The following is a 288,358-nucleotide window of genomic DNA, read 5'->3' as shown; positions in this document are numbered from 1 at the left end:
GTTATACTTTCTATGGTCTCTGTTGTGTAGCGGGGAGTGCTAGGAAACAAGGGTCCTTGAGTATATCATTTAATTGTAGTGTAATTGGTGGTATTGGTTTAATTTATATTAAAGGATAAGTCATGGCAGCAAAGCTCGGCCCCGTGGCATGCTCCTCCTGCACTATGTGGGAAATCAGGGACACTTCCTGTGTCCCTGACGACCATGTGTGCGGGAAGTGTATCCAGCTGCAGCTAGTGGCAGACCGCATTGCGGTGCTGGAGCTGCGAATGGATACATACTGGAGCATTTGCGATGCTGAGGACATCGTGGATATCACGTTTAATCAGTTGGTCACACCGCAGGTAAAGGCTGCACAGGCAGGAAGGGAATGGGTGACTGCCAGGCAGAGTAGAAGGTGCAGGCAGAGTAGTAGGCGCAGGCAGGTAGTGCAGGGGTCCCCTGTGGCCATCCCCCTCTCAAACAGATATACCACTTTGGATATTGTTGGGGAGGATGGCTTATCGGGGGAAGGCAGCAGCAACCAACTTCCTGGCACCATGGGTGGATCTGCTGCATGGGACAGCAGGAAAAAGAGCAGGAGAGCTATAGTGATAGGGGATTCTATTGTAAGGGGAATAGATAGGTGTTTCTGCGGCCGCAAACGAGACTCCAGGATGGTATGTTGCCTCCCTGGTGCAAGGGTCAAGGATGTCTCGGAGCGGCTGCAGGGCATTCTGGAGGGGGAGGGTGAACAGCCAGTTGTCGTGGTACCAACGATATAGGTAAAAAATGGGATGAGGTCCTAAAAGCTGAATAAAGGGAGTTAGGAGGTAAATTAAAAAATAGGACCTCAAAGGTAGTATTCTCAGGATTGCTACCAGTGCCATGTGCTAGTCAGAGTAGAAATAGAAGGATATTTCAGATGAATACGTGGCTAGAAGAATGGTGCAAGGGGGAGGGTTTCAAATTCCTGGGACATTGGAACCGGTTCTGGGGAAGGGGGGACCAGCACAAACTGGACGGTTTGCACCTGGGCAGGACCGGAACCGATGTCCTAGGGGGATTGTTTGCTAATGCTCTGGGGGAGGGTTTAAACAAAATGGCAGGGGGTTGGAAACCTGTGCAGGGAGACAGATGAAAGGGAAGCAAGGATAGGAGCAAAAGACAGGAAGGAGAAAAGCAAAAGTGGAAGTCAGAGAAATCAAGGGTGTAAATCAAACATGGCTGCAGTAAACAATAATTCTAAAATGTCTAAGAGTGTTAAAAAAACAAGTCTGAAGGCTTTGTGTCTTAATGCGAGGAGCATTTGTAATAAGGTGGATGAATTAGCTGCACAAATAGATGTAAACGGATATGATATAATTGGGATTATGGAGGCATGGCTCCAGGGTGACCAAGGCTGGGAATTCAACATCCAGGGGTATTCAATATTCAGGAAGGACAGGAAAAAAGGAAAAGATGGTGGTGTAGCATTGCTGGTTAAAGAGGAGATTAAAACAATAGTAAGGAAGGATATTAGCTCTGATGATGTGGAATCTGTGTGGGTAGAGCTGAGAAATACTAAGGGTCAGAAAACGTTAGTGGGAGTTGTATACAGACCCCCAAACAGTAATGCGGAGGTTGGGGATGGCATTAAATGGGAAATTAGAGATGCGTGCAATAAGGGCGCAGCAGTTATCATGGGTGACTTTAATCTACATATAGATTGGTGTAACCAAATTAGTAACAATACTGTGGAAGAGGAATTCCTAGAGTGTATACGGGATGGTTCCCTAGACCAATACGTCGAGGAACCAACTAGAGATCAGGACATCTTAGACTGGGTATTATGTAATGAGAAAGGATTAATTAGCAATCTTGTGTGAGGCCCCTTGGGGAGGAGTGATCATAATATGCTAGAATTCTTCATTAAGATGGAGAGTGAAGTAGTTGATTCAGAGACTTGGGTACTGAATTGAAATAAAGGAAACTACGATGGTATGAGGCGTGAGTTTGCTAGGGTGGATTGGGGAAAGTTACTTAAAGGGTTGACGGTGAATAGGCAATGGCAAACATTGAAAGGTCGCATGGATGAACTACAGAATTTGTTCATCCCTGTTTGGCATAAAAATAAAACAAAAAAGGTGACTCAACATTGGCTAACAAGGGAAATTAGGGATAGCATAAGATCCAAGGAGAGGACATATAATTTGGCCAGAAAAAGCAGCAAACCTGAGGATTGGGAGCAGTTTAGGATTCAGCAAAGGAGGACAAAAGGATTAAGTAAGAGGGGGGAAATAGAGTATGAGAGTAAGCTTGCAGGGAACATAAAAACTGACTAAAAGCTTCTATAGATATGTGAAGAGAAAAAGATTGGTAAAGTCAAGCATAGGTCCCTTGCAGTCAGAATCAGGGGAATTTATAATGGGGAACAAAGACATGGCAGACCAATTAAATACATACTTTGGTTCTGTCTTCACAAAGGAAGACACAAATAAACTCCCAGAGATGTCGGGGAACATAGAGTCTAATGAGAGGGAGGAACTGAATTAAATCAGTATTTGTAGGGAAATGGTGTTAGGGAAATTGATGGGATTGAAGGCCGATAAATCCCCAGGGCCTGATAATCTAAATCCTAGGGTACTTAAGGAAGTGGCCCTAGAAATAATAGATGCATTGCTGGTCATCTTCCAAAATTCTATAGACTCTGGAACAGTTCCCATGGATTGGGCGGTAGATAATGTAACCCCACTATTTAAAAAAGGTGCTCGAGAAAAAACAGGGAATTATAGACCGGTAAGCCTGACATCGGTAGTGGGGAAAATGCTAGAGTCCATTATAAAAGATGTAATAGCAGAGCACTTGGAAAACAGGATCGGACAAAGTCAACATGGATTTACAAAAGGTAAATCATGCTTGACTAATCTACTGGAATTTTTTGAGGATGTAACTGGTAGAATAGATAAGGGAGAACCAGTGGATGTGGTGTATTTGGACTTTCAGAAGGCTTTCGATAAGGTCCCGCATAAGAGATTAGCATGTAAAGTTAAAGCACATATGATTGGGGGCAAGGTACTGACTTGGATAGAGAACTGGCTGGCAGACAGGAAGCAAAGAGTTGGAATAAACGGGTCTTTTTCCGAGTGGAAGGCAGTGACTAATGGGGTACCGCAGGGATCGGTGCTAGGACCCCAGTTATTCACAATATATATTAATGATCTAGACGGGGGAACCAGATGTAATATCTCCAAGTTTGCACATGACACAAAGCTGGGTGGGAGTGTGTGCTGTTCGGAGGATGCAGAGAAACTCCAGTACGATTGGACAGGTTGGGCGATTGGGCAGATGCAGTATAATGTGGATAAATGCGAGGTTATCCACTTTGGCGGCAAAAACAGGAAGGCAGATTATTATCTGAACGGCAATAGATTGGGAAAAGGGGAAGTGCAACGAGACCTGGGTGTCCTTGTGAACCAGTCTCCGAAGGTAAGCATGCAGGTGCAGCAGGTGGTTAAGAAGGCAAATGGTATGCTGGCCTTTATAGTGAGAGGATTCGAGTACAGGAGCAAGGATGTCTTACTGCAATTGTACAGGGCCTTGGTGAGACCACACCTTGAGTATTATGTGCAGTTTTGTTCGCCTTATCTGAGGAAGGATGTTCTTGCCATGGAGGGAGTGCAGTGAAGATTCACCAGACTGATACCTGCAATGGCAGGAATGGTGTATGAAGAGAGATTGGGTCGATTAGGCTTATATTCACTCGAGTTTAGAAGAATGAGAGGGGATCTCATTGAAACTTATAAAATTCTAACAGGACTAGACAGACTAGATGCAGGGAGGCTGTTCCCGATGGCGGGGGAGTCCAGAACCAGGGGTCACAATCTATGGATAAGGGGTAAGCCATTTAGGACTCAGATGAGGAGGAATTTCTTCACCCAAAGAGTGGTGAACCTGTGGAATTCTCTACCACAGAAGACAGTTGAGGCCAATTCATTAAATATATTCAACAAGAAGTTAGATATATTTCTTAAGGCTAAGGGAATCAAGGGATATGGGGAGAAAGCAGGGACAGGGTACTGAATTTGGATGATCAGCCATGATCTCATTGAATGGCGGAGCAGGCTCGAGGGGCCGAATGCCCTACTCCTGCTCCTATCTTCAATGTTTCTATGTATGATCTATTGGGAGTCTTGTTATTTAGTTTTGGAAAACAGGGTGGTTTTCTGTTCAGTGTGCACCCCAACCTGTGTGATGTTGTGATATTCACCGTGCCCAGGTGGCCCAGTGTACCTGGGCATTGACCCAGGTTAACCTCCTCTATTGGGGTCAATTTTAACCCAGAAATGGTTTGGGTGGGTGGAGGGTGTAGGGGTGACCTAAATTGCAGACCCGGGCTATTTTAACTCCCGGGCCTCATTTAAATGCTGCAGTGTGTAGTGTATGTACCCGTCTACCTTTAAGGAAACTATTGTATGTAACCGTTCACCTTTAAGAGAACTACTTTAGGGGTGGCACTACTTGTTGGCTTCTGTATACTGTAATACCGATAGTGACCACACCAGTATATAAGTGTTGTGGCAGGATTGCTGGGGCAGATTCGCCCTGACCTTCGAATAGTAAAGACCTGTTTGTTTGTTACTTCTGAAGTCTGTGTATTTATTAATTGCACAACCCACAGACTTTACAGTGGCGACGAGTCCGATCGTACCCTGCGGCAAGACTACCAAAGCAACGAAGAGCGTCGAAGAGAGGCAACCGCCCTCGTCGTGCTGCTGAAAGAAAACACGAGGCTGCAGCAGGAGGAAGGAGGAAGACTTTAGCAATAAAAGCTTCCATCAGCAACAGGCACTGACTACCCTTCTACCACGGTGCGGAGTGAGCCGATCAGCAGGAAACAAGGCGGCCGCGGAGACTGTGAGTAGGGGAAGGTGTAGAGAATATCTGGAGGGTAAGGGCTGTGCACTCGACCACGGTCGAGGGGGAACGGAGCCGGTCAGAAAGTCGGGTCCAACGGCGTCGTGACACAGTCGGACCTCGATCGGCGGGAAAAGCCGGGCAGCGACCGCAGCCACAAAGCGCTGAGACTGGGAGTAGGCGCGGGAAGAGAAACCCAGCCGCAGCCGGGGAGGGAAATACCGGTCTGCGAGAGGGCTGGGAGGCGAACAGGAACCGTGCGGGTGGGAGAGAGAGACAGAGCCGAGCAAGGAGAGAGAGACTGCGCGAGAGCCAGTCCAGCGGCTGAGCTGTTCTCCACCAACGGGGTACCCAGAGCTGGTGGAACCGAACGTGCGGGAGAGAGAGCGACAGAGCCGGGTACGGAGAGAGAGACTGTGCGAGAGCCAGTCCAGCGGCTGAACTGTCCTCCGTTAACGGGGTGTACCCAGCGCCGGTAGAGCCGTGCGGGCGGGAGGAAAAGACAGAGCTGAGTAAGGGGAGCTGTGCGGAAGCCAGCCCAGCAGCTGAACCTGTCCGCTGTGGGGAAAGCGTACCCCTTCCACCAGGGAAGAAACGCGGGAAGCCGCCATTAGACGGAGAAGACGACAGAAGCGGGAAACCGCCAGTGAAGTGGGCGGGGCGAGAAGGAAAGAGCGGGAAACCGCCATTTTCGCGGGAAAACCGCCATCTTAGAAATAAACAAATAAATAAGAATACTTAAAGAAATACTTGTGTTGTACCCAAGGAAAGGAAGATGCCTAAGCGGGCGGACATCAACGAGTTCAATTCGGAGATAGAAGACTGGGCCACGTACGTAGAACGTATTGAGATACATTGTAAGGCTAACAAAATAGCTAAGGATGAAAAAGCTTTAACCTTACTTAACATGATGGGTGCGAAAACATTCAGGTTGTTGAAGCATCTTCTCTCACCAGCTAAACCGGCAGATCAGACTTTCGAGGATATGGTAGCAGTGCTGAAGGATCACTTGAACCCCACACCGTTGATGCTGGCTGAACGATTCAAATTCTACGCAAGAACGCAGAGGAAAGACGAAAGCAATGCGGAATACTTGGTCGAACTGCGTAGGATAGCGAAATACTGCCAGTTCGGAGGGAGTCTGACAGAGGCACTGCGGGACAAGTTCGTATGCGGATTGTCCAAAGAAGGAACGCAGAAGCGACTACTGGAAGAAAATGACCTCACACTGGACAGGGCTGTCCTCATAGCGGCATCGCACGAAGCCGCAGCGAAAGGAACGGCGGAAATGCAGCTAAAGGCGGCGGCACTAGGGGTGGACCAAATTACTTCGAGCACAATAAAATGCTACCGTTGTGGGAAGACAACACACGACCAGAATCAATGCTGGTTTAAAAACCAAGAATGCAGGAAATGTGGCAAGATCGGGCACATAGCTAAGGTATGCCGGTCAGGAGCAACGCACAACAATAAGGAGTCACCACAAAAATGGTACGGGAAGGTGCAAGAGGTGACTAAGAAGAGTCTGAGGGAACAGAAGTCGGTCTCACACTCCAAATGCAAAGGACTGGACAGTCTGAGAATTCACAACGTGTGCAATGAAGCTGACCGACAAACTATCTGGATAACGCTACAGATTGCAAAGGTCCAAGTAAAAATGGAAGTGGACACCGGATCGGCGTTGACGGTCATGAATAAGCATGACTATAAAAAAAATTTCAAGCATATTCCACTACGGGATACGGAACTAGTACTACAGACATACACGGGGCACAAAGTATTCCCCATCGGAAAGATAGAAGTCAAGGTGAGATACAAGGATAAAGATCATCACCGGTTGGACCTGTATGTATTGCCTGAGGGAGGACCACCACTTCTGGGACGGGAGTGGATCCGAAAAATAAAGTTGGACTGGCAGTCACTAAACACCATGACGGTGGATTCCGAAAAAGAGGATGTCAAACCTGAACGGTTGTCCAGAATATTGGACGAAGCTAAGGAGGTATTCCAGCAAGGACTGGGAACACTGCGAGGAATTAAAGCAAAGGTTAAGATTGCAGAAAATGCAAGCCCAAAGTTTTTTAAGGCCAGATCGGTACCTTACGCAATACGACCAGCTGTGGAGGCAGAACTGGAAGAACTTGAATGATCAGGGGTTCTGTCAAAAGTGGACTGGAGTGAGTGGGCCACGCCCATTGTTCCCGTCATGAAGTCCTCACCAAGTAATAAGCCAGGGGGACCGGGGAAGGTCCGTATCTGCGGAGATTTCAAGATCACTGTGAATCCGGTGCTTCACACGGTACAATACCCGCTTCCGCGGATTGAAGATATCTTTGCTTCGTTGGCTGGAGGGAAGCATTTCACGAAAATAGATCTGGCTCAAGCATATCTACAGATGGAGGTCGAGGAAGAGTCACGCCAGTACCTCACCATCAACACTCACAGAGGCTTGTATCGCTACAATAGACTGGTCTTTGGGGTAGCTTCGGCGCCAGCAATTTGGCAGAGGGCCATGGAACAGGTGTTACAAGGAATTCCAAGCACGCAGTGCTACTTAGATGACATTTTAATCACGGGAAAAGATGAGGAAGAACACCTCACGAATTTGAAACTGGTACTCACCAGGTTGAAGGAGTATGGCCTTCGGGTTAATCGCAAGAAGTGTGAGTTCTTCCAAAAACGGATCTCATACTGCGGTCATGTCATTGACCGAGAGGGACTGCATAAGTCACCTGAAAAGATAGAAGCGGTCGTGAAGGCCCCCGCTCCAGGAAATGTATCACAGTTAAGATCATTCTTGGGGTTGATTAATTACTATCACAAGTTTCTGCCAAATTTATCCACGGTGCTGCATCCGCTGAATGACCTGTTGCGGAAAGAAACACCATGGAAGTGGAGTGAAGAATGCAAAAAGGCTTTTCGCAGAAGCAAGGAGTTGATTACCTCTGAAGAAGTGTTGGCTCATTTCAACCCAGCATTACCCCTTCGTCTAGCTTGTGATGCTTCCCCGTACGGAATTGGGGCAGTACTCTCGCACAGGCTACCAAATGGCTCGGAAAGGCCAGTGGCTTTCGCGTCCCGATCATTGACACCCGCGGAGCGAAATTACGCCCAAATAGATAGGGAGGCCCTCAGTCTTGTGTGGGGCGTGAAGAAATTCAACCATTACCTACAATGTAAAAAGTTCACATTGCTGACAGACCACCAGCCGTTGGTGTCCATATTCAACCCAAATAAGGCAGTTTCCACCATGACAGCATAAAGGTTACAAAGGTGGTCCGTGTTACTTGGGGCACACCAATACAAAATTGAGTACAAAAGGTCTAAACAGCATGGAAATGCTGATGGGTTGTCCCGCTTGCCATTGCCAATGGTAGAAGAAGCGAGTATAGTGGACCCAGTAGAGTTGTTCCACTCATCCATAGTGGAGTGTCTACCGATAACAAACTCAATGATTGAGAATGAGACAAGGAATGACCCGACTCTTTCACGAGTCTATGATGTAACGGTGGAGGGATGGCCAGCACAGAGCGAACCAACACTGCAAGCATTTGCACAGAGGAAAGAACAACTGTCAGTGTGTCGAGGAACCCTGATGTGTGGATCTAGAGTGGTGATTCCACCCAAACTCCAAAAGAAAGTGCTAAAGGAGCTGCACGAAGGACATCTGGGTGGAGTAAAGATGAAGAATCTAGCAAGAGCGTTTGTGTGGTGGCCAGGCATTGATGGAGACATAGAGGAGATCACGAAGAACTGCCTAGGATGTCAGAGGGTTCAGAACGCGCCACCCCAGGCTCCTCTGCATCCATGGGAGTGGCCCTCCTCGCCTTGGCAAAGAGTACACATCGACTTTGCTGGTCCATTTATGGACTCGATGTTTCTAATAGCGGTGGATGCCCACTCCAAGTGGCCGGAAGTAATTAAGATGACCACCACCACCACGGAAAAAACCATCACAGTGTTAAGGACTATGTTTGCTCGGAATGGCCTGCCGGAACAGATCTGTTCTGATAACGGACCACAATTTGTGTCCGAAGAATTCAAGAAGTTCTTAAAGAGCAATGGGGTTAAACATTACACGTCAGCCCCATACCATCCCGCCTCCAATGGATTGGCTGAAAGGTTTGTCCAGACCTTCAAGAAGGCCGTAAAGGCCATGAGTAATGAAAACATAAGTCTACAACATAAGGTGGATAGCTTTTTGTTGGCATACCGAAATGCAACACATGCGGTCACAAATCAAACTCCCGCAATGATGTTTTGTAATAGACGCCTAAGATGCCGGCTGGATTTACTAAAACCAAACGTCAGAAGAGACGTAGAGAACCGACAATTCCAGGGCATGAACGACAGGGTCACTAGATCTTTCCAGATCGGTCAACGAGTGTTGGCCCGGGACTACCGTACTGAGAAATGGCAGCCTGGAACTATTGGGAAAAGGCTGGGGCCGTTGATGTACACCGTGGACATTGGAGACAATATAATAAGGCGTCATGTTGACCAAATCATAGGGTCCGCCACAAATGGGCAACCGACTTCACCACTTTCTCCGGGTAAGGTTGAGACTGAGATACCCAGAACACCTACTTCCGATCTAGTGATACTGGAGTCAGCTGAACCTGACACGGCTTTTCAAGCCGAATCGAACTTGCCAGAAGCACCTCCTAGCCCGCCTGAAATGACGACACCACTGCGGCGTTATCCGGACAGAATCCGGAAACCCCCAGAAAGACTGAATCTATGAACTGTCTTACATAAACCTGTATATATGTTAGAATGTATGTTCACTATGGACTTAGTATGTTGAAAGCTAAAAAGGGAGGATTGTAGTGTATGTACCCGTCTACCTTTAAGGAAACTATTGTATGTAACCGTTCACCTTTAAGAGAACTACTTTAGGGGTGGCACTACTTGTTGGCTTCTGTATACTGTAATACCGATAGTGACCACACCAGTATATAAGTGTTGTGGCAGGATTGCTGGGGCAGATTCGCCCTGACCTTCGAATAGTAAAGACCTGTTTGTTTGTTACTTCTGAAGTCTGTGTATTTATTAATTGCACAACCCACAGACTTTACACAGTGCACTTCAGCCACTGCCAAACCAGCGGCGTTAAAATCGGAATTCAGTAGGAACAGAGTGGGAAATGAAACCGCTCTATTTTAACTGCTTTCCCGCTGCGTTCCCACTCAGTGGGAGAATTAAAAATGCCCCATGGGGGGAAATATAACCCCAAATGGTTGGGGTAGGGTGGGAGGTTAAAGATTTAAAAAACTGAATCCCGACCCCACTCACTTCTGGTTTTAACAGAGGCGGGACAGGGCAGGCAACCAACCCGCTCCCAGGAGATGGATTGCCCATTTAAATATTATAATGAGGCTGGCATGATCCACCATTTTAAATTTAACTCTGGCTGGTTGGGTTTCCCAGGCTTCGGAGAACCTGACAGCTAATGGAAGGCAAGGACTGCTAGAGCCAGGAGGTAAGTACCTTTACACTTATCTCCTGAATCCAGCATCCCTGCCTCACCCAGCCCCTGTGATCGGACACCCCACAAAGGCCTCCAATCTCCCCGACACGGCCTCTGATCCCCCTCTAACCCCAATGCTCCTCCGGCCCTGATGTTCCTCTGGCTTCCTCCCTCCAGCCTCCATCGTCCTCCGGCTCCCGATCACCCCCGCCACCCCCCGATGCTCCTCTGGCCTCCGATGACTCTCCGGCCCCTGGCCCCCAACGACCCCCCTCCCGATGCTACTCCGGACCCACCCCCTCCCCATGATGCTCCTCCGGCCCCCGACCAAGAAATCCGTTCTTCCGGGTTTGCCGACTGCTTTCTAGACACCCCAACCCCTGCCCTGGCTCCCAACCCGCCTCCAGATTAAAATTCTGACCTATATAATACAGGTAAAAGTATAGCTAATTGCTCAGCCTGTGCACCAGATGTTCTAGGAATTTAGGTCAAAGCTGTTGTTAGCTGCTTCAGATTGGCAATTCATTTTCCATAGTTCCTTACAAGACCAATAGGAAATATCATTAATAATAGCATTGAGATGTGTATTTTTTTTTGCCAATCTTGCCCCCATATCATTGATTCATGTCCTGCCCAATGGAAATGGAGCCCAGGGTTATTAGGCACAAAGCTGAAAATGGATGTGGATTTTAAGAATTTGAAGATTGTCAGGATAATTCTCAAGCTGTTTCTGAACATTTTTATTGTTTTGTTTTTGTTTTTTGCTGTTATCAGTTAGGTTGCCATTGTTATTGCTCAGCCATTTTTTTTGCCAGGGATAACAATAATGGCAGTTGTGTTTTTGGAGGGTGAAGAGCAGGGATGCCAGGTAGGTGAGGCTACCTTATCAGCATTCTGCATTCACCCATCAGTACCCTCAAACTCACACCTACAAACAGAAGTGCACGTCTTGACTTGTCAAATAAACAGAGCATCCAGAGCCTCCAGTTGGCAAGAGAGTGTGTGATCACAGGCCCGATGGAATGAATGAGATATATGAAGCCATGACTAACATTAATGATAGGATACTTCTGAAGAATTTTTCAATCATAGCATTTCATGTATTAAGTGATATACTGTATAAAAGAAGGCAATGACAGGGCTAGCAGAATCTGATTGACCCCACTCAGGAAGCTGCCATTAATTAATTACAGGCTCTGACACACCTTCCTGGCAATGACTACTGGGAATTAGCTGCACAGGCTCTGGGTAAACAGAGCCATCTGCTGTAAGGACACCTACAACTAACATGCACCATTGGGCTGGTACTACCAGTGGCAGTAATCGTGCCATGCAACCTCAAATATGCCTTCATGTCCTTCCAGGCATCCTACAATACTGTCCTATGGGTAGGGTGCCCACACCTTCCACAGGCTGCAGCTTGAAGGGGACAGAAACCCAATTGGATCCCGCCCCAATTTGCTGGCATCATTCAGGTGATCGTTCCGACTTCGGCCTTCACACCCACCCAGATTTTCAAGGCCCTAGAGTTTAGCTGCTCTTCCCAATTTTACCGTAATTTTTACCATTGGATCAATTTACTATAGAATTACCATAGAATCTATTATTAAGGACATGGTAACAGGGCACTTAGAAAATAATAATAGGATTGGTCAGAGTCAACACGGATTTATGAAAGGGAAGTTTGACGAATCTGTTAGAGTTTTTTGAGGTTGTAACTAGCAGAATAGATAAGGGGGAACCAGTGGATGTGGTGTATTTGGATTTTCAGAAAGCATTCGATAAGGTGCCACACAAGAGGTTATTAAACAAAATTGGGGCTCATGGGATTGGGGGTAATATACTAGCATGGATTGAAGATTGGTTAACGGACAGAAAACAGAGTAGGAATAAACGGGTCATTTTCGGGTTGGCAGGCTGTAACTAGTGGGGTAGCGAAAGGATCAGTACTTGGGCCTCAGCTATTCACAATTTATATTGGGATGAGAGGACCAAATGTAATACATCCAAGTTTGCTGATGATACAAAGCTGGGTGGGAATGTAAGTTGTGAGGAGGATGCAAAGAGGCTTCAAGGGGATATAGACAAATTAAGTGAGTGGGCAAGAACATGGCAAATGGAATATAATGGGGAGAAATGTGAAGTTATGCACTTTGGTAGGAAAAATAGAAAAGCAGAGTATTTTTTAAATGGTGAGAGATTGGGAAATGTTGTTGTTCAGAGGGACCTGGGTGTCCTTATACACGAATCACTGAAAGTTAAGATGCAGGTACAGCAAGCAATTAGGGAATCAAATAGCATGTTGGCCTTGATTCCAAGAGGATTTGAGTATGAGAGGAAAGACGTCTTACTGCAATTATATAGGGCCCTGGTGAGACCACACCTGGTGTATTGTGTACAGTTTTGGTCTCCTTACCTAAGGAAGGGTATACTTGCCATAGAGGGAGTGCAACAAAGGTTCACCAGACTGATTCCTGGGATGGGGGATTGTCCTATGAGGAGAGATTGAGTAGACTAGGCCTATATTCTCTTGAGTTTAGAAGAATGAGAGGTGATCTCATTGAAACATACAAAATTCTTACAGGGCTTGACAGGGTTCTTTGCAGGGAGGATGTTTCCCCTGGCTGGGGAGTCTAGAACCAGGGGTCACAGTCTCAGAATAAGGGGTTGGCCATTTAGGACTGAGATGAGGAGAAATTTCTTCACTCAGAGAGTGGTGAATCTTTGGAATTCTCTACCCCAGAGGGCTGTGGATGCTCAGTCGTGAGCATATTCAAGAGAGATTGATAGATTTTTGAATATTAAGGGAATCAAGGGATATGGGGATAGTGCAGGAAAGTGGAGATGAGGTAGAAGATCAGCCATGATCTATTGAATGGCAGAGCAGGCTCAAGGGGCCAAAAGGCCTACTTCTCTTCCTATTTCTTATGTTCTAATTTTCTCCCTAATGGAGTACTGTGGCGGAGCCACCAGGGGATTCAGGACAATTGTTTATAATTCCTTTAACAGCAATGTAGTGCAACCGGGGGCTGCACCTTTAATGTATCTGTTAACTGTACTATGGCTTCTTTCCTTTACTCCGCGTGATGACATCATGCCGCCCGTCACGTGATCCCCCAACGGCGGGAAGAACGTGATGACGTCATGACGTCAGCGCTCGGAACCTTCTAGCAGTTCTAGAGAGGCTTTCAACCAGACCAGACCTATTTGCATTGTATCCAGCAGTTTATTGTTTAACTTCGCTTGTTCATTAAATTTTATTGTTTTTGATTCTCTGCGTCGATCTCAATTCTTCAGCTAGGAACCTCCATTCCTACATTGGTGACCCCGATTTCTTCGAACAATTTTCGTTGAAGTTACATCATGGACACGAACGCAGTCACCCTCAAACTGCTGCAATTTTGGGAGCAACAACCAGCCGCGTGGTTTTTCCAGGCGGAAGCCCAATTTGCAATCCGAGGAGTAGTAGCGGATTCGACCCGTTATTATTACATGGTCTCCGCCCTCAACAGCACCACTGCCTCGCGGGTCGTCAGCCTCCTCGGGAGTCCTCCAGACGATGGCAAGTACTAAGCTTTAAAAACACTGTTACTGCAGGTTTTCGGTCTGTCCAAGATGGAGCACGCTCGCAGACTTATCTCCATGCCCAGCCTCGGGGACTCAAAGCCATCAGAGCTCATGAGCCAGATGCTCATGCTCTTGGGCCCGGAATCGGAATGTTTTCTGTTCCGGGAGTTGTTTCTCTGCCAGTTGCCAGAGCCAGTACAGACGGCCTTGGCCAATTCCGCGATCACGGACTGTGCTGAACTCGCTGCAGAAGCGGATAAAATTTTCACCATCATGCAACAATGTTGTGCGGCCACGAGGCACCCATCCCCCACAAGAGCGAAGCCTACTCCTCCGCCAGCAGGCTGGTGTGCATACCATGCTCGTTTTGGCGCGAAAGCCCGATGCTGCCGTCCTCCCTGCAGTTTTTCCCCCCCCAAAAAAACTACCTCAAACCAGCGGTTTCTGAGAAGGGCGACAGGGCCTGAGGGACACGCTGGAGTTGCGATGGCCATCGGTTCCGCAGGGAAACTCCTTTATATCACAGACTCCCTGTCAGGTCGACATTTTCTCTGTGATACTGGCTCCCAGTGCAGTATCCTAACAGCGTCGAAGCTCGATCTTCAATCCGGCGGTCACTGTCCCTCCCTCGAGGCAGGCAATGGTGTGGCCATCCGCACGTTCGGAAAGCGTAGGGTCCAGCTGCGTTTTGGCGGCCAGCATTTCGTTTGGGAGTTCATCACGGCGAAAGTCTCACAGGCCATCCTGGAGGCAGATTTTTTTTGTGCCAATGGTTTTCTTGTCGACGTCCGGCACTGCCGGTTAATCAACGTGGCCGCCTTTCATTCGGTCCCCTGCCACCGCAGCACCGCTGTGTCTTGGTCAGCTGCCTGTGTAGTCCCATCTCCAGATGAGTTCTCTCGTCTTCTCGGTGAGCTTCCGGAGCTCACCAGGCCCACTTTTTCTTCTTCAGTCGCGAGGCACGGTGTGGCGCACCACATTACCATGACAGGATCCCCAGTTTATGCACGGGCTCGAAGGCTGGAACCCGGTAAACTCGCAGCCGCAAAGGCGGAGTTCCATACCATGGAGCGCCTGGGAATTATTCGACGATCGAATAGTCCTTGGTCTTCACCATTACACATCGTTCCTAAACCAGGCAGCAGATGGCGACCATGCGGCAACTACAGACGCCTGAATGAAGCTACTACTCCAGACCGGTACCCGATTCCTCACATACAGGATTTTTCGGCCCACCTGGCAGGGAATTCCATCTTTTCCAAAATAGACCTTGTCCGGGGGTATCAAGTGCCCGTTCATCCTCAGGACGCCCTCAAAACCGCTGTCCTCATGCCTTTCGGGCTCTTTGAGTTCCTTCGTATGCCATTTGGGTTGAAGAACGCAGCGCAAGCCTTCCAGCATCTCATGGATTCTGCGTTGCGCGATCTGCTGTTCATCTTCGTCTACCTCGATGACATCCTTATCACCAGTACCAGCAAGAAAGAGCACATTATGCACTTGCATACCCTTTTTTCTCATCTCAGCCAGCATGGCCTTATTATCAACCCGGCCAAGTGTCAGTTTGGCTTACAAAGCATTGATTTTCTGGGACACAGAATCACCTCAGAAGGCGCCGTTCCACTGGCTACGAAGGTGGAGGCAGTTACCTCGTTCCCGCGTCCTCAGACCGTCAGGACTCTCCAGGAATTCCTGGGGATGGTCAATTTTTATCATCGTTTTGTCCCCAAGGCGGCCCTGTTAATGCAACCGTTGTACGAGGCTCTAAAAGGTAAATCGGGTAAAGACCCCATCGGCTGGACACCCCAGATGTCCAGGCGTTCCTCAATACTAAGGACGCTTTGGCTGATGCGACCATGTTAGCACATCCTCTTCCAGGTGCAACCATCGCCCTTACCACAGATGCATCTGACTATGCCATCGGGGCAGTGCAGGAGCAATTGGTCAACAGCACGTGGCAACCACTGGCTTTCTTCAGCCACCAATTGCGAAAAAATGAACGCAAATACAGTACCTTTGATAGGGAGTTGTTGGCACTTTTCCTGGCCATCCGCCATTTTCGCTTCTTACTGGAAGGACGCCCATTCATGGCTTTCGTAGCCCACAAGCCACTTACGTTTGCCATGGCCAAGACCGCGGAACCATGGTCGGCTCGGCAACAACGTCATCTAACGTTCATATCAGAATTTACAACAGACATACAACATGTGTCTGGCAAGGACAACCTGGTGGCAGATTGTCTCTCCCGTGCCCCGGTCCACGCAGTCCACCTGGGAATCGACAATGTTGGTTTGGCAGAAGAACAGATGGCAGACCCTGAAGTGCAGGCATACCGGACCACACCTTCCAGCTTACAAGTGGCTGATGTCAGTTTTCAGGCCGCAGGGACCACACTCCTTTGCGACATCTCGATGGGAGTCCCCCGACCAATTGTACCAGTCGAATGGCGCAGGAGAGTTTTCAACGCAATCCGCGGTTTGTCGCACCCTGGTATGAGGGCTTCACAACGACTCATGGCAAAGAAGTTCGTCTGGAAAGGCATGCATCTCGACGTCCGTGACTGGACCAATACCTGCGTGAGTTGCCAGAAGTCCAAAATCCAATGCCATGTTAAGGCCCCAGTGGCCACTTTTCCAGTTCCAGAGTGTCGCTTCGACCATGTTCACGTGGACCTGTTTGGTCCTCTCCCTTCTCCTCGTGGTTTCACGCATCTCCTCACCGTGGTAGACCGTACCACCCGGTGGCCAGAGGCAATTCCTTTGGTTGCCACCACAGCGGCGGATGTTTCCAGAGCCTTCATCTCGTCATGGGTGGCTCGGTTCGGGGTACCGGCCGACATCTCCTCCGACCGAGGACCTCAATTTACCTCAGAACTTTGGAATGCCGTGGCTCAGGGTTTGGGTACCAAGCTTCATCGCACCACCGCCTATCATCCACAGGCAAACGGTCTGTGTGAGAGATTTCACAGGTCCCTTAAAGCTGCACTGCGTGCTAGTCTTTGTGGGACTGGTTGGGTGGACAGGCTCCCTTGGGTGCTGCTGGGTCTTCACACGGCTCCTAAGGATGACCTGCAATCTTCTTCTGCAGAACTGGTTTACGGCCAACCACTCAGAGTTCCTGGCGATTTTCTTCCTCCTCACACGGAACCCTGGTCCGCAGCTCAGCAGCTCGTCAGCCACCAAGAGGCGGCTAAGAATTTCATCCCAGTGCCTATGTCTCATCACGACCTGCAGCGCTCCCATGTCCCGGTGGAGCTTAAGAGCGCCGAATACGTTTTCATTCGTCAAGATGTTCACAGAGACCCGCTCAAACCACCTTACACTGGTCCGTTCTGCGTTATCTCGTCAGGTGACAAGTCTTTCACAGTTGACATCGGCGGTAAGCCTGACCACATCTCCATCGACCGGTTAAAACCGGCTCATCTGGATCTCACCGAGCCAGTCGTCACCGCTCAACCGCCTCGTCGTGGGCGTCCACCATCGACCGTCGGTCCAGTACAGCCACAGTCAGGCGCTGGGTCGCCCGTACCCGACTCATCGGGTCAACCACAGCCAGCCACTTCTTCTCCTACGCCTGCGGCACCATCCCAACCATGGCCAACTGCCAGTTCGTCTTCTAGCGCTCCGTTCCAGTTGCCAGAGTATCGCAGTCGGTCGGACAGACTCGTCAGACCCCCTTCTCGTCTTACCTTTTCTGTTAAAGACAATTCTGGGGGGGGCGTATGTGGCGGAGCCACCAGGGGATTCAGGACAATTGTTTATAATTCCTTTAACAGCAATGTAGTGCAACCGGGGGCTGCACCTTTAATGTATCTGTTAACTGTACTATGGCTTCTTTCCTTTACTCCGCGCGATGACGTCATGCCGCCCGTCACGTGATCCCCCAATGGCGGGAAGAACGTGATGACGTCATGACGTCAGTGCTCGGAACCTTCTAGCAGTTCTAGAGAGGCTTTCAACCAGACCAGACCTATTTGCATTGTATCCAGCAGTTTATTGTTTAACTTCATTTGTTCATTAAATTTTATTGTTTTTGATTCTCTGCGTCAATCTCAATTCTTCAGCTAGGAACCTCCGTTCCTACAGTACCATATTTGTCAGCTGTGGCTACGATAACATGGCTTTTCTAAGTCTATTGACTGCACACAAAAAGAATGCCAATGCATGATGTATGATAATACAAGTTTAAATAAAATGCACTTACATTGGTAACCTTTGGTGTCCTTAACTGTCCAAATGGTTTGTGACACAGCACTTAGTGTGCTATCTCCTTCCACAGTGGGTTTTAATTGATAAGCTATACTTCATCTTCAAGTACTCCTGCAGTAGGAAGCTTTATTCCTATGAAATTCAGCCATAATGTTACTAACGGAGGTCTCTGCTTCCTTCGATTGTTATAGTGGCGACAGCAAGTGTAATTCCAATTATGAAAGCTGTTAAGGCTCTTAATAGGTGCAGAACAGTTCTCCTTCTCATTGGTTGTTACTGATGATAGATGATGGAAAATGGGACAGGAGCAATAATGAGCAGATATCCAGATTTATGGATCCATCCCATTTCCTATTGCTGCTTGCCCAATTAGCAGTACAAAATAGGGCAAAGACCAGCACAAAATGTAGGCTGCCGCCTCTCCCTAACTTGTTCTGATACTTTCATGACCTCTTGTTTGCTGTGCAATCACCCGGAAGCACATTCTTGTACTTCAATAGATTTCTTTGGCTCCGGTGTTTGAAATTGTATCAATACTATCAGCAGCAAAATGAACTTCATAAAATGCCATTCCTTCTTCAATTACCAAGTCATGCCACCACAATACAAGCCAAGCCCTCTGTACCGATCTCAGATAAATGTTGTCACATTGGATGCTCAAATGTCTCTCTCCCTTGTCATGTTGAATTGGCCAATTCTGATGGTAGATTTGTGTGTATGTGAAAACCAAGAGCTGGATTTCAGGATAGAGAAATGCGGCACATACCCAAAATAACAACACTTTTCAACCTAACAGAAGCAAAGGATTACATCCATGGTCATAACAGATGCTTCATCAACTACAATTACCACCATCTAATGCACACATAACATTTTACCTCAATTGGACTGTTCTGCAATGTGACATTTGTGATTTCTTTGTAACTAACAGATTCCTATCACCCAAAATGTAATCAATTCATTCCAAGCCCCAGAGGAACTGATTTCCTCAGTCATGAGTTTCACTCACATGCTAACAAATTCAAAGAGGTATTTATTAATGGAATACATTTAAGCAAATGCTATAATCGTGCAGGCAGGAGGTTAATTACCATGGTTAAGTTTTATATCATGTGATGACATTTCTACTATTTAAAAATGCATAGCAGTTTTTCAGCTCACTGCCACTAAAATTTAAATCAGAGTGGAAATTAATTAGATTGATTTAATAACTTTTTGTTGAATGCTTAGGTCAAGATTACCACTGAAATCTAGTTCATCAGATACCTATTCATTAAAAAGTAGGTGTCAGCAGAGCTCCAGCTCTGTTAGTTACGGCTTGCCAGGAAGAGGAAAAAAATGAACTGCACTATATCACATCCCTTCACATCATGATGGCAAATGAAGGGGCCACTTAATAATGAAAAAGCATTATAAATCTTTCTAAACAGCTGCAGCTATTTAGTATGGAAATAAACATCTCCCACCTTCAACAGCAGCATATTAGTAAATGTTCTTTGAATGTGAAATATTTTAATTATGTACCACCCTGCAATATGTCTTGACTTGCACAATGATTGTTTAGAGAAAGTGGCATAATATAGCAGTAATTAAGACATTGCATTGTACAGTGGCTTCAATTTTTGGTTGCATTGAACCTTCTTTTTTCTAGGAAAATACAAGCATGAAGAGATTCTTAATATTTTATCCATTAGTCTAGTAGGTTGGCTTATATAATTATAAAGAGATAAATAGACAGTACAAGTACAGTGTTGGTATGTTGCCCCTGCACCACTGCCTTCAGAGTCTCTCTCTATCATTACCTCCCACCTCTTCCACATTCACATGCTGCCCCTTGGCGACACCATTCACAGACATGGGGTCAGCTTCCACATGCATGCTGACAAGACTCAGCTCTATGTTTCCTCCCCCTCTCTCGGCCCCTCCACTGTCTCTGTGTTGTCAGACGTTAGGAGGACCGATGCCATTATCTTTAGCCCTGGCTAAAAATTCTGTACCTTGATGCCAGCTCTATCCCTCACCCTGGCCATTCTCTCAGGTTGAAGCTGACTGTTCAAACCTCAGCGTCCTAGCTGATTATGCTTCTGTGAGGGGTTTTGAGATTTTTTTACAGTAAAGGCACTATATGCATGAAAAGTTGTTGTTATGGCAAGCTTTTCTTTGTAGTAAACCAAGGAAAATTTCAGACTAATACAGCTTTGGGCTGAAGTAGGATATCTTTTCCTTAAATTATATATTTCATTGTGTCAGAAAATGAAAGGTAAAGCAGCATGATATTTTGCTGGGACGATATTGATATAATGATTATAATATTGATAAAGCCCAAGATTTGTGATGAACTTTCTGTCAACCTGGCACTGAGGATGTTAATAAAGTGTAGCAGGGGGAACTGTGCAGCTATTAATTTACTGAACACTAGTGATAGGTCAAAGATATTAAACAGTAATAGCATTCAATTGAAAAACAGGGGATTGTCATTGCATTTGATAGCCCTCATTAAGTGCATTTTTATATAATGAGCAGAGGCCATTTGTTAATAAAGTACTGTCAAGAATATGATGAGGAGGCTTACCGTATATTCGACTGCAATGAGGAGTTGAAAGGCTGTTTCGGAGGGGCTTAGTTATTAATTATATGAATAAAAAATTAAATTAGTCTCAATGGTGTTATAATGACTAATGCCTTATGGTTTAGTCCCAAAGTAACCAACTACAGAAATCTAATCTGGACCTCCTGAACCAGTTTCGCAGCAATGGAAATCCCTATTCTCCACCAATTCAATGCAAAGAAACAGTGGCAGATATTAAAATATTATCTGCACACTGGGCTTGAGAAGTTATATTAATTGTGGACATTAAGAAAAAGATCCTATTTATACTAATCTCATTTATGTACATAATGTAAACTGAATAATTCAATGGCTGACAGGTACATGCATATCTTATTAAATTGCAGCCTGAATGAACACCTACTGAATATTGAGGGTGCTCTGGACTGGGTAAGTTATTCTGCAATCCTTAAACTATTATAAAATTACTCACAAAGTTTATTAAAATACAAATTAGATTTAAAAATATTTAATTAAAATATATTACTACTGCTGTGTATACACATCATGGCATTTCCAGACAATTTTTAAGGTAGGCCAGTTAATAAGTAAAATAAAATAACAATGAGAGCTGCAATTACAAATATTTTAGGGATGTCTAAAATTCCATGTTATTCTTCGATCCTGTTCCCTGTCTCTATTCACTTCAGTGGGATGAATTACCACCAATTTTATAAAATTGAATTATAGAATTCTGCAATTAAAAAACCCTCAAGGTTATTTAGGAACCGAATAAGTGCGTAACAATACTGTAGATCTTTATTTAACTTCAGTGATTGCTAAAAAACTGGTCCAACCTGATAAATAGATACAGTGAACTGACTCTTACACAGCCTTAACCCCTAGACTGCTGGCAGGATATTCCAGGCTCTCTGACCAAGCCTTGTTTTGCTTCTGGCTTGCACACCATGGGGGTAATTTTAACTTTAGGCGATAGTGTACAATGAGTGATATCGGATAGGCTGTCCGCTATACACCTCTCCCAATTTTCCTTTCCATTATGGTCTTGCAGCACTAGTCAGATTGTTGTAGAGTCTGGCATCTCTGGGATGTGTGGGCCTGCAGTATGGTATTACTGGTGAGAGGCTCTAAGGTTTACCAGCACTGGGAAGGAGTGTCCTGCGGGCTGGTAGTGTTGGGATGGGCCCTTGAATCTGGCTGCACTGGGAGGGACCCTAGCATCTGGCAGAAGTAGGGAGAAGACCTGAGGTCCGGCAGCACTTGACAGTGTTCCATCTGCCTAACAATAGATTTTTATTTAACTTCAGTGATTGCTAAAAAAATGGTCCAACCTGATAAATGGATAAAGTGAACTGACTCTTACACATAACTTGGGTTTTTCATGGACCGCTTGTATGGCTGCCACCTGCCTGAGAACACTGACTGCAGCGTGCATAGTGCATGCTGCGGTCAGTCACAAACACATTTTTCAAAGCGTGCCTCAAAGAGGCGCTAGGCCCCGATTTGCATAGGCAGGAGCCTTTACCAATATGGCAGGTGGTACACTTCTGGTGTGGAGTGAGTGTGTGCACCATATTGGACCCATAGGCACCCATGTTATGCCTGTTATGGGTGCAGCGCCATTGAATTTCTAGGTCAATATATTTAGCTAATTAATTAAATATTTGATCATGTCAGCCTTGGCAGAATTTAACTGCAAGGCTCCTTACAGTGGGATTCCCGCCCACAGGCAGCCTGATTGGCAGGCAGGAGGCCTTTTGGGCGGAAGCCTGCTTCACAAGGCTGAAGCCTACGGGAGCAGGTCAGTGTATTGGGGGAATTAGAGATTGTGGGTGTTGTGACTGTGTATAATAAGACACAGACTGCAGAAGAAACGATACAACAGGTGTTTACTCAACATGGCTCACAGTGGAACTGACTGTACAGATTACTACTCAGTGCAATATACAGGTGTGGTCACTGTTGAATCCGTGATTCTTAAAGTATGATGTTTTCCAATAACTACACGGAGGCTGTAACTTAACAATCAACAGGTGTTTACTGGAGGAGGGTAGTCTGAAGACTGACAGTACAGAGGCATGCTCAAGGCTTATATACAGGTGTAGTCACTGCCGGTACTACAGTATACAGGAGCTGTAAAAGTAGTTCTCTCTTAAAGGTACATACACTACAATTCCTCCCCTTTTAGATTAGCAGTACCCATAACATTCAAATAACAATTAACACTTTAACATGCACATTAAACTGAAATAGTCCATTTATAGATTCAGTCTTTGGGGCGGCTTCCTGATCCTTTCTGGATAGCGCCTTTCCTGAGGTTCTTGTTCTTGGTGCGGAGGCGATTCTGGCCCCTTTTCGTCGGTTATTTCATCAGTTTCCACTGCTACTGTTTCTGAGGTAGATGCTACTGGTATGTCGGGTTCATCCCCAGGGACGCGAGACATGGGGTTGGCTCGTTCCTGTGACGCCAAGATCTGATCGACGTGGCGTCTCACAATGTTCTCCCCGACATCCACTGTGTACATTAATGGCCCCTGCCGTGTGCATATCGTTCCGGGTAGCCATTTCTCTGTTCGGTAGTCATGGGCCAAGACTGGTTGTCCTACATTGAAGCTCCTTGTCGGCTTCTCATTGATGTGCTGGAATTGTTTATCCTCAACAAATCCAGACGAGATCTCAACCTTCGGTTAAAGAACATCATGGCCGGGGTCTGGTTGGTAACTGCATGTGTCGCATTTCAGTAGGCTAACAGGAAATTGTCCACCTTATGCTGTAGTGGAATTTCATCATCGCACATGGCCTTTATCACCTTTTTAAAGGTTTGTACGAACCTCTCAGCCAATCCATTTGTGGCCGGATGATACAGGGTGGATGTGTAATGCCTTACCCCATTCCTTCTCATAAATTTCCGAAACTCTTCGGACACAAACTGTGGTCCATTATCAGAGCAAATCTGCTCTGGCAAGCCGTTCCTGGCAAATATGGTCCGTAGGACTGCAATCGTTTTCTCTGTAGTGGTTGAGGACATTTTTATCACCTCAGGCCATTTCGAGTGAGCATCCACTGCTATTAAGAACATTGAGTCCATGAATGGACCAGCAAAATCAATATGCACCCATTGCCATGGAGAGGAGGGCCACTCCCATGGGTGTAGAGGGGCATGTGGTGGTGCATTTTGGACCTTCTGGCATCCTGAGCAGCTCTTGGTTAGGTCTTCGATTTGTTGATCGATCCCCGGCCACCATACATAAGCCCTAGCAAGGCTTTTCATTTTCACCCCTCCCAGATGACCTTCGTGAAGCTCATTGAGCACTCTCTCCCTTAACTTGGGTGGAATTACCACTCGGGATCCACACATCACTGTCCCCTGGCATACTGACAGCTGTTCTTTTCTTGATGAGAATGCTGGCAACAGTGAGTCGCCATGTGTTGGCCATCCCCTCACCGTCAAATCATATACCCGAGACAGTGTCAGATCATTGCGGGTCTCCTTCTCTATATCCGCGTTAGTTACTGGCAATCGTTCAATTATTGACGAATAAAATATCTCGATAGGGTCCACTGCTGGTTCTTCCTCCACAGTAGGCAGTGGCAGGCGTGATAGCCCATCAGCGTTCCCATGCTGTTTAGTGCCTTTATATTCTATTTCATATTGGTTCGCCCCTAGAAAAAGGGACCATCTTTGTAACCGTTGTGCAGTCATCACCGGAACGCCCTTCTTTGGATTGAAGATGGAGACAAGTGGTTGGTGGTCAGTCAGCAAGGTGAACTTCTGCCCATGCAGATAGTGGTTGAATTTTTTTACTCCCCATACTAGGCTGAGGGCCTCCCTGTCAATCTGGGCGTAGTTGTGCTCGGCTGAGGTTAGTGACCGAGACGTAAAGGCTACTGGCCTCTCCAACCCGTCTGGGAATTTGTGCGACAGCACCGCTCCAATACCATAGGGTGATGCATCACATGCCAACCGAATTGGTAGTGCTGGGTTGAAATGGGCCAACACCTCTTTTGATGTGATCAATTCTTTGCACTTCTGGAAAGCTCGTTTACATTCGTCATTCCACTTCCATGGTACCCCCGTTTGCAGTAGGGTGTTCAGTGGGTGTAATACTGTAGACAAATTTGGTAAGAACTTATGGTAGTAGTTTACCAGCCCGAGGAACGACCTCAGTTGTGACACATTTTCCGGTGCTGGAGCCTTGACTACTGCCTCAATCTTTTCAGGGGACTTATGTAACCCCTCTTCATCAATAACGTGGCCACAATACGAGATATGCTTCTGGAAAAGCTCGCACTTGTGGCGATTAGCTCATAGCCCATATTCCTTTAATCTAGTGAGCACCTGCTCCAGGTTGGCGAGGTGATCACTGTCATTTTTGCCCGTGACCAGGATGTCGTCCAAATAACACTGGGTCCCTGGAATCCCTTGCAGGACTTGATCCATTGCCCTTTGCCAAAATGCCGGAGCCGATGCTACCCCGAACAGCAGCTGGTTGTACTGGTAGAGACCTTTATGAGTGTTGATCGTGGGGTATTGTTTCGAGGCTTCTTCTACCTCCATTTGCAAGTACACCTGGGCCAGATCAATTTTGGTGAAGCGTTTACCTCCAGATAGCGAAGCAAAAATATCCTCACTCCGTGGAAGCGGATATTGTACCGTGTGAAGGACTGGGCTCACTGTCACCTTAAAGTCCCCACAGATGCGGATCTTCTTTGGTTCCCCAGGCGTATTACTCAATGACCTCTTCATTACAGGAACGATGGGTGTAGCCCACTCGCTCCAGTCTACTTTGGACAGTACTCCTGAATGTTCCAACCCTTCCAGCTTTGCTTCGACGGTTGTTCGGATCGCATAAGGCACCGGTCTGGCCTTAAAAAACTTTGGGCTTGCATTTTCCTCTATTTTAATCATTGCTGTTATGCCTTTTAGTGTTCTGAGTCCCTCCTGGAACACTTCTTGTGCGTCAGTTAGCATTTTTGACAGTCGTCCAGGTGTGACGTCGTCATCCTTTTTGGCCTCAACCTTCAGTGCCTGTATGGAATGCCAATCTAATTGTATCTTCCGGATCCATTCACGTCCTAGTAGTGGTGGTCCTCCATCTGGCAATACATATAGGTCCATTTTAGGTATTTCCTGGCCTTTGTATATCACTTTCACCCTTATTTTTCCTTTGGGGTAGACTTTTTGCCCCATGTACGTCTTCAAGACAATCTCTGTAGCTTTCAAGGGTATATGTGAAAATAGCCGCTTGTAGTCCCTTTGGCTTATGACTGATCCTGTGTCCAATTCCATTTTCACTTGGACTCCGTCTATCTTGAGTGTGACCCAGATAGTCTGGTGATCCTCCATTTTGGTTACCTTATGTAGTTTCAGACAACCCAGCTCCTTGCTTCCGGAGTCTGTATCACTTTTCTGTTCGTCTGAACTACTGTCCATCACCTTATGTGCCTTTTTGTACTTCTCCTGTGGAGATTTCTTGCTGTTGGTTTTCTTCCCTGACCTGCAGACTCTTGCTATGTGTCCTGCTTTTCCACACTGTCTGCACACTTGGTCCTTGAACCAACAATCCTTCTGGTCATGTGTTGTTCTGCCGCAGCGATAACACTTCCCTGCTCCATATGACATTTCATTGGTGCCATATTCTTGCGGTCTCCGTTGTATCTCTGCAGTGCCCCGTGCGGCTGCTTCGTGTGATACTGCCATGCTGAAAGCCTTGTCCAGCGTAAGATCCTTTTCTGATAGAAGCCTTTTCTGGGATCCTTCACTTTGAAGCCTACACACAAACTTGTCCCTTAACGTATCTGCTAGTCCCACTCCAAACTGGCAGTGTTTCGATAGCTTGCGCAGTTCCGTTAATTACTCAGCATTACTTTCGTCTTTATGCTGGTTCCTTTTGTGGAACTTAAATCTTTTTGCTATCAGCAGCGGTGTGGGGTTTAAGTGGTCCTGTATGATATCTACTATGCTTTCGAAATTCTTATCCACGGGCTTCTCTGGGGTTATTAGGTTTCGCAGTAAGCCATAAGTTTTTGCACCCATGGAATTTAACAAAACCAGTGCTTTCCTAGCATCTGGCACTTCATTCGCCCTGCAGTACACCTCAATGCGTTCCACATATGTCGCCCAATCTTCGACTTCATTGTCGAACGCAGTGATACTGCCACTCTTCGGCATCCCTGGGTGTGATTTAACTGTCTAAAATGGCGTCTCCCGCGCTCTCCCTTCTTCTCCGCTGGCACAAAATGGCATCTCCCGCGCTTTCCTTTCTTCCCACGCTCGACCTTCTTCTCCGCTGCGGCTTCTAATAATGGCGTCTCCCGCACTCTCCCTTCTTCTCCGCGGCTCAATGGCGTCTCCCGTGCTCTCCCTTCTTCTCCCCGCGGATGCTGTTCAGCCCTTGAGCCCTGGCTGTGCTCTGCGCGTTCTCCTGTGCGCCTTTCCCGTTGCCGCCGCTCGGTCCTGAACCCGGCTGCTTTACCCTCTCTCTCTCGGTTTTGTTTTTCCTCGACGCCGCTTGGTTTTCAACCCCTGGCTGCGCCCTGTGTGCTTCACCCTCTCTCTTACCCCGTCGACGCTGCTCGGCTTTTTCTCTGCCGTCGGTCGGCTCCAGCCGCCGCTGTCCGGGAAGGGTCTGCGCTATACCTGTTGCCAGTCTGTTGCTGGATCGTCGTGGCTGGGGAACCAAGCCCGGCTCTCAACAGCCTCCCCTGCGATGTTCACTCTATGCCGGATGACTGGGCGGTTGCTCGTGGCCGACGCCCGTGCTTCTGGCCTCGACTTTCTTCCACCGCCCTCCTGGAGCGAATCCTTGAAGGGAAATGCAGAGTTGCAGGTAGATTCGAATCGACCTCGTCGCCACTATTGAATCCGTGATTCTTAAAGTATGATGTTTTCCAATAACTACACGGAGGCTGTAACTTAACAATCGACAGGTGTTTACTGGAGGAGGGTAGTCTAAAGACTGACAGTACAGAGGCATGCTCAAGGCTTATATACAGGTGTGGTCACTGCCAGTACTACAGTACACAGGAGCTGTAAAAGTAGTTCTCTCTTAAAGGTACATACACTACAGTCACTGCCGGTACTACAGTATACATGAGCTGTAAAAAGTAGTTCCCCCCCTTAAAGGTATATACGTTACAATTCCTCCCCTTTTAGATTAACAGTACCATAACACTCATTTAACAATGAAATATCAAACTAATTACAATTAACACTTTTAACATGCAACATTAACTGAAAACAGTTTATTTATATATTCAGTCTTTGGGGAGGCTTCCTGATCCTTTCTGGATAGTGCCTTTCTCGAGTGTCTTGCTCTTGGTGCGGAGGCGATTCTGGCCCCCTGTCATCGGTTGGTTCATCAGCTTCCGATGCTACTGTTTCTGGGGTAGATGCGACCTGTACATCGGGTTCATCACCAGGTACGTATGGGCGAGGCATGGGGTTGACTTGTTCCTGTGACTCTAGGATCTGGTCAGCATGGCATCTCACGATGCTCTCCCCAACGTCCACTGTGTACATTAGTGGGCCCTGCCGTGTGCATATCGTTCCTGGCTGCCATTTTTCTGTTCGGTAGTCGCAGGCCAAGACTGGTTGCCCTACATTGAAGCTCCTTGTTGGCTTCTCATGCATGTGCTGGAATTGCTTACTCTCAACATCTCTTCGTACGTTTGGTCTGAGCAAATCCAGGCGAGATCTTAACCTTCGGTTAAAGAATATCATGGCTGGGGCCTGGTTGGTGACTGCATGTGTCGCATTCCGGTAGGCGAACAGGAAATTGTCCACCTTGTGCTGCAGCAGAATGTTGTCATTGTACATAGCCTTTATTGCCTTCTTAAAGGTTTGTACGAACCTCTCAGCCAATCCATTAGTGGCTGGATGATACGGGGCGGATGTGTAATGCCTTACCCCATTCTTTTTCAAGAACCTCCGGAACTCTTCGGACACAAACTGTGGTCCGTTGTCGGAGCAAATCTGTTCTGGCAAGCCATTCCTGGCAAAAATGGTCCGTAGGACTGCAATAGTTTTCTCCGTGGTGGTGGAGGACATTTTGATGACCTCAGGCCATTTCGAGTGCGCATCCACGGCTATTAAAAACACTGAGTCCATGAATGGACCAGCAAAATCAATATGCACCCGTTGCCATGGAGATGAGGGCCACTTCCATGGGTGTAGAGGGGCCTGTGGTGGTGCATTTTGGACTTTCTGGCATCCTGAGCAGCTCTTGGTCAGGTCCTCGATTTGTTTATCGATTCCCGGCCACCACATATAAGCCCTGGCTAGGCTTTTCATGTTTATCCCTCCCAGATGACCCTCATGAAGCTCATTGAGCACTCTATCCCTTAACTTGGGTGGAATTACCACTCGGGATCCACACATCAAGGTCCTCCAGCACACTGACAGCTGTTCTCTCCTTGTCGAGAATGCTGGCAACAGTGAGTCGCCATGTGCTGGCCATCCCTTCACCGTCAAATCATATACCCGAGACAGTGTCGGGTCATTTCGGGTTTCCTTTTCGATACAAGCGTTAGTTACCGGTAGGTATTCAACTATAGTCGAATGGAATATTTCGACAGGATCCACTGCTGGTGCTTCCTCCGCAGTAGGCAGTGGCAGGCGTGATAGCCCATCAGCATTTCCATGCTGTTTCGTGCCCTTATATTCAATCTCATAGTGGTGCGCCCCTAGAAAAAGTGACCATCTTTGTATTCGCTGCGCAGTCATCACCGGAACGCCCTTCTTCGGATTAAAAATGGAGACAAGAGGCTGGTGATCAGTCAGCAAGGTGAATTTCTGCCCGTGCAGATAGTGATTGAACTTTTTCACTCCCCACACTAGGCTGAGGGCCTCCCTGTCAATCTGGGCGTAGTTACGCTCGGCTGAGGTTAGTGATCGTGACGCAAAGGCTATTGGCCTCTCTGAACCGTCCGAGAATTTGTGCGACAGCACCGCTCCAATGCCGTAGGGTGACGCATCACATGCCAACCCAATTGGTAATGATGGGTTGTAATGGGCCAATACCTCTTTCGATGTGATTAGTGTTTTGCTCTTCTGGAAAGCTCGTCTACATTCATCACTCCACTTCCATGGCACCCCAGTTTGCAGTCGGGTGTTCAGTGGGTGTAGTATTGTAGACAAATTTGGCAAGAACTTATGGTAGTAGTTTACCAGCCCGAGGAACGACCTCAGTTGTGACACATTTTCCGGTGCTGGAGCCTTGACTACTGCCTCAATCTTCTCTGGGGACTTATGTAACCCCTCTTTATCAATAACGTGGCCACAATACGAGATCTGTTTTCTAAGAAACTCGCATTTGGGGCGGTTAGCTCGGAGCCCATATTCCTGCAATCTAGTGAGCACCTGCTCCAGGTTGGCAAGGTGATCACTGTCATTTTCGCCCGTGACCAGGATGTCGTCCAAATAACACTGGGTCCCTGGGATCCCTTTCAGGACTTGTTCCATTGCCCTTTGCCAAATTGCCGGAGCTGATGCTACCCCGAATACCAGCCGATTGTATTGGTAGAGACCTTTATGGGTGTTGATTGTGAGGTATTTTTTTGATGCTTCTTCTACCCCCATTTGTAGATACGCCTGGGCCAGATCAATCTTAGTGAAGCGTTTCCCTCCAGATAGCGAGGCGAAAATATCTTCAATCCGCGGAAGTGGATATTGTACGGTGTGATGGACCGGGTTCACTGTTACCTTAAAGTCCCCACAGATGCGAACCTTCCTTGGTTCCCCAGGCGTGCTGCTCAACGACTTTTTCATCACAGGGACGATGGGTGTAGCCCACTCGCTCCAGTCTACCTTGGACAGTACACCTGAACGCTCCAGACTCTCCAGCTCTGCTTCGACGGCTGGGCGGATCGCATAAGGTACCGGTCTGGCCTTAAAAAAATTTGGACTTGCATTTTCTTCAATTTTAATCGTCGCTGTCATGCCTTTTAGTGTTCCGAGTCCTTGCTGGAACACTTCTTTCACGTCAGTTAGGATCTTTGACAGTCGCCCAGGTGTGACGTCGTCATCCTTTTTGTCAGCCACAGTCAGTGCCTGTATGGAATGCCAATCCAGTTGTATTTTCCGGATCCATTCACGTCCCAGTAATGGTGGTCCTCCATCTTGCAATAAATACAGGTCTAGTTTTGGTGTTTCCTTACCATTATATATAACGGTCACCCTTATTTTTCCTTTGGGGTAGACTTTTTGCCCCGTGTACGTCTTCAAAATAATTTTTGTGTCTCTCAAGGGTATGTGTGAGAATAGCTGCTCGTAGTCCCGTCGGTTTATGACTGTTAGAGCTGATCCTGTGTCCAATTCCATCTTTACCTGGACTCCTGCTAACTTGAGAGTGACCCAAATGGTTCGGTGATCCTCCGTTGTGATCACATTATGTAGTTTCAGACAACTCAGTTCCCTGCTTTCGGAGTCGTTATCACTCTTTTGTTCGTCTGAACTATTCTCCGTCATCTTATGTACCTTCTTGTACTTTCCTTTGGTAGGTTTCTTATTGCTGGTTTTCTTTCCCAACCTGCAGACTCGTGCTATGTGTCCTACTTTTCCACACTGTCTGCACACTTTGTCTTTGAACCAGCAATCATTCTGGTCGTGTGTTGTTCTGCCGCAGCGATAGCACTTCTCTGTTCCATATGACATTTCGTTTGTGCCATATTCTTGCGGTCTCTGTTGTATCTCTGCAGCGCCCCGTGCTGCTGCTTCATATGATACCACAATGCTGAAAGCCTTTTCCAGCGTAAGGTCCTTTTCAGATAAAAGCCATTTCTGGGTTCCTTCACTTTGAAGCCCACACACAAACTTGTCCCTTAAGGTATCTGCCAGTCCCGCTCCAAACTGGCAGTGTTTCGATAGTTTGCGCAGTTCTGTTAAATAATCAGCATTGCTTTCATCCTTATGCTGGTTCCGTTTGTGAAACTTGAATCTTTCTGCTATCAGCAGCGGTGTGGGGTTTAAATGTTCCTTTAGTGACGTTACTATGTCTTCAAAACTCTTTTCCATTGGCTTTGTTGGGGTTACTAGATTTTGTAATAAACCATACGTCTTTGCACCCATTAAATTTAACAATACCGACGTTTTCTTGTCATCTGACACCTCATTTGCCTTGCAGTACACCTCTATTCGTTCAACATATGTAGTCCAATCTTCGACTTCATTGTCAAATGCGGTGATACTGCCACTCTTCGGCATTTTGGGTGTGGTTTAAAATGGCGTCTCCCAATGGCTTAAAATGGCGTCTCCCCCGCTTTCCTTCCTGCCCCGCTGCTGCCAACACCGCTCCCAGCAGTTCTCATGGCAATGGCGGCGCCCTGTAGGTTTCTGCACGTCTCTCTCTCCCTCTCTCCGATGCTGCTCGGCCCCTGAACACCGGCTGTGCCCTCTGCCCTCTCTCTCTCTCCCCCGTCGATGCTGCTCGGCCCTTTGCTGTGCCGCTCGGTCGGGCTCTAACCCGCCGCTGTCCGGGAAGGGTCTGCGCACTACCTGTTGCCAGCCCGTTTTGCTGGACCACCTCAACTGGAAAGCCAAGCCTGGCTCTCGACAGCCTCCCCCACAATTCTTGAGTCTCTCTGCTGGATGACTGGGCGGTTGCCCGTGGTCGACGCCCGAGTCTCTGGCCTTGACCTCCAATCCACTGAACTCCAGGAACAAATCCCCGGGAGGTTGCAGGTAGGTTCGAACTTGCCTCGTCGTCAATGTTGTGTCTGTGTATAATAAGACACAGACTGCAGGAGAAACGATACAACAGGTGTTTACTCAACGTGGCTCACAGTGGAACTGACTGTACAGATTACTACTCAGTGCTATATACAGGTGTGGTCGCTGCCGGTACTACACTATACATGAGCTGTAAAAAGTAGTTCCCCCTATAAGAATTCGCAGTAATTTACAGTACTGAAGATTATTAAAGAATCCCTGGGCGTTGTGCTTTTAAATTTCCAGGGATAAAAATGGCTGTCACCACATGGCCGAAGACACAGGACAATGCTTTGTTTACAAAGCAATTGAATGCTATTAGCATTTGTTTGTATATCGAGTGGATACATCTAAACTGCAGAAGAGACTTTTGGATCTTGAATGGGAACCGTTTAAGAACTGAATGGGCTTAAATCACCTAGCATTCTGGACAATAGAGCAGTTGTAGTTCCCTTTTGTTTCAGCCCAGGGAGCTCCGGAAGACACATTAACCCAGTCCAACCACTCTGAGTTAGCCAATCACAGCTTTCTCTTGTGTATTGGAACCTTTGGGTGGGAATTTTGCTCACAGCCCTGGTAGGGCAGAACAGCAGGAGCTCACCAGGTATATAAGATAGCTGCTGAGAAGCTATCACTCTCTTTTTACTTCGCTGGACCACAGGTGAGCAGGGTGTTCTGACTCCTCAACAAGACAACCTAGCAGGAGTTTTATCCCTCGTTTTCCCCATCTGCAACCCCCTGTTATATAGTTTTACTGTAATTACTGTGTTCGTGTGGCATAGTTTATTCTTTTGATTGTAGTTTATTTAGGTAATAAAACTTGATTTTTCTCTCATCCAAACCACTTGTCTGTTTTAATATCATTAATTATAAGTTCCTCCACTCAGAACTGAAGGAGGGGTAGCGATTCGAAACTGCTGTTTGTAAATTGGTTTAGAGTGCAGCAGCAAAAGGCTGCTGACCAGGTGAATTACCGTAAACCAGGTAAAAGGTTGGAATTGGTCAGAGCTCAGAGGCAAAGGCTGCTGGCCAGGTAAATTACCATAAACCAGTTAAAAGATGCCCCCCTTACAAATGGCAAGCCAGGTAGGAGTGGAGGCAGTTTTTGATTTAATAAGTGGTCTGGATCTGGAGAAAGCATCAGCTCTTGTTTTACTCGTTGTTTTCAGTATGTGGGTAGCCCTGCGGATGTTAGCAGCAGCGTGTAGGCTGATCTGTCATGGTATAGGTGGCTGGGTTAGGAAGGGTGAGAAGAGGGTGCAGGAGGAGGTTAAAGATGCCAAGAATCGGGAGTCCCAGCTTGAAAAATGCCAGGCGGAGGTAGAATGCCTCAGAGAGGTGTATGAGGCCAGAGCTAGTGGAATGAGGGTGCGGGAAGAGAATGCACGCCTCACACTAGAGGTCACGAAATGCCAGGCATTTATAGAGCACCTTGTGCAGGAATCACAGAGGCAAGGGACTGTGAGATGAGGCTACAGGAGGAAATCGCACACCTCACCCAAGAAGCTAGCGAGGGAAAAAGCCATGCAAGGAACAAGATAGAATTCCTAAAGTACCAAATTATAGGAGTAAAGAGGAGCGAGATGAGACTGCGGGAAGAGAATGCCCGCCTCACCTCAGAAGTAACAGAGCAGGAGGAGAAGTTTAGGGAAGTAAAGGCAGCTTATAAGCTGGCCTGCGCCCTAAGGTTTGAGGAAGCAGATCATGGCCCCTGTAGGGCAGAGATAGAAAGCCTTAACATGGCTTTAAATGCATCAAAGGGGATGATTTGTCTGATCAGCCCGAAGGCAGGTCAGCTGGACTTTACTGGCAGCCCAAGTAGAACCATCCCACAGGCAGCACCCAGAACGGTGCTGGATTGGGAATTAGAGACCCCAAGACCGCAGCCCACAGCTCTGAGTCTTGAGGAGCTCTGGCAGCGAGGAGGGGTGGACAATGGGGTGGTAGGAGAACACCAGCAGGTCCCGCTAGGCAGGTGGGGACCAGGACCAGTGTACCCCCTCCAACAACGGAGGTACGGTCCGCCCGTGAGGAGTGAGCCTAAGAATAGGAATCCTCAGCCCACAGCAAGTTTGAGTTCACAGGCAAGCACTGTGGCTTGTGTGGGGGGAGGAGCCATTCATGTTCAGAGTAAGCTGTTTAAGCCAGGGAACAGGGAAGGAGAGTTCTGGGACCCCTGTAGAGCAGGTCCAGTAGCAGAAATCCGGGACAAGGGAGGCACACAGGGTATAGTTTTGGCCCCAGACGAAAGGCAGGTCCAAAATTCCCCATTTAAAGCCACCTGGGTGAGGGAACATGAGTTTGCTGTCCATGCAAGTTCAAGTTCACAGCCTACAAAGACAGGCAATGTGGCTTGCTTCCAGGGACAGGTTGGCCTGCCCACAAATTGGGACACTTCCCCACCCCAGTGGGACCTACATTTTGGCAAAAGCTTAAATTCGAACCAAAGTTTAAATTTGAGCAAGTTAGGTGGCTCAGAAACAAAGAAACAGCAGCCTGAGATTAGAAATCAGCAGGCTGCTGCCCATTCATTCACTGAAACTGCTCGCGCAGGCGCTGGTCTGGAGACAGGAATCCCCCAGTCTTCCGAACAGCAGATTCACGCAGGTGCAGTGGCCTGTTTAAAGGGACCAGCTTCCCAGCCCGCTTCTAGAGTGGTCCCCCCCCCATGATGTGGGACCCTGGGGGGGCGGGGATAGCAATCCTTCTTGCAGGAGACAAAGGGAGGGAGCTGACACCAGGTTTTGGACATGGGGGAGAAGGCTCCCAGCCAGCTAGGGCTGCGACCCTGGCTCAGGGTCCGCCAGCCAAAGTTTCCCCCACAGAGACGCCCCTCAGAAGGTCTCAGCGAGCCCGCAAGCCCAAGAAAAGGTGGTCACCAGGGTACCTGCCACAAAGAGCAATCTCCCAAACCGGGGAGAAGCCAAAGGGCAGAGGCCCCCAACCAGCAGCCATTAGCTGCGAGGGACCAGAGGCAGGAGGCAGTCCAGCTTTGCTGCAGCCAGCAGTAATCTGCGACAGTGCCAGATATTAGCCTGGCCGTCCGGAGACGGGCGGCATCTGTATTATAGCTTTGGTGTGAATATAGCGTGCTTTTAAGGTGTATTTTAAGTTTGTTGACATAACTAGTTTTATGTTTAAGTTTAAAGAGTTTAAGTTTACATGTGTGCCAAATGTTTGTATTTTGGTCCGAGGTCAAGGGACCCGACCATGTCTCCACCTAAGGCAGCAGGTCAGTGAGACCTGGCTGCATGTCCTTTTAAGTTTTGCAGGAGATTGGAAAATGAAGCAGCCATGTTCGCCCAGCCCGAGCTGGGCATCGAATGAAGATATGGAGACAGAATGTTGGGGATCACCTCGCCACTGGACAAATCCAGGAGACCCCACAGCGACTTTTGGGAAAAACCGGACAGGGTCCGGAGGAACTTGCCTACTCCTCCTACGGGGAGGAGATGGCCCCAGCTGGGTGGGGCACGGCCCCCAACCCAGCACTATCCTGACCGAAGTTCACTTGCGGGAGACCTCGCTGTTGAGGAGTCACGATGGGGAAGCGCGGGCGCCTTGTGATAGGGACGTGTTCCTCAGGGGTGGGTGGTGATGGCCTGGGACAGATCGTATAGGGAGGGGGAGACCCAAGAGTCGCGTGGGTGCAGTCGGGGGAGGGAGGAACTCACCTGGGGGCCCACGGGCAAAGAGGGTAAGTGTGGCTGGGAAGGATGAGTGGGTGGCCGGATCAGTGTGGGGCCAGGGAGAGCCGCCACACAGGCACCCATCATTTTCTGCAGCCAGTCGAGGGAAGACGGGAGGGGGAGGGACTGGGAGCCACGGTCCCATACTCCCCGGTCTCGGTCTGTGCCAAGGTAATTTTAACATGAGGGGTACCCCGCCTCCACAAAAGGACAAGGGAACGGCTCGGGGCTGGTGGAGCAGGCTGGTCTGTAAATCCATTCTGCCTGTTTTAAAGTTTAAGACAATCAAAGAGGGGTGGAAGGTACTTTTACTGCCCGGGTGGGAGGATCAATACCCACTCGAATTTCGCGACCCATCATCGGCACATGATGGTCAGGGTTTTATTTAAGCATGTTGTTTCAAATGTTTAATGTTTTTTTGTATCTTGTGTTACAGCCCCAAGTTGAGCAGAGGCATAGGACCCTCTCTGTGCTTGGGATTATTTTGTGACAACTCCAAGTTGAGCAGAAGCGTAGGACCCTCTCCGTGCTTGGGATCATTTTGAATACATTTTGTAATAAGTTATAATGTAAAAGGTGTTTGTAAATTTGGTTTACATTGTATAATTTTACAAGCGTGTAGGGGTATGAGACCCCTTATTGAAAACTGAATTATCTGTAAGATGCCTACCGTACCATGGTTTTTTTTTCTTGAATTTAAGGGGAATAGACAGGATGGGGATCAGTGGCAGATAGCTATTAGATAAATACAGGGGATGGTTGTTTGTGAGGGGTCAGAAATTATTGCTAATTTCTTCAAGAGGATACTACAAGCAAGCTGGAAGTATCCAAGGGCGGACTGTAAGAATTTGCAATAATTTACAGTTCTGAAGATTATTAAAGAATCCCTGGGCGTTGTGCTTTTAAATTTCCAGGGATAAAAATGGCTGTCACCACATGGCCAAAGACAAAGGACAATGCTTTGTTTACAAAGCAATTGAATGCTATTAGCATTTGTTTGTATATCGAGTGGATACATCTAAACTGCAGAAGAGACTTTTGGATCTTGAATGGGAACCGTTTAAGAACTGAATGGGCTTAAATCACCTAGCATTCTGGACAATAGAGCAGTTGTATTTCCCTTTTGTTTCAGCCCAGGGAGCTCCGGAAGACACATTAACCCAGTCCAACCACTCTGAGTTAGCCAATCACAGCTTTCTCTTGTGTATTGGAACCTTTGGGTGGGAATTTTGCACACAGCCCTGGCAGGGCAGAACAGCAGGAGCTCACCAGGTATATAAGATAGCTGCTGAGAAGCTATCACTCTCTCTTACTTCGCTGGACCGCAGGTGAGCAGGGTGTTCTGACTCCTCAACAAGGCAACCTAGCAGGAGTTTGGGGTGGTGATTTAAGGGAATTGTTAAGATTGTTTAAATAACATTGTAGTCATTTTATCCCTCATTTTCGCCGTCTGCAACCCCTTGTTATATAGTTTTACTGTAATTACTGTGTTCGTGTGGCATAGTTTATTCTTTTGATTGTAGTTTATTTAGGTAATAAAACTTGATTTTTCTCTCATCCAAACCACTTGTCCATTTTAATATCATTAATTATAAGTTCCTCCACTCAGAACTGAAGGAGGGGTAGCGATTCGAAACCGCTGTTTGTAAATTGGTTTAGAGTGCAGCAGCAAAAGGCTGCTGACCAGGTGAATTACCGTAAACCAGGTAAAAGGTTGGAATTGGCCAGAGCTCAGAGGCAAAGGCTGCTGGCCAGGTAAATTACCATAAACCAGTTAAAAGATGCCCCCCTTACACCCCCCTTAAAGGTATATACATTACAGTGGGGTGTCCGGATCGTGGGGATGTCCGATGGTGGTCTGCGGGGGGGGGTCCCAATTGTGTTGAGGGGGCGATGGTAGTCTGGGGACACCTGATTCCGGGGGGTGAGGGGTACAACGATGGTGACCGGGGGTTCCAATTGTAGTCAGGGGGGAGCAGACAGATCGCGGGGGGCGGGTGGTTTACTTGGTAGCTTGTTGGGCCTGGAGGAAGCACACCTGCTCCTCCTGGCCCACAAGCAGTGCTGTAAAGGCTCTTACCTCATGGATGCAACCCTTCTCGCATGCTTTCAGCTGCCGAGTTTCCCGAGGCCAGGGAAACCTGGCCGCCTGCGGTTAAAAATAGAATCACTGTTAAAATGAAGGCAGGCAGCCTCATTATAATAATTAAATGAGCAACCCACTTACTGCGAGTGAATTGGGCAACCACCACTCATCCTGCCATCATTAAAACTGGAGGTGGGTGGGTTCAAGGAGGGGGCAGTTCAGTTCCTGTTCCAGATTTTTTGCATTTTAGCCTCTGACACGATTTCAACCCACCTGTTTTTGGGACTTAAGATTCAGCCCATTAACTCTGTTTTCTCACTCCACAGATGCTGCCTAACTTGCTGAGTGTTTCTGGCATTTTCTGTTTTTATATCTAGTCATTTATCTCATTGCTGTTTGTGGAAGCTTGCTGTGCGCAATTTGGTTACCACATTCCCCTACATTGCAACAGTGACTACACTTAAAAAGTCATTGGCTGTGAAGCACTTTGGTACATCCTAAGGTTGTGAAGGCACTAGATAAATGTAATTTTTTTTCTTTCTTTCTATGTCATTTTTTCCACATTTGTATTGATACACTTTCATCAATAGATGTTTGGAAGAAAACAGACAGAAAGGGGTTCAAGGACAACCAGGTACAATACTGGTGTGAAGCTGCATTATACAGCAGAATAGTGTTAGTGCCATCCAGGAGTAAAGGCAAATACAAGACAATTAGGAGTAATTAAATAACAGGTGGCCACATCTCTAACCTTCATTCTTTGATTGGAGATTGACCAGAAATTATTCATGTAACAGTCAAACTCGTTCCCACTTAGAACAGAGCTAGCAGAAGAAACCAGTTGGAATATAAAATAATAGAGATTGGAAGAAAAAAGTCTATGTTAATGCTGGAAGTCTAAAATATAAATTGTCACCATCTCAACAGAAGAGATAGGTTAATGTGTTTGGAGACTGTTCCATGGGATCATTTTCTGTATTTCCATCATTTTCTGTTTTTATTTTGTAATGCCAAAACAGCCACTTTAGGCCGCTCAATGTTACTCTGATTTCCTCCAGTGGAAAAGAAATTACAAGCAATTTTTCTTTCATCACACTTTAAAGAAGCAAGTATGGAATCTGCAGCAAGATTTTTCTTTGGCTTTTTAAAAATTTGGTGTGATTTCTGGCAAGGTTGCTTTCCATGTTGAAAAATGATCTAAAACAGGCAGTGATAAATAGTGCACAGTTTCTTTGGGTTAGAGTTAGCCTGAGGCATGGATCATTGTGGAAGAGGTTAAACTCATCCGTGGCCTGGAGAGTCCCTTACATGAAGCATTCACTCCCTCCACCGCCAGCGTACCGTGGCTGCAGTGTGTACCATCTATAACATGCACTGCAGCAACTCACCAAGGCTTCTTCGGCAGCACCTCCCAAACCCACGACCTCTTCCACCTAGAAGGACAAGGGCATCATCTCCAAGTTCCCCTACAAGTCACACACCATCCTGACTTAGAAGTATATCGCCGTTCCTTCATCGTCGCTGGGTCAAAATCCTGGAACTCCCTACCTAACAGCACTGTGGGAGTACCTTCATCACATGGACTGCAGCGGTTCAAGAAGGTGGCTCAGCATCATCTTCTCAAGGGCAACTAGGGATGGGCAATAAATGCTGGCCTTGCCAGCGATGCCCAGATCCCATAAGCGAATAAAAAAAAACAATTAGGGGACAATTCTTACCGTCACCGCCTGGGTAGTAATCTGGCGGAGCGCATCACCTGCCTGTTGTAGAACCAGCCCATTTCCATCCCATTAAGATGAAAATTGGGCAGGTTCTAAATGGGCGAGCAATTATTCCACCAGGTCGCCACCCAGCCAGCGAAGGCAAGAATTGTCTCTTTAGTGTCATCAGAGGCTTACAGAATTGGCAGAAGTAGTCAGAATAAATTTAAAGCTGTACTATGTAGCTTAGAAAGTGAGCAATGCCACCACAGCCTGAAAACCTCTAACATGGGAAGTAAACTGCTGCACTGTTCCGACTTCAGGTTTGCTGTATATTCTTTCTCACATTCATTGGTGTCCGTCACTCTCTCAGACTATCTCACTGCCTTCTTTATGGGAGTTGACGCACACTGCCCCATATCTACTTATGTGATTTCATAGCCCGGGGCATAATAATAGCATCCCCTTGTGATCTGGACTGGATACTTGTGTCTTTCACATGTATTTCTCCCATCTCTCTGACAGCAGACTGAGCTACCATGAGGCAAGGCGAGGCAATGCTTGATACAAATCGTTAAGCTGCTTTAGTTGGTGAACATACAGTGAAATAGTTATGATCAGGCTCACTTATTTCTATCAATGCAGCTTGTCTGAGTAATAGTATGAAAATAATGAAGACAATATATAATACCACACTTCAGTAGGTCATCTTGCTTGGTTTAAAGCTAATTTTCTACCTCATCTTTCCTGTATTCCATCCTTCTCGCAACCCTTTGCAGCTTGACTGCCCTCAGATTTTGCAGCTCTCCAGTGTTAGCTTTTAGTCAGACTGACGACACTCCACACCCCCAAAATTGATCGCTGCTCAATTTTAAATGCTTGAAAAAGCAAACCCAGATTTACTGATGAAAATCTGCAGCTCCTAGTAGATTGCATGGGGCATGGAAAAGTGCTTTCTGTGATGCAATTCCGATAACCTGAGCATAAAGCAGGTATCAGAGCTTATCTCTTTGGCAGTGAATGTGAGCTCATATACCTGGAGAAACTAAAGAGATAACCACAAGAAGGTATTTGATCTCAAGTGAAGTACCAAATCAAGCAACATGGATAACCATGGCCAAATATAAGCTGCATATACACAGAAAACTATAAATGTGAATCAAAATACAGCTATCTGGTGTAATTGTTTCAGTAGCATAATATAGTTCACCTGAATTGATCCAGGAACCTACTGCAATTGTAACACAAAAGGAAGTATTAAAAGTTGTTGAGAACCAGGAGAGCAACAATAACAACTTTAATTTCTATAGTACTTTTCACATACAGGAAGATGTCTCAAAGCACTTTACATTGAGAACGAAACAGTGGACCCATGCAAATGAATAATTAGTGAATATGTCCTCATGAGCTACATCATCACTCTTATCTGCATGGCAAAGTCCTAAAAGTTGACATCTTCAAGACAAACTGATCAGGACTAGGAGAAAAAGAAAAATGAACCCCCAGTGGGGACATGCCCACTTGTTTCACAATCTTTTACCAACTCTCACAAGTTGCGTTGTGTTAAGTCTGTGAATTATTTAGTTAATTAAAACAGACTAATGAGTAACAATAAAAACAGGTCTTTACTGGTTGGAGGTAGGGACTATACTGAATACAAGATTACTGCACAGTGCTTATATACCGGTGTGTTCACCCCCGGTATTACGTCTACAGCAGCCTGAGAAAGTAGTACATCTCTTAAGGTGGAACAGGCTTAAGCTCTCTTAAGGTGGAACAGGTTACATACACAACACTCCTCCCTTCTTAGCTTTATAGTCATCCCCCCATTTAACATAACGTAATAACATATATACATATATAACTTCATGTTTAACGTCACATATCACAGATTCAGTCTCTGCGGAAAACAGTTCACAGATTCAATCTCTGTGGTGTAGTCGGTTCACGTTACTCATTCAATAGTCCTTTCATGGATTTAACAGCTTGAACTTCCGAACTGATTTGGCTCCGTTCGGAGGGACCACGTGTGTGATCTGGTAGAGGTGATAATGGTTCAGATGGGTCATCTTCTGTTTTTACTTTTCCTTTTCTGCTTCTTGGAGACTCTCTGGGCTCCATTGTCAGCTGCCACAGCTGCCAGCTGCATGCGCAGTTTCTCCTTCTCTTCCTCCTGTTTCCGTCGTAGAGCCAGCTTCTCCCGATGTTCCGTAGACTTTTGGTGCTCCTCCATGATTTCTGCACTTTGGGAGTCGAAGTTACAAGCTGGGCAGGACAGGACATCGTAATATTCGGTGTCGTCCACCAGGTCATAGTAATATTCGGTGTCATCCTGAGCTAGACCAGTGAGAGGGTCGTCTATTTCCTCCATACCCAGCTGGACGTTAGCCAGCTCTTGTTCCAAATCCAGACATCTTTCCTGAAGAGACTTCTTCATGTGTACCTCTGCATCCAGCTTTTTCTGGGCTTTCAGCAAGTCGTTTACTAGTGACCTCATTTGTGATTTTAATACTTCAACTTCCTTTGGAGATTGATTGATCGGACTATGCAATCCCTCTACCGGAGCAGCTGTTTCAGCGGTCTGTTGTTCTACGTTGACGTGAGTCAGCGTACTTTTGGCATCCAAGGGCTGCTCTGTTGCAGTCATCTCAGTCTGTGTTGCCACCTCAGCTCTTCCAATAACCTTTGAGAGCTCCGAACCCCTTTCGTTTGAATATTGAAGTTCATGTTCAAGTTTTTCCCATTTCAGAGTCCTGTCCTTCAGCATATGCAGGAGTTGGCTGACCGTTAACTCCTCTGACATCAGACGTTTTGTGTGCTCCTGCTCCATTTTCTCCATCAGCTGCTTCTGTTGTCTTTCCAGATTCTCCAACTCTATATCAAAGAACTCTTTCGTTGCATTCAACTCTTGCTCAAAACGGTGAAGCATTTGTTCTAATTGCTGTTGTAGTTTGAAATGGAGTTGAGTTCGAGCCCGGTGTCCCTCAGAAATGGGCACATCAGTAGACTTGCCAGACTCAGAATCCACAGTTAAACTATGTTGTTGTTGCTCAGTGGAATTCTGTGCTGAAACTTTGTCTTTTGCACCTGAGTTGGGCTTACCATCATCCGTTCCAGAGTCTGGGCCGACTATCTTCACCGAGTTCTCACTCGTTATTGTTTGTAGGAAATGCCAGTCCATATTCATTTTCCTAATCCACTCCCGTCCTAGTAGTGGAGGACCTCCTTCAGATATCACATATAAGTCCATTATTTGACTGTCTTCGCCCTTGTGGACCACTGCAACCTCTATTTTCCCGATGGGGTACACTCTTTGCCCCGTGTATGTTTCCAATATAATCCCCGTATCCTGTAGGGGAATATGTTGGAATAACTTTCCGTAATCTTTCTTATTTATGACCGTCAATGCCGATCCAGTGTCCAATTCCAGTTTTACTTGGACTCCTTCTATCTGAAGAGTGACCCAAATTGTCTGGAGGTCTGCACCCTTACCAGCGTTGAGTACTCTTAAGCTAGCCAGTTCATTACTGCTAGCGTCTGAATCGGACTCCTGTTCGGTCACCTTGTGTACCTTTGCGTATTTTCCTTGCGGTGACTTCTTGTTGCTGGTCTTCTTCGCTGACCTGCATACTCTAGCTATATGTCCAAGCCTACCACAAGTTCTACATTCTTGGTTTTTAAACCAACACTGGTTCTGATCATGCGTTGTCTTTCCACAACGATAACATTTGCCAGAACTCACACCCAATTTGTGTGCACTGAGCTCCGGTGACCGTAGCTGCATTACTGCCGTGCCTCTCGCTGCGGCTTCGTGTGCTGCTGCCATAGTGACCGCCTTCTCAAGCGTCAGCTCATTCTCCTCGAGCAGTTGCTTTTGTGTATCCTGTTTAAATAAACCACACACAAATTTGTCTCGAAGTGCCTCTGTCAGTCCCGTTCCAAACTGGCAATATTTCGCTAATTTACGCAATTCCAGCAAATATTCAGCATTGCTTTCATGCTGTAGCTGCCTTCTGTCGTAAAATTTAAATCGTTCCGCTAGCATTAGCGGCGTGGGGTTTAGATGATCTTTCAGGACAGTAACAATCTCATCGAACGTCTTATCCGCCGGTTCATCTGGTGATAACAGGTGTTTCAATTGCCCGTATGTCTTCGCACCCATTAAATTTAATAATGTTAGAGCTTTATCTTGGTCACGAATTTTATTGGCCTTACAATAATTTTTTACTCTTTCAACATATATGGCCCAATCTTCGAGGTCACTATCAAAGGTGCTAATATTCCCGTGTTTAGGCATTGTAGATTTGCAATTTCTCAGATTTTATTTTCTTTACTTGTTATCAAAGATGGCGGCTTCCCGCTCTTGCCGTCGTCCTCCGCCCACAAAATGGCAGTTTTCCCGCGCTTGGCGGTCTTCACCCGTCCCCCGACGCCGTCTCCCTTCAGCCCCCGAGTGCGGCCCTTATCAACGGATGCGATCGATGGCCCGGCTGCGCCTCGCACTTGAAAGCGGCCCGGCCCTTATCTGCCGATCGCTATCGCCCTATACCTCTCTCTTCCCCAGTCCTGTCTTCTACTCCGGTTCACAAGCTGATGGAGGCTTCAGGGTCCTAATGCCTGTCACTTCCAGTGGGGTGGTGAGTGGTGAGGTTTGAAACCTCTCTTCAACCGCCGTGGAATAACTGCCGCAGGGTAAGAACCTGACTCGTCGCCAGTGTTAAGTCTGTGAATTATTTAGTTAATTAAAACAGACTAATGAGTAACAATAAAAACAGGTCTTTACTGGTTGGAGGTAGGGACTATACTGAATACAAGATTACTGCACAGTGCTTATATACCGGTGTGTTCACCCCCGGTATTACGTCTACAGCAGCCTGAGAAAGTAGTACATCTCTTAAGGTGGAACAGGCTTAAGCTCTCTTAAGGTGGAACAGGTTACATACACAACACGTTGCTCGAGTTCTATTGTTCTTTTCTCACATGAGGAGGCTTCCTGAACTGTAACAGGTCCTCCTCCAGTAGCTGTGGCCTGCCTAATGTCACCTTCTCCTACAGAGGCATTCCATGGCCTACTGCAGTATCATGGCCCCCTTAATTAGCAGTGCCTTTGCCCTCTGTATTCAGAAGTAGTTGCAGTTACTATTATGCACTAATCAGACTTAAGCAGAAATACTTTTACAGATTATAAGAAAATAACTCTCAGCAGAATAGGATTAGTATCGTGCTCAGCTTCAAGTAACAAAAGCTACTATTATAGAGAACAAAAAGTCAGTGGAAGAGACGATTGTGGATAATTGCAGCAGCAATAGTAAAATCCTTTTTAGTTATGGTCAGAGTTCGAGGGCGATAAAGGACTGCTTAGGGCCATTAAATGATTCCTTAGGTCAGATTCAGGTGGACTCCTAGGACATGGTGGAGGTTTTAAATGGTTAGTTTGCATTAATCTTTCCTCCTGTACACAGTACTAAGTTACCATTCATGTGTAGTTAACACTAAAGTTGTTGCAGTGTATGTAACTGTTCTACCTTTAAGAGAACTATTGTATGTAACCGTCCACCTTTAAGAGAACTATTTTAGGTGTGGCACTACTTTATCTTGGCTGCTGTATACTGTAATACCAACGGTGACCACACCGGTATATAAGTGCTGTGTCAGGATTTATTGGGCAGATTCGCCCTGACCTTCGAATAGTAAAGTCCTGTTAAAGTTACTCTTGTAGTCTGTGTATTAATTCGCCATAATACCTACAGACTTTACAGTGGCGACGAGTTCGATCTTACCCTGCGGCAACAATACTTCCGAAGCAGTTAACGAGCGTCGAGAAGAGGCACCTGCCCTCGTCGTTCTGCTGAGAGAAAACTCGAGTCTGCAGAGCAAGGAAGAAGGAAGAATTCAGACACGAAGCCTTCCATCAGCAACAGGCACTGATTGTCCCTTCTGCCACGGTGGTGAGTGAGCCGATCAGCACGAGAAGCAAGTCGGCCACGGTGACTGTGAGTAAAGGGAAAATAAAAAAAATAAACGGAGGATAAGGGCGGTGAACTCGACCACGGTCGGGGGAAAGGAGCCGGACAGAAGTCGGGCCCAGAGGCGCTGAGACTGGGGCAGCGTGGAGCACGGAAGCCGCGGTACAAGTGGGCTGGGAGACGCAACGGCGTCGTGAGACAGCTAGACCGCGACCAGCGACAAAGGCCGGGCAGCTACCGAGGCCACGAGGCGCTGCGACCGGGATCGTAAGGCGCGGGAAGATATAAAAATAAATAAACCGCGGTGAACTCAGCCGCAGCCGGGGAGGAAAGCACCGGACTGCGAGAGGGCTGGGAGGCGCGATTGGAGTGAAAAAGGCCGGGCAGCGACCGAGGCCATGAAGCGCTGCGACCGGGATCGTACGGCGCGGGAAGATATAAAAATAAATAAATCGCGGAGAACTCAGCCGCATCCGGGGAGGAAAGCACCGGACTGCGAGAGGGCTGGGAGGCGCGATTGGAAGCCGCTGAGGGAGAGACAGAGCCCGAGCGAGCGGGAGAGACAGAGCCCGAGCGAGGGAGACTGAGCGAGATCCAGCCCAGCGGCTGAAACTGTTCGCCGTCAACGGGTTGTACCCAGCGCCGGTTGCCCTGCCGAGAAAAGGGAACAAGGAACGCACTGAAGCCGACGCACAGGCTGCGAACCCCGAAAGCCAGCGGTCGTCGCCCGAGGGAAAAGCTTACCCCTCCCGCCAGGGGAAGAAACGCGGGAAGCCGCCAGTAGGCGGGGAAGAAGACAGAAGCGGGAAACTGCCATTTTGAAAGTGGGCGGGGAAAGAAGACAAGCGCGGGAAACCGCCATTTTGAAAAAAAAAAAGTTAAAGAAATAGTTCGTTGTTGTTTCTCAGGAAGAGGGTGAAGATGCCTAAGCGTAGTAACATCAACGGTTTCGATTCCGATGTGGAAGATTGGGCCATGTATGTAGAACGCATCGAGATATATTGTAAGGTCAATAAGATAGCAAATTATGACAAAGCTCTAACCTTACTAAACTCAATGGGTGCGAAGACATACGGGTTATTGAAGCATCTTCTATCACCAGCTAAACCGGCAGATCAGTCTTTCGCTAATATTGTTGCTGTCCTGAAGGATCATTTTAACCCCGCACCGCTGATGTTAGCAGAACGATCAAAATTTTACGTGAGAACGCAACGAAAAGAGGAAAGCAACGCGGAGTACCTGGTTGAACTGCGTAGGCTAGCAAAATACTGTCAGTTTGGGGTAAATCTGACAGAGGCACTGAGAGACAAGTTCGTGTGCGGGATGTCGAAGGAAGGAACACAAAAACGACTGCTCGAAGAGAACGATCTTACACTTGATAAGGCTGTCCTTATTGCAGCATCGCACGAAGCCGCAGCAAGAGGCACGGTGGAAATGCAGCGGAAGACAGCGGTACTCAGTGTGGATCAAATGACTTCGGGTACAACGAAATGTTATCGTTGTGGGAAGACAACACACGACCAGAACCAATGCTGGTTTAAAAACCAGGAATGTAGAAAATGTGGCAAGCTTGGTCACATAGCTTAGGTATGCCGGTCAGGAAAGAAGACCAGCAATAATAAGTCACCGCAGAAGAAGTACAGAAAGGTACATAAGGTGACTGGGAAGAGTCCAGATGAACAGAATTCGGACTCAGACTCCAACAGCAAGGAACTGGGTAGTCTGAGGATTCACAATGTGAGTAAAGAAGCTGACCGACAAACTATCTGGGTCACACTACAGATTGCAAAAGTCCAAGTGAAGATGGAAGTGGACACCGGATCGGCGTTGACGGTCATGAATAAGCAAGATTACAAAAAGTTATTCAAACATATTCCCCTACGGGATACGGAGATAGTATTGCAGACATACACGGGGCACAAAGTATACCCCATCGGAAAGATAAAAGTCAAGGTGAGATACAAGGACAAAGATCACCAAGGGATGGACATGTATGTGCTGCCCAAGGGAGGTCCACCACTTCTGGGACGGGAGTGGATCAGGAAAATAAAGATAGACTGGCATTCACTAAACACAATGACGGTAGATTCCGGAAAGGAAGATGTCAAACCTGAACGGTTGTCCAGAATATTGGACGAAGCTAAAGAGGTATTCCAGCAAGGACTGGGAACACTGAGAGGAATTAAAGCAAAAATCAAGATTGCAGAACATGCAAGCCCAAAATTTTTCAAAGCCAGATCGGTACCTTACGCGATACAACCTGCTGTGGAGGCAGAACTGGAAGAGCTTGAACGTTCAGGGGTACTATCTAAGGTGGACTGGAGTGAGTGGGCCACGCCCATTGTTCCCGTCATGAAGTCTTCATCAAGTAACAAGCCGGGGGACCGGGAAAGGTCCGCATCTGCGGAGACTTCAAAATCACAGTTAATCCGGTGCTTCACACGGTACAATACCCGCTCCCGCAGATTGAGGATATCTTTGCTTCATTGTCTGGCGGGAAACACTTCACCAAGATGGACCTGGCACAAGCATACTTACAAATGGAAGTCGAGGAAGAGTCGCGCCAGTATCTCACAATCAACACGCACAGAGGCTTGTATCGTTATAATAGACTGGTTTTTGGAGTAGCTTCGGCTCCAGCAATTTGGCAGAGGGCCATGGAGCAGGTCTTACAGGGTATTCCAAGCACGCAGTGTTACTTGGACGATATCCTGATTACGGGAGAAGACGAGGAGGAACACCTCACAAATTTGAAACTGGTGCTCACCAGGTTGAAGGAATATGGCCTTCGAGTTAATCGCCAGAAATGTGAGTTCTTCCAGAAACGGATCTCGTACTGCGGTCATGTCATTGACCAAGAGGGGCTGCACAAGTCACCTGACAAGATAAAAGCTGTCGTGAAGGCCCCCGCTCCAGAAAATGTATCACAGTTGAGATCGTTTCTGGGGTTGATTAATTATTACCACAAGTTTCTGCCAAATCTATCCACGGTGCTGCATCCGCTGAATGCTCTGTTGCGGAAAGAAGTACCATGGAAGTGGAGCGAGGACTGTAAGAAGGCCTTTCACAGAAGCAAGGCGTTGATTACCTCTGAGGAAGTGTTGGCTCATTTCAACCCAACGTTACCTCTTCGTCTAGCTTGTGATGCTTCCCCTTATGGAATTGGAGCAGTACTTTCACACAAGTTACCAAATGGCTCGGAAAGGCCAGTCGCATTTGCGTCCCGATCATTGACCTCCGCTGAGCGAAATTATGCTCAGATAGATAGGGAGGCCCTCAGCCTTGTGTGGGGAGTAAAGAAATTCAATCATTACCTGCAGGGCAAGAAGTTCACATTACTGACAGACCACCAGCCGTTGGTGTCCATATTCAACCCTAACAAGGCCGTTTCCACTATGACAGCGCAAAGGCTACAGAGGTGGTCCGTGTTACTTGGGGCACACCAATATGACATCGAATACAAAAGGTCCAAACAGCATGGAAATGCTGATGGGTTATCGCGCCTACCGTTGCCAGTAGTAGAAGAGGTGGCTACAGTGGACCCGGTGGAGATGTTCCACTCATCCATAGTGGAATGTCTACCAGTAACAAATTCGATGATCGAAAATGAAACAAGAAATGACCCGACTCTCTCACGAGTCTACGATTTAACAGTGGAGGGATGGCCAGCACATGGCGAACCAACGCTGCCCGCATTTTCGCAAAGAAAAGAACAGCTGTCAGTGTGCCGAGGAACCTTGATGTGTGGATCTAGAGTGGTGATTCCACCCAAACTTCAGCATAAGGTGCTAAAGGAGCTTCACGAGGGGCATCTGGGTGGAGTGAAAATGAAGAACCTAGCAAGAGCGTTTGTGTGGTGGCCAGGTATTGATGGAGACATCGAAGAAATAACCAAGAGCTGTCTAGGATGCCAGAAGGTCCAAAACGCGCCACCACAAGCTCCTCTGCATCCATGGGAGTGGCCCTCATCTCCTTGGCAAAGGGTACACGTCAACTTTGCTGGTCCATTTATGGACTCAATGTTTCTAATCGCGGTGGATGCACACTCCAAGTGGCCAGAGGTAATAAAGATGTCCTCCACCACCACGGAAAAAACCATCACAGTATTAAGGACCATATTTGCCAGGAATGGGCTGCCGGAACAGATCTGTTCTGATAATGGACCGCAATTTGTGTCCGAAGAATTCAGGAAGTTCTTAAAAAGGAATGGGGTCAAGCACTACACGTCAGCCCCATACCATCCCGCCACCAATGGATTAGCTGAAAGGTTTGTCCAGACCTTCAAGAAGGCCATAAAGGCCATGGGTAATGAAGACATCAACCTACAACATAAGGTAGATAACTTCTTGTTGGCGTACAGGAATGCAACACATGCGGTCACAAACCAAACTCCCGCCATGATGTTTTTCAATAGAAGACTAAGATGCCGGCTGGATTTGATTAAGCCAAACGTCAGAAGGGACGTAGAGAACCGGCAATTTCAGGGCATGAATGAAAGGCCAACTAGATCCTTTCAGATAGGTCAACAAGTTTTGGCCCGGGACTACCGTACCGAGAAATGGCAGCCTGGAACTATTGGGAAAAGGCTAGGGCCGCTGATGTATACCGTGGACATTGGTGACAGCATAATAAGGCGCCATGTTGACCAGATCATAGGGTCATCCACAAAGGACCAACCTACTCCACAACCTTACACGGCTAATGTTGAAGCAGAGATACCCAGAGCACCTACCTCTGATCTGGTAATACTGGAATCCGATGAACCTGACACTGTCCTTCAAGCCGAATCGACCTTGCCAGAAGAACCTACTACCCCGCCGAAAACTACTACACCACCGAGGCGTTATCTGGACAGAGTCAGGAAGCCTCCAGAGAGACTGAATCTGTGAACTGTTTTGCATAAGTTGTATATATGTTATGATGTTATGTTAATGGGGAATAAGTATGTTGTAAGCTAAAAAGGGAGGATTGTAGTGTATGTAACTGTTCTACCTTTAAGAGAACTATTGTATGTAACCGTCCACCTTTAAGGGAACTATTTTAGGTGTGGCACTACTTTATCTTGGCTGCTGTATACTGTAATACCGACGGTGACCACACCGGTATATAAGTGCTGTGTCAGGATTTATTGGGCAGATTCGCCCTGACCTTCGAATAGTAAAGTCCTGTTAAAGTTACTCTTGTAGTCTGTGTATTAATTTGCCATAATACCTACACACTTTACAGTTGTAAATGTTATAATAGATGCAGATCTAATCTTGGGGAGAATAAGTGATGTAAAATCAGATTGAGATGCTGGTCCAGATGACATTTACTCAAGGTTGCTTAAAGAAATGGGAGTGGTGCTAAGTGAGCCCCTCGATCATATACTGGAGTCTGCAATCGATTGGAAGGAAGCTAATGCTGTACTGATATACAAAAAGAGGTCAGAACCTGGAAATTATAGGCCCATTAGCTTGACATCAGTTGCAGGACAGTTGTTAGAATGGATCATTCGGGATGCTCTGTACGAACATCTTGACAGAGAAGCGGTTATCCGGTTCACGCACCATGGCCTCTGGAAAAGGTCCTGTCTTACCAACCTGGTTGAATTCTTCATGGTGGTTACTAGGTTGATGGATGAAGGTAGCCCAGTTGACATTGTATATTTGGACTTTCAAAAAGCTTTTGACAAGTTGTCTGACAATAGATTGTTACATAAAAGAGTTCTGTGGTGTTGTAGGGCAGTTCCTGGGTTGGATAAGGAATTGGTTGTGTTCTCATAGACATAGGATTGTAATTAATGGTAGTGACTACACATGGAGACCAGTAACAAGTGGAGTCACACAGGATCGGTATTATGATCTGAATGAAAGTGTCAGGGGCACTGTCTGCAAGTTTACAGATGACATGAAAATCTGTGCTACTGTCGGAACCCCTGAGAATAAAAAAGATTACAATATATATTAATGAGCTAGACTTGGGTATACAGGGTATAATTTCAAAGTTTGCAGATAACATATAACTCATAAAAGTAATAAACAGTGAGGAGGATTGTAGCAGACTTCAGGAGCATATGGACAGACTGGTGAAATGGGCAGACACATGGCAGATGCAATTTAATACAGAGAAGTGTGAAGTGATGTACTTTGGAAGGAAGAATGAGGAAGGCAATATAAACTAAATAGTACAATCTAAAGGGGGTTCAGGAACAAAGAGACTTAGAGGTGTATGTAGATAATTCCTTGAAGGTGGCAGGATTACTTGATAAGGCTGTTAAAAGCATACGGGATCCTTGACTTTATTAATAGAGGTATAGGGGTTCATTTTAACCCCCAGGGCGGTGGGGGAGGAAGCAGGGGGGGTTAAAAATTAAAAATTGGGAAACCCGGCCCCAACCTGCCTCCAACCCACCCATTCCGCTTTTAACAGAGGTGGCCCAGGGGGCGGACGACCAATCCGCTCTCAGGAGGCAGGTCAGCCAGCAAAGGAGGCTACGTGCCTCCATTTGAACTAATGTTTTGTTTTTAGCTTCTGCAGGGCGGATTTCCCAGGACTTGGGAAACCCGGCAGATGAAAGGAGGCGAGAAGGGCTGATCCATGAGGTAAGTGTCTTTATTGCGCTGCTTGTGGGCCAGGAGGAGCAGGCTTGTTGCCCCACCCTGCACTCCCCCGGCCCACCAAGCTTACCTTTTAAACACTTTGTGAATGGTTAGCCTTCTTCCCCCCGCAATGTTCGACCTCCCCGCCACCCCGCTCCCCGGCTGCTTTCCAGCCCGACAGACATTCAGCCTGTGAATCTGCCTCTGAAACCTGTTGAGATAATTTAAAGCAGGTTCTGCCGTTAATCCTTACTTCCAGGATTCCCATCCACAAATCTTCCCCCCACCCACCCCGCCCGCCCACTATCTTCATTGTTCCGAGTTTTTATCATGGCCTTTAATTTTATGCCCAGCATGCTATACACATGATTGGCATTAGCTCCACCTACATGCATTACACTATATTTATTAAAATTACCCCATAAATCTGTTGAGAGGGAAAGACACCTGCGTGTTATAGTGTGTGAGTCTCTAAAGGTCCACAGCCAGTGCAGAAAGACTGTAGTGAAAGCAAATAGAGTATTAAAATGATCCAATACAAAACATAAAGGGTTAGAGTTTCCACTTTGGGTGCAATCGGCGATTCTGGTGCAAATTGTGCCCATTTTGAAAAGTGATTTCCCCCCTCCCAACCAAGCTTCTGCTCAAAGACAATTGCATTATCGGTAAACGCAAAATCTGCCATGAACCAGCGCAATCAGGAAACGTTTTAAAAAGTAATTTAAAAAAAAAATTCTTAACAAATATTCCTTGATGTATTTAAGAGTGGTAACTTGGTAAAGTTTGATTAATACAGCTGAAAATGGGTTTACCACAAAAAAATAAACATTTTAAATCATAGGCCCCGATTTTCCCCCAGCCGTCGGGCGGGGTTTCAGGCGGGCGGGGGCTGAAAATCCTGAATTTGGGGGTCCCGACACCATCCCGCCCAAAGCCCCGGTCCACGTAAGTTTCAGGGGCGGCGGGTACCCGCCCCGCACTGGGACCCGCCGAAACCAGGCGGGAAGGGATTAGTGCCAATTAACCGCCTCCTGGGCCACCTCTGTTAACAGGCAGTTTTTAGCCTAATCCCTATTTTGAGGGGTTTCGTGTGGGTTTCCCGACAGCTCCAAACCACGCCAGGTTAGAGCAGGCAAGCCGTCGGGTTGAAGGAGTTGGAGGGGTCATGATGTTGGCGCTCAGGTGAGTGATGGGTGCATGAGTGTAAAAGTAAGTGTGTTTGGTGTGTCTAAAGTGTGTAAAGAACTTTTACTTGCCTGTACTTACCTTCACAGCCTTTCTTCCTGTAGCCGTCGGGAGCGCATCACTCAGCCGGAACTGAAAGCTGAACGGCTGTGATCTGTCAAAAGTGACAGCCTTCAGCTTTGAGTGCCGGTAAGAGTTCCAACTGAGTCTGTGCAGAATGACTCATGTCAGAACTCAGACTGTCAGTGTTTGACAGCTTCAAACAGCTGTAAAACACTGATATTTCATCTGTCAAAAACTCTTGACAGATGAAATTTCAGTCTGTGACATCACTTGTTGCCGGGTGGCCCTTAATTGGCCTGCTGAGCCCGCCCAGCGGGCTCAACAAGGTCAATCAAGGGAAAATCGCACGGATTGGCCGGACGTCAAAGTAGGCGGGTCAAAAACCCAAAAGGGGAAGTCCCACCTTCTTCCCGACAGGTTCGGGAAAATCTACCCCAATGTGTCAATCCACCCAAACCCGATTTTAAATGACTGAAAATGACTTTTAAAAAATATACAAAACTATTTTCTAGTTAGAATGGGAAACAGTAGTCGGTTCCTTAGTGAATTCAATAAAAATAATTCAAAACCTTTCAAAACATTCCTATTAGTGTCCTTGCGCCCAAAGAGATCCAGCTTCTTTGCGACGGTTATGCCGATTGCGGGCAAGCTGTGCCAAAGTAAACACTGGAATCGAGCGGAAACTCCAGGCCAGAGTCCTTAGAGTCATAGAGTTTTACAGCACAGAAAGAGGCCCTTTGGCCCATCGTGTCTGCGCCGTCCATCAATCCCTGTCCAGTCTAATCCCATTTTCCAGCATTTGGTCCATAGCCTTGTATGCAATGGCATTTCAAGTGCTCATCCAAATGCTTCTTGAATGTTGTGAGGGTTCCTGCCTCTACCACCCTTTCAGGCAGTGAGTTCCAGATTCCAACCACCCTCTGGGTGAAAAAGTTCCTCCTCAAATCCCCTCTAAATCTCCTGCCCCTTACCCTGAATCTATGCCCCCTTGTTATTGACCCCCCTACTAAGGGGAAAAGTTCCTCTTTATCCACCCTATCGATGCCCCTCATCATTTTGTACACCTCAATCAGGTCCCCCCTCAGCCTTCTTTGCTCCAAGGAAAACAACCCCAGCCTGTTTAGCCTTTCTTCATAGCTGAGGCGCTCCATCCCAGGTAACATCCTGGTGAATCTTCTCTGCACCCTCTCCAAAGCAATCACATCCTTTCTATAGTGAGGCGACCAGAACTGCACACAGTACTCCAGCTGTGGCCTCACTAGCATTTTGTACAGCTCCATCATAACCTCCCTGCTCTTACATTCTATGCCCCGGCTAATGAAGGCAAGTATCCCATATGCCTTTTTAACCACCTTATCTACCTGTTCCGCTGCCTTCAGGGATCTATGTACATGTACACCAAGGTCCCTCTGACCCTCTGTACTTCCTAGGGTCCTACCACTCATTGTGTATTCCCTTGCCTTATTTGTCCGTCCAAAATGCATCACCTCGCACTTTTCAGGGTTAAATTCCATTTGCCACTTTTCCGCCCACCTGACCAACCCGTTTATATCGTCCTGTAGCCTGAGGCTTTCCTCCTCGCAATTTACCACCCCACCAATTTTCGTGTCATCTGCGAACTTACTGATCATACCTTTTACATTCTCATCCAAATCATTTATGTAGATCACAAACAGCAAGGGACCCAGCACCGATCCCTGAGGTACCCCACTGGACACAGGCTTCCAGTCACAAAAGCAACCTTCGACCATCACCCTCTGCCTCCTGCCACTCAGCCAGTTTAGGATCCAACGCGCCAAGGCACCCTGGATCCCATGGGCTCTTACCTTCTTGACCAGTCTCCTATGCGGGACTTTTGTCAAAAGCTTTACTGAAGTCCATGTAAACCACATCCACAGCATTTCCCTCATCCACACACCTAGTCACCCCCTCGAAAAATTCAATCAGATTGGTCAGACATGATTTACCCTTGACAAAGCCATGCTGACTATCCCCGATTAATCCTTGCCTCTCCAAGTGGTGACTAATTTTGTCCCTCAGAATTTTTTCCAATAATTTCCCTACCACAGATGTTAGGCTCACTGGCCTGTAATTCCCTGGTTTATCCCTGCTACCCTTCTTGAATAATGGTACTACGTTAGCTGTTCTCCAGTCCTCTGGTACATCCCCTGTGGCCAGAGAGGTTCTGAAAATTTGTGTCAGAGCCCCTGCAATCTCCTCCTTTGCCTCACACAACAGCCTGGGATACATCTCGTCCGGGCCTGGGGATTTATCCACTTTTTGGCCTGCTAAAACCGGTAGTACCTCCTCCCTCTCGACGCTAATATGTTCAAGTATGTCACAGTCCCCTTGTCCGATTTCTATGTTTACATCGTCTTTCTCCATAGTGAACACAGATGCAAAAAATTCATTTAAAACCCCGCCTACATCATCTGGCTCTACACACAGATTGCCACTTTGGTCCCTAATGGGCCCAACCCTTTCCCTGGTTATCCTCTTGCCCTTAATATACTTATAAAACATCTTAGGATTTTCCTTTATTTTGCTCACCAGTGTTATTTCATGGCCCCTCCTTGCCCTCCTCATTTCTCTTTTAAGTATGCCCCTGCACTTTTTATACTCCTCTAGGGCTTCCTCCGCCTTTAGTCTTTTGTAATTGCCAAAAGCCCCCCTTTTTTTCCTAATGCATTTTTGTATATCCCTTGTCATCCAAGGTTCCCTTTGCTTGTTGGTCCCACCCTTGACCTTTACAGGAACATGTTGGCGTTGTACTCTCTCTATTTCCCTTCTGAAAGTCTCCCACTGTTTTGATGTGGATTTTCCTATAAGTAGCTGCTCCCAGTCCACTTTGGCCAGATCCTGCCTTATCATATTAAAATCGGCCTTCCCCCAATTTAGAACCCTTACTTCCGGGCCGTCTTTGTCTTTTTCCATGACCACCTTAAATCTCACCGAATTATGGTCACTGTCGCCAAAATGCTCTCCTACTGACACTCCCACCACTTGCCCGGCTACATTCCCTAGAATTAGGTCCAGTACCGCCCCCTCTCTTGTAGGACTTTCTACATGTTGGCTCAAAAAGCTCTCTTGGATGCACTTTAAGAATTCTGCACCCTCTAAGCCTTGCACACTCTGACTATCCCAATTAATATTGGGGAAGTTGAAATCTCCCACTATTATTACCCTATTATTTTTGCACTTCTCTGAGATTTGCCTACATATCTGTTCCTCTATCTCCCCCTGACTGTTTGGGGGCCTATAGTACACTGCCAGCAAAGTGCTTGCCCCCTTTTTGTTTTTAAGTTCTACCCATATGGCCTCATTAGAGGAACCCGCTAATATATCGTCCCTCCTTACAGCAGTAATTGACTCCTTAATTAATATTGCAACACCCCCTCCCCTTTTACACCCCCCTCTGTCTCACCTGAAGATTCTATACCCCGGAATATTGAGCTGCCAGTCCTGACCCTCCCGCAACCATGTCTCCGTGATAGCAACAATATCGTACTCCCATGTGTTCAACAACAACTTCAGTTCATCCACCTTATTTGCAAGACTCCTTGCATTAAAATAAATGCCTTCCAGCCCTGCCATATTCCCTTTTGCCTTCACATATTTGCTCTGCCTTCCCAGCTGACTTGTTTTTTCCTCCGTATTTGGCTGTAAATCACCCCCTACTATAGCTCCACTCTGTATCCCATCCCCCTGCCAAGTTAGTACAAGACTAGACCCAATCTAAATACGGTGTCCAGTTCCAGTCCTTTCATATAGTCCAAGATATTGAGGCCCTAGAAAAAGGTCAAAGGAGGGCCATTAGATTAATACCTAGTTTAAAAACACTTAGCTATCACAATAGGTTCACGGAGCTGGGTATTCTAACTATAGACTTCAGGGAGACTTAAATTAAGTATTTAAAATAATAAAGGGACTATACTATGTACGTGTGGACAGGTTATTTGAATTAGGTCAGTTAGGGAAAACGAGGGGACATGAATACAATCAACATAAGCATAGAACTAGGTTAGATGTTAAGAGGTTTTTCTTTTCCCAGAGGCTCATTGGCCTTTGCAATAGGCTGCCAGCTCGTGCAGTGAGTGCACATTCAGTTTTCAAAAGGGAGCTGGATAAGTTCCTGGAGGAGGCTGATATCACTGCATGGAAATGGTAGGTGGGATGTTGGACAATGTACCTGTGGTTATTGTTATCTCCTGGAATTTGTTTTTGATCACCTTTGAGTGTCAGGGAGGATTTTCCCAGAATTCGCTTTTCCATGAATTGGCATAGGGTTTTGTTTTAAATCTGGTGTTTTCCCTTTCCCGGGAGATTACCAGGCTGTTGGCAAGTGGGAAGCATTGGGGTTCATGTTGCTTAGTTGCAACACAGATGAATGAATGGGACAGACTCAGTGGACCATCTGGTCTTTTTCTGTCCGTTTATATCCTATGTTTGTATGGTGCTATTTTACTGTTATCCTTGCAGATACTTGTGCGGAGTATGACTTGTGATTCAATTCTTATTGTGCATGAGACTATACCATCCTTACATGACACTGTTTTAACTGGTTCTTTACAATGAATGATGGGAAGCACTAGGTTCACAAACAGTTTTTAAATCCGTGTAAAGCTTTGCACTCACTTTTCCACTCCTGATGAGGTCTTTAAATTGTCTTTGACATTGTACCTGTGCCCTAGGCTCGGTGATGCTGATGTTGATGGTCTCAGCCACCCATTACCATGTCCTTCTTTGCATGACAGGAAAATAGGGCATCCCTCCTCTGCTCTACTTCCTGAAGCAACCTCTTAATGGTCTTGTCGTCATAACAGAGTTTCCTAATGTGGCCAACCCTCTTTACTGGCATGCTAGCGTGACCGTATTTTCTAAACCGAATCCAGGGACACACTGGGTGGGAGCACAGCAAAGTAGCCAGGACCTGTTTCAAGAAAACTGGCATGACCACTTTGTTGGAATACACAGAGACAACGCCATTTTCACTTTACACCAAATCTCGAATCTTGTGAGTGTTCTGGCAATAGTGCTGTTTTTTTTAAATTTGTTTATGGGATGTGGGCATCGCTGGCAAAGCCAGCATTTATTGCCCATACCTAATTGCCCTCGAGAAAGTGGTGGTGAGCTGCCTTCTTGAACCATTGCAGTCCGTGTGGTGAAGGTACTCCCACAGTGCTGTTAGGTAGGGAGTTCCAGAGTTTTGACCCAGCGATGATGAAGGAACAGCGATATACATCCAAGTCAGGATGGTGTGTGACTTGGAGGGGAACTTTGAGGTGGTGGTGTTCCCATGCGCCTGCTGCCCTTGTCCTTCTAGGAGAAAGAGGTCGCGGGTTGGGAGGTGCTGCCGAAGAAACCTTGGCGAGTTGCTGCAGTGCAGCCATGGTATGCCGGTGGTGGAGGGAGTGAATGTTTAAGGTGGATGGGGTGCCATCTATACTTGTCCCCGAATATCCTAGCTTTTAGTTTCTCAATTTTAAATCTGTTTCAGTCTGAGATTTTCCATATAAGGTATGAAACACCCTCTGTCTCAGAAGGTTTCAGAAACCTCTTCCCGGTGGGAGAATTTAGAACTTAACTTATTCATTAAAAAAACACAATGCACCATACTGATCTCTGAAGTAAAGTAAATCCACTCACCCACCAGCTCTCGCTGTGCCCTCAACTTCTCCCGTGCAATTTAAAGGTTCCGTCCTCCGGCCAGTCACTATTGGCCGAGACATGGGCCTAGAAATTGAGTTTTGGCGCAACCAGGGCTTTAGCGCCGGAAGTTAGTGCCGGAGCTAAGTCGCGCTGGTCGGGCCCAAAATTCACCAATTCTGCGCCCAAACGGCTGCCGGCGCTGCTGAGAGCTGTTTGCGCCTGAAAACTGGCGCTACGCGCTGAATATCGGCGCTATTCCGGCGCTGCGGCAGGTTCGGGAAGTGCAGGCCTCCTCCTTCCCTTAAGGAGGAGCTGCCTGCACCCGGCCGCGGCCCGCGAAAATCTTTTTAAAAATGAGCCCGGCACCTCGGACAAGTGCCGGGCTTGCTTCTGTTCCGGGGGGGAGGGGGGAGGGAAGCCCGGGGAGGGAGCTGCGGCCAGGCGGCCAGCGGGAAAGCGGCCGGCCGCCGCGGTGCCTTTAATGCACCGGCGCAAAGTCATGTAAGACTCTGTTGCCAGAGTCTTAGTTGCGGCTGCCACGGGCGAGGCGGCCGCAACTGAATTTCGGCGCTGGGGCCCGTCGGCATGGCAACCGGGATGCTGCGCACACCGATGACGTCATCGGTGCCGGCGCAGCGCTACCGGTCTACCGCGGCGGAAGGGCCCCAGGCAATTTCGGCGCCGGCGCCAATTGCAGCGCTAGGCCCTCTAGCGCCGCAAAATCGGCGCTAAGGGCACTGAATTTCTAGGCCATGGTGTCAGGTGACTCAATCTCCCAGCGTACAGTGCGGCCCAATCTATCGATGGGGCCTTTTCTCTGCCGCGCTGCATTGTGGGAAGGTGGGGCCACCATTGTCGCCTCCGTTTAACCAGCTCCTGAGCTCAAACCGGGCATGAACAGGATGAAAAGCTCCCCCCGGTGTTTCTGTACATTCATGTTTAAAAAAAACAAAGATTGAATTTTTCCAGTTTATAAAGTTAAAATCCAACTTCTGCTGACCAGCGGACCAATATGGCTCTATTCGGGGATGATTTTCCTGAACTGGGGTCTCTTCCGGGGACGTTTTTTGCCCAGAGACACAGTACCTAAACCGGGGACTGTCCCCGGAAAACAGGGTCTCCTGATCAGTATGCTGATTGGTTGCAAACTGTATTTTTTTTTACTGCTGCCACAAAATTTGCTCCTTTGCACTGCCATTTTTTTTTTAAATCTTCCGTCAAAAATCATTCTTCAGTAGCACTCCAGAATGCTTGTCTGCAAGTTGTAGACTTCCACACTGAGCACCCAGGTTCAAGCTTCCTTGTTCACCCCACAGGCATTTCCTAGGTCCCAAACAATTCCATTGTGGCGGAGCCACCAAAGGACTCAGAGCGGTTGTACATAATTCCTTTAACAGCAATGATGTTACTGTCTGTGCCTGTACCTTTAATTACACTGTTTGACTGTACAATGCCTAGTTACCTTTACAGCACGGTTTCAACGTGATGACGTCATGCCGTTAGTCACGTGATGCCCCAATGGCGGGAAGAACGTGGTGACGTCATGACGTCAGTCTCCTGACCAGAGGAATCAGTCCTCGTGGAGCCCTCAAGGAGAGTAGACCTGTTATTGATGTGTTCTAGCAGTTTCCAGTTTAAACTCGTTTGATTTCATTAAAGTTCATTAATTTAATTACCTGAGTCGAACTCAGTCTTTTTGACAGGAACCTCCGTTCCTACATTGGTGACCCTGACTTCTACGAATGATTTTCGTGGAAGATTCGACTTGGACACGAACGCCGTCACGCTGAAACTGCCACAGTTCTGGGAGCAACAACCAGACGCCTGGTTCATCCAGGCTGAAGCCCAGTTCGCCATTCGGAACATCATCGTGGATCAGACCCGTTATTATTACATAGTCTCCGCCTTCGACAGCGCAACTGCATCACGGATCATCAGCCTCATCGGTAGTCCTCCTACTGACAGCAAGTATGATGCAATTAAGGCGCGGTTGCTTCAGGTTTTCGGGCTTCAAAGTCGGAGCGTGCTCGCTGGCTCATCACGCTGCCCGGCCTCGGGGACTCCAAACTGTCCGAGCTCATGAGCCAAATGCTCACGCTCTTGGGTGCTGAACCAGAATGTTTCATCTTCCGGGAGCTTTTCCTCTATCAACTGCCTGAACAGGTTCAGGCTGCCCTAGCCAGCTCCGACATTACTGACTGCGCCAAGCTTGCGGCCGAAGCCGATAAGATTTTCACGGTTACCCAGCAGTGCTGCGCGGCCACGAGGCGCCCACCCCCAACAGACGCGATCCCGGCTTCTCCTACAGCGGGCTGGTGCTCCTACCACACCTGTTTTGGCACGAAAGCACGATGCTGCCGTTCCCCCTGCAGTTTTTCACCAAAAAAAAAACAAGAAGGCGCAGGCGGCGTCCCTGGCGACGGATGGCCAAGTCTAATGGGCGTTCCGCGGTGGCGATGGCCGTCGGTTCTACGGGGAAACTCCTCTATATCACCGATTCCCTCTCGGGCCGCCGTTTCCTTTGTGACACCGGGGCGCAGTGTAGCATTCTACCTGCATCGAAGCTCGACACGCAGACTGGGAAACTCGGTTTTTCCCTCGTAGCGGCTAATGGCGCAGCTATTCGAACGTTCCGAAAGCGGCGGGTCGAAGTCTGTTTCCGCGGTCAGCGCTTCTTTTTGGGATTTCGTCACGGCTACAGTCTCACGGCCTATCCTAGGGGCAGATTTTCTGTGTGCCAACAGCCTACTAATCGATGTCCGGCACTGCCGGCTGATCAACGCGGCCACCTTCCACTCGATTCCGTGCTACCACGGTACCTCCGTGGCGTGCTCCATTGCCTGTGCTTTCCCTCCTCCAGATGACTTCACGCGGCTCCTCGGGGAGTTTCTGGAGCTGACAAGGCCCACCTTCTCCTCTTCGGCGACGAAGCATGGTGTTGAACATCACATCACCACTACTGGCTCCCCAGTTTATGCGCAGGCTAGAAGGCTCGAACCCGGCAAGCTCGCAGCTGCGAAGGCGGAGTTCGCCACAATGGAGTGGCTCGACATCATTAGGTGATCGAAGAGTCCCTGGTCTTCACCTCTCCACATCGTGCCGAAACCAGGCAGCGGCTGGCGGCCATGCGGTGACTACCGGCGCCTCAACGACGCCACCACTCTGGATCGGTACCCGATCCCACAGCTCCAGGACTTCTCGGCCCACTTGGCGGGAAATTCTATCTTCTCTAAAGTCGACCTCGTCTGTGGATATCACCAGGTTCCAGTGCACCCACAAGACGTCCCGAAAACCGCAGTCATCACCCCTTTTGGCCTCTTTGAGTTCCTGAGGATGCCGTTTGGCTTAAAGAACGCAGCACAGGCGTTCCAGCATTTAATGGACTCCGTTCTTCGAGACCTGCGTTTCCTTTTCGTCTACCTTGACTACATACTCATCGCCAGTGCCAGCAAGGAGGAGTACATCTCCCATTTGCGTTCCCTCTTTACGCGCCTCAGCCAACACGGTTTAATCATCAACCCGGCCAAGTGCCTGTTCGGCCTGCAACAAATTGACTTCCTGGGACATTGTATAACATCGGATGGCGCCGTCCCTTTGGCGACGAAGGTTGAGGCGGTTACTTCTTTCCCGCGGCCGTCGACAGTCAAGGCCTTGCAGGAGTTCCTGGGGACGGTCAACTTCAACCACCATTTCGTCCCCAAGGCGGCTCAACTCATGCAACCCTTGTTCGGGGCCCTCAAGGGCAAGTCCGGTAAAGACCCAATCAGCTGGACAGCTGAAATGATCCAGGCATTCGGCAACACCAAGAACGCTTTGGCCAACGCAGCCATGCTGGCGCACCCACTTCCAGGTGCTACTATCGCCCTTACCACCGACGCGTCAGACTACGCCATCGGTGCAGTGCAAGAACAGTGGGTCAATGGCACGTGGCAACCGCTGGCGTTCTTCAGCTGTCAATTGCGAACAAATGAAAAAAAGTACAGCACCTTCGATAGGGAACTACTGGCCCTTTTCCTCGCCATTCACCATTTCCGGTTTTTATTGGAGGGGTGCCCCTTCATGGCTTTTGTCGACCACAAACCCCTTACGTTCACCATAGCCAAGACCACCGAACCGTGGTCCGCTCGTCAACGTCACTTGACGTTCATTTCCGAATTTACCACGGACATTCAACATGTTGTCTGGTAAGGACAACCTGGTGGCAGATTGCCTCTCCCGTGCGATGGTCCACGCGGTGCACCTGGGAATCGACTACGCCCTCATGGCGGCAGATCGGGTTTTGGATTCGGAGATCCAATCTTATAGAACCGTTCCCTCTAGCTTCCAAGCGACTGACGTCGTTTTCCAGGCCGCAGGTGCCACGCTCCTTTGCGACGTTTCCATGGGAGTTCCGCGTCCCATAGTGCCAGTCGCATGGCGCCGGAGGGTTTTTGATGCCATACACGGGTTGTCGCACCCAGGGATGAAGGCTTCGCAATGGCTTATGTCAGCCAAGTTTGTCTGGAAAGGTATGCACATCGATGTCCGTGACTGGGCTAATACCTGCGTCGTATGCCAGAAGGCCAAAGTCCAGTGTCATGTCAAGGCTCCAGTGGCTGCGTTCACTGTTCCGGAGCATCGCTTCGACCACGTGCATGTGGACCTCGTGGGGCCGCTTCCGCCTTCTCAGGGTTATACTCATCTCCTCACCATAGTGGACCGCACCACTAGGTGGTCAGAGGCAATTCCTTTGGTTTCCACCACGTCGGCAGACGTCGCTAGAGCTTTCATCTCCTGTTGGGTCGCCTGTTGACTTGGATAGAGAACTGGTTGGCGGACAGAAAGCAAAGAGTTGGAATAAACGGGTCGTTTTCCGAGTGGCAGGCAGTGACTAGTGGGGTACCGCAAGGATCGGTCCTAGGACCCCAGCTGTTCACAATATATATTAATGATCTGGACGAGGGAATTGGATGTAATATCTCAAAATTTGCAGACGACACAAAGCTGGGTGGGAGGGTAAGCTGTGAGGAGGATGTCGTGAAACTCCAGTACGATTTGGACAGTTTGGGTGATTGGGCAGAAACATGGCAAATGCACTATAATGTGGATAAATGTGAGGTTATCCACTTTGGTGGCATAAACAGGAAGGCAGATTATTATTTGAATGGCAATAGATTGGGAGAAGGGGAAGTGCAAAGAGACCTGGGTGTTCTTGTGCACCAGTCGCTGAAGGTAAGCATGCAGGTGCAGCAGGCGGTTAAGAAGGCAAATGGTATGTTGGCCTTCGTAGCAAGAGGGTTCGAGTACAGGAACAAGGATGTCTTGCTACAGTTGTACAGGGCCTTGGTGAGACCGCACCTTGAGTATTGTGTGCAGTTTTGGTCACCTTACCTGAGGAAGGACGTTCTTGCCATGGAAGGAGTGCAGCGAAGATTCACCAGGCTGATACCTGGGATGGCAGGAATGACGTATGAGGAGAGATTGTGTCGATTGGTCTTATACTCACTGGAGTTTAGAAGATTGAGAGGGGATCTCATCGAAACCTATAAAATTCTGTCAGGCCTGGACAGACTAGATGCAGGAAGAATGTTTATGATGGCCGGGGAGTCCAGAACCAGGGGTCATAGTCTAAGGATAAGGGGTAAGCCATTTAGGACTGAAATGAGGAGGAATTTCTTCACTCAGAGAGTGGTGAACCTGTGGAATTCTCTGCCACAGAGGGCGGTGAAGGCCAGTTCATTAAATATATTCAAAAAAGAGTTGGATATATTTCTTAAGGCTAAAGGGATCAAAGGATATGGGGAGAAGGCAGGGACAGGGTACTGAATTTGGATGATCAGCCATGATCTCATTGAATGGTGGAGCAGGCTCAAAGGGCCGAATGGCCTACTCCTGCTCCTATCTTCTATGTTTCTATGTTTCTATGTTTCGGGATACCAGCGGACATCTCCTCTGGTCGCGGGCCACAATTTTCCTCGGATCTTTGGAACGCTGTGGCTCAGAGGCTCGGTACCAAACTTCATCGCACCACCGCCTATCATCCGCAGGCAAACGGCCTTTGCGAGCGATTCCACAGGTCGCTTAAAGCCTCTCTTTGGGCCAGTCTTCAAGGTGCAGGATGGGTGGACAGACTCCCATGGGTCCTGTTGGGTCTCTGTACGGCACCCAAAGACGATCTACAATCGTCTTCGGCTGAACTCGTCTATGGCCAGCCGCTCCGAGTACCAGGGGATTTCCTCCCTTCTCCCACAGAGCCATGGTCCGCCTCCCGGCAACTCGTTCGCCACCAAGAAGCGGCCAGATGCTTTGCTCCGATACCTACGTCCAATCACGGTTTGCAGACCTCCTACGTGCCAACGGGACTGAAGAATGCGGAGTATGTCTTCATCTGCCATGACACTCACCGGGATCCGCTCAAGCCCCCTTACACTGATCCTTTCCGCTTCATCGAACCGGGAGACAAATCCTTTTTGGTCGACGTCGGAGGGAAACCGGATCACATCTCGGTGGACCGCTTGAAGCCGGCTCACCTGGACCTGGACCACCCTGTCGTAGTCGCTCAACCACCCAAACGTGGCCGACCACCCGTTGCCACCGCACCTGATCAACCAAAGCCGCCTGACAACTCGACCGCGCTCGCCGCGCCTGCTCAGCCGCCACCAACTGCCAACTCGTCCACCGGTCGTCAACTTCCTCTACCAGGGTATCAAAGCCGATCGGACAGGCTCATCAGGCCTCCTCCTCACCTCACCTTTTCTGTTAAAGACAATTCTGGGGGGGCGCATGTGGCGGAGCCACCAAAGGACTCAGAGCGGTTGTACATAATTCCTTTAACAGCAATGATGTTACTGTCTGTGCCTGTACCTTTAATTACACTGTTTGACTGTACAATGCCTAGTTACCTTTGCAGCACGGTTTCAACGTGATGACGTCATGCTGTTAGTCACGTGATGCCCCAATGGATCAGTCCTCGTGGAGCCCTCAAGGAGAGTAGACCTGTTATTGATGTGTTCTAGCAGTTTCCAGTTTAAACTCGTTTTGGTTTCATTAAAGTTCATTAATTCAATTACCTGAGTCGAACTCAGTCTTTTTGATAGGAACCTCCGTTCCTACATCATCCCCTTTAAGCAGTTATGGGCCTTTAGGGCCTGCAGCAGCAATTTTCGGTGCCCTCATGACTGCCCACTGGAGCACCTGCCTATGTAACACCCATGACAGACAAATTAGGCCCGACTGGAAATCAGGGCGCTGAGAAGGGACGTCAGGTGCAGCATTATTCCAGTCACATTGTGTGCTCATTTCCATGGCCCCCAGGAAATCTGGTCCCAATATATCAACAAAAAAAATCTGAGTAGAGGGGAAGGAGTGTCCCTAAAGCTTTCTAGACCATAAATTCATCAGCTTGCAGAGTCACATTTAAGAAAGTCTAATTCCATCACTGCTGGCCAGCTGATTTAGCTTAATCAACCATAAAAAAAATGTTTTCTTTTGGTCTCTCTCTTCTCCCAGACTATGCACCATGCTCCATTTCTGGCCAAAAGAGTGAATTGATGAACTAGTCCTAGCACTCTGCCATTGCCTCTGGTGTAGCTGCAGAATGCTGCTAAAGTTTCTCATCTTAACATGTAAAAGTTGTCTTCTTTGACATTTTGTTAATGTTCGTTAATCCATTTTTGGAGGGGTAGGACAGATTGTGGTAGCTCTAAACATGGGGGAATAGTCTATTTGAAATTTCTACCTCCATTCCGCCATGTTTTAATTGGGTCTACTTTCCCACTAAATGTTGCAAATTTCAGAGGCTTTTGCCCCTGACTGGAACGTGCTATTCCCCAGAATAAACACCTTGGTCTAGAATCAGAGAATCAGAGAATGGTTACAGCAAAGAACAAGGCCATTCAGCCCCTCGAGCCCATGCTGGTTCTCTGCAAGAGCACTTCAGTTAGTCATACTCCCCCGCCCTTTCCCCGTAGCCCTGCCATTTTTTTCCTTCAGGTACTTATCCAACTCCTTTTTGAAAGCCGTGATTGAATCTGCCTCCACCATCCTTTCAGGCAGTACATTCCAGATCCTAACCACTTAGTCATAGAGTCATAATGGCACAGAAGGAGGCCATTCGGCCCATCGAGTTCATGCTATCCAGTCTCCCCTTGAAAACATTGACTCCCTCCGTTTCCACCACTTCCATCGGCAGCGAGTTCCAGGTCCTCACTACTCGCTGCGTAGAGAAGTTTTTCCTCACATCCCCCTGTATCTCTTGCCCAAAACCTTAAATCTGTGTCCCCTAGTCCTTGTACCATCAACTAGTAGGAACAGCCTTTCCCTGTCCAGCCTATCCAAACCCAATATAATCTTGTATACCTCTATCAAATCACCCCTCAACCTCATTTGCACTAATGAAAACAAATCCAGCTTCTCCAGCTTGCTGCGTTAAAAGTTTTCCTCATATTGCCTTAGGTTCTTCTGCCAATCACCTTAAACCTGTGTCCTCTGGTTCTCAACACTTCCACCAATGGGAACAGTTTCTCTCTATCTACTCTGTCTAGACTCCTGATGATTTTGAAAGCCTCTATCCAATCTCCTCGCAACCTTCTCTGCTCTAAGGAGAACAAACCCAGCTTCTCCAGTCTATCCACGTAACCAAAGTCCCTCATCCCTGGAACCATTCTTGTAAATCTTTTCTGCACCCTCTCTAAGACCTTCCCATCCTTCCTAAAGTGCGGAGCCCAGAATTGGACACACTACTGCAGTGAAGACCGTGCCAGTGTTTTATAAAGTTTCATCATAACTTCCTTGCTTTTGTACTCTATACCTCTATTATGAAGTCCAGGATCCCGTATGCTTTTTTAACCGCTTTCTCAACCTGCCCTGCCACCTTCAATGATTGGTGCACATATACCCCGAGGTCTCTCCGTTCATGCACCCCCTTTAGGATTATACCCTTTAGTTTATATTTCCTGTCCTCGTTCTTCCTACCAAAATATATCACCTTACACTTTTCTGCGTTAAATTTCATCTGCCATGTGTCCGCCCATTCCACCAGCCTGTCTATGTCCTCTTGAAGTCTATCAGTATCCTCCTCACCTTTCACTATACTTCCAAGTTTTTGGTCATCTGCAAATTTTGAAATTGTGCCCTGTACACCAAAATCCAAGTCATTAATAGATATTTAAAAAAGCAGTGGTCCTAGTACCGACCCCTGGGGAACACCACTGTATACCTTCCTCCAGTCTGAAAAACAACCGTTCACCACTACTCTCTGTTTCCTGTCACTTAGCCAATTTCGTATCCGTGCTGCCACTGTCCCTTTTATTCCATGGGCTTCAACTTTGCTGACAAGCCTATTATGTGGCACTTTATCAAATGCCTTTTGGAAGTCCATGTACACCACATCAACCGCATTACCCTCATCAACCCTCTCTGTTACCTCATCAAAATACTAGATCAAGTTAGTTAAACATGATTTGTCTTTGACAAATCCATGCTGGCTTTCCTTAATTAATCCACATTTGTCCAATTAACTGTTAATTTTGTCCCGGATTATCGTTTCTAAACGCTTCCCCACTACTGAAGTTAAACTGACTGGTCTGTAGTTGTTGGATTTATCCTTGCACCCTTTTTTGAACAAGGGTGTGACATTTTCAATTCTCCAGTCCTCTGGCACCACCCCCGTATCTAAAGAGGATTGGAAGATTATGGCCAGTACCTCCGCTATTTCCACCCTTACCTCCCTCAGCATCCTAGGATGCATCCCATCCAGTCCCGGTGACTTATTTACTTTAAGTACAGCCAACCTTTCTAGTAACTCCTCTTTATTAATTTTTACCCCATCCAGTATCTCCACTACCTCCTCTTTCACTATGACTTTGGCAGCATCCTCTTCCTTGGTAACGACAGATACAAAGTACTCATTTAGTACCTCAGCCATGTCCTCTGCCTCCATGTGTAGGTCTCCTTTTTGGTCCCTAATCGACCCCATCCCTCCTCTTACTACCCGTTTATTATTTATATGCCTATAGAAGACTTTTGGATTCCCTTTTATGTTAGCCGCCAGTCTAATTCTCATATTCTTTTTGCTCCTCTTATTTCTTTTTTCAATTCCTCTCTGATCTTTCTATATTCAGCCTGGTCCTCATTTGTATTCTCAACCTGACATCGGTCATACGCCCCCTTTTTCTGCTTCATCTTCCTCTTACTTAAGTAGGCAGGAGGGGCCTTAAGTACAAATCAAGGCAAACACCAAATCAAAGGATGATGCAAGTAGCTTCAGGAGAGGGGAAGATAAAGTTTTGGTATTGTGGCATTTTTGTTTTTATTCAATATCAAATATATTTAATGAAGTGCAAGTTACCAAGTCAAATATCCAATAACAAAATAAAATATTTTAATTTACAAAAATATACATTTTTTAAATCATGAAATCAGACAAATTCCCCATAATACTTTTCGTTAAATAAAAGGTAACTGGGCTAGGTCCCCAAGGTTCAAGGCAAAGGGAAAATATCCATTATTCCATAATGCATTTGATACTGCTGGCCAATTGCGAGCTGTTGGCTTGCTTGTACTTATCATTAGCAGTAGGGCTGCACATCACTGCTTACTTGGGCCAACTGCTGAACCACTGCCAAAATACAACACTGGTAGCAGTGTTATTGATCGGTACATTAATCTTAAGGACTGTAGCAAGAAATGTGCTCCCATGGCTGTTCTTCATTTCAATTCATTCTACTTCCTTAGCAGCCAGAGCTCACAGATTACAGATGGCAGGACGGTAGTTCTAAATGCTGCACATCTTCCTCCAAAATGTACATATGAGTCCCTGTGCTTTAGCTTTGGTCAAGACACGGCTTTTTGCTTCAATGATTAGTTTGCGGATTTGTTTAGAAAACAGCTATCTTAATTTAGACTAAATTTAATATCTGCAGGTTGTTCTAAAAATAGGAGTGCTTGCTTACATTTCATGAACCAATTTCAACAAAATTAGTACATGCCACAAAATGGATTATTGTGTATTTTTCCTTCTTGGATATTTAGTTACTTTTGCAGGATCTCATATCAACTTTTGGCAGACTTTCCTTCAATTCCTTCATTTAACAATAACTCAAATAATAACAATTTTTTAATAAAAGGAATGGATACTTCAAGTATATTAAAACCCTGGAACCCAAACAGGACCTTAATAGTACTGTATAACTAAAAGTCAAAATAATTAGTTTCAGTGAGTAAATAAGATATGCATATGTAGTGATTCAACTCACATTCATTTGTACAGAATACCAACAAGCTTCCCTTTAGGCCAATCTTAAACTATCACTATCTGCAATGAGAAAAGAAAGTAAAAGATAATCCTTAATAAATGGCTCATGTGTGATTCTGTGCCAGTTTTACAGCATGTCTTCAAGTGGAGGAATAGGCAGAGGGAGCCACAGACCAGAGCAGGGTATTGCAAGCAGGTAGAAAAGAAGTGCACACAATTTCAATGAGTGGTGTTCTCCTGGTGTCTAGGCCATGTATTATCCCTCAGTGAACACCACCAAAACAGATTATCTGATCAGTTATCTCATTGCTGTTTGTGGGACCTTGCTGTGTACAAACTGACTGCTGTGTTAGCCTACATTACAATAGTGACTACACTTCATAAAAGTATTTAATTGGCTGTAAACCAATTTGGGATGTCGCAACATTGTAAAAGTTGCTAAATAATGCAATTTTTTTCATTCGCAATGAATGAATCAGAGATGATTGAGGCTTGCATGGGCATGTAGAGGCAATGAAGTCTGATGAGATTTGATGCTCAAGGATGGTGACTGTTGTAGTGTCTGTACCTTGAAGAAGGAACTATATTCTGCAGCCCCTGTATACTGCAGTACCAGTAGTGACCACCCCTGTATATAAGCCTGTGAAGTAACTTTGTATAGTAGTTCCAGTTTCGTCTCCATTCAGTAAACACCTGTTATAACCAACTTCTGCAGTCCGTGTCTCAATTACACACAGACATTACATTGGCGACGAACAGATCCGAACTTACCTACAGTTCTGCACCACCTCACGGGGATCCATCCCTGAAGCAAAGTTATTAGAGGTCGAAGCCAGAAGGAAGAAATCCAAAAAGAAAAAAACAAACAGAAGAAACGGGCGTCGACCGTGGGCAACCGCCCTCTCATTCATCGAATTCGAAGATTTGCAGGAGAGGCTGTCGAGAGCTGGGCTTGGTTCTCCAGTCTATGGTGTTCCAGCTAATCGGGCTGGTGGCAGGTAGTACACTGATCCTTCTTGGGCTGCGGCGGGCTAGAGCTTGATCAGGTGGCTTTTCAACGGGGCCGAGCAGCGTTGTCGGGAAGAGGAGAGAGAGAGAGAGGGTGGAGCACACAGGGCGCGGCCGGTGCTATGAAGCCGGGCAGCGTACAGACCCGAGAAGAGGGAGGAAAGTGTCCCATAGGGTCTGCTCTGACGACGGGAACAGTAATTAAAATAAAAGAAAAAGAAATTAGAAGCGCAGAAAGCCGCGAGGAGCTGCAGTTTGCCACGGTGTTGGCAGCAGTGCGGGGGGAAGCGCGCGAAGACCATAGGGCGTCGCCATCAAGGCATAAAAATGCCAGCAACAGCGTTGGCAGCAGCGGAAAAGACAGAAAGCGCGGGAGGCGCCATCTTAATCCAGCGGGGAAGAAGGAAAAGCACGGGAGGCGCCATTTTGTTCAATCGGGGAAGAAGGCAAAGCGCAGGAGGCACCATCTTAGATCTCCAAGATGCCGAAGACTGGCAATATCACTGCCTTCGATAATGAAATAGAAGACTGGACCACGTATGTGGAAAGAGTCGAAGTATATTGCAAGGCAAATGAAGTAGCCGATGAGAAAAAGGCAGCGGTACTACTAAACTTAATGGGCGCAAGAACGTACGGCCTATTGCGGAACCTGATCACTCCAGTCAAACCGATGGAGTAGAGTTTCAACAAAATTGTTGATATCCTACAGGAACACCTAAATCCTACACCGCTGCTGATAGCAGAAAGATTTAAATTCCACAAGAGAAATCAGCATAAAGATGAGAGCAATGCTGATTACCTTACGGAACTACGCAAACTATCAAAGCACTGCCAGTTCGGAGCAGGACTGGCAGATACCCTACGGGACAAATTTGTCTGTGGGCTCCTGAGTGAAGGAACCCAGAAGAAGTTACTCTCAGAGAATGAGCTGATGCTAGATAAGGCTTTCAGCGTGGCAGTATCGTATGAAGCAGCAGCAAGGGGAGCTGCGGAAATACAGCAAAAGCCACAGGAATACGGCACCCATGAAATGACACGGGGATTTGAAAAATGTTATCGCTGCGGCAGAACAACCCATGACCAGAAGAACTGCTGGTTCAAGGACAAAACATGCAGGCAATGCGGAAAGATGGGACACATTGCACGAGTTTGCAGGTCCGGGAAGAAGACTAACGACAACAAAAAGACTACTAAGGAAAAGTACAGGAAAGTACAAAAGATGACGGACAGTAGTTCCGAAGACCAGAAGAGCGATAGTGAATCTGGGAACAAAAGACTAAGCTGTCTCAAACTACACAACGTAATCACAAAAGAGGATCACCGAACCATTTGGGTCACCCTCACGATAGCAGGGTCCCAAGCCAAAATGGAATTGGATACAGGATCAGCCCTGACCGTCATGAATTGACGAGACTACGAGCGGCTATTCTCACACATACACTTGAAAGACACATCCATTGTCTTGAAGACATATACGGGGCAGAAAGTACACCCCAGAGGGAGAATAAGGGTGCCTGTCGAATACAACGGCAAGGAAATACAGAAATTGAGAAATTGTATCTGTACATACTGCAAGATGGTGGACCACCATTATTGGGACGTGAATGGATCAGAAAGATAGGTTTAGACTGGCACTCCATTCAGGCACTGACTGTGGCTGGTAAAAAGGATGACGACGTCACACCTGGACGATTGTCAAAAATCTTATCTAACGCTAAAGACGTATTTCAACAAGGACTGGGAACTCTTAAAGGCATAGCCGCCTCGATAAAAATAGAAGAGAATGCAATTCCCAAGTTTTTCAAAGCAAGACCGGTACCGTATGCAATTCGCCCAGCCGTCGAGGCAGAGCTGGAGAATCTGGAGAATGCAGGTGTGTTATCTAAGGTAGACTGGAGCGAGTGGGCGACACCCATCCTTCCTGTCATGAAGAAAACGTTAAACAATAAGTCTGAGGAGCCAAGGAAGGTTCGCATCTGTGGGGACTTCAAGGTGACTGTGAACCCAGTCCTTCACACAGTACAGTATCCTCTTCCGAGGATAGAAGATATTTCCCCTCACTATCTGGAGGGAAACGTTTTACAAAAATTGACCTAGCGCAAGCATATTTGCAGATGGAGGTTGAAGAATCCTCTAGGAAATATCTCACGATAAACACTCACAAAGGTCTTTACCAGTATAATCGACTGGTATTCGGAGTAGCATCAGCTCCGGCTATATGGCAAAGAGCGATGGAACAAGTCCTGCAAAGGATTCCGGGGACTCAGTGTTACTTGGACGACATCCTAGTGACAGGTGAAAATGACAGTGAACACCTTGCCAATCTAGAGCAGGTGCTCACTAGACTAAGAGAACATGGGCTATAAGCCAATCGCCCCAAGTGCGAGTTTTTAAAGAAACAAATATCGTATTGTGGCCACGTGATTGAGGAAGAGGGGTTACATAAGTCCCCTGACAAAATTGAAGCGGTAGTTAAGGCTCCAGCGCCTGAAAATGTGTCGCAACTGAGGTCATTCCTCGGATTGGTGAATTACTACCATAAGTTTTTGCCGAATTTGTCCACAATTCTGCACCCAACGAACGCCCTGCTACAAACTGGAGTAGCATGGAAATGGAGCGATGAATGTAAGCGGGCCTTTCAGAAGTGTAAAGACCTGATCACTTCAAGAGAAGTATTGGCTCACTACAACCCATCACTACCGATAATACTGGCATGTGATGCGTCTCCCTACGGCGTTGGAGCGGTACTGTCACATAAATTCCTTGGTGGTTCAGAGAGGCCGATAGCTTTTGCGTCACGCTCGTTAACTTCAGCCGAGCGTAACTACGCCCAGATTGACAGAGAGGCCCTCAGCCTGGTGTGGGGGGTGAAGAAGTTCAATCACTACCTGCACGGACAGAAATTTACTCTACTAACTGATCATCAACTTCTTGTCTCCATTTTCAACCCTAAGAAGGGCGTCCCGATAATGACAGCACAACGGCTACAGAGATGGTCCCTTTTCCTAGGGGCACACCAATATGACAGAGTACAAAGGAACTAAACAGCATGGGAATGCTGATGGATTGTCGCGCCTACCGTTGCCGACGGTGGAAGAAGCACCTGCAGTGGATCCTGTGGAGATATTCCACTCAACCATAGTCGAATGTCTACCTGTGACGAATGCAAACATAGAAAAGGAAACACAAAATGACCCGACACTCTCCAGGGTCTATGATTTAACGGTGAAGGGATGGCCAGCACATGGCGAACCACTGTTGCCAGCATTCTCGCCGAGAAGAGAACAGCTGTCAGTGTGCCGAGGAACCTTGATGTGTGGATCCAGAGTAGTAATTCCACCCAAATTGAAGGATAGAGTGCTCAATGAGCTTCATGAGGGTCATCTGGGAGGGGTAAAAATGAAGAACTTAGCCAGAGCATTTGTGTGGTGGCCGGGAATTGATAGAGAAATAGAAGAGATGACCAAGAGCTGTACAGGATGCCAGAAGGTCCAAAACACCCCACCACAAGTCCCTCTACATCCATGGGAGTGGCCCTCATCTCCATGGCAAAGGGTACACATTGATTTTGCTGGTCCATTTATGGACTCGATGTTTTTAATTGCGGTGGATGCACATTCAAAGTGGCCAGAGGTAATAAAAATGTCCTCAACCACCACAGAAAAAACTATCACAGTCTTACGAACCATATTCGCCAGAAATGGGCTGCCTGAACAGATTTGCTCTGACAATGGACCACAGTTTGTGTCTGAAGAGTTCCGGAGGTTCTTAAAGAACAATGGTGTTAAGCATTACACATCTGCCCCATATCATCCAGCCACCAATGGGTTGGCTGAGAGGTTCGTTCAAACATTCAAGAAGGCTATCAAGGCAATGTGGAATGAAGACATACCCCTACAACACAAGGTGGATAACTTCTTGTTTGCCTACCGGAATGCGACACATGCAGTTACCAACCAAACTCCAGCCATGATGTTCTTCAATCGCAGACTAAGATGCCGCTTGGATTTGGTTAAGCCAAACATCAGAGGAGATGTGGAGAACAGGCAGTTTCAGAATATGAATGAAAGGCCAACCAGGAGTTTCAAGATAGGTCAACCAGTTTTGGCCCGGGGCTACCGCACAGAGAAATGGCAGCCAGGAACGATCTGCACACAGCAAGGACCTCTAATGTATACCGTGGACGTTGGAGAGAGCATTGTAAGACGCCATGCTGACCAGATTCTAGAGTCACTGGAAAACGTCAAATCTACACCACGATCCTATACACCTGGTGATGAAACCGAAGTACCAATTGCATCTACCTCAGAATCGGTGATATTGGAAGCAGACGAACCAAACAACGACGTTGATCCCGAATCAACTTTGCCAGAAGAACCTGATACCCCAAAGAGGCGTTATCCAGACAGAATCAGGAAACCTCCGCAAAGACTGAATTTATAATTGATTAACTTCAGCTAATGTATATTGCAACTGTAATTGTAAATATGTTATTTAATTATTAATCGAATGTTATGTACTGTTCAGCTAAAAGGGGAGGAATTGTAGTGTATGTACCTTGAAGAAGGAACTATATTCTGCAGCCCCTGTATACTGCAGTACCAGTAGTGACCACCCCTGTATATAAGCCTGTGTAGTAACTTTGTATAGTAGTTCCAGTTTTGTCTCCATTCAGTAAACACCTGTTATAACCAACTTCTGCAGTCCGTGTCTCAATTACACACGGACATTACAACTGTATTGAAGGATTGTCATTTATTTGAAGGTGGAGAAGAAGGAGTTATGGCAGTGGTGACGAAGATAGAATGTGTTAAATAGTTGAGAGTACTTCATTGATATTTTTTAAAAATTTGTTTATGGGATGTGGGCGTCGCTGGCAATGCCAGCATTTATTGCCCATCCCTAATTGCCCTTGAGAAGGTAGTGGTGAGTCTCCTTCTTGAACTGCTGCAGTCCGTGTGGTGACGGCACCCCCACAGTGCTGTTAGGGAGGGAGTTCCAGGACTTTGACCCAGCGACAATGAAGGATCGGCAATATACTTCTAAGTCAGGATGGTGTGTGACTTGGAGGGGAACTTGGAAGTGGTGGTGTTCCCATGGGCCTGCTGCCCTTGTCTTAATAGGTGGAAGAGGTTGTGGGTTCGGGAGGTGCTGCCAAAGAAGCCTTGGCGAGTTGCTGCAGTGCATCTTGTAGATGGTACACACTGCAGCCTTGGTACACCAATGGTGGAGAGAGTGAATGTTTAAGGTGGTGGATGGGGTGCCAATCAAGTCGGCTGCTTTGTCCTGGATGGTGTCGAGCTTCTTGAGTGTTGTTGGAGCTGCACTCATCCAGGCAAGTGAAGAGTATTCCATCACATTCCTTACTTGTGCCTTGTAAATGGTGGAAAGGCTTTGGGGAGTCAGGAGGTGAGACACTCGCCGCAGAACACCTAGCCTCTGACCTGCTCTTGTTGCCACAGTATTTATGTGGCTGGTCCAGTTAATTTTCTGGTCAATCATGACCCCCAGGATGTTGATGGTGGGGAATTCGGCAAGGAAATGCCATTGAATGCCAAGCGGAGGTGGTTAGACTCTCGCTTGTTGGAGATAGTCATTGCCTGGCACTTCTGTGGTGCGAATGTTACCAGTCACTTATCAGTCCAAACCTGAATGTTGTCCAGGTCTTGTTGCATGTGGGCATGAACTGCTTCATTATCTGAGGAGTTGTGAATGGCGCTGAACACTGTGCAGTCATCAGTGAACATCCCTATTTCTGATCTTATGTTGGAGGGAAGGTCATTGATGAAGCAGCTGAAGCTGGTTGGGCCAAGGAGTTGAGTTCTGATGCCCCTTGTTGCTGTCATTAAGGAATCTTCTGAATGATAGTCCTTCTGGTGCTCTACTCTTGGCTGTTCTGCGTGAAAAGCAGTTCGGAACACCTCCCCAGGAAGCTCCACCTCCCCAGGAAGCTCCACCTCCCCAGGAAGCTCCACCTCTCCAGAAAGCTCCACCTCCCCAGAAAGCTCCACCTCCCCAGAAAGCTCCATCTCCAGGCCTTTATGGATGGAAAAGTTGTGCTGGGCACAGCAAGCTACCACTATGTGGAATACAGACTCAAACATATTTTAAAGCCCCTCCTGATCTATCAAGACAGCAAAAGTGTCCCTTCAAGACCCTGGTGATCCTCTGAATGATCACTCTGGTACAGGCATTCACTTTGTTATAGTAATGCTCAACTCTTAAAGGGACCATTATCTATGGCAGCAAGAGATATGCCTTGTAACCTTCGCCATCTGTTCACTTGACTATCTTCCTTGAAGAGCTCCAAGAGGGAAAATCTGACATTTCTGTGAAGGATTTTTCGCATCTGGTCACAGTGAGTTATATCCCTTTCTGTTAAGCAAGTTGAGGGGTAAACAGTCGGAGCTCACAATGAGGCATGGTGCCATCTTTTTTCACCCTGCACTTTGTTGCACTAGGTAATGTGATGAAACTGGATGACCCCACATCTACTGGATGAATTCACCAGCTCTTCTAAAAGATGTGTCAGTGTCCTGACAAATACATGCCCAGATGGCTCTTTGGGTGATATTGCTTGAAATGATCCTGTGGCGCTAAAGCTAAATGCAATCATCACTTTCAGAGCCATGGGCAGAGCTCTTGGGCAGATGATCGTGGCCGCAGATCTTCCTTTCGTAGCTGGCAAAGCTCCCCTATTGCCTCTTTGGTGAAGTGCACTCTTCTAACACAGAGCTCCTCGCTACAGTCTTCTGTTTTTCTATTTTAGTTATTCTCTTTGTGTGTCTGTTACTGTCCCCCTTTCCCTCTGTGCTTCTTTCTTTTTACTTTCTGCTCCTGGTACTTTCTTTGTTAATCCAGCAGTCTTCACTATCTACATCCTTCTTTGTCAGTGAGCTGCAATTTCTGTCTTTCCCTTGACTGAACATGAATGGAACCCTGGGAGTTGAGATAAGAGCTACTGGGGGAGTGAGCAAGGAAAGTGGAACAGCCAGAACTGATCCCGAAAGGAGAGCCAGGGAGGGAGTAAGTAAAAGAGTAGAGTGGCTAGAGATCCCCACAACTGTTATGATGTTCAGTCGATAAAAATAATTTATTTTTTAGCATATCCAATGAAGGCTATTCAATACAAGTGCTCTATTAGACTGTTCTACAATGTTCGACCCATTGTGTTATAACATTTACGTAAGCACTGTGCCCTAAAAAGGGAAAACTGTAACTTTCTTTCAATTGATATGGTAGAATGTGCATATCTAAACACAAGGATAGATCTATACCACAAAACTGTTCAGATCATGGAAACGGTGACTTGTGAATATCAGGAAATATGCACTTCTCTGTTCACAATCCTTTTCCAAGTAAAAGCAAACATGAGTATAAAGCTTTGTCCTCACGTCTACTTTTTCACTGAAATTAACAAAGGAAGGAAAACATAGCCACAAGTGTCAAGTAGTGATGAGGGAACAAGGTGTGTTTCATAGAATTTACTTGGCTAGTCATTTAATGCATTTAGCAATACACCTACCATAACACACATTTTCCAGTGTCAAATAATTCACTAAAGAGTCAACATTTTCAATGATCTAAAAGGAACACAAATTTAAGAAAGCCAATAACTTATAACGATGGCACAAAAGGTACAAAAGACTGCATGCTAACTAGTGTTAGTTGGATTGAAAAAGTAGATATTAACAATATCACTACTGTAGGGCTGGAAATTGTGAAGTGAAATATATGGTAAAGTTATAAACCTTCAATGCAAGAGAAACTTTTTAAAAATGAATTGTGAGGCTGTAGAATTCACTTCCAGGGATAGTGGTTGAGGCAGAAACGATGTCAACATTCCAGGATGACTGGATATGTGCATGAAGGAAACGTTGATAAAGGGATATGGGAACAGGGTGGATAAATGTGATTATGACTATTTGTTCATGTGGAGGGTAATCGATACAGACTGGTTAGGCCGAATGGCCCGTTTCTCTGTTATAACATCTATGTATTTCTATCATGTAATATTTTTTCCACTTTAAAAATTGGACTGTGTAGCAGAAACAACAGTTTTAAAAATTAGGTATCAATAATATAAATACCCACAAGATTAATTGTATGTTGTTATAGCCAAATCAATCAAGGGTTTGACAATGAATCTTCTAATTGGCTGAATACTGTACATTTGCTTGTCTTGTTATGGTTATTTCTGCTCATATAATGGTTCACAAGGACATACAGTTAACTATTGAGCTGAGTTACTGACTGAGGACAGTCAGGCTCATTGAAAATACATTCACAACATGTCAATCAATTACCCAATTCAGTGCATCAGCACTAGTGGAGAGTTCTGCATGACTGAACCCAGGCAGCAATTGTTCAAAGTTCCTAAGTGCCAGAAATCCATGGTAATACCTGAAACAGTAGCAGACACTGTGATCAAGGTAATAATAATGGGTTCTGCTTGTACTGTAACAGAAAATCGAGGTCAATCAAAGCACTGAAGCAACAGATTACCCTGCCGATACTTAGTTCCACAATTTCCAGCTAAAGTACAAGCTGTCCGAAATTATGATTTAAAGGAGGGAAATCCCCCGGGAGTACTTTTTGTTCAAAGCACTGTACTCCCTATTTTTATGGAAGAAAATAAGCCAATCATAAATTTCTTTGGCCTTTTTTTAGATACCTGTTTTCTTGACAACATGAAGACTCGGGAGTAAGCTGTCCCTCGCTTCTCTGCTACTCCTGGATGATAAAGAGCTGGAATGTGCCTGGGTGAGTGATACGCTTATCAATTACTTCATAAAAGGTGATGAGTCGAAGAAGAGATGACGAGTCGAAAGAAGAGATGAATAAGGCTTTTATTAGCTAAGAAGAGACCATGCTTCTTCGTGAGTGACTGAACAAGTCTGAACGAAACCCACACAGTGGTGGGTGGAGTCAGCTGAGGCATGCCTCCATACACAGCGCCACCCAGAGGTGGCAATATACAATACAGTGGTTTACCACATTCACCCCTTGTTTAATGTGAAGTCCGGCAGGGTGAAGGGTACTACAAGTTAAGTCTATCAGGAGGCCTTGTCTGACGTCCTGATCGTCGTGGTGGCGGCGGTGGTGTTGCAGCATCCGACGTCGGGTCTGGTGTCTGGGTGGTTGGCGAAGATTCCTGGGGCTTTGGCATGCCGTCTGCAGGGGTTGGGTTGGGAGGGGTGGTGGGGGATAACAGTGGTAAGGGGGATAACGGTGGTAAGGGGGATAACGGTGGTAATTCAGGGGTACCCGAGGGTGCGAGATCTCGTATGGAGACCGTGTCCTCCCGCCCGTCTGGGTATGTCACCCAGGCATACTGGGGGTTGGCGTGTAGGAGGTGCACCCGCTCGACCAGGGGGTCCGTTTTATGCGTCCTCACGTGCCTCCGCAGTAGGACGGGCCCAGGAGAAGTCAACCATGCCGGTAGCGAGGTTCCCGATGTAGACTTCCGGGGGAAAACGAACATTTTCTCATGAGGGGTCGCATTAGTGGCAGTACAAAGCAGTGACCGAATGGAGTGGAGCGCTGCAGGGAGGACCTCCTGCCAGCGGGAGGTCGGAAGGCCCTTAGATTTTAGTGCTAAGAGGACTGCCTTCCAAACCGTCGCGTTCTCCCTTTCCACCTGGCCGTTCCCCCGGGGGTTGTAACTGGTGGTCCTGCTCGTGGCGATACCTCTTGTTAGCAGGTACTGCCGAAGTTCGTCGCTCATGAACGATGAGCCCCTGTCGCTATGTATATAGCTGGGGAACCCGAACAGAGCGAAGATGTCATTCAGACACTTGATGACCGTGGTACTGGTCATGTCTGGGCAAGGGATGGCAAAGGGGAAACGGGAGTACTCATCAACTATGTTGAGGAAGTACACATTGCGGTCAGCGGAGGGGAGGGGCCCTTTAAAATCGACGCTCAGGCGTTCGAAGGGGCGGGTGGCCTTGATCAGGCTTGCTCTGTCCGGCCTATAGAAGTGCGGTTTGCACTCGGCGCAGATTTGGCAGCTCTTGGTCATGGTCCTGACCTCCTCGATGGAGTAGGGCAGGTTACGGGATTTGATAAAATGGAAAAACCTGGTGACCCCCGGGTGGCAGAGGTCATTGTGGAGGGACTGCAGCCTATCACTCTGCGCGTTGGCGCATGTACCACGTGATAGGGCATCTGGGGGCTCATTGAGTTTCCCTGGCCGATACAAGATATCATAATTGTAGGTGGAGAGTTCGATTCTCCACCTCAAGATCTTGTCGTTCTTGATTTTACCCCTCTGCTTATTATTAAACATAAAAGCTACTGAACGCTGGTCAGTGAGCAGGGTAAATCGTTTCCCGGCCAGGTAATGCCTCCAGTGACGCACCGCTTCTACAATAGCCTGGGCCTCCTTTTCGACGGAGGAGTGTCTCGTCTCGGGGCCCTGGAGGGTCCTTGAGAAAAAGGCCACGGGTCTGCCCGCCTGGTTAAGGGTCGCGGCTAGGGCGAAGTCGGAGGCATCGCTCTCCACTTGGAAGGGGATGGACTCATCCACCGCGTGCATTGCGGCCTTCGCGATATCGTTCTTGATAAGAGTGAAGGCTGCACACGCCTCTGGTGTCAGGGGGAAGGAGGTGGCTTTGATGAGGGGCCTGGCTTTGTCTGCATAGAGGGGCACCCACTGGGCGTAGTAGGAGAAAAACCCCAGGCATCTCTTCAGTGCTTTTTGGCAGTGGGGAAGGGGTAGCTCCATTAGGGGGCGCATTCTGTCGGGGTCGGGCCCGATGACTCCGTTCTCCACCACGCAGCCGAGGATGGCCAGGCGCTTGGTGTGAAACATACATTTTTCCTTATTGTACGTTAGGTTCAGCCGTTGGGCCGTACGGAGGAAATTTGCTAGATTAACGTCGTGGTCCTGCTGGTCGTGGCCGCAGATGGTGACATTATCCAAATAGGGGAAGGTTGCCCGCAGCGCGTTCTGGTCAACCATTCGGTCCATCTCCCTTTGGAAGACCGAAACCCCGTTGGTGACGCCGAAGGGGACCCTAAGGAAGTGGTAGAGGTGGCCGTTTGCCTCGAAGGCAGTATACTGGCGGTCCTCATGGCGGATGGGCAGCTGGTGGTACGCTGACTTAAGGTCGATGGTGGAGAATACTTTGTATTGCGCAATCTGATTGACCATATCAGATATGCGAGGGAGGGGGTACGCGTCCAGCTGGGTGTACCGGTTTATGGTTTGGCTGTAGTCGATTACCATGCGGCGTTTTGCAGTGGTTTTAACGACTACAACCTGGGCTCGCCAGGGGCTAGTGCTACCTTCGATAATGCCCTCCTTCAATAGCCGCTCCACCTCAGAGCTGATAAAAGCTCTGTCCCCGGCACTGTACCGCCTGCTTTTGGTAGCGATGGGTTTACAGTCGCGGGTGAGGTTAGCGAACAGGGGAGGGGGGGGGACTTTTAATGTGGAAAGGCTGCAGACTGTGAGTGGGGGGAGGGGTCCACCGTATGCTAGTGTGACACTCTTAAGGTGGCACTGAAAATCCAACCCTAGCAGGACGGCAGCGCAAAGACGGGGCAGGACTAGCAGTTTAAATTTTTTATATTCAGTGCCCCCTACTGACAGGGTCACCACACAGTAGCCGCTGATGTCCATTGACTGGGACTTGGACGCCATAGAAATGCGATGGTGCGTTGGCAGAATCGTGAGGGAGTGGCTACGTACCGTGTCGGGGTGGACGAAACTCTCTGTGCTCCCGCTGTCGATCAGGCAACTGGTGGCGCGGCCGTTTACCGCGATATCCATCATGGAGCTGGATAGATGGTGAGGGAGGGCTTGATCCAGCGTCACGGAGGCCAGTATGTGGCTTAGTGAGTCACTATAGTCATCCGCCGAGACGGTGGTCGGTTCCGGTGACGAAATGGCGGTTGAGTGCGTTGGATACGATGGCGGCGGATGCCATGCGGCCGGGGGTACACAAAATGGCGGATAAGATGGCTGCTCCCACGGCCCGCACGCTGCGCTGCTGGCTGGCTTCCCCTTGCAGGCGTTAGCGTAATGGCCTTTCTTCCCGCAGCCCGAGCAGGTAGCTGTCTTAGCTGGGCAGTGCGCTCTGGGATGTTTTAACTGGCCACAGAAATAGCATTTTTGGGCCTGGTTACTGGGCATCGAAGCAGTTCTTACCGGAGGCTGCTGTCTCGGTTGGGTCGCTGCAGCGGTTGGTGCCGGGGGCGGCGGTCCCGTGTCCCACGGTTTCGATTGCCATGTCTCGGCGCCGTTACGGGGGTATGCCTCGAGGTTTCGGTGGGCCTCCTCTAACGAGAGCGCAAGGGCAATGGCCGTCTTCAGGTCGGGTTCCTTGCTTTCTAGCAGTCTCTGCCGGGTGTGGTCTGACTGGAGGCCCCTGACGAAGGCATCACAGGCGAGTCCCTGCGCGTGCTCCACAGCCGTTACCGCTTTACAATCGCAGTCTCTGCAGAGTGCCAGTAGCGCCCGTGCAAATGCCCCTACCGATTCTCCCGGTTGCTGCCTGCGGGATCCCAAGAGGTGTCGGGCGTAAATTGTGTTCACTGGGCGCGTATATTGCCCTTTTAGTAGCTCGAGGGCCGCCACGTACGTATTAGAGTCCCGGATTAGCATATATACTTGATGGCTCACCTGGGCGGTCAAAATTTTCAGTTTGTGATCCTCCTCTGTAACCTGTGAGATTGCGAGGAAGGATTCAAAGCAGCTCAGCCAGTGTTCAAACTTGGCTGATGCACCCACCTCTTGAGGGTCGAGGTCCAGGCGTGGTGGTCTGAGGGCTCTCAGCAATGTCTGCTGTATCCGTTGCTGTTGTTGCTCCTCAGGTGTCGCCATTTAACTTTTAGCTAATAAAATTGATACGCTTATCAATTACTTCATAAAAGGTGATGAGTCGAAGAAGAGATGACGAGTCGAAAGAAGAGATGAATAAGGCTTTTATTAGCTAAGAAGAGACCATGCTTCTTCGTGAGTGACTGAACAAGTCTGAACGAAACCCACACAGTGGTGGGTGGAGTCAGCTGAGGCATGCCTCCATACACAGCGCCACCCAGAGGTGGCAATATACAATACAGTGGTTTACCACAGTGAGATTTCAAACCAGCCTGACAGCTGCTGTGGAGCTGCCTAATCCCAGAGATCACACTACAAGCTGGGACTGCAGACTTCACAGCCCATTGGAAAGGTGACTTGGTAGATCTTCCCACCATCTACAAGGCACAAGTAAGGAGTGTGATGGAATACTCTCCACTTGCCTGGATGAGTGCAGCTCCAACAACACTCAAGAAGCTTGACATCATCCAGGACAAAGCAGCCTGCTTGATTGGCACCACATCCACCACTTTAAACATTCACTCCCTCCACCATGGCTGCAGTGTGTACCATCTACAAGATGCACTGCTGCAACTGACCAAGGCTTCTTCGGCAGCAGCTCCCAAACCCGTAAGCTCTTCCACCTAGAAGGACAAGGGCAGCAGGCGCATGGGGACACCACCACCTCCAAGTTCCCCTCCAAGTCACACACCATCCTGACTTGGAAGTATATCGCCGATCCTTCATAGTCGCTGAGTCAAAATCCTGGAACTCCCTCCATAACAGCACTGTGGGAGTACCTTCAACACATGCACTGCAGCGGTTCAAGGAGGTGGCTCACCACCATCTTCTCAAGGGCAACTAGGGATGGGCAATAAATGCTGGCTTTACCAGCGACGCCCGCATCCCATGAACTAATATTTTAAAAAAAGATCACTGGATTGTTGAATACCAGCCTTGGCTTTTATTGAAACTTGACTATGTTCTTTGGATGAGTTTGTCAATTAGAATCCAGAAGCAGGTTTTTATTAATTTAAAAAAAAATCTCCAACAATAATTAAAATCTGAAGGAATGAGACTCCACACTTGCAAAGTTTAATTTTCAGTGGCAGAGAGGCCGTTGGCAATAATTAACTTATCACACCATTAAAAATTTATTTACACTGGAATGGACAAGCCCTAACTTTGTCTGGCATGTTTAGTAGCTAACTAGTGGATAAGTACAGCAACTTCATGCTGTTCCATGTATTTGAATGCCGATTCTATTGACAAGATGCCGGTATAGCAAAGCTTCTGGAGGAGCGGGGCAACTCAGACAGCAACTTGCTGATTTCTGCGTTTAACTGTGCATGTGTGGTTGTTTGAAGTTGCTGTCTGATTTATACTTTAATAACGGTGAGTGCTGATAGCCTCGCCATTATTTTTACCGCAAAATCCGAGCCCATATGACGTGCAACATAGGGATTTAAAAGTACGCTTAGTTGAAAAGACTTTATTTGGACATCAATTTCATAAAATAAATTCATGAATATCTAAAATACAGGGAGAGATTTAAGCAGTCTTATTAGGTAATCCAGTATATTTCTTAATTAGATTCAGATTTTGAAAGTAGAGATGAATCAAAAGATCCACTTTATAATTTTACCACTTAAATATAAACTAAACACGTAAGCATGCTAAAATACTTTGGCTGAATTTTGTGCTCGTCAGAGTGAAGGATGTCAATAATAGTGAACTTTTCACATCCTAATGGATCTCTGCTTCATGCCTCTTATTGCCTTAGGTTTGATACGACCTCTCTCTACACAACTAGGTTAGATTGATGAGGTATAGGAGTATCTAAACATTCCTTTGATTTGTCTGGGCAGCAAGATGCAGTTTTCAATGTATTGCTCCATACACGAGCAGTGCTGTGTTTAGCATTGCTCCCCTGGGATTTACAGCAACAGCTATTACAACTACACATTGATGGGAAAGATATTTTGCGGGATGGGTAGGGGAACTGCTAGAGTCTTTTAAGAATAAACAGCCAAACTTGCATTCCATGAAAAGGATGGTTATGAAAGAGCCTCCCTACCTCCCCTCCCCAACTCAAAACACCCAATAAACTACAGCAGGGCCAGGCCCACAAGCAACCCCTTGCACTCAAGCTCCAGAGGCTTGTACTACCATTCTTGACAGATCAGAAATGCCGGTTTTCAGCGCATGTGCTGTGCATCCCTGAAACCGGCATTTCTGATGTCCCTACGGGTGGGTACACAGCGCGTACCCACCCATAGGGATCGGAATATCTGGGCCAATAGCAATAATTTTCTGGTGCTAGCTCCATTGACTGTTCTCATACCTCAAACAGAGTAGGAGTGCAGGTTTGGCAGATGGTAGAGGTGATCTAATAATTAAACCGTTTCAAATCACAGCAGGGGTAAGGACAGCTTTTAGCTGATTTTATTCCCCACTGCCTGTAGCATCAGCACAGAAAGAAAAGCATTGGTTTATTGTATGTTAGTTCCATTACACTTGACTATCTGGTTAGCTCCTACACCCTCTCACACAACTTGCTCTGGAGAGATGAGGAAACTTAAAAAACACTGCCGTACATTACCATGATAAGATTTAATACAGAAATTACTACCAGCTAAAAAAATACATTTCAATAGGGAAAAAATTTGGGGGACAAAATTCCATGGCCCTTCTGGTGTACTGCTGGTGCAAATCCAGTGGAAGCCTGGTGGACAGGCTCCAAAATAGGCCGGGATCCAGATATGTTGGGTATCCAGATATGCCTCTGCCCATCCCAAACAAGGTCACTGATGCTGAAGGGGCAGGACTGGGAGCTGGGGTTCACTGAGCAGGGCGTTTCTGCATTGCCTGCTTCTCAGAGGACAATGTGGCAAGAAGAAAGAGGCACATCTATCTCAGAGATGGTGGCAGTGAAGCCGACATTGTTGGATGAAGTCCAGGTCATAGCCCCTGGACTTACTGAAGATGAGGTAAGGCAACAAATTTCTAAAATTTTTCTAGATAAGGACGAGGGGCACAGTGTAGCATTTCTGAGGGCCCTCAACACCACCCCCCACCCCTGCATTTTGCAGTCTCTTGGGGCAGGCAAGCACCTGAGATGAATCTCCTGGCCCCAGAAAAAGTTAGGTGCCCCCCTAACCCTGCAAACACCAGTGGTGTCAGCATTGGGCACCAGTATCCACAGTCTCAGCCTAGGTGCTAGGATCACAGATCATGTAATTTTGGGGCCTCGCTTTTTAAAATGTATCTGCTGCCTTAGCTGAATTTCCTTTTGTCAATGTGGACAAATTCCTGCTATCAGTGTGGCCTAGAAATTTCACATCACTAAAAACTACCATGGGCCAGTATTAACGGCCGCCAAAATTGATGGCACTGGCAGGACTGGTAAATTGGTGCTGGTGGCTAATTAACATTAGCCACCAGCGTTAAACGTAAGGCCGTTCTGGTGGCATTAGTCCTGGCAGGAGGCCCCAATGTAATGTGGCCGTAGCATCATTGCAGCAAGAACAGCCTTCACTTAAAGCAAGGCTGTCATTTCAGGAAGCAGTTTGGTCCCTTAAAGAGGAATTACCTTCTGAAATGAAAAAAATAAAAATCATGTAAAAATAGGTAGTTTTTAGCCCTTACAGCTCAATTGCCTTCTGAAAAAAAATTAACATTAAAAAGTCCCAAATGTGAATACAGTATTCCTTCCAAACCTCAAAAAATAGGACAAGTGCTTCAGCACTAATGGCTCGCAAGCCAGGGAAGGGGCACCCAATGTCTCGCACGCAGCACTCTAGCTTTGTGCAGGGCGCCAACACTGCAAGACAGGCCCTCTATCCACAGGGGCCAGGAGACCCTCCAGAAAGAACGTTGTGGGACCACATCACCAAGGCTGTCACTGTCAGCAGTATCGTCCTCACCACCTGGCTCCAGTGCCCAAAGAAACTTCATCACCTCAGACCACTGGTGAAGGTCAGTGAATACATCTTCAAAAGCCATCTCCTACCAACTGCACCACTAGTCTCACACACTGCTCAATGCATGACCTCCACCCCCAATTACTCACCTACCAACAATCTGTACCAAACATAAGGCACATCTCCTATTCCTAGCCTCACCTCACCCCCTTGGAGGAGACGATGCTGGCCATTCATGCAGGGGCATGGCAGTGCCCTTGGCCAGCGGCAGCGCTGAAAGGATACAAGATGCCAGATTCCTCATACGTCATCCTCCTTCTGCCATGCACCTCTTGCTTTCCCGCCCTCCCATCACCACAATGTCACCCTTGTACCTTCCTCATTTCATACACCCAAGAAATTCAGCCTGCCCAGCCAGTGGTTGACGAGGAAGGAAGAAGAACCACCATCACTCGATTTGACACTCCCAGCCACCAGCTCCTCAAGGTTGACCAGCAAGGCCATTTGCAGTGTCCCCCATTGAAAGTCAGCAGCCTTCGACCAGCCATGCTGCAGCCACTGGGTAATATCAGTAGGAAAGGCAAAGGCATACTCAAGACAATCACTAGGGTGCATAAGGATGATGAGTTGATTTCTTGATGCCATATTGGATGGATAGATGTATAAAATTGGATTGGAAGGTTTGCTTTGTGGTGGCTTTTATTTCAGCATTTTGGCCAAGAGGGCAGTGTGATGGTCAGTAACAGAGGAAAGGTAAGGTGTGGGAGAAATGTTGAAAGGGGAATTGTTGTTGTGTTCACTGGTACTGCAGGTGGATGATTCCATCCCAGATATCTCAGCCAGAAAGGGGCTGTCTGGGTTGCATCCTTCCTTCTGCGTCCTCCTCTACTCCATCTTTGTCTTCCCTCTCCAAGTGGATGCTGTAAATCTGAAATAAAAGCAGAAAATGCTGGAAATACTCAGCAGGTCAGGCAGCATCTCGTCCTGAGGCATGAACTCTGTTTCTCTCTCCATGGATGCTACCAGACCTGCTGAGTATTTCCAGCATTTTCTGACTTCTCAGAGGCCTTCCTTTACCATCCGAGGCCTTGCAAGCATCCAGCAGCACTCCCTGCACACTTAAAAAATCTTATTATGTATTGCACCAAGCCACTACTTCAATAAAATAATAAAAATCCAGTCCAAAAGCTTAAATGCAAGATGTGTGTGTCCCTTTAAGAAGTGCTGACAGCATCTCTCAGTCTGCTGCATGCTTACTTTTCAGAGCAAGCTTAGGGCCCAGTGCTAAGGTCCAACTACGCAGAGCGTGACATTAAGTTGGCGTTGCAAGCTGCCTGAGGTCACGCTCACCACATTTGCATCTCCAGGGCCAGCGGGGCTATCAGCAGCACTTAGGCCCTCACAAAATGGCAGCCACCGAGTCCCGCACCAGAGAAGGGCATCAGAGTGGTGGCCGCCATTTTTCACCAGGATTGTGGCGCTAACTCATGGCATTAAGGTAGGGAATTTCTTCACAGTCGAAACTGTCATTACTGCTATTACCATTCTTACTAATATACGATTCTGATATACGACCTGGTCAGGCAGATTGGAATACTACAGTGGACTCCGTTTGGTGTCAACTCATTTTAAGGGATCCCCATTCTAGCACATAAATTCCTATGTCTAATTTGAATTCAATACGTGTGAATATAAAAACCATGTGCATATTATGTGCTCCTGTTGTGTATTTCTGGTACTTCTGCAATCCTTAGGGTGTATTGCTATACTTTGTAATGCATCACATGTGAACTGCTGCATTGTCTAGCCAGTATAAATCATCTAGTCACAGCCTCATGTCAATCAGTGCATCCCTGGCCAATTAAATTGTCTGCTGCCTACTACAGCCACTCCCATCAGCTCATGCAACCGTGCATTGTCAAACTGGAGCAGTGTCGAAGAAATGCACTGTCTGTTGTAGCAAAAGTAAAAATAATCAAAGCTTTGGTGATCCAACCAAAAAGTACAAGGGCACAATTCAAGCCTTCTGCATCAACAAATGCATTATTGCTAAAAACAAATATCACTCATGGGAGCAAGATGGTAACATCAGCAGGGGAAAAATACATGGGGAAAGACTCAAGAGATGGAGGCAATACTATTAATATAACAGGTTATTTACAGAAAAAGGGAAGCAATAATAATTAGACATACTAAAGGCAAAAGCTAAGTCACTTGCTGAAGGTACAGGGATCCATTTTAACCCTCAAATAGCTGCGATATCAATAATAACAAAGGTAAAACACTGCATATAAAGAATTCCTGCAGAAAAGGCAGGTGCCGATATTGTGTCTACTTCACCTTGGCCAACAAATGCTCTGCCATCCTTTCTGGTTGACTCTGCATCTGAAGACATCAAAAACAGTGATCAGATTGGAATTTTTCTGTAAGTGATGGGAAAGAAATCAAAAGGACTGTATTTCTGACTTGGTGTGGCCAATATGACAGGCACAGACAAAGTGAAATTATTGTCTATTGGGGAGAGCAAACAGCCACATTGTTTCTACAGTCACCTCAAAATCTCCTGCACATTCAATGCAAAGTAAATTCCACTACAGTACTTGGATGATCTCAGTTCTTTTTTTCTACAAAATGGCCAAAAGGGATCAATGAAGGCACAGGCACCGTAAAATCGCAATCATTCGGCACAGCTGCACAGAGTGCTTATACATTATGGCCCAGAAATTCGGGTCTCCACGGGTGAGTACGCACGGGGTACTCACCCGTGGGCCCGATGGAAGTGCCGGTTTTCTGCATGCACTGCGCATACGCGGGAAACCGGCACTTCCGTTCCTCTGAACGAAGAGGTTCAGAGGTCGAACGCGTGCACAGGGGAGGCTGCACGTGCGCATCAAACTTAGGTTTTTTATTACAGGTTTTCCCGGGAGGGTAAGTCTGCAGAATTTACACATTTAAAAAGCAGGCATAAGGCCTGCTTTTTACAAGGTAAGTGGTGAATTAATTAAAATTAAAACATTTTTTCCACAGGTTTATTATTTTTAAATACTTTAAAGCAAGGTAAGTTTATTTTTAGCCCCATTAGATTATAAAATTATTTTTTTCAAAAATTTAAATTATTGTTTAAAATAGTTATTTAATGTAATTTATAGTTTATTTAAAATATGTGATTTAAAAAAAAATTATTTGAAGGTTTAGTGCTATTTTGGGGCCGTAGTATTTATAAGTCTTGACAGCACTTTCTGTCAAGACTTATGAATGGAGCATTCCCTGCTCCGATTGGCTGCCCATGGCCCACATGATCCCAGGGGATGCATCGAACTAACTGCGCCCCTGGGATACGCAAGCACTGCGCGCGGGCAGCTGGACCAGGCCCCGGATCGGAATTCCACGGGGCCCTACAGCTCAACTGCCGGCGCGCAAGGTAAGTGCAGGTCGGGGGCTTGCACCCGCGGGAAGCCCCCGACCCGAATTTCTGGGCCCTTAGCTCTACAAATGTCAAACTGATTTTTCTCCCTACAAACACATCATAGATATAGCTGATGGGCCAAAATATAATTACAAATTTGAACAGGAATATAATGGTGGATTGAGTTTTATGTGCGAATTATGATGAAAGTGTACAGAATCATAACTGGCCAAACAGATTACTATCCTTGATGCACTTCACATGCTGAATGCTGCCTAGGATACTGAGAAACCAGCAACAATCAAGCTGGCTTTGTACCAGTGAAGAAAGCTAGCAATGTAGCAGTGGAAAATGTGAAGCTGAACATGGGAATTAATTTGAGAACATAGCAGACTGTGGTGGACCTATGGTCCAACTGTCAATCTCTGATTGTTGATACAGATGATACAGAGGTGAAACAGAATGATGATGTTGCTGAAGATTGTCTGATTACCACCTGAAAATGCCTTGAAAAAATTTGCCATCTATGGAATCTTTCAACATCTTTTGCTTTGGGAAAACTACTGTCGGTCCAAATTGGAAATAGACTAAGATAACAGAATTTATTGATACAATTATCTGTAGTGCAGATAGCTTTTCTTGTTTTTACAGTACAGTAACTTGGTGACATTTTTAAAATGTTTATCCAGTTAACATGTGAGGATTTCAAAATACTTAAAACTGTTTTACAATGTTGACATTCAATTAAAATTTGTTTTTAAGGTTCCTAATGAAATAATTTTACCTAAAGTACATCTTGATCTCTCTGTCCTCCTCTACCATGGTCCCATTCCTATGTGTCCCAGTTTAGTCAGTTGGCTTCTTCACCCATGTCTGCAAAGCCATGACCCACAGCTATAACCTTAGCTCCTCCTATTCCTTGTCTACTTGCTGTCCCTGAAAACATGGGGTCAATTTCCAAATATACACAGATGAAACCCAACTGTATGTTTGAGTCTCCATCCTTAATTCCATGACCATTGCTGTGCTGTCTGATTGCCTGTCTGAGATCAAGTGCAACGCAAACCAAAATTTTCTGCAGCTCAACATCAGCAAAACTGAAGCCACCATGTTCAGCTCCTGCCAGAAATTTTGTGCCATAGGTGCCAATTCTATTTCTGTCCCTGGTTGCTTGTTGAGACTGAGCCCGCAGGTGTACACCCTTGGTGTCCTGGCCAACCTTGAGCTAAACTTCAAAACTCACATCATTCCCATGGTAAAGAACACTTCCACCTCCGAAAATCCCCCACCTACATTCCTATCTCACCCGCTTGGTTGCGCATCCACACCGTCTTCACCTCAAGGCTTGTTTTCCCCAATGCTGTTTTCAATAGTCTTCCAAGCTATAGACTACACAAACTCCAATTCATCCAGAACCCTGCAGCCCACATCCTGTCCCACACACCAGTCATCCCTGCCCCCTCTGACCACCACTGGCTCCCAATATATTGACTTTAATATCCTCATCGTCAAATCTCACGCAACCCTACCACTGCAATCTCAAATTGTCATTGCTGTGATCCTAATTCCTCTTCTATCTGATTTTAGATGTAGCAGAAGGTGGCAATGAAGTTGGACATTAGCGACAAACATTGGATTTTATCTGTTCTTAGTATCTGAAACTCCATCTTTTGGGGACAGCTGTGTGCACTTTCAAGGAGAGGGCAGTGGTGGGCAAAAGTGAGATTCAGAATTCACTTTGGAAATCCTTCCAAGTGGGCAATTTCAATCCAACCAGATTCTAACAGGCATTTAACCATAGCACAAATTATGCACTTCCTCCATGTCCAGTATTTCAGTATGATTTTTTTCCATTAAGTATTAATCCATAGTATTAAAGAAAGCTGAATGAAGGAAAATAAATCCTGTGTTAGTGTGATGTTGAATTGTTAAAAGGAAATGTTATTTGAATAATCGACTTTCTAATCCTAATCACCACTTCCATTTTCCTTGTTCTTGTGGTTAATGATTTCAAAATGTTCTGCTTTGAGAAAATAATATTTTAGTTGTCAGTTTAGCTCAGTAGTTGCACTGTCACCTCTGAGTCCAATGGTTATCAGTTTAAAGCCTCACTCCAGGACTTGAGTACAAAATGTGCACTGACATTTCATAGAAACATAGAAGAATAGGAGCGGGGTGGGCCATTCAGCCCTTCGAGCCTGCTCCACCATTCAATATGATCAATATTTCAGGGCAACATTGAGAGGGCTACACTGACAGTGGTGTTGTCTTTTGGATGTTAAATTAAGGTTTTGTCTGCCTGTTCAGGTGGACCTAAAAGATCTCATGGCATTATCTGAAGAATGCAGGGAGTCCTAGACAACATTCATCCCTCAATCTACTCCCCCAAAACAGATTAACTGACTATTTATTTCGTTTTCTCTTTGTGGCACCTTGCTCTGCACAAACTGACTGCTGTGTTTGCCTAATTACTGTCACTGTACTTCAAAAATGTAATTCTCTGGTTGGGAAGCACTTGAGGATATCTTGAGGACATAAATGGAGCTTCAAAAATACAATTACTTTCATTCTTTCCTTCTCCTGCTTCCTAATCAGTGTTAACTGCTTCTGCTGTAAACAGGGAGGTTCTGCTGCATGAAAAGTGTAATAAAATTGAAACGCACAAAATGATGGTAATTCTGAGGGACAGTATAAATCATCATTTAGAAAGTCATGGATTAATCAAGGACAGTCAGCAAGGATTTGTTAAGGGAAGGTTGTGTCTGAACAATTTGATTGAATTTTTTGAGACGGTAACGAGGAGGGTCGATGAGAGTAGTGTATTTGATGTAGTCTGCATGGATTTTAGCAAGGTCCCACATGGCAGGTTGGTCAGAAAAGTAAAAGCCTGTGGATCCAACGGAAAGTGGCAAGTTGGATCCAAAATTGGCTCAGTAGGTAGGAAGCAAAGGGTAATGGTCAACGGGTGTTTTTGTGATTGGAAGGCTGTTTCCAGTGGAGTTCCACAAGGTTCAGGACTAGGTCCCTTGCTTTTTATGGTATATATCAATGATTTAGACTTCAATGTAGGGGGCATGATTAAGAAGTTTGCAGATGATACAAAAATTGGCTGTGTGGTTGATAGTGAGGAAGATAGCTGTAGACTACAGGAAAATATCAATGGACTGGTCAGGTGGGCAGAAAAGTGGCAAATGTTATTCAATCCAGAGAAGTGTGAGGTAATGCATTCGGGGAGGGGTAACAAGGCAAGGGAATACACAATAAATGGTAGGATACTGAGAAGTGTAGAGGAACAGTGGGAACTTGGAGTGCAAGTCCACAGATCCCTGAAGGTAGCAGGACAGGTACATGAGGTGGTTAAGAAGGCATACAGGATATTTTCCTTTATTAGCCGAGACATAGAATACAAGAGCAGGGAGGTTATGCTTGAACTGTATAAAACACTAGTTAGGCCACAGTTAGAATACTGCGTACAGTCTGGCCACCACATTACAGGAAAGATGTGATTGCACTAGGGAGGATACAGAGGAGATTTATGAGGATATTGCCAAGACTGGAGAATTTTAGCTATGAGGAAAGATTGGATAGGCTGGGGTTGTTTTCTTTGGAACAGAGGAGGCTGAGGGGAGACTTGATTGAGGTGTGTAAAATTATGAGGGGCCTAGATAGAGTGGATAGGAAGGACCTATTTCCCTTAGCAGAAGGGTCAATAACCAGGGGGCATAGATTTAAAGTAATTGGTAGAAGGATTAGAGGGGAATTGAGAAGAAATGTTTTCACCCAAAGGGTGGTGGGGGTCTGGAACTCACTGCCTGAAAGGGTGGTAGAGGCAGAAACCCTCATCACATTTAAAAAGTGCTTGGATAAACACTTGAAGTGCCGTAACTTACAGGGCTACGGACCAAGAGCTGAAAAGTGGGATTAGGCTGGATGGCTCTTTCAGCCGGCACAGACACAATGGGCCGAATGGCCTCCTTCTGTGCCGTAAATTACTATGATTCTATGATGAGTGTTTCCCCCGGCCCAACAAGCAAACTTGTCAACCCCCTCACCCTCGACTGTCCGACCACCCTCCCGACCTGCAACCTGAACAACCCTACTTCCCACCATCTGACGGACCGCACCCCCACCCCCGCAACCACAAAATACCGACACCCTCCCAATCACTTACCCCATCGCCGATATCAGATCTCCAGCAGCGGCCTGGAGCTGCAGGCCTACTCACCCAACAGCCTTTAATCTGGCTGGCTGCGGCCAGGAAATAGCTAATTTAAAAAAAAAATCAGGTCCTGTCGTTAAATTCATCAGGACCTCCAGGAAACCCCTACTTCCAGGTTTCCCAGCTGCTAAACATTCCCACCCCCCACACCATTCCCGCCTACCTGTTCTTATCAGGGCCAATGAGTTACTCTAGCATTTAGTTTGGTCACAAAGTGAGATGCCCTTTCCAAGTAGAATTAGTGACAGAAATCATTATGGGGTTTATAGTTTATGCTGGCTCGCTTTTCGTCCTGTTTGGATGTAAATGTTGTTAACTGAACTGCGAAAAGATGATCAGGGAAAATCATTTAAAAATATTGCTGCAGTTTAGGCAAAGCTAAAAGTTGCCTACAACAGATAAAGTAACTGGCAGCCCTGATCTCTTTTTATTGCTTACTCATGGTTTGCGGAATGAAGATTGAAACAAGTGGTTAAAAGCTACTCCTGTGACTGCGATCTTGGTGGCACATGCTGCCATCTGTTTTTTAAATCATTTAAATCTTCTACTTCATCCTCAACAGCCACATTTTATAACTGGCCCTTTTCATTCCAGAATCACTAACACTGAAAACAGTGGATCGATTTAGGCTGTGATAAGAACCACAGGATTTGAACTGTAAGAGAGGATTTGAACTTCAGTGTTTTGTTTTAATGTCAACAGTAAATGATAACACACAAAGCTACATCTTACATGTTGCATCAATCAGTAGAAATAGGAATATTGGACTGGAAGTCTTACACATAAAACTGTGCTGTTTAATCTTTTAATTACACAAGCCCAAAATATACCTGACAACGAGATTAGTATATACGTATACATTTGAGTGATAGATATACAACGCGGTAAAACTTGTAACATTTTGTGCCCGGGAATAATAAACTGCTCCAAGATGAAAGAAGCTGGCTGTGATGCGCTCGAAGGCATGAAACTGTTCGAGCCCTAACATTAAAAAGTGCGTACAACAATTTTAACCTTTTCAAAGGCACAAGGTTTGAAGAAACTGCATCTAAGATGACATTAACTTTTATATAGGACTTACAGCCATTTATACAACATTTGGTCTCAATACAAAATATCTGCTGCACCAATAGCTTCAGCGCAAACTCGTCAGGCTGGAAAATTGGTTTGAGAGCAAGAAATACTGTGGAAGAGCGAAAAGGTCACTCATCAGTACGGTAAGTGTCTATTTTTGTCCAGTTAAGTAAGGCTGTTGAAGAGAGAATTGCCACCAGGATTTGTTAGACTGTGGAGCTCCTGTGTCTTCCAATAGAATTTGATATCTGGACAATCACTTGCTGTCACAGATTTTATTAATGGTGCTTAGCTAAGCAAACTGGCTGGTGGCAGGAGTTGTTCACTGCCTCTGGACTTGCTTCATAAAGAGGTGACCTTTGCTTTCAATTTCAGACCTGGAAGCTTCTGGTGCACTATCTCTTCCCGCTTTAGGGGAAAAAAATGGATTTTTCAAAATTATTGCAAGTTTATTTTTTTTAATTACATGGATTTTTTTTTTTACAAAAGAGAAACCTGCCTTGATGACACGGTGGGTAAATTCTCCACATGCTGTGGTGATAAGTCATACAGACCAGAAAATCGCAGGCTCAAGCTATGTGATCTCAGCTCAGTCAGCATTTAGGTGGTACAATTGGCTTCAGCTCTCCTGAACTACAGTGAAAAATCTCCTCCTGCTTCTGATCGCTATCTAGTGACCTCCTTGCTGGGAAATGTGAATGTATAGAAGTGAAATTTTAACATAATCAGCTTGGCTGTGTTGCCTTACACAATCAAACAGCATGTTGACACTCACTGTCTCAGGTCACACATGAAGATTGACCACCTGGCTGAGATACTGGAGAGCTGTTGATCAATGTTTCCTGTAAAAAAATTTTGGTGCGTGGGCCCTTTAACTGGCTGCGCGGCCCATTAAATTTTTCACGCATGTGCGGTTATTACCATTGTAAAGCCGGTGAGGGGCCTGTGTGGGACCTCCAGACCACTGCACGGCCACACAGCTTAACGGGAACATTGCTGCAGATGCCCTTGGAACTGTACCCCAGAAAGAGGAAGTGTCTTCAAGAGAGGAAAAGAGATCAAAGCAAGCAAAACCCCGAGGATCAAAGCTATTGATCCTGGGGTACAAAGCGAGACACAAGATGAGATTTATGAGGTGCTGACAGTCATCGTGTGAGAGTCAATGAATGCCAAGTTGACCTTGCTAGACTGGAAACAAGCTAACAGGCACCCATTAAAAAAAAAATTACAAAACAGTCGCAGGCATTTACAGATCCATTAGTCTTACATTAATATTGAACAAAATAATGAAATCGGTTGTGAGGAGTAAAGTTGGGAATTACCTGTATGATCATCAGAAAGAATGTGTATTTATATAGTGACCTTCAAACCTTCAGGATGTCCCAAAGTGCTTTACAGCCAATGAGTTTCTTTTGAAATGCTGTCAATCTTGTTTTATAGATAAACACAGCTGCCAATTTGCACACAGCAAAGTCCCACAAACTGCAATGAGATAAATGATCAGTTAATCTATTTTTGATATTAAGGAATAAATGTTGACCAGGACAGCAGGAGAACACCCTTGTTCTTCTTCAGATAGTGCCATGGGATCTTTTATGTCCACCAGTTCAGGCAGATGGGACCTTGGATTAATGTCTCATTTGAAAGTTGGCACCTCCAACAATGCTACGTTCCTTCAGTGTGCTTAGGTCCCCCGAGTAGGCCTTGACCCTACAGCCTTCTGATTCTGAGGCAAGTGTGCTAACCTGGGACAAGCTGATATCTTAGCAAATAGTAGCCAATATAGTTTCAGGAAGGGAAGATCCTATCTGGCCAATGTCCTTGACTTCTTTGAGAGCGTGAATTCCAAAGTGGGCTGGGGAAAGCCTTTTGACATGGTGTATCTAGATTTCCAAAAGTTTTGACAAGGTTCTGCTTGAAGGACTGTAAAGTTAAGCTTAAAGTGGTGGGGATTCAAGATAAAACTTGGGAATTGTTTAGAATGGTAGGATTTGGAATGATGTCAGGGTGGGGAGGTGCTGAATGGAGTACCCCAGGGATCATTGTTGGGATCCATTATATTAATGATTTGGATTTAGAAGATTAATGCAAACTGGTCAATTGACAGATGATACCCCATATGGGGTTGAAGGGGTGGGGGGATGGTGGGGAGTGGGGATGGCAGTATAATCTAAAAGGCCAGCCAAAGAGTTAGATCTAGTGGGCTAGGCTTTCCACCTCCCCTCCCCCACTGATTTTTTTGGTGGATCTGAGGCAAGTGGAGGTGGAAAGTAACTTAGAGATGTGCTAGGCTGCATAGCTAACTCCCTGCTTCTTTCAGTGGGCCACCTGCAATCTGAGAAACTGTGCCTACCCATATGTGGGTGGGCACATGATAACACAATGCAAAAAAAGGGAAACCCAGCCTGTGTCATGATATGGTATGGTAAGGACCCTGTGGCCATAAAATCAGCTGAGATCAGAGGGGCACCTCAGGGACAGGCAGAAGTGCACTTGCACCTCGCTTCAACTGTGTAGCTGTTGAGCAGAAAGGCCAGGCCAGTATGTAAGTGGGTGAACTAGTGGCAGATGAATTTTAATGCTGTCTTTTTTTTATCTCCTTCTGCTCACACCCTGAAAGGAGTGCCTACGCTAGCCAGTCCCTGCCAAGTGTCTGAGACTAAGGACCGTCAACACAGTGGGTGTGTTTATTGATTGCCAAAACAAGCTAATGATTTGCTTATACTGTTTGGGAAAACAGCTTTGAATTTTAGCTCATTAGCATTTTAATCACTTTTGTCTTGGTGCCTATTTTAATTTGTGTGTATACATTTTGTTTTAAAATACAACTATTAAAGGTAACTCTGACAGTATCTGTAGGGCTGTATTAAACAATCGATACACAGTAGTGATTGCCTCCTTGCTCAGGTGAGATCCAGGCAGCTGCCTTGGGTATTGCTGGTTCTTATATGCTACATTTTCTGGCCTTGATACTAGTGTGGTGGGACCAGAGTCCCATGTTATTACATTCACACACTTCTCACTGGGCTGAGCTTTGGGGGTTTTCCCGGTCAGTTCTAAGGAGTAATTGGAAGAGAGCCCCCAGCCCATATTGGCTCTGGCATTGGAAACCATTGAGAGAGGGGAGAAACAATGCATATTAGTAGCCTTTAAAGGAATTCTGCTAAAATGTAAAGGCATTGGCTATTTAAAGGCAAGTGGAAGAAGAGGACAAAATTCTTCCACATATCTTTAAATGGTCAACTTCTTTAAACTTTGTAATGGCTGTAAATATTTTTAAAGTACCAACAGATCTCCCATGGCTCACAACGAGTCAAAATGTACACTGTTCTACGTTCATGCCATGTAAAGGATAATATCAGGGATTCAGTGACTAAATAAGTCAACTTCCATCTTCAATAAACAGTATTCTGGAATTTAAATTCCACGACCTTGTTTATTGTTCAATGCTCTGTTGGTTGGAATCACACAAAGGAAGTTGGCTGTGGTTGTTGGAGGTCATTCATCCCAATCACATGATATCACTGCAGGAGTTCCTCAGGGCAGTGTCCTAGGCCCAACCATCTTCAGCTGTTTCATCAATGACCTTCCCTCCATCATAAGGTCAGAAGTGGGGATGTTCGCTGATGATTGCACACTGTTCAGCACCATTCGAGACTCGTCAGATACTGACACAGTCTGTGTCTATATGCAGCAGGACCTGGACAACATTCAGACTTGGGCTGACAAGTGGCAAGTAACATTCGCACCACACAAGTGCCAGGCAATGACCATCTCCAACAAGCGAGACTCTAACCATCTCCCCTTGACATTCAATGGCATTACCATCGCTGAATCCCCCACTATCAACATCCTGGGGGTTACCATTGATCAGAAACTGAACTGGACCAGCCATATAAATACTGTGGCTACAAGAGCAGGCCAGAGGCTGGGAATTCTGCGGCGAGTGTCTCACCTCCTGACTCCCCAAAGCCTTTCCACCATCTACAAGGCACAAGTCAGGAGTGTGATGGAATACTCTCCACTTGCCTGGATGAGTGCAGCTCCAACAACACTCAAGAAGCTCGACACCATTCAGGATAAAGCAGCCCGCTTGATTGGCACTCCATCCACCTTCAACATTCACTCCCTCCACCACCGGCGCACTGTGGCTGCAGTGTGTACCATCTACAAGATGCACTGCAGCAACTCGCCAAAGCTCCTTCAACAGCACCTTCCAAACCCGCGACCTCTACCACTTAGAAGGACAAGGGCAGCAGACGCATGGGAACATCACCACCTACAAGTTCCCCTCCAAGCCACACACCATCCTGACTTGGGCCTGTATCGCCGTTCCTTCACTGTCACTGGGCCAAAATCCTGGAACTCCCTTCCTAACAGCATTGTGGATGTACCTACACCATATGGACGGCAGCGGTTCAAGAAGGCGGCTCACCACCATCTTCTCAAGGGCAATTAGGGATGGGCACTAAATGCAGGCCTAGCCAGCCAGCGATGCCCACATCCCATCAATGAATTTTAAAAAACCGTGATTGAGCACCCACTTCCTGTTTGCACCACTTCACTATCATGTTTTGCCATGCTTTTTCCCCAATTTATTCCATTATAAATTTGTATGTCCCCATTTATAATGGCAATGCCTATGTGAACTCATCACTCAGATTGCACAATCTGGCTACTGAGTTCCCACACTACTCACAAAATGCTTTCTGCAATTGTTTTTTATCTACTATTTTTTCCTCAGTAACTGAAATATCTACTGTCCAAAATAAGTGTTTAACCAGAATGTTTAACATTTTAAAATACACACTTCACAGTAACATGAATACCTTTATCCACTGAATTTGCCTTTTGTGTCTTTTAGTGGTTTTCAGCCCCACAACGCCCCCTCCACCCTCCCACCCCCAAGATGTCTGCGCTCCTCTAATTCTGCCCTCTTGAGCATCCCTGATTATAATCACTCAACCATTGGTGGCCGTGCCTTCTGCTGCCTAGGGCCTAAGCTCTGGGATTGCCTGCTTAAACCTCTCCGCCTCTCTACCTCTACCTCCTTTAAGACGCTCCTTAAAACCTACCTCTTTGACCAAACTTTTGGTCATCTGTACTAATATCTCCTTATGTAGCTCGGTATCCAATTGTGTTTGATGACGCTCCTGTGCAGTGCCTTGGGACATTTTACTACATTAAAGACGCTATATAAATGCAAGTTGTTGTTTCATGAAAGGTTTTATTTGAAAGCCTTAGGCCTAGAAATTCAGTGGGCTGCGCCACCCATTAGCGCCCAAAGAGGGCACTTAGTGGGTTTTGCGCCACTGGCCATGCCTCCCGCTAAATTTAGCGGGACGCTAATGGCGGCGCTAGCTGTTAGCTCTGCGCCGCCACCAATGACATCATCGGTGTGCGCAGCGCCCCTCTACCGCCCCGATCGCGAAATTTGGTAGCGTCCCCTGCTTTAACGCCGGTCGCAATTTGCGACCGGTTCAGGGGGGCCTACCTGCGGCAGTAGAGGCGCGGAGGTGCGGGGCGGCCATTTTTTTTGCTGGCCGCCTGCCAGCACCTCTTCACGCCGCCGTCCCCGGCCTCCTGAGCACCCCCCCCCGCGTTGTGCCAGCTGTGTCCCAAGAGTCCGGCACTTCTCCTCGGTGCCGGGCTCTTTTGCCGGCACTCGCGATCGCCGATCGCGCTGCAGCAGGCCCCTCCCCTTTAAGAAGGGGAGGAAGGCCTGCAGTACTGCAGCACGCCGTGCCGCAGCGTGTGGCGCTGCGGCACGTTGCGCTGTGATTTTCAGTTGCAGCGCCCCAAGAGGGATGCGGGGCACCTCGAGTAGCGCTGCGCTTCCGTCTGGGGCGCTGAAACTGAATTTCTGGCGGGCATTCGCGACTCCTTCCGGGGCGGTACTTCCGGCGCCCTGGCGAGACTGGCACCCCAAACGAGGCGCCAGTGAATTTCTAGACCTTAGTCTGTCCCTAAAGCCAAGGGTTGGAGTTGATAGTTGAATGTGGATTGTGCAGTATGGGCATGTGTGGCGGACCTAATCTCCCAGGATGCATCAGCACCATTTGGTCAGCTATACTGAGGAATATTTTTCTTCAGCTTCTAGCAGTTTCTGCTCCAAAATTTTTCAAATTATTGGAAGTAAATTAGAGGACAAATTTCAAAATCCTTAATGAGGTAAAATTTATATTATGTTTTGTTTTAAAATTAAAAGGCTGTATGTTTCTGTTTTGTGTTCTCTAAAATTTATACGTGAAAGAGCGAGAGAGAGAGAGAGAGGGAGAGAAAGACTTGAAGGATAGAAAGAATAGCGGTGATTTTAACATGCCCTGCTCAGCAGAAATAGGGAGTAGTAGAGTTAAAATTGTGTAGGTCAACTTAAGGCCCGTTTTCACTCCGCCACCATTTTAACTCAGGCCTTCCACTGTACGATCCAGGCACCCACCGGAATCAAGTGGGACCCTCATTTGTTTATGCAAATCAGGGTATTATGACATACATAGGACCCTGATGCAATTTAGAAGGTCTGCTGGACACAGTGTGCACTGTGGATGCTCTGCACTGTAAAATCTGGTAGTCAAGAAGAAGAGGCCAAAAAGGTAAGTCTAAAATGATCTTTGTGGGGTCAGTAGGAGCAGGAGTGCTCCTTTGGTTTCCACAAGAATATTGTAGCCACTACCACCCTGGGTTTCTGCCCTCCACTACTGCCTCTTCCTCCAGACTGCCTTTTTGCCAGCTAGGTTAGTCTCCAGGCCATCCAATGTTGCACCGGCCCCAAGCTGGCAAACTGCAGCGCGACACCCGTTTAGGGGCTGTGCTCACTGGCATTATGATAATGAGGCCCAGCCCTCATAATGGATTGGGCTCCCACTGGACATCGGGCAGCTGCCCACACAATAGTCCCTAATGTGTCTTTCTTCATGAAATATTGCTTCAATTTTTTTAAAAAGGGCAATTGCAGTTTGAAGCCAACTGCTTATCTCTCCAGTGAGACGTGGGGCAAATTTTAACCTACCCACACCGATTGGGAAACTGTTGGGATTGTGCGCAATCTTGGATTTACACCCCGCCCAATTTTACTCTCTGTTGAAGTCAGCGCAGAGTAATATTAGGTGGAGTATAAAACCAGCATTCCACCCAATCCTATGCGTTTTCCACCCGACAAGTTGGGTTAAAATTACCCTCAAAGATTCTAATTGCCAACTCCTATGAGACAGAGGGAGGGAGAGTTAGAGAGAAAGATGCAAATCAAGTGGATGGCAGACAAGCAGGTTCTTTCCTCATTCTAATTTGATTTTTTTTTTTAAAAAGCAGTTCAATTTTCAACAAAACACTCGACTGCAGTTGCCCACAGAATTTCAGTTATTACTCCTGACAAAAGGCAGGTCATTTGAAGGAGATATAAAACAATGACAAGTGGTGGGCTAAACCATCAAGTTACCTGTGCATGAGCAGAAGAATTTATAGCCAAAAATGAGCAATGGACAATAACATGGTTTAGAAAGTTCAGGGATTTAGATTACCATAAATCCAATGTTAGCATACTACATTTAACTTCCCCACAAGAATAAGCAGGACAAAGTTTTTATTTAAAAGCAAGGTTGTAGCTGTATAATGTGAATTCTCATCAAAAGCATCTTATATACAGGGCAAAACCAGCCCAAAATAATAACTAATCTTTAAAGTGCACGACAGGATAAGTAAAATTTAGTAATAATAAAATGGAAGAACTAGCTCTGACAAGACTGTCTATCCGACGCTACTTATCAACACAAATAGCGTAGTATTGAATTGATATGAATGAAACAAATCAAATAGGACAATTGAACAAGCTCTGTTTTATGTCAGTTTATCACAAACCTCATAATTTATTAAATTATATTTCCTCCTCCTGTGCAATGCAGACTTCAAGCAGCAAAAACCTAATGGAATTCATTTTGATTCAGTTATTTTGTTGTCATATTTTACACTACAAAAGCTCAGTCATTTTGTTTGTGTCTAAGTGGCACCACATATCTAAAAGCATACTGATAAAAGGAGGGAAACATGAAGTGTGAGCTGAATTCTGTGGTATTTAATGGCTGTTGCATGACATTAACAGTTAAAATATGCACTTCTGTCATAATCTACTGCTCACAACTCTAACAGCACGGCGGACTTGGACTGGAATTAAATACATCATTCAATGTCAGGCTACAGACAAAGAGTGTCACACAAAAATATTCCTTTTACTGGAAGAAAGACCAGATAGCAATTATTTAGTTTGTTGGGGTTAAGGGTTACTCAGTGGAAAATGTTCAAAACTTCCCTACTGAGGTTAATAGTTTTTGCACAATATATTCTCGAGGGGCTTTATGCTTCGGATTTGGTGGTGTCAGGGAGAATAGAAAGAATTAATTTACATTTATATAGCGCTATATCACATCCCTAGGAAATCCCAAAGCGCAAAATATCCAATTAGTTATTTTTGATGTGCAGTCACTGTCGTTATGTAGGAAAATGAATGAGCCAAAAGCACATTAAGTAAATGTTCTGATTAAAGTGAATTTAAGCTTTTGTTTTCTTGAAACATGGTTGAGCTTCCTCCTTTCATCCCTCTACAGTGCTGCACATTAAACGGTTTCTGGAATTCATCTCAGGCCTCCAACCAGGTCGCTGAAAACACATCACTGTTCTTTTTCTTGATCACAGACCAAAACTGTTCATCCCTCCAGACTTCAAAAGGCAGTAGATATTGCTTGAAAATATGTGCAGTAGTGGCAAGTTAAAGTACACAAGCCCCAGATCTCTGTTGCCATAGTTCCCAGCTATACTGACATATTAAAGTGTCATGAATGATAGGGTGGAAACCGAAAAGGTACGATCATCTCCACCAGATTTCCGCAAATGAGGCGAGGATGAAAATATACCCCACACATTTTAACATTATTGATCTTTCATCAGTCACTTTACCACTAAATGGTGATGGATTTATTTGGAGTTACAGATTCTCACTCAATGGAAGCATAAATTGGAGAAATTTACCCTCTTCAGAGCTGACACAAAAGCATCATCAAACTGCCCTCAAACATTTTTGCTCCCTAATGAAACTGCATGCACATGAAAAACTGCAATTGAAAGATAACTGCAATATTCACAAATAAATCTGTAACGGCTCAATTTTTGTCCATTCAGGTTTTTAATTTAGTTTCCACTTGTCATTGCCAGTGTTGCTGGAGTGGAATGGCCAACTGGGGGCTTTGAATTGAGCAGAGATTGCTTTTGTTGGATGTCCACCCATTAATCCTTAGGGCAGCTTTTTCTTGGTCTAAATTGCTTTTCTACAAAACGTGCAGGAGTTTCATTTTAATAGTAAAAGCAATGTTGATGAGACGGAAATCAGTGCAGGCATGATCTGGAATAACAAGAAGTTAATATTTATAACGAAGCAAAATTATTAAATTTCTCCAATCTAAGTTTCCATCGAGTAAGAACCTGTAACTCCAAATAAATCCATCACCAAAGTGAAGTGACTGAGGAAAGATCAATAATGTTAAAACGTGTGGGATATATTTTCATCTTCACCACATGGGCAGTAATCTGGTGGAGATTATCGTATCTTTTGGGTTTCCACCATATCATGCGTGACACTTTATTATGTCAGCATATATGAACGTGAGCTTTAACTTTGGGTTTTTGGTGGTTGAATGTTTCAGTGTTTGTTTTTATCCAGTATTTAGCTTAATTTTGAAATTTTTTGTTTCAGATTTTTAGAAGCAAGATTTATAATTTTTTTAAAATTCGTTTATGGGATCTGGGCATCGCTGGCAAGGCCAGCATTTATTGCCCATCCCTAGTTGCCCTTGAGAAGGTGGTAGTGAGCCACCTTCTTGAACCGCTGCAGTCCATGTGGTGATGGTACTTCCACAGTGCTGTTATGTAGGGAGTCCCAGGATTTTGACCCAGCGACGATGAAGGATTGACAATATACGTCTAAGTCAGGATGGTGTGTGACTTGGAGGAGAACTTGGAGGTGGTGGTGTTCCCATGCGCCTGCTGCCCTTGTCCTTCTAGGTGGAAGAGGTCCCGTGTTTGGGAGATGCTGCCGAAGAAGCCTTGGCGAGTTGCTGCAGTGCATCTTGTAGATGGTACACACTGCAGCCACGGTACACTGGTGGTGGAGGTAGTTAATGTTTAAGGTGGTGGATGGGGTGCCAATCAAGCGGGCTGCTTTGTCCTGGATTGTGTCGAGCTTCTTGAGTGTTGTTGGAGCTGCACTCATCCAGGATGATGTTGCAATCAAAATCCTGGATATGGACATTCCAATTGATATTCCATTTTTCTCGTGTTATCCACCCGGCATCCCAGTTTGTGATTAAATCAACCTGCATATTCCAGGGTAGTTGTGTTGTAGGATTGGTTTGTGAACTCCTTTTACTAAATGGTAAAACAACAGTTCCAGTTTGAAGTGGGAGTAATAAAGTAGGCACTATTAACTGGGATAAAATTAGTGTGAAGGGTATAGTGGGTGCGGAATTCCTAAAATGCATCCAGGAGAACTTTTTTAGCCAGTATGTAGCAAGCCCAACAAGGGAGGGGGCAGTTCTGATCTTTGTTTTAGGGAATGAAGCTGGGCAGGTAGAAGGCGTATCATTTTGGTGCTAGTGACCATAATTCTGTTAGATTTAAGGTAGTTATGAAAAACGACAAGGATGGACCAGGAATAAAAATTCTAAATTGGGCAAAAGCAAATTTTGCTAAGCTCAGAGGGGATTTAGCCGTAGTGGACTGGAAACAGCTACTTGAAGGTAAATCAGTGCCAGAGCAGTGGGAGGTATTCAAGGAGGAGATCCGGAGGGTTCAGACCAAATATGTGCCCTTAAAGAAAAAAGGTGGGACTAACAAATCTGGAACCCCCTGGATTTCTAGGGACATACAGGGTAGGATAAAGGAAAAAAAGGGAGGCGTATGACAGATACCGAGGGCTAAATACTCCAGAATCTTTAGAGGAGTACAGAAAGTGCAGGGGTGCAATTAAAAAGGATATTAGGAAAGCAAAGAGAGAGCATGAAAAATTCTTGGCAAGTAAAATCAAGGAAAACCGAAAGATGTTTTATAAATATATTAAGAGTAAGAGGATAACTAAAGAAAGGGTAGGGCCTATTAGAGATTATGAGGGTAATCTGTGTGTGGAGGCGGGAGACAGTGGTGGGGTTCTTAATGAATACTTTGCGTCTGTTTTCATAAAGGAGAGGGGCAAAGCAGACATTGCTATCGGGGAGAGGAGTATGAAATATAAGATGAAATAAACATAGTGAGAGAGGAAGTATTAAGAGGTTTAGCAGCTTTAAAAGTGGATAAATTCCCAGGCCTGAATGAAATGTATCCCAGGCTGTTAAGCATAAGAACATAAGAAATAGGTCAGGAATAGGCCACTTGGCCCCTCGAGCCTGCTCCGCCATTCAATAAGATCATGGCTGATCTTGGGCTCAAAGCCACTTCCCCGCCCACTCCCCATAACCCTTCACTCCCTTATCTTGCAAAAATTTGTCTATCTCCACCTTAAATGTATTTAATGACCCAGCCTCCACAGCTCTCTGGGGCAGAGAATTCCACAGATTTACAACACTCAGAGAAGAAATTCTTCCTCATCTCAGTTCTAAAAGGGTGACCCTTTATTCTAAAACTGTGCCCCCACGTTCTAGATTTCCCCACGAGAGGAAACATCCCATCACTATCTTATATGTATCATAATAAATTCTTCTAAATTCCAATGAGTGTAGGCCCAATCTGCTCAAGCTTTCCTCATAAGTCAACCCCCTCATCTCTGGAATTAACTTAGTGAATCGTCCCTGAACTGCCTCCAATGCAAGTATATCCTTCCTTAAATAAGGAGGCCAAAACTGTATGCAGTACTCAAGGTGTGGTCTCACCAATACCCTGTACAGTTGTAGCAGGACTTCCCTGCTTTTATACTCCAACCACTTTAAAATAAAGGCCAACATCCCATTTGCCTTTTTGATTACTTGCTGTACCTGCATGCTAACTTTTTGTGTTTCATGCACAAGGACCCCCAGGTCCCTCTGAACTGTAGCATTTTGTAATCTCTCTCCATTTAAATAATAATTTGCTTTTTTATTTTTCCTGCCAAAGTGTTTAACCTCGCACTTTCCCACATTATACTCCATCTGCCAAATGTTTGCCCATTCACTTAGCCTGTCTATATCCCTTTGCAGGTTCTTTGAGTCCTCTGCACAACTTGCTTTCCCACCCATCTTTGTATCATCCGCAAACTTGGCTACATTACACTCGGTCCCTTCATCCAAGTTATTAATGTAGATTGTAAATAGTTGAGGCCCCAGCACCGATCCCTGTGGCACCCCACTAGTTACCGTTTGCCAACTGGAAAATGAACCATTTATCCCGACTCTCTGCTTTCTGTTAGTTAGCCAATTCTCTATCCATGCTAATATATTACCCCCAATTCCATGAGCCCTTATCTTATGCAGTAACCTTTTATGTGGCACCTTATCGAATGCCTTCTGGAAATCTAAATACACCACATCCACTGGTTCACCTTTGACCACCCTGCTCATTACCTTCTCGAAGAACTCCAGCAAGTTTGTTAAACATGATTTCCCTTTCAGAAAACCATGCTGACTCTGCTTGACTGCATTATGATTTTCCAAATGCCCTGCTACTGCTTTCTTAATGAAGGACTCCAGCATTTTCCCAACGACAGATATTAGGCTAACTGGTCTATAGTTTCCTGCTTTCTGTCTCCCTCCTTTCTTAAATAGGGGTGTTACTTTTGCAGTTTTCCAATCCACTGGGACCTCGCCAGAGTCCAGGGAATTTTGGTATATTGCAACCAATGCATCCACTATCTCTGCAGCCACTTCTTTTAAGACCCTGGGATGCAGGCCATCTGGTCGAGGGGACTTGTCATCTTTTAGTCCCATTATTTTACCAAGTACTACTTCCTTAGTGATAGTGATTGTCTTTAGATCCCCCCTCCCTGTGGCCCCTTGATTATCCATTATTGGGATGTTGTTAGTGTCTTCTACCGTGAAGACAGATACAAAATATTTGTTCAGAGTCTCCGCCATTTCCCCATTCCCCATTATTAATTCCCCAGTCTCATCCTCTGGGACCAACGTTTACTTTAGCTGCCCTCTTCCTTTTTATATACCTGTAGAAGCTCTTACTATCTGTTTCAATGTTTCTTGCCAGTTTACTCTCATAATTCATCTTCTCTATTATTTTTTTAGTCATCCTTTTTAAAGATTTCCCAATGCTCTGGTCTCACACCAATCTTAGCAACATTGTATGACTTCGTTTTCAATTTGATACCATCCTTTACTTCCTTAGTTGGCCACAGATGGTGCTCCCTTCTCTTAAAATCTTTCTTTCTCACTGGAATATATTTTTGTTGAGAGTTATGAAATATCTCCTTAAATGTCTGCCACTGCATTTCATCTGTCTTACCCTTTAATATATTTTTCCAGTCCACTTTAGTCAGTTCTGCCCTCATGCCATTGTAATTGCCTTTGTTTAAGATCAGGACACTGGTTTGAGATACAACTTTCTCACCCTCCAACTGAATTTGAAATTCAACCATGCTATGATCACTCTTTCCTAGAGGATCCTTTACTATATATACATTTATTAATTCTGTCTCATTACATAGTACCAGATCTAAGATAGCCTGCTCCCTGGTTGGTTCCATTGCATACTGTTTGAGGAAACCATCCTGGATACACTCTATGAACTCCTCCTTAAGGCTACCATGGCCAATTTGATTTGTCCAGCGAAGCAAAAGAGGAAATAGCTGAGGCCCTGACCATCATTTTTCAATCCTTTCTGGCTTCAGGTGTGGTGCCGGAGGACTGGAGGACTGCTAATGTGGTACCCTTGTCTAAAAAGGGAGAAAAGGATAGACCGAGTAATTACAGGCCAGTCAGCCTAACCTTGGTGGTGGGAAAATTATTGGAAAGAATTCTGAAGGAAAGGATAAGTCTTCGCTTAGAAAGATACGGATTAATCAAGGATAGTCAGCATGGATTTGTTAAGGGAAGGTCGTGTCTGACAAACTTGATTGAATTTTTTGAGGAGGTAACAACGAGGGTAGATGAGGGTAGTGTGTTTGATGTAGTGTATATGAACTTTAGCAAGGCTTTTGATAAGGTTCCACATGGCAGACTGGTCACAAAGTTAAAAGCCCATGGGATCCAGGGCAAAGTGTCAAGTTGGATTCAAAACTGGCTCGGAAACAGGAAGCAGAGGGTAATGGTTGATGTGTGTTTTTGTGACTGGAAGGCTGTTTCCAGTGGGGTTCCACAGGGCTTAGTACTAGGTCCCTTCCTTTTCGCGGTATATATCAATGATCTAGGCTTGAATATAGGGGGTATGATTAAAAAGTTTGCAGATGATACTAAAATCGGCTGTGTGGTTGATACTGAAGAAGGAAGCTATAGACTGCAGGAAGATATCAATAAATTGGTCAGGTGGGCAGAACAGTGGCAAATGGAATTCAAACCGGAGAAGTGTGAGGTAATGCATTTGCGGCAGGCTAACAAGGAAAGGGAATACACATTAAATGGTAGGACACTGAGTAGTGTAGAGGAACAAAGGGACCTTGGAGTGCATGTCCACAGATCCCTGAAGGTAGCAGGCCAGGTAGATAAGGTGGCTAAGAAGGCATACAGAATACTTTCCTTTATTAGCCATGGCATAGAATACAAGAGCAGGGGGGTTATGCTTCAACTGCATAAAATACTAGTTAGGCCTCAGCTAGAGTACTGCGTGCAGTTCTGGTCACCACATTACAGAAAAGATGTGATTGCACTAGAGAGGGTACAGAGGAGATTTACAAGGATGTTGCCGGGAGTAGAGAATCTTAGCTATGAGGAAAGACTGGATAGGCTGGGTCTGTATTCCTTGGAACAGTGGAGGCTGAGGGGAGACCTTATTGAGGTGTATAAAATTATGAGGGGCATAGATAAAGTTCATAGAATGGACCTATTTCCCTTAGCAGAGGGGTCAAAAACCAGGGGGCACAGATTTAAAGTAATTGGTGGAAGATTTAGAGGGGATTTGAGGGGAAATTTCTTCACCCAGAGGATTGTGGGGGTCTGGAATTCACTGCCTGAAAGGGTGGTAGAGGCAGGAACCCTAACCACATTTAAAAAGTACTTGGATGTGCAGTTGTGATGCTCTAACCTGCAGGGCTACGGACCAAAAGCTGGGAAGTGGGATTAGGCTGGATAGCTCTTTGTTGGCTGGCATGGACACGATGGGCTGAAATGGTCTCCTTCCGTGCTGTAACTTTCTATGATTCTATGGTACTTCAGTGTAGGTCTGTGTGTGAAGTTTGGAAAGAGTTGTTGTGCGAGTGCTAAGCATGCAGCCGATGTCACGGTTTAACAGAGTGAGAAGAATCCTTTTGTGGCATGCATAATTTGCCCATCTTACTTGATAAAGAGAGATTAACAGCCAGTCTCACCTTGGCAGATTTCCCAAGGCTATTAATCATTTTGCTTATCTGCTCTCATGTCTTCTGACTGTTTGATACAGCATTTCCTGTGTCCATCACCTACTGCCAAGCAGTGTATAGTTCTTCTTTGGGAAGGGTGTTCTGTGATCTGAAGCAGTGAAACATTCCTTTGCTGCACTTCTTGGATAAGCGCCTGCAAAGCAGCATCTGAAAATGGAGCTGCTCTCTGCATCGACCAGCTATATCCATTAAATGGGCAGAAATTCCGATCCCTACGGGTGTGTACGCGCTGTGTACTCACCTGTAGGGACATCGGAAATGCTGGTTTTAGGCATGCACTGTGCATGCGCTGGAAACCGGCATTTCTGATCTGTCAAGAAAGCTCTTGACAGATCCTCCAGCTGCCCTGGAGCAGGGCCTCTACGGGCGGAAAGTTCCGTTTTTTGGAGACCTTCCGCCCGCAGAAAACACTTACAATTCTTGTGCCTGGTAAAAGCAGGCACAAGGCCTGCTTTTACCAGGATAAGAGTTTAAAAAATTAAAAAAAAAAATTTTTCCACTGATTTATCATTTAAAAATACTTTAAAGAAAGGTAAATTTATTTTTCGCCCCGTTAAAAACTGTAATTATTTTTTTCAAAAATTATAATTTTTGTTTAAAATAGTTAATTTATGTAATTTCAAATCATTTTAAAAATGTGATTTTAAAAATGTTTTATTTAAAGTTTTACTATGTTTTTGGGGGTGATCTCTATTCATATATTTGACAGGTCTTCCTGTGAAATGTATGAATGGAGATTCCCTTCTCTGATTGGCTCCCCATGGCCCATGTGATCCCAGGGACGCTGCGATCCACCTGCACCTCTGGGATACGTGGGCCCTGCACACCGGCAGTTTGGAGAGGCCCAGGAATGGAACTCTGCGCCTCCCGGGAGCCCTCCGGTCTTGGCGCAGATTTTTCCAGATCGCAGCTCTCCGCCCAGGAACGGAATTTCTGGGCCAATATTATTTTCCTCAGCAACATTCAAGCAGCACCTTTAAACAGTAAATTTAAGAGTTGCAGCTGTGTGGTATTTCTCACCAACCACTGACAGTGAACTTTCCCAAACAGGCTAAATCTGGTGAATACATACGAGACTGATCTTGGGCAATGCTGCAAGGTTGCCCCAGTGCTTTGTCGGCAATTACCAAGCTCCCTGCTATCCAGTCCCATCACTGTCATTGGGCCCTGACAGTGATGCTAAATTCGGTCTGAGCAAGGAAGCCATCATGATGAGGATTGGGAAGCTGAAAAGGCTCTCCAGGTACATTTTTAAATTTTCCCTTGTGGGGCAAGGAGGAGCATGTATGCTCCTCCAGGCTCCACAACAAAGTTTAGGCCGCCCCCTGACCCAAAATCCCCCCTCCTTCTATACCACAAGACCACCCCCCTTCCACCCCCACTTCCTAGAACCCTCTTTCCCGCACTTACCCAAGTGCCAGCAGCCAACCAAAGGCCACCCGATTTTCCAGAGGTCAACAGCTGCTCCCTGACCACTTCCCACCCAGAATGGACAGGAAGTGAGCCGATGGCATGTTAATGAGACCTGGCGTTTAAAATGTCTGTGGCCTCATACTGCCGCAGACAGGCGGGAAACTAACTGAAACCACCGGTTTCACACCAGAACCCGCTGGAGGTTAAAATCTTCCCCTGTGTTTGTGGGTGAAAATAAGTGAGAAACTGGGGAGAGTGAGAAAGATGGGAATAGAAATATTAAGCAGGATATTACAGACTGGACTTATTTATGGACAGCTGTTCTTCTCTATTTTATAAGTTTCTATATTGCACAAGGAAAATTGCAATCAGAATATCCATTCTAATCATCAATAATACATACATATAATTTTATGCACATATGTCTAAGCTTTCATTTATCCCAGAACTAGGCTCCTCAGATCAAATGCCACTTTTTCCAAGACTTTAAGTAATGTTATATCTGATGTTAAATCATCAAACCTTCTATTGATTTAATCTCCATTTTAAGAAAATAAGTCACGGAATTCTGAATACAGAATAAAAACCCTGTTCCACGATCCTTTATGTAAATGTTTGGAAACCTGTAGAATAAACAAAGTTTCCAAAACTCAGTGATTAGCTTCTGACTAGCTGAAGAATAGAAAGTTAAAAGCACAAGAACATTTGGTCAGACCACTCTTATAAAATGCATACTTTAACCTGGTCTTCTATCTTTCCAGATAGAAGACTTACATTTGGCAAATCATTAGATTTTGGATGTTTTCAGATAACTATAGATGCTAGAAACTGTGAGGAGGATAATAACAGACTTCAGGAGGACATAGACAGGTTGGTGAAATGGGTAGACACATGACAGATGAAATTTAACGCAGGGAAGTGTGAAATGATTGATTTTGGTAGGAAGAATGAGGAGAGGCAATATAAACTAAATGGTACAATTTTAAGGGCATCCAGGAACAGAGAGACCTGGGGTGTGCGCACACAAGTCATTGCAGGTGCCAGGACAAGTTGAAGAGGTTGTTAAAAAGGCACACGGGATCCTTGGCTTTATAAATAGAAGCATAGAGTACGAAAGCAAGGACCTTTATAAAACACTGGTTAGGTCCCAGTTGGAGTATTGTGACCAATTCTGGGCACCATACTTTTGGAAGGATGTCAAGGCTTTAGAGAGGGTGCAGAGGAGATTCACTAGAATGGTACCAGGGATGAGGGACTTCAGTTATGTGAAGGGACTAGAGAAGCTGGGGTTGTTCTCCTTAGAGCAGAGAAGGTTAAGAGGAGATTTGATAGAGGTGTTCAAAATCTTGAAGGGTTTTAATAGAGTAAAGAAGGAGAAACTGTTTCCAGTGGCAGAAGGGTCGGTAACCAGAGGACACAGATTTAAGGTAAATGGCAAAAGAACCAGAGGTGATATGAGCAAAAAAATTGTGCAGCAAGTTGTTATGATCTGGAATGCACTGGCTGAAAGGGTGATGGAAGCAGATTAAATAATAACTCTCAAAAGGGAATTGGATAAACACTTGAAAAGGAAAAAAAGTGCTGGGCTATGAGGAAAAAGCCAGGGCGCGGGACTAATTGGACAGCTCTTTCAAAGAGCCGGCACAGGCACAGTGGGCTGAATAGCCTCCTACTGTGCTCTATAATTCTATGATTTTAAACTGTAAAACAGATAGAGATATTTGGAGTCCAGGACAATAATATAAACCTTCCCTTTAAGTTCAGGATGCAGTTGTGCTTTGTACAGATAGTTCCAATGCAGCAGCCAGCAAGTTATGTTGTAACAATTTCTTCTGCAGTAAATACTTTTTTCTTGTTAATACTAAATCATAGAATTATAGACTGGTTACAGCACAGAAGGCGGCCATTCAGCCCATCGAGCCCGTGCCGACTCTCTGCAAGAGCACTTCAGCTAGTACCACTCCCCGGCCCTTTCCCCGTAGCCCTGCAGTCTTTTCCCTTCAGATACTTATCCAATTCCCTTTTGAAAGCCACGATTGAGTCTGCCTCCACCACCCTTTCAGGCAGTGCATTCCAGATTCCAACCACTTGCTGTGTAAAAAAGGTTTTCCTCATGTCGCCTTTGGTTCTTTTGCTAATCACCTTAAATCTTTGTCCTCTGATTCTCGCCCCTTCCGCCAATGGGAACAGTTTCTTTCTATCTGCTCTGTCCAGACCCCTCATGATTTTGAACACCTCTATCAAATCTCCTCTCAACCTTCTCTGCTCCAAGGAGAACAAACCCAGCTTCTCGAGTCTATCCACGTAACTGAAGTCCCTCATCCCTGGAATCATGCTCATAAATCTTTTCTGCACCCTCTCTAAGGCCTTCACATCTTTCCTAAAGTGCGGTGCCCAGAATTGGACACAATACTCCAGTTGAGGCCGAACTAGTGTTTTATAAAGGTTCATCATAACTTCCTTGCTTTTGTACTCTATGCCTCTATTTATGAAGCCCAGGATCCTGTATGCTTTTTTAACCGCTTTCTCAACCTGCTCTGCCAACTTCAACAATTTGTGCACATATATCCCCAGGTCTCTCTGTTCATGGACCCCCTTTAGGGTTGTACCCTTGTGTTTATATTTCCTCTCCTCATTCTTCCTACCAAAATGTATCAGTTCGCACTTTTCTGCATTAAATTTCATTTGTCACATGTCTGTCATTTCACCAGCCTGTCTTTTGAAGTCTATCACTATTCTTCTCACTGTTCGCTATACTTCCAAGTTTTGTGTCATCTGCAAATTTTGCAATTGTGCCCTGTACACCCAAATCCAAGTCATTAATATATATCAAGAAAAGCAGTGGTACCTGTACCGACCCCTGGGGAAACACCGCTGTAAACCTTCCTCCAGTCCGAAAAACAACCGTTCACCACTACGCTCTGTTTCCTGTCACTTAGCCAATTTCGTACCCATATAGAATGCATATCCTGCACTGCAAAGAATGGGATACACTAAGCTCAAGTCACAAACTATCAGTTCTGAAGAAACAGCAGGGAGGTTATTTTTGTGACAGGCTGAAAACAGGCACTAAATGGGTGCGGTGCTAATAAGGCACACCTGTTTGAAAGTCTGGTTGTAGCACGCAATTTTGGCCCTAATTGCTGATTACCATAATTTGAACTTGCCTGGAGGTGCGAAAATGGAGGCACCTGCAGGTTTAGCACTCGAGCACTGATTTAGGCCCAATTTTCGTGGAGAAGCATCTGTGGGCTCCACTCACCTACTTCCACTGAAGGTGTGGAGTAGGCTGGCTGACACACAGCAGCAGGTTTCAGGATTGCTCAGGGACTGAGTGAGAGGGCGTACAGGTTCTCAGACATGGCACTGGAGGTCCTGGTGGAGGAGGTCCAGAGGAGGAGGGATGTCCTGTACCCGCAGGGGGGAAGCAATCCACCTAACACTCCTGTCCTTCTCTCCTCCTCCTCCCCTTGTGGTTCCTGAGCTTGACCCTCTGGCACAAATGCTGGTGGTAACGGCTGGTCTCTCATGATCACCAGATTGTGGAGCATACAGCGAGTCACCACCAATCTAGAGCCCTCCTCGCCCTCCTGTCCCTCCTCGCCCTCTCTCCTCCAGCAGCTGGTGCTGCTCTGCTGGACTCATTTCCTCCCATTCCTCCTGCAGACTGAAGGGGACCCCTAGCAAGTTGCCTATGACCAAGCACTCCCTTTCTCTTGGTGACTCCTATAAGGTGTCCAATAAAGTAGAATAGCACAGCACTGACTCTTTTTAGGTGAAGTCCTCAGAGAATTTCTGGAATAAATATTGATAGAGTATTGGTGAAGTCTTGACAAAGTGTCCCAGAAAGTCTCCCGCTGTGTTTCAAAACTCCTTTTCAAAACTCCAGCAGCAAGTGAACAGTAAAAGGTGATGTAACTTTAAGTAGCGCTTGAAATCCTCAGCAATGACTAGTTTACTCCCTCATTGTTAGGAGAGGGCGTTAGATCAAGCACTAGCCACCAACATGCCGTGCAGCCTCATTATGAGTGCTAGCAGGCAGTTTAAGTGGCAATCAGCTGCTTAACGATCCTCCGGGCGGCCGTTCCTAGCGCAAGCTTCAACCCCTTTACCAAGATGGCATCTTGCGATAAACACGGGCTAAACCGATGTTTCAACTTAAGAGCCAATCGTGACCACCTTGGAAGCTCTTTAGCGCCTAAAGTATCTGAGGAAAATCATCCTCTAGTACTTTTATCATAGCCTTCAAAGCCCAATGTATGTTGAGACCACCAGCTTAGCTCACTTGGGTATAAACTTTAGTAAAAATTCACTTTATGGTAATTAACCTATTGAGTATCCAGCAAGCAGACTGAATTTTTAATACTCAAAACATTTTGCATTTGTAAATAAGCTACGTCATCTCACAAGAAAGCGTAAGAGAGCAACCTCACATTTGGAAATATGATCTCTCTCAAGGAAGCCCAATCATTTCATTTTCATGCAGAATCAGGATCACATAGAGTCATAACATAACATGTAAGTTTAAATTAATGTTCCCATTAATCTGTAGTCATTTCAAGCTACTGACAAAACCTGATGTCCTGGTTTAGAATTTATCAACCAATGAGATCAGAACATAAGAAATAGGAGTTGGAGTAGGCCATTCGGCCCCTCGTGCCTGCTCCGCCATTCAATAAGATCATGGCTGATCTTCTACCTCATCTCCACTTTCCTGAACTATCCCCATATCCCTTGATTCCTTAATATTCAAAAATCTATTGATCTTTGTCTTGAATATACTCAACAACTGAGCCTCCACAACCCTCTGGGGTAGAGAATTCCAAAGATTCACCACCCTCTGAGTGAAGAAATTTCTCCTCATCTCAGTCCTAAATGGCCGACCCCTTATTCTGAGACTGTGACCCCTGGTTCTAGACTCCCCAGCCAGGGGAAACATCCTCCCTGCATCTACCCTGTCAAGCCCTGTAACAACATAAGAACAGCCCTTCCAAAACTCCAGGTTCATAAAATTCAAACAAGACAAATTAGGCAAATAAGAAATAAAGGCCAGTAATTTCCTCAGAGCTGCTCCCGCTCTGCTGCTGTAGCTTCACTGGAAGTGTGACTGAATTGGTTTTTCCATCGCACTTCCAGTGAAGTAACGGCAGTGGAGCAGGTGCAGGTCCAAGGAAATTCCTGGCCATAAATGTAAATAGTGCTTAATAGTGACACAGATGTCAGCCGTGGCTCAGGTGGTAGCACTCTCACCTCTGAGTCATAAGGTCATGGGTTAAAGACTCACTCCAGAGACTTCAGCACAAAATCTAGGCTTTCACTTCAGTGCAGTACTGAGGGACTGCTGCACTGTTGGAGGTGCCGTCTTTCAAATGAGATATTAAATCGAGGCCCCATCTGTCCTCTCAGGTGGATGTAAACAATCCCATGGCACTATTTGAAGAAGAGCAGGGGAGTGCTCCCTGGTGTCCTGGTCAATATTTATCCCTCAACCAACATCACTAAAACAGATTTTCTGGTCATTATCTCATTGCTGTGTGCAAATTGGCTGCTGCATTTGCTATATTACAACAGCGACTACACTTCAAAAGTACTTCGTTGGCTGTAAAGTGCTTTGGGACGTCCTGAGATAATGAAAGGCATTATATAAATGCAAGTGTTTCTTTCATTGCCTAGCTTCAAGAGCCAAATTATGCAGGGCTAGGGGACCACAGGTGGCCTTAGGGTTGCAGTTTTCATGCTCCTGCTCTTTCCGGTAGTGTCAACAGTCTATTACCTGCACAAATATGTCAATGTTGTTTCTGGAATTCATTTCAAAGTTAAATCATTTTGTATTAAAGCCAACCACAGTGGATAATCTAGAGTAGATAACGAAAATGTCATGAAGCAGGTTCCTCAAGCTGTTCCAGCAACACAGTTAATCCACAAACCTTCCCCAAGATGGTGTTAAGCACTAAATTGGTTCTGTACCACCGAGTTCTGATAGTTTTGAAAAATGTCCCTAAATGGGGCAGTCGTTAAAGAATACCATCACTTTCACTTACTATCTCCAGTTGCTAAGAAGTGCTAAAAGCATGTCACTTTCCAGCTGGAATGAACAAAGACATGGACCCACCTGGGGTAACATTCGGTTTTCTTCCTCTAGCTGCTTCACTCTGGTCTCCAGCTGTTTGACATAGGTAAGTGCTGGCTCTGAAACAAAGAGTAAATGGTCACATTTCATTAATTCAGTGGAGCACTCAGATGACATTCGTTTCCTTTCAGCACCTTCCAAAAAAATTAAAATATCAAGATCACACAGCATTAATAAGCACCGGATCGTGATCAAGGCAGCTGGTGTCACTGGAGTTTACATCAATCTTTAAATACTTTTAAATCAATAGAACCAATGATGGCACTGAATCTCACAGTAATTGCAAAGTTCAGATACAATGTGGATTTTTAAACCTTTATTGTAGCCCTGACAACCCAAAAGACATGTGCTGAAGAAGGAAAAATGTCGAATTCAACTAAGAATATCATTCATGAAAATTACTAAATAAGTGTCCCAAAGCCTTCAACAATGCCTGAACAAAATTACATGAGTTGCATAAATCTTTGATCTTCACGGCTAGAGCTCAAAATAACTTTCTCATTCAATTAGTTGTATCGCTGTGCTTAACTGAAAACTATATTTGCATGTAATGGGTTTTTGATAAGCTATTTTTCAAGACTGTACAGGTATTAACTAGCTATAGTCACATACTGTAGAACACAAAAACTAAGTTAAGTTGTTACAGGTAAGGCAAATCATACAGAGCAGCAACGTGTTACACCTAAAAATTACATTGAAAAGATTTTGCAGAATGAATTGCTGGAATACATCAGTTATTTTGGAATTTGAAAATAAATTGTTAAATTGGAATAGTGGCCCATACTATGGAATAATGTATACCTGTGAGTGAATTACACGGCTACAATCTGATCAGGGGCATATGGCGATGTTACAAACTGCCATGTAAAAGATTACATATATCCTTGACTTTATTTGCTCACATCTGTTTTTTTTTATTCTCTCTATTCTTTGTATAAATTGTCTAATTTCTATGGAGAAAAGTCTGCAAGATACATGAGAAGCAAAGAAAAAGAAAGATAACAATAGTAGCCTTGCCTTGCATGACACTCATGAACACAAATTCTTCAAATATTCTCAAAAACTGCTCCAAAAGCAGGTAATATACAACCTGGCACTCTCCTCCCAAGGCTGGATATATAGAAAAAAAATGCTGTTTCCATTTCCAGCTACAAATATCCTAGTGTTTTCTCTCTGAAGAAATGTTTATAGACAAGACGATCATCACTGAAAGCAACTGAAGTAGGCCAGATGCTTGAGATTCAAACATAATGAGTGTGTAATTTGTTATAGCTAACGCAGAAGATGAAATCAAGTGTAAATTGTGGAAGAGCGAGTCCAGGCAACCACAACAGGAGGATGCACCTGTGAGCAGTAATATATTTTGTATGGGCTTCCCAATGGAAATGTAGTTGACTTCGCTGGACATAATCATGAGAGCCTGTATTAGCTGATAAATGCTGAACACATTCATACACTAATCATATAATGATTCTTTCCCTTGGCTATAGCTGAAAAGCAATCTCTTTGGTTCTGTGGCAAGATGCTTGCAAAGAACAATTGGAGCACGTTAAGTTGTTTAATTGGAAAATTAGGTAGGATGTAGAAGACTTGTCCTGTGTGCTAATCAGATTATATATTGTTGAAGCATTAACAGATACAGAGCCTGGATGAGGTCTAATCATTTGCTGATCATGTGAGTCTATGCACTGGATGCTCCACTGTATCGTTGAACTTGGTTGACTGACAGCTCTTTATTCAGAAGCCTGTGAACTGGGGTAAATATTGCAGGATTTTCTCAATTTTTTTAGCTCAGTTTGTTTGCGAAGTTGAATTCTGCTGCTGTATATGAACTTATATGTAAATACATTTGATTAATAAATCTGCCTGAATGCAACAGTTTGATAGTATGCTCTTTGTTGCCTTTCAAGTAGACAACAGAATGTGATGGGCATCCCATGAGATCTTTGGTACAATATACCATAGTTAAGGGGCAATTGTTAGTCCCTTGAGGCACTATCCCAATCAAGTCAGCGATACAGGTTTTAGTTCATTGGAGGCTCGGTCTACTTATAGAAACCATTTTTCTGCTCTAAACTCAAGTTGAAAAGAGCTCGGAAATTTCTTTGTCAGTTATTAAACACATTTTAAATGGGCTAACACCTTTGCTAAAATAGGGGATAAAGCCATGCCAAAAGAACTTGTTAAGTGTTCATATATTATCACCAACAGTAATTTCTAAACCAAGATATTAATCATAAATAGCTAGTGAACAATAGCACTAAGGATCTCCATCTGGTAGGTACACAAATTTGGATAGGTCTAAAAATTTGCAAATTAATTCCCCATATTTCCATGTTCTTTCCAATAAATTCAACAGACTACTGAACACATTTGGTTTAGCACTGAAATGGACCAATACTACATAACTAAGTAGGATCATTGTACTTCCTTAAATTTATAACAGAAACTGACTAATCTGTTCACCCCACCAGTCCTCATCTGAGAAAGCTCAACCACAGTTATGCTTCATTTATATAGCACCTTTACCATCCTCTGGTTTTTCCAAAGTACATCACTGCATTATTATAGAATATAAACCTAGAAACTAGCAGCAAAATACTCAGCTATATTCATACATTATAAGGGAATGGACAGATCTTTGGATTTGGCTTCATAAATATAAATTATAGCTCTATATATAATGTATATATCATGATGAAGACAAATCCAAAGATCAATCCAATCTGAATATCTGACGTTCAGTTTTCCAGTGACCAGTTTGGAACCAATCTCCCAGATTCACCTCCCGAGTATACCAAATATAGTATAGTAACATCTATATAATTTGGCATATCCATCCTCTTGCTAGATTTTGTTTTGAAGCAACTCTACCAGATACATCAAAGAATTAATTTGCTTCATAAATACAATATTGTACTTGTAGACAAGAATTGAGGGGAAATTTGAAGACCAACACTAAAGCAAATAAAGGATTTGTTACATCAAACAAGGAACTGCCTCTTGGCAGGAGCAGCATTATAGCGTGAATATTTATTTTATTCAAAGTAGAATTTAAAAAAAAAATTTTTATTCATTGATGGGATGTGGGCGTCGCTGGCTGGCTAGGCCTGCATTTAGTGCCCATCCCTAATTGCCCTTGAGAAGATGGTGGTGAGCCGCCTTCTTGAACCGCTGCAGTCCATATGGTGTAGGTACACCCACAATGCTGTTAGGAAGGGAGTTCCAGGATTTTGGCCCAGCAACAGTGAAGGAACAGCGATACAGGTCCAAGTCAGAATGGTGTGTGGCTTGGAGGGGAACTTGTAGGTGGTGATGTTCCCATGCGTCTGCTGCCCTTGTCCTTCTAAGTGGTAGAGGTCGCGGGTTTGGAAGGTGCTGTTAATGGAAAGCAGAACAGATCAGCTCTCTTTACAGTGAGCTTCCGAGTTCCCTTCTAACAAATTTCAAAAGGAACAATTACGATTAAGCCAGCTGAGATCTCTTTGCCGCAATGGTGGTGTATCTTTGGCATGGTAGGGTTTCCACCTACCCCCTGTCTTCGCCCTGACCTCATCCCTTTTCTGAGAGTCAACATCATTTATATATGGAGGATGTGCGCCAGGGCCATTTATAGCTCAGGTGGGCAGTGGGGGGTGGGCGGAGAACACTACAGAATCCTGCCATAGTGTAGTGCGCTGCCAGCTGAAGAATTGAAAAAAAGTTTTTGAAACTTTAAAATTCTCACTTTGTCTAAGGCAATCCAATTGCAAGTAGCATTTAAATGTTAAACCTCCCTGCAGCCCACAGCAGGGCTGGTGCCAGGAATGCATTGGTGTTCCTTTTGCCCAGCTTTACTAGGATGTAAATGACACGGAATGTTCTTATGACATCACCAAATCATTTGTGTCCTTTAATAATATGCTAGCTTATATTTAGGCAGATGTATACTGAAGGGTTGGGATTTGAGCCAGTTGAATGTTGCAGTCAAACGACACAGCATGACAACCTAGTTTCGGTTGAAACTAGTTGAAACCACAAATGGAACAGATAGTCAGAAACTGAACTACAAAAGTGATTAAGCATGTGGAGATATGAGAAGCTGCAATAACAAGGTTAACATTTGCAGAACAATCAGGTTACGAAGTAACAACTGTCATGCGGAAGTATAAGGTATATTTGATTAACCTTTGAGCCATGTCCAATCACGAGTCACTGACTCGTGATCGGCCGAAGCCACGATGAAGCAAGAATGGACCCTGCGATCCAGATAACTGGACAAACTTAGATAAAAGACAGAACTGAAAGAAGGGGCTTAGCTAACAATATAAAGTTATAATTAGGTTGTTTTTGAAGGAATATAATTGGGCCGGATTGGCCAAGGAATAAGTAATGTAATAACGGCTATCGGTGTGCCCCAGTCTTGTACTGTATATAAGCTTGTGAATTTTGTTGATCGGAGAGAAGGTGCTCGCACAGACCGCGGGGTCTGAGACGCTTCTCCCAGAGCTCTGTTTTCAATAAACTGCACCTTTTACTTTACCACAGATTAGATGTGAATTTATTTTCACCCAACAAATTGACGCTGCGAGCAGGGTACTGCGGAGCTGGAAGACCACCTGCACCAGTGAGCGGGGCGAGTAGTCAGATCTTTGACTGTCCAGAAATTGGATCACTCAGAAGGGCGGTGTGACAGCGACGCAGTATCGAAAGAATCTGCTGTCTGTGACGGGTGAGAGATGCAGTTTAAATAGTGGTTAAGTTGATTGAAACCTGATGTGTTATTTCGGAATGTAAATATCACAAGGACCCATACTGAGCCGGAATTAAGAGGGCGACTGGGCCCCACGTGAAGGCCAGAGTTAGTTGGGAATCCGAGACAGACGAAAAGTCTCTCTGCTGTGTTGCATTGCGGGATCTGTTGTATTGCATTAAGTGACATATTGTATTAATGGACGATAGGTAGACCTCTGAGAACGAGTTTTATGGGGGGACTGGGACGCGGTAAACTAGTAACTAGAATTAATACATTATGGCAGAAGACGGAGGCCCAGACTGGGGTCCGCCAGAATCGATGAGTCGGCTCTATGCTGATGACCAAAAGGGTTTGATCAATAAAATGAAGAAAGATGGGTGGGATCCACCAGAAAAACCAATAACACAACGGGAGTGGTGGGGAAAGCAGAAACAAAAGAAAACTAAGAAAGCAGGAGTAATTTTAATACATCAGTTAGTAATGTTAACAAAAAGGGTTAAGACACAAACCAGTAAGATGGAAGAACAAGGAATGAGAATAGCAGAATTAAAACTTTAGTAGAAAGGATGGAATTGACAGGCAAGGGAAAAAGAGACGAATGGGATAAAGAAAACCCCCCGCCGTATGCCTCGGCTCCACCTGGAGACAAAAGTGATATTCCGGTAGTGCCGATGGCACCTGTAATACGACACCCAGTGCCAGCTCAAAATCGATATCGGGCTTTCTCACCTCTTGAAAAACAAGCCATTCTTAAGGATTTAGGAACCCTTAAACCCCGTAGTCAGAACTCAGAGTTCTGGAGGAATTTAGAGGAAATGTGGGAAATCCATGATTTACACCCTCGAGACATCCACCAGTTAGTTAGGGCGAAATGCCCAGCCGACAAATGGAGAAATGTAAACCCCGCTGCAGGCATGCAAGATGGAGTGTGGGCGGATGCAGTACCTGCGAGTGCCGCACTGGCGGCACAGCGGGCAGCATACGGGCCCTTTAAGATCACAGTAGAAACAGCACTTGGGGCCCCTACTATAAACTGGGGAAAAATCCAATCAGTAAAGCAAAGAACGGAAGAATCTAGTAGTGATTATGGAGAACGATTGTTTGGCGCCTATTGCGAATCGTCAGGGCAAGCAAACCCACAGCGAATAGGCTGGCCCTTCATCCAGAATTTAAGGATGGACTCTCATCGGCACACCAAGCCATCCTAAAAATGGGGGTAATAGCCGCCCCTACGTATGATCTTGCAGTTCAATGGGCATGTCAGATAGATGCAAAAGAATCTGAACACACCGAAAAGGGAGGTGTAAAAAATTAAACAGGAAAGGGTAGCAGCATTATTAGAGGGCCAGCTGTGTGAAATGTTAGTTGACACAGGAGCATCAGTATCCTTGACTGATTTGCCCCTTCCGACAACCAAGGAGTATTTATATATATATATATATAGTAGGATTAGGGGGTATAAAAATTAAGGCTTATAAAAGTGAAGTACAAGTTTTAGAGATAACAGGAAAACTCCTCCCCGCCCAATTTTATGTGTGTCCAAATAACGAAGGTACCATATTAGGAATAGACTTGCTAAAAGAATTTAATATATTGGTGGACTCCACGCAAAATAAAATTGTTTGGTCCAAAGGAGATGGGTCCAAGGTCAGTGTGGATGAACCATGCACCAATTTGGCTAGGGTAGGGAGTGCAGCATCTTTGAGCAGGGATTGGGAACTAGAACGAAAACCATACGGGACCATATGCAAAATTATGAAAGGGGTTTGGGCTAAGACAAAACAGGACACCGGACGGGTAAAAACGGAGCCAATCACGGTTCCAGGTCCGGAACACAAGCCCCATAAGCAATACCCTATTAAACCAGAAGCACGGGAAGCGGTACAAGAAATAGTGCGTGATCTGGAAGAAAGGGGCATAATTAGGATTACCGAAAGCACGACCAACTCGCCCGTATGGCCAGTCACCAAACCGGATAAATCATTCCGACTGACTGTTGATTATACTGAATTAAACAAGGTAACGCCCAAATTGCACCCAATAGTGACCAGCCCATCCACAATCTTAAATGCCTTGAACTCGGAGCACAAGATTTTTACAGTTTTGGACATAGCTAATGGATTCTGGTCTTTACCTTTAGACCAGAAATCCCAGAATAAGTTTGCCTTTACGGTCGGGGAAAGACAGTATACATGGACTAGGCTACCTCAGGGGTTCCATAACAGCCCGGCGGTATTCCACAGGGTAATGAGTTCACTGTTAGCCGCAACCCGTATCACAGCACTGTGTTGCAATACGTGGATGACCTGTTAATCGTCTCGGAAGGTGAGCATGGACATGCAGCTGCTTTAACTGAAGTCCTTATTAGTGGAGATACTTGCGCATGTATATATAGATATATAAAGGGGATGGGGCGATGGAAACACTGGACTCAACTGAAGGTCTACAAGGACTAAAATGCATATTTGTATATTTAACAGGTGATACCTGCAATCAATCTCAATAACCCTTTGGAAAATTGTTAATATGTCTTTAAAATGTATTTGACTATAGTATTGTTTTGTGGAATATGTGTGGCGTTGACCAGAGTGACATGCCACCCGGCACGGGAAAAGCGAGAGTTACATGTTAATACGTTTTTGTATATGAGTTATGTGTATGTAAGGGACAAGGGAGAAAGTGCGTGTTGGGTATGTAGCCATATCCCAATCCACTCCAACGGGGGAATCCCTCTTAGACCAATACTATTGAACGTAATTCAAATGGCAGAATGGTTAGTTAGTAGAAACAATACGAGCAGTAGTACTAATGGTAACGACACCCAGAGCAGAAAACGGGAGGAACAAAGAGTACAGTTCAGGAGTGCAGGATATCCCTTAAACATGTTTGAAGGATGGTACAAACCCGTGTATAATATAAGCAAAAAGCCACTGTACCTTATCCTCAAAAACACAACTGGGGTCTGAAGACCCGTTGGGGTGATATGTTGGATAAGGAATGTAAGCAGAGGGGAAGAGGGGAATCTGGAAGCAGGAAACAGTAGTTGTAAACATAATTGGACAACACTCAAACAAGGTTCACCCTTAGAAGTTTAGTAGTTTAATACAACTGGTTTAACAAATCTCACTAGTGGGGGGGAAGTGGAACGGAATCACAGGGAGTAACAGCGAGTCCGGCTTTTCCACAGTCGCAATGAATATGAACCTAGCTGCCTATAACGGGACCTATTTTATTTGTGGGCATTGTAGTGTATGTACCTTGAAGAAAGAACTATATTCTGCAGCCCCTGTATACTGCAGTACCAGTAGTGACCACTATATATAAGCCTGTGTAGTAACCTTGTATAGTAGTTCCAGTTTTGTCTCCATTCAGTAAACACCTGTTATAACCAACTTCTGCAGTCCGTGTCTCAATTACACATGGACGTTACACTGGCGACGAACAGATCCGAACTTACCTACAGTTCTGCACCACCTCACGGGGATCCATCCCTGAATCGAAGTTGTTAGAGGTCGAGGCCAGAAGGAAGAAATCCAAAAAGAAAAAAAAACCCAGAAGAAACGGGCGTCGACCGTGGGCAACCGCCCTCTGATTCATCGAATTCGAAGATTTGCAGGAGAGGCTGTCGAGAGCTGGGCTTGGTTCTCCAGTCTATGGTGTTCCAGCTAATCGGGCTGGTGGCAGGTAGTGCACTGATCCTTCCTGGGCTGCGGCGGGCTAGAGCTCGATCGGGTGGCTTTTCAACGGGGCCGAGCAGCGTTGTTGGGAAGAGGAGAGAGAGAGAGAGGGTGGAGCACACAGGGCGCGGCCGGTGCTGTGAAGCCGGGCAGGGTACAGACCCGAGAAGAGGGAGGAAAGTGTCCCATAGGGTCTGCTCTGACGACGGGAACAGTAATTAAAATAAAAGAAATTAGAAGCGCAGAAAGCCGCGAGGAGCTGCAGTTGCCACGGGGACCGCGGAGAGCGGCGTTGGCAGCAGCGCGGGGGGGGAAGTGCGCGAAGATCATAGGGCGTCGCCATCAAGGCATAAAAACGCCAGCAACAGTGCTAGCAGCAGTGGAAAAGACAGAAAGCGCAGGAGGCGCCATCTTAATCCAGCGGGGAAGAAGGCAAAGCGCGGGAGGCGCCATTTTGTTCAATCGGGGAAGAAGGCAAAGCGCGGGAGGCGCCATCTTAGATCTCCAAGATGCCAAAGACTGGCAATATCACTGCCTTCGATAATGCAATAGAAGACTGGACCACGTATGTGGAAAGAGTCGAAGTATATTGCAAGGCAAATGAAGTAGCCGATGAGAAAAAGGCATCGGTACTACTGAACTTAATGGGCGCAAGAACGTACGGCCTATTGCGGAACCAGATCACTCCAGTAAAACCGATGGCGAAGAGTTTTAACGAAATTGTTGATATCCTACAGGAACACCTAAATTCTACACCGCTGCTGATAGCAGAAACATTTAAATTCCACAAGAGAAATCAGCATAAAGATGAGAGCAATGCTGATTACCTTACGGAACTACGCAAGCTATCAAAACACTGCCAGTTTGGAGCAGGGCTGGCAGATACCCTACGGGACAAATTTGTCTGTGGACTCCTGAGTGAAGGAACCCAGAAGAGGTTACTCTCAGAGAAAGAGCTGACGATAGATAAGGCTTTCAGCGTGGCAGTATCGTACGAAGCAGCAGCAAAGGGAGCTGCGGAAATACAGCAAAAGCCACAGGAATACGGCACCCATGAAATGACACGGGGATTTGAAAAATGTTATCGCTGCAGCAGAACAACCCATGACCAGAAGGACTGCTGGTCCAAGGACAAAACATGCAGGCAATGCGGAAAGATGGGACACATTGCACGAGTTTGCCGGTCCGGGAAGAAGACTAACGACAACAAAAAGATTACTAAGGAAAAGTACAGGAAAGTACAAAAGATGACAGACGGTAGTTCTGAAGACCAGAAGAGCGATAGTGAATCCAGGAACAAGAGACTAAGCTGTCTCAAACTACACAACGTAATCACAAAAGAGGATCACCGAACCATTTGGGTCACCCTCACGATAGCAGGGTCCCAAGTCAAAATGGAATTGGATACAGGATCAGCCCTGACCGTCATGAATCGATGAGACTACGAGTGGCTATTCTCACACATACCCTTGAAAGACACATCCATTGTCTTGAAGACATATACGGGCAGAAAGTATACACCAGAGGGAAAATAAGGGTGCCTGTCGAATACAACGGCAAGGAAATACAGAAATTGTATCTGTACACACTGCAAGATGGTGGACCACCATTATTGGGACGTGAATGGATCAGAAAGATAAGTTTAGACTGGCACTCCATTCAGGCACTGACGGTGGCTGGTAAAAAGGCTGACGACGTCACACCTGGACGATTGTCAAAAATCTTGGCTAACGCTAAAGAGGTATTTCAACAAGAACTGGGAACTCTTAAAGGCATAACCGCCTCAATAAAAATAGAAGAGAATGCAATTCCCAAGTTTTTCAAAGCAAGACCGGTACCGTATGCAATTCGCCCAGCCGTCGAGGCAGAGCTAGAGAATCTGGAGAATGCAGGCGTGTTAGCTAAGGTAGACTGGAGCGAGTGGGCGACACCCATCATTCCTGTCATGAAGAAAACGTTAAACAATAAGTCTGAGGAGCCAAGGAAGGTTCGCATCTGTGGGGACTTCAAGGTGACTGTGAAGCCAGTCCTTCACACAGTACAGTATCCTCTTCCGAGGATAGAAGATATTTTCGCCTCACTATCTGGAGGGAAACGTTTTACAAAAATTGACCTAGCGCAAGCATATTTGCAGATGGAGGTTGAAGAATCCTCTAGGAAATATCTCACGATAAACACTCACAAAGGTCTTTACCAGTATAATCGACTGGTATTCGGAGTAGCATCAGCTCCGGCTATATGGCAAAGAACGATGGAACAAGTCCTGCAAGGGATTCCGGGGACTCAGTGTTACTTGGACGACATCCTAGTGACAGGTGAAAATGACAGTGAACACCTTGCCAACCTAGAGCAGGTGCTCACTAGACTAAGAGAACATGGGCTACGAGCCAATCGCCCCAAGTGCGAGTTTTTTAAGAAACAAATATCGTATTGTGGCCACGTGATTGATGAAGAGGGGTTACATAAGTCCCCTGACAAAATTGAAGCGGTAGTTAAGGCTCCAGCGCCTGAAAGTGTGTCGCAACTGAGGTCATTCCTCGGATTGGTGAATTACTACCATAAGTTTTTGCCGAATTTGTCCACAATTCTGCACCCACTGAACGCCCTGCTACAAACTGGAGTAGCATGGAAATGGAGCGATGAATGTAAGTGGGCCTTTCAGAAGTGTAAAGGCTTAATCACTTCAAGAGAAGTATTGGCTCACTACAACCCATCACTACCGATAAGACTGGCGTGTGATGCATCTCCCTACGGCGTTGGAGCGGTACTGTCACATAAATCCCTTGATGGTTCAGAGAGGCCGATAGCTTTTGCGTCACGCTCGTTAACTGCAGCCGAGCATAACTACGCCCAGATTGACAGAGAGGCCCTCAGCCTGGTGTGGGGGGTGAAGAAGTTCAATCACTACCTGCACGGACAGAAATTTACTCTACTAACTGATCATCAACCTCTTGTCTCCATTTTCAACCCTAAGAAGGGCGTCCCGATAATGACAGCACAACGGCTACAGAGGTGGTCCCTTTTCCTAGGGGCACACCAATATGACATCGAGTACAAAGGAACTAAACAGCATGGGAATGCTGATGGATTGTCGTGCCTACCATTGCCGACGGTGGAAGAAGCACCTGCAGTGGATCCTGTGGAGATATTCCACTCGACCATAGTCGAATGTCTACCTGTGACGAATGCAAACATAGAAAAGGAAACACAAAATGACCCGACACTCTCCAGGGTCTATGATTTAACGGTGAAGGGATGGCCAGCACATGGCGAACCACTGTTGCCAGCATTCTCGCCAAGAAGAGAACAGCTGTCAGTGTGCAGAGGAACCTTGATGTGTGGATCCAGAGTAGTAATTCCACCCAAATTGAAGGATAGAGTGCTCAATGAGCTTCATGAGGGTCATCTGGGAGGGGTAAAAATGAAGAACTTAGCCAGAGCGTTTGTGTGGTGGCCGGGAATCGATAGAGAAATCGAAGAGATGACCAAGAGCTGTACAGGATGCCAGAAGGTCCAAAACGCCCCACCACAAGTCCCTCTACATCCATGGGAGTGGCCCTCATCTCCATGGCAAAGGGTACACATTGATTTTGCTGGTCCATTTATGGACTCGATGTTTTTAATTGCGGTGGATGCACATTCAAAGTGGCCAGAGGTAATAAAAACGTCCTCAACCACCACAGAAAAAACTATCACAGTCTTACGAACCATATTCGCCAGAAATGGGCTGCCTGAACAGATTTGCTCCGACAATGGACCACAGTTGTGTCTGAAGAGTTCCGGAAGAACAATGGTGTTAAGCATTACACATCCGCCCCATATCATCCAGCCACCAATGGATTGGCTGAGAGGTTCGTTCAAACATTCAAGAAGGCTATCAAGGCAATGTGTAATGAAGACATACCCCTACAACACAAGGTGGATAACTTCTTGTTTGCCTACCGGAATGCGACACATGCGGTTACCAACCAAACTCCAGCCATGATGTTCTTCAATCGAAGACTAAGATGCCGCTTGGATTTGGTTAAGCCAAACATCAGAAGAGATGTGGAGAACAGGCAGTTTTAGAATATGAATGAAAGGCCAACCAGGAGTTTTAAGATAGGTCAACCAGTTTTGGCCCGGGACTACCGCACAGAGAAATGGCAGCCAGGAATGATCTGCACACGGCAGGGACCTCTAATGTATACCGTGGACGTTGGAGAGAGCATTGTAAGACGCCATGCTGACCAGATTCTAGAGTCACTGGAAAACGTCAAATCTACACCACGATCCTATACACCTGGTAATGAAACCGAAGTACCAATTGCATCTACCTCAGAATCGGTGATATTGGAAGCAGACGAACCAAACAACGACGTTGATCCCGAATCAACTTTGCCAGAAGAACCTGATACCCCAAAGAGGCGTTATCCGGACAGAATCAGGAAGCCTCCTCAAAGACTGAATTTATAATCGATTAATTTCAGCTAATGTAGATAGCGACTGTAATTGTAAATATGTTATTTAATTATTAATCGAATATTATGTATTGTTTTGCTAAAAGGGGAGGAATTGTAGTGTATGTACCTTGAAGAAGGAACTATATTCTGCAGCCCCTGTATACTGCAGTACCAGTAGTGACCACCCCTGTATATAAGCCTGTGTAGTAACCTTGTATAGTAGTTCCAGTTTTGTCTCCATTCAGTAAACACCTGTTATAACCAACTTCTGCAGTCCGTGTCTCAATTACACACGGGCGTTACAGGCATAAAGCATACCCATGGCTTCCATGAAATTGGACCGGGTCCTGCTATTTGGGCTATGTGGTGCCATACATCCATCACTTGCCCTCCCTAGCAGATTGGCACTTGCCAGCATTCCAGTAGCATCTGGAGATGCGATAAAACCCCTGCTATCAACGACAGACAAACTACAAGCAACTACAAGACGACGAGTCTCACATGTAAAGATTCACATGATGATCAGCAAAGGACGAGCTCAGGACAATTGAGCCCAACCCTCAATACAGGGTGACTACCCGGTGGATGGCAAGAAACGGCATTGGAAGTTGGTATCCCGGGGCAAAATCTAAATTTGAACCGGGACCAACAGGAGGGATTGAAGGGTTGGGATTTGAGCCAGTTGAATGTTGCAGTCAAACGACACAGCATGACAACCTAGTTTCGGTTGAAACTAGTTGAACCCACAAATGGAACAGATGGTCAGAAACTGAACTACAAAAGTGATTAAGCATGTGGAGATATGAGAAGCTGCAATAACAAGGTTAACATTTGCAGAACAATCAGGTTACGAAGTAACAACTGTCACGCGGATGTATGTAAGGTATATTTGATTAACCTTTAAGCCATGTCCAATCACGAGTCACTGACTCGTGATCGGCCGAAGCCACGATGAAGCAAGAATGGACCCTGCGATCCAGATAACTGGACAAACTTAGATAAAAGACAGAACTGAAAGAAGGGGCTTAGCTAACGATGTAAAGTTATAATTAGGTTGTTTTTGAAGGAATATAATTGGGCCGGATTGGCCAAGGAATAAGTAATGTAATAACGGCTATCGGTGTGCCCCAGTCTTGTACTGTATATAAGCTTGTGAATTTTGTTGATCGGAGAGAAGGCGCTCGCACAGACCGCGGGGTCTGAGATGCTTCTCCCAGAGCTCTGTTTTCAATAAACTGCACCTTTTACTTTACCACAGATTAGATGTGTATTTATTTTCACCCAACAAATACACCTGACATCATGTCTGGTACTAAATCTTGAGCGTGGCATCAGGTGCCATGTAGGTGGCAGAACAGCTCCCCAGTGAATTTTACTCCCCCCACCCCTGCCCAGGTTGCACCAGTTTACCAGCATAACAAGTGAGGAGATTCAGGTATCCAGTATATCATTAAATGTAATGCCTGAAAACATATTTACAGTCAAGAACAACTTTTTTTCCTACTTTTGTTTGATAAAAGCTGCTTTACCAGTGTTGCACGAACATCAGCTCTGGGATCATGTGTAGAGCAGAGCAAAGGCACTCATTCTGCCTGCTATTATAGTCAAATTTATAAAAAATGCCACCAATACTGGTGAGAAGAACATCATATTTGCTTCATAAGCACAAATTCAATTCACTTTAAAAGCAATTTCTCGATGGAAATAGGATGTTTGATCTTGAAGGAGCAAAAAAGTGGTAGGATCAGAATTCCATCTCTTATTAGTCAATAATGGAATAGCATTACATGGTGGAGAAACCTGAAGTAAATGCTATGCTCTCAAACCCCCAGCTAAATGGAGGGGCATAGTAGGGGGAGGAAAAGAACTATAGAATCACCGAATGATACAGCACAGAAGCAGACCATTTAGCCCATCCTGCCTATGCCAGCTCTTTGAAAGTGCTATCCAATTAGACCCACTCCCCTGCTCATTCCCCATAGCCCTGAAAATTCTTCCCCTTCAAGTATATATTCAATTCCCTCTTGAAAGTTACAATTGAATTTGCTTCGATCACCCTTTCAGGCAGTCCATTCCAAATCATAACAACTCGCTGCGTAAAAATAATTCTCCACATGTCGCCTCTGGTTCTTTTGCAAATCACCTTAAATCTGTGTCAAAAAAACAGAAAATGCTGGAAATACTCAGCAGGTAAGGCAGCATCTGTGGAGTGAGAAACAAATTAACATTTCAGGTCGATGACCTTCACTGAAACGTTAGTACTGCTGTTTCTGTTTTTATTTCAGATTTCCAGCATCCACAGTATTTTGCTTTTAAATCTGTGTCCTCTGGTTACCGACCCTTCTGCCACTGAAAATAGTTTCTCCTTATTTACTCTACCAAAACACTTCATTATTTTGAACATCTCTATCAGAATCTCCCCTTAACCTTCTTTACTCTGAGGAGAACAATCCAAGTTTCTCCAGTCTCTCCAAATAGCAGAAGTCCTGCGTCCCTGGTACCATTGTAGTGAATCTCCTCTGCACCCTCTCCAAGGCCTTGACATCCTTCATAAAGTGTAGTGACCACAATACTCCAGCTGGAACTTAACCAGTGTTTTATAAAGGTTTAGCATAACTTCCTTGACTTTGCACTCCATGGGCTGGATTTTGTCAATGGGGGGCTTTTGGAGGCAGGACTCCCACTTTTTGGGTTGTAGTCCTGCCTCTATCGACTTGTGGCCAACCCACGCTATTTTCCCTTGATTGACCTTGTTAAGCCCGCCCAGCAGGCTCAGCAGGCCAATTATGGGACACCTGGTTACTGGTGACATCAGCGATTGACATTTCATCTGTCAAGAGCTTTTGACAGATGAAAAATCAGCGTTTGCCAGCTCTGTGAAGCTGTCAAACACTGATAATCTGTCTTCTAACTTGAGTCCTTCTACTCAGACTCAGTTAGAGAGCTCTCCTGACCAGAAAGCAGAGGCTGCAGCTTTTGACAGTTCAGCGGCCATTCTGCTTTCTGTGCCGGTGAGCTGGGGTACTCCCGAGAACTGAAGGGAGGAAGCCTGCAGGAGAAAGTAAAGGTAAGTAAAACTTATTAAAACACTTTACACTTACCTCTGCACACATGCACCCATCACTCACCTGCACAACGGACATTTCGACCCCTCCAACCCCTTCAGGCCGATGGTCCACCTTGCTAACTTGGCGTGGTTCAGAGCCATCGGGAAGCCCACACTTCAGGGCTAAAAATAGGGATTAGGCAAAAAACTGCCTGTTAACTACCTGTTAACAGGCAGTTAATTGGCACTAATCCCCTTCCCGCCTCGGGGAGGCGGCTCCCAGCACAGGTTGGATACCCGCCTCCTGGGACATTGACACGGAGGCGGGTTGGGGGCGGAATGGGTTCCTGCCCCCCGATTCTGCAATTTTCCCACCACTCCCGCCTCCACGGGGCTTGGAAAGTCAAGCCCCATGCCTCTATTTATAAAGCCAAGGATCCCGTGTGCCTTTTTTAACAGCCTCCTCAACTTGTCCTGTAACTTTCAAAGATTTGTGTACATACATCCCCAGGTCTCTCTGTTCCTGCACCCCCTTTAAAATTGTATCATTTAGTTCATATTGCCTCTCCTCATTCTTCCTACCAAAATGTATCACTTCACACTTCTCTGCGTTAAACTTCATCTGCCATCAGTCTGCCCATTTCACCAGACTGTCTATGTCCTCCTGAAATCTGTTGCTATCCTCCTCACTGTTTAGTACATTTCCTAGTTTCGTGTCATCTGCAAACTTTGAAATTATGCCCTGTATACCCAAGTCCAGGTCATTAACATAAATCAGAAAGAGAAGCAGTCCTAATACCAACCCCTGGGGGATACTACTGTATACTTGCCTCCAGTTTGAAAAACAATCGTTCACCACAATTCTCTGCTTTCTGTCCCTTAGCCAATTTTGCATCCACGCAGCCACTGCCCCTTTAATCCCATGGGCTTTAATTTAGTTAACAAGTTTATTATGTGGTACTTTATCAAATGCCTTTTGAAAGTCCATGTACACAGCATTACCCTCATCAACCCTCTCTGTTACTTTGTCAAAGAACTCAATCAAGTTAGTCAAATGCAGTTTGCCTTTAACAAATCCATGCTGGCCTTCATTTAGTAACCTATATTTTTCCAAGTGCCAATTAATTTTGTCCCAGATTATTGTCTTTAAGAGCTCTCCTAGCACTGCCGTTAGGCTGACTGGTATGTAGTTGCTGGGTTTATCCCTCTCCCCTTTTTTGAACAAGGGTGTAACATTCGCACTCCTCCAGTCCTCTGGCACCACTCCCATATCTAAGGAGGATTGGAAGATTGTGGCCAGAGCCTCCGGAATTCCCACCTTTACTTCCCTTAGCAACCGAGGATGCATCCTCTGGGTAACTTTTCTACTTTGAGCACTGCCAACATTTTAAGTACATCCTCTTTATCCGTTTTATCCTATCCAATTTCTCTACTACCTCCTCCTTTACAACAGCCGGTTTATTGAAAATAAAGGCATTTTAGTTGTCTCCTTCAAGCAAGAAATTTGTCAAGCCTCTTATGACAAAAAACATTCAAGATTTAATTTAAGTAATACCTAAAAATCTCAGCGATTTTTAAATTAGACAGGTGACAAAAGAGGAATTAGAAGCAGCAATTGTAACCTAAGCATTTAATTAATTGAGGGCTTAAATCAAGGAGCACAACCACCTGCGATTACTGTGCAAGCAAATTACTGCACCATCCTCCCTATTTCTATAATAGTATGGAATTAAAATTGCAAACCAATGTTTTTAAATTATGTCATAATGGTTAGTCTGAATGAAAAAATGGTCAAAGTCTGCACATGATCTATACATGGAACATAACACAAATCAAGGCCGAGTCTAAGCTATTAAGCCCAAAAAAATGTATCCTTCTGGAACCCAGCTCTCCCATTATAGGATCCAGCTGCATTAAGCATCTTCAATATTTTTGTGCTTACTACCTTAATAGGCAGATATAAAGGATGGGATAATGACAGTAGAGAGAAAGGATCTTAGCTCCGAAAATCAAGAAGTAGAATTAGTTTGGGTGGAGCCAAGAAACAGCAAGGGTCAGAAAACATTGGTGGGAGTTGTTTATAGGCCCTCAAACAATAGTTATAATGTAGGGCAGAGTATAAATCAGGAAATTATAGGTGCATGTAACAAGGGTAATACAGTAATCATGGGGGACTTTAATCTACATATAGACTGGGCAAACCAAATTTACTGTTAATGTGTGGAGGACGAATTCATGGAATTTATGCAAGATAATTTTCTAGATCAGTATGTTGAGGAACCAATGAGGGAACAGGCTATTTCAGATCTAGTATTGTGCAATGAGAAAGGGTTAATTAATAACCTTGTAGTAAAGGGGCCTTTAGGGAAGAGTGACCATAATATGATAGAATTTTATATTGAGTTTGAAAGTGATTTAGTTAAATCCGATAGTAGGGTCTTAAATCTAAACAAAGCAAACTACATAGGTATGAGGGGCAAGTTGGCTAAGGTAGATTGGGAAACTACATTAAAAGGTATGACGGTAGACAAGCAATGGCTTGCATTTAAAGAATTAATACATAATTTACAACAAATATACATTCCTTTAAGGCACAAAAACCCCACAAGAAAAGTGGTCCAACTGTGGCTAACAAGAGAAGTTAAAGATAGTATTAGATCAAAGGAAGAGGCTTATAATGTTGCCAAAAAGAGTAGTAAGCCTTAGGTTTGGGAGGATTTTAGAATTCAGCAAAGGAGGACCAAGAAATTGATAAAGAAAGGGAAAATGGAATGAGAGTAAACCAGCGAGAGACATAAAAACAGACTGTAAAAGCTTCTACAGGTATGTAAAAAGGAAAAGATTAGCGAAAGTAAATGTGAGTCACTTACAGGCTGAGACAGGATAAATTATAATAGGGAATAAGGAAATGGGAGAGAAATTAAACAAATACTTTGAGCTGGATTTTTTCAATGGAGACGAGTTGGAGGCGGGACTGCTGCTTGTCAGGTCTATGTCCCGTCTCCATCCTCTTCTGGCCAACCAGCAGGACTTTCCTCTGAATGACCTTGTTAAGCCCGCCCTGCGGGCTCAGCAGGCCAATTAGGGGGAAGTCACTGACAGAGCACGTCAACGTCTGACATGCTATCTGTCAAGATTTCTTGAAAGAAGAAATGTCAGCGTTTGACAGCTCTGTGAAGCTGTCAAACACTGACATTCTCTGTAGTTTGATGAGTCCTTGTGATCAGGACTCATCAAACCTTTCAACTTTGTAGATTTCAGATGACTGTTGGTTCAGAGGATCCAACAGCCAGTCTGTGAAATCGACAAGGAAGATGTCGGGTCTCCCGATCCAGAGCGGATGAAGGCTGGAGGCAGAAACCAAGGTAAGTGAACATTTTCTAACATTTAACACTCGCCTTACATACTTACCACTACACACTTGCACCCATCACTCACCTCTACATCTTACTTTCAGACCCCTCCGACCCCCGCAGACCTCCTACTCGACTCCTCCAACTCGGCTGGGTTCTCCGAGGTCGGGAAGCCTTCACCTAAAAATGTAAAATGGGACTCATTCTTTTTTCTGCCTGTTAACTACCTGTTAACAGGCAGAAAATGTAATCCCTTTCTCGCCTCCAGGAGACGGGATCGGAAGCAGCACATCTTCCCGCCTCCTGGCAAATGGGCACGGAGGCAGGATGGGGGCGGGTTTGCCATCCGCCCCCACTTTCTGCAACTTTACCAGCAGTCCCGCCTCCATACCCGCCTCCTCGGGGCTGAGAAAATCCAGCCCAATGTGTCTGTCTTCACAGAAAATGACGCATAAAACTTCCCGGAAATAGTGGAGAACCAAGGATCTAGTTAGAATGAGGAACTGAAAGAAATTAATATTAGCAAAATAATAGTATTAGAGAAATTAAGGGGACTGAAAGCCGATAAATCCTCTGGACCTGATGGCCTACATCCTAGGGTTTTGAAAGAGGTGGCTGTAGAGATAGTGGATGCATTGGTTGTCATTTTCCAAATTTCCATAGATTCTAGAACAGTTCCCATGGATTGCAAGGTGGCAAATGTCACTCCACTATTTAATAAAGGAGGGAGAGAGAAAATGGAGAACTATAGACCAGTTAGCCTGACATCAGTAGTTGGAAAAATGCTAGAATTTATTATTAATGACGTGGTAACAGAGCACGTAGAAAATAATAATAGGATTGGGCAGAGTCAACATGGATTTATGAAAGGGAAATCGTGTTTAGCAAATCTGTTACAGTTTTTTTTAAGCTTGTAAATAACATAATAGATAAGGGGGAACCAGTGGATGTGGTGTATTTGGATTTTCAGAAGGCATTCGATAAGGTGCCACACAAGAGGTTATTAAACAAAATTAGGGCTCATAGGATTGTGGGTAATATACCAGCATGGATTGAGGATTGGTTAATGGACAAAAAAGAGAGAGTAGGAATAAACGAGTCATTTTCGGGTTGGCAGGCTGTAACTAGTGGGGTACCGCAAGGATCAGTGCTTGGACCTCAGCTATTCACAATCTACATCAATGATTTGGATGAGGGGACCAAATGTTTTGCTATTGTAATATATCCAAGTTTGATAATGCTACAAAGCTGGGTGGGAATGTAAGTTGGGAGGAGGATACAAGGAGGCTTCAAGGGGATATAGACAGGCTAAGTGAGTGGGTAAGAACATGGCAAATTGAACATAATGTGGAGAAATGTGAAGTTATCCACTTTGGTAGGAAAAATAGAAAAGCAGAGTATTTCTTAAATGGTGAGAGATTGGGAAATGTTGGTGTTCAGAGGGACCTAGGTGTCCTTGCACACGAATCACTGAAAGTTAACATGCAGGTACAGCAAGCAATTAGGAAAGCAAATGGTATGTTGGCCTTTATTACAAGAGGATTTGAATATAAGAGTAAAGACATCTTACTGCAATTATATAGGGCTCTGGTGAGACCACACCTGGAGTATTGTGTACAGTTTTGGTCTCCTTACCTAAGGAAGGATATACTTGCCATAGCGGGAGTGCAATGAAGGTTCCCCAGACTGGTTCCTGGGATGGGGGGATTGTCCTATGAGGAGAGATTGAGTAGACTAGGCCTATATTCTCTAGAGTTTAGAAGAATGAGAGGTGATCCCATTGAAACATACAAAGTTCTTACAGGGCTTGACAGGGTAGACACAGGGAGGATGTTTCCCCTGATTGGGGAGTCTAGTACCAGGGGCATAGTCTCAGAATAAGGGGTCGGCCATTTAGGACTGAGATGAGGAGACATTTTTCACTCAGAGGGTAGTGAATATTTGGAATTCTCTACCCCAGAGGGCTGTCGAGGCTCAGTCATTGAATATATTCAAGACAGAGATCGATAGATTTTTGAATATTAAGGGAATTAAGGGATATGAGGATAGTGCAGGAAAGTGGAGATGAGGTGGAATATCAGCCATGATCTTATTGAATGGCGGAGCAGGCTCGAAGGGCCAAATGGCCTACTCCTGCTCCTAGTTCTTATGTTCTTATTGCAGACATTATCACTGAGTAAAAACGGGGTGCAACGCATACCAATTTCTATCCCTTGCTTTCTTTCCACATTTAATAAAAATGTACCAGGCTATAAGCTCTCTGAAATAGTGCATTGGGAACTTCAACTATAAAAGTAGAAATCAACCTTTGGTTTTTTGTTTCACATCTATAGCAGGTGCTAGAAAACAGCTAGCAGCACAGTGACCTTGACAGCTTTAGGCAGTGCAGTTCTAATTACTGAGAATACACTCAAGCTATTGGCTCACATTAGCAAATGTCAATGAGTGCTTTCTTGCAAAGCCCCAGCCTCCGCGGACAAAGTTTCTCTTTAAGGTTATGATAAGACAGTCTTGCCCTTTATGCTCTCCTCCTGCGATAAGTTCTTATTCTGAGAGTTCTGGACCTGTGTGTCCATAACAGTCACTTATCGTGTTCCTCACCCGACACAATGTTGGCAGCCACGATGGGTGGCAAAGACATGGCTCACTAGATTATGCAGAGTTTAGAAAGTTCTCTAACCCATGAGCAAAGGGTCTGCGGGGTCTACAAGATGGTGCACTGTTGCTCAAACTCTCCATCCTGTTAGTAAAAATTCTGAATTGTATTTTAAGGCAAACTATGTTCGGGTCAGGGCAGTGAGAAGAAAAGTGTGCATGGATTTCTTTAATTGGATCCAGGTATCAATTAATAAGCTTAATTAAAGTTTAGATGACAGTTTCAGAAAAGTACATCCAACAACTGAAACACGAGTAGGAATCATTTCACCTCCACCCACAATAAATTACAGCTTTGTTTTATCTGCCTTTTCATTTTATGCGTGAGTTCAGACTGTCAGAAACATTCCCGACAATTTAAAATTTCCCCCCTTGCAGTCTAATAGTTCAGAATTTATTTACGTAATGTCTGTGTTGAGATACTAATAATTACGGATTAAAATGAATCAGTTCTGTATATGACGAGTAAGGGGACAATTGTAAGCTTATCAAGGGGGAGTGGTCAGATGATGTCAAAAATCAGAATGAAGTCCCTAAAGTTGTTAAACATCTTATACCCCTCACCTAAACCCAGAAATTAAATTATGGTCTATAAACCATATATATATTGCTATAAAGATTTTTAAGCTTCCCTTTCTTTGGCTGCTCATCCAAAAAATGTTAAAAAGTTTGATAATAGTGATTTGTTTTTAATTTGCAATGGTGGCTTTCATATTGAGGGATAAAATGTCTCTCTGCTCATTATCATGGTTTTGAAAGCATAGCTACAGCACAGGTTAAAGTGGAATTTGTTAACAAATGGTGCTCACCCAGCCTTGAACAATCTTTTATTTCTCTCCTTCCCCTCACACAATCCTTGGGATTTCATAAATAGTTAGACACACTCATACCATAAAGAAAATTGTATTTTTGCAGAAAATGTAAATTTGTTTAATGTTACTAGTAAAATGTAGCAATGCAATTTTCAAAAGTATTTTCCAAATCTAAATTTCCTTCCATTAACATATATACATGTCCAATTCACATGCTTGATTTGTTCATTTCCTTTGTCCCTTTCTTTTCAACAGTGTTGTGATGGGGCTCAAGATTCTTTGATCTCCACTCTCCCAGCCCCAGGGAGCCCAGGGATTATATTTCAGAACAAAATATGCCTAAATTAGGATTAGGGTTAGAGCTTGTTTTAAATTAAGGAGCATTAGGGTGTCAGAGTGAAAGAGTTTATTTCAAATGAGGAGACTCCTTACCAAACTGAGCATTTGTGTCCCCGGCAGCATGGGGGAAAAGCTTAGGTCGGGACTCCAGGAGGGAAACAGTGGCACCAAAAGCTAACAGTTGCAGTAGCATGGCCTAGATGGCAAGCAAAAATCTTAGACCAAAAAAAGGTTAAAACAATAAACTTAGCCACACTGACAGTAGAAAAGAGTGGTCTGGAAGGATGCACCAGTAAGTTAGACACAGATGAAGCAAGATTGAAGGAAGGGGTCAAAGGTCTGTTACTTTTGCTAATCACGAAAGATAACTTTTGAATCAAACTGGTTGCTCGTTGTGGTTGGAGAGCTCTCTCTCTCTGTAGTTGGGCAATGCTATGTTTGTTGCCTCTCACTGCAATAAGGTGGTGTTAGTTTGCAGATCTTGCTGCTGTTGGCGCAGATCAGGATTGCTTCATTGCGGAAAAACATATCCTGAATGAAGTCATGAGCACAGTTTAAAATTTGAAGATTAAACCAGCCATTTGTATTTTCTATCTGCCACTCAATACTTACAATTATTACCTCCAGGATCCCAAATGAATGTGCAGAATTACATTTTCCCCACAGTGCCAATGAAAAAATGCCAAATTTAGCCAAGCCTCATCCTATCTTCACTCCATGTCCCCACACACACTTTCTGGCAGGTTTTCATTTGAGGACACTAATTGCAGCCAACTGATTAACTAATAGTATTACTGGATGCTTAACCTACAGTCAGAACTAGTAATTGACTAATTAATTAATGTTGTACTACAGAAAAATGTATTAAACTATAAAATATTCAGTCTGCAATTAAGTAAATAACTGCCACACAAGCTTAATGGCAGAGGAATCATTTCTGTTCACCACTTGTCTACGTAGACCAGTGAATATCTGGTACAGATCAACTATCTGCCAGTTTATTCTAATTCAATGATGGGTCAGCCTGTCTCGCTGTCTGATTTAATCAGTGCTTGGCAACGACCATTTCCAGCTTTGTGATACAATAACAGGGCAGTTTTGCTTATTTTTTGCTAAACAAAAGCTTAAAAAGGAGCAATTGTCTGTTAATGAAAACCACTCAACAACACATTCTTCGTGGCCAGAGTCGGATACGGAGACTCAAACAGGTGCTTGAAGGTACTTTAGCTGAGGGATGAAATATCTACATTTAGTTTTTTCCACAGGTTTTCTCTTCAAGCTGCATGATTCACAATTTATACTATCTAAGTTTGTAGCAGTTATTACATTATAAATATCTTTTAATTCTGCTTTCAAGAAAGAGCTGCTTAAAACTGAATAATATGTGATTGTGTTTTTATTTTGGTTTCCCCAAATAATCTTTGAATAATGTCACCCCGTTGAAGGTCATGAGGATTTACAGCAACAAAGAAAGAACAAAAGAAAGGCTAGGAGACCGCGGCTCCCAGCAAATACATTCTGACAAAGGGTCATCAACCTGAAATGTTAAAACTCTGTTTCTCTCTCCACAGATGCTGCCTGACCTGCTGATTATTTCCAGCATTTTCTGCTTTTATTTCCAGTAGAAGAATTTTATAAGCTACTTTATACCAAGAATAATGTGGGCTCTTATCATGAACAGAACACCTTGGCTTGTTGACACCAAACTTGATTAACAGAGTACCTCAGCGTGCCTAGCAGGATCAGTCTGTTTTGAAGTAAATGAAGACCATGAGCGAAACAAAATTTAAGTATTTAATAGAATACAAGTTGAATTGATTAGAATCACAAGGGCTCAGGTTTTGTTGGCATGGATGAGGCCAAGCAAGTGGCCGCCACCAAAAAGTTAGGTAAAAAATGGTTGGTTTTGTTTGATGTGGAGCCAGGAGGAACTAGAGCGCTCCTCCCAGGTCCACTACACTCCCGAGGGATACTGCCGGCCAGTGATTCACTCTCTCCCACTCTCTGACAATGTGGGAAACTGTCCAGGTATGTCCTGTCCACAAAAAGCAGGACAAATCCAATTACCGCCCCATCAGTCTACTCTCAATCATCAGCAATGTGATGGAAGGTGTCGTCGACAGTGCTATCAAGCGGCACTTACTCACTAATAACCTGCTCACTGATGCCTAGTTTGGGTTCCGCCAGGGCCACTTGGCTCCAGACCTCATTACAGCCTTGGTACAAACATGGACAAAGGAGCTGAATTCCAGAGGTGAGGTGAGAGTGACTGCCCTTGACATCAAGGCAGCATTTGACTGAGTGTGGCATCAAGGAGCCCTAGTAAAACTGAAGTCAATGGGAAACAGGGGGAAAACTCTCCACTGGCTGGAGTTATAACTAGCACAAAGGAAGATGGTTGTGGTGGTTGGTGGACAATTATCACAGCCCCAGGACATCGCTGCAGGAGTTCCTCAGGGCAGTGTCCTAGGCCCAACCATCTTCAGCTGTTTCATCAATGATTTTCCCTCCATCAGAAGGTCAAAAATGGGGTGGTTCGCTGATGACTGCACAGGCTTCAGTGCCATTCACAACTCCTCAGATAATGAAGCAGTCCATGCCCGCATGCAGCAAGACCTGGATGACATTCAGGATTGAGCTGATAAGTGGCAGGTAACATTCGCGCTACACAAGTGCCTGGCAATGACTATCTCCAACAAGTGAGAGTCGAACCACTGCCCTTGACATTCAACGCCATCCTGGAGGGTCACCATTGACCAGAAACTTAACTGGACCAGCCATATATTTACTGTGGCAATAAGAGCAGGTCAGAGGCTAGGTATTCTGCAGCGAATGTCTCACCTCCTGACTCCCCAAAGTCTTACCACCATCTACAAGGCACAAGTAAGGAGTGTGATGGAATACTCTCCACTTGCCTGGATGAATGCATAAGAACATAAGAACATAAGAAATAGGAGCAGGAGTAGGCCAATCGGCCCCTCGAGCCTGCTCCACCATTCAATAAGATCATGGCTGATCTGATCCTAACCTCAAATCTTCTATCACTCTGCATCCACCCGAACCTATGTGATCTCTCGGGAGAGGCGAAAAACCAGATAAAGACCCAATGGCCAATTTGGGAGAAAAAAATCTGGGAAATTCCTCTCCGACCCATCTAGGCGATCGAAATTCTTCCAGGAGATCACTCTGTCCCTATATTTTCTACAGTACTTACCTTCTGTAAAGGCGATCTCCACCCCAGCCAGGAACAGGAATAAAACCATCTCCTGAAATCTAACAGAATTAGAACACAGTAGGAGCAGAACAAGGCTACACGGCCCCTGGGCCCGCTCCACTACCCACAGGGCCATGACCATTCCGAACCTAGACTCATGTCCAATTTCCTGCCCGCTCCCCGTAACCCTTAATTCCCTTTACTTCTAGGAAACTATCTATTTCTGTTTTAAATTTATTTAATGATGTAGCTTCCACAGCTTTCTGGGGCAGCAAATTCCACAAACCTACCACCCTCTGAGTGAAGAAGTTTCTCCTCATCTCAGTTTTGAATGAGCAGCCACTTATTTTAAGATTATGCCCCCTAGTTCTAGTTTCACCCATCATTGGGAACATCCTCACCGCATCCACCCGATCAAGCCCCTTCACAATCTTATATGTTTCAATAAGATCGCCTCTCATTCTTCTGAACTCCAATGAGTAGAGTCCCAATCTACTCAACCTCTCCTCATATGACCACCCCCTCATCCCCGGGATTAACCGAGTGAACCTTCTTTGTACTGACTCGAGAGCAAGTATGTCTTTTCTTAAGTATGGACACCAAAACTGTATGCAGTATTCCAGGTGCGGCCTCACCAATACCTTGTACAACTGCAGCAATACCTCCCTGTTTTTATATTCCAACCCCCTAGCAATAAAAGCCAACATTCCATTGGCCTTCTTAATCACTTGCTGCACCTGCATACTATCTTTTTGAGTTTCGTGCACCAGGACCCCCAGATCCCTTTGTACTACAGTACTTTCCAGTTTCTTGCCATTAAGATAATAACTTGCTCTATGATTTTTCCTGCCAAAGTGCATAACCTCACACTTTCCAGTATTGTATTCCATCTGCCAAATCTCTGCCCACTTACTTAGCCTGTCTATGTCCCTTTGCAGGTTTTTTATGTCCTCCTCACTCACTACTTTCCGTCCCATCTTTGTATCATCTGCAAACTTTGATATGTTACACTCGGTCCCCTCCTCCAAATCGTTAATATAGATTGTAAAGAGTTGGGGACCCAGCACTGACCCCTGCGGAACACCACTAGTTACTGGTTGCCAATCTGAGAATGAACCATTTATCCCAACTCTCTGCTTTCTGTTAGAGAGCCAATCCTCCACCCACGCCAGAATATTACCCCCAATCCCGTGATTTTTTATCTTGAGCAATAATCTTTTGTGTGGCACCTTGTCAAATGCCTTTTGGAAGTCTAAATACACTACGTCCACTGGTTCCCCTTTATCCACCCTGTATGTTACTTCCTCAAAAAACTCAAGCAAATTTGTTAAACATGACTTCCCCTTCATGAAACCATGCTGAGTTTGCCCTATTAAATTATGTTTATCCAAATGTCCCGTTACTGTCTCCTTAATAATGGACTCCAAAATTTTACCAACCACAGATGTTAGGCTAACAGGTCTATAGTTTCCAGCCTTCTGCCTACTACCCTTTTTAAATAAGGGTGTTACATTAGCAGTTTTCCAATCTGCCGGGACCTTTGCTGAGTCCAGTGAGTTTTGGAAAATTATTACCAATGCATCCACAATCCCTACCGCTACTTCCCTCAAGACCCTGGGATGCAAGCCATCAGGTCCAGGGGATTTATCCGCCTTGAGTCCCATTATTTTACCAAGTACCACTTCCTTAGTGATTTTAATTGTATTTAGTTCCTCCCCCCCTAGAGCCCCCTGTTTGTCCAGTGTTGGGATATTCTTAGTGTCCTCTACTGTAAAGACTGATACAAAATAATTGTTCAGTGTTTTTGCCATCTCCATGTTTCCCACCATTAATTTCCCGGTCTCATCCTCTAAGGGACCAACATTTACTTTAGCCACCCTTTTTCTTTTTATATAACTATAGAAACTTTTACTGTCTGTTTTTATATTTTTTGCTAATTTACTTTCATAATCTATCTTCCCTTTCTTAATCAATCTTTTTGTTATTTTTTGCTGTCTTTTAAAGACTTCCCAATCTTCCATCCTCCCACTAGATTTGGCTACCTTATATGCCCTTGTTTTTAGTCGGATACTATCCTTAATTACTTTACTTAGCCACGGATGGCTATCTTTTCCTTTTACACCCTTTTTTCCTCAGTGGAATATATTTTTTTTGGAAGTTGTAAAATAACTCCTTAAATGTGCACCACATTTTTTGGAAGTTGTAAAATAACTCCTTAAATGTACACCACTGGTCATGTACCGTCTTACCCTTTAATCTATTTTCCCAGTCCACTCTAATTAATTCCGCTCTCATACCTTCATAGTCTCCTTTATTCAAGCTCAGCACGCTTGTTTGAGATCCAACCTTCTCACCCTCTAATTGAATATGGAACTCAACCATGTTATGGTCACTCATTCCAAGGGGATCCTTTACTAGGACATTTTTTGCAGCTTCAACAACACTCAGAAAGCTTGACACCATCCAGGACAAAGCAGCCCTCTTGAATGGCACCTCATCTACCACCTTAAACATTCACTCCCTCCACCACCAGCGCACCGTAGCTGCAGTGTGTACCATCTACAAGGTGCACTGCAGCAACTCGCCAAGGCTCCTTCAGCAGCACCTCCCAAACCCACGACCTCTACCATCTAGAAGGACAAGGGCAGCAGGCACATGGGAACACCACCACCTCCAAGTTCCTCTCCAAGTCACACACCATCCTGACTTAGAAGTATATCGCCAATCCTTCATTGTCACTGGGTCAAAATCCTGGAACTCCCTCCCTAACAGCATTGTGGGAGTACCATCACCACACGGACTGCAGCGGTTCAAGAAGGCAGCTCACCACCACCTTCTCAAGGGCAATTAGGGATGGGCAATAAATGCTGGCCTTGCCTGCGATGCCCAGATCCTATGAATGAATAAAAAAGTGTGTGTTTAACGTAGTACTAACCCCAACAGCTTGAATTCAAAACCAAGTCCCAGAGACAAAAGGGCTGTGTTCCAACTCACTGTCCAGAATTTTCTGGGGTGTCAGTGGGTGGGACCGGTGTTTCTTTTTACAATGGTTCAGGACCCCTCTGTGAACCCTCCGCCACACGCCTTTCCAATGTCGGGTCTGTCAGTGCTGAGCAGACCCGACACGCAGCGGCGGGGGACCCAGTTAAGCTCATTATGACCTTGTTTAGACATCATTAAGAATACATTTTAGCTTAGCTTTTGACTTCACGTGCTCATCCACGGTGTCCTCGATGCTTGGGGATCATGTCTGTTGAGTTGAGGCAGGAGATGAATAGCCATTGAATCAGCTGATTACTTGACAGCTTGCTATAAAAGCTCCCACCTCACAGCTGTTCACTTTCCAAGCTCAGAAGCTGTTGCTTACTGCATTTGGAAGACAGATTGAGCTTTATGGAGGTTGCAAGTGTTTGGAGCAAACTCTCAATCCAGTGTCACCTCATTGGAATAACCTCTCTCACCATTGACAGATTGCTTCTGTCATCTCAACCTCACCTGCCATCTATTCTATCAACATGGGTGCTCTTTATACTCTCTCACCTTGGTCCTCAGAATCCCACCTTGAGCCCCAACACCAGCAGCACCAGGAACACCAGCAGCACCAACAACACCACCGAACTTCTTCACAATCAAGTGATGCTGCACAGTACAGAGGGCATCAGTACCCAACCATATTTCTGCCCGGGAGGCCAGGGATCCCCTCACCATAGCCAGATTTATATAGAAACATAGAAGATAGGAGCAGGAGTCGGCCATTCGGCCCCTCAAGCCTGCTCCGCCATTAAATAAGATCATGGCTGATCATCCAAATTCAGTACCCTGTCCCTGCTTTCTCCCCATATCCCCTTGATCCCTTGAGCCTTAAGAAATATATCTAACTCCTTCTTGAATATATTTAATGAATTGGCCTCAACTTCCTTCTGTGGTAGAGAATTACACAGGTTCACCACTCTCTGGATGAAGAAATTCCTCCTCATCTCAGACCTAAATGGCTTACCCCTTATCCTTAGCCTGTGACCCCTGGTTCTGGACTCTCCCACCATCGGGAACATCCTTCCTGCATCTAGTCTGTCTAGTCCTGTTAGAATTTTATAAGTTTCAATGAGATCCCCTCTCATTCTTCTAAACTCTAGCAAATATAAGCCTAATCGACCCAATCTCTCTTCATACGTCATTCCTGCCATCCCAGGTATCAGTCTGGTGAATCTTTGCTGCACGCCCTCCATGGCAAGAATATAAGGCGACCAAAACTGCACACAATACTCAAGGTGTGATCTCACCAAGGCCCTGTACAACTGCAGCAAGACATCCTTGTTCCTGTACTCGAATCCTCTCGCTATGAAGGCCAACATACCATTTGCCTTCTTAACCGCCTGCTGCACCTGCATGCTTACCTTCAGCTACTGGTGCACAAGGACACCCAGGTCTCATTGCATTTCCCCTTTTCCCAATCTATTGCCGTTCAGATAATAATCTGTCTTCCTGTTTTTGCCACCAAAGTGGATAACCTCGCATTTATCCACATTATACTGCATCTGCCATGCATCTGCCCAATCACCCAACCTGCCCAAATCGTACTGGAGTTTCTCTGCATCCTTCTCACAGCACACATGCCCACCCAGCTTTGTGTCATCTGCAAACTTGGAGATATTACATCTAGTTCCCTCGTCTAGATCATTAATATATATTGTGAATAGCTGGGGTCCTAGCACCGATTCCTGCACTACCCCACTAGTCACTGCCTGCCACTCAGAAAAAGACCCATTTATTCCAACTCTTTGCTTCCTGTCTGCCAACCAGTTCTCTATCCAAGTCAGTACCTTACCCCCAGTCCCATGTGCTGTAACTTTGCACGCTAATCTCTTATGCGGGACCTTACCGAAAGCCTTCTGAAAGTCCAAATACACCGCATCCACTGGTTCTCCCTTATCTATTCTACCAGTCAAATCCTCAGAAAATTCCAGTAGATTAGTCAAGCATGATTTATCTTTTGTAAATCCATGTTGACTTTGCCCGATTACTTCACTTTATGCTGTACCCCCTGGCTGCCACCTAATGTACCAGGTTGGCACCCCAAACCAACACCATAAAGCATCCCTACAATGCCCAAGCCATTTCTTTCACACTCATGACCATTGCTGGGAGTACCGTTATGACTCACCATTCACTGCAACTCACTAAACAACTTCCAAAGGTGCACACAGATCTGTCCAAGAAAGCAAAGCATTGAAATTAAAGGTTTCAATGAACATTGGATAAAACACCCAAGTGGCTACTCTTGTGTGTTGTTGATTGGTATGATTGCACTAGGATGAGGGTGAGTGTGAGGGGAAGGCTAGTGAGATGGGGATGTGATAATATAGATAGAGGTGCAAAGTAAGTTGGCGTGAGTAATGATGTGCAGGAGTAGGGTAGGGAAGGCAGAGTGATGGGGATGTGATGAGAGGCACAGCAAGATGAGGTTGAGTGTGGCTTTGTACTAATGTTTCGTGATCTACTGAGATCACTGAAACGTTTGTGGCACTGCACCCAGGTCCTCCTGACCACATCCCTGCCTGTGCCCTCCTGTGCAATGTACAACCAGGCTGTGTTGATCTCCTGAGGATGTCTCTTCCACCCATGGGAAGGGAAGAGGACCTACCTGCATGCTGTGACACCCTCCACAAGCATATAGAGGGAGCCATGGGAGAGCCTGGGTGCAGTCCTGTGCCTTTGTGCAGTCATTGTCAGTGTTTGCAGCACCTCAATGCTGTAGAACACCGACAGCACAAATGTCAATATAAATTTGGACACGGTCCCTTTAAGGAAACTGGCTGATGACGCGTCATCAAATGACGTCACCAGACCCGCTTCTTCTAATTGGCCGGGAAATGCGCTGGGTGGGCTTAACAAGCCCCATCAATGGAAAATCATTTCATAGAGTGGGATGGAGCCAGCAGCCGGGCCGCGACTTGCCACCGACACTGCCCGCCACGGACCCATGTGTAATGTATACAACATTGAAGGGACTACTTTGTTTTGTGGATGTACATCCTTAGTTGCGAGCATATATAACAGACGCGTATCGATTTGTATAGTCAGTGCCGAAGTTCCAGTTAACCAGTTAAGATCACTTGAAGTTATTCTCAGTCTCTGCTGCTTTATTATTTTATGTAGTTGTGTATAACGGTACAAACACAACAAATTGGCGACAAGAATTATGAACCTACATCTTCCTATTCTGGCATCGCATCCAGAGGACACCGAAACTTGGAAGAAAGGAGCAAGAAGGCAGAGAAAATGGAGTACGCTTGCTAAGCTCGACAGGGGATACGTAAGTCAAGTGAAAAGTGCACAGTGACTTGCATGACGCTAGCTAACTAGTAAAGAAAGAAAAACGGGTTTGGAAAAAAAAAATGGTAATGATTGGCACTATTGCAGCATTTGATAGCAGCATTGAAGACTGGGCAACTTACATTGAAAGAGTGGAGTTGTACTGTCAGGCTAACGGAGTGGAGGTAGAAAAGAAAGCCACTGTTTTGCTGAGTGTTATGGGCACAAAGACATATGGGCTGCTATGTAGTTTATTAACCCCTGAAAAGCCAGCAAACAAAACATTCAAACAAATAGTGGACACACTCCAAGACCATTTAAGCCCCAAACCACTGCTCATAGCTGAAAGATTTAAATTCCATAAACAGAACCAGAGCAAAAATGAAAGCATTTCTGAATATTTGGCAAAGTTGCGCAAATTATCAGAACATTGCCAATTTGGAGTGGGCTTATCAGACACATTGAGGGACAGGTTTGTGTGTGGCATGCAAAATGAAAGCACACAAAAGAAGCTCCTGTCTGAAAAAGACCTCACATTGGAGAAGGCTCTGAGTATCGCAATATCAATGGAAGCAGCAGCACGTGGCGCTTTAGAAATTCAACAAAAATCCCTGGAATATTCAACTAATAAAATGTCACTGAAACAAGAAAAGAAGTGTTATCGCTGTGGCAAAATGTCACATGACCACAATGACTGTTGGTTTAAAGACAAAGGCCTAGAAATTCGGTTGGCTTTGCGCCCAGTTTTCGCCCAAAGAGGGCTTTTGCGCCAATAGAGGAGTTTGCGCTGATATTCAGCGCTGCGGTAATGGCGGCGGTAGCCGGTAGCACTGCGCCGGCACCGATGGCGTCATCGGTGTGCGCAGTGCCCCAGTTCCACCCCGATGCCGGACCGAATCCCATATTCAGTTGCCGCCGCCTCCTCCGTGGCGGCCGCTACTTACATCCGGAGACCAGGGCCTTACTGCAGCCTTAGTGGGGTGCATAAAGGTGGAGGTGCGGCCGGCCGCTTTTTCGGCGGCCGCCTGCCCGCACCTCCATCCCTGGCCTCCTCCACCACCCCCCCCACGGCATTGCCGGCTGCTTTCCGCGAGCCCGGCACTTCTCCGTGGTGCCGGGCTCATTTGCCGGCACAATCCAGCGGCGATCTCCCCGTTGCAGGCACCTCCACCTTAAGAGAAGGAGGAGGCCTGCAGTACCGCAGCCTGCCGCACCGCATCGGGTGGCGCAGCGGCGCCTACAGTGCTGAAATTCAGTTTCAGCGCCCCAAGCGGGGGCGGCCACACCCTGGAATAGCGCCCGGTTCCGACTTGGGGTGCAAAAACTGAATTTCTGACGGTCGCAAATGGCTCCCCGCCCAGCGCTAACTTTTGGGCGCAAACCAGCTGGTGGGCCCAAACTGAATTTCTAGGCCTTTGACTGCAGACAATGTGGCAGACAAGGGCACATTGAAAGAGTCTGCAAAGCAAATAAGAAGCAGAAAACTGATACAATACAGAGTAACAAGAAGGTACATCAAGTGACTGAAAACAAGAAACCTTTCAAAGAAAGATACAAGAAGGTACACCACGTGACTGGAAGCAGATCAGATTAAAAAAAAGTGACACAGACTCAGAGGAAGAGGATTTGGCTTGTCTGAAACTACACAGTGTGAAAGAGACAGAGAATCACAGAATAATATGGATTACTGCAGAAGTGGCAGGAGTTAGGCTGAAAATGGAGTTGGACACAGGCTCAGGAAATTACAGTTGGATTGGCACACCATCCAAGCACTGTTTGTGTCAGCAAAGGAGGACAGCAACGCCACTCCTGTGAGACTGTCACAAATACTCTCTGACTCAGGAAGTGTTCAAGAAGGGAATAGAAACAATTAAGGGCATGAAAGCAAAAATTAAGATTGAGGAGAACGCAAATCCAAATTTCCACAAGGCCAGACCAGTGCCTTATGCAATTCGCCCTTCAGTAGAAGCAGAGCTGGAGAACTTGGAGCAGTTAGGGGTCCTGTCCAAGGTAGATTGGAGTGAATGGGCCACACCTATAGTTCCAGCGATGAAGAAAACCTTTAGCACAAAACCAGGAAAGCCAAGAAAAGTGCGCATCTGCGGAGACTTTAAAGTGACTGTTAACCCAGTCCTCCACACAGTACAGTACCCATTGACTCGCATTGAGGACATCTTTGCTTCCCTGTCAAGAGGGGAATGCTTCACAAAGATTGACTTGGCCCAGGCCTATCTCCAAATGGAAATTGATGATGCATCAAAGAAGTACCTGACAATAAATATGCACAAAGGCCTTTACCAGTACAATCGGCTGGTATTCGGAATAGCATCAGCTCCTGCAATCTGGCAAAGGGCAATGGACCAAGTCCTGCAGGGGATCCCAGGTACTCAGTGTTATCTTGATGACATCATCATTACTAGCAAGAATGACAACGACCACCTTTCCAACCTCGAACAGGTGCTCATCAGGTTACAGGAGTATGGGCTCCGAGCGAACCAAGACAAGTGTGAGTTTTTCAAAAAGGATATCTCATACTGTGGACATGTGATTGACAAGGACGGTTTACACAAGTTTCCAGACAAGATTGAAGCTGTGATTAATGCACCAACACCTGAAAATGTGTCTCAGTTGAGATCATATCTTGGACTGGTGAACTACTATCACAAGTTCTTGCCCAACCTATCCACAGTGTTACATCCACTAAATGCACTGCTACAGATAGGGTCACAATGGAAGTGGAGTGACAGCTGTGAACAAGCTTTTCAAGAGAGTAAAAGACTCATTACTTCAGAAGAGGTGCTAGCTCACTTTGACACATCCTTACCTATTCGACTGGCATGTGATGCTTCACCCCATGGCATTGGTGCCGTGTTGTCACATAAGTTGCCAGACGGCTCAGAAAGACCAATAGCCTTTGCCTCAAGATCATTGACTACATCTGAACGCAATTATGCACAGATTGACTGAGAGGCCCTCAGCCTTGTGTGGGGAGTCAAGAAATTCAACCACTACTTGTATGGTCAACAGTTTACACTGTTAACTGACCACCAGCCTCTCGTTTCAATCTTCAACCCAAGGAAGGGCGTTCCAGTGATGACGGCACAACGGCTGCAGCAATGGTCACTCTTCCTAGGGGCTCACCTGTATGACACTGAATACAAGGGAACCAAGCAACATGGCAATGCCGATGGTTTGTCACGTTTACCACTGCCGACCTCAAAGAGAGCTACAACAGTTGACTCAGCAGAGGTATTTCACACAACAATAGTTGAGCAGCTACCAGTGACAAACTCCCTCATTGAAAGAGAAACACGCAATGACCCTACATTGTCAAAAGTTTATGACATCACTGTGAAGGGATGGCCAGCGCTTGGTGACTTATTGTTTCCAGCATTCTCAGCCAGGAGGGAGCTGTTATCATTGTGTTGGGGAACACTGATGTGCGGCTCACGAGTTGTGATTCCTCTCAAGCTTCGTAACCGAGTGCTAGATGAACTGCATGAAGGCCACTTAGGTACGGCAAAGGTGAAAAGCCTTGCCCGTGGATACGTGTGGTGGCTGGGAATTGACAAACAGATCGAGGACCTGACAAAGAGCTGCTCAGGATGTCAAAATGTCCAGAATGCACCAACACAAGCCCCTTTCCATCCATGGGAATGGCCCTCATCACCATGGCAACGTGTGCACATCGACTTTGCTGGACCGTTCATGGACTCCATGTTCTTGATTGCAGTCGATCCACATTCCAAATGGCCTGAGGTCATTAAAATGAAATTAACCACATCTGAAAAGATCATTTCAGTTCTGAGGACCATGTTCACTAGAAATGGCCTACCAGAACAAATCTGCACAGACAATGGACGACAATTTGTCTCTGACGAATTCCAAGGTTTCATGAGGAAAAATGGAATGAAGCACTACACATCTGCCCCGTACCATCCAGCTACAAATGGCTTGGCAGAAAGATTCGTACAGACTTTCAAGAAGGCCATCAAAGCAATGTAGAGCGAGAATCTACCACTGCAACACAAGATAGACAATTTCCTCTTTGCTTATCGGAACGCAGTACATGCAGCCACTAATCAGACTCCAGCGATGATGTTTCTGAACAGGAACCTGAGATCTCGCATGGACCTTCTTAAACCGAATGTACATCGTGATGTAGAGAACAAACAGTTCAAACATTTGAATGCTAAGCCAACAAGAAGCTTCAGTGTGGGACAGTCAGTTCTTGCTCGTGATTTCCGGACGGAAAAGTGGCAACCAGGGACAATATCCACAAGAGAGGGACCACTGATGTATACAGTGGATGTGGGAGAGAACGTTTTGAGACGTCATGTGGACCAAATTCTGGATGTTCAGGTGGAAAACACCCCGATACCTCGCCCAGACTCACCTGACATGGAAACAGACACTCTTGATTCATCAGCATCAGCACCAGCCTCATCCACAGCTGAGAGCTCTACCTGTGCCGATAGCTCACTAAATGCACCTGTACCTGTACAGTCTCATTCCCCAAAGCAAAAGAGTCTGGAGAGACATTACTCAGAGAGGCAGAGGAGGCCTCCCCAGAGACTTGACTTGTAAAAGGGCTGTTGACAAAATAAAATGTTATGTTGGAATTTGAATTTTATTACTTTTAAGAAAACAAAAAGGTTACTGTAAAGACAGGCTCTGTATGTTAATTATAGAAATTTTGCGTTAATATACTATTAAATAAAGGGGGAGGAAGTGTAATGTACACAACATTGAAGGGACTACTTTGTTTTGCGGATGTACATCCTTAGTTGCGAGCGTATATAACAGATGCGTATCGATTTGTATAGTCAGTGCCGAAGTTCCAGTTAACCAGTAAAGATCACTTGAAGTTACTCTCAGTCTCTGCTGCTTTATTATTTTATGTAGTTGTGTATAGCGGTACAAACACAACACCATGAAATGCAAAATTCAAAATACCAGCCACTCTTCAAGCTATTTCGTGACTGCATATTTCAAAGGTCTTCCAGCAAGTATTGATCAGTAAAAAGAGAGTTGCAGTGCAGTGTAATCATATTGAGAATTTGGTCCTAGATAGCAAGGTGGGTCACCAGTAAGTTTTACGGACCTTATAGCGTGGCTTCACCTATAGTCAATACTGCACTGCAAACGGCCATTATGTAGTTGAGTAATTTTCTACTTGAAACAGATTATATATCTCTATAGTCTCATTTAATTTGTCCAAATTCCATGCTAATAAATCTTGCACAAAATATATAATTATATATATAATAAATATATATAAAATATAAATTCATCAAAATTCATTTCCTTACATTTGTAAATTTAGGTTTAATCTGCAGACATGGTAAAATGCATTTCAGAGGTCATAAATGATGAAAGGGTTTACAGGCTGTTCTGTATAGAGGTGAGTTCTGGCCTCTGTTTAACAGCAATATCTCTAAGGATTTCAGTGAAAGAAAAGTATGGAAATTGACTAAAAAGTGTTTTGAGATTCCATGTGGCCATTTGTATCTGCTTAGACAGACCAACATCCTCGACTTATTAAAGTTAATAATAATGGTTGTGCACTGGAATTTTAAAATATCATAAATTTAACTCAATGAATTTTATCATATCCTAATATGATAAAATAGCATTTTAAATCAACTTAGCAGAGGAAGGCGGCTCTGAGTGGTGTCACAATTAAGTCAGCAAAATTAGGATCTGGTTGGATTTCAGCACAAACTTTTCCTCGCTGGGACTCAAGTTTGAATGCAGTGCAGACAGGTCAGTGCTGGTTTGTTGATGGGCATTACATTCTTAAATAAAATGTTGGGACAGATTTAAAGAGTGAAGATACTTGTATAAGAAGTAGAAATGCTGTGCTACGAAATACGTGTGCTCTTTCAAATTTGTTTCAGGAGTCTGAACTGTAACTGACATAGCTAATATCATCTGGAAAAATTTAGTAAAAGGAGACTAACAAAGAACTGAGAATGATTCCAGAACTTAAAATAATTAAAATACTGTGGCGTACCGATCACAGAAAGGTCACAATCCGCTTTTTGGTCTGTAGACTATAAATCAGGCGTCATGCCTTTAAGAAGGATCACACCTTTAAGAAACTCGATCTGCAACATAGGCAAGCCCAGAGCGGGGGAGGAGCAGTCGAAGCTGGGGACTGATGAAAAGCAGTCAGACTTGGTGTAAGCTCTGACGCCATTTTTGTGTGCAACATGTGGTCTCAACAATTAAACCTTTTCTGTTGAACCTCTCAGAGTTCAGTATATTTTGTTAGGAGTACGTAGACTCCTACATTGGTGACCCCGACGCTCAGGACATGGCTGACACAAACGCAGTTTCTGTGAAGCTGCCGGAGTTCTGGGAGAACCTAGCCACGGCCTGGTTCCTTCAAGCCGAATCGCAATTCCGACTCCGCGGCATCACCGCCGACGCAACGATGTACGACTACCTCCTCGCCTCCCTGGGCAGCTCCACAATCACGAAAGTCTGGACAACACTACAAAACCCTTTGGCAGAAGGCAAGTACGCACATCTCAAGGCCGCGCTCCTTAAAAAATTCACAGCCTCCCAATTCGTGCGCAACTGCCACCTCCTCGACCTCCCGGGCCTCGGTGTCTCCACGCCGTCAGAATTGCTCTCACACATGCTTGCTCTGACCGACGAGAAACCGCCCGGCTCCCTCTTCCGCACGCTCTTTATCCGCCAACTACCCCCCAGCATCCGCCCGGCGATCGTGGCGTCCAGCCTCACGGACCTCGAGGACCTGGCCGACGAAGCCGATAAGCTCCTGTCCGTCGGCTCCAACCACGCCGTCACCCCCGACCTGGCCTCCGCAGCGTCGGTGCGCGCTCCACCCTCTATCGCGCGGCCACACAGCTCAGCCACCAGGCCCCCCAGGCCCCCACGTCCCCCAAGCCCTCCGACCCAGGGCTACTGCTACTTCCATACCCGGTTCGGTGCACGGGCACGCCGCTGCAGCCATCCCTGCACGTTTCCAACCGCCCCCACACTGGCCTACATGATGGCCGTGGGGCAAGCAGGCGCGCTGCTGTACATTACGGACAGCGCCTCCGGACGCCGTTTCCTATGCGACACGGGCGCGCAGCGCAGCATCATCCCCACGTCCGCCCTCGAGATCCAGCGAGGCGGCCGCGGCCCTGCGCTGGCTGCCGCCAACGGCACCGACATCCGGACGTACGGCACCCGCACCGTCACCATCGACCTCGCAGGCCGCCGCTACCACTGGGAGTTTATCACCGCCAAGTTGCTCTCCCCGCTCCTCGGTGCGGATTTCCTGTGCACCCACGGCCTGTTGGTCGACATGCCTCGGCGCCGCCTCGTGGACATGAACACCATGTCACCTATCCCGGGCGCCATGGCCCCCCCCCAACCCACCGAAATGGCGTGGCAGTGCCGCGCCCGCTCAACGGACGACTACTCAGCACTCCTGGCTGAGTTCCCAGCCCTCACCAACTCGACCTTCTCCATGAAATTTGCTAAGCACGGGGTAGAACACTTCATCCCCACCACAGGCCCACCGGTGTATGCCCACGCCCGCAGGCTGGACCCGGCCAAGCTGGAGATCGCGCGGGCCGAGTTCGCCACAATGGAACAGCTCGGCATCATCCGCCGCTCCTACAGCCCCTGGGCCTCCCCACTCCACATCGTCACCAAACCCGACGGGGGATGGCGCCCCTGCGGGGACTACCGGCGCCTAAACAACGCCACCACGCTGGATCGGTACCCCATACCGCACATTCAAGACTTCTTGGCTAGACTGGCCGGCCGCTCAGTCTTCTCCAAAGTCGACCTGGTGCGCGGTTACCATCAGGTGCCAGTCCACCCCACGGTCATCCCCAAGACGGCCATAATCACCCCTTTTGGGCTATTCGAGTTCCTCCGAATGCCCTTCGGCCTCAAAAATGCGGCCCAGGCCTTCCAGTGGCTCATGGACTCGGTCCTCCGGGACCTGAAGTTCCTCTTTCTCTACCTGGATGACATCCTGGTAGCTAGTTCCTCCAAGCAGGAACACATCGAGCACCTCCGCACCCTGTTCCAGCGGCTCAGTGAGCACGGGCTCATCATCAGCCCAGCCAAGTGCCAATTCGGCCTCAGCAGGATCGAATTCCTCGGCCACCACATCACGCAGGACGGAGCCATTCCCCTGCCCGCCAAGGTGCAAGCCGTCCAGCAGTTCCCCCGGCCTACCACCATCAAAGGCCTCCAGGAGTTCTTGGGGATGATCAACTTTTACAACCGCTTCATTCCCGGAGCGGCCTCCCTCATGCGGCCCCTATACGAAGCCCTCCGGGGTAAGAAAGACAGAATGGCGATCGAGTGGTCGGCAGACATGTTGACCGCTTTTGACTCGACCAAAAAGGCGCTCGCCGACGCCACCATGCTCGCTCACCCACAGCCCAACGCCAGGGTGGCCCTCACCACGGACGCCTCCGACCACGCGGTCGGCGCCATGTACGAACAGTGGGTCGACGGGGCCTGGCAACCGCTGGCCTTTTTCAGCCGCCAACTGCGCCCTCCGGAGGCCAAATACAGCGCCTTTGACCGCGAGCTCCTCGCACTGTACCTGGCAGTCCGCCATTTTAGATTTCTTCTGGAGGGCCGCCCCTTCACCGCGTTTGTCGACCAGAAACCCCTGACATTCGCGATGGCAAAATCTGCGGACCCGTGGTCAGCCAGGCAACAACGCCAGCTCGCCGCGGTGTCCGAATTCACCACGGACATCTGGCATGTCTCCGGTCGAGACAACGTGGTGGCCGACTGCCTATCCCGCCCCGCCATCCACGGCGCCCACCTGGCAGTGGACTATGCTCAACTGGCAGCGGAGCAACGCACCGACCCCTCCTTGGCGCAACCCCGCCCCGTAGTCCCGGCGTCCTGGCGAAAACGGGTGTTCGACATCGTCCACGGCCTCTCACACCCCGGCACCCGCGTGTCCATTAGACTGGTGGCCAACCGATTTGTCTGGCGCGGCCTGCGCAAAGATGTGCGCATCTGGTCCAGATCCTGCATAGCTTGCCAGCGTGCCAAAATCCACCAGCACGTCAAAGCCCCACTCGAGGAGTTCACCGTGCCAGAAAGAAGGTTTGACCATGTCCACATCGACCTCGTCGGCCCCCTGCCGCCATCACAAGGTCACATGCACCTGCTGACAATCGTGGACAGTACCACCCGCTGGCCCGAGGCCATTCCACTGACGTCCACCACCACCGCCGACATCACGAGGGCGTTCATCGGGACCTGGGTCGCTCGGTTCGGCATCCCCTCCGACATGACGTCGGATAGAGGCCCGCAGTTCACCTCTGATCTGTGGGCTGCCATCGCCCGAAACCTCGGGGTGGCCGTTCACCGCACCACGGCTTACCACCCCCAAGCCAACGGACTGTGCGAGCGATTCCACAGGCCCATGAAGGCGTCCCTCCGCGCCAGCCTCGAGGACGAGGCCTGGATCGACCGCCTCCCGTGGGTGCTACTTGGCCTACGCTCCGCGGTCAAGGAAGACCTGCAAGCCTCGGCGGCGGAAGTCGTGTACGGCCAGCCGCTGCGCGTACCCGAAGAGTTCCTGCCCACCGCCACGACCCCCTGGTCGGCTGACCAGCAACGCCGCGCTTTCGCCAACCGAGCACAACAGTTTGCTCCGGTACCCACCGGCCGGCACGGTGAACCAGCAACCCGCGCACCACCTAGCCTGCACATGGCCAAATTTGTTTTTGTGCGCCATGACGCCCACCGAGGACCTCTACGGCCCCCATACGATGGACCCTACAAGGTACTCCAGACGGGGAACAAGTTCTTCCTCCTCCAAGTGGGCGGCAGAACTGACAAGGTGTCGGTCGACCGGCTCAAGCTGGCGCACCTAGAGCCCGATGAACCCGTTCAAGTGGGCCAACCCCCACCGCGGGGCAGACCGCCTAAGAGCCCGACGCGTCCGACCGCCCCGCTCCCGACACCAACCGCCAAGAGCCGTTCCGGCCGTGCCATCAACCCGCCACGCCGGTTCGTACACTCCCTACTAGCGGATTCCGGGGGGAGCTGTGTGGCGTACCAATCACAGAAAGGTCACAATCCGCTTTTTGGTCCGTAGACTATAAATCAGGCATCATGCCTTTAAGAAGGATCACACCTTTAAGAAACTCGATCTGCAACATAGTTAAGCCCAGAGCAGGGGAGGAGCAGTCAAAGCTGGGGACTGATGAAAAGCAGTCAGACTTGGTGTAAGCTCTGACGCCATTTTTGTGTGCAACATGTGGTCTCAACAATTAAACCTTTTCTGTTGAACCTCTCCGAGTTCAGTATATTTTGTTAGGAGTACGTAGACTCCTACAATACAGAGATAACCCCCCTTGCCCCTCCCAGAAATATTTAGATTTAGGTTCACCCAACCATGTCTGGCTCTAATTTTGACACAAAAGGTAGTTGAGTTCATTGCATCTCCTTTATAATGGAATATAGGAAAAGAATTGCCAGAAAACAGTTAATTTGGCTCCTGTTTACCACTACAAACATTGTGAAATTAGACCTGTTTGGTGAGAAACTATCTCTGGAACAGTTGTATAGATAAGAATCTGATTGGCAACTTGCAAGACAGATTATCCAAAATAACTAGGCTAGAATTTGACACTGACATTCTGATGAAAGGTCATCGACCTGAAATGTTAACTCTGTTTCTCTCTCCACTGATGCTGCCTCACCTGCTTCCTTGCTGCAATGCTCCATCTCACCCTCAGTGGACTCCCCACTGGAGTGGAGCTAATTTGCAGAACAAATGGGAAACTGTTCGGCGTCTGTCGCCTCCAGTCCAGATCCAGGGTCATCCCATCCTCTGTCATTGAATTACAGTATGCAGACGACACTTGCGTCTGCGCACACTCGGAGGTCAAACTCCAAACCATCGTTAACACCTTCACCGAAGCGCACGAGAGCATGGGCCTTACACTGAACATCCGTAGGACAAAGGTCCTCTGCCAACCTGTCCCCGCCACACAGTACTGTCCACTGATTATCAAAATCCACGACAAGGCCTTGGGCAACGTGGATCACTTTCTATACCTCAGGAGCCTACTGTCAACAAGGGCAGACGTCGATCACGAAGTCCAACACCGCCTGTATTGACTTGTATGTGGGTTCAATGATGACACATTCATGAAAGAGAATGAGTTTTAATCTAAAGTCTGTTCAACTCTTTTTAACAGCTTTACAGCAGACATCATGCTAGTGATCCATCTAGAACGAAACTGAAACTAAACTCAACTGCTTGTCTCTCACATGACCTCTGCTGGTCAGGCATAAGTAATCAATACATGCAAACATGCTGGTAAGGCATCATAATCAAACAGGCAAATAACATCACTATTTGCTGATATCATTACACCGCCTTCAGTGTGCCAGTGCAGCCTTCAGTCGCTTGAGGAAGAGAGTGTTTGAAGACCAGGACCTCAAAACCGGCACCAAGCTCATGGGCTATAAAGCAGTAGTGATTCCCGCCCTCCTGTATGCTTCAGAGACATGGACCATGTACAGCAGGGATCTCAAAGCACTGGAGAGGTACCACCAACGCTGCCTCCGCAAGATCCTGCAAATCCATTGGCAGGATAGACGCACCAACGTCAGTGTTCTCGCTCAGGCCAACATCCCCAGCATCGAAGCTTTGACCACGCTCGATCAGCTTCAATGGACAGGTCACATTGTCCGCATGCCCAATACGAGACTCGCAAAACAAGCGCTCTACTTGGAGCTCCAACACGGCAGGAGAGCCCCAGGTGGGAAGAGGAAACGCTTCAAGGACACCCTCAAAGCTTCCTTGAAACAATGCAACATCCCCAGTGACACCTGGCAATCCATGGCCCAAAACTGCACAAAGTAGAGGAGAAGCATCCAGGAAGGTGCTGAACACCTCGAGCCTCTTCGCCAGGAGCAAGCGGATTTCAAGCGTAAGCAGCGCACGTGAACCCAAGCACCCCACCCACCCGCCCCTTCAACCACCATCTGCCCCACCTGTGACAGAGGCTGTAGGTCCCACATTGGACTCATCAGTCACCTGAGAACTCATTTTTAATGTGGAAGCAAGTCATCCTCGGTTCCGAGGGACTGCCTAAGAAGAAGATAAGATTTCCAGCATTTTCTGTTTTTATTTTAGAATTTGACACTTTCAGGTAGGATGCCTGCCAGTGACTTAAGTTTTGTGTGAAATATAAATATTTATTTGATTCAAGGTGTTTACTTTCGGTATATACAGACCGCAGATCACTAAAACAGACCCAACTATATGTGCATTAAGAGTGCTCCCAGTGTGGCATGTGATCTGGTTGCAGTGATCATTAACTTTTATTCCTGTGTCTTAATTAACTGTTATTGTTTAATGTAATTGTCTCCAGAGCACCATCTGAAATTGGTAATGAAAAGGAGCCAGGGTCTAATCTAAAGAGAGGAAGGATAGACAAGCTGAAATCATCCATCATCTATCTGCTTATTCTACACATTCACTTGGAAATGACAGACACTCTCTGAAGTTACAGATAGAAACTTAACAAGTACTATTGGTGATATTAGTGGACAAATGTTAAATGTGTTCAAAAGACATTCCTCTCTGCTACATTAGTGGAGGCACTGACCCATTTAAAATAAATGAGTTAGCATCTGCATTAAAATACCAAAGGACAATCATTCAAATGCATTAACCATTCATCCACCAACATCAATAGGCTAGATTCATGTACAGCTAGTTCCCCCAAAATTCCTCGGAGGTTCCGTGAGTCTCCTGCTGTAACTCCAGTGGAACACCCAGAAAAACAGTGGAGACCCAATTCTGCTGGGTTTGCACCCTTTCTGGGAGTTTCCTGCCTTCCTGGAAAAGAGTGGGCCTCTGTCTACTTTTTACAAGGCAATTGGCGGCCAGGGCAGAGATTCCCCAAGTCAGGAGTTCCTGCTCCTGATGTTCAGTCGGGATATGGTGTAGTTGCGGTGACCAGTATGACAAATGAGTGGAGGGGTATCAGCTTCCACAAAGCAGATGTGGGCCCCACTGAAGAGATCAATCCCTTTGCTCCGGGCATCAATAGGTACATAGCCAGCTTGGGGGAGGGGGTTCTGGGTAATTTCTGCCGCCATGCATGGCAGACACCACATCTCCCAGCAGAAAATCTGCCTGAAGTGGCGCTTGCACCCACCTGAGGTGCCCTCCCACTGACCCCACAAACTCCTGTGGAGTCACCACTGCAGGGCACCGCTGGGCACAATCCTGGCATAACCACTGGGATCATGACCCAGGGAATTTCAGGGCCATTATGTTTATTCAGATGTGTCCCTTAAAAAAAGCTACCTTACAGAAGAAAGAAGAAACTACGTATTCAGTTTCAAAAGAGGCAAGAACAACAAAAATTAATGTCTCCTTCAAACCCTGCCGCCATTACAGTGATAAAGGCAGAAACAACATATAATAAGCAGTTAAGCAGGAAGTGATTTTAGTGATGTGACAAATGAGAACAGAGACTCATTCAGATCTCCAGTCAGCTATTTTTGCCAACGGTCTTAAGAAAATATATACACCAGCTCAGAAATATAGCACCAAAATACAGTTCCCCAAAACGAGTACAGCAATATTTTATAATTAAAAGCTGACATATTGAATCTCTTACCCGGAAACATAATTATTCATGCAGATAAACAAGTTCTGTATTTGCCTCGGGGACTAGATGTGGAAAAGTGATTTATTGCCATCATGGTAACATCAACTGGAGTCTCCCACATTCATAGCCTAACAATTATTTTACAATGTTCTCAACTATAGCTGAATAATTATAACTTTCCTGCTTAAATTAGTAGCGGTGTTGTGCTGAAATCTGTGAGGTACAAAATAAACAAAATCAACTTGACTTCACATCATTTTCAATTCTTGGCTGCATCATTCAATGAATCGTGCAATTCATCCCGTGCGGGGCAATGTTAGCATATACTGAAGGCAGGTTGTACACTGCTACACCAGCAGTAATTACCATTTTGCTGCAGCTCCTATTAAAACCAGCTGTAAATGAATATCACACTTTGGCGAAAGCATTAATTAAAGGCAACTATAGGGTGGATCTTATTTGAATAAGCAAGACTCATTATTAGCAAAAAATATAAAAACAGATAGTAAGAGTTTTTATAGTTATATAAAAAGGAAAAGGGTGACTAAAGTAAATGTTGGTCCCTTAGAGGATGAGACCGGGAAATTAATGGTGGGAAATATGGAGATGGCAAAAACACTGAATGAATATTTTATATCAGTCTTTACAGTAGAAGACACTAAGAATATCCCAACACTGGACAAACAGGGGGCTAAAGGGGGGGAGGAGCTAAACACGATCAAAATCACTAAGAAAGTGGTACTCGGTAAAATAATGGGACTCAAGGCGGATAAATCACCTGGACCTGATGGCTTACATCCTAGGGTCTTGAGGGAAGTGGCGGTAGGGATTGTGAATGCATTGGTAATAATTTTCCAAAACTCCCTGGACTCGGCAAAGGTCCCGGCAGACTGGAAAACTGCTAATGTAACACCCTTATTAGAAAAGGGCAGTAGACAGAAGGCTGGAAACTATAGACCGGTTAGCCTAACATCTGTGGTAGGTAAAATTTTGGAGTCCATTATTAAGGAGACAGTAACAGGACATTTGGATAATCATAATTTAATAGGACAAAGTCAGCATGGTTTTATGAAGGGGAAGTCATGTTTGACAAATTTGCTGGAGTTCTTTGAGGAAGTAACATATTGGGTGGATAAAAGGGAACCAGTGGACGTAGTGTATTTAGACTTCCAAAAGGCATTTGACAAGGTGCCACACAAAAGATTATTGCTTAAGATAAAAAATCACGGGATTGGGGGGAACATTCTGGCATGGATAGAGGATTGGCTATCTATCAGAAGGCAGAGAGTTGGGATAAATGGTTCATTCTCAGACTGGCAATCAGTAACTAGTGGTGTTCCGCAGGGGTCAGTGCTGGGTCCCCAACTTTTTACAATCTATATTAACGATTTGGAGGAGGGGACCAAGTGTAACATATCAAAGTTTGCAGATGATACTAAGATGGGAGGGAAAGTAGTGAGTGAGGAGGACATAAAAAACCTGCAAGGGGACATAGACAGGCTAAGTAAGTGGGCAGAGATTGGGCAGATGGAATACAATACTGGAAAGTGTGAGGTTATGCACTTTGGCAGGAAAAATCGGAGAGCAAGTTATTATCTTAATGGCAAGAAACTGGAAAGTACTGAAGTACAAAGGGATCTGGGGGTCCTGGTGCACGAAACTCAAAAGGTTAGTATGCAGGTGCAGCAAGTGATTAAGAAGGCCAATGGAATGTTGGCTTTCATTGCTAGGGGGATAGAATATAAAAATAGGGAGGTATTGCTTCAGTTGTACAAGGTATTGGTGAGACCGCACCTGGAATACTGCGTACAGTTTTGGTGTCCATACTTAAGAAAGGACATACTTGCTCTCGAGTCAGTACAAAGAAGGTTCACTCGGTTAATCCCGGGGATGAGGGGATGGACATATGAGGAGAGGTTGAGTAGATTGGGACTCTACTCATTGGAGTTCAGAAGAATGAGAGGCGATCTTATTGAAACATATAAGATTGTGAAGGGGTTGGATCGGGTGGATGCGGGGAAGATGTTCCCGATGATGGGTGAAACTAGAACTAGGGGGCATAGTCTTAGAATAAGGGGCTGCTCTTTCAAAACTGAGATGAGGAGGAACTACTTCACTCAGAGGGTGGTAGGTCCATGGAATATGCTGCCCCAAAAAGCTTAGAAGCTACATTATTACATAAATTTAAAACAGAAATAGACAGTTTCCTAGAAGTAAAGGGAATTAAGGGTTACGGGGAGCGGGCAGGAATTTGGACATGAGTCTAGGTTCGGATTGGTCATGGCCCTATGGGTAGCGGAGCGGGCCCAGGGGCCATGTAGCCTGATCCTGCTCCTATTTCGTGTGTCTAATTCTGTTAGATTCAGGAGATGGTTCTGTGATAGTGGATTGGCGGTTAGGATCAGATCAGCCATGATCTTATTGAATGGCGGAGCAGGCTCGAGGGGCCGATTGGCCTACTCCTGCTCCTATTTCTTATGTTCTTATGTTCTTATGTTCTTATGTTCATCCTGCATTTTTTCCAGGTAACGCAAAACCAAATTAGGAATGTAGTTTACTGACTTCCGTTGTTTTACACTAAGTTTGTTTGCAGATATCATTTTTTCCCCCCTAAGTATGAATCTATTGTGAGTCCTCTCTTCAGTATCTCTTAGTAAGATGCAATCAATACCTGAAACATATAGCAACTTTAATTAATAACTAATCTTTGCAAAATTAAAATTCGGATTTCACTACATAATTCATTTTACAGTAGTTAAAAAGACAATAAGAATTTTAAAGTAATTTGCTATGTTACACCAGGCAACATTTTTAACAAACTAATTGGCATCAGGCAAGTTTTTCATTGCATATATATAGAAAAAACAGACCCAAAGGATGCAAGTAGCAGAACAATTTGGAAATCAAAGCAGTGGATATATGTCCAGCTCTAAACAGGATATATTTTTTTAACATAAAATGATGAATGGTTCTCTGTATTGATAGACCAAACGCAAAAACCAATATCATTTTATGAATGCCTTCACTAAATGGAAGGTAAATAAATCATACTGCATTTTTACATAGTAAGATAAATAACAAAAGTACAATAATTCATGATTGAATTGCATATTAAGGTAGATAATATAGTGCAGCCCATTTAAGTGAATCTCAGTGCACACTACCTTTCTTTTTGACTACCTGAGGCAAACTTTATGATTTAGTGCTCCCGGCATATAGTTTCATGTAACTGGAGTGCACATCATAGAATTCAAGCACAAAGGTCGGTGATAGGCAAATTGCAGTCTGGATTATTTTTTTGTCCATTAGTTTTACACCATTTCAAATCTTGCAAGAAAAAATTCAACTCAATGTATTTTAAAACCTGTCCAGGCATAAAGGGGGCATAAACGTGAAGATGTTCCATAAAGTGTTAATGACCGGCAGGTTCAAGTTTACAGGCATTATTACACGCAATGGTTTTTAATAAATAATGAATGGAAAGATACAGAAGGCTGAAAGATCCGTGGGCCGTGATCCCACCAGTTATGCCATGATTGCATCTGTCGGTGCCCTTCAATGCTGACCCCACCAGAGTAGGGAGGGTCACGGGCTGGCAGAAACCTACACCACGAAAGGGGGCATTTCTTCCACACTGCTGGAAACTCAAGCGCACCGCTGCCCTGCTGAAACCTGTCTGAACCCCCTTAACAAGGGAGCCAATACAGAAATTGTCCTTATTCAGGGTCCAGGGCGCTTCCCCTGAAGCCCACTCTACAGGAGACCTATCTATACCACTTCAACTTCACAAGAGAGGTTGTCACACAACAGATGTGTAGACAATTTGCACCACAGGAACTGTTCGTCCCATCGGCATGCATTAAACATTGATGTGACCGGATCTTTCCAAACCAATTCACAGGTGACAAAGATTTTGTACTAAGAGCTCGATTTTGCCAGTGTGGGCGGACTGGGGTGTATCAGGTGGGATTCGTGTCAGGACCCCGACTCCGAAGTGAAGTGTTGAAAAATTGCCATTTTCCCAATGTGGTAAACCACTGTTATACCTGTCTGTATGTGTATGTGTATTCCACTAGGTACAGGTCTGGACATGCCTCGGCTGACTCCTCCCACTACTCCAGGTATATAAGTGACTACCTCCCAGTCCCTTAGTATTCTGGACGGGTCGAACATTCGAGACTAGACCTTCATTCTTTAGTTAATAAAAGCCTGGTTGTTACTCGCTTAACCTCGGTCTTTTGAGTAATTGATGGCGACGGCAGGAGTGGTGGAGCTTCCGGCGTCACGTCCCGTGTAGGCTGGGGCACTGGAGTGTAGTCCTCGTGGGTGACGGTCCAAGGCGAGCCGGCTGCTGGGGTTGGATATCGGGTCGTGGGGGGGGGGGGTGGTAATGGGTAGTGGGTTACAGCAGTCCCCGAGGGTGTCGTGGGGGGGGGTGGTAATGGGTAGTGGGTTACAGCGGTCCCCGAGGGTGCGAGGTCTCGTATGGAGACTGTGTCCTCCCGCCTGTCCGGGTACGCAATGTAAGCGTACTGGGGGTTGGCGTGGAGGAGGTCGACCCTCTCGACCAGGGGGTCCGTTTTATTGGTCCTCACGTGTCTTTTCAATAGTACCGGCCCTGGGGACGTCAGCCATGGCGGTAACGCTGTCCCCGATGTGGACTTCCTTGGGAAGACAAACATTTTCTCGTGAGGGGTGGCATTGGTGGCAGTGCAGAGCAGTGACCGAATCGAGTGGAGCGCATCGGGGAGCACCTCCTGCCAGCGGGAGGTCGGAAGGCCCCTAGACTTTAAGGCTAGTAGGGCGGCCTTCCAAACTGTTGCATTCTCTCTTTCCACCTGTCCGTTCCCCCGGGGGTTGTAACTGGTGGTCCTGCTTGTGGCTATACCCCTAGCAAGCAGGTACTGGCGGAGTTCGTCGCTCATAAACGATGAGCCCCGGTCGCTATGGATATAGCTGGGGAAACCGAACAGGGTGACGAGGCTGTTCAGACATTTAATGACCGTGGCACTGGTCATGTCCGGGCAGGGGATAGTGAACGGGAAACGGGAGTACTCGTCAATGATGTTGAGGAAGTACACATTGCGGTCGGAGGAGGGGAGAGGCCCTTTAAAATTGCGCTCAGGCGTTCGAAAGGGCGAGTGGCTTTTATCAGGTGGGCTCTGTCTGGTCTATAAAAGTGCGGTTTGCACTCAGCGCAGACTTGGCAGTTCTTGGTCATGGTCCTGACCTCCTCAATGGAGTAAGGCAGGTTGCGGGCCTTAATGAAGTGGAAGAACCTGGTGACCCCCGGGTGGCAGAGTTCATTGTGGAGGGCCCTCAGCCTATCGATCTGCGCGCTGGCACAGGTGCCACGCGATAGGGCATCTGGGGGTTCATTGAGCTTCCCAGGCCGGTACAAGATCTCGTAATTGTAGGTGGAAAGTTCGATTCTCCACCTCAAGATCTTGTCATTTTTGATTTTGCCCCTCTGCTTGTTGTTGAACATAAAAGCAACTGAACACTGGTCAGTGAGCAGGGTAAATCGTTTTCCGGCCAGGTAGTGCCTCCAATGACGCACAGCCTCCACAATGGCCTGGGCCTCCTTCTCGACCGCGGAGTGTCTGGTCTCCGGGCCCTGGAGGGTTCGGGAGAAGAATGCCACAGGTCTCCCCGCCTGATTAAGGGTGGCGGCCAGAGCGAAGTCGGATGCATCGCTTTCCACCTGGAAGGGGATGGATTCGTCCACTGCGTGCATGGTGGCTTTGGCAATGTCCTCCTTGATACGGTGGAAGGCCGAGTGGGCCTCTGCCATCAGGGGAAAAGAGGTGGATTTGATCAGCGGACGGGCTTTGTCTGCATAGTAGGGGACCCACTGGGCGTAGTAGGAAAAAAACCCTAGGCACCTCTTCAGAGCTTTTAGGCAGTGGGGCAGTGGGAGTTCCATAAGGGGACGCACCCGGTCCGGGTCGGGACCGATGACCCCGTGTTCCACAACACAGCCAAGGATGGCGAGGCGGTCTGTGCGGAATATGCACTTCTCCTTGTTATATGTCAGGTTCAGGAGTTGGGCGGTGCGGAGGAATTTCTCAAGGTTTGCGTCATGGTCCTGCAAGTCATGGCCGCAGATGGTCACATTGTCTAGGTAAGGGAAAGTGGCCTGCAGCGCGTTTTGATCGACCACCCAGTCCATCTTCCTTTGGAAGACGGAGACCCCGTTGGTAACGCCAAAGGGAACCCTAAGGAAGTGATAGAGGCGGCCGTTTGCCTCAAAAGCAGTATACTGGCGGTCTTCGGGGCGGATGGGGAGCTGGTGGTACGCTGATTTCAGGTCAATGGTCGAAAAGACGCAGTACTGCGCGATCTGGTTGACCATGTCAGCTATGCGGGGGAGTGGGTAGGCGTCCAGCAGGGTGTAGCGGTTTATTGTTTGGCTGTAGTCGATGACCAGGCGTTGTTTCTCGCCGGTCTTAACGACCACAACCTGGGCTCGCCAGGGGCTGGAGCTGCCCTCAATAATCCCCTCCTTCAGGAGCCGCTCCACTTCGGTTTTGATGAAAACCCTGTCCCCGGCACTGTATCGCCTGCTCTTTGTGGCGATGGGCTTACAGTCGGGGGTGAGGTTAGCAAACAGTGGGGGGGGTGGGACTCTGAGTGTGGAGAGGTTGCATCTGGTGCGCGGCGGGCAATTTGGAGGCTGCTGGCTGCGGACTGTGAGTGGGGGGAGGGGGCCACCGTACGCCATCGTAACGCTTTTGAGGTGGCACTGGAAATCCAACCCCAGTAGAACGGCAGCGCAAAGTTGGGGCAGGACCAGGAGTTTAAAATTATTGAACACAGTCCCATCTACTACTAGTGTCACCACGCAGTAGCCGCCAATGTCCGCTGACTGGGACTCGGCGGCCATAGAAATCCGCTGGTGCGCAGGCAGGACTGGGAGAGAGCAACGCCGCACCGTGTTGGGGTGGATGAAGCTCTCTGTGCTCCCGGAGTCAAAAAGGCAGTTTATTGCATGGCCGTTTACCTTAACGTCCATTTTGGACCGAGCTAGTTGGTGCGGTCTCGTTTGGTCCAGCGTAACAGAGGCCAGCGTAGGGGTCGGTGTGTCGCTGCGGGTATCAGATGGGGGGGGGTTGGCGGCCTGCTGCGTCCCGGCTGGTGTCCAAGATGGCGACGTCCATGATTCCCATGTGGCTGGAGTCATCCAAGATGGCTGCTGCTGCGGTGGTTCGCACATGGCTGGGGAGGCCCAAGATGGCGGCCCGCACGGCCCACACGCGGCGCTGTTGGGGGCCCAAGATGGCGGCTCGCACGGCCCACACGCGGCGCTGCTGGCGTTCGGGGTGGCTTTGGCCTTGCAGACGCTAGCGTAGTGTCCCTTTTTCCCGCAGCCCGAGCAGGTCGCATTCTTCGCCGGGCAGCGCGCTCTGGGGTGTTTGGCCTGGCCACAGAAATAGCATTTCTGGCCTTGGGATACTGCTGTCTGGCTTTGGGACACTGCTGCGGTGGTTGGGCCGTTGTTGGGCTGTGGCTGGGGTGGCACGGTGCTATGGGGCTGTCCTACCGTGTCCCAGGTTGTCGTTCCCCGCGGCGTCCACGGTGCAGAGGAGTAGGCATCCATGCCCCGGTAGGCTGCGTCCAGCGTTAGTGCGATTTCAGAGGCTTTGTCGAGGGTGAGGTCACTCTGCTCCAGCAGTCGCTGTCGGGCGTAGTTGGACCTGTGGCCCGCTACGAAGGCATCCCGGATCAGTTCCTCCGTGTACTTAGTGGACGTTACCGCCTTACACCCACAGGCCCGGCCAAGCACGGACAGTGCTTGGAGGTATTCCTCAGTCGATTCCCCAGGTTGTTGCTTGCGACTCCCCAGGAGGTGCCTGGCGTAAACTTCGTTCACAGGGCGCGTGTACTGGGTCTTGAGGAGCTGGAGGGCGGCTGTCTATGAGGTCGCGTCCCGGATGACTGAGTACACTCGGTGGTTCACCTTGGAGATCAGGACAGACAGTTTGTTCGCATCCGTTACGACCGCAGTGGAGGCAGTCAGGAATGTCTCGAAGCACATGAGCCAGTGAGCAAACTTGGTGGAAGCGTCCGCTTCCCGACTGTCCAGGTCCAGGCATGCTGGTGTGAGGATCTTCTCCATTATAAAAATGTAGTTAATAAAATTGATGCGCCATCAATTACTCAAAAGACTGAGGTTAAGCGAGTAACAACCAGGCTTTTATTAACTAAAGAATGAAGGTCTAGTCTCGAGCGGTCGACCCGTCCACAATACTAAGGGACTGGGAGGTAGTCACTTATATACCTGGAATAGTGGGAGGAGTCAGCCGAGGCATGTCCAGACCTGTACCTAGTGGAATACACATACACATACAGACAGGTATAACAGTGGTTTACCACACCCCTAATTGGGCAATTGATTTCCAGCGTGTGGGAACCCCTGGCCCAATGAGTCTTTTCATACAGAAAGCCGCCTCTGATGACGTCATCAATCCTGCTGGATTTAAGACCTGCAAGCAGCCTTGCTTCTTCTGGAGACTGGAAACGCTTTGGAAATTGTATGAAGGACTTCATTTACCGACCATGTCCACCAACAAGCAAAAGTGTGCACCTCACTTTGATGAACCCTCCCTCCAAGCACTGGTGCAGGGAGCAAGATCTAATAAGGAGGTGCTCTTCCCTTTCTCAAGGAGAAAAAAGCCACCCCAGCAGACTAAAGCTGTGTGGTTGCAAGTGGCCGAGGAGGTCAACTCCATATCAATGAGCTGCAGAACCCGACTGCATTGCAGGAAGAGGTTTCATGATCTTCTCCACACAGGAAAAGTGAGTATGACTTTCCCATCACCCTCAATCTGATCCCCATCACCTCTCCTCACCAGCACTCTGCTTCGCCAACCTCTTCCTCCACATCCCACTTGACACTTACATCCCTGCACCCTTACCCATTCCCCCTCTCTCTATGGTCACATTCACTTAAATATTCGACCATGCAGCCCTCACACTCCCTATCACTGTGATGCAACAACAACAACTTACAACACACAGGGAGGGTCCTTTGTCTCCTTCTACGCATCTATGCTATGCATTCTGTACTCCTTCATTCTCACTCAAACTCCACTTCTGTCGCTCATTGCAGAAAAAGAGAGCCCACAATAAGAGAGAAAGAGCAAAGTCAGGAGGACCACACTCAGTAGCCCAGCTCATCACCACGGAGGAGGCGGCCCTGGAAATTGCCGGGATCAAGGAGGATTCCCAAGTGGGGGACGGACAGGCAGGCGCATCACAGCAAGCTGGTGACAGAATAGTTTGGCATCTCTCTCATTGACATTGCATGAGTCACTGATAATGAATCTAATGCTCTAACAGATTGACTTATGATCATCTGCACTATTTAATGTGCATGTAACCATGACCTCACATCTCTAACTCTTTCCTTTACTCCCCCACAGGACCATCGAGAGCCCCCGTCCCCACTGTCCAGGAGGAAGAGCCTGAGCTTCCAGACTCCTCAGAGGAAGCTGCAACCTCTGAGGGCGCTGCGTCAGCAGAATTAAGCGCACACATCACCAGCGCAGACACTCACACCTCGGTGGGACCTTCGGGACATAGAGTAGAGTTGTCACCTGGTGTATCACAGCTTAAAAGTGAGCATCAGCAGATGGTGGAGACAGGGACAGCAGTGGAGAGTCCTCGTCGGAGGGCGCAAGACGCTCCCAGCTTGGCTCCGCTGCATGTCGACCCTGTGCCTCCGGGTCCATCCAGAGGAGAGCGGTGCTGGAACTCCAGGAACAGGTGCAGGAGTCTCTGGCAGGTTGGTGCTGCTGTTGTTCATGGTTCTGCTGCTACCAAGGCTGGTCTTCATCCGAATTTGATGTCCAGGAGGAAAGGAAATAAATGGTTCCCATGCTTCTGGTATATGCCTCAGTTGAGGAAGCACTCAGTCAAGGTGGGGAGAGGGGTTTCCCAGGAGGTCGCACTGGAGATGGGTGTCAGGCTCCAAACTTCCACAGCAATGAGTATGCCTGCTAAAAGGCCCCCCAGGCCTGAGACAACAAAGTTCTGCCACCTGCAAATGATGATTGCTGAAAACTCCTTTTTAGCTGTTTGTAAGCAGTCCACTTGTGAGGCCACCAGGGTTTACTGGAGTGTTCCAGAGGAGACGTGCAGGACGTGGGAAAAGTGGTAAAATCAGAAAGGCCTCTCAAAATGGGATTATAGCTGCAATTAAGTGGTTGTTAAGGGCCATAAGGGCCTATTCCGCCTCTTGGATGCGGGATGGAAACAGGGTCAGAAAACAAGCATGTGGGAAAATTGCTCGGAGGCGGGATGGAGGCGGGTTTGGGCCCGCCCATCATTTTTTGCGATTTTAACACCTCACACGCCTCCAAACCCGCCTCCTCAGGCCTGGCAAAATCGAGCCCTAAGTGTTTGATATTGGTGTTTGAAAATGGCAACACGTTGATCACTTTCCCTGTGAAGATTAATACATGACTGGACAGTATGTTTTTCAGATTTCAAGCATCATAGACGGCACCTGCAAACTGCCCAGATCATTGAACCTTGCTGCCTCTTCCTGACAGCCAAGGTGCGCGACTGTCGCCTGAGAAAGGTGCTCTGAAGTGCCACACTTGAAACCTCAGCACACCCACTTCATGCAGTGGCACAGCCACTTTGCACACCATCAAATCGGAGGTCAGGTGCTACACTGCTCCATCATTTGCCCACAGACTCAGTTTCGTGCCTTCATATTGGGTTGTCTTTCACTTAATTTTTGCCTGGTTCTTTATCCTTCCCCTCCACCCCCAGTCTTGGCAAAGGCAGACAAATATCTAAAAGTCATTCTTCTGGTACTGCAGCGGCGTCCCGCTGCAGCACTGTTGGGATCCTCGTTTTCACACTGACAGGCTCCCCCTCATCAGCAGGAATACTGCTGGGAGCCCGCTGTGCATAGTAAATGACCTCCGACTGACAGAAAAGGGTGAGGATCAGGCATGTACAGAGGGCAGGTGGAAATTGACCTGGAAGAGGAGATCCAGTCCTGTCTCCCAACATATTGCATTTTAAGCTCATCTTCAAATCTTCCTGTGGTCTCACCCCTCCCTGCACTTGCCTAAAGTCTGTCCTTTCGCCCAGAGTCTGGCATTCTGTGCATCTCCTTCCCTTCACCTCACTGTTGACAGTGGAGCCTTCAGCCATTTTGGTCCTACTTTCTGGTAGTCCCTCCCATGTTAGCAATTATTGTTAACGGTTCTCTCTCCTCAGGTACTGTACCCCTGCCCAACAAATCTGCTGTCATCACCCTTTCCTCAAGAAACCAATCCTTGACCCCTCTATCCTTGCAAACTACCACCCCATTCCAACCTACCTTTCCTCTCCAAAGTCCTTGAACGAGTTGTCACCTTCCAAATCTGTGCCCATCCTTCCCAGAACTGCATGTTTGAATCCCTCCAATCAGGTTTCCGCACCTGCCACAGTACTGAAATGGCCCTTATCAAAGTCATAAATGATATCCTATATGACTGTGACCATGGTAAACTATCCCACATCCTCTTGACCTGTCTGTAGCCTTTGACATGGTTGACTACACCAACCTCCTCCAATGCCTCTCCTCCATCATCCAGCTGGATGGGACTGCATTTGCCTGGTTTCATTCTTATCTAATACAAAAGCAAAATACTGCGGATGCTGGAAATCTGAAATAAAACAGAAAATGCTGGAAATACTCAGCAGCTCTGGCAGCATCTGTAGAAAGGCCATCGACCTGAAACGTTAACTTTGTTTCTCTTTTCACAGATGCTGCCTGCTGAGTATTTGCAGCATTTTCTGTATTTATTCCATTCTTATCTATCCAGTCATAGCCAGAGAATCACCTGCAATTGCTTCTCTTCCTGCTCCTGCACTGTTACCTCTGTAGTCCCCCAAGGATCTTGATGCACTATCAATTGCTACAAAAGACTGGAGATTGAGAAAGTAATAAACAGGCTTTTATTACCAAAGAACAGAGCATGCCTCTTGTGGTTGCCTGGTATCCAAAAGGGCCGGAGGCTTCTGAGCAGCGACCTTTATACCCAGCCATGAGGGTGGAGCCAGGGGCGGAGTCAGCTGAGGCATGCACAGACAAGTACAACAATATGCAAGAGTGAACAACAGTACTAACAGTGAACAACAATACTAACAACAGTGGTTTACCACATTCACCCCTTGTTTAGAATTGAGTCCGGCGGGGTGAAGTGCACTAAAAATTCGTGTACTGAAGTCTATCAGGAGGCCTTGTAAGCCGTCCTGAGCGTCGCAGCAGCGGCGGTGATGGTGCAGCATCCAACGGTGAACCCGGTGTCTCGTTCAGAGGAGGTGTAGCAGGTGGCGGACCCTGGGGCTGCTGCATGCCGTCTACAGGGGTCAGAGCATGGGTAATGGGAGGTAGCGATGGTGGTCTCTCAGAGGCACCCGAAGGTGCGAGGTCTCGTGCGGGGACTGTGTCCTGGGGGTAGGCAGGAGTAGCGGTGGGTGGCGAAGAGGGTGTTTCAGGAGCACCTGCAGGTGCGAGGTCTCGAATGGAGACTGTGTCCTCCCGCCCGTCCGGGTACACCACGTAAGCATACTGCGGGTTGGCGTGGAGGAGGCTCACCCTCTCGACCAGGGGGTCCGCCTTATGGGTCCTCACGTGCTTCCGCAGTAGGACGGGACCTGGAGAAGTCAGCCATGTTGGTAGCGAAATCCCCGACGTGGACTTCCTGGGGAAGGAGAACATTCTCTCGTGAGGAGTGGCATTGGTGGGTGTACAGAGCAGCGACCGAATGGAATGGAGCGCCGCAGGGAGGACCTCCTGCCAGCGGGAGGTCGGAAGGCCCTTAGATTTTAAGTTTAAAAGGACTGCCTTCCAGACTGTCGCATTCTCCCTTTCCACCTGGCCGTTACCCCGGGGGTTGTAGCTGGTGGTCCTGCTTGTAGCAATGCCTCTCGCGAGCAGGTACTGCCGAAGTTCGTCGCTCATAAAAGATGAGCCCCTGTCGCTATGGATATAGCTAGGGAAACCGAACAAGGCGAAGAGGTCATTCAGACATTTAATGACCGTGGTACTGGTCATGTCCGAGCAAGGGATGGCAAACGGGAAACGGGAGTACTCATCAATTATATTGAGGAAGTACACATTGCGGTCAGAGGAGGGGAGGGGCCCTTTAAAATCGATGCTCAGCCGCTCGAAGGGGCGCGTGGCTTTGATCAGGCTCGCTCTGTCTGGCCTATAAAAATGCGGCTTGCACTCGGCACAGATCTGGCAGTTCCTGGTCATGGTCCTGACCTCCTCGATGGAGTAGGGCAGGTTACGGGATTTGATAAAATGGAAGAACCTGGTGACCCCCGGGTGGCAGAGGTCATTGTGGAGGGTCTGTAGCCTATCAACCTGCGCGTTGGCGCACGTACCACGTGATAGGGCATCTGGGGGCTCATTGAGTTTCCCGGGCCGGTACAAGATATCGTAATTGTAGGTGGAGAGTTCGATTCTCCACCTTAAGATCTTGTCATTCTTGATTTTGCCCCGCTGCTTATTATGAAACATAAAAGCCACTGAACGCTGGTCAGTGAGCAGGGTAAATCGTTTTCCGGCCAGGTAATGCCGCCAATGTCGCACGGCTTCCACAATGGCCTGGGCCTCCTTTTCGACAGAGGAGTGTCGAATCTCGGGGCCCTGGAGGGTCCTTGAGAAAAAGGCCACGGGTCTCCCCGCCTGGTTAAGGGTTGCAGCTAGGGCAAAGTCGGATGCGTCGCTCTCCACTTGAAAAGGAAGGGACTCATCCACAGCGTGCATTGTGGCCTTCGCAATGTCTCCTTTTATGAGAGTGAAGGCTGCACAGGCCTCTGCTGTCAGGGGGAAGGAGGCGGACTTGATGAGGGGTCGGGCTTTATCCGCATAGTTGGGCACCCACTGAGCATAGTAAGAGAAAAACCCCAGGCATCTCTTCAGTGCTTTCTGGCAGTGGGGGAGGGGGAGCTCCATAAGGGGGCGCATTCTATCGGGGTCTGGGCCGATGACTCCGTTCTCCACTACGCAGCCAAGAATAGCAAGGCGCGTAGTACGAAACATACATTTGTCTTTGTTGTATGTGAGATTCAGCCGCTGGGCCGTCCGGAGGAATTTCTCTAGATTAACGTCGTGGTCCTGCTGGTCGTGGCCGCAGATGGTGACGTTGTCTAGATATGGGAAAGTGGCCTGGAGCGCGTTCTGGTCAACCATCCGGTCCATCTCCCGTTGGAAGACAGAAACTCCGTTGGTGACGCCGAAGGGAACTCTGAGAAAGTGATAGAGCCGACCGTCAGCTTCAAAAGCTGTGTACTGGCGGTCCTCAGCCCTGATGGGGAGCTGGTGGTATGCCGACTTCAGATCAATCGTCGAGAACACCCGGTATTGTGCTATCTGATTGACCATGTCAGATATGCGGGGGAGTGGGTATGCATCTAGTTGGGTGTAGCGATTGATCGTCTGGCTGTAGTCAATAACTAGGCGCTGTTTTTCGCCAGTCTTCACTACCACCACTTGTGCTCGCCATGGGCTGGTGCTACTTTCAATAATCCCTTCCTTCAGGAGTCTCGCTACCTCGGATTTAATGAAGCTCCTATCCCCAACACTGTAACGCCTGCTTTTGGTAGCGATGGGCTTACAGTCGCGGGTGAGGTTAGCGAACAAGGAGGGGGGGGGGACTTTAAGGGTGGAGAGGCTGCAAATGGTGCACGGCGGGCGATTTAAAAGCTGCTGGCTGCAGACTGTGAGTGGGGGGAGGGGTCCGTCATACGCTAATGTGACACTCTTAAGGTGGCACTGAAAATCCAACCCCAGTAGAACGGCAGCGCAGAGATGGGGCAGGACCAGAAGTTTAAAATTTTTGTATTCTGTGCCCCTTACTGAAAGGGTCACTACACAGTAGCCACCGACGTCCGCTGACTGGGCTTTGGAAGCCAAAGAGATCCGATGGCGCGTCGGCAGGACCGGGAGAGAGTAACTGCGCACCGTGTCGGGGTGGATAAAGCTCTCCGTGCTCCCGCTGTCAAAAAGGCAGGTAGTGGCGCGGCCGTTTACCGTAATATCCATCATGGACCTGGACAGTTGATGAGGGAGAGATTGGTCCAGCGTCACGGAGGCCAGCGTATGGTCGAGCGAGTCGATGTGGTCGTCAGATGAGGCGGTGGTTGAGTCCGGGTCCCCCGTGGTTGAAGTCGGAGGCGTCCAAGATGGCGGACAAAATGGCGGCGCCCACGGTCCCGATCCCCACGCGGCTGGGGGAGCCCAAGATGGCGGACAAGATGGCTGCGCCCACGGTTCGCACGCAGCGCTGCTGGCGTTAGCGGTCTTCCCTTTGCAGGCGCTAACGTAGTGACCTTTCTTCCCGCAGCCGGAGCAGGTAGCATTCTTCGCGGGGCAGCGTGCTCTAGGGTGTTTAGCTTGGCCACAAAAATAGCATTTTTGTGCCTTGGACATCGCTGCAGCAGTCGGAGGTGGCGGTCCCATGGCCCAAGATTGCGGCGTCCACGGCGCGGGGCGATGAGGGGAGAAAGCGTCCATATTTCTGTGGGCCGCGTCGAGCGAGAGCGCAAGGGACACTGCCTTTGTCAGGTCTATTTCACCCTTCTCCAGCAGCCTCTGCCGGGAGTAGTCGGACCTTAGACCCGCAACGAAAGCGTCTCGTATCAGTCCCTCCGCATGTGCCGCGGCCGATACTTCCTTGCAGTCGCAGCCGCGTCCGAGTACCCGCAGTGCCCGTAGGAAGGCTTCCACCGATTCCCCGGGCTGCTGTCTGCGAGATCTTAAAAGGTGCCTGGCATAGACCGTGTTAACCGGGCGTGCATACTGCCCTTTCAGTAGGTCGATAGCCGCCGCGTAGGTCGTCGCATCTTGGATTAAAGTATAGACTTGGTGGCTCACCTTCGAGGCCAGGATTTTCAGTTTATTTTCATCAAGAGTCACGGTCGAGGCTTCCAGATACGCCTCAAAGCAACGCAGCCATTGTGCGAATTTAGTCGACGAACCTGCTTCTTGGGGGTCTAAGTCCAGGCATGTTGGTCTGAGGGCTCGCAGCAGCGCCTGCTGCTCAGCGTTTTGCGCCATCGGTTGATCAGCATCCGCAGCCAACATTTAACTTTGGTAATAAAATTGATGCACTATCAATTGCTACAAAAGACTGGAGATTGAGAAAGTAATAAACAGGCTTTTATTACCAAAGAACAGAGCATGCCTCTTGTGGTTGCCTGGTATCCAAAAGGGCCGGAGGCTTCTGAGCAGCGACCTTTATACCCAGCCATGAGGGTGGAGCCAGGGGCGGAGTCAGCTGAGGCATGCACAGACAAGTACAACAATATGCAAGAGTGAACAACAGTACTAACAGTGAACAACAATACTAACAACAGTGGTTTACCACAGATCTATCCTTGGCTCCCTCCTATTTCTCATCTACATGCTGCCCCTCGATGACATCATCCGAAAACACAACTTCAGGTTCCACACATATGCTTACAACATCCAACTCTAACTCACCACCACCTCTCTCAGCCCCTCCACTGTCTCTAATTTGTCTGACAAACAGTACTGAAATTTCCTCCAACTAAATATTGGGAAGACTGAAGCCATTATCTTTGGTCCCCACCACAAACTCCATTCCCTAGCCACCAACTCCATCCCTCTCCCTAGCAACTGTCTGAGGCTGAACCAGACCGATCACAACCTTGCTGTCATATTTGACCTCATGGTGAGCTTCTGGCCACATATCCGTGAATTCACCAAGATCGCTTACTTCCACTTCCGTAACATCGTCCGTCTCCGCCCCTGCCCAGCACATCTGCTGCTGAAATCCTCATCCATGCCTTTGTTACCTTAGACTTGACTATTCCAATGCTCTCCACCCTCCATAAACTTGAGCTCATCCAAAACTCTGCTGCCCGAATCCTAACTTGCATCAAGTCGCGTTCACCCATCACCCCAGTGCTGGCTGATCTACATTCATTCCCAGTCTGGCAACGCCTCAATTTAAAAATTCTTATCCTTGTTTTCAAATCCCTCCATGGCCTCGCTCCTCCCTATCTCTGTAACCCCCTCCAGCCCTACAACCCTCCGAAATCTCTGCGTTCCTCCAATTCTGGTCTGTTGCACATCCCCTAGTTTAATCATTCCACCATTGGCGCCCGTGATTTCAGCTGCCAAGGCCCTAAGCTCTGGAATTCCCTCCCTAAACCTCTCCCCCTCGCTACCGCTCTCTCCTCCTTTAAGACACTCCTTAAAACCTCCCTCTCATCTGTCCTAATATCTCCTTCTGTGGCTCGGTGTCATATTGTGTTTGAGCTCCTGGGAAGTGACTTGTGACGTTTTACTATGTTAAAAAGTGCTATAGAAAGGCAAGTTATTGTTGTTGTTGTAAACCCCCTGGACCTCTGTACTTCTCTCTCTGCATCTGAAAACCTTGGAAAAACCAACTTTTTGGTCAAGCTTTCAGTCACCTTTCCTAACTTTCTCCATCATGGTTTAACTTCTGTTTACTTTTTATAATGTTCTCTTTTTAAAGCACATAAGGATGTTTCTCCACATCAAAGTTATTGTATAAATACAAATTGTTATGGTTATATTTTATGGAGATGAATCAAGTAAAAGTGAAAGCTTGTCAGAATCAGTGAATAGACAATGGTAGCATCATCACTGGCTGACCACTTGTTCTTGGACTGGTGAATTCTGCTGTCAATGGAAATGTTTAATTGACAGATATTATGGACCAAGCAGTATGTTTAACAGATGGCATGTAAAAGCTGCACAGCATGTCAGACAAAAGACTGCTTGGGGCCAGCATGGGAATCCAAATCTTCTTCTGTGCAACAACTAGTACACCTGTGCTCAAACAATCTGAAGCTGCACCTGTTCTGTTCTGTGCATCAAGATGACTTTCTTTCAAGTGTACAAATTTGCAGTCCACACTCCATTTATCAACTGCAAGTGCTAGTCTGGAAGTTGTTCATCAACTAGAGTAATACATACTGTATGCTGTTCCTAATAGTTGTACTGTTGTGAACATAACACAGGCAGTTTTTCCCCAAATTAAAAGTTAACACACAAAGCATTTTGATCCTTCTTAAGTATATAGCCCTGAAAATATAGATACAATTCCATAAATATCAGTAAAACACTTAACAGGAGTGCCACATAACAAATATATTTCTCCTCTCCTGCCCCCCGTTCCCGCCCAGACACATACATTAGACCACTAGGGAGAAGAAACATAAACCAAATGCTTTAAGATCAAAGAGTGGACATTTTATAAAGATTCTGCCGCTCTGCTGGAAAATCCACCCCTATATCTCTTCAAAGAGAGCTGGCAATCAAAGATAAACTTAAAAAGACCCAGAGGACACTTGTATTTGAATTGAGTGGCTTGGCCACTTCTTGGGAACAAAACTAATTTGTTCCAAACTTGTCAAACATCTTCTCATTGACAAACACTAGTAGCAATAAATATTCACAAATCAATACTGTTGGTATTATATTCTGCATTCCAGACTGCAATGTGTATTCTCTGCAACCTGGGGAAGCCACCATCAGTAACACTGCAAAGTGACCAATAAAAAGATAACAAAATATTAAGGGCGAGAAATTGGATAAGGCCTGAAAATGGAGCAGGGATCGCAATGAGCGATCAACCCACGCCCGTTCCTTCTGATGTAGGCAGCATGCAAAATTCATGGCGCCGGGTAATTTGTATGACTGCAGCATGCAGCCCAGCGCTGAACGTGCTGCTGAGTGGCTACATGTTTAGCAGGGGGCCCAAGTTCATGCAAGGCTAGCTGCAATTAAAGCTACCCTGCACTTCTTAAAGCCAGCCTACCCCGCTTAAAGGGGAGGTGCAGTTTGACAAGAGCAGGTGCTGGATGTCTTTCCAGAAGTGAGTTTGATCTGGAAAAGAAACAGGAATGGCACAACATGCCAGTGGGAGTACTGCAAGGTTCTCCAATGCAGCACTAGAGGCCTTAGTGCAGGAGGTGGACAGGAGGAGAGAGATCCTGTATCCACAGGGAGCCAGGAGGCCCGCCAGATAGACACTGCAAAGGCAGTGGGAGCAGATAGCTGTGGAGGTTAATGAGAGTAGTGTTGACCCGAGGACCTGGATGCAGTGCTGAATGAAGTGGCCTCACATCAGTGGTCAAGGTCAGTGAATGCATCTTCAAATGCCATATCCCACCAACTGCACCACTAGCCTCACACACTGCTCAATGCATCACACTCCCATCACTCACCGACCAACAATCTCCATCAATCACGGCTCATACCTCACATTCATTAGCTCCACCTCGCGCTCACACACTGCTACAAGCCTCACACCCACATCTCTCAGCTTGCATACACTGCCAACTAAATAACTATGATAGCCACATCAACCAAACAAATTGCACCACACACACTGACACACTTCCCTCTTCCTTGCAGGAGATGGTGGCGTACAACTGCAGGCAGCAGCAGCTAACCAGAGGGGGACAGGCATGCCTGCCTATCTTAATACTGATGGATGAGATGGTGCTGGCCATTATTAGCATGGCCCTGGCCAGCGGCAGGGCTGAACCCAATGATGACGACAGTATGGTCATACCTACTTTACAAGCTACACATGGTGTAAGCATGCAACTTTTGCTACCCCCCGCAAACCCCCACGACCCTCCCCCCACCTCACCACAACCCTACCCTTGTGCCTTTCTCCTGTCAGACACCCAAGAACTGCCACCTGGCCAGGCAGTGGTGGAAGAGGAAGAAGACACCGATGAACAGACACCGTCACTCGATCTCACATTTGCAGCCACCAGCTCAGATGCTGACACTGCGCGTACCTTAGAGGGTAGTATAGAGGCAGGGTCTGCAAGTGCTGAGTCACCGGGCTTGAGTGGGCAGCAACCAGGGCAGGGGGAAAGGGTAGTGCAGGGGCCAGCTCCCTGGAAGGCGAGATCACACACGAGTTCTGCTGCACAGGACTCAGATGAGGACTTTGATGGGGTAGCCTAGAGAAGAAGGCTGATGGGTATGCACAATGAAATGCTTGGTGCATTGGCAGACCTGCCAGAAAGTCTGAGTGCAATGTCAAGGAGCATGGATGAGTCCAGCACCAACCTTACACAGTGCTTTGCGCAGAGCTTGGAGCCCACCCTTTCCAATATGGAAATGGTGACCAAATCCATTTGCGCACTTGTGGACCCAACCATGATGCAGCTTCTGATGGCCGATGTCTCAGCATCCATTGCAGCACAAGCAGAAGCCACCCAACATCTGAGTGCGGCAGTGGAAGCTCAGCAGTAAGTCATGCAGGCTCAGCTTGCTGCCACGCAAGCAAAGAATGCTGATCATGGCTGCGGTTAAAAGTTTTGAAAGGGGCTTGCAGGGTGTCGCAGCAGTCCAGCAATCTGTCATCCTACAGATTACTAAGATTGTTGAGGCGCCGCCCCAGGGGAGAAATAGTGGCTCCGTGGAGAAACAAACCTACTGTTTTTGCTCAGGGTGACAGCATTCGTACTTCCACCACTGCCAGTTGCAGGATTTGACTGGTGCCAACATCAGTGGGTGCATGTGCCTGAAGGATTTTTGGACTTTTAAAATGAATATGTACTCTTTTAAAATGGAGACGCACTTGGGCTGCATTTCAAAATGGAGTTTGGGCTTTTGGACTTTTGGACTTTAAAAAAAAGGACTGTTTTTGGTTTCTGTTAAGATAGGAGGAACTGTCTGTCTTTTGGGTTGCCATGGGACCAGTCTCAATGCTGACATCATGAAAGGCAGGGGCCTTTTCATTTCGAACTTATGTGATTTGTGGAAAAACACCTTTTGTCCATGGAGCCGGGATGTCTGGATGGACAATGAGGTTTGCAGGCCAAAAGTAACACCTCTGGGCTCTTTCAATGAAGGAGCAGTCAAGAATGTAACAAACAGTTAGCACTTCAAGAACTGCTCATCTACAATAATGGCCTACCATTGTTTTCATCAAGATGACCAATCCGGGACAGAGACGTCACCAGGAAGACCAACTAGCATCTCTGCGACCATGGAATTGCCCAGCCAGTTTTGTGTATTATACAGGGTATAAATATGCTGAACGTTGAGGATTCAGGGCTTGCTTTTCTCTACCATCTGGAACGGGGTTCTCCACGTAGCTACGTGTCCATCAACTCTCTAGGAACGCCCGAAGTGAGTGCCTCGCCGTACCGCCTGAACGTAACTCTCTAGGCCTCATCGCATGCCTCTGTTAGGCACGGTTTTATCTCTGGAGTCCAACGGAGCCAGGACCGCGTGAATTGATGACAAGGGCTGGTAATTATATCCAGCATACACTTCTAGAAATCCCCAGGGCCGCCCGCGTGTTTTGCTGCTGAGGAACTGCAAGTGTCCAAGACGCAAGCTAACACGGGTGTGTGTGTGAGGAGGCTTCCACGTGTGGGTTCTGACCAAACCGGGAGAGGGGTTTAGTTAGAAGGGTTTTTCCATTATCTAGGCTTAGATTCTGGGAAGGGGTTAGTTTGGCGTAACCAACAGGGTGGGTATTTTAGTCTAAGGTTATAAGCTAGTGTCCATGGGCACCTACTCGTTATGCTGTAAGCGAGAGGAGTAGGGGTTGTCGTTTTGTGAGTGTAATAAAAGGAATTGATCTTTGACCAACCTGAACCATTTTGTTTTGTCTGAGTCAATTATAATCTATCCGTAGTAACTCCTTGGGTCCGAACTTGGGGGTTGTGGGGCTTGTGGTTCGCGGTATAATTCGGAAAACCAACTGGGTGGCATCTGGTCACGGCCAGGTTGCACAGTAATCCTGCTGGGGACGCTGCGCATTGGGCATAGGAGAAGACCTATTTGGCCTTGGTCTCTCTCTCTCTCTCTGTGGGATTACCCACTAATCGACGGGCTAGGCAGGGACTATTGGCAAAAGCTCCTGCCATCCAAGGGAAACAACCCAAACCGGGGAGTTTATAATGCACAGGTCGACTCAAGGCAGAGTCATAGAAACATGGGGCATGCAAAAACACCCTAGACAGTGCCCTTGCTGTTGCTTGTTAGCCAGCCATCACAGAATGCTGCAGCCCATGAAGAGGTGGTGCAATATAATGCCGGGCCTACTGGGCCCAGAGCTGCTCGAGGTCATCCTGCAAGGCCACCTACAGTCTCTCCCACTGAAAGTCAGTAGCCTTCCACCAGCCATGATGCAGCCACTGTGGTAGCATTGTGTAGGAGCATTAGGACAGGCAAAAGTACATGGAAGACAGGCACTAAGGGAATACACATGGGTGATTAGTTGACTTTTGTATGAAATATTGGAATGGTTTGATTTATAAATTTGGTTTGGAATGCTTGTTTTGTGGTGGCTTTTATTGTAGCATTGTGGCCAAGTGGACACTGTGATGTTCAGTAACAGAGGGAAGGTAAGGGTGAATGGGCAATAAGGGTTGCGTTCACTGGTACCGCAGTCAGATGAGTCGATCACGGACAGCCCGGGCAGAAAGGGCTGTTGGTTGCCTCCTCCCTTCTTCCTCCTACTCCTCCACCTCCTCCTCAGCTGGTTGACATATTGACATATGCCTGGTGGCAAGGGCTATGCCTTCATGATGATGAGCACGTAGCAGACCACGACAAATCTTGAGATGCAGTCTGGCGAGTACTGCAGAGCTCCTTTACAGCGGTCCAGGTAATGGCAGCATGGCTTTCGTTATATGCCTGCTGGCCACATGTGCTTGGGTTGCGCACCAGAGTCATGAACCAGGTGGTCAGCAAATAGCCCTCGTCACCCAGTAGCCACCCTCTGGATTGTCGTGTTGGCTCAAATACTGATGGTACAGTGGACTGCCGCAGAATGAAGGCATCATGGCTGCTGCTAGGATACCGAGCACTGGCTTGCATGATGTGCTGAGTATGGTCGCATACCAGCTGGACATTGAGGGAGTGGAATCCTTTCTGGTTGTGGTATATCTCGGAGTTCACATGCGGCGCCTGCAAAGCAATGTGTGTGCAGTCAATGGCCCCCTGCACCATGGGAAAGCCGGCTATCCTGGAAAAGCCACATGCTCACTCTGCCTGCTTCTCTCTGGCAAGAATGAAATGTTTTCACCTCTCTTTGCATATAGAGTCTCAGTGACTCCCTTATGCAACGATGAAAAGCAAATCGTGAGATGTTGGAAATATCGCTGGCCCCAGCCTAACAGGAGCCCAAAGTTTTAATTTATGGCCATGCTCACCTTGACAACCGTTAGCAATGCCACCCTCGCCTGGCTCTGAGGCTGCAGGTCTGCCTGCAACAGGTGGCAGATTTCAGTGAGTGCCTCCTAAGTGAAGTAGAGATGTTGAATAGACTGTTCCTCACTGATGTTGAGGTAGGAGAAGTGCTCCCTGAAGACCCTGGGTGGATAGGACCTCCTGCTGAGAGTCCTTCTCCCCCCTCCTCCCTCTTCGAGCAGCTTGTCTTCCTCTGTGTCACAGCTGCTCATTCTCCCCGTCATGCTGCAGGCCAAGGGGGATACAAACTACTGCACCCATGTCTGGGAGCAACAGGTTTGAACAGACGCCTTGAAGTAACCTGCCACACCACTCCCTTGAGACTTCTGCAACTTCAAATAAGACACAAAGCCAAGAAACACTTCTACAAACTCACCAAGAGCCAGTAGAAATCAATCAGCAACTAACCTGAAAGCAGGTGATGAACCCTTGAAATAGTGCTGGTGGGGGGTCCTTCCTGCTGCTGAACACATGTTCAGCTGTGGGAGGTTAAGAGAGGGCATTAGCTCCAGCGTTGAGGTTGAAAATGGCAGCATTGGTGTCAAATCAGCATTGCACACTGATTGACGTCATGATTTGCCTACTCTGCATACTTCCAGCGCACACTCGCTGTGCCAACGCAAATGACCTCACCAAAATGGCGTTTGCTCCGTCCCACACCAGAAGTGTGTGTGCCTGAAAAATCGGGCACTACAGAGCCAAATTTCTAGCCCATAAACTTTCTTGTTAAAAATATGACCGAAACACTCTTTCCCAAAAGGACTAAGCATAAACTGCATTATTTGATGGAGCCAGATTAAAAGTAATCACGTTACATTAACATGGACAGCATAACACTTGGAGCTAATTCTTTTGGCAAAGCTGTAAGATGCAGAGGTGAGTGATTTGCAATGCTAATAAACATATACTGCAAATTTCTCTTGTGACATATTACAATAATGAAAGTAATTAGAACATTGATTAACATAGCATCAAAATGTTCACTGGCACAAACTCTGACCAACGTGGAGAGGCTGTGAAAACAATAACTACATTCTATTTTTGATTAGAATTATATATTTGTACAACTAAGCAACAACTTTTATTTATAAAGAACTGTTAACATAGAAAAAAACCATCCAAAGTGTTTCACAGAGGAGGAAATGGAAAGGATATGAAGCTATTGTGGGAGAGTTAGAAGAGATGACTAAATTGGTGAGTGAGTTGGGTATTGAGAAAAAAATACAAAGCTGGAGGGATTTAGGGAGGATGTTTCAGAGATTGTGAAAGGCTTTGCTATTAATAGTGGAGCCGAGGGAGAGGGGGTGCAGAGAAGGTTAAAGTCAAGAGGGCAGGAGGACACAGAAGAGGACGCAAGGTTGGAGAAGGTTACAGAGCTAAAGTGAGGAAAAGGCTGTGGTAGGATTTTCAGATCAGGACATGGATTTTGATTTTATTACTGCCCTGGAGGCTGTCCAGCTGATGCCTCCTGTCTACTGGAAAACACATACCTAAATCTAAAAAGTATGCCAGTGCACGAACCAACATGCTTACAATATTTATTGTTCAGTAAATAGAAGTTCTCAGCTCCATATGAAACAAATTGGACATAGGTACAATTTGGGAAACAAGATCAATAATTGTGCAACATAAGCAAATAGGAGACAAAAGTGAAATAAATCCTCCAAGGTGCCTGCTGAAGAATGAGCTGAATGAAACAAGTCATTCCAGCAAATGAGTGGCCAACGGCACTAAGGGACTGCAAGACTGTGAATAACCCTGGGACACTGTAGAAATCAGTATTGCAACATTGCGGGGGGGGGGGGGGGAAACTAATATACCAAATATCACAACTACAAAGAAAACCCAGAATTGTGTAACAAAAATAAAAGGAAAATCTGCAGACTATCAATGATAAAATATCTCCACAACAAAATAACCTGTCAAAGGACAATGATGAAAAAGCTACAAGCAAGGCTCAATTAAAAAAATGGCAATAATAAAATCTTTAACAAGCAGGTTATCATCTGAACTGATCAATCAAAGAATAAGCTTGATCTTCTCAGCTTGCAATTAAACAACAGCGTAGACATACATTACAATTACAAAACAATCATATTCTAGGAACTGAGACCAAACCAGCCAAATAAAATCTAACAGTTCGGCCTAGAAATTCACTAGCCTTAGCGCCGCTTTTGAGGCGCTAGAGGGACTAGCGCCAGAGTTATGGCCAGTTTAAAAATTCCCTGGGGCCCTAAATCGGCGTTGCACCGGTAGCGCTGCGCCGGCACCGATGACGTCATCGGTGTGCGCAGCGTCCCGGTTGCCGTGGTAACCCGCCCGAACTCCGAAATTGAGTTGCGGCCGCCTCGCCCGTGGCAGCCGCAAGCAACGTTCTGGCAGAGGTGCCTTACTCCAGTTTGCGCCGGCGCATTAAAGGCCCCGCGGCGGCCGGCCACTTTCCCGCCGGCCGTCTGCCCGCAGCTCCCTCCCCGGACTTCTCCCCCCCCCCCCGGAACAGATGCAAGCCCGGCACTTGTCCGAGGTGCCGGGCTCATTTTTAAGCTGATTTGCGCGGGCCGCGGCCGGGTGCAGGCAGCTCCTCCTTAACGGGAGGAAGAGGCCTGCACGTCCCCAGCCTGCCGCACCGCATCGGGTGCCGCAGCGCCAGAATTGCGGCGCGAAACGGCAGTTAGCGCCGATGTACCGCCGCAAAGACCCTTCAGTAGCACCGGCAGCCGTTTGGGCGCGGCGCCACTGAATTTTTGGCGCGCGCAGGGGACTTAGCGCCGGCACTAACTTCCGGCGCTAAAGCCCTGGCTAAGCCAAAACCCAATTTCTAGGCCTTCCTCTCTTATCACCTCCTAAATAGGAATCCTGGCAAAAAGGCAGAAATGCATGTTCCAATTTTTTCAAGTCTGTTGAAAATCTATCACAAGTAGATTTTTTTCCCACTAAAAGTGGTTCTCGATATAAGAGGTATTTGACCATTAAAAAATCAATAACTAAAATGATCATATCTTACAGCCATAAAAGTCCAAAAACTTTTAGTACATGAAGGCCTAGAAATTGGGTTTTGGCTTAGCCAGGGCTTTAGCGCCGGAAGTTAGTGCCGGCGCTAAGTCCCCCTGCGCGCGCCAAAAATTCAGCAGGGCCACGCCCAAACGGCTGCCGGCGCTACTGAAGGGTCTTTGCGGCGGTAAATCGGCGCTAACTGCCGTTTCGCGCCGCAATTCCGGCGCTGCGGCACCCGATGCGGTGCGGCAGGCTCGGGAAGTGCAGGCCTCCTCCTTCCGTTAAGGAGGAGCTGCCTGCACCTGGCCGCGGCCCGCGCAAATCTGTCTAAAAATGAGCCCGGCACCTCGGACAAGTGCCGGGCTTGCATCTGTTCCGGGGGGTGGGGGGGAGAAGTCCGGGGAGGGAGCTGCGGGCAGGCGGCCGGCGGGAAAGCGGCCGGCCGCCGCGGGGCCTTTAATGCGCCGGCGCAAACTCATGCAAGACTCTGTTGCCAGAGTCTTAGTTGCGGCTGCCACGGGCGAGGCGGCCGCAACTGAATTTCGGCGCTAGGGCCCGTCGGCATGGCAACCGGGACGCTGCGCACACCGATGACGTCATCGGTGCCGGCGCAGCGCTACCGGTGCAACGCCGATTTAGGGCCCCAGGCAATTTTTAAACTGGCCATAACTCTGGCGCTAGTCCCTCTAGCGCCTCAAAAGCGGCGCTAAGGCAACTGAATTTCTAGGCCGAACTAATTTTCTTCTACTTATATGTTACCTCTGGACTTGACTGTTCCAACGCACTCCTGGCTGGCCTCTCACATTCCACCCTACATAAACTTGAGGTCATCCAAAACTCGGCTGCCCGTGTCCTAACTCGCACCAAGTCCCATTCGTCCATCACCCCTGTGCTCGCTGACCTACATTGGCTCCCGGTTAAGCAGCGCCTCGATTTCAAAATTCTCATCCTTGTTTTCAAATCCCTCCATGGCCTCACTCCTCCCTATCTCTGTAATCTCCTTCAGCCCCACAACCTCCCCCCACCCCCCCCCCAAGATATCTGCGCTCCTCTAATTCTGCCCTCTTGAGCATCCCTGATTATAATTGTTCAACTTTTCATGGTCGTGCCTTCTGTTGCCTAGGCCCTAAGCTCTGGAATTCCCTGCCTAAACCTATCCACCTCGCTACCTCTCTTTCCTCGTTGGAATAAACGGGTCTTTTTCCGAGTGGCAGGCAGTGACTAGTGGGGTACCGCAGGGATCGGTCCTTGGACCCCAGCTATTCACAATATATATTAATGATCTAGACAAGGGAACTAGATGTAATATCTCCAAATTTGCAGACGACACAAAGCTGGGTGGGCGTGTGTGCTGTGAGGAGGATGCCAAGAAACTCCAGGATGATTTGGAAAGGTTGGGTGATTGGGCAAAAGCATGGCAGATGCAATATAATGTGGATATATGTGAGGTTATCCACTTTGGTAGCAAAAACAGAAGGCAGATTATTATCTGAATGGCAATAGATTGGGAGAAGGGGAAGTGCAACGCGACCTGGGTGTCCTTGTGCACCAGTCGCTGAAGGTAAGCATGCAGGTGCAGCAGGCGGTTAAGAAGGCAAATGGTATGTTGGCCTTTGTAGCGAGAGGGTTTGAGTACAGGAACAAGGATGTCTTGCTGCAGTTGTACAGAGCCTTGGTGAGACCACATCTTGAGTATTGTGTGCAGTTTTGGTCGCCTTATCTGAGGAAGGATGTTCTTGCCATGGAAGGAGTTCAGCGAAGATTCACCAGGCTGCTACCTGGGATGGCAGGAATGACATATGAGGAGAGATTGGATCGATTGGGCTTGTACTCGCTGGAGTTTAGAAGAATGAGAGGGGATCTCATCGAAACTTATAAAATTCTAACAGGACTAGACAGACTAGATGCTGGAAGGATGTTCCCGATGGTCGGAGAGTCCAGAACCGGGGGTCACAGTCTAAGGATAAGGGGTAAGCCATTTAGGACAGAAATGAGGAAGAATTTCTTCACCCAGAGAGTGGTGAACCTGTGGAATTCTCTACCACAGAAGGCAGTAGATGCCAATTCATTAAATATATTTAAGAAGGAGTTGGATATATTTCTCAAGGCTAAAGGGATCAAGGGATATGGGGAGAAGGCAGGGACCGGGTACTGAATTTGGATGATCAGCTATGATCTCATTGAATGGCGGAGCAGGCTCGAGCGGCCGAATGGCCTACTCCTGCTTCTATCTTCTATGTTTCTATGTTTCCTCCTTTAAGATGCTCCTTAAAACCTACCCTTTTGACCAAGCTTTTGGTCACCTGCCCTAATTTATCCTTATGTGAATCGGTGTCAATTATTTTGTCTTAAAATACTCCTGTGCAGCGCCATGGGATGTTTTACTATGTTAAAGGCGCTATATAAATACAAGTTGTTGTTGTTGTTGTTGGTATTGTTGTTGTTGCTGGAGAGGATTTTTAGCAGATGACCATGGAAGGCACCTCACAATTCATGAGCAAAGCAGGCAAGATTAAGTTGTGTGGGTCTTTTGCACAGGTAGGATCAAAACCATATTTACTATTTAATTGGCAAGTATTTGGCTAATCCCACAAGTATAGTTCACCAATGGATGAATAAAGGGTTTATTTTAAATCTTACTTTCTGTGCAATTGTAGTAGGGATTATTATAAGCAGATACATTTCCAGCTCTATGACAGACTAGAGTTGGTAAAATTAAAAACTTAAAAATGGATTTTAAATTCGCAGATTTACAACTAATTACAGGTGACAGTAAGGAATCTTCCTCTGATTAACAAATGGAAACCCAGAATGTCACTATATTTATATTTTTCTAATACTAATAGATCACTGTCATTCATAATAAATTGGATAATACACTGTTTTATAAGAATAGAAGCATTATACAATTTAAAGCTCATTCTGCTGCTATTTAACTTGTCTTGTCCCTTTAGATCTGATCTACAAGGCCTAATTTATGTTAGGTACACCATGATGTCAATTAGAAGCTAATGATTGGTTTTCTTTGTTCTCTCTACACATTAATTTTAAGAATGATTAGTTGTGATTTGTTGGTGTCATAAAAAGTGTGACATTTGTGTGTGATGGATGCATCTCAAAATTAGCACATATTTAGAGTGAAGTGCCAGTAAATCAGTGATTGCAGCGATGGAAAAGACGAACACATGGGCAATCCCATCGATTGAGATCCATTCATGTTTACATGCATGCTGCAAGGGAAAGAAAATCAGAGAATAAAGATTGAAAAAAAGTTTCAGTTTAATACCGGCGTGTGAATCAGTTACATTTAATCTATTTTTAAGACAATAAAAATCAAAAATATGTAAATGTCAATTTTAGAGTTATTCTCTAAGTTGCCACTAGCTTATGCAGCATTTTACAGCCTGATCTAGCAGATCATAATTTTTTACGTGCTTTTTATGGTAAAAATTGCAGAACAGGATTTGACTCATCCTCCCGAGTGTTTTCTATTTCCTCCGCATAAATAAGCAGATGCATCAGTCTGATATATAACATACTGAATGAAAAATAGTAGTCAGGCTACCAATTTCATCACTACAAGCATTTTGTGTCAAATAAACAGCAAAACAGGTCATTCAGTAATGGAGGACACAAAAGCATGCAACTCCATTCAGTGGTCCTGCTGGCCAGACACTTTCCTAGTTGTGATAATAAGAGTAGGCATCAGGCTGCCTTTCTAAAACAACACACGCTCTTAAGTACACTGACCTCTAGGTTGCCTCTTGTCGTCTCTGTGATTAACTATTCACTGAAAGGTTGCTTCTTCCTCTTTATCTAGTTGCAAATTTCAGACATCTTCTATGTAAGAGCTTCTCATCTTTGAAAGACAATTTCATGCAGATACGAATGATAGATCATATCTACACCCCTGTTTAAATATACCAGTTATCTATGCAATACCTGTTAAGGTTATTGGATGGGCAATAAATGTGGGCCTTGCCATCGACACCCATGTCCCGTGAATGAATTTTAAGTACACTCCACTGCTGGAATTTTAAATCATTGACAAAGAATTTTTTTTTTAAGAATTACACCAAAAGCAAAATAGGAACTTAAAATGGGTTATCTTGGGTTTATTTGCAAAATCCACAGATTTAGACCATTTTGACTTTGGATTCACCTGTCTTACAGATAACCTAAGAATGTATTGTACATGCCTTGTAATGTCCTGTGCATTAATTGCAGTGTATCATTGATTTTATTCAGTGCAATATTATATTATTTTTGTTCAAATAGTTAATATCGGGGGTAAGATATGTTGTGTTCTTAGTGGTTGAGTTGAGAGGAGATGCTCATTGCTTGCTGAAGCTCAAGTACTGGCCGAAATCTTTCTGATTGGATAGACAAGTGATGTTCAACCTAAGCAATACCATTTTATGTGAAATCACAAATTTTCACAATTCTCCTTCCCCGGTAACCTTGTGTGACTAACTAAATCCTAAAAAAAAAAGTTTCTTGAGCTTCTCTCCCATCCTTCTCAGGTGCTCCTCCATTCCACCTCATTACCTAAACTGCACTCCCTCCTCTTTTACAGTGGATATGGAAAATACACACTAGAAGTTATGGGAAGATGAGAGATTCGTGAAGGGGGTAAACATACAGGGATTAGCATAAATAGAAAAATTATAATGGATAAATTATAGGATTGAATCCAGACAAATCTCCAGGCCCAGAGAGTTTCCACCCAAGGGTATTAAAGGAAATAGGCAAAGAAATTGGAAATGCTTTAGTTATAATCTTCCAAACCTCACTAGTGATAATAAGGAGAATTGGATGATAAGAAATGTTGGTCTGTTACTTGAAAAGGGAGGAAGGCATCAACCAAATAACTAGCACAATAATAATAATAAATAAATAAAAGGCACAGTGAATTTCAACTTTAGTGGGAACATTGATTAATTCTATTAACAGGAGACAAAAAGTATGAAGTGATTAGGAAGAGCCAGCATGGTTCTGTAAAGTGAACATATAATTAATTAACCCAATAGAGTTTTTGATGTAGCAATGAAATAGTAGATAGAGGACAATCTATAGATACCATTTGTATGGATTTTCAAAAGACATTTGATAGGTTTGGTACATGAGGGGAGAAATTGGTATGCATTGCGCCCATTTTCCAAGCATAAAATGGGCGCAATTTATTCCAATTTCTGGGTGCGAGGTCCTGCACCCAATCTGTGCCAGAGGCTTGGCTACCGCCATTTTGGTCCTTGCATTTTAGATGTCCAGTGGCTGCCTGAAAGCACCGTTGTCCCAATTTAAATATGCAAAGAAAGTTCTTGTACCTGTTTCAGCACACTTCTGCAAAATCCATGAAAAAACTAAGTAGAGCATGCATCGTGCACGTTTCGACTAATTTTTACAGTTCTACAGCAGCCTAACAAGAGGTCCTTAAAAAGGACCACTAGAAGTTGCAGAAACTAGTTTTTTTGTGGTTACAGGCCTTCATGTGTAGGCAGAAGGAACCCTAACTCCATAGAGGAGCATCGGGCTGGAGGGGGAGTCCAAGGGGGCATTCAGAGTCCTCGGGGAAAGGGCTGTCGGAGGAATATTGGAGGCCTCACTGGGGAGGGGGGCGGAGATCAGAGGGTGATCGGAGGCCTGAGGGAGGAGATCGGAGGCATCAGGGGCTGTCTGATCACAGGGGGTGGGTGAGGAAGGGACACTGGATCCAGCAGGTAAGTGTAAAGGCACTTGCCTCCTGGATCCAGCAGTCCTCGCCTTCCTTTAGCTGGCGGGTTCCTCGAGGCCTGGGAACCCCGATCAGTCAGAATTAAATTTGTAGTGGTGGATCACCATGAGGCACACCAGTCTCATTATAATATTTAAATGGGCAACCCATCTCCTGGGAGCAGGTTGGCTGCCCGCACCCCGCCCCGCCTCCATTAAAACCGGAAGTGGGCGGGTTGGGGTTGGGATTCAGTTTTTTAACTCTTTAACCTCCCACCTGACCCCAACCCATCCATTTTTGGGGGTTAAAATTTCCCCCAAAGTGTGGGATATTACACTTTGCATGCAAGATTAACAAATGGGAATACTGGTTATATGGAGAAGTTGTAGGAGTTAGATAAAAAGGATATAGGGGTCCAGGTACATAGGTCGTTGAAAGCTAGTTCAAGGTACAAAAAATGATCAAAAACGTCAATGGAATGCTGAGCTTCATTGCATGAGTCATAGAATAAGGAGGCATTATTGTAATTATACAGGGCACTGGACAGACCAACTTGTACGTCGTCAAACTGGCTGAAATTTTCTCCAGGGTGGTTTCGCCACAGGAAGTGGGTTAGAGCAGGACTTCTGCCCACTGCCTTGAGACAGTCATGACTCTGACACATTTGCCTGGGCTGGGGTTCATTACAGGGGCAGGGCAGGCTCCCAGTGGTATCTCTGCTGCACAGTGGGAGTGCACCAATGCTAATGAGTATAATCCAGCACTGCTGCAGTCCAGAAGGGAAAGGAGCTGTACTAACGGAGGGCACAAGCTGCCTGAAAATGAAAAAAATCTTTGGCTGATGCAACTCGGGAAGAACCCTCATGGAAGCTGTTGACATGCTCAGCAGAGAAGATATGGCCAGGACCTCTCCCTCCTTCAGCAATCTTCCTGTCGCTGCTTGAGCTGGTACTGCCACCCCTCTTCTGTTCTCACTTGAACTCGGTGGTACAGCAGAGTTAATGCAGGGAAATCACTTGGTTATTGAGATCTAGTTGGTTAAAGGCATTGAGAAAGAGTAGGCAATTGGGATTAAAAGGATAATGAGCTGCCATAGCTAATTAAAGCTCGACTGGGCCAAATGTTCCTATATTCCGGAGACATTCCTTGCTGATCCTCTTTCCAGAAATGCTATACCGCCCTTTCAAGTGTTCCTCCCTGTTACCAGAGGTGCTCTCCCAGCTCCTGAGGCACTCCTCCCTGTACAGATAACTGTAGCTGTAGTAAAGACAGCTGCTTGACAGTAGTTGTAGTAAAGACAGCTGCTTGATGGCAGTCGGATAAATAGGAAGCCATCTTGGCCATGCGGCAGTACTACACGAGCTGGCACTGACTCAAGACCTAATAAAGAGTACTCAACGATATCTACTCGTAAGCCTCTTAATACTACGATATAAGATAACATTACATGGTACCAGGATTTATAGAATGCACGATACAGGCATACCACAACAATGGAAGGGATAAAACCATCGACTAGCCTGCAACTTGAAGGAAATCTGGACGAAAATTGGCACGAATTCAAACAACGCTTTCTTCTCTACCTCACAGCAATCGACGCCACGACTAGCTCTGGAACACGTAAGGTAGCTTTGTTGCTAACAGTGGCTGGCTCGCAGGCAATCAAGCTGTATAATACATTTATGTTCACAGCTGAAGGGGACAAAAATGATCTGGACAAGGTGATAGATTTGTTCGATAAATACTGCACACCTAAAAAGAATGAAACGTTCAAGAGATTTGTTTTTCGCTCCCGCGGGCAAAAGCAAGGAAAATCCTTTGATGTTTTTCTGACGGACTTAAAAACAAAAGCACAAACATGTAACTTTGGAGACTTGAAGGAATCGATGGTACGCGATCAGGTCGTTTTCGGAATACTTGACAAGAAGGTGAGGGAGAGAATGCTTAGGGACAATGACTTAACTTTGGATGTTGCAGTAAAAATATGTCATGCTAGTGAACTCTCAGCCATGCACACGCAAAAATTCGATGGGAGAACTACAGCAACAGGCGTGAGAGCGCTGGGACTGGACAACCTACCAGTGGATGTAGTACACAGAAGGGACACAAGAGGGCGCACAGAGTTCAGGACTATGACGCCATACGATTGCAGACGGTGCGGCAATAGACACGTGGCAAGACAGTGTCCGGCTTATGGGAAGAACTGCGCAAAATGTAAAGGCAGGAATCACTTTGCTATAATGTGCCTTTGGGAAGAGAAAACCGAAGGTAAAAAGACAGTGCATGCTATTGAGACTGAAGACACGGAATCGGAGACTTTGTATGTTGGAATGGTGCAAAATGACTTAAAACAGGGTAAAGATATGGAAAAGGAAGTACATTCCGTAGGACTAAAGACTGAAGTTTGGATAGCCCCCTTGCTGGTAAATGGCACCATTGTTCCCTTCAAGCTAGATACAGGTGCTAAGGCAAACCTCATAAGCTGGAGTGATGCACGGAATCTCAAAGTGAGACCAAAAATACTGAACAAGACAGTGGCTTTGAAGGCATACAATGGACAAAGTATTGAAACAAAAGGAACGTGTAGGCTGAATGTTAAGGTAAAAAATCGCATTCACCCATTGACGTTTGTTATAGTGCCTGAAGGACATGAGTCACTGTTGGGGGATAAGGCATGTGTGGATTTGGGCTTGGTAAAACGAGTCTATATTTTAATGAACTGAACTGTGTGCAGAGTGCCCCCCAAGACAGTACAAATATAAAGCATGATGCTATAACACACAAGTACGCGGATGTATTTCAGGGTTTCGGAGTACTGCCCTTTACATACTCCATCAAACTGAGAGATGACGCACAACCTGTGATTCACGCACCCAGGAGAGTTCCGGTGGCCCTCCGTGAGAAACTGCGGAAAGAGCTAGACCGCATGGAGGGACTAGGTGTCATAAAGAAGACTGAGGAACCGACTGACTAGGTAAATTCCATGGTTTGCGTCAATTCAAAAAAGACTGATAAATTGCGTGTCTGCATGGATCCCAAGGACCTTAACGCTAATATAAAAAGAGAGCACTATCAAATCCCAAAGAGAGAGGAAATAGTCAGCGAAATGACAGGAGCAAAATTCTTCTCCAAGATGGACGCCTCGCATGGATTCTGGCAGCTGAAACTTGATGAAGAGCATACTAAGCTGTGCACCTTTAACACCCCGTTTGGTCGATACTCTTACCAGTGCCTGCCCTTCGGCATTAGCTCCGCCCCAGAAATCTTCCACAGAGCAATGGAGCAAATCATCGAGGGCCTGGATGGTGTGCGGGTGTATGTGGATGATCTGGTAGTATGGGGCTCCACTCGGAGAGCACGACACCAGACTGGAAAAAACACTTCAGAGGATACGGCAGTATGGACTCAAACTAAATAAAGACAAATGTCAGTTCAGCGTCAATGAAATCACATTCCTCGGGGACAAGATTTCTGCAGAAGGGATTCAGCCAGACAAGTCAAAGGTAAAGGCCATACATGACATGGAAAAACCAAAGGACAAGAAAGGAGTTCAGCGGGCCCTTGGCATGGTTAATTACCTAGGGAAATTCATTCCAAATCTGGCAGTGAAAACCGCTCACTTGAGAAAACTGCTGCACCAAGAGACAGAGTTCCAATGGGGACATGAACATGAGAATGAATGGAAGGGGCTGCTACACATTCTAGCAAGTGAACCCCTACTGAAGTTCTTCTGCCCTGAAAAGAGGACAAAAGTGTCCACAGATGCCTCTAAGGATGGATTAGGGGCTGTCCTTCTACAGGAAGATGAAGGAGAATGGCGACCAGTGGCATATGCGTCACGCTCCATGACGGCTACAGAGTGCCGGTATGCGCAAATAGAGGAGTGCCTGGGCTTGGCATTTGGGTGTGAAAAATTTCATACCTACATCTATGGACTTCCCAAGGTTATCCTAGAAACTGACCATAAGCCACTACTAGGGATCGCAAAAAAGAATCTGTGTGACATGTCATCACGGATACAGCGCCTAATGATGAGACTACAATGTTATGATTTTGAGCTCACATATGTGCCAGGGACACAAATGTTCATAGCAGATACACTATCCAGGGCTGCGCCTCGTGCCACACAAAACAGTGAAACAGAAGAGGATGTGGACCTTCATGTGGATATGGTCTATGCAGCATTGCCCACCTCACAGGAACAACTATCAAAGATAGCCACAGAGACATCAAAAGACCCTGTTTTGAGGAAAGTGATGAGAAATCTTCAAGAGGGTTGGAAGAAAGGGTCATGTAAACAATATCATCATATTCAGTCTGAGCTTTCTGTGGTCAATGGACTACTGCTTAAGTGTGACAGGATTGTAGTGCCCATCTCTATGCGATGAGAAATGCTTAACAGGATACATGAAGGGCACCTGAGTGTGGAAAAGTCAAAAAGGAGAGCACGTGAGGCACTCTACTGGCCAAACATGAACTCTGATATTGACCAGATGATCAGTGAGTGTGCTACATGTCAGGAGTATCACTACAAGCAAACAAAAGAGTCCCTCATTACCACAGAGCTCCCATCACAACCTTGGGAAGAGGTAGGAACTAATACTTTTCACTACGAAGGAAAAGACTATTTGTTAGTTATTGATTATTACTCTAATTATCCTGAGATTGCTCTCCTACCCAGCACCACGTCAAGAGCTCTGATAACTCACCTGAAGTCAATCTTTTCCAGGCAGGGCATCCCTCCAAATCAGGTCTCTGATAATGGCTCTCCCTATGCCAGTCATGAGTTTTAGTCGTTTGCTACAGAGTATGAGTTTAAGCATGTAACCTCCAGCCCGCTCTACCCTCAAGCCAATGGAAAAGCGGAGAAGGGGGTGCAGATTGTGAAAAGACTATTAAAGAAAGCAGCACACAGCAACACTGACCCATATCTGGCCATGATGTCGTACAGCGCGGCCCCGCTGGAAAGTGGCAAGTCTCCAGCTGAGCTCTTACTGGGTCGCAAAATCCGTACTCGACTTCCCAGGCATGTCACACCTGATCACAGAGGTGAGGTATGGGCAGACAAGGCCCGGAAACTTCAGCGGAAACAAAAAACGCTCCATGACCGCACAGCCACTGCACTAGTGCCTCTACAGGAGAAGGATGTTGTTCGCACTGAAGGGCCTGGGTCATGGAATCAAAGAGCCACCGTTCTACAACAGGTTGCCCCCAGGTCATACAGTGTCATGACAGAAAATGGCAATGTGTATCGCAGAAACAGGAGGCACCTACTGAAAACCATCGAGACCTATCAGCCGCAGGAGGACAGAGAGGATGAGCTGATGATGGAAATCTGACAGAGTGACGAGGAGACGAGGGCAATGCCACAAAGTGATGAAGTACACAGGGGTGACAATGAGACAAGGGATCCGTGTGGTACAGACATGAACTTAATGGACACAACTGGGTTGGCCCAGCAAATACCCGCTCAGCTACGCAGGTCACAGCGCACCAGAAAGCCTGTCGTTAGACTCGACCTGTAGACAAGGGAAAGGCTGTAAACAGCTAATGGACTTCTGGGTGTGGGTATTGTTTATATGTACCGGCAGTTATTGCAAGGTATAGTTACACTGACAGTTACATGTTGTTAATAGTAATTAATAGTAGTTACACTGACTGTTTTTATATGTTGTTAATATGTGTTATGTTATGTTATGGTGTTTACTGTTTATGTCATCGTTGAGGGGGAAAGATGTACAGATAACTGTAGCTGTAGTAAAGACAGCTGCTTGACGGTAGCTGTAGTAAAGACAGCTGCTTGACGGCAGTCGGATAAATAGGAAGCCATCTTGGCCATGCGGCAGTACTGCACGAGCTGGCACTGACTCAAGACCTAATAAAGAGTACTCAACAATATCTACTCGTAAGCCTCTTAATACTATGATATAAGATAACATTACACTCCCTTTCACTCAGGCACTCCCCGAACCACCCCCCCACCCCACCAACCACCCCCCATCAATCTCACGGAGACATTTTCCCTCCTGCTGTAGCATTCCTTCCCACCACAGCACCTTGGCTGCCAGTTTCGGCTCCAAATTCACCTGAAGCTGTTACTTAATTGCAAGGGTGGGCTGTCTGCTGCTTAGGGAAATTCCTGATCGAGTAAAAACTGCCAGAAGATCAGCAATTGCCACCTGTGGCAGGCAGCAGAGATTTTTGATCTATATTTTCTTCTGTAAGGTACACCTACAAATTAATATTTATTCAATTTGCAAAGTGACTCCACACTTTTACAAGCACAGTTATACATTGACATATGGACAGCTGCAGCTTACAGATGAATCCTTTAATTTTTCACTAAAATTATACATTGATTGGCTTTTAAAAGCATCTACAGCCACATTCAAATATTTCAGAACACCAAGAGTGCATATTTCATAAAATATACAGTGGGATTTTTGAGAGGGAATGATATGCAAATGGAAAAGTTGAAATTGGAGGTAAAGTCCCCATAGCTCAATTTTAATAAGTATCAAATTTAAAGATTTCTTTCTCAGTATGACCAAGTAGTTAAGGATGCCAAAGCTATTTCTCATAACTTTTGTAAGTACTGACCAACATTATCATCCTGAAGCACTTGGCAGTGTAGAAAGGCTGTTCAGAAGACAGCCCTACACTCTGTGCATGGTACTACGCATGACATCTTTAATGTTCAAGGTCTTGTCCACGCATTCTTGCCTGCTCATCCCTCATACTCATCAATCCTGCAGCATTCCAATACGACAGCCTAGAAAAGGGCTGCCAGCATATTAAGTCTATGTGGTATAAAAGATGATAAGAGATGATGTTAGATGATACACTTTCTGTTGGGTTCCATACTTTATAATTTACAATGATACTTAGATTTTTGTTCGATGTGGGACAGCATTATTTTAATGCCCTATTCCCCTAAAGGAATCGGGTGCTTACTGTGGTACAGTTCCTCAGACCCCTCCAGTACCTCATCCAATTGGCCATCATCTTGAGCTCAACAGTGAATGACTGTAGGCTTTTTGACAACAGGAACATCACAGCCAAACACAATCCTCTTCTCGCTCAATGGGAAGCGATCGGGAATGGGCGCCTGACTGATTTTTGCCCTGCCTGATCCAGGAGTACGGAGACAAATGATACCACCCCTACTACCATCCTGGCTGATCCAGGAGTACGGAGACAAATTATACCACCCTTACCACCACCTTGGCTGATCCAGGAGTACCGAGACAAATTATACCACCCTTACCACCATCCTGGCTGATCCAGGAGTACCGAGACAAATTATACCACCCCTACCACCATCCTGGCTGATCCAGGAGTATGGAGATGAATTATACCACCCCTACCACCATCCTGGCTGATCCAGGAGTACGGAGATGAATTATACCACCTGTGGTAAACCACTGTTAACCCTGTACATGTCTGTGTGGTAAACCACTGTTAACTCTGTACAAGTCCGGGCATGTCTCCGTCCCTGGCTCCACCCCTAAGCCCGGGTATAAAGGTGACTCACCACCCTTCCCCTGGGAGCTCTTAGGATGGATTCACTAGCAGAGGCATGCTCCAGTTCTTAGTCAATAAAAGCCTACTTCATATAAGTCCATCTCGTAGTCTTTGGTGTTGTTGATAGCACATCAATTTTATTGACTAATTTTCGACATGGAGCAAATCTTGAAGCCGGAACGTTTAGACCTGGCTCCTCAAGCAGCAGATCCAGCCAATAACTTTGAACACTGGCTGAGCTGTTTCGAAGCCTTCCTGGAGGCCTCCAGCACTACCGTCACTACAGATGATGCGAAACGGCTTGTCTTGAACTCACGGGTGAGCCACCGAGTCTACTCGATCATCCGAGATGCCACTACTTACGCGGCCGCCATCGCGACGCTAAAGGAACAATACGTGAGGCCGGTTAACGAGGTCTACGCCAGACACCTCCTGGCTACCCGAAAACAGCGCCCCGGGGAATCGGGCGCCGAATATTTACTGGCACTGAGAGTCCTCGGCCGGGACTGTAATTGCAAAGCGTGACGGCCAAGGAATGCACGGAAGACCTGATCCGAGACGCCTACGTAGCCGGCATCAGGTCCAACTATGATCGGCAGAGGCTGCTGGAACAGAGGGGGCTCGACCTGCAGAAGACGGTGGCCCTCGCTAACTCGCTAGACGTGGCCCTCCAGAACATGGATGCCTACCCCCCTGACCGGATGGCCACGTGGATGCCACGGGGGCAGCCATCTTGGGACCCGGTAAGGCCACAAGCCGCCAGCAGCCCAACTACAGCTGCAATGACCAGAGGCCAGAAATGCTACTTCTGCGGCCAGGCCAAGCACCCCAGACAGCAATGCCCAGCAAAGGACGCGACCTGCTCCAAATGCGGCAAGAAAGGCCACTACGCAAGAGTGTGCAGGGCGAAATCGACCCCCAATTCCAGCAGCGCCGCGTGTGAACCGTACAGGCTGCCATTTTGGACCCCACCAACCACGTGTGAGCCGTGCGGGCCGCCATTTTGGGCACCACCAGCCAAGGGGGAGCCGCCATCTTGGACACCATTCCGGGACCAGGCCCCCGGCGCGGGCGAATACTACAGCGACCCACCGACCTCGACGATGGCCTCCATCACCCTGGACCAATCTAGGCCCCATCAACTAGCCAGGTCCATGATGAACGTAAATGTAAATGGCCATGCCACAAATTGCCTTTTCGACTGCGGAAGCACGGAGAGCTTCATCCACCCCGACACGGTGCGACGCTACTCCCTATCGGTTATGCACACACGCCACCAGGTCTTTATGGCCTCAAAGTCCCATACGGCGGACGTCGGCGGCTACTGTGTAGCGACTCTGACAGTGAACGGCGTGGAGTACAGAGTTTAAATTCCTCGTCCTGCCACAGCTCTGCGCTCCCGTACTGCTAGGATTAGACTTCCAGTGCCATCTGGAGAGCGTCACGATGGCATATGGCGGGCCCCTGCCCCCACTTACAGTCTGCAGCCGGCAGAATTTAAACATGGCGCCGCACAAAGTATGCAGCCTGTCCACCCTGAAGGTCAAACCCCCCCCCGTTGTTCGCTAACCTCGCCAAAGACTGCAAGCCAATTGCTACTAAAAGCAGGCGGTACAGTGCCGGGGATAGGAGCTTTATTAAATCAGAAGTAGAAAGACTCCCGAGGGAAGGGATTATCGAGGGCAGCTCCAGCCCATGGCGAGCCCAAGTGGTGGTAGTAAAGACCGGCGAAAAACAGCGCCTGGTTATTGATTACAGCCAGACGATCAATCGATACATGCAATTAGACGCATACCCACTTCCCCGCATATCTGACATGGTCAACCAGATAGCACAACATCGGGTATTCTCGACGATTGATCTGAAGTCGGCATACCACCAGCTCCCCATCAGGCCTGAGAACCGCCAGTACACGGCCTTCAAGGCTGACGGTCGCCTCTACCACTTCCTCCGAGTGCCCTTCGGCGTCACCAACGGGGTCTCGGTCTTCCAAAGGGAGATGGACCGGATGGTTGACCAGAACGCGCTGCAGGCCACCTTCCCCTATCTAGACAACGTCACCATCTGCGGCCATGACCAGCAGGACCACGATGCCAACCTAGAAAAATTCCTCCGTACGGCCCAACGGCTGAATCTGACATACAACAGAGAAAAATGTATGTTCCGCACCGCGCGCCTCGCTATTCTTGGCTGCGTGGTGGAAAACGGAGTCATCGGCCCCGACCCCGACCGAATGCGCCCCCTCCTGGAACTACCCCCCCCCCCACTGCCTAAAAGCCCTGAAGAGATGCCTAGGGTTCTTCTCTTACTACGCCCAGTGGGTGCCCAACTATGCGGACAAAGCCCGGCCCCTCATCAAGTCAACCTCCTTCCCCCTGACGGCAGAGGCCCGTGCGGCCTTCACCCTCATAAAAGAGGACATTGCGAAGGCCACAATGCACGCAGTGGATGAGTCCATCCCTTTCCAAGTGGAGAGCGATGCATCCGACTTCGCCCTAGCCGCAACCCTTAACCAGGCGGGGAGACCCGTGGCCTTCTTTTCACGGACCCTCCAGGGCCCCGAAATTCGACACTCCTCAGTCGAGAAGGAGGCCCAGGCGATAGTGGAGGCTGTACGGCACTGGAGGCATTACCTGGCCGGTAAACGTTTCACCCTGCTCACTGACCAACGGTCAGTAGCATTTATGTTTAACAACAGACAAAGGGGGAAAATAAAAAATGATAAGATATTGCGGTGGAGGATCGAGTTATCCACCTACAACTACGATATCTTATACCGGCCCGGGAAACTTAATGAGCCCCCAGACGCCCTATCCTGTGGGACATGTGCCAACGCACAAGTCGATAGGCTACGGACCCTCCACAATGATCTCTGCCACCCGGGGGTCACCAGGTTCTTCCACTTTATTAAAACTCGCAACCTGCCTTACTCCATCGAGGAGGTCAGGACCATGACCAGGAACTGCCAGGTCTGCGCCGAATGCAAACCGCATTTTTATAGGCCAGACAGGGCACACCTGATTAAAGCCACCCGCCCCTTCGAACGTCTCAGCGTCGATTTCAAGGGGCCCCTTCCCTCCTCTGACCACAACACGTACTTCCTCAATATTATTGACGAGTACTCCCGTTTCGCCATCCCCTGCCCGGACATGACCAGCGCCACAGTCATCAGGTGCCTCAACGACCTGTTCGCCATATTTGGCTTCCCCAATTACATCCACAGCGACAGGGGCTCGTCGTTCATGAGCGACGAACTGCGCCAGTACCTGCTCGAGAAGGGCATAGCCACGAGCAGGACTACCAGCTGCAACCCCCAGGGTAATGGACAGGTAGAGAGGGAGAACGCAACGGTGTGGAAGACCGCCATGCTCGCCCTAAAATCCAAGGGCCTCCCAATCTCCCGCTGGCAAGATGTCCTCCCCGATGCGCTCCACTCCATACGATCACTGCTCTGTACTGCCACAAACGCCACCCCTCACGAGAAGATTTTCGTCTTCCCCAGGAAATCCACCTCGGGGACATCACTACCGCCATGGCTGACGTCTCCGGGACCCGTCCTGCTCAGGAAACACGTGAGGAGCCACAAGACGGACCCCCTGGTCGAAAAGGTTCACCTCCTCCACGCCAACCCACAGTACGCCTACGTGGCGTATCCTGACGGGCGGGAGGACACAGTCTCAATTCGAGACCTCGCACCCTCAGGTACCACCCGAAACACCATCGATCACCATCCACTACCTCCACCCACCACCACTACCCACGACGCACCACCGGGGTGTCTACCACGAACTGACGACATGCCGGTGCCATCCCTACCCCGAGAGGACGACACGCCAGTGCTCCGTCCCACGCGAGAAGCGGCTGCAGGCAAAGAACCGCCGCAACCGGCACGACGAAGATCATTACGGCAGACAAGACCCCCGGAGAGACTTTCGTATACGAACTTTTGAAACACTTCACCCCGCCGGACTCTTTTTTTAAACGAGGGGTGAATGTGGTAAACCACTGTTAACCCTGTACATGTCTGTGTGGTAAACCACTGTTAACTCTGTACAAGTCCGGGCATGTCTCCACCCCTGGCTCCACCCCTAAGCCCAGGTATAAAGGTGACTCACCACCCTTCCCCCGGGAACTCTTAGGATGGATTCACTAGCAGAGGCATGCTCCAGTTGTTAGTCAATAAAAGCCTACTTCATATAAGTCCATCTCGTAGTCTTTGGTGTTGTTGATAGCGCATCACCATCCCTACCACCATCCTGGCTGATCCAGGAGTACAGAGATGAATTATACCACCCCTACCACCATCCTGGCTGATCCAGGAGTACGGAGACAAATTATACAACACCTACTACCATCCTGCCTGATCCAGGAGTACGGAGATGAATTATACCACCCCTACTACCATCCTGCCTGATCCAGGAGTACCGAGGTGAATTATACCACCCCTACTACCATCCTGCCTGATCCAGGAGTACCGAGGTGAATTATACCACCCCTACTACCATCCTGCCTGATCCAGGAGTACCGAGGTGAATTATACCACCCCTACTACCATCCTGCCTGATCCAGGGGTACCGAGGTGAATTATACCACCCCTACTACCATCCTGCCTGATCCAGGAGTACCGAGGTGAATTATACCACCCCTACTACCATCCTGCCTGATCCAGGAGTACGGAGATGAATTATACCACCCCTACCACCATCCTGGCTGATCCAGGAGTACCGAGGTGAATTATACCACCCCTACTACCATCCTGCCTGATCCAGGAGTACCGAGATGAATTATACCACCCCTACTACCATCCTGTCTGATCCAGGAGTACCGAGACAAATTATACCACCCCTACTACCATCCTGCCTGATCCAGGAGTAAGGAGACAAATTATACCACCCCTACCACCAGACTGGAGAATCAAGGTTGGGGCCTCCCTGGTAAGTATGGCTCAGCTACTCACTGGATAAACCTGCTGAACTATCCGGGACCTACATTTGTACAACACCAAAATAGATAAGCACAAATGTTGACCATCATTTTATCAAGAAATGTTAGATTTTTAAGGGGATGTGATTTGGGAACTATTCTTGTGTGTTTTTGTTTCCTCCTGGTTGCGCTTGGTTGTCCAGGTGCCTTTGAGGCAACTGTGGGCCAGTGACTCTTCTGTCCCAACTACATTATTATTACCACAATGGGTTTCCCTATGGGAAGCACTTGTGCTTTTTGGAGGATAAAGAGGAGGACTAACAAAGAGATGCAAGACAGGTCAAGCTATACCAATATACGTTACACTTCCCATAGAATTCATTACAGGTCAATTATACTTCATGGTCTGTGTTGCTGCAAAGCAGTTTTGACTTTTCTGTGTTGTGTAAGTCATGCAAAAATGCCCAAATCAAATTTAGGCAAATGGCATGAGTCTCACCCAGCTTTGACTTGGTATCAGATTCAGTTTAAAAAGCCACCAGGAAGTCCAATGGATTCCTAGGACTTTTTTTAATTCATTCCTTCCTCACCAAACCCTCATCCCCCCATGTTGTGTATGTAACCGTTTACCTTTAAGGGAACTATAGAATGTAACCGTTCGCCTTTAAGAGCACTACTTTAGGGTGGCACTATCTATTGGCTCATGTATACTGTAATACCGATAGTGACCACACCAGTATATAAGGGTTGTGATACGTTAACTAGGGCAGAATCGCCCGAGCCTCTGAATAGTAAAGACGTGTTTTATTTTGTTAACAGTGGAGTCTGTGATTATTTATAATACAACCCACAGACGTAACATTGGCGACGAGTCAGGATTCGAACCCTGCGGCAGTTGTTCCACGGCGGCTTCGTCCGAAGACAGGACGTTGAAGAGAGGTTTCAATCCTCACCAGTCTGGAACCGACAGGCTGGAAGCGACAGGCATTAGGACCCTGAAGCCTCCATAACCTCGTGGGTAAGCCGCAGCGTTGGCTGCAAAGACAGGGCGATCGCAATCCCTGATAAGAGCCGCGGTGAAACGCGCGAGCGGGTAAGCCAGAGCCCGGGAGGGAGCGAGCAAGAACCGCGCGAGCGGGTGAGCCAGAGGCCGGGGGCCGCTTTCAAGTGCGAGGCGCAGCCGGGCCATCGATCGCATCCGCTGATAAGGCCCGCACTCGGCCTGAAAGTCAGCGTCGGGGAACGGGTGATAACCGCCATTGAAGTGGGCGGAGAGCGCCGAGAAGCGCGGGAAAACCGCCATCGAAGTGGGCGGGGAGAGCGAGAAGCGCGGGAAAGCCGCCATTTTTCGCGGGGAAACCGCTGAAGAAGAAGGAAGAAGCGGGAAACCGCCATCTTGGAAATTATTAAGAATTTCAGGAAAGTAATAAGATTTTTCAGAAAGGCTGGTGTGTTCTCAAGAAGAGAGGGAAAATAAGTATAAGTACAGCAATACTTGTGGTGTTCTCAAGAAGAGAGAAGAAAATTAATTAGAATTTTCAGAAACAAGAAATAAGTAAAGCAATACTTGTGGTGTTCTCAAGAAGAGAAGAAAATTAATAATAAGTAAAGAAATACTTGTGCTGTTCTCGGAAAGAGAAGAAGATGCCTAAGCGAGGAAATATTAATGATTTTAATGCTGAAATAGAAGACAGGGCCACGTATGGGGAACGCATAGGAATATATTGCGTAGCCATATACGCCAAGGCAATAACTTTGTTAAATTCGATGGGAGCAAAAACATACGGGCTCTTGAAACATCTAATAGCACCAGTTAAACCAGTGGACCAGACCTTCGAAGAGATCGTAGCAGTGCTGAAGGATCAAATTACTGCAAGCATTTCCAAATGCTACCGTTGTGGAAAGACAACGCACGACCAGAATCAGTGCTGGTTTAAGAATCAAGAGTGCAGGAAATGTGGCAAACTGGGTCACATCGCGAAGGTATGCAGGTCCAGAAAGAAGACCAACAAACAAAGGAAGCCACCACCACAAGAAAAGTACAACAAGGTGCATCAGGTGGCTGAAAAGAGTTCAGACGAACAAAATTCAGACTCAGACCCAAACAGCCAGGAGTTGGATAGTCTGAGAATCCACAATGTGGGTAAAGTAACTGATCTACAGACGATCTGGGTCACACTAAAAATAGCTGGAGTCCAAGTACGAATGGAGCTGGACACGGGATCAGCTGTATCAGTCATCAACCAAAAGGACTACCACCGACTATTCTCTCACATACCCTTAAGAAATACCAAGTTCGTATTACAGACATACACGGGGCATCGCGTATACCCCATGGGGAAAATAAGAGTCAAGGTGAGAGATAGGGGTAAAGTACACCCAAGAATGAATTTGTACATACTACCTGAGGGAGGACCACCACTTCTAGGACGGGAGTGGATCAAGAAAATAGACATGGAATGGCACTACCGACAAGCAATGACGAGTGAGGACTCTGAGCCGGAAGACGATAAGTCCAGCTTATGTATGAAAAACAAGGTTAACATTAACTCACGGACTAAGGTTGGAAAATCAATGGCGTGCATAAAGACAGAGAATTCTGAGTCTGTTCAAGCTACAGACATATGCATTACGGAGGAACACCGGGCTCGAACTCAACGCTATTTCAAAGTACAACAACAATTAGAACAATTAAGTTACCGCCTCGTACAAGAGATGAAAACAATGAAAAAGTTCTATGACACCGAATGGGAGAGTCTGGAAAGACAACAGAACCTACTGGCTCAAGCAGAGAGCGACCATAGAGCCATCGTGACCAATTACCGATCACATCTCCCTGATGATGTTCAGGGGTTAGAATATTTGCATGATCTAGAGATACAGCAGAAGGGCAAATCACGCTGCACTGAGGATTTTGTTCTGCAATTAGAGACAGAGCTAGTGCAGGCAAAGTTAAGAGAAGTTGAATCACAGGGTGCTCTTAAGGAGATGCAGAAACAAATCTTGGACATGGAAAAGAGAAACGCTTCTTTACCTGATGAGAATAATGTGGCCATGTTGCAAGAGGAGCTTATAGGGGCGAAACTGAAAGAAGCTAAGCAAAGGATGTTGGAACTTGAAACGCAGAACCAAATCAGCGGTAATCAGCTATGTCAAGCAGAGAAGGAGTGCAAGGGTCTACATGAGAAGGTGCAATATCTCTCAGCCCAAAATAAGGGACTACTCACTCAGTTAAATGAAAGTAAACGGGAAATGGCTGAGATGGACTGCAAGAATAAAGAAGAGTTGATGGCAGTGAGACTTCGAGAGGCAGATAGCATAGCAGCCTTGGCTGAACTCCAACAGGAAATTGCGAAAGAAACAAATGAAGAGGAATCTTCAGGAAGCCAGGATTTTATTCCAGTTCTTCTCTACGACTCCTTACAAGCAGAGTGCGAGAAGTTGAAAAAACAGTATGAACAGGCCCAGACTACAATTCTGGAGGGGGTTAACTCAGCAACCTCCGAAAAGCTAGTTTCGTTGGAAGTATATGAGCAACTAAAGGTTGAACATGAGCAAGAAGTCCAAAGGCTGCAGGAAATTCTTGAGGAGCTCAGGGCCAAGACAGACTCATCGGTAGAAGTTCCATACATAGATGAGGATGTAGAGGTGAAAGACATGGCAGAACTCATAAAAATATGGAAGGAAGCCCAAGACAAATATGAGGCGGCAATTACCGAGGTTGACCGACTTGAAGAACAGTTTCAACTGGGAATGGGCCCTGAACATGAGCTAGAGAGCATCGAGGCGCAACTTCTCCAAGCACTGGAAGCCAAAGTACAAGAGGAAGAGAAGATGAAAGCATTGGAGAAAATGATGGATGAAATGGAGGAGTACGCTGAATTACGTCCAGGGGAACAGGAGAATGGGGAAACAGCTACTTCAGTAGAAGGATTAAATAGCCTGATAACGAAATCCCTGAAGGAAGGGAAAGGATTGAACGCACAAATGAGGCCAGGAGGGAAGGAAGGGCAGACATCCGAGGAAGAGCAGGATGAATATGATTGCTTGAAGAAGGGTTTTGACCTGTTGAGTGACACCGAATGTTATGAGGATGTGGTCTGCCCAAATTGTGATGGGAACTCCCAAAGTGCTGAAATCCTGAGGAAGCACTTAAGGTCTAAGGAACATAGAGAGTTGGTGGCGCTACAGATGGCAGCCGGGAAAAGAGCTCGGAGAGTTTCAAAAAGGCAGAAAAGAAAAAGAAGCAGAAAATAATAACTGTTTAAAATATTATTACTTCTACTACCTCAGTCCGAACACTATGAAAGGTGCTAAATTTGTAAAAAAAATCCAGGGACATTATCAAGACAGCCAGTGGGTTGTATAAGTCCGCACTGCTGGTTCAACAGGACGAAAGTACAAGCTGTTAAAAAAAAAAAAAAAAGGCTATGGAGGATGCTGTCTGGAACGAATTAATACCAGAGACTGAATTTATGAACTGTTCCCACAGAGACTGAACCTGTAAACTGATTCCACTGAGTATGTTGTAAACTGTTATATGACGTTGACTCCATTGAGAGTATATCTGTAAATTGTTATATGACGTTGACTCCATCGAGAGTATATCTGCAAACTGTTTATATAAAGTTGAAGATTGTATGTTTAACGGGATTCTGTAAGTAATAAGCTAGGAAGGGAGGAGTGTTGTGTATGTAACCGTTTACCTTTAAGGGAACTATAGAATGTAACCGTTCGCCTTTAAGAGCACTACTTTAGGGTGGCACTATCTATTGGCTCATGTATACTGTAATACCGATAGTGACCACACCAGTATATAAGGGTTGTGATACGTTAACTAGGGCAGAATCGCCCGAGCCTCTGAATAGTAAAGACGTGTTTTATTTTGTTAACAGTGGAGTCTGTGATTATTTATAATACAACCCACAGACGTAACACCCCACGCCACCCCCCACCCCCCAAAGTAGCAATAACATTTAACTGGTATTAAGTTGCCAATGAGCAGAGCTGTGCAGGTGTGAGGCAGACCCAGCAATGCAACTTCAATTTGCCAGCCTCGCATTCTTCCAGACAGTTACCTGCCTCAAATCAGTAAATATAGTCGAACCCCAACCTTAGAGAATGATCTCAAGCCCAAGATTTCTCCGAATCAGCGAATTACATTGGAATTAAAAGTTGCCATTGTCAGATTACAGTGGATTTTCTTGCTATATTTTTTATTCATAAAAATTAAGTTAGATACTTCAAAATTACAGCTTTGATATATGGCTAGCCTCAGGGAATACAATTACAGGTAATACCTATTGCACAAAAGAAATATTTAATTGCTGCAATACAGGTGATCAATGTTAGTCAGACACAAGCATATACTGTTTGCTTTGCTTCTGATTTCTTTGTGTAAGACATTATTCCACAGTTATGATGAGCTAGAGCATTGCAATGGCACTTTGACATTTAATGCTCCAGAGGTAACAACTGCATCAGGTTCCCCTCTGAAGAACCAACTGCTTCAGTGACCAAATGAACAATTTTAACCCCCCTCCGCTGCACATTGGGAACGGTGTGGGCAAGGAGGTCAAGATGGCGGGAGGATTTGTGGCGCGTTCCTGATGCATTTCTGCCCGCCACTATTTTTCCTTGCCTAAATTCAGGTACAGGAAGGCCGCCCACTCCAGAGTAACGGAGGCCTAATTTAAATGGCAGTGCCACATCCTGTTGCCATCATCGGGACACGTTATATTAACCGTGAGCCCAACTAATGGCCACACATTCTTTAACCCATCTACACAAGCTGACGGTAGCAAGGGTCCAAGCATGTGGGGTTTTCAAATTTTTTAAAGGTTCCTTGTGGGTTAGGAGAAACAGGAGTGCTCTCCCTGGCCCCACAAAGATACCTCGAGTCTCCCCTACCTCTCCCCCCCCCACCACCCCCCGCCAAACCCCCAACCCCCACCACCCCACCCAACCTCAACTCCCCCACCCCCCACCCCAACCCCTCCCCCACCTGTCTCCCCACCCACCAATTGTTACTCCCGCCTTCCAGCGGGGGCGTCATTCCCGCCAGTGTCGAGTGGGGGAGTCAGGACATGCAAACGAGCCCCGAGAGCTGTCATCATATCTCAACTGTCTAGTCACCAGTCATTTATTCATTCATTTCAGGTGAGCCTTCAACCTTACACCAAGCTGTGAAATGTGACAAATAGGGCTTTACTAACCAAATGAACAGAGGGAGAACTTGACTATGTAAGGGATAGTTTTGTGAATCAAGTACCTACACATTCAAAGGAATACTGATGCCTGCTCATCATCTTGGTCATATATAGGGAGGGCTTCTGCCCTCAATATGCAGATGGTTTGCAATCAGCAGCTCAAAATCATTAATACCGATGTTCATTAGAATGATACAGCACAGAAGGAGGCTATTCGGCCCTTCGTGCCTGTGCCGGCTGTTTGAAAGAGCTATCCAATTAGTCTCACTCCCCTGCTTTTCCCAATTGCCCTGCAAATTTTTCCACTTCAAATATTTATCCAATTTCATTTTGAAAGTTAATATTGGATCTGCTTCCACCACCCTTTCAGGCAGTGCATTCCAGATCATAACTCGCTGCTTCAGCCCCACAACCCCCCCACCCCCTCCGGCACCCCCAAGATATCTGAGCTCCTCTAATTCTGCCCTCTTGAGCATCCCTGATTATAATCGCTCAACCTTTGGTGGCCGTGCCTTCTGTTGCCTAGGTCCTAAGCTCTGGAATTCCCTGCCTAAACCTCTCCACCTCGCTACTGTTGAGTCTGTGTGTCCCAGTTATGCTTATGATCAATCACTGGACACAGACAACAAGAATAACTTTTAACAGGTCTTTACTATTCGGAGGTCAGGGCTGAACTGCCCAGCAAATCCCTACACAACACTTATATACCGGTGTGGTCACCACCGGTATTACAATATACAGCAGCCAAGAGAAAGTAGTACATCTCTTAAGGTAGTTCTAAGGTGGAACAGGTTACATACACCACAATCCTCCCTTTTTAGCTTAACAGTTATATCCCCATTTAACATAACATAATAACATATATATATATATACACAACTTCATGCAAAACAGTTCAAAGATTCAGTCTCTGAGGAGGCCTCCTGATTCGAGTTGGATAACGCCTTTCAGGGGTCTCTGATTCTCGTTGCTGGGGTGACTCATCTGGTTGGTCTCTTATGGATTGGACATCATCATCAGGTACATTCACTTCTGAGGTAGATGCTTCAGGTTCACTAACTTCTTCCACGGTTGTCTCTGCCGTAACCATGGGTTCGACCCTTGTTCTCGATTCTACCAGTTGGTCAGCATGACGCCGTATTACATTTTCACCAATATCTACCGTGTACATCAGGGGTCCTTGTCTGGCCCGAATTGTTCCAGATTGCCATTTCTCGTTTTTATAGTCCCGGGCTAACACTGGTTGTCCTATTTCGAAACTCCGAGTGGTCTTGTTATTTATATGCTGGAACTGTTTGTTTTCAACTTCCCTCCACACATTTGGTTTTAACAAGTCCAACCTGGACCGCAACCTCCTGTTATAGAACATCATGGCAGGACTTTGGTTTGTCACTGCATGAGTGGCGTTTCGATATGCCAGTAGGAATTTGTCCACCTTGTGTTGTAGTGGAATCTGATCTTCGCTCATGGCCTTTATTGCTTTTTTGAACGTTTGTACAAATCTCTCGGCCAACCCGTTTGTAGCCGGATGATATGGGGCAGAGGTATAATGTTTCACCCCATTCTTCTTCATGAATTTCTGGAATTCTTCTGACACGAACTGCGGTCCGTTGTCTGAACATATTTGTTCTGGCAATCCATTTCTTGCAAATATCGTTCTTAGCACCGCGATCGTCTTTTCCGAGGTAGTGGTAGTCATCTTAATCACTTCTGGCCATTTAGAATGTGCGTCCACCGCAATTAAAAACATGGAGTCCATGAATGGACCAGCAAAGTCAATATGTACACGTTGCCATGGGGTTGAAGGCCATTCCCATGGATGCAGCGGTGCAATCGGAGGTGCATTTTGCACTTTTTGGCACCCTGAGCAGCTTTTCGTCAGCTCCTCTATCTGTTGGTCGATACCCGGCCACCACACATAAGCCCTAGCAAGGCTTTTCATCTTGACTCCCCCCAGATGACCTTCATGCAGTTCCTTTAGAACTCTCTCTCTTAACTTAGGAGGAATAATCACCCTTGTTCCATACATCAATGTTCCTTGACAGATGGACAGCTGTTCTCGTCTTGCTGAGAATGCCGGTAACAGTGGATCACCATGTGCTGGCCATCCCTTCACTGTCACTTCGTAGACCCGGGACAGTGTCGGGTCATTCCTGGTTTCTCTTTCAATACTTGCATTGGTGACTGGTAAACATTCGATGATGGTCGAGTGAAACAACTCAACAGGGTCAACCGTCGGTGCCTCCTCCTCTGTAGGTAGTGGCAGGCGCGACAGCCCATCAGCATTACCATGCTGCTTTGTACCTTTGAATTCGATCTGATATTGATGTGCCCCTAGGAAAAGGGACCATCTCTGAAGTCTCTGTGCTGTCATCACCGAAACACCCTTCTTAGGGTTAAAAATGGATACCAACGGCTGGTGGTCTGTCAGAAGCGTAAACCTTTGGCCCTGCAGGTAATGATTAAACTTCTTTACTCCCCACACAAGGCTGAGAGCCTCCCTATCTATCTGAGCATAGTTGCGCTCAGCGGAGGTCAATGATCTGGATGCGAACGCAACTGGCCTCTCCAGGCCATTTGGCAACTTGTGAGAGAGTACTGCCCCAATACCATATGGAGAAGCATCACAAGCCAAACGAATAGGCAGCGTTGGGTTGAAGTGAGCCAACACTTCCTCCGAGGTGATCAATGCCTTGCTTTTGCGAAAGGCCCTCTTACAGTCCTCGCTTCACTTCCATGGTACTCCCTTCTGCAAAAGAGCGTTCAGCGGGTGCAGCACCGTGGATAAATTTGGCAGAAACTTATGGTAATAGTTAATCAACCCTAGGAACGACCTCAACTGGGATACATTATCCGGAGCGGGAGCCTTCACAACAGCTTCGATCTTGTCAGGAGACTTATGAAGCCCCTCCTGGTCAATGACATGACCACAGCACGAGATCCGCTTCTGAAAGAACTCACATTTCTGGCGATTAACTCGAAGTCCATATTCTTTCAATCTGGTGAGCACCAGTTCCAAATTTGCAAGGTGTTCCTCGTCATCATCTCCTGTAATCAGAATATCGTCCAGGTAACATTGTGTGCCTGGAATTCCCTGTAATACCTGCTCCATTGCCTTCTGCCAAATTGCTGGAGCCGATGCCACTCCAAAAACCAGTCTATTATACCGGTACAAGCCTCTATGCATGTTGATCGTGAGATACTGGCGTGACTCTTCCTCAACTTCCATCTGTAAGTACGCCTGCGCCAGGTCTATCTTGGTGAAGTGTTTCCCGCTAGACAACGAAGCGAAGATATCCTCAATCCGCGGAAGTGGATACTGCACCGTGTGAAGCACCGGATTAACAGTGATCTTGAAATCTCCACAGATGCGAACCTTCCCCGGTTCCCCCGGCTTGTTGCTCGATGAACGCTTCATGACTGGGACAATGGGCGTGGCCCACTCACTCCAGTCTACCTTAGACAGTACTCCTGAACATTCTAGCCCTTCCAGCTCAGCTTCCACAGCAGGTCGTATCGCATAAGGTACCAGTCTGGCTTTGAAAAATTTCGGGTTTGCATGTTCTTCAACCTTGATGTTTGCTGTAATTCCTCTCAGTGTTCCCAGCCCCTGTTGGAACACCTCTTTAGCATCGTCCAATATTCTGGACAATCGTTTAGGTTTGACATCTTTTTTACCGGAATCTACCGTTAGTGCTTTTAAGGAATGCCAGTCCATATTTATTTTCCTAATCCACTCCCGTCCCAGTAGTGGTGGACCTCCCTCAGGTAGCACATATAAGTCCATTCCTCGACTTTCTTTGCCCTTGTGGACCACCTTTACCTCTATCTTCCCGATGGGGTATACTCTTTGCCCCGTGTATGTCTTCAATACAATCTCCGTATCCCGTAGGGGAATATGTGGGAATAACCTTTTGTAATCTTGCTTATTCATGACCGTCAATGCCGATCCAGTGTCCAATTCCATCTTCACTTGGACTCCTGCTATCTGAAGTGTGACCCAAATTGTTTGGAGGTCTGCTTCCTTACCAACATTGTGTACTCTTAGACTACCCAGTTCATTACTGCTGGAGTCTGAATCTGACTTCTGTTCATTCGAACTGTTCTGTCACCTTGTGTACCTTTCTGTACTTTTCCTGCGGTGACTTTTTGTTGCTGGTCTTCTTTCCTGACCGGCATACTTTAGCTATGTGACCAAGCCTGCCACATTTTCTGCATTCCTGATTTTTGAACGAGCACTGGTTCTGATCGTGCGTTGTCTTTCCACAACGATAACATTTTACTGTACCCAAGACCATTTGATTGGTGCTGAGTTCCGGTGACCGTAGCTGCATTTCCGCAGTGCCTCTCGCTGCGGCTTCGTGCGATGCTGCAATAGTGACAGCTTTATCAAGCGTAAGATCATTCTCCTCAAGCAGTCGCTTTTGTGTTCCTTCTTTTAACAATCCACACACAAATTTATCTCTCAGCGCATCTGCTAGTCCTGTTCCAAACTGACAGTACTTTGATAGCTTACGCAGTTCAATTAAAAATTCAGCGTTGCTTTCGTCTTTCAGCTGCGTTCTTCTGTAAAAATTTAAATCGTTCCGCTATCATCAGCGGCGTGGGGTTTAAATGATTTTTCAGGACAGTAACAATATTCGCGAAAGTCTGATCCACCGGTTTATCTGGTGATAGAAGGTGCTTCAATAGCCCGTATGTCTTCGCACCCATTGAGCTTAATAAGGTTAGTGCTTTCTCATCCTCCTTTAAGACGCTCCTTAAAACCTACCTCTTTGACCAAGCTTTTGGCCATCTGCCCTAATTTATCCTTATGTGGATCGGTGTCAAATTTTTTGTCTTAAAATACTCCTATGCAGTGCCTTGGGACATTTTACTATGTTAAAGCCGCTATATAAATACAAGTTGATGTTGATGTTGTTGTTGCTTGATTTGTTTTTCCTTATGTCGCCTCTGGTTCTTTTGCCAATGACCTTAAATCTGTGCCCTCTGGTTACTGACCCTTGTGCCGCTGGAAACAATTTCTCCCGAGTGCCTTTGCATGATTCAATCAAATTCAGGCAATCCATTGTAATCAATTGCTTGAAGAATGAAGGTGGGATGGAGGGCTTCTAGGAAATGAAGCGTATACAGTCCATCCTTGGCTGTCCTCACCTCTGTCAGGACATGTAAGTGAGCCCTGGGAGTTGTAATCCACTGGGCCTCACACTCTGGGTGCTTTGCCCCACCCCTCCCACCCTCGATTACTGCCCCCAAGTTAAAATCGGCTCACAAATATCATACAAACACAAGTGCAACATGGAATAAGAATTCCTGTTCTACAAAGCAAAAATAAATCACCATCAAAATGACAAAAAATGTTTAAGTTTGGAAAAAAACAATTAGCAGGTAACAGAAGAAGAGCATTACTTCTTCATCCTTTGCAAAATACAAGATACACCTCACTGAACAACTCAAACCAACCATAGTTTTCTGCCTTCCTAAAAACTTTCGTCAATTAGTAGTCATTCTCACCATATAAACGGTAAACCTTCTGAGTTGTGCCTGTAAATATTTACATTTCTCAGACTACATTCCATCTGACAGACAGAAGCACAACAGCAATTCAACAATTATAGCCCTAGGCTCCTGGCCATGTGCAATGTTCTGCAGGAGGTCCATATAACACCAGGAGTCCACAGATAAATAGATGTGACAGGAGTCTCCAGAGATTGTGACACTCAGGCTCTGCTCCCCAGAGACTTTTAGCGCGATCAGTGGCTGATGTTGTCATGGCAACATGTCAACCAGCTAAGCTTGAGTAATGTGAAGGCAACCTGAGTCACATGCATATTAGCACTAATATGGACTCAGTCAGACGGGAGCTGGATGCCACATGAAAAGTAGCGGCTATGGGAAAAGGCAGGGCATCAGATATCACAATTAGTGGCCGATCAATGCAGGACATTGGAGTTCAATGTAGGATTGTTTACAGAAAGGTTGCTGGCAACCATATCAACTTGAAATAGGCAATGTACTCACACTGCACCACAGTTGGCTTGCCAATGACATTCCTGTATTGATGTGCAACTCAGAAGGAACAGAACCACAGCCTTGATTCTTCTGTCTGTGCTGAGTTAACTCATTTCAGGCGGTTTAGTGGTAGGGGTGACATCATTTGTCTCAGTGCTCCTGGATCAGGCAGTGCAGCATAATTTTGTTCAAAAAATTTCACTTGAATTATAATGTTTACATTTGCTTAAAAACAACATAAATAGAACATTGTAGAAACACTTGTACTTTTACAAAACATGAACCTCACCAGGCTCAATAAACACTAGGGATTTGTATTTTAACCTAATTCAGAGTTCAGGATCAGATTTGGATTTGATTTCGCAAGGTTTTAAATTCAGGTACCCTAAAGCTAAATCTAATGCAAAATTGAAAATGGGGTGCTAAATGAGTCAAAATTACAATAATGCTCCTCGGTATAAGTGAAATAGCTTTGCATCCTTCAATGTGCTGAGGAACATAAGGGAAGAACCAATGCAATCTGCAGTCAGATTTGTTTCATGAGTAGGACATAAACGATAATAACAACAGCAACTTGCATTTATATAGGAACAACATTACCTGGGCTCACATTCTCCTCATGGTGTAAACCGTTAGGAAAAAAGTGTATAAGGTGATAAGTAAAGCTGATGCGAGTTGTAAATCGTCTTCAAGCTATATTATTATTGCCTATTAGCTGTTACTTCCCATTCAGAAATACTGGTATGTAAGCAGCATAACTAGAGAGGGAAAAAAAACTTGCTGAAAGCTTGTTTTCATCCTTGTTTCAAATTCCTCTATGGTGTCACCAGCTGAAGGCGGAAGACGACTCCTCAGAGGAACCTCCTGCCTCTGAGGGTGCAGACATAAGCGCACCCAGCACCAGCACAGATACTGAGTAGCAATGTGGTGAGAATGGCTTCCAAGGTTGCAGAAATTACCTGTAAACTGCTCACACCTAAACCTGTGGACAAAATGGAGTCAGCAAGAGCCTTTCCAAAAGGCAAGTAATGAGGTGAAATGTGGGAGTATTTATGTGGTATTCCCAGCTCTCAATGAATGGACTCGCCAATGGTCACTGAGCCTACGACTCCCCTTCACAGGCGAGGTTCCCGAGCTGCGTGAATCCCGAGCTCCTGCAGTAAAAGTCAAAAGCTCGTGTTTAAAAACCCTCATAAGGGTCTCTCAACAAGCAGTTAATTAATTGAATGAGGTCGCCCGCCTCTGCCGATTGGGTCTGTGTCGTGCCTTCAAAGCCACCCAAGTTAAATTTGCGAGGTGACGGGATGAGGGCGGGTTCCCGACGCTCTGGCAATTACAGGGATTTTTTACTGCTGACCCGCCCCCAAACCCGCACGCTCCCTCTTTCATTATTTGAAGGGGCTGCTCCTCAAGTTTTGGTTGCACTTCAGTCCCACGCTCTTGATCTACGGCCACCCGGTGCGGAGGGGAGCGGGCAGGTCGGAGGACCTCCTCGTGGGTCTGCTCCTGGGCCTGGCGAAGAAGGCCATTAATTGGTCCAGGCAGCGGGCGGTCGAGGGGGTCGTCCGGCCGGATTGCCTCCCTCTCTTCCGTGGCCATGTTCGCGCCCGGGTGGCCCTAGAGCTGGAGCACGCGGTGTCCGCCGGCGCGCTAGATCACTTTCGTGACCGGTGGGCGCCGCGGGGACTGGAGTGCATGATTGGGCTGGAGAACCAAATTTTAATTTGATTATTAAGGTTTATTTGAAGTTTTATTGGTTTATTACAGTTTTATTGGTTTATTTACAGTTTTAATGGTTTATTTACAGTTTTTATCTGTCTAAATTTATGGTTTTACCAAAAGAGGAACCCGCACGCTCGGGAATGGGAAAATTCTGAGCCCATATCTCTGTAACCTCCTCCTACCCTACAATCTTTTGAGATCTCTGCACTCCACCAATTCTGGCCTCTTGTGCATCACCGATTTTAATCGCACCACCATTGGAGGCCATGCCTTCAGCTGCCTAGACCCTAAGCTCTGAAATTCTCTTCACCTCTTTCCCTCTCTCTCCTCCTTTTAAGACGCTTCTTAAAAGCTGCCTCTTTGACCTGTCCTAATACCTTCTTATGTGGCTCGGTATCAAAATATGTTTCATAATAATGCTCCTGTGAAGTGCCTTGGGATGTTTTACAATGTTGAAGGCGCTATATAAATACAAGTTATTGTTAATGTCTGAAATAAACTTGGAGAGGGTAGTTTTAACACCCCCGCACTCCCCCGCCACCACCACGATGGAGGGGTTAAATTTAGAAAAAATGGGAAACCTGAAATCAACCCGCCGCGAACGCGCCTACTTCCGTTTTAACTTCGGGCGGGTTTGGGGTCAGATGGGTTTGGGGTCAGATGGGTATCCCGCTCTGGGGAGGCGGGTGAGTAATTATAATATTTATATAAGGCTCCATGCCTCAGATTTTACCATCAATTTAAATTTAACAGCTGCGGGTCCCAGGGCTCGGGAAACCCGGCAGCTGAAGGGAGGCAAGAACTGCCGGCTACAGCAGGTCAGTGCTTTTTCAGCACTGCTTGTGGGCTAGGAGGAGCAGGAGTGCTTCCGCCCTGCCCCCCAAGCTAACCTGCAGTGATCACTTCCTTCCACACAATCAGCCGCCCTCCTGCTCCCAGTGATCTCTCAACCCCCTTCAAATCGAGCCCACCCAGTGATCTCTTCCCACCCCGTGATTCGAGCCCACCCCGTGAGCTCTTTCCGCCCCGTGATTCGAGCTCACCCTGTGATCTCTTCCCACCCCGTGATTCGAGCCCACCCCGTGATCTCTTCCCGCCCCATGATTCGAGCCCACCCCGTGATTCGAGCCCACCCCGTGATCTCTTCCCACCCCGTGATTCGAGCCCACCCTGTGATCTCTTCCCGCCCCGTAATTCGAGCCCACCCCGTGATCTCTTCCTGCTCCGTGAGTCGAGCCCACCCCGTGATCTCTTCCCGCTCCATGATTCGAGCCCGCTCCATGATCTCTTCCTGCTCCGTGATCTCTTCCCGCTCTGTGATTCAAGCCCGCCCGTGATCTCTTCCCGCCCCGTGATTCGAGCCCACCCCGTGAGCTCTTTCCGCCCCGTGATTCGAGCCCACCCCGTGATCTCTTCCCGCCCCGTGAGTCGAGCCCACCCCGTGATCTCGTCCCGCTCCGTGATTCAAGCCCACCCCGTGATCTCTTCCCGCTCCGTGATCTCTTCCCGCTCCGTGATTCAAGCCCACCCAGTGATCTCTTCCCGCTCCATGATTCGAGCCCACCCTACAATCTCTTCCCGCTCCGTGATTCGAGCCCACCCCGCAATCAGCGCACACCCCACAATCTCTTCCTGCTCCGTGATTCGAGCCCACCCCGCAATCCGAGCCTGCTTCGTGATCTTCACTCGCCCTGCAATCCAAGCCTGCTTCGTGATCTTCACTCGCCCTGCAATCCAAGCCTGCTCCCGTGATCTCCACTCGCCCTGCAATCCGAGCCTGCTCCCGTGATCTCTTCCCACCCCATGATCCAAGCCCGCACCCCAATGTCTTCCCGCCCTCGATCTTCTTGATTGCTGGGGCCATCCAAACGGCCCTTGGCTGCTTCCTTGTACTGCAGGTTTTCCCACCTGACAACCAGCCAGCCTCTCAATCTGACCAGTTGTCAGGTGGGAAATGGAGTAAAAGAATTCTAATGAGGTCCTGCTGTTGTATTCGGCAGGGCCTCCATGATCCCGGGTTTCCCAACCACTGACAGATGCCTCTGCTCCCTAACCACCACACCATAAATATCGGGGCCATATTCTTGTTTTCATATTGAACTGTCGGTGCTTTCTTCAACATATAAACATAAGAACATAAGAAACAGGAGCAGGAGTAGGCCATTTGGCCCCTCGAGCCTGCTCCGCCATTCAATAAGATCATAGCTGATCTGATCTTGGTCTCAACTCCACTTTTCTGCCCAATTCCAAAAGCCTCAACTCCCCGTAGCTCAAAAATCTGTCAATCTTCGCCTTGAATATATTCAATGACTCAGCCTCCACAGCACTCTGGGGTAGAGAATTCCAAAGATTCACGACCCTCAGAGAGAAGAAATTCCTCCTCATCTCCATTTTAAATGGACGACCCCTTATTCTGAAACTATGCCCCCTATTTCTAGATTACCCCACAAGGGGAAACATCCTCTCTGCATCTACCCTGTCAAGCCCCCTCAGAATCTTACATGTTTCAATAAGATCACCTCTCATTATTGTAAACTCCAATGAGTACAGGAATCTACCAAGTGAACTTCTACTGGAATTTTTTGAGGATGTAACTGGTAAAATAGATAGGGGAGAACCAGTGGATGCGGTGTATTTGGACTTTCAGAAGGCTTTCGATAAGGTCTCGCATAAAAGAGATTAGTGTGTAAAGTTAAGGCACATGGGATTGGGGGCAAGGTATTGACTTGGATAGAAAACTGGTTGGAGAAAACTGTGAGTAGGATGCCGAGAAACTCCAGGATGATTTGGACAGGTTGGGTGATTGGGCAGAATCATGGCAGATGCAATATAACGTGGATAAATGCGAGGTTATCCACTTTGGTGGCAAAAACAGGAAGGCAGATTATTATCTGAATGGCAATAGATTGGGAGAAGGGGAAGTGCAACGAGACCTGGGTGTCCTTGTGCACCAGTCGATGAAGGTAAGCATGCAGGTGCAGCAGGCGGTTAAGAAGGCAAATGGTATGTTGGCCTTCGTAGCGAGAGGGTTTGAGTACAGGAACAAGGATGTCTTGCTGCAGTTGTACAGGGCCTTGGTGAGACCACATCTTGAGTATTGTGTGCAGTTTTGGTCGCCTTATCTGAGGAAGGATGTTCTTGCCATGGAAGGAGTTTAGCGCAGATTCACCAGGCTGATACCTGGGATGGCAGGAATGACGTATGAGGAGAGATTGGGTCGATTGGGCTTGTGCTCGCTGGAGTTTAGAAGAATGAGAGGGGATCTCATTGAAACTTATAAAATTCTGACAGGGCTGGACAGACTAGATGCAGGAAGGATGTTCCCGATGGTAGGGGAGTCCAGAACCAGGGGTCACAGTCTAAGGATAAGAGGTAGGCCATTTAGGACAGAAATTAGGAGGAATTTCTTCACCTAGAGAGTGGTGAACCTGTGGAATTCTCTACCACAGAAGGCAATAGAGGCCAATACATTAAATATATTCAAGAAGGAGTTGGATATATTTCTTAAGGCTAAAGGGAAAGGGGTATGGGGAGAAAGCAGGGACCGGGTACTGAATTTGGATGATCAGCCATGATCGCATTGAATGGCGGAGCAGGCTCGAGGGGCCGAATGGCCTACTCCTGCTCTATCTTCTATGTTTCTATGAACCTTCTCTGAACTGCCTCCAATGCAAGTATATCCCTCCTTAAATAAGGAGACCAAACCTGTACGCAGTACTCCAGATGTGGTCTCACCAGCACCCTGTACAGTTGTAGCAAGACTTCCCTACTTTTATACTCCAGACCCCTTGCAATAAGGACCAACATTCCATTTGCCTTCCTAATTTACTTGCTGTACCTGCACGCTAACTTTTTGGTTTCATGTACGAGGACCCCCAGATCCCTCTGTACTGCAGCATTTTGTAGTCTCTCGCCATTTAAATAATAATTTACTTTTTTATTCTTCCTACCAAAGTGGATAACCTCACATTTTCCCACATTATACCCCATCTGCCAAATTTTTGCCCACTCACTTAACCTATCTATATCCCTTTGCAGACTCTTTGTGTCCTCCTCACAATTTGCTTTCCCACCTATCTTTGTATCATCAGCAAATTTGGCTACAGTACACTCGGTCCCTTCATCCAAGTCATTATTATAGATTGTAAATAGTTGAGGCCCCAGCACTGATCCCTGTGGCACCCCACTAGTTACAGTTTGCCAATCTGAAAATGACCCATTTATCCCGACTCTTTGTTTTCTGTTAGTTAGCCAATCCTCTATCCATCCAATATATTATCCCCAACCCCGTGAACTCTTATCTTGTGCAGTAACCTTATATGTGGCACCTTATCGAATGCCTTCTGGAAATCCAAATACACGACATCTACTGGTTCCCCTTTATCCATCCTGCTCGTTACATCCTCAAAGAACTCTAGTAAATTTGTCAAACACAATTTCCCTTTCATAAAACCATGTTGACTCTGCTTGACTGTATTATGATTTTCTAAATGTCCTGCTATTACTTCCTTAATAATGGATTCCAGCATTTTCCCAATGACAGATGTTCGGCTAACTTGAATAAGATAAGACTCTCATCCAGTCGGACGGAGGTGAAGCTGCCCATATCCCAGTGGACTGCAGTTTTGGAAACAGGATGTCTGCTTTCATTAGGGTACACTGCCATTTCTGATCCAACACCCACACACACACCTGGTCCCTGTTGTCAATCCCAACCTGGATCGAAGGAGCTGCAGCTTCATATGAAGCACATGAAATACTGCATGGCATGTCTTTTGCAGATGAAACATACATTCTCAGCATAGTGAAGCAAACTCCAGCTAGCCAACTAAATCATCATAGCCCGACTCCACAATAGCTATGTAAGCCCAGAATTTGCGGTCGGGATGGCAGAGAATGCCGCCATTCCGCCTGTGAAACTGACTGCAATTTTGGGATTTGGCCCATGCAGAGATCCCAAAGTTGCGGTCAGTCACTGGCAGCTCCAAAATAGGCATCCCCTGTCCCCCGCCCCCCACAAAGCCAGTCATCTGTGTAATCAGCCAAATCACTGAAACTGACAAAAACTTCGACTTTTCCACAGTAAGTGCGCTGTTAAATTCCCCACTAAAAGTTAGACTCAAAGAGATTAGGCGTAACTGGGGTTTTGACAGCGTTACTACTGTTAAACAAATGTTACGGGCCTGGAAAACTCATTTTCATTTTGTGCAGTGTGAAATGTGCCCATTTTAATAAGGTCGTAAAAACCGAAGTTCTCGACACGGACTGCGAGATCCTTGTGCGAAGCGTACTTTGGGGCCAGCAGCAAATACCTTCGCTGCTGACTGCAAATTCCAGTCCATTATATTTAAAGCCTTATGTATATTAAATAAATGCTAGTATTAGATAAAATGGGCCAACTTGCATAAAGTCATGGACTGTGACGAGTAATGTTATGGAATGTCAGTGGTACTCATACCTTAGCCGTCCAGTCACCAGTCAGTCATTCATTGCAGATTAGCCTTCAACCAACTGTACCAAGCTGGGAAATGTGACAAATAGACCTTTACTAACCAAATGAACAGAGGGAGACTTGACCATGTAAGGGATAGTTTTATGAATTAAGTACCTACACATTCAAAGCAATACTGGTGGCTGCTCATTATCTTGGTCATATATAGGGAGGGCTTCTGCCACCCCGAATGCAAATGGTTTGCAATCAGCAGTTCAAAATCATGAATGCCAATGTCCACTATCTAATGCCTTTGCATGATTCAATCAAATTCTGTCAATCCATTGTAATCAATTGCTTGAAGAATGAAGGTGGGATTGTGATGGAATAAGCCATATTCCAAGAAATACACCATCATATGAACAGATTTCTGATTTTATTAATACATGATATACTGGGTTTAAAAATCTAAAGTCTCGGCGACACAAGCGGTGTCAAAACAGGCTTCTGAGATGGTTGGGTTTGATAACACAAGCTGTAAAAACCACACAGGCTTTTGAAATGGGAATTGATTGTTAATGCTAAAACAATGACTCTATTGAAATAGCAGTTTGATGCTTCCAGAAGGTCTGGAGTTTGCGTGGCTCAAAGACTGGTGTGGGAGAAATGGGTTTTGCTTCCTGGGACACTGGCACCAGTACTGGGGCAGGAGGGAGCTGTTCCGTTGGGACGGGCTTCACTTGGCCAGTGCTGGGACTAGAGTCCTGGTGGATCATATAACTAGGGCTGTAGAGAGGGCTTTAAACTGACTAGTGGGGGGAGGAGGTTCCTAGAGAGCAAATAATAAAAATGACAACAGAGAAGGTCAAAGACTTAGGTAGCAGTGGGGAAATTAAAAACCAGAGTGTGTCAGGAAGGGGCAGAAGGTATGGAGTAAAAGGTAAAGTAATAAAAAGGGCAAAAGCAGGAACTAAGTGTCACAAAACATCTTTGAAAGTTCTCAATCTGAATGCACGTAGCATTCGTAACAAAATAGACGAGTTAATGGCACAAATAACTACATATGGGTATGATCTTGTGGCCATTACAGAAACATGGCTGCAGGGTGACAATGCCTAGGAATTAAACATACCAGGTTATTTAACGATCAGGAAGGACAGGCAGGAAGGAAGGGGAGGTGGGGTGGCTATGTTAATAAAGGAAGGAATCACTGTAATACAGAGAAATGATACTGGGTCAAAAGATCAGGATGATGAAACAGTTTGGGTGGAGGTAAGGAATAATAAGGGGAAAAAACCGCTAGTGGGCGTAGTCTATAGGCCTCCGAACAGTTGCAACTCTGTTGGACGGAGTATCAATCAGGAAATTGTTGAGGCTTGTAATAAGGGAACATCTATAATTATGGGGGATTTTAACTATGATATTAATTGGACAAATCAAATTGGGCAGGGCTGCCTTGAGGATGAGTTGATTGAGTGTATTAGGGATGGGTTTCTTGAGCAGTATGTAACTGAACCGACCAGGGGGCAAGCAACCTTAGATCTGGTCCTGTGTAACGAAACAGGATTAATTAAAAATGTCCTAGTAAAGGATCCCCTTGGAATGAGTGACCATAACATGGTTGAATTCCATATTCAATTAGAGGGTGAGAAGGTTGGATCTCAAACAAGCGTGCTAAGCTTGAATAAAGGAGACTATGAAGGTATGAGAGCGGAATTGAGTAGAGTGGATTGGGAAAATAGATTAAAGGCTAAGACGATACATGATCAGTGGTGTACATTTAAGGAGTTATTTTACAACTTCCAAAAAAAATATATTCCACTGAGAAGAAAAGGGTGTAAAAGAAAAGACAGCCATCCGTGGCTAAGTAAAGAAATTAAGGATAGTATTCGACTAAAAACAAGGGCATATAAGGTAGCCAAATCTAGTGGGAGGATAGAGGATTGGGAAAACTTTAAAAGACAGCAAAAAATAACAAAAAGATTGATTAAGAAAGGGAAGATAGATTATGAAAGTAAATTAGCAAAAAATATAAAAACAGATAGTAAGAGTTTTTATAGTTATATAAAAAGAAAAAGGGTGGCTAAAGTAAATGTTGGTCCCTTAAAGGATGAGACCGGGAAATTAATGGTGGGAAATATGGAGATGGCAAAAACACGGAATGAATATTTTGTATCAGTCTTTACAGTAGAAGACACTAAGAATATCCCAACACTGGACAAACAGGGGGCTAAAGGGGGGGAGGAGCTAAACATGATCAAAATCACTAAGGAAGTGGTACTCGGTAAAATAATGGGACTCAAGGCGGATAAATCACCTGGACCTGATGGCTTACATCCTAGGGTCTTGAGGGAAGTGGCAGTAGGGATTGTGGATGCATTGGTAATAATTTTCCAAAACTCCCTGGACTCAGCAAAGGTCCCGGCAGACTGGAAAACTGCTAATGTAACGCCCTTATTTAAAAAGGGCAGTAGACAGAAGGCTGGAAACTATAGACCGGTTAGCCTAACATCTGTGGTAGGTAAAATATTGGAGTCCATTATTAAGGAGACAGTAAGAGGACATTTGGATAATCATAATTTAATAGGACAAAGTCAGCATGGTTTTTTGAAGGGGAAGTCATGTTTGACAAATTTGCTGGAGTTCTTTGAGGAAGTAACATATAGGGTGGATAAAGGGGAACCAGTGGACGTAGTGTATTTAGACTTCCAAAAGGCATTTGACAAGGTGCCACACAGAAGATTATTGCTTAAGATAAAAAATCATGGGATTGGGGGTAATATTCTGGCATGGATAGAGGATTGGCTATCTAACAGAAGGCAGAGAGTTGGGATAAATGGTTCATTCTCAGACTGGCAATCAGTAACTAGTGGTGTTCCGCAGGGGTCAGTGCTGGGTCCCCAACTCTTTACAATCTATATTAACGATTTGGAGGAGGGGACCGAGTGTAACATATCAAAGTTTGCAGATGATACTAAGATGGGAGGGAAAGTAGTGAGTGAGGAGGACATAAAAAACCTGCAAGGGGACATAGACAGGCTAAGTAAGTGGGCAGAGATTTGGCAGATGGAATACAATACTGGAAAGTGTGAGGTTATGCACTTTGGCAGGAAAAATCATAGAGCAAGCTATTATCTTAATGGCAAGAAACTGGAAAGTACTGAAGTACAAAGGGATCTGGGGGTCCTGGTGCACGAAACTCAAAAGGTTAGTATGCAGGTGCAGCAAGTGATTAAGAAGGCCAATGGAATGTTGGCTTTCATTGCTAGGGGGATAGAATATAAAAATAGGGAGGTATTGCTTCAATTGTACAAGGTATTGGTGAGACCGCACCTGGAATACTGCGTACAGTTTTGGTGTCCATACTTAAGAAAGGACATACTTGCTCTCGAGTCAGTACAAAGAAGGTTCACTCGGTTAATCCCGGGGATGAGGGGATGGACATATGAGGAGAGGTTGAGTAGATTGGGACTCTACTCATTGGAGTTCAGAAGAATGAGAGGCGATCTTATTGAAACATATAAGATTGTGAAGGGGTTGGATCGGGTGGGTGCGGGGAGGATGTTCCCGATGATGGGTGAAACTAGAACTAGGGGGCATAGTCTTAGAATAAGGGGCTGCTCTTTCAAAACTGAGATGAGGAGGAACTACTTCACTCAGAGGGTGGTAGGTCCACGGAATATGCTGCCCCAAAAAGCTGTAGAAGCTACATTATTACATAAATTAAAAGCAGAAATAGACAGTTTCCTAGAAGTAAAGGGAATTAAGGGTTACGGGGAGCGGGCAGGAATTTGGACATGATTCTAGGTTCGGATCGGTCATGGCCCTGTGGGTAGCGGAGCGGGCCCAGGGGCCGTGTAGTCTGATCCTGCTCCTATTTCGTGTGTCTAATTCTGTTAGATTCAGGAGATGGTTCTGTGATAGTGGATTGGCGGTTAAGATCAGATCAGCCATGATCTTATTGAATGGCGGAGCAGGCTCGAGGGGCCGATTGGCCTACTCCTGCTCCTATTTCTTATGTTCTTATTAATGGAATGACCCAAGTAAAGTGTTAAAAACCAGCACTCAGGGAAACAGAAACACAGAATATTAAAAAAACTACGTGCCTTTGTAAAAGTAACATCAATTGAAAGACAGGAAACGTAAGATTATATATTCAACCAATTGAGAAAGCGAGAAGCACATGAAACACCCTGGCTGAAGTGATTTTAATTTACATGTTGTAAATATGATACCAACAGAACACTTTGAAGATATGACTTCAATAGATGCACCAAGCAATCACATGGCTTTTGTTTTGAACTTGGAAGACCACAGAGCCACAACGTCTGCTAATAACTGTTGTGTATGTACCTTTAAGAGAATAACTGGTCTCAGACTGCAGTACCGGCAGTGACCACCCCTGTATAAAAGGCGCTAGAGAGCCTCTGTTGGTTAGATTCGTTTATGCCTTCCACCAGTAAAGACTTGTTTGTTTCTCTCCTACTAGTCCGTGTCTCAATCATTCACGGACTTAACACTGGCGACGAGTTAGAAACGAACTTACCTGCAACTCAGCAGCAGCTCCGATGACGTGTTGAAGGTCGGAGCCAGAAGAAAAAAAAAAATAGGCCATTGAAACTCGAGAAATGGGCGTCGACCGTCAATCATCGATTTCAAAACTTGCAGGAGAGACTGTCCAGAGCCAGGCTGGGTTCCTCGGTCCGTGGTTTCCCAGCTAATCGGGCTGGTGGCACGTAGTGCTCTGATCCTTCCTGGGCTGCAACGGGGCCGGGCAGCGAGTCGGGAAGCAAGGAGCGAGAGAGAGTGGAGCATACAGGGCGCGGCCGGTGTTTCGAAGCTGGGCAGCGTTCGGGCCTCAGAAGAGGGAGGGAAGTGTCCCAGAGGGTCCGCTCCATGATGGGAAAATAATAAAAGAAAAAGAATACACGCAAGAAACCGTGGAAAGCAGCGCTAACAACAGCGGGGAAGAAGGAAAAGCGCGGGAGGCGCCATTTTGTTAAATCGGAGAAGAAGGCAAAGCGCGGGAGGCGCCATTTTAGATTTGCAAGGTGCCAAAGACTGGCTGTATCACTGCTTTTGATAATACATTAGAGGACTGGACCACGTATGTGGAAAGAGTCGAGGTATATTTCGAGGCAAATGAAATAGCAGAGGGGAAAAAGGCATCAATATTGCTAAACTTAATGGGCGCTAGAACGTACGGCCTATTGCGGGATCTGATTACTCCAGCCAAACCGAAGGCGAAGAGTTTTAACGAAATTGTTGCTGTTCTACAGGAGCACTTAAACCCTGCACCGCTGTTGATAGCAGAAAGATTTAAATTCCACAGGAGAACTCAGCACAAAGATGAGAGCAATGCTGAGTATCTTACGGAACTACGCAAGCTATCAAAACACTGCCAGTTCGGAGCAGGACTGGCAGATACCCTACGGGACAAATTTGTCTGTGGACTCCTGAGTAAAGGAACACAGAAGAAGTTACTCGCAGAAAAAGAGCTGACGCTAGATAAGGCTTTCAGCGTGGCAGTGTCGTATGAAGCAGCAGCCAGGGGAGCTGCAGAAATTCAACAAAAACCACAGGAATACGGCACCCACGAAATGACACGGGGATTTGCAAAATGTTATCGCTGCGGCAGAACTAACCATGACCAGAAGGACTGCTGGTCCAAAGACAAAATATGCAGACAATGCGGGAAGATTGGACACATTGCACGAGTTTGTAGGTCTGAGAAGAAGACCAGCGACAACAAAAAGGCTACTAAGGAACCGTACAAGAAAGAACAAAAGATGACGGACAGTAGTTCCGAAGACCAGATGAGCAATAGTGAATCCGAGAACAGGAGAATAAGCTGTCTCAAACTTCACAATGTAATCGCAAAAGAGGATCACCGAACCATTTGGGTCACCCTCACGATAGCAGGGTCCAAGTTAAAATGGAATTGGATACAGGATCAGCGCTAACCGTCATGAATCGACGAGACTATGAGCGGCTATTTTCACACATACCCTTGAGAGAGACATCCATCGTCTTGACGACGTATACGGGGCAAAAAGTATACCCCAGAGGAAAAATAAGGGTGCCTGTCGAATACAATGGCAAGAAAATACGGAAATTGTATCTCTACATACTGTCAAATGGTGGACCACCGTTATTGGGACGAGAATGGATCAGGTAGATAAACTTAGATTGGCATTCCATTCATGCAATGACGGTGGGCGGTAAAAAAGATGAAGACGTCACTCCTGGACGATTGTCAACAATCTTAGCTAACGCCAAAGAGGTATTTCAACAAGAACTGGGCACGCTTAAAGGCGTAGCCGCCTCGTTAAAAATAGAAGAGAATGCAGTTCCCAAGTTTTTCAAAGCGAGACCGGTACCATATGCAATTCGTCCAGCCGTCGAGGCAAAGCTGGAGAATCTGGAGAAGGCGGGCGTGTTGTCTAAGGTCGACTGGAGCGAGTGGGCGACACCCATCGTTCCTGTCATGAAGAAAACGTTAAGCAATAAGTCCGGAGAGCCAAGGAAGATTCGCATCTGTGGGGATTTCAAGGTGACGGTGAACCCTGTCCTTCACACAGTACAATATCCGCTTCCAAGGATAGAAGACATCTTCACCTCACTGTCTGGAGGGAAGCGTTTTACAAAAATTGACCTAGTACAAGCATATTTGCAGATGGAGGTTGAAGAGTCCTCTAGGAAGTATCTCACGATAAACACTCACAAAGGTCTTTACCAGTATCATCGATTGATATTCGGAGTAGCATCGGCTCCGGCGATATGGCAAAGAGCGATAGAACAAGTCCTGCAAGGGATTCCGGGGACTCAGTGTTACTTGGACGACATCCTTGTAACAGGTGAAGATGACAGTGAACACCTTAACAACCTAGAACAGGTGCTCACTAGACTATGGGAACATGGGCTGCGAGCCAACCGCCCCAAGTGCGAATTTTTCAAGAAACAGATATCATATTGTGGCCACGTGATTGATGAAGAGGGGTTACATAAGTCCCCTGACAAAATTGAAGCAGTTGTTAAGGCCCCAGCGCCTGAAAATGTGTCGCAACTGAGGTCATTCCTCGGGTTGGTGAATCACTATCATAAGTTTTTGCCGAATTTGTCGACAATTCTGCACCCACTGAACGCCCTGCTACGAATGGGGGTAGCATGGAAATGGAGCGATGATTGTAAACGTGCTTTTCAGAAGAGTAAGGACTTAATCACTTCGAAGGAAGTATTGGCTCACTACAACCCAGCACTGCCAATCAGGCTGGCGTGTGATGCGTCTCCCTACGGCATTGGGGCGGTACTGTCACATAAATTCCTTGATGGTTTGGAGAGGCCGATAGCTTTTGCGTCACGCTCATTAACTTCTGCCGAGCGTAACTACGCCCAGATTGACAGAGAGGCCCTCAGCCTAGTGTGGGAGGTGAAGAAGTTCAATCACTATCTGCACGGTCAAAAATTTACTCTACTAACCGATCATCAACCTCTTGTCTCCATTTTCAGCCCTCAGAAGGGCGTACCGATAATGACAGCACAACGGCTGCAGAGATGGTCCCTTTTCCTAGGGGCACACCAATATGACATCGAGTACAAAGGAACTAAACAGCATGGAAATGCTGATGGATTGTCACGTCTACCGTTGCCGACGGTGGAAGAAGAAGACCTTGCAGTGGATGCAATGGAGTTATTCCACTCGACCATAGTTGAATGTCTCCCTGTGACGAATGCAAACATAGAAAAGGAAACACGGAATGACCCGACACTATCACGGGTCTATGATTTAACGGTGAAGGGATGGCCAGCACATGGCGAACCACTGCTGCCAGCATTTTCGCCAAGAAGAGAACAGCTGTCAGTGTGCAGAGGAACATTGATGTGTGGATCCAGAGTAGTAATTCCACCTAAGTTGACGGATAGAGTGCTCAATGAGCTTCATGAGGGTCATCTGGGTGGGGTAAAAATGAAGAGCTTAGCCAGAGCGTTTGTGTGGTGGCCGGGAATCGATAGAGAAATCGAAGAGATGACCAAGAGCTGTGCAGGATGCCACAAGGTCCAAAACGTCCCACCACAAGCTCCTCTGCATCCATGGGAGTGGCCCTCATCTCCATGGCAAAGGGTGCACATTGATTTTGCTGGTCCCTTCATGGACTCGATGTTTTTAATTGCGGTGGATGCACATTCAAAGTGGCCAGAGTTAATAAAAATGTCCTCAACCACCACGGAAAAAACTATCACAGTCTTACGAACCATATTCGCCAGGAATGGGCTGCCTGAACAGATTTGCTGTGACAATGGCCCACAGTTTGTGTCTGAAGAGTTCCGGAGGTTCTTAAAGAACAATGGTGTTAAGCATTACACATCTGCACCATATCATCCAGCCACTAATGGATTGGCCGAGAGGTTTGTCCAAACATTCAAGAAGGCTATCAAGGCAATGTGTAATGAAGATATACCCCTACAACACAAGGTGGACAACTTCTTGTTTGCCTACCGGAATGCGACACATGCGGTTACCAACCAAACTCCAGCCATGATGTTGTTCAATCGAAGACTACGATGCCGCTTGGATTTGGTTAAGCCAAACGTCCGAAGAGATGTGGAGAACAGGCAGTTTCAGAATATGAATGAAAGGCCGACCAGGAGTTTTAAGATAGGTCAACCAGTTTTGGCCCGGGACTACCGCACTGAGAAATGGCAGCCAGGAATGATTTGTACACGACAAGGACCTCTGATGTATACCGTGGACGTTGGGGAGAGCATTGTAAGACGTCATGCTGACCAGATTCTAGAGTCACTGGAAAACGTCAACTCCACACCACGATCTGATACACCTGGTAATGAAATCGACATTCCAATTGCAGCTACCGCAGAACCGGTAATATTGGAAGCAGATGAACCAAACAACGACATTGATTCCGACTCAACATTGCCAGAAGAACCTGATACCCCAAAGAGGCGTTATCCAGACAGAATCAGGAAGCCTCCTCAAAGACTGAACTTATAATTGCTTAAACTTAACCAATGTATCTACTAGCAACAGTAATTGTGATTGTAATTCGTTATCATTAGTTGTTAAATGAATGTTATGTACTGTTTATCTAAAAGGGGAGGAATTGTTGTGTATGTACCTTTAAGAGAATAACTGGTCTCAGACTGCAGTACCGGCAGTGACCACCCCTGTATAAAAGGCGCTAGAGAGCCTCTGTTGTTTAGATTCGTTTATGCCTTCCACCAGTAAAGACTTGTTTGTTTCTCTCCTGCTAGTCCATGTCTCAATCATTCACGGACTTAACAATAACCAGTTAAGCCAATATTAAGAATTGAATGAAAGCTCTTCGTAAGAATGGCATCAAAGAGATAAATCTGTAATAACCATTTTATGATACATTTTTGAAACACCTAAACACAGAGACAGGATTCTAAAAGTTAACGGCTAAATTGACAGTAAGAATAGAAAAAAGTCAACAGGAAAATGAATAAAGATAATTAGCTTACATCAGCAGAAAACTTCAAAGGATAAACCACTAAAAAAAAGTATAAAAATAAGAGTTTTTCAGATAGACAGTCAGAAGTCGCTGGGAAGAGGCAAGCGATTCTCGGCTTCAAAACCACTCTGTAAGCCTATAACTCTGAGTCTCAGGTAATCAAGGTATTTGATTTTGGTGGATATCCTGGATTAGAATTAAGAATAAGAAATGTAAAAATGTATGAAGTTAAGATTTGAGAATAAGGATCTCTGAGGATAAGAAATGTAAGCTATTTGTTTTTGAACTGTTAATGTTGTGATTGAATCAACAGCTGTTAACTGTATGTCGGCTCTTAAATAAATCTATATATTTTTAGAATTGTCTCAAGTAGCATTTCTGTATCAATCTCATGAACTCAATTTCTGTACACTCTTTTGTGAGGAGTTGCAGAATTCTGGGGGGTATTCCGGACCCTCATAATATCCGGAAGGTTACAGTCTAGTTAAACTTATTAAAAGTGCTATCCGGAGGATGGTAACATCTTCACGATGTTCCTTTCCTTTAGGGCGAGATAGTCTGAACCTTTAGACCCAATTAAGCATCTTATAGAATTTGGCTATCTTTAACTTTAGTTGAAGGTGAACATCTGGGGAATATGCCTGATCTGGGGTAGCCCAAAAAAGGCTAGGACTAGTAATTATCCCTTCAGTATGGAGGGCACCGAGGAAATGAAGGGTATACAGTCCATCCTTGGCTGTCATCACCTCTGTTGATCCCCATTTTGTTCTATCATTTGTATCGGAAGAAATGCATTTTTTCCTGTTTCTTAAGAGTTGAAACATTTTACCCATTAGAGATACTCTAACTTGGACACAATTTTCCTTTCAATAAAATAACAGAATAAAATTCATGAGCAGAAAGGTGTGCATTCCTTCTCAGGAGCAGGAATGCATTGACCGTCTCCAGTTAAGGAATTGGGAAGCTGGCACAATATATGCACAACAAACCTATGTTCTAAAGGGACAGTAAATTCCACTGCCCATTTTAGAACAAAGGGTTTGTTGTGCAAACATTGAGTAAATAAATTGGAGTAGTTGATGGAGCAACCACAGTGACCCAATTTGGATGATGTGGGATTCTGAATTTGGTTCTGCACTCACCTGGAGGCATGTGTACAACTCTGGTATTATGCAGTCAGACACATTCATTACATTGATATGGTATCATGTCGGAGCCATGGACTATCCACTTTTTATGTACTTCATTCACACAAACTGCATTAGTACAATCAATGTATATGCAGAGTAAGCAGTGTAGATGGAAGCATAAAATTACAAAGCAATATTAATAGATTAAGTGAATGGGCAAAACTGTGGCAAATGGATTTCAATATCGGCAAGTGTGGGGTCATCCACTTTGGACCTAAAAAGAAATAGTGACTAGCTAGAAACAGTGGAGGTCCAAAGAGACTTGGGGGTTCAGGTGCATAGATCATTAAAATATCATGGACAGGTACTGAAAATAATCAAAAATGCTATTGGAACGTTGGCCTTTTTACCTAGAGGACTAGAGTACAAGGGGGTAGAAGTTAAGCTACAGCTACACAAAGCCCTAGTTAGACCACACCTGGAGTACTGTGAGCAGTTCTGGGTAGCACACTTTAGGAAGGATATATTGGCAAAGGAGTGAAGCGTAGATTTACCAGAATGATGCCTGGACCCCAAGGGTTAAATTATGAGGACAGGTTAGACAAACTAGGGTTGTATTCCCTGGAATTTAGAATTTAGAAGGTTAAGGGGTGATTTGATTGAAGTTTCCAAGATATTAAGGGGGACTGATAGGGTAGATAGAGAGAAACTATTTCCGCTGGTAGGGGAGTCTTGGACTAGAGGACATAGCTTAGAGCCAGGGCTTTGAGGTGTGAAGTTAGGAAACACTTCTACCTGCAAACGGTTGTAGAAATTTAGAACTCGCTTCTGCAAACGGTAGTTGGTGCTAGGTCAATTGTTAATTTTATATCTGGAATTGCTGGATTTTTGTTAACCAAAGGTATTAAGGGATATGGGGCAAAAGCGAGTATATGTAGTTAGGTCACAGATCAGCCATGATCTCATTGAGATGCGGAAAAGGCTTGAGGGGCTGAACGGCCTACTCCAGTTCCTATGTTCCTTTTCCTACTTCTTTGCTCAGTAGTATTTGAGGAAGCACAACTTCTGGTGCATGCAAAAACATCTAGCAACAATAAACAGGTGGCCTATACCGCAGAATAGAGGGAAGTTCGGGAAACTAAAGCTACGTGAAATTGAGCAGCCTACATAAAATTCACAGCAGAGGATATAAGTTTGTTCTCGTCATGCAGTCATATAATAAAAGAAAGCACTCTGTATATTACTCCAGTGAAACAGGAAAGTAAAACTAACACCTTAACAACTGCTAATTCAGTTTGGATGACATTTTGAGCTGTTTCCCATTAAAATGCAGCCCGTAAACCCTGCAAATATGTGATGTATGCTCATACAGTTCAGCAAAAATGTAAACCATGCCACTGAATTTCTGCGGGGGACGTCCTAATCTCCTGCATAACTTTGGTGGGAGATCAACGGATCCCCTCGATTAATAACGTATTTATGAAACGGAATGGTCTGGGAACCGGCAATGTCCCTAAAGATTATACAAAGTCTAATTCTAGCATTCTAAGGTTGTGAGAAACAGAGCAGCAGAAAACTGCTGAACATCAAAAGACAGATCACACAGTCAGGTCCATTTTTGCAGGACAGAACAGGTTCTGTCTTTATGGATTTCCTGAATCAAACCTGCAACGTTACAGTATTTTAATGACTTGGCCCCAGTTCAACCCGTCCTGGGTTTGGCCTCTGGAGCTAATTGAAATGCCAGTCAGAACAGGAAGGAAATGCAACACAGCAACATTAAAATGACAGCAGCACCTGATCACAGGGCTGAGCTGAAATCAAGTGCAGTCTGCGGGTTCCAGTGGTATCCAGGTGCACCACCATCAAAACCCAAAATGTCAACAATAACAAGCACTCCGCAAAACCACAAAGTCCATCGAGTTGAATGCAGCACGGTTCAATGTCAGTGATTGTCAATGCTGGCACGGAACACAGCACTAATAACCAGCAACATTATCAGGGGCAGGATTGGGGATTTCATGTAAAGATTGTGTAAAACTTTGAAAGGTTGCTCTATTTACTCAGTTAAGTGTAAACGCAGAGAGGTAAAAAAAAAGCACAGCCTACATAAGAGTATTAGTTAAAGATTATGGATGAAGTACAATAAGTTACTGAGTCATAGTAACAATCTATTTGTATCATATTTGACAGTTCTATTAATGTGGTTGCAACTTCCGATTCTAATAACTGAACTGTTTGACATTGTGTACTCTAATCATGAACAGATACTGTTTATTTTATAGTAATCTTTATGTTTGGAGCAAGGCAAAACAAATCTCAATAGCTAATTCCTGTTTGCAATGTTTACTGCAATAGGAGTTACAGGTTGCTATTTATAGCATTTAAAAGATTTGTTTTGCAAGAATTTATTTTATTGATCATCATGAATACTTGTTATATTGATAATCTGTGCTCTGCCAAACTCACAGATTACTTGCAGAATCATAAATCCACCATTTGGATTAAAATCACCTCGTCACAAGCTTATAACGGATAAGGCAGATTTTCTATTAACTCATCGGAAATAGTTGGAAATGTTTTCTTCATTTTATTTAAACTGTTAAAAAAAGCTAAAGCTGGTAATGTAATAATGTGTTTAAATACACAACAGGCACGCTTACAAGGTTAGCCACAATCTGTTTAAAGTGTTCCTTGTCATGTTTCTGCATGGTGCAACAACAGATTTCTGAAAGACATGGTTAAATTATATTATTCCTAATGCATTATTACTTTCACGTTGTTGATCTATAATTGAAGGCTATAGAAATGAGGATGTGGGAAGTAATAACATATCAGCCTTGGTTTTAATTCCCCTCGTCTCCCCCGCATCTGCTGGATACCAGGCAGGTGGCAGTTAAGATGGAGCAGAGGACTTACCCACTCTTGTCCGTCATGATCCAGCCAACACCAATTTTAAATTACAGGCTACAAGGACCCCTGTCCCAAGTCAGTGGGGCCATCCTTAGATATGATGGCCCTTGAGCTACCCCTGCCCCGGGCTTCCCCCCCATCCCTTGACGCGGAATAGTAGCCTCCTGCCACCCAAATTCCCACTCCCGCTCGCCAGCCAGGCAGTGATTCCTCCCAGTTTTGAGCGGGATTCCGATCTTGTACATGCAAATAAGGCCCAGGAGCTAAAATCATTCTGGGGCTCAGCATGTAAGCTTGTAGGTCGCCATGGGCGCCCCCTGAACCTCCCCCATGCACTGATCCTGCCAAGAGTTCAAATCAAGGCCATAAAGACAGATTTGTCCCTGCAAACATTTGTTTTAAATTAATTTCATTGTGAAGCGCATATAAAGCTACATTCTGTTAATAAATATGCGATCACACTATTTCCCTGTTTAATGTTCAAATCTGCTTTTTAAATGTGTTTTTTTTACCAGTTATGCTCAAATACGCCAAGGCAGCAACATTGGCCTGAAAATTCCTGGAAGCTTACGGCATAACTACAGCATAAAAACTGGGTTGTGCTGTTTTTTTCCCCATGAGTAAATTTGAGTATAACCATTTTACACCAGTTTGACACCAAAACTTTGTTACACGTGAATTTTGTCACTAATTTGTATTGCTCTCGAGTTATGTTTGCTCATTAACATATCTCTGCCCCCAAATGCAAAAGACCAGGGAAAGCGGGTTTCCTGCTCTTATGCCACTTCTGAACGGACGTCAATTTACTCTCAAAACTTGAGGCACAGCAGGACCAGTTAGTCACCTGACATCAGTGTAATTGAAATAACAACAGAAAATGCTGGAAATACTCAGCAGGACAGGCAGCATCCGTGGAGAGAGAAACAGAGTTAACATTTCAGGTCGATGGCCCTTCATCAGACCTGGAAAAAGTTAGAGATGTAACAGATTTTTAAGCAAGTGAGGGGCAGGGAAAGGGGGGAGGGATGGAAAGAACAAAAGGGAAGGTCTGTGATAGGATGGAAGGCAGGAGAGATTAAGAGACAAAAGGGATGATGGTGCAAGGCAAAAGGAGGTGGTAATGGGACAAGTTAAGAAACAAAAGGTGACTCTAGATGAGGTGTAAATGGCAATGGCAGAATCATCAACAACTGCCATGTGAGAGGAAAAATAGGGGTCAAGGTTATAGTCTGAAATTGTTGAACTCGATATTGAGTCCGGAAGGCTGTAAAGTGCCTCATAGAAAGATGAGGTGCTGTTCCTCGAGCTTATGTTGAGCTTCGTTGGAACAGTGTAAAAGGCCAAGGACGGAGAGATCAGAGTGGGAGTGAAGCGGAGAATTAAAGTGACAGGCGACCATAAGCTCGGGGACACCCTTACGGACTGAACAGAGGTGTTCCGCAAAGCGGTCACCCAATCTGCATTTGGTCTCCCCAATGTAGAGGAGATCGCATCGTGAGCAGCAAATACAGTATACTAGATTGCAAGAAGTACAAGTAAATCGCTGTTTCACCTGGAAGGAGTGTTTGGGGCCCTGGACAGAGGGAAGGGAGAAGGTAAAAGGGCAGATGTTGCATCTCCTGCGCTTGCACGGGAAGGTACCATGGGAAGGGACGAAGGGTCATCGACCTGAAATATTAACTCTGTTTCTCTCTCCACAATGCTGCCTGACCTGCTGAGTGTGTCCAGCATTTTCTGTTGTTGCTTCAGATTTCCAGCATCTGCAGTATTTTGCTATTGTATCAGTGTAATTGAGCAGTTTCAACCTTGGAAGTGGCCCCAAACTTCATAGCCTTATTTCTGCAGTTTTATATAGATTTTTCTAGCAACTTTTTTTGTCACTGGCACCTACACTAATCTTAACCAAAGTGCCGTCAGACTCTGATCCCTTTTCCCCACCAGCTCCCCCCCTCCCCAACCCACCTCCCCAGCAATTCACCTAATTTCTAGAACTAGCAAGCAGCTGCAATGGCCTTTCCAAAGGGAAGGGCGTTATTCATTGAAATGAAAGTCACTACAGCCCCGATCCTTCCAGTCAGCCATGGGGGGTATATGCATCATCTGACAGGGAGCCGTAAGGGACTGCGTTCACCAGGTGACAGGTGCCCTTTTTCGCAGGGCATCAGAATTCATATCTTATGGCATACCACAAGCACCAGACAGTTCTTCAGGCTCGCTGGCTTCCCGAGGGTGCAGCAAGCAATCAACGAAACCCATGTGATTTACATCAATGGTGGAGGGGTGCTACCACTTAACGTGCAGATTGAGCGTGATGCCCAGCAGAGGATACCGCATGTCAACATGCATCATTCAGGGAGTTGCCATGACACCTTCATCCTTCACCATTCAGCCATTGTCTAGTTATTCAGTGAGAATAGGTGAATCAACGATTGGATCCTGTGGGACAAAGCCCATCCCCTGCTGCCATGGCTACAGACACCATTCCAAGTGACTCACACGCAGTGGAGCAGCGTTACAACCATGGCCATTCATCGACCAGGCAGCTGGTGGAGAAACCTTTGAGATTCTGAAAGGCCAAGAAAGGTCAGGGGGGTCCTGCAGTATGTGCCAGAGAGGGTGGCTAAAATGATTGCCTGTTGTGCACTGTGCAATTTCATCTTGCAGATAAGGGCTGAGCCTGGACATCCTTGGCGAGGAGCCCGTGGAGCTAGAAGACCCTGAGCTGCAGGTCCTGGAGCCATGGGGTGATGCCACTTCGAGCTACCACGGCAGTAGAGGGCAGCTGTTTGCCTCCATCTTCAGAACAAAGCTTGCCCACATTCTCCCTTACGCTCAGACAGTAAAAGTTTTCGGAAGGCAATCCCCGCCCAAGCTCTTGGCAACACATCAACCCTCTGCAGCCGCCCCCGATGAGGCAATGCTAACTCTCATCAGCCGAGTGAACAAGTTTCAAGCAGTTGTATGGACCATTCCCAAATCGGCCTAAATTACCCAGTACTTTTTACATACGCACAATCTAGGAAACTCTGGCCCATATCTTAGCACAATTAGATTGGCATGGTTAGGATTTACCTGCATGCACACATTCTGTGACAATAACACGGGAATTAAGCTGACGCCTTGTGATGAAATAACTCTGTGTTCTGGATTGTCTGTTGTTGTACTTGTTAACGTCTGTAAATGTTTTACAGGTGTAACCACTAATGTTCCTCCCTAGCTCCACCTTTATGGATCTTCCTGATTGGTGTGAGTCTTATTTATAAGAGCTGGGTTTTACTCGTAAGGGCTGGGTCGGTGATGAATGATGGTTGCTCTGTGTTAACTTGATGCCAAGATTCTTACTTAATAAAAGCCCTGAGTTTGAAGCCTTGACCTGGACAGAGAGTCAAGGCAGGGACTGGACCTGCTCAGCTCATTCTCAGCCTTGCTGTCTAAGGAGAAACAGAGTGGAAAGTGGTGGTCTCCTTCTACCATCAACTTCAACTACTGAGGTGCCTGGAGAGAGAGGACAGAGGAGGAGAGGAGGAAGGGGAAGGCCAACTTCATCATCAACCAGGGGACAGGCCCTTCCCATCACTGCCTCCCCAAATTGGCCTCCTTTTCAGGAGAGGGAGAGAGGGGAGAAACAACCACCGACCAGCCTTTTGGAAGGAGGGAAGAATAAGAACATCTACAGGTGGGTGTTATTAGGTGCACTCTCCTAAAGACTTTGTTTAGTAGGTGGGGGGAGGAAAGAAGACAGAAGACAGAAGGCCGGAACACCAAGGGGTGTCTGTGTGTGTGTGTGTGGCTCTTGTAAAACACTAGGCCACACGCACCACTATTAAAACACCCCTTCCACTGCCTGACCTGGGACAGCTGGAGCTGCCTAGGTGAAGTCAATCAACCCATTTAAGACCTGGTGTAAAGGACTGAGCCTGGGCATTCTCCAGCTTTCCCGGGTGAAGACATCTTCTCCCCCCACCGGAAGACCAACAACAGACTTTATTTTTCCATTGGAGAGTGCACCCCTGCCGACACCCACCCACCATCCTGAGTGGCGACCCTGCCCTTGCGGCCTCCCTCCTTCCCAACCCCACCCCTCTCTCTCTCTTCATCTCTCTTTGCCTCTCTCTCTGAGGCACCTCTATTTTATATACATTAATTGCCACTTGAGCAGAGGGGAGAAGGCCCCTCTCTCAATTTTAGTTAATAAGGGGAGAGGTGTGCCTTCAATTTAACAGCTCCCTCTGCTCAAGAGAAGACACTAATTAACCTGAGGCCATTAACACTTTCAGGCCTGTGACTTGGGGTGAGTGTGACTCTTTAAAAAAAAAACACCCATAATGGTGACTACTTCATCGCCGGTGACGGGGTCAGCAAGGTCATATGCGGCGGTGGCAGCCACAGCCATGGCTGCTCCCGCTGCTTCTGCTGCCCCGTCACCTTTCACTTTAATAACTAAAAGCTTGGGGTGAAGAGCTACACTCACCCCCACATGACTATTGAGGCCTGCGTAAAAGCCATGGCTGGGGTTGTTGGCCCCTCAGTCATCGTCGCGGCCTCAAAAATGTACGGGAAGGCTGTGTTCTTCCTGGGGTCGGAGCGGGCGGTGTCCCTGGCCGTCGCCAAGGGGCTCACCGTGGGCGGGACCTTCGTGCCGGTGGATCCTCTCGAGGCCACCGCGCGGAGGATCGTTATTTCCAACGTCCCGCCCTATATTCCTGGTGAGCTCCTCCTCCCCCAGTTACGCCATCTTGGGGAGGTGAGGTCGGGGATCATGCGTATCCCGCTCGGCTGCCGGGAAGCCAGCCTTCGGCACATCTTCTCCTTCCGGCGCCAGCTCTTTATTCAGCTGGCGTGGGAGGAGAACACTGACGGGGCTTTCGTCGTCCTCCACGAGGGGACCGCCTATCGTGCCTTTTGGACGGCAGACGGTGTGCGGTGCCATGCCTGCAAGGAGGTGGGGCACATCAGGAGAAACTGCCCCGCCTCCAAGGCCGCTGGATCGTCTGGTGCGGCCAAGGCAGGCGCCGCCGCTGCTCCTCTCCCCGGGTCTGGCCGCGCCCCCCAAACAACCGATGCGCGGTTGTCGTCGGAGGCCGATGCCATTAAGGCCTCCGGCAGGGGGGAGGGAGTGCGTCCGGGCAGAAGGAAGGCGCGGAGAAAAGCCAAACACCTTAGGGTGGGTCCCCCCGGGGAGGGCGAGCTCTTGAACCTGGAGCCCCTGACACCCGCGCTCCTTGCGGAGTTGGTCGGGGCAGACGAGGGTGGGAGGGACCTCGTGCCCGAGCCTGTGGTCGTGACCGCCGTGGCGGAAACGTCAATACCTGCGGCCGGGCTCGGGCCCGAGGAACCCGACAAACCTGCTCCACCGGAGGGAGCAGAGGAGGAGGCCTCTGGAGACATGGAGGTCTCCCTCGCTCCCTCCGTGCTAAAAAGAAGGTGCAACCCCCTAGAAGAGGAGGAGGACCGGGAGGAGGAAGGTCCCTCTGACCTGGGGGAGTCGTCGCCCGCCGCGGGTACTGCGCCCCCCTCCCCCGCTGTCATCATCACCGGCGATCGGCAGGGGTCGCCTGTCCCTCGGGAAGCTGAGGCAGATGTGTCTGTCCAGCATGTGCCTCCCAGGGATGGGGATGAGACCCTGCTCGTGGGGGGAGTCGCGGAACAACCCGCGGCAGAAATTGATATTCTTTCGGTGCCATCACCCCTCGCCGGGTCGGGCGGCCTGGGGTCTGGGTCGGGCGAGCTCGAGGAAAATGAGCTCGCCCAATGAGACCCGGACATTCCCCAGGGGCTGCTCGACCTGGTCGGGGTGTTAGTCCAGTACACCCCATCTGCTGGGTCGGAGGCTGGTGGCGAGGAGGTGGAAGGCCCCCTGTCTGTGTCTCCGGCGCCGGATGTCCTGGAGGAATTTCAATTTGTTTTCTCCCCAATTTCTCCGGGCGTTCTGGCATCTGAGGCGGCGGGGGACTCCGAACCGCCGCCGTCTTCTGGCCCGGCACCCCCGGAGGAGCCCAGGGAGGAATCCTCTGCCACCGATCCTGGGGGTGGGATCCGGGCAGAGGCGGGGCCGGCCAATGCGGCCGAGCCGTTCGCTGTGCACTGTGCGACGGATGGGTTGGCCGCTGGTGGCGACCCCCCGGAGGAGGACGGGGACTCGGTGATGGGCGCGGAGGACGAGTTGGATTTCATCGCCGATGAGGCGATGGATGACCTCGTGCTGCTTGCCGAGTCTCCCCTCATTCCCGTCAGGGAACTCCGGGATTTTATGGCCGTGTGCCAGGGTCATGAAAACAAGACCCAGCTGGCCCTCGCCAGGTGGGCGGAGCTGGCGCTGCTCATCGGGTCGGTCCGCGCCGCCGTCAAGATCATGGGCGCGGACGCGGACGTGAGCCCGCTGGAGCTGCGTCGGCTCAGGTTGTTCCTCACTGGGCTGCTGAGGGAGTGGCGGTCGACTAGCGGCTGCGCTCCCTCCTCCCGTTAGGTGTAGGTAGAGGTTGCACTATGCTTCTGATATGAAGATAACCATAGCCAGCCTCAACATCAACGGCAGCAGGGACGCTCACCGCAGATTTAATAACCTTTCGGTCCTTCGGGACGGGAAGTATGCGATGTGCTTCCTGCAAGAAACCCACACCGTTCCGGGAGACGAGGCCATGTGGCTCCTGGAGTGGCAAGGAGGGGTCAGCATGAGTCACCTCTCCAATGTTTCCAGCGGAGTGGCTATCTTGCTGGCCCCGCATTTTCAGCCGGAGATCTTGGGGGTCAAGGAGCACGTGCCGGGCCGCTTGCTCCAGGTCACTGTTCGCCTGGGGGGCGTGCCGCTCCATCTAGTGAACGTGTATGCCCCTCAGGCCGGTGCGCAGCAAGTGCGCTTCTTTGAAGAAGTGTCCGCTCTTCTGGGCTCCATCGACGTGGGCGAGTGCGTCATCCTCGGGGGGGATTTTAACTGCACCCTCGAGGCGAGGGACCGTCCGGGTCCCCCGCAATGCCCGGCGGCGATGGAGAAGTTGAGGAACCTGGTCGGGTCCTTCGACTTGGTGGACGTCTGGCGAAATCTCCATCCTGACTCCAGCGCCTTCACTTACGTGGGGTCTGGAGGAGGAAGGTCCAGAATCGACCACCTTTACATTTCCCAGGTGTACGTCTCCTGCGTTCCGGCGGCTTCCATGCGGACCACAACCTGGTGTGGGCGGAGCTCGTTCCGCTGTGCGTGCGGGGGAGGGGGTCCGCGTACTGGCATTTTAACAACCTGCTGCTGGAGGACGCGCGGTTCCGGGATTCATTTCGTCGGTTCTGGGCCGACTGGAGAAGGAAGCAGGGGGGCTTCCCCTCCTTGAGGCTATGGTGGGACGTGGGCAAGGCTCACGTCCGTCTCTTCTGTCAGGAGTACGCGAAGGGGTCAACCAAGAGGCGGGAGGCCCGGGTCGGGCGGATGGAGAAGGAGGTGCTCGACCTGGAGTCCCGTCTCAGTCAAGTCGTCGAGGACCCAACCCTGCGGAAGGTGTACGAAGAGAAAAAGGGCGCGCTGAAGGACCTGCAGCTCATCGGGTCCCGAGGCGAGTATGTGAGGTCGCGGATCCAGTTCCTGCGGGACCTGGACCGCGGCTCCCCCTTCTTCTACTCGCTGGAAAAAAGACGGGGGGTCCGTAAGCAGCTCTTGGGGCTGCTGGCCGACGACGGATCTCTGGTCTCGGATCCGGAGGGAATCAGCGCGGAGGCCCACGCCTATTACAAGGCTCTGTTCTCTCCGGATCCGTCCAGCGAGGATGCGCGCAGAGTTTTGTGGGAGGACCTGCCGAAGGTCAGCCTGGAGGGCGCCGAAAAATTGGACGCTCCTCTGAGTCTGGAGGAGCTGACCGGCACCCTCCACCAGCTCTCCAGGGGAAAGTCCCCGGGGCTGGACGGGCTGACCGTGGAGTTCCACAGGGCGTTCTGGGACGTCTTGGGGGGCGACTACGCGCGGGTCCTGAGGGAAAGTTTGGCGACTGGGGAGATGCCCCTCTCTTGGCGCAGGACGTTATTGTCCTGCTGCCTAAAAAGGGTGATCTCCGCCTCCTTAAGAACTGGCGCCCGGTCTCCCTCCTCAGCACGGACTATAACATTTTTGCCAGGGCCATGTCTGTTCGCCTTGGCGCCGTGCTGGCCCACATGATCCACCCCGACCAGTCCTACATGGTCCCGGGCTGGACTATCCACGATAACATCCATCTGGTCCGGGACCTGATCCATCATTCCCAGAGGGCTGGTCTGTCGGTCGCCTTCCTTTCCCTGGATCAGGAGAAGGCGTTCGACAGGGTGGATCACGAGTATCTCTTCGGAACTCTGCGCGCATTCGGGTTCGGGATGCATTTTGTCGCCCGGATCCGACTTCTGTACGCTGCCGCAGAGTGCCTGATTAAAGTTAACGGGTCCTTGACGGCGCCCCTTCGCTTCGGGAGGGGGGTGCGTCAGGGATGCCCCATGTCCGGACAGTTATACACCCTTTGCGTAGAGCCTTTCCTGCGCCTCTTGCGGAAGAGGTTGACGGGACTGGTGCTGCAAGGGCCGGGCATGGAGGTGGTCCTCTCGACTTACGCCGATGACGTGCTCCTCATGGTCACAGACCCCACTGACTTGCGGAGGATGCGGGAATGCCAGCAGATTTACTCGGACGCATCCTCCGCCAAGATCAACTGGGAGAAATGTTCCGGACTCCTGGTGGGTCAGTGGCGGGTGGACTCCCTGCTGGAGGAGTTCAGGCCCTTCGGCTGGAGCACCACGCACCTCCTCTACTTGGGAGTCTACCTTAGCCCTGCCGAGGACGCCTGGCCGGCGAACTGGCAAGAGTTGGAGGCCAAAGTCACCACTCGCTTAGGACGCTGGACAGGACTGCTCCGAGTGTTGTCCTACAGGGGTCGAGCGCTGGTCATAAACCGGCTGGTGGCCGCCATGCTGTGGTACCGGTTGGTCACTTTGATCCCTCCCTCTGCGTTTGTCGCCAAGATGCAGAAGAAGCTCATCGACTTCTTCTGGGGCAAAAGGAAGCACTGGGTCTCTGCCGCGGTTCTGAGTCTCCCGCTTAGGGAGGGCGGTCAGGCGCTGGTGTGCCTTCGCACCCAGGCTGCGACTTTTCGTCTTCAGACGTTGCAGAGATACCTGTACGTCAAGAATCCTCCGAGATGGTGTGCGCTGGCGACGTATTTTTTCCGCCAGCTGCACGGCCTCAATTACGACATGCAGTTCCTGTTTGTGAAAGTGGGTGGCACGCGTGCCAGCCTGCGGGAGCTGCCTGTCTTCTACCAGGAACTGCTATGGGTTTGGAACTACGTCGCTTCCAGGCGCAGCTCTCCCCCGTCAGGAATGGCGGCTATCCTTCGGGAGCCGCTGCTCAGGAATCTGCACCTCCACGTCCGCGGGTTCGGGTGGCTGGCGGAGCGCAGGGCTGTGCCTGGCAAGGTGACGAGAGTCGGGGACCTGCTCGATGGCGGAGGAGCGGGCTGGATGGCGCCGGAGGAGTTGGCGCGGCGCATGTCTTGGGCCAACGTCCAGCTCGCAGTCAATGTCATCGAGTCGATGAAAGCGACACTGCGCCCCAGCGCCACAAGGTGTATCGAGGCGGCTCAAGCGCGTGGGGCGATCCCGCCCGAGCTTTCCCCCGTTCGGACGGAATTCCTCATCGGCGCCCGGCCCCGAAACTCCCCTCGGGAGCTGGCGCCTCACAACTTGAGCCGTCTCGAGGAAATACCCTCCGTGCCTTTTCATTCCGCGTGGAGGGGTTTCCTGTACGGGCTGCTCCTGCACACTCTCCACTTTGCCATCTTCGCCTGCCGTCCGGACACGCCTTGGCGTGCCGTCTTGCCTTCCGGCGGAGGCGGAGGTCCCCAATGGAGGGCTCTCTATGCGGGAGTCTTCCCTTGTTCTATTGGGGACTTGGCCTGGAGGGTGTTGCACGGAGCAGTCCCGTGCAATATATTTTTAAGTAGGTTCACGGACTCCCAGGCCGCCTGTCTTTTCTGCGGCCTGGAGGAGTCCGTGTTTCATATATACACGGAGTGTGAGAGGTTGCAGCCCCTCTTCCATTATTTGAAGGGGCTGCTCCTCGATTTTTGGTTGCACTTCAGTCCCACGCTCTTGATCTACGGTCACCCGGTGCGGAGGGGAGCGGGCAGGTTGGAGGACCTCCTTGTGGGTCTGCTCCTGGGCCTGGCTAAAAAAGCCATCAATTGGTCCAGGCAGCGGGCAGTTGAGGGGGTCGTCCAGCCAGATTGCCTCCCTCTCTTCCGCGGCCATGTTTGCGCCCGGGTGGCCCTGGAGATGGAGCATGCGGTGTCCGCTGGCTCGCTCGAGTACTTCCGCGACTGGTGGGCGCCGGGGGGACTGGAGTGCATAATTGATTTGGACAACCAAATTTTAATTTGATTTGTTAAGGTTTATTTAAAGTTTAATTAGTTACAGACTATTTGTTTATGTTTGGTTCAACCAAAAGAGCGCCTTTATGGATCCTCCTGATTGGTGTGAGTCTTATTTATAAGAGCTGGGTTTTACTCGTAAGGGCTGGGTCAGTGATAAATGATGGTTGCTCTGTGTTAACTTGATGCCAAGATTCTTACTTAATAAAAGCCTTTAGTTTTAAGTTGTAACCTCATGGATTCAGGCAATTATTTGGCACAGCAATTTTATTAAGTAACAACTTTGGAAGATGGATCGATTTTTGAAACCAGAGCGTCTGGATATCGATTCCCATTTGGCAGATGCATCGAAGAAATTTACGCATTGGCTTCGATGTTTTGAATACTTCATCGCATCGATCGATCCGACGGTTAACATGTTGGGTCTTTTAACCAACTTGGTAAGTCATCAAACTTACTCTATATTTGAAGATATTACTACGTATGAAGAGGCCCTTGCAGCTCTTAAGGCCCAGTACCTTAAGCTGGTTAATGAAGTATACGCCAGGTATCTTTTGTCTACTCGCAGGCAATTACCTGAGGGATCCCTGAATGATTTTCTGCAGGATCTTAAGGCTTTGGCTAAGGATTGCAAATACAAGGCTGTCTCTGCTATATTGTATCAGGAAGAAGCCATCTGTGATTCTTTCATATCTGGCCTTCGATCTAATTATATTAGACAGAGACTCCTCGAGAATGACTCATTAGTTTTAAAAACAGTCGTTGTTACGGCTCGATCGTTAGATGTAGCCCAGAAGAATTTAGAAGTGTATGCATCAGCCCATGCGTCTCTCTCAGCCTCATGTGTTCCGAGTATGGAGGCATCCATAATGTCAATGGAGCCTTCACTTAATCCTACTGTTGTGGCTGTACCCCATGGGTCTAAGTGTTATTTTTGTGGCCAACCTAAACACTCCAGGCAAAGATGCCCAGCCAGAGAGGCTACTTGTTTTAAATGTAAGAAACGGGGACATTTTAGTAAAGTGTGTAAGGGTAATCCTGTACCTGATGTCTTCTCTGCTGCCGCCTATCGTTTTACTCTAGCCTCGGTTACGGTTGACCAGACCAGACCGTGTTCCTTGTCGAAATCTATGATGGACATTAAGATTAATGGTCGTCCTACTGGGTGTTTGATAGGCTGTGGCAGTACTGAAAGTTTTATACATCCCAACCTTGTTAACTCCTGTTCATTGAAGGTGTATCCTACTCGAAGTGAAATTGTGATGGCGTCCAAGTCCCTTATTTCAGAGGTAACTAGATATTGTAAAGTCACATTGACCGTTAAGGATACGGAGTATAAGGACCTAGAAATTCAGTCGCGTTTGCGCCCACTTATTGGCTATAGAGTGGTTTGCGCCGGAAGTTTTTTAGCGCCCGAAATTCAGTTGGTCCCTAACATCGGCGTTAGCCGGTAGCGCTGCGCCGGCACCGATGACGTCATCGGTGTGCGCAGTGCCCCGGTTCCAATGCTATTCCGTGCCGATGGCCAAATTCAGTTGCGGCCGCCTCACCCGTAGCGGCCGCAAACAGCGTTTGAAAAACGGTGCCTTGCAGCTCCGAGAGGCCGGCGCATAAAGGTGGAGGGGCGGCCGGCCGCTTTCCCGGCGGCCACCTGGCCGCACCTCCCTCCCCGGGCTCCTGCACCACCCCCCCGCGGCATTGGTGTCTGACTCCCGCGAGCCCAGCACTCCTCCGTGGTGCCGGGCTCATTTGCCGGGGGAATCCAGCGGCGATCTCACGGCTGCAGGCAGCTCCTCCTTAAGAGAAGGAGGAGGCCTGCAGTACCCCAGCCTGCCGCACCGCATCGGGTGCCGCAGCGGCAGCTGGATGCCTGAAACTGACTTTCATCGCCCCAAACGAGGCGGCCAAACCCTGCAATAGCGCCCGCCTCCGTCTTGGGGCGGCGCAACTGAATTTCAGGCGGGCGCTACGGGAATCCGGGCGAGCGCAAAATTTCGGGCACCAAAGACCTGGCGCGGCGATACCGAATTTTTAGCCCAAGGACTTTAAACTCCTTGGCCTAGAAATTCAGTCTGGACACTTTTGGGGCGCTAAAGTCGGGCGTTCGCTAAAGTTAGCGCCCGCCGGAAAGTGTAGGCCACATCGCCGAAATTCAGTAGAGTTGGCCAAGAGTTTGGCCGAGCGCTGAAACTGGCGTTGCAATGCTCTCTTCAGGTGCTAAGCCGGCGATGCGGCCTGATAACGCCGAGGCCGGGCGCAGCGCAGGTGCGGTCATGTTTTGATTGACAGCAGACACCCTGACGCCGGCCAGTTCTTAAAGGGGGAAGGGTCGACTTTGACTGCTGCCACGCCCTGCATACTGGAGCCCTGCAGCTAGGCCTCAACACTGCTGGTGGGCCAAAATAGCGCCTGGAGCCATGGAGAGGGCCCGTGAACGAGCGCAGCGCTTCTCAGAGCATGCTCTGAGGGTGCTGATTAATGGTGTCGAAAACAAAAGAGAGATCTTGTGCCCGGACAGTGGCAAGAAGGCTCCCAGGAGCCAGTACAGGAAAGCCTGGAGGAAAATCGCCCGCAGGGTGTCATCCACCTGCGATGTCCACAGGAGTGCGGACCAATGCCGCAAGAAGTACAACGACCTCACTCGGATGGTGAAGGTGAGTACCCTTTCCAGTGTCCTCCTCATCCTTGCATGTGCACCTCACATTATGGGCAAAGGGACCTCAAAGGACTAATGGGCAGCCCTCCTCCCGCAGCAATGGCACTGGCATGATCATCAATAGCACTTTCTGCACTTAACACACTGGCCAAGCTATTCGACCATGGGAGGCAGTGCACACAGCAACAGGGCACCACACTGGCCAAGCTATTCGACCATGGGAGGCAGTGCACACAGCAACAGGGCACCACACTGTACTTAGAGGCCGTCCTTTCTCTTGCAGGCCAAGCTGGCGCGGAATTTGAGGAGCCAGTCTGACACTGGTGGAGGCCGTCCCGAGTACCAGGCGCTCAGTGAGCTGGAGGAGAGCGTGGCTCGACTCATGCGTGCCTGGGTGACTGGCCCTGTTGCGATCGGAGATGCGGACCCTGTACTGGGACCCACTGGTAAGGACATGACCGGTTGGACCTCTGTCGTTGCCCTTGCGCTTCAGATCTACATCCTTTCGCACTGACCGTCAAATGCGCATAATGCCACCACTCAGGCCTCCCTCGCTGACGCCCTGTCCTCACTCTAAAGCTACTCTTGTGCCTTCCTGCTTTCAGCTGGTGAGGAGGAGGTGGTCCCTGAAGCTCAGAGTGCCAGGCCCTTGGAGGAGGAGGACGACGCGGACCAGGAGGAAGGCGGCACATCGGGGGAACCCTCATCCGCGCCAGGGGATGGCAATGGAGGGGAGACGTCTGGCCTGCAGGAGAGCCAGGGGGAAGTGTTGCAGGGGAGGGCAGATCCTGGGCCCAGTGGGCTCGAGGCACGCGGGAAGGGTCCGGCAGCACGCCGGCCTTCTCCCCAGAGGGGGGAGGTGTTGCAGGGGAGGGCAGATCCTGGGTCCAGTGGGCTCGAGGCACGCGGGAAGGGTCGGCCAGCTCGGCGGCCTTCTCCCCAGAGGGAGAGTCCGCCCTCCAGTCCGGAGACGGTCCTCGCCCAGGAGGTGCGCCTCCTCGATGAGATGTCGGCGGCGTCTGAGCGGCGCCACCAGGAGTTCATGGGGGTTGTGCAACAGATGCCTCAGGCCATTGAGTCCCTGGCTCATAGTGTGGTCGCTTTCGGGGAATCACAGGCCAGGGGGGTCGAACAACTCGCGGCAGCGCACGACAGGGGTGTCCAGCAACTCGCGGCAGCCCAGGACGCGACTCGCGAGATGAGTGGTGCCGTCCAGACACTGGCAGAGCTGATGCGGGCACATACCAGGGCAGTTCGGGCACTCACTTCTGCCACACTCGCTGTGGCGCGGAAGCATCGCCAGGGCACCCGCCGCCCTGCTGCAGCACAGCGGTCTGGCCTCCACCAGATTGCTGCACTTGCTGCACTGCCAGCCCGGCCGAGTGCCAGTGTCTCTGGCGAGCAGCGCGCACCTGCCATCAGCCAGCTTGCCCCCATTGGTGCAGCTGACACTGCCACTCCCCCAGCCAAGGTGCGACGAGCTGCTGCTGAGACTGATGCTGGCCAGCCACAGCTGCAGCAGTCAGCAGCCGGCCCCTCCCGGGCCGGGCCTCGTCTAGGCCGACCCCCAAGGGCATCTGGCGACACGCATTGTGGCCCTCATGAGCCTTCCCCCAGCCTTGCAACACCCACAGGGCCCAGGTTGAGGCGGAGCAGCAGGTCGGGCAGGGGCCAGAGAAGCCTGTCTAAGGACTCGCCCTCTCGGCACACCCATTAGAGTGTGGTGATAGCGGTTTTTTTTATATTGGGGGGCTTGTGTTCTGGGGGGGCATTATTTTGGTAAGTCCGAGGATCAAGGCATTTTTTGTTTTTATGGGGGTGTTTGTGTTGTGGAGGGGGGGGCTTATTTTTGTAAAGCCGATGATGAAGGCCATTTGGATGGCCAAGTTTTGTTAGTCCTTCCCAGGTTTTGGGAGTGACAGATGTTTTTGACTGTTTTTTGGGGGTCTTGTCTGTTTTTCTGTTTCATGTGGGAAGGGCCCAGAGTTTGTGAAATAAAGCTTTTTATTAATTCAGCATGTCCACGTCTCAGGTTTCAAGTGGTTGTTGCGTTAACCGGCTGAGGGCTTGCAGTGCGGCTGCCTTCAGGTGCGTTCATTGCCACAGCCCATTCCCTGACAGGGGGGCCTAGAAGTGTCGATCAATAAGCTCCCGGCGGACGGCCCTTGGACCTTGTGGCTCCCTCCTGGGCTGGTACTCCTCCTCCTCCTCCTCCTCCTCATGGTCCTCCTGCTCGTCCTCCTGAGGTGGTGGTGTAATGTCAGGTGGCAGTGCCTGAGTCCTGCGGATAGCCAGGTTGTGCAGCATGCAGCACACGACGACGAACTGGGAGACTCTATCCGGCGAATACTGTAGAGATCCGCCGGAACGATCCAGGCAGCGGAACCGTTGCTTGAGGACGCCTATCGTTTGCTCTATGATGTTCCTTGTGGCTTGATGGCTTTCGTTGTATGCCTCCTCCGCTGGGGTCCTGGGCGCGCGGAGCGGGGTCATGAGCCATGTACACAAAGGGTAGCCCTTGTCCCCGATAGGCCATCCCCTTGGTGGAGGCTGTGCCTCGAACATGTCAGCCACAGTAGTCTGGCGCAGGATAAATGCATCGTGGCTGCTTCCTGGGAAGCGGGCATTGACAGCTAGGATGCGCTGCCTGTGGTCACACACCAGCTGTACATTTAGGGAATGGTAGCCCTTCCGGTTGCGGTAATCCTCGGCATTGTGGATAGGTGCCCGCATAGCCACATGCGTGCAGTCAATGGCGCCCTGCACCATGGGGAAGCGAGCGATCCTGGCAAATCCGACTGCACGCTGCTCCTGCCTCTGTCGGGTCATGGGGAAGGAGATGAATTGGTGTCTCCTCGCGAAAAGTGCATCGGTGACCTGCCGGATGCAGCGATGCGCGGCGAACTGGGAGATGTTCGCTATGTCCCCAGCAGCGGCTTGGAAGGAGCCGCTTGCATAAAAGTTCAGAGCCACCGTGACCTTCACTTCCACCGAGAGAGACGTCCTGCACATCAGCTGTGGACGTAGATCTCTGTGAAGCAGCTGGCAGATCTCTGCAACCACCTCCCTTCTGAAGCGCAGCCTCTTAACACAATGCGCCGCAGTCATGGTGAGATAGGACACCTGCTGCCGGTATTGCCTGAGTGGGTAAGGCCTACGTTGCCGACGCCTGATGGCCCCTCTGCGTCTAGGCATGGCTGGCCCTCTCTCACAGCGTCTGCGAGCCCTTCGCACATAATGCTGCAACTGAGGGTTGGACCCCCATACAGCCCCCATAATAAAGTTGAAAACAGTGAAATCAAATGAATCAAATGTCAAAGCACTGGCCAGAAGCCAAAAATACCTCTCCTATGTTGTCCCAAATCAGTAAACTCTGTCCCTTGGTCTCTGTCCAGAAATCCAAAGCAGTAAAGTCATTGCAGCAAAATGGCTGGGCTTTATAGGTCAGTGTAAGTGCCCTTTAATTAGTGCTCCCCGAGGCCCACAGGGCCTCTGTTGCGTTCCACTTCACAGTTCTTAGCAGCGCCACGCCCACATTGGGCGGGCGCCACTGAATTTCCGGTTTGGGGCGCACAAACAGCGTTGCATGACGAAATGACGTCATAAGCTGCGCGCGCAGCTGAGCGGGTGCAAACACTTTGCGCCGGCGCTAAATGTCAACTGAATTTGGGCGTTGGCGCAGATCGGTCTGCGCCCGGGCGCTAAGTGCCTAGCGCTGGAAATATACCCCTCTTATGGCGTTACCGGCTGGCGCAACCAACTGAATTTCTAGGCCCTTATATTACCTCAGTTGTGTGTGAACTTAATTTTAGGTTTGGACTTCCAGTGTCAGCATGAGAGCGTTACCCTTAAGTATGGTGGGTCTCAGCCTCCACCCACAGTCTGCGGCCTTTCTACTTTAAAAGTAAGTCCGCCTTCTTTCTTCGTGAACCTTGCTCCTAATTGTAGACCTATAGCGACTAAGAGTCGACGGTATAGTTCAGAAGATAAAACATTTATAAAAGAGGAAGTGGAAAGGCTTCAATGGGAGGGAATCATCGAACACAGTAATAGCCCGTGGCGTGCCCAGGTGGTGGTGGTTAAAACTAATGAAAAGAAAAGACTTGTGGTCGATTATAGCCAGACTATAAACTTGTATACCCAATTGGACGCCTATCCTTTGCCTCGTATTTCTGAGGTGGTGAACCAGATAGCTCAGTATCGCGTGTTCGCCACCATTGATTTAAAGTTTGCCTACCATCAACTCCCTATCAAAATAGAAGACCGACCTTATACGGCCTTCGAAGTTAATGGGCGCCTGTATCAATTTCTTAGGGTGCCCTTTGGAGTGACGAATGGGGTATCCGTCTTCCAACGGGAGATGGATCATATGGTGGATGAATACGCGTTGGAAGCAACATTCCCGTACCTGGATAATGTTACTATCTGTGGGCGTGACCAACGGGAGCATGATCAAAATCTCGCGAAGTTCCTAGAGACGGCAAAGAGGTTAAACCTGACCTACAATGAAAACAAGTGTACCTTCAATGCTACACGTTTGTCTATTCTTGATTGCGTTGTGGAGAATGGGGTAATTGGGCTGGATCCTGAAAGATTACGCCCACTTAAGGAATTACCTTTACCTTATACTGTAAAAGCTTTAAGAAGGTGTCTGGGATTCTTTTCGTAGTATGCCCAGTGGGTGGCTAGCTACTCAGATAAAGTCCGACCTCTTATTAAGTCGACGTCTTTTCCGCTATCGGCGGAAGCTCAGGAGGCTTTCTGTAATATCAAATGGGACATTGAGAAGGCAGTGGTATATGCCGTGGATGAGAAGATCCCTTTTCAAGTGGAAAGTAATGCATCTGATTTTGCGTTGGCAGCAACTCTTAACCAAGCTGGTAGACCAGTAGCTTTCTTCTCTCGTACATTGCAAGGACCAGAAGTTCGACATTCTTCAGTGGAAAAGGAGGCGCAGGCGATTATCGAAGCAGTCAGGTTTTGGAGACATTATCTCGCTGGCCGACGTTTTACGCTTATTACTGATCAGTGATCTGTGGCCTTTATGTTCAATACTAAGCAGAGAGGCAAGATCAAAAATGATAAGATTTTAAGATGGCGAATAGAACTGTCAACATATGACTATGATATTCAGTACAGGCCTGGAGTATTTAATGAGTCATCGGATGCTTTGTTACGAGGAGTATGTGCTAGTCTAGGTATAGATAAGCTTCAAAGTCTCCACGATGCACTCTGCCACCCTGGGGTTACCAGAATGAACCACTTCATTAAGTCCCACAATCTACCCTACTCTATTGAGGAGGTCCGGACAATGACCAGAACCTGTCGTGTTTGTGCTGAATGCAAACCCCGCTTCTATAAGCCGTCCGAGCCAGCTCATCTTATTAAAGCAACTCGACCATTTGAGCGTTTGAGTCTCGATTTTAAAGGTCCCCTTCCATCAAGCAACCGTAATGTCTATTTTCTTAATATTATAGATGAGTACTCTCGGTTCCCTTTTGTTATCCCCTGTCCGGATGTGACCAGTGCTGTTGTAATTAAATGCCTCTGCCAACTGTTTTCTTTGTTTGGCATGCCTAACTATATACATAGTGATAGGGGTTCTTCCTTTATGAGCGAAGAATTGCGACAGTTTTTGCTATCGAAAGGAATTGCAACGAGTAGAACTACCAGCTATAACCCTCGTGGTAATGGGCAGGTCGAGAAAGAAAATGCGACAGTGTGGAAGGCTATTGTATTGTCTCTGAAGTCGCGAGGCCTGCCGACCTCTCACTGGCAGGATGTCCTGCCAGATGTGTTACATTCTATAAGGTCTCCTTTGTGTACAGCGACGAATGCCACCCCTCATGAAAGGATGTTTAGCTTTCCAAGAAAAGCTACTAATGGAGTATCGTTACCCACATGGTTGACGACCACGGGCCCTGTGCTGTTGCGCAGACATGTGAGAGGCCACAAGACTGATCCACTGGTGGAGGAAGTACAACTCCTTCATGCTAATCCCCAGTATGCGTACATTCAATATCCGGATGGGCGAGAGGATACTGTCTCTATTAAAGATCTTGCACCTGCTGGAGCTCAAAGAGTTCGACTCTGAGAGTAGAGTTTTTAATTGTGGTATTGGACCTTCAGAGACACAAACCCTCAGTGTGGAAAACACTGATGATTCTGGGAATTCGGATGAGCCGGAGTTGGTACTCTGGGAGGAGCCTCGGCAAGAGTTACGTCATTCCCAGAGGACTATCGAACCTCCTGACAGATTGAATCTATAGCAGGGGGTGAATGTGATGAAATAACTCTGTTTTGGATTGCCTGTTGTTGTACTTGTTAATGTCTGTAAATGTTTTACAGGTGTAACCACTACTGTTCCTCCCTAGCTCCGCCTTTATGGATCCTCCTGATTGGTGTGAGTCTTATTTATAAGAGCTGGGTTTTACTCATAAGGGCTGGTCGGTGATGAATGATGGTTGCTCTGTGTTAACTTGATGCCAAGATTCTTACTTAATAAAAGCCTTTAGTTTTAAGTTGTAACCTCATGGATTCAGGCAGTTATTTGGCACATCATGCCTTTAATTCACACAAAATCTTTTGATGTGTGTTAAGATGGTTGACATGAATCCAGAAGTCTACCATTGTAAGATAGAGAAATGTGAAAATATGAAATAAATGCATTAAGTAATCACTAAAAAGAACTAAATAATCACCTACCTAGTGCAAGGGTTAAAGTATGTTCCTGCCACTAACTGGAGTATATTAAGTAACTTGAAAACCAAATCTTTTCAGAGACTATCAGTGCTGGTCAATTAAACACCTGTGGCAGACAGTCGCCAAGATTTCCTTTAATCTTTTATCAGACTATTGTCATGCTGATGGATTGCTATTGGATCAGGAGAAGGACAGAGGCTCATTGAGGACAGTGGGGGGGGGCGGTAGGGAGAAGAGGATCTAAAATCTTATTAACAATTTTAGCACGTTATTGGCAATCACCCTTTATCCACTATAGTTAAAACTAATGGCCTATGTGCTGCATTTCTGAGGCAAAAAGAACATTTATCCCACAATTATCTGCTTCATGTTTCCAATGTCATAAATTGATTTGGTTTTTCTTTCAAGAAGTATTTTTCTCCAAGACTATTTGAAGTATAACCTTAATGAGATGGCATGTTGCGTTCTACCAAACAACACTGCTGCTCATCTTCCCTTAGAATTCAATTCCAAGATAAGTATCGAGTAATATGTGACCTTTATAAATTGCTGTCTAATGAGTTCTTTCTCCAAATGTCTGTGCACAAGTGCCAGAATAAGACAGGAGTGTTTTAATTTCATGTAAACCAGCTCAATTTGAATAAGCTAAGTGTTTGAAGATTACAGTGTGGGATATAAAATATCCTGTATGCAATTCAATAGTGTTCATGTTAATTTTTAGCATTTAAGCTAAAGCGTTACTGGAATTTACAACAACTACAACTGACAAAAAAAGAGAGATCTCAATGGGAAGAGTGAAATATGGCAAACAAGCTACATGTAATCTTCCTATGGAACTCCCTTGAACCCTCTGTACATATTCTCTTGCAAACCTGCAGTACTGTTGGTACAAGTGACGCTAATACCCTTCTGAGAATGTCACTCAACACTGTGCTGAGCCACTGAAACTCTCCTGGAAAAAATGGCAAGAAACACGAGACCACTCCCAAAAGGTAAATGAGATAGATTGCACAGGTCGTGAGCTGGGAAGTGAAGTACAGGAAACTCTTGTTTAAACGGCACCTAAATATCCGGAATTCTCTATTAACCAGCAAAATTCATACTCCGAAAACAACACCTCAATAACCGGAAATGTTGCCAAGTCCGAGTCCAAGTCTCCCGCGGTGGCCGAGTTAGTCAGTGGGGGTAGTTCTCCTAACTGCCACTACTCGGCTTCTTGGCACTATCGGAAGTCCAAATACCTCAATAACAGGAGTCTGACTCTCCCACGCTGCCGGTAGTCTCTTCCGATCTGCCATTGTTAAGTAATTAAAGAGTTATGGATTACCCTCAACTGGCAGTATTGTACTTAATCAAGCATCTTCCACCATCCATTTAACACAACATTCTGCAGGTGAGTACCCAATTACTGTATACTGCACATTTCTTGATTTTTTTAATTTTTGTTTGTTAAAAATAGCCTCGGCAGATAACCCTCTCCGTCATCCAGAATTTTTAATCAACCGGCACCATCCCGGTCCCGTCGGTGCCGGATACCAAAGAGTTTCCTGTACTGGGGATCTGGAGAACTTGGGACCTGCTGATCTGAGCAGGTTTGCTACTCACTGAATAGACTCACTGAGCCGTGAGAGAAGTCCGTTATAAAATAAATTCACTTTATTATTTTGTGTTTTGTGGAATAAACAAAATATTTTACCGTGAGTGGTGCATTAATGTGCTGATTCCATTTGTGAAATGGAGTTCCTAATTATAGGTCTTCAATGCTTATAAAATAAATAGCAACAAGTGATGCTAATACTCTTCTGAGAATGTCACTCAACACTATGCTGAGCCTCTGAAACTCTCCTGGAAAAAATAGAAGATCAGCATTAGAGTGCTTTTAATATGTCAACCAGTGAGGCTCACTAATAACATTTTAGTTAATGGACAGTTTTACAAGATTTTTTTTAAAACAGCATAATGTTTTATTGAACAATGGCATGAACATGCAAGAAGCAAAGGTCAGCTTTGGCTCGAGAAGGGGACATGAGAGCCCAGTAAGCCTGCACAATGGTACCTTCTACTGTACCATGCAACTTTCCCATTTACAGTGATTTAAATAATAGAATTGGATGCTGATCTTATTCCCAGAACATACTTTACCTAAGTCTCCATTCCAAAAGTGAAACCTACCCGCCATTCCTTTAAAATATATTAAACAAACGATGAGATTGTACGACAGAGTTTTTGAGCAGCGTCATGTTCCAGCTCACCCAGACATAGCTGGCTCTATTCAAACCGCACCATTTGGTCTATTTTGGAAAATGTGAACTTTCCAAGCATGGATTTTGCATTTTTTAGGCTTTTAGTGAAACTGGAAAAGGAATTTTTAAAAATTGTGGCAGTGCATGGTTAGCAATTATACCTGACAGATAGAGAAATAAAGGTTGGGAATCTCCTCGGTGCTGCTCCCACTCCACTGCTGCAACATCGAAGCAAACTGGGAACAACTTTATAGATGTTCTTAAACAGCAGAATTACTGTCAAAGTGATGCCGCTGTTACCACCACCAAGGCACGATAACTCCTTCACTTACAGCAATGCACAAAAGCAAATAACAGACAAAACAAATGGGAGAAGCTACAACCAAATATTTCTATTGATGTGACAAACTGTAGTTAAAAAGACCACTTAGGAAAGCATTGATGTACAGTGTTTCACCTTCAAGTTATTGATCTCACTGTCATTTCCTGATTATCTGTAATTTTCTTAAATAAATGATATCCTATTAATTTCTGTTTCACTCTAAACAGTAATGATTATCTTAATTTTATGGAGCTATATATAAAATCCAGCTTGTAATTTAGGCATTATCTAAAGGACCATTATTTAATTCTGTAGATAATGTCCATTTCTTCACAAGTTTACTTCAATATCCAGGATCCAGAAATGCTGGAGCTGCACTTCACACTCAGCCTTCCATACTGATTAGACAGCATGCACTTTTTTTTAAACTGATGGACAGGAAAAGACCAGCTGGCCCATCGAACCTGTCCCAAACAGTCCTGTTATAAATAAGCATCATGACTCTCCACGCTCTCCATCCACCTGCAGCCACATAGGGCAGGATTTTAACTCAGGAGTCGGGGCTACAACTTTCGGGGTTGTAGTCCCGCCTCCATCGAGACGCGGCCAATCCACGTGATTTTAACTTGATTGACCTTGTTGAGCCTGCCCAGTGGGCTCAGCAGGCCAATTAAGGGCCACCTGGCAACAGGTGATGTCACAGGCTGAAATTTCATCTGTCAAGAGGTTTTGACAGATGAAATATCTGCGTTTCACAGCTGTTTGAAGCTGTCAAACACTGACAGTCTTACTTCTAACCTGAGTCCTTCTCCACAGACTCAGTTAGAAATCTCTCCTGCACAGTAAGCTGAAGGCTGTCACTTTTGACAGTTCGCAGCCATTCTGCTTTCTGTGCCGGTGAGATGAGGGACTCCCGAGACCTAAAGGAAGGAAGGCTGAAAAGGTAAGAAAAGGTATGTAAAACTTCTTTAATCACTTTAGACACACCAAACACACTTACCTTTGCACTCATGCACACATCACTCACCTGAACACTGACATCTCGACCCCTCCAAGTCCTTCAACCCGACGGCCCAACTCCTCTAACTTGGCGTGGTTTGGAGCTGTCGGGAATCCAACACTTCAACCTTAAAAATAGGGATTAGGCTAAAAACTGCCTGTTAACTACCTGTTAACAGGCAGTTAATTGGCACTAATCCCTTCCCGCCTCAGGTAGGCGGGTACCAGTGTGGGGCGGGTACCCGCCTCCTTTGAAACTGGCATGGAGGCGGGTTTGGGTGCGGGATGGGGTCGAGACCCCTGATTTCGGGATTTTAACCCCCCCATGCCCCCAATCCTGACTCCACGGCCCAATGAAAATCCTGCCCATAATGTCCTGAGAGAGGCAAAAAACAGATTTTAAAAAATAACCGAGGCCAATGCAGGGGAAAGTCTAATTTAAGGAAATTCCTCTCCGATGCCCGAAGATGATCAAAACGAGTTCCAGGAGATCACCTCGACTATAAGGTACATCACCCAACAACCTTTTCTCTGCAGTGATATCAGCCTTAAGCAAGAACTCGACAAACAGCAAATCCGCACTCACTGCATGAGCCAGCATCTTGTTCCAAAGGTCGATAACCCCTGCAAACAAAAAAACCAACTCACATTTAGCTCTATGCTTACATAACTTACGTGTAGGTCCTTGGTTTTCCCTAACCTACCTCATTCAAATAGTTTATTATCAAGGACACAGTCTAGTCCCTTCATTACTTTAAATACCTCCATCGAGTCTCCCTAAAGTCTATGCTTTTCTGGAATAAAAATACCCAGCTCTCTAAGCCTATTGTGATAACTGAGGGCTTTCAATATACTGACCCTCCTCTGAACCTTATTCATGGCCTCTATATATCACCCACCAAAACTGGACACGGTATTCTAAATGAGGCCTAACCAAGGTCTTGTAGCAGGACAATAGAGTGCTTTCTGTTTTATATTAAATCATGTGGCGACACGCCACCACTGGACATAATCCGCTCACGGCGGCACAGACAGTCTAAGCAGAAGCCCCCAGCCGGGGGCCCTTTCCTCCAGCAACTTGTTTCCCGCAGGGACAGGCTGCCGGGAGCACTTCCTGTCTGGGAAGTATTTAAGTGGATGCGTGGGCTTTTCTAGTTCCTGTTTGTCATGTGGTTGGAATAAAGCAGTTGTGTTTTCAATAGCTCTGGTCTCGACTCCCACGTTTGCCGCGGTATCTCAACACTGGTGACCCCGACGCTCAGGACGAATCCTAAGCTAGCATGGCGGATACAAACGCAGTCACGGTTAAATTACCAGACTTTTGGGAGAACCTCGCCGAAGCCTGGTTCGTTCAAGTGGAGTCCAGATTCCGGCTGAAAGGCATTACAGTCGACGCCACGAAGTACGACTACCTCGTCGCCTCGCTCACCTACGCTACAGTCCCCAAGGTTTGGGCAGCGCTGCAGAATCCACCAACGGAGGGCAAGTACGAACATCTGAAGGCTGCGCTACTTAAAAAATTTCAAACGTCCTCTTACCAGCGCCACTGCCAACTCCTGGACCTCCCCGGCCTTGGTGACGCTTCACCATCAGACCTGCTTTCCCACATGCTGTCCCTCTCAGATGACAAAAATCCCGGCGCCCTTTTTCGCACGCTTTTCATTCAGCAGCTCCCCGCCAGCATCCACCCACTCATTGTGGAGTCTGACTCCACGGACCTGAATGATATAGCCGAAAAGGCCGACCGGCTGCTCTCTGCACAGGCCGCTCGCGACGTCGCGCCCGACCTCACAGCAACAACCACGCGGTCTTCCCGGGCCGCTAGGCCCGACTGCCCTACCACTCCGGGTCACTGCTACTACCACACCCGTTTTGGCGCTAGGGCTCAACGCTGCACGCCACCGTGTTCCTTCAAACCCCCCCCCGCACCGGCCCCCGCGATGGCCGCAGGGCAGCAGGAGCCCCTACTGTACGTCACTGACGACAGAACCAACCGCCGATTTCTGTGCGACACAGGGGCCCAGCACAGCATCACCCCCGCCTCCGCCCTCGAGATCCAACGCGGCACACAGGGTATCACACTGGCTGCAACCAACGGCTCTGAAATCCGCACATATGGCACCCGCATGGTCACGCTCGACCTCGCGGGCCGCCGCTACCGCTGGGAGTTCTTCACAGCCAAGGTCCTCTGCCCACTCATCGGCGCCAACTTCCTACGCGCCCACGGCCTCCTTGTCGACATTCCGAGGCACCGCCTCGTCGACATCAACACTATGGCCCCCATCCCCGGCGCCTTTACCCCGGCCCGTTCGGCCGGCCTGATGACCTACTGCCTCGCCAGAGCCACGGACGACTACTCGGCACTCCTAGCTGAGTTTCCCGCCCTCACTAACCCGACCTTTTCGGCCAAAGCCGCCAAGCACGGTGTGGAACACTATATCCCCACCACCGGCCCCCCAGTTTCTGCCCACGCCCGCAGACTCAACCCGGCCAAGCTGGAAATTGCGCGGGCCGAGTTCACCAACATGGAACAACTCGGCATCATCCGCCGCTCCAGCAGCCCTTGGGCCTCGCCCCTCCACATCGCCCCCAAGCCCGGCGGAGGCTGGCGCCCTTGCAGGGACTACCGCCGCCTCAACGACGCCACCACCCCCGATCGATACCCGGTGCCACACATCCAGGACTTCTCGGCCCGACTGGCCGGACGAACTGTCTTTTCCAAAGTCAACCTGGTGCGCGGTTACCACCAAGTCCCCGTACACCCCGCGGACATCCCCAAAACGGCCGTCATCACCCCATTCGGCCTGTTCGAGTTCCTGAGAATGCCCTTCGGCCTCAAGAATGCAGCACAGGCTTTCCAGCGCTTTATGGACTCAGTCCTCCGGGACCTGAACTTCCTATTCGTCTATCTAGATGACATTCTCGTGGGCAGCTCCTCCAAACAGGAACACCTCGAACACCTTCGCATCCTGTTCGGGCGCCTAGCCCAACACGGGCTCATCCTCAGCCCGGCGAAGTGCCAATTCGGCCTAACCGAGATCGATTTTCTCGGTCACCACATCACCCCTGCTGGGGCCGTCCCCCTGCCCAACAAGGTGCAGGCCGTCCAGCAATTCCCCCGCCCCACAACCATCAAGGGCCTCCAGGAGTTCCTCGGGATGGTGAACTTCTACAACAGGTTCATCCCCAGAGCCGCAGCCCTCATGAAGCCCCTATACGACTCCCTCCGAGGAAAATCCGGCAAGATGGACGTAGTCTGGACCACTGACACGGCAGCCGCCTTCGACGCCACCAAAAACGCGCTCGCCGACGCCACTCTGCTCGCGCACCCGAGGGCCGATGCCCGGGTCGCGCTCACCACCGACGCCTCCGACCATGCGGTCGGGGCCGTGTTCGAGCAGTGGGTCAATGGCGCGTGGCAGCCACTTGCCTTCTACAGCCGCCAACTGCGCCCCCCGGAGGTCAAATACTCCACTTTCGACCGCGAGCTTCTCGCACTCCACCTGTCGGTCCGCCATTTCAGGTTCCTCCTGGAAGGCCGCCCCTTCACCACGTACGTGGACCACAAGCCACTCACATACGCGATGGCCAAGCACACCGAACCCTGGTCCGCTAGGCAGCAACGCCAGCTCGCGGCCGTCTCCGAGTTTACTACGGACATTCAGCACGTCTCCGGTAGAGACAACGTGGTCGCCGACTGCCTTTCCCGTCCCGCCGTCTGTGCGAATCACCTCGCGGTCGACTACGCACAACTAGCAGCGGCCCAGCTCACGGACCCAGACCTCCTCTCGGCGGCTACCAGCCTGCCAAGGCTACGCCTAGCCAAGGTCGCGCACGGGCCCGAAGCCACGGCAGTCACGTGCGACGTCTCACTCGGCCAACCCAGGCCGGTCGTCCCTGAGACCTGGCGCCGCCGCGTCTTCGACGCGCTCCACGGGCTCTCTCACCCGGGTTCCCGCGCATCCGTCAAACTCCTCTCCAAGCGCTTCGTCTGGCGCGGCCTCAGCAGAGATGTTCGGACTTGGGCCATCTCCTGCCTCGCCTGCCAACGGGCTAAGGTACAGCTGCACACCAAAGCACCCCTGGGAGACTTCGAGGTACCCAGCCGCCGCTTCGACCACGTACACGTCGACATCGTCGGTCCCCTGCCGCCATCGCAAGGCCAAACTTATCTCCTCACGATGGTCGACCGCTACACACGCTGGCCTGAGGAAGTGCCGCTGACCTCCACCACCACAGCCGACATCGCCAGGGCGTTCGTTAACACCTGGGTTGCGAGGTTCGGCGAACCGGCCGACATAACTGCCGACAGAGGCGCCCAGTTCACCTCCGAACTCTGGACGGCCACAGCACGCAACCTCGGGGTGACGCTCCAGCGCACCACGGCGTACCACCCGCAGGCCAACGGACTTTGTGAATGCTTCCACAGGTTACTCAAGGCCTCACTCCGCGCCGGCCTGCAGGACAGTACCTGGATTGACCGCCTACCGTGGGTGCTACTCGGCCTACGCACCGCGGTCAAGGAAGACCTCCAGTCCTCGGCAGCGGAGTTAGTCTACAGACAACCGCTGCGCGTCCCAGGTGAATTCCTTCCGGAGCCTACCAAGCCTTGGTCGGCCGAACAGCAGCGGCTCGACTCTTTCTCTTCCGCTCAGCAGTTCGCACCACTTCCGGTCAACCGACACGGCGAACTCGCACCTCACGTCCCGCCAAATTTACAGCAGGCGCGCTTCGTCTTTGTGCGACACGACGCGCACCGCAGGCCCCTGCGACCCCCGTACGACGGTCCGTACGAGGTACTACAAACCGGGGACAAGGTCTTCAAGCTGCGACTCGGCGACAGGGTCGAGGCAGTCTCCATCGAGCGGCTCAAACCAGCACACACAGAACCAGGGGAACAGGTCCCCGTGGCCCAGCCTCCAACTAGAGGCCGTCCCCCCGGCAAGCCAGCACAGCCGGCGGCGAACCGCCCGACCCAACCAACCAGACCGGCGACCACTCAGAGCCGCTGCGGCAGAACCATTAGACCACCGTCACGACTCGTCCACTCCTCCTAAGCGGATTCTGGGGGGAGCTCTGTGGCGACACGCCACCACTGGACATAATCCGCTCACGGCGGCACAGACAGTCTAAGCAGAAGCCCCCAGCCGGGGGCCCTTTCCTCCAGCAACTTGTTTCCCGCAGGGACAGGCTGCCGGGAGCACTTCCTGTCTGGGAAGTATTTAAGTGGATGCGCGGGCTTTTCTAGTTCCTGTTTGTCATGTGGTTGGAATAAAGCAGTTGTGTTTTCAATAGCTCTGGTCTTGACTCCCACGTTTGCCGCGGTATCTCAACAATCATCCTATTAATGCATTCTAAAACTCCATTTACTTTGCTGTAATCTTACAGCAGAAAAAGAAAGAAAGACTTGCATTTATAGAACGCCTTTCATGACCACCGGACGTCTCAAAGCACTTTACAGCCAATGAAGTAGTTTTGGAGTGTAGTCAATTTTGGAGTGTAGGAAACGCGGCAGCCAATTTGTGCACAGCAAGCTCCCACAAACAGCAATGTGATAATGACCAGATAATCTGTTTTTGTTATGTTGATTGAGGGATACATATTGGCCAGGACACCAGGGATAACTTCCCTGATCTTCAAAATAATGCCATGGGATCTTTTACATCCACCTGAGAGAGCAGATGGGGCCTCAGTTTAACGTCTCATCCAGAAGACAGCCCCTCCAACAGTGCAGCACTCCCTCAGCACTGCATCAGCCTAGATTTTTGTGCTCTGGGACTTGAACCCACCACCTTCAGAGGCGAGAGTGCTACCCACTGAGCCACAGCTGACATGAAGATCCCGCACTATAGCACCTAGGTCACTTTCCTGCTCAACAGACTTTAATTTGGAACCCTGAATGGTATATACATGCTTGGTATTAGCGTGACTCTCGTGCATAACACTACATTTTATTTACATTAAATATCATATGCCAGATGCAGGCCCATTCCCCTATCACAACTTGATCTGATTGTTGTTTTTTTTTCTCATCCAAGGTTAAAACACTAGCACAAATCTTTGTGTCATCCACAAACTGTGGACAGTTCCCCTAACGTGTTCATCCAGAACATTAATATAGATAGTGAAAAGCAATACAGATAGTGGATAGCACTTATGATTACAGAACTTTTCTATGTACAGTTCCAAACTCAGCTCAAATGAATCACGTGAAGTGTACATGTTAATGGCCTGCTTCACCAGTTTAATCTGAAAAGCGCTAATTGAATTTACCTTCAATGTAGTTATCCAAAAAAAAATTACTTGGACATCCCAATGGATGGCAGCATGCTATTAGCACCAGTAATAAAGAACGAGGGCTGGATTTTGTGAATGGCGACGAGTTGGAGGCAGGACAGCTGTTTGTCGTGTCAATGTCCCGCCTCCATCCTCACCTGACCAACCAGAGGGATTTTCCCCTGATTGAGCTTGTTAAGTCCGCCCTGCGGGCTGAGCAGGTCAATTAGGGAGGAAGTCACTGACAGATCACGTCAACGTCAGACGTGCTATCTGTCAAGACTTATTTAAAGAAGAAATGTCAGTGTTTGACAGCTCTGTGAAGCTGTCAAACACTGACAATTCTCTTTCAAATTTGTAAATTTCACATGGCTGTTGGAACAGACGTTCCAGCAGCCAGTCTGTGAAATTGACAAGCAGTATGTCGGCTCTCCCGATCCACCGTGGCTAAAGGCTGTAGAAAGAAAACAAGGTAAGTGAACACTTTTTTAAACTTCTCACTCACCTTGCATACTTACCACTAAACACTTGCACCCATCACTCATCTCTACACCTTACTTCCAGGTGCCTCCGACCGCCGCAGACCTCCTCCACGTCTCCTCCAACCCGGCGGGGTTCTCCGAGGTTGGGAAGCCTTCACCTGTGAAGGTAAAATGGCACTAATCCTTTTTTCTACCTGTTAACAGGCAGTTAAAAGGATTAAATGCCTTTCCCGCCTCCAGGAGACAGGACCCAAAGCTGCACATCTTCCCGCCTCCTGGCAAAAGGGCACGGAGGTGGGATGGGGGCGACTTTGCCATCCACCCCCATTTTCTCCAAGTTTACCGGCTGTCCTGCCTCCATATCCGCCTCCTCGGGGCTTGGAAAATCCAGCCCCTAAGGTCTCACCTTAACTCTGCCACCTGGCATAAACTGGGCGGACAGTTAAAATGCCCGGAGCAATTTGCGTCCATAGATCCCGCTGCCTTCCCATGGACTGCAATTTTAACCTCCTCTTTTGAGCTGGCGAGAAGCACACTCACCGGAAGGCAATGGGGTCCTTCTTTAAATATGCAGATTGGGCTCCAATGGCATTAGTTAGATCAACCAAGTAGATTAATCCAAATTATATAGGTTCAGATGCCAGTGATAAATCAACTTGCTTGTTTTAGTAATATGGACAGAAAGTACAAGCAAATTCACATGTCTATATACTTACAAGTAGGATATCCATCCGGGTGTGCAAACAACTAACTAATCCAGGCGCGTTCTAAGCATGGAATACCAAAGAATTACTGAAAGTAAACCTATTTATATGTCTTGATGGGCAATGTCAGATGATTTGCTCTGAACCTATCAATTCTGAAATTGTTGCCATGTGGGGTAGAGTTTCCACTTTGGCGCAATTGCCCATTTTGAGCAGTGTTTTTGTTCTTGATTTTCCAATTAAATTTATTTGCATAGCGCTGAATGCAAAATCTGCCAAGAAGCACTGCACTTGGGCAGCATTTTAAAATGTAATTTTAAAAAAAATGTTGCTTTAAAAATATTTCTTGATATATTTAAGAGTGGTAACTTACTGCAGTTTGATTAATACAGCTGAAAATGAGTTTACCACTATACATAAGCATTTTTAATCACAGTTTTGTGGGTGGGGTCAGCTTCCAGTGCGATGTTTTTTAAACAAGCAAAAAAGATTGTGGAAACTCGATTTGCGCTGATGCTGATTTTGGGCGAATTGTACAGGAAAATCTAGTGCAACCGAGCGGAAACTCTACCCCGTGATATTTATGTGTCAAATGTTTCTACACCAGTAGATGCCAATGTCACAGCACTCACACTCCATTCTCACTGGAATGTGGCCGATGTTTACTTCTTACCTGATAACACAATTTTGCATGGTTATAAACAACACTCCTTAACAGAATAATGACTGAAACTAGACATGTTGTCTCCAAACTAGCTATAATTCTTTACACAAACTCTTTGATGCTTCTTAATTACATTAACCTGACATCTCCCGCTTGTTAGCATTCCCCTGCGGAATCCTAATGACCTAATCAAAATAATGTGTTAGCCTCAATCACACAGAATGCATTCTCATAATACAAAAAGTATTAATAATGACTTATGTATTGTTAAGCTAATTTTTTCTATTATATTAGACACTATCCTACATCATGATCAAATGACTGCAGTTTTAACTCAAGGCTTGTGCAGGGAAGTCACCCTGGCAGCAACAGGAGGCTAGCCGAGGTCCAGGCCTCACAAGGAAACATTGGGCCTCCCTCCCCCTACCCTGAACATGATGCCTTCCCAACTGTTACATTGTTATAGTATCACATCGTTAAATGGAACTACTTTGGTATGGAACTACTTTGGTATGGTGTAGTTATATTGCTATGTGGCACACTGTGCACGGGCAGTGCACAGTGCAGCGTCGGACATCTTGTATCACTACGCACCATGCGGCAGCACTGTAACAAGCTAAGTAAAAGCACTAACTAAAAATGAACTAAAAGTGTCTGTAATGTATATAGTATAAGAACACAAGGAGACACAACATGGTGGCAGCGGTATAAGTGAGTACAAAATTGTGCTATACGAACTACGAATAAGACAAAAAGTGATTTTATGAGGTGATTGAGAGTGAATCGTATGGGAAACTAAAATGACTGCACTGACTGTGCAAATGCAACCCCTCATGAACTGGGAAGCCGACGATATAGTAGAAGCATTCCGCAAGTTCAAACAGAAATGTGAGCTTACATTCAAAAGCTTCCTGAAGGGTACTACCAATGAGGAAAAGGTTAGTTACATTCTGTTGTGGACAGGAGAAAAAGATCTAGATTTGTATAATAGCTGGAGGTTGACCGAAGAGGAAAAGGAAAACCCTGCGACAATTTTTGATAAATTCAGCAACCATCTAGAGCCTAAATCCAATTACCATATACACAGATACAAATTCCAGAGTCTAAGACAGGAACCCGGTGAAACAGCTGAAAATTTCCTGACAAGGCTGAGAAATGAAGCCAGCAAGTGTAAATTTAAGGAAATGGAGGAAAGGCTTGTGGACCAGCTAATATGGGGTTCAGCGCATGTAGAGGTACAAAAAGCCCTGATAGGAAAAGAAAAGCTAGGAATAACAGAGGCTATAGATACTGCAAGAGCTCATGAAGCCATGAAGCAGCAAATGAAAATGCTGATTTCTCAAACGGCTGACATGCGGACGGCTCCTGAGACGAACAACAGAGTGGATGCAGTGAGAGAAAAGTACAACACACAAAGACATGCACATGACAACGGGGGAAACATGTGCAGAAATTGTGGAAGACCGCACGATTACACAGACAAGAGGAAATGTCCAGCATATGGAACAAGCTGCAATGCATGTGGCAAACTAAACCACTGGGAAAAGAGGTGTAGAACGAAGAAAGAAGGAACATACATCAAAAACAAAGGCGGACAGCAGAACCAGAGAAAGAAACACAATATCCATGCCATGGATGAGCAGGATGATGATGATGATCACGACAATGCACTAAACATCGAAACCATAAAGATACAGCTTCACGAGATGTCCAGAGCGGAAAATACTTCGAGGAGAGAATTGCACACCATCATCCAAATCAAAAAAAAGGTCAAAGGCCGGCCCACAACCATCAACTTAAAGTTGAAGCTGGACACAGGGGCACAGAGCAACATTCTCCCATTGAGACTGTACCAGCAGATCTTTCCCAAAAACCTGAGAGAAGATGGCTACCCGAAAAATGGTTGTTTAAAGGCAAGTAATGTCACGCTGACAGCATACGGGGGGAGTGAGATTAAACAACTCAGAATAACCTTTATCAAAGGGACACATAAAAGAAAGAACATCAACTGCATGTTCTATGTCACCGACACTGAGGGGCCAGCGATCCTGGGATTAAACAGCTGCGAGAAGTTGAGATTGATCTCAGTGCATCACGAGCTGACGGAAACGCCACTGAAGATAGACAGCAACACCCCACTGGAGAACCGCCCACAAAACAAGAGTAAAAAAGAGTTGATAGACATGTATCTGGAATGTTTCGATGATACAGTGGGATGTTTCAGAGATTTCCAATACCACATCACCATCGATCCAGGGGTAAAGCCCGTTATCCATGCTCCACGAAAAGTACCCATCGAGCTGAAGGCAAAGCTTGAAAGAGAGCTAAAGGAGATGGAAGAAAAGGGAGTGATCGTAAAGGTCACTGAACCCACAGACTGGGTAAACTCAATTGTGGTACGAGAAAAGCCAAACGGGCATCTCAGAATATGTTTGGACCCCAAAGATCTAAACCAGGCAATAAAGAGGGACAACTAGCCCACTCACAACCATGCCCCTGCAGTGCTGAGGACCATTCCTTGAAGTCTCCAGCAGCAGCCTCCTGCCTCCCGAAATCCTGCACCTATCCACTGACTGGCCAGTCAGCGCTTACCGCCAGGTTTTGGCGGGAGATTGACAGGGCCTGTTCAGACATGGCCCGGGAGTTCAAATCTCCCGGGCTATATGCTGAGAAGAGCTGGACAGCTTGCTGTCTGCCTCAGCCCCTCCGGGAGTTAAACTCGGCCCTTTACCTTCACCGTTTCAATGATTTTCCAGTTTCAGCATGAAGAGAGTGTGCTCAGTGACAAAGGCCTGGATTTTAGCTTGGAGGCACGTTCTGTGCGGGGGAAGGGGGTGCTGTTTTGAGGTCTGAAACCCAGAAATACAGGTTTCCCAACATGCCCTGCAGTTATGTCTTTAAATTTTTTTCTAGAGGTTTCCCACACACGGTGAGCCTGATTGACAGGCTTGTCGGGCGGGCCTGATTGACAGGCTTGTCGGGCGGGAACTCCTACAGCAAAATGCCACAGCCAAGCTGGCCTGAGAGCAGGTAGGTCTAGTGAGGGGGGGGGGTCCGATCGCAGTGGGGGTGGAATTCTGATTGCGGGGTGGTTCCGATCGCAGGCGGGTTCCGATGGTGATCAGGGGGTCTCCGATTGCTGAGGGGTGGGGTCCAATGGTGGTCATGGGGTCTGAATGGATGGAGGGGTGCAGATGGTGGTTAGGGGGGTCCGATGGTGATCGGGGGGGGGTCCAATGTCAGTCGGTGGGGCGGATGGTGGTTGGGGTGAGGAGCAGACAGATTGCAGTTTTAGTGGGTAGCTTGTTGGGCCTGGAGGAAACACTCCTGCTCCTCCTGGCCCACAAGCAGTGCTGTAAAGGCACTTATCTTATGGATTCAGCCCTTCTCATCTCCATTCATCTGCCGGGTTTCCCCGAGGTCTGGGAAACCCGGCCGACATGAATTAAAAATAGAATGATTGTTAAAATGAAGGCACACAGTGTCATTATATTTAAATGATCAACCCGTCTCCTGCGAGCGGATTGGTCGCCCACCCCTTGCCCTGCCTCTGTTATAACCATAAGTGGGCGGGTTCGAGGCGGGTTGGGTTCCTGTTTCAGATTTTTGGAATTTTAACCTCTGACTCGACCCTAACTGACCCATTTTTGGGAGTTAAGAGTCAGCTCAAAGCGACTACTTTTAATGGTTATTGTCAAATGTGATTTTTTAAAATCTTTCCCATCCCTTATTGCCATGTAAATACATGGTTGGAGTCCTGCTCTATTGAGGCGAAGACTCAAGCAATGTACACAAACAGAGGTTTAAGTTCAAAACAGGTGGTGAGGTATTAATGAGTGCTTCAATTCTTTTTCATCATTGCTGTTTAAAGAAGGTGGAAAAATCAGGTGCAGATGGTAATTCTGCTGCCTTGCATTAATTACCCTATTCTGGTTACACATGCTTTCATTATCTGGATGATTATTGTGTGATTGTTTCAGGGTGGATATAGAGTGCAAACAGTGACATTATTGCAATAGGCAGCAAATATATCATAAAGGGCAAAAACTGCATAACTAAAGTTCGGCCTTTGTATTTCTGCTCTCCCTGCTCCACTGAGCTGCAACTTACACATCTTCTGAAAATATATTTTCTGAACTGTAATCAAGGTTACCCATTCAAAGGGTGAAAATATATAGCTGAAGTAATTCTGTTTATTGGCATGAATCACAGCCTGACTGATGAAAGCATGATACACATCTTGCACTGTACCACTGTAACATTGCCATTTCCATGCCAACCATTCTCGAGATTTTTCCTAGTAAGACTGACAATTTATTGCCAATTAGTGACAAGTTATGGTCATTTTCTCCTGAGCTGTTGTACCTACTGGAAAATAGAACGTCAAAAATAATATACATATAACCATTACAGACATTAAAGAATGAAAGCCTCATTTCTGTCAATCTGTGCTTGATTCAAACACAGATATCAGAGGTCAAAGAGCACTGTGCTAACCCCACTGCACATGAAAATGAAACTTTTATTGAACAATAATTAAATGAAAAGAGTGGCTGGAATTTTCTGCAGGCAGGCGGGTTGGGGGCGGGGGGGCCTCCGAGGCAGGCGGGAAACCCGGCTTCCCACAGGCCCTGCCGACTTTAACGACAGGGCCTGATTTGCATATGAGGCCTCGGTTTCCTGCCCACAGCCAGCCAGATTGAGAGGCTCGGTCCAGGGGAAGGATGGGGGAGTTTCAGGGATCACCTGGGAAGGCGATCGGAGGACTCGTGGTGGGTTATCTGATCACGGGGATTGGGTTAGGCAGGGACACTGGATCCAGGAGCCACTTACCTCCTGGATTCACCAGTCCCTGCCTCCCTTTAACTGTCGGGTTTCACGAATTATATCAAACCCATCCACATGCAGTTAAATTCTAATTGGAGGTGAAAAAGAGAGGCTTCCAGCCTCATTATAATATTTAAATTGATGTTCCGCCCCCGGGAGCAAGTTGGTTGCCTGCCTCCCGTCCCGCCCCTGTCCTGCCGCCATTAAAACCAGAAGTAGGCAGGTTGGAGGTGGGATCAGGTCGGGAATCCCATTTTTAACAATTTAACTGCTCCAATTTCATCCGTTTTTTTAGGGGAAAATTCCGGCCAGTATCTTTTAGCACATTCATCCTTGTTATAATAATGTCATATAGGTAAAGTGTTTGGAATGCTCTATGACTATTGTACGAGCTCAAAACAACCATCAAATGCTGCATTCTACACTCAGCTTTTCTAAACAGAATTAATTCTTACATATAATGTGATCACCTATAACAAATTGATAATTGCAAGGAGCTTTCCCAATTATTCATTGCATCATCACACCCAGGTTTTCAAAAACAGATTAAATAATGCATTTGCTATCAATGCACCAAAACACCACCAAACACCAAAGAGTTACTTCCACTCGAACTTGAACTTAGTGAAACAGTACGAGAATACTTTCTGCATTCACATACCAAAGCAGTGCCAAAGCATGCAACTTCTATATAATCCATTCAAATAACAGCTTGCTACCCTGATGAAAACACTGCTATTATATTCCACCAAACAGAAACTTGGCAGCTGGCCAATTAAATCCTGGCACAGGATTAAAATAGTATTATTCCTTTCTTTACTGGTCAATCAGTCATTAAAACGTGATGGTTATTTCATGGAAATAGCTGGATTAATGTAATGCAAATGGTACGATCATGAAGATACTGAATACACTTAAACATAATTATAAATGTATAGGAAAAATCTTAAGTCAGCATACTGGAAGATGCACAAGATATATATATTGCACCTTTAAAAGGCTAATACAATAATCTGTTTTTCAACCAGAAATAAACATTCAAAAATTGAACAAAGCATACTGCCAGCAAGGAGATAATATTCACAAGCTGGACAAGGTTAGGAGTGATAATACAACCTTATTGATTCACCACCGTAAGGAGGGAGGGAAATAGAGCCTTGCAGCATTTAAGATGCTTTTTCTTTATTCATTCTTGGAATATGGGTGTCGCTAGCAAGGCCGGCATTTATTGTTCATCCCTAGCTACGCTGAGAAGGTGGTGGTGGGCCTACCTCTTGAACTGTGCATGACTTTGTAGTGGTTTGTACAACTGAGTGGCTTGCTAGGCCCCTTCAGAGTGAAGTTAAGAGTCAACTACGTTGGTGTGGGACTGGAGTCACATAGACCAGACTGGGTAAGGATGGCAAATTTCCTTCTCTACAGTACATTAATGAACCAGTTGAGTTTTTACGACAATCCGACAGCTTCATGGTCACTTTTACTGGCGCTAGTTTTTATTTCTAGATTTTTAAATTGAATTCAAATTCTCAAACTGCCAACTAATGTTCACTGGATTATTAGTCCAGTAAAATAACCAATACACTACCATACCCTAGTATTAATTAAAGGGTGGCATGGCTTTTTGGTCAACAGGAGCACAAATGAAGAATGTCTGAAGCAGGGAGTGGGCGTCAGCAGCAGGAAAGGGGTCCCAGATTCTCGGGTGCCTCTGGATGTTATTCGGGCTGAAGTAAGGACTAGAAGGGAAAGACTTTTTCTATTATTTATTCATTCACGAGATTTGGCTGTCGCTGGCAATGCCAGCATTTATTGCCCATGCTAATTGCCCTCGAGAAGCCTACCTGCATACAACTGAGTGGCTTGCTAGACAGTTAAGCATCAACCACATTGGTGTGGGTCTGGAGTCACATATAGGCCAGACCAGGTAAGGATGGCAGGTTTCCATCTCTAAAGGACATTAGTGAACCAGATTGCTTTTTTATGACAATCTGGTAGTTTCCTGGTCAACGTTACTGATACTAGCTTTTTATTCCAGATTTATTTAATTGAATTTACATTCCCTAGCTGCCATTGTGGGATTTGTACTCATGTCTCCAGATCATTAGTCCAGGTCTCTGGATTACTAGTCCAATAATTGAACCACTATGCTACTGTTGGGGACGGAGGACAGGAATCTCTGTAATAAGGTGGTTCAAGACCCTATGGAGCAAGGTTACTGAAGCAGTCAGCGCAACCTCCACCACCTTAACGACTCCCACAAAGTGCCGGAAGAGGTTCAATGATCTTACAAGGTTGGCCAAGATAACTCAAGGCACTGTTCCCAATGCATCTCCTGTCCAAATAATAGGTTTCACTCACTTCTTTACCTCTCATTGTCTTTCTGTGCCAACAGCTGGGTGTCAGATACTGTAACTGACATATGCAAAAAGAGAAACCTTTGGAAACAGTGAAGCACGTGTTAACTCACAACCACTCTACCACAAGGGGTTTTGATAGTCTTGAAGAACAGCTTATTTAAAGGAACAATGCACCTGCAGTTCTCATCATCATGCAGTGCATGCTCTCATATAAGGGAAAAGAAGTATCCGCTCACATTTATTTAACGTTATGTTCTCTCCCTGCAAAGGAAAAGGTCACGCACAACTACTGACAGAGAACTGCAATTGGGGGAGGAACGCCAGTACTGAAAACCCTGAATACGCAAGAAGAGGAATCACTGCAGATATTAAGCAGACAGACAGGAGTTTTTTGGAAATGCTAAGTTTGGAGATGGCAAGATACGGTTGGTAAAGGTCAGGCATCATACTTAGTGTCAGCTTCATGTGCTTTCTGAAAGTATTGCAATGCTCTTACACTCAGCCATTGGCCCAGAAATTCGGATCGGGGGCTTCCCGCGGGTGTAAGCCCCCGACCTGCACTTACCTTGCGCGCTGGCCATTGTGCTGTGGGCCCCCATGGAATTCCGATCCTGGGCCTGCTCCAACTGCCGGCGCGCAGTGCTTGCGTATCCCAGGGGCGCAGTTAGTTCGAAGCATCCCCTGGGATCACGTGGGCCATGGGGAGCCAATCAGAGCAGGGAAGTGCCCATTCATAAGTTTGACAGGAAGGGCTGTCAAAACTTATAAATACTACGGCCCCAAAACATCACTAAGTCTGCAAATAAATTTTTAAAAAACATCACATTTTTTAAATAAACTATAAATTACATAAAATAACTATTTTAAACAACAATTTAAATTTTTGAAAAAAATAATTTTATTTTCTAACGGGGCTAAAAATAAACTTACCTTGCTTTAAAGTATTAAAAAATAATAAACCTGTGGAAAAAATGTTTTAATTTTAATTAATTCACCGCTTACCTTGTAAAAAGCAGGCCTTGCGACTGCTTTTTAAATGTGTAAATTCTGGAGACTTACCCTCCCGGGAAAACCTGCAAGAAAAACATAAGTTCGATGCGCACACGCAGCATCTCCTGCGCACGCATTCGACCTCTTGACCCCTGTTTTCAGGGGAACAGAAGTGCCGGTTTCCCACGCATGCGCAGTGCATGCAGGAAACCGGCACTTCCATTGGGCCTACGGGTGAATACCCCGTGCGTACTCACCCGTGGAGACCCGAATTTCTGGGCCAATATTATTTCTTCAAGGTCAAATGTTACTGTGGTCATAGATAAACAAGCTTGTCTGTTCTGGACATCATAGAGGGTGCCTTACAGAAAGAGGCCGGTCACTCCAATGACCACCTCAGCACTTCCAAATCCACACCATCCATCATGTCCTCATCAACTCCATCATAGCAACTTACCTACACAAGTCCAGCCAAGATACACCCATCAGGGAGATGTAATTAGTGAGTCAGAAAGGTTTTCACTGGGGAAGCACCAAGCATTAGTGAGCAGGAAGACTTGGGAACAGATGAGTGAGAAATGTCATTTTGTGGAGGGTGGAGAAATAACTGCTGCAGACCGAGAAGCCTAAGGACCCAGAGTTCAGAGACCCAGTTTTCAAAAGAGCAATGACTCAAGAGCATGGATCTCAAGTGAAGGCAGTGGAGATGCTTTCAATGCACTTGGTTAATATCATGGAGAAATGGGAGGAGTCCACTACACATGTATCTGCATCACATTTCAGGAGGTTTCTCATGGCCTGCAGAACACCCTGGAGAGAGTGACAGTCCAGTGGTTACTATGGTAACAAGGTGCCAGGAGGCACTTCTAAGAACATTGATGGCTTCTGAAGTGACAGCTATCACTACTCCAATGGATGCTTTGGTGGGTCAGTCTGAACATTGCACTTTCACAGGACTTCCAAGACTTGACTGAAACTATTTAATCTGAGATAACACCAACCAGTAGTAGCTCTGTTCCCATGCCTTGCACCAATGGTTGCAAGGAGTAGTCACAAGTATTGCTGTCTCACCAAAGATTGGCAATCATCTCGCTTCCTTGAGGCCACCTTCAATGCCTGCACGAGGGAGCCTCAGATATTGGCTGCCCCATCCCCCCTTGACACTGCAAGAGAAAGGCTGCCTGAAGCTGGTCCATCTGCGACAGCTGCTTCATTGAGATGAGAGTCACCCTTGGCCTCTAATTCTCATGGGGAACTTACCCACCCAGCACCACTCAACCTCATCTCACTCAGAGATCACCTCATGGAAGTAGTTGATTAGGAGATAAACCATACAAAAATGTGCAGTAATGCACTGGCTGAAAAGGGGGTGGAAGTAGATTCAATAGCAACTTTCAAAAGGGAATTGGATATATACGCAAGAAGGAAAAAATTGCAAGGCTATGGGGAAAGTACGGGGGAGTGGGACTAATTGGATAGCTCTTTTCAATAATCTGCTCAGTGGGCTAGCTGCTACTGCTCCAGGGCCAACCACCACCCCCTCCTGGCAGTCCCTAAGTGCAGTTGTGGAACAGGAGCAAGGCTGAGAAATGAGGAGGCTTGCCCTGTATGAGTAATCAGCCCCAACCCAAGAAGTTGGCTTGCCGGTCCCTGGCTCCTTGCCTTCAGTTACATGCAGGAGGACAGTGAAGGAGCAGCCAGTGGCCTACTTGGCAGGGTAGTGGGAGTAAAAGAGGTCCTGGTGGGAACGCAGCAATAGGCTTTACCACCTGATTTTGCCGTCATTATTAATGTTTGAGCAACAGTAGGAATGTTCCAGTGGATTTTCGGAGCAGAGTTTCCTCGGCTGTTACATAAACTAGGCATGTCTGGAAACTGCTGTAAGGCAGCAGTGGCCCTTTGAGATATCCCAGTTAAACATGATAACTTATTTGCAATAAAATCCTGGCCAAGCACAACTTACAGACATAACATGGTAGATAGATGCAACACATATATTAAGACAGAATGGTCTTGGACATTTCTAGCTGCTTAGTTCAATGCTGCTGTCATTTGATAATGATCTCTAGTCTTTTAAAACCAGTAAGGATGGAATTTTGTCTGCCTTAAAATGTCTAATCATTTTTCACGATAGACAGCTGCATTTGTTCCTTGATCATATCTTAATTTGCATAAATCCTGCCTCCTATGGCTAATTTAAAATTCCTGCAGTTTGTTTAGTATAGCACAGTACATCTGTTGCAGGTTTGTAGCATTGGATTCTCAGTCATAAGAAATCTACCTATCATAGCTTAACCAAGTCCATATTCTATTTCAAAGGCAATTGATTCATTAAAAAAATTGCCAGCTTGATAAACGTGCTTAGTTCAAATTAAAACTGCCTTACAAGCTGCACCAAGCAGAGCCAAAAAGTACTTCATGACGGACAGGCTTTCAGCAAAATAACATCAGTGCCACAACCTGTAACACCAAAAGTATTTAATAGGCTTCAAATAAAACTCTGCATTTTCTTCTTGCTTCCCACTTTGTCCCTTATTGTGGGTGGGGGGGAATTGTGTCTTGGTGATATATTGGGTTAGCACATTCCCTGGGATAGGAGATTGAATGTAGCCCAGACTTCTTTCTGACAGCTGTCTCAGTTTTTGGCAGTTTTGATTTAATTCCTAGTAAGGATTGGTTCACAGCACAAAACCACCTGTAATTCATTCCAACACTGGCTGCAAATAGTGGGAACTGTTCTGTTGGCATCACTCACTTTGAGGAGTATAACATTTCACTTCATATTTCCATTTTCTTATTCCCTGTGGTAAGTGGTGCCAATGGAATGGAGGTTCCCGAATGCTGAATTTTGAGTAAAAGTTGTCATTTCATTTTGCTTTGAAATAATTCTGCCTTTTTGTTCTCCCTATTTGCTCTCCCTAAGGGCTACAACTGGGTTCAATGGTGCGCTCTCACCTCTGAGTCAGAACATCATGGATTCAAGCCCCATGCCATGTTTTGAGCACATAATCACAGAATCACAGAATCACAGAAACCCCACAGTGCAGATAGAGGCCATTTCGGCCCATCGAGCCTGCACCGACACATATCCCACCCGATCCCTGTAACCCCTACACCAACACATATCCCACCCTATCCCCGTAACCCCACGTATTTAATCCCCCTAACACTAAAGGTCAATTTATCATAGCCGATCAACCTAACCCGCACATCTTTGGACTGTGGGAGGAAACCGGAGCACCCGGAGGAAACCCACGCAAACACGGGGAGAATGTGCAAACTCCACACAGACAGTCGCCCGAGGCCGGGTTCGAACCCGGGTCCCTAGCGCTGTGAGGCAACAGTGCTAACCACTATGCCACCGTGCTGCCCTCTAGGCTGACTCAACAGTCCAATATACTTTCAGAAGAGACGTTAAACCTACCTGCTCAGGTGAATGTAAAAGGATCCCATAGCACTATTTGAAGAGCAGGGGAGTTCTCCCTGTGTACTGGTCAACATTTATTCTTCAACCAGCACCACTAAAACAAATTATCTAGTCATTTAGCTCGTGGTGTGCAAATTAGCTGCTGTTTTTGTCTACATAACAACAGTGACTACACTTCAATAAAGTACTTCATTGGCTGCAAAGCACTTTGGGATGTCCTACATGAAAGGCACCACATGAATGCACAGTTTTTTCAATGAGGACAGACAACCTACTCACTGCTCAATGTCTACCTGACTATAGCAGATGAATGGCACAGTGATGACTCTTCATCTGTTACTATGAGAAAACCTTTAGCTTGATTTGAAATCTCCCCAGCATGTTGTGGTTGAGATTAGGAACTCAGCAGAGCAAGAGATCTAAATCTGTGTCCAATCAGTTAGTCACACCATAGAATGCCATGATGTTTTTTCTTTATATTATAAAATAAGATTAAAATGCTCAGTGCAGCTATCCGCCACTGGCTGTGAATGAATTTCACCTACCATCACTGGACCAAATGTGACGGGGGTTTCATATAATGTTTGTGTTACTTCAAAATAAATGACAACTGTATTGTTGGGCCAATATGCCAAGTGTGGTATAATGGAAATAACAAAAGAAAAAATATACTGCAATTGATGGAAATATGAAGTCAAAACAGAAAATTATAGAAATACACAGAAGGTCCAGTAAAGAGAAATAAAGCAGATTAATAGTTCTGATGTAGCATCTACATGCAAATCATCAGTGTATCCTTTCTCCCTTCAGGTGTTGAAGGATTTGCTGTATTTACCACATTCTCTGCTATACGGGAATAGCTGACAACTCAGTTCTGTCTGTTGTGGCATATCACATAAGATTCCTTCTTTCCTCTGCGATTCAGTAAAATATCTTTAGTTTGCATTATAACTATATCCAGCACACAATCTGAATTTGTAATGAGGGGAGTAAGAGTTATGGCTGACATGAAAGTGGACTGTGCAACTAAAGTACGTTATTGGCCATAGTGGCACTGTTAGGTAGTAGGCCTGTAGCCTGTCTTTCATATAACCGAATGATTAGTTAGTGAGCAGCACTAGCAGACGCCTTGGAGCTGGTCATTTGCTTGCTCTCTCAGCGATAAACAGTCTTACCCTCAATGAAACGTAACAGAGCACAGACACCTGATCAAACAGGAATAAAGGCAAACAGAAATTTATATCAGCTCAGGGAGGGTGGGATGGCAACTTGAACTCCCACCACAATGATTAGCTTTATGCTGCACCTTTTGGGAACTCAAACTGGTGAGAGACAGTGTCCTGCAGGGCTTCACACAGAGGGCTTCAGTTCGTTTGATAGTCTGGAGTTATTCTGTCACTTTCGCACTGGTGTGACTTACTTTGCATCAGTGTAAAAATGGCTGTATCAATGCAGCCAGTATGTGGCCAATCCTCCCTAATGCTCCAGCAAAAAACATAGCTCTAGTGGAAAACTCAGTGGCATAGATTTACACAGGCATATTTGCAGATTGCAGCCCTTGACTTCATTAAATAAAATCAATTTTATGTTTAGTGCCAGAAGCATTTGTGTTGTTTTGTAGCAAGAAGATTTGACCCAATATATGCCAAGCTGATATCAGACAGGAACCTAAAACCCCCCACAAATATCCTACCCTAAGTCACGCTTCAATATCCTTGATGCCTGACATTAGCAGAAGTTGTAGAA

At 46.9% G+C, this 288,358-nt stretch overlaps 1 long non-coding RNA gene across 1 annotated transcript; it reads right to left on the bottom strand.

The window, feature by feature from the left end:
• Nucleotides 1-96,551: 96,551 nt before the first annotated feature.
• Nucleotides 96,552-224,033, bottom strand: LOC147121226 (uncharacterized). The gene is made up of 3 exons (XR_015077516.1): nucleotides 223,863-224,033; nucleotides 120,038-120,114; nucleotides 96,552-97,391 (listed from the first exon to the last, which is right to left on the bottom strand). It is a non-coding gene; the product is annotated as an uncharacterized LOC147121226 (long non-coding RNA).
• Nucleotides 224,034-288,358: the final 64,325 nt, after the last annotated feature.

This window comes from Somniosus microcephalus, chromosome 3, assembly GCF_052327205.1.
Source record: "Somniosus microcephalus isolate GS21.2 chromosome 3, FLI_Smic_1.0, whole genome shotgun sequence".
NCBI classification, from domain to species: Eukaryota; Metazoa; Chordata; class Chondrichthyes; order Squaliformes; family Somniosidae; genus Somniosus; species Somniosus microcephalus.
This window is presented reverse-complemented; position numbering and strand designations above follow the sequence as displayed.